The 231404-nt window shown below is 41.6% G+C and overlaps 4 protein-coding genes and 1 non-coding gene across 9 annotated transcripts; 4 read left to right on the plus strand and 1 right to left on the minus strand.

The window, feature by feature from the left end:
* Positions 1-12389: 12389 nt before the first annotated feature.
* On the plus strand, positions 12390-25285 carry GATM (glycine amidinotransferase). The gene is made up of 9 exons (XM_014887753.2): positions 12390-12537; positions 12924-13139; positions 17478-17673; positions 18802-18992; positions 20277-20414; positions 20705-20869; positions 22544-22607; positions 22708-22824; positions 24244-25285. The coding sequence occupies exons 1-9, from the start codon at positions 12469-12471 to the stop codon at positions 24354-24356; spliced, it is 1269 nt and encodes a 422-aa protein (XP_014743239.1). The 5' UTR covers positions 12390-12468; the 3' UTR covers positions 24357-25285.
* An 11166-nt stretch (positions 25286-36451) lies between these two features.
* On the plus strand, positions 36452-191909 carry PDE8A (phosphodiesterase 8A). Of its 5 annotated transcripts, XM_088172555.1 has the most exons (28): positions 63112-63902; positions 148784-148840; positions 151236-151426; positions 152593-152649; positions 154052-154109; positions 155490-155578; positions 155805-155883; positions 157478-157615; positions 161901-161989; positions 162545-162596; positions 162697-162739; positions 163663-163740; positions 164687-164757; positions 165314-165478; positions 167850-167898; positions 168159-168294; positions 170006-170204; positions 172902-173119; positions 173957-174089; positions 177277-177441; positions 178341-178470; positions 179207-181073; positions 181609-181733; positions 186155-186220; positions 188128-188191; positions 188316-188453; positions 189824-189884; positions 190845-191909. In XM_088172555.1, the coding sequence occupies exons 1-22, from the start codon at positions 63642-63644 to the stop codon at positions 179311-179313; spliced, it is 2565 nt and encodes an 854-aa protein (XP_088028681.1). In that variant the 5' UTR covers positions 63112-63641; the 3' UTR covers positions 179314-181073; positions 181609-181733; positions 186155-186220; positions 188128-188191; positions 188316-188453; positions 189824-189884; positions 190845-191909. The 5 variants fall into 5 exon arrangements, with proteins under 5 accessions (XP_014743202.1, XP_088028682.1, XP_088028681.1 ...); XM_014887716.2 differs by lacking the exon at positions 63112-63902 and adding an exon at positions 36452-36845 and having other exon boundaries at positions 189824-191909; XM_088172556.1 differs by lacking the exon at positions 63112-63902 and adding an exon at positions 62258-62299 and having other exon boundaries at positions 189824-191909.
* LOC148222242 (small Cajal body-specific RNA 15) lies at positions 189532-189663 on the plus strand. Its single transcript, XR_015806632.1, has one exon.
* An 88-nt stretch (positions 191910-191997) lies between the features above and the next one.
* On the minus strand, positions 191998-205946 carry FSD2 (fibronectin type III and SPRY domain containing 2). The gene is made up of 12 exons (XM_014887718.2): positions 205165-205946; positions 204991-205086; positions 203693-203926; positions 202443-202465; positions 201387-201508; positions 200216-200371; positions 199272-199406; positions 198387-198540; positions 197863-197996; positions 196131-196263; positions 193882-194058; positions 191998-193188 (listed from the first exon to the last, which is right to left on the minus strand). Exons 1-12 carry the CDS (start codon positions 205921-205923, stop codon positions 192936-192938), a joined length of 2376 nt encoding a protein of 791 aa, XP_014743204.2. The 5' UTR covers positions 205924-205946; the 3' UTR covers positions 191998-192935.
* A 4404-nt stretch (positions 205947-210350) lies between these two features.
* WHAMM (WASP homolog associated with actin, golgi membranes and microtubules) lies at positions 210351-224126 on the plus strand. The gene is made up of 10 exons (XM_014887774.2): positions 210351-210890; positions 213714-213887; positions 215196-215346; positions 215826-215995; positions 216656-216821; positions 217767-217954; positions 219346-219432; positions 219517-219612; positions 219983-220511; positions 222815-224126. The coding sequence occupies exons 1-10, from the start codon at positions 210351-210353 to the stop codon at positions 223099-223101; spliced, it is 2388 nt and encodes a 795-aa protein (XP_014743260.2). The 3' UTR covers positions 223102-224126.
* The last annotated feature ends 7278 nt before the right edge of the window (positions 224127-231404 follow it).

Here is a 231404-nt window from a genome sequence, read left to right on the forward strand (position 1 = left end):
TGTGTGCAGAGACAATGCCAACATCAGTTTTGAACTGTGCAAAAAGAAGGATGTAACCTCTCTAAGAGATTTTGCTGCAGTAGGGCCATTTTCCCAGTTAAACACAGCAGCCCTGCCAGTCCATCTGTTCTAATCAGCTAAGGAAGGCTTTGTGTAACCATGTTGCAAAACAGTTGCCCTTGCAAAGCACCTGTGGCCTTTCTCAGCATTACCTAAGGTCTGTACATCACAAATACATGAGGAAAGAGAGGAGAAATGGTATTTCCCTCTCTTTCATAACAGAGAACTAAAGGGGCATTATGGAAGAAAGGGTCTCTATTCAGCAAAGAAATGTTTTGCTACAAAAGACCAGTGATTTATGTATATAAAAAATTGGTAGATTGTAGTGGTTTTGATTCAACTGGGCAGAAACATCTATTAAGGACAAATTTCAATTTAGGGATAGTACAGTTGAGGCAGGAAGCATGGTGATTGCTAGGACTTTTTTTTCTGGGAAAGCATTGCTAGATGCTTGCTGCTTTCCTTGTAATTGTTTCCAGACACCTACAGTCACCCTGTCTTGAAGGCAGGGCACTCAGACAGATGGATCTTCCCTCTGATCCAGAAAAACTATTCCCAGGTTATATAAACAATGAGTCTGGTTAATGTTAGATCCTTATACAACATCAGCTAAGCTCATCAGCTAAGGTGCAGGTAGAGTTGGAGTAGTTCTGTTTCATTAAGACAATCTTACATTCACACTTTATTTCTGCTAAAAAATCGATAACCATGTTTGATATAACTTTTAATAGTGCTATTAAATCTTTCTGTTTACACAATAAAGAAATAAACACACAGTGAGGATGGCAGTCCCTTTGTGCCTAGTTTTAGATGTTTAAATCTATATTCAGAAATAGGAAGTACTGCCCTGAATCAGACACTTGTAATTTATAAACATATCTAATGTGCTCATGAGTAACAAAAGCATGATAGAATTTTACAAAATTATGGAAAGGCTCTTTTTTTCCCCACTTCCTGTCCTTTCCTCCACCTGTTTCTTTTATTATGTAATTTACTAGTATTTTATTAGACACTAAGAATATTTTAAAATATATATTGGCTTCTTAACTTGGAATACTTCCTTGAAAGGATAAGACTTCTGTAAGGGACAGACTAGAATGTGTATTTAAGCAGAATAAGTTTGTTGGCTCTATGTCTTTCAGGAAATACAGGGCAGAGGGCAATGCAGTAGATGGTAGAAGTCAAAGATGAGCATGGAACGCTGGAATTGCAAAACACTGCTTCAAGGAGTGATTCAAGAAAGAAATCTGAACCATTGAGGAAAGATAAATAATGTCCATAAATTGCAAGGAAACTGTGTACCTGATTCTCTGTCCTGGCTTATGATTATCATAAGATGCTACAAAGACTGATTGATCCCTTTTTCCTTACTAAATTTTAACTGCAGTTCTACCACTCTCACATTCATTTTATGCAAAAATGTTTTTGAAATGAAGGATGAACTGATATAATTGCAGTGATCCAAACCATCTGTGAAGCACTTAGGAGTAGATACCCCGCGCAGACAAGAGCTTAAGTGCATCTTCAAAGGGGGCACTCTTTAAACACTCACATTAACACTTTCACCTGGGCATCACCTGGCTTGGGTTAGGATATTTTGGCTACAAAACCCCCAAAACTCACACTACGTGAAACACAAGTCTACAGGTTTCTAGAGAGCTCTTCCTTTTGGTGTGCAGCTGAAGCTCACATAAGGTAAATGCTTTCTCTATCCATTTTAGCAGTGTCAGTTAGTGGATTCCATTGTTCCCCTATGCAAAAGAACGATTCATTCAAGCCAAAAGCTCCTTTGTTTTCCTTGCAAAAAGTTAATGTTAGTATGCAGTAAGATTACAGACCTCATTAGGAAATATTTTTGTTGGGCTTCCCCCTTTCCCTTTATGGTTAGATTTTCAGCAAAATGTAACAAATGTTCCCTGTTATTTAATTAGCAAACACCAAAAAAAAGTTGTTTAATTATGCCTGTGGCACACTGCATAGCTTATACAAATACTTAATGACCTGGTACCTTAGAGGTAAATAATCCCCAATAAACTTTCACTGAGATAAATAACCCTTCAATAAACTTTGAAATACATATTTTATTGTAGACTTTAATGACATAAAAACGGTATTATTGAATTCAGCATAGCTATTTCCTTAGTTACTCAGACAATCTTGAAGCAAACTCCATGAATTTCACCCTTCTGACTGGACGTAGGGACCAGGGCTCAGTGCTTCTTGGTGAAGTCTAAACAGCCATTACTGTGAGTAAGGATGGCTTTTTCTTTATTTCCTTTTGTTTTTAATAATTATTTTTAATTTTATATTTTGCTATGTGCCACTAAGGGGACAAATTCCTTCCCTCTTGTTCAGCCTTCTGCTCCCCTTTTATGTTAAATCTGATACTTTCCAGCACAAGGTGAGCGGATTCAGGTCATTGATCTGCCAGGAAAATTCTTCACTGCAGCCTTACTTTCCCTGCTAGATAAATTGGCTTTGCTGGTAGGTGAGCTGTGGCTCTGGAGCAGCAGCAGCCCTGATGTCCGGGCAGGGTGGGCAGGAGCAGATCCCGCAGTTCAGTGGCGCTCAGAGCTCCAGGGAGCCGCTGAAACCTGACCCAGAGATGCAGGTGTCCCCAGCCAGGGCTGCCCCTCCTGCTCCCACACTGCTGCCAGGACCTCAGAACACAGGAGACTGAGTGAGGAGCTGCTCCAGGGAGCTGGCAGGGGTGAAAATTAACTGATTTATGTCTAGGGTAAATTTGGACTATCACTAGACATTAGCATTTGGATAAATTAGAGGGGTTTTACACTTCTAGTAACAGAGCTACTGTTTCAAATTGGTGCCTCAAGATTTTTTTAGAAGTTGCTTCACAGCTATAAACATGACAGAACATTTTTGGAAGCTTCATATGTGAGGGCAACTGCCTGGGAAAAGTAGGAGAAATTAGTAGACCCTCTTAGCTAGGGTCACAGCCAGTATTTCCAAAGCATTGCTGAATTTCCATAACTAATTCCAGCTTCCTGCTTAGAGTGTGTAGCAGTTTTGTGCTATGATCCTTCAATGGGCTTTCTGAAAAAGTTTTTCTGTGTAAATTTTTCTTGTTCAGTTAAATCTCTGACTTTCTCACATGGGATGTGATATTAGTTCTGTAACTTCAGTAGGGAATTGTCATCAGCAGCCTGGAGAGCTGAAACCCTCAGGTTTATTGATCACGAATGTAACATTTTGAAGGACCCTTGTCTGCATTATTATTCAGGGCTAATTTGTTTTAAAATTTGTAAACCTTCACACAATAAATACTTGGTTTGCTTACCAGCGTTTTCACAATATATTGTTTTTCTAAGCTACTCCTTGAGATAAACATTTTCCACTGTTCTCCAGCCACGTGTTTCTCAAAAAGGTTTTCAGCTCAAGGCTTTGAAGGGTTTGCCGAAAGGCAAAGATATCTTGATGTGATCCACGAGATGTCACCAGAGGGCAACGAGTAACTGGAAGTTTGTGTTAAATTTGGATTCAGGCTCAATGTAGAGTTAATTAAGAGAAAGGTACACAGAGAGCATGGGAAAGCCCAGCACTCCTCATGCTGGCTGACAAAGGATGCTCCAGGCTGCAGCATTTTCTGTGCAGACAGCCTCTTCTCTTTTTTCTGTTTTGTTATGATTTAACTGGAGCCTTCACTGCACTGCTACAAGTCAGAATGCACCATTCCAGCCAGCTCAAGGGACAATAATCATACCACAAAACAACACTAACCTAATTGCTGATGAATGGCATAGAAATGGGACACAGACTGGATGACTGGTGGCTTCAGTGAACCTGTGTAACAGGTCAGCTGGGTTTGTTCTTTCTTTGTTTGTTTCACCTGACCATTCCCACAGAAAATCCCAGCTGGTTTTTTTTCAGGATTGTTAAATTAAAGCCTTCAAGATTCGTTTTTCCATTTCAAATGTCCTTCTGTCACATTTCAAATTAATAGCTACTACAGTTTCTACTAAAGGTTTATTTGCAGATTTACCACAGTTTTTCTTGAAGGTCTCAAACAGACGAGATCAGATGTTGACCTGATCTAATTAATTGGTGCTGCCAAAAGGGGTCATTCTGTTTCCCTGTCCTCCTTTCATGATCTTCTAGTTCCACTGCCTCCCTTGCTCCAGCTGTGATGCTGTTCTGAAAGTTCAGTGATGGATTTAACTCATTAAGCCAGCAAAAAAACTGTATTTTTGGGGTGAGTTCTCTGTTGAATCACTGAGTAGAACTGGCTTATTAAGGAGTCATATGAGTACCAATACTAGGGTTGATACAAAGGAAGGAATAAGCAACAGTTTGATCTTCCTTCCCTACATGCCTACGTCTGAAATTCTTATTCTGTTCACTTCCCACTTGGGAAAGAGTGTGAAGTATCTATTAACCAACATAATTTTTGTAAATGTAAGAACCAGGTTCATAGTCTGTGCAGAGATAAATCACCAAACCTACTCACAGCAGAGTTCAAGCCACTCCATTTTCACCCTCCATGCCTGGCAGAGGTTCAGGGGATGAAGGTCAGTACATACATGCTCTGGCACTACTGAAACTGTGCTTACATCAGCAGTTTATTGGTATTTTTCCATATCTTTCCCCACTTCTGAGGGATGATGCTCACAAATCTGTAATGCAGATTTGTTTCTAGCAGGGTTTCTAGTAGATCAGCCAGGTGAGTTGACTTGCTGGTCCAGTTGCAGCTGATTTGACACCACTGGAATACTTTGCAATAACCAACCTCGAAAAAATTCTCCTTCAAAAGGAGCGAGCCACTGTGACTAGTGGATCCATTAGCCAGTTCCTAGCCTAGTGGATTACCCAGATCCCTCCTAAAATCTAGAAATTTAGATGTTACAGAGTGCCTTTACTTTGCTGCATTCTGTAACAAGCTCTTATATGTTCCTTTATGTTAATGACATTGCTTTTGAAAGATAAAATGGTGCAACATGGCTGGAGATAAACATGTCATGACTCATTAGACAAAGCCATATAGACAGTCCATATTTATGTGTTGAAAGTGAGACATACAGGAGATCTGCTACACTCCACAGAGGATGTGTGTGACTAGGGTAGCATAAAATGACAATACTATTACAATATGTATACAATTACCAACTATGGATCTCAGCTACTCCATGTCATGACCTGTCATTTAGCCCACTGGTCAGAGGATGGTATCTTTGAAACCATGGTGCTTTCTAGGCTATTGAAGCTAAAATTCTTCAACTGTTTTGGACTGAGTGATGAGCTTAGATTTATCTCTCTGCTCTTTTATGACTGGCTAAAGAAATTCTAGGTGAAGCTGTCTGAGTCACAGTGAGACTCATCTTTCTGTTGCAGAGGTGTTAGAAGCAACTGCTATGAAATTCTAGGAACAAAATTTTAATATTCTGCAGTGACATGTGAGAGATTCCTGGTGCTGGATGGTAACTAAATTCTTGGCACTGAACCCATCCTCATCTTTCTTAGATAGACATGGTTGGAATTCATCAGAACAGATGTGCTCTCCAGGATCAGAGGAGGGAGCTGTCAAAGCTCAGGAATTATCTCCTGTCCTTGTAGAGAACTTCCTAAAGGAACCTTTCTCAATTCTCTTTCATGATGTTGAGAAAATGTTTCCAACCCCTGAATAGATTTTGAATTCTGTTGGTTTATTGCAGACATCCAGTGAAGCTCATTCCAGAGCTACACCAGCAGTGTTAGCTCAGAGTTCAGTTAGCTGGGTTAGTACAGGTACCCCAGCCATAGCAAACTCTTTGCTCTCTCCTCTGCTGAGAACTTCTGTCAAGAATGGGAGTGACTAGGGGGACATGAAAGGGTAAGAAAAAGCAGAAAGCTTAGCTGAGAATTTAAAAGTATTTATTTCCACCAAATTTTGACTTTGCCTTTTTTTTTTTTCATTTATGAAAGAAAAGTAATTTATGTCCACGTGTCCAAATCTATTGCTGTTTTTTTAACAGTCTTAAGCTTGATTCAAATTCAGCATAAAACTCATGATTTTATTAAATCCTCTCAAGGAGACACTCAAATCAAATCCTCCTTGTATAATTAGTTGCTATCCTACCATCAAGGCAAGATTATACTCAGCAAACTTTCCAAAGGCAGTTCAGTATGAGCAATGTTCACAGGTGCTGCCAACAACAGCATCAAATGACAGGGCGTGCTCATCAAAGACCAGTGTTTTCCTAGAAAGAGGGGTGGGGGAAGAGGCTTTGCTCTCACAGCTTTATTGCCTGGGCAGCAGCAAACTGAATAGATGAGCTCTGCCATCAGATTTAGTGAAGGGTACTTCAGCCTCTTTCACGTGAATAAACCCCTCCAAATGATGAGGTCAGTAGCTTGCTTGCAGCTGCCACTCACACAATGGTTAAAGGAGCCAGAATTTGTATAACGTGATATGGCTGCAATTCTAACTCTAGTGTGAGTGAGCAGAAAACTGAATGCAGTTGTTGTTTCAGGGGCACAGCAAAGCTATATTAACAATTTCTATGAATACTCTTCAAGAAAGATGTAAAGAAGTTTTCAAATTTTAAATGCTTATGTACAACAGGCTGTGTTGCAAGACAATATATTTGAGATTAAAGAAATTTCAAATGTCCTAGAGCCATGAAGTTCACTTGGCAACCCTGAGAGAAAGCATTGTCACAGTACTGACCCTAGAAAATGTTGGCAGATTGTGTTACTGTATACATGGAAATACTGGGCTGAACGAAATCTATCCCACCGAGTGATGTGCCTCTTGCAGCATGAACCTCCAGCATTTTTCAGTAGTCAGCACTGCACTGCCTCTGGAAATGACAGAGTGTAAAATGTCAGGGATTATGGCCACCAAATCCTTTGCCTTCATAGAACTTCATTCAGCTCTGTCACCTTTCTATAATAGAAACGTGACATCTAAAATTAAAACAGGTATTTATATGTATGCTGAAACTCAGCTTTATATGCACATACAGTACAGCAAATCAGAACGTAGATTTCTGCAAACACAGGGAGGAAAAGAAATTAATTATTAATTCAGTCACTTCTTTGATGTAGCATAGTTTATGGTTGGCCAGAAGGACAGTGGAAACTCTTATCTTCCTGAAATCAGGTGGATTCAGTCAACAAGGACTATTTTATTTGCTCAAAGTTCCAAACTTTTTTCTTACTATTTTAAGCCAAAAATTTAGTCTAACAATTATCTCACCATAGCTCTGTCACTGTGTTTTCTATTTAATTGCACCTTCTATCTCCTCACTGGCCAATGTCCTGCCTGTCATCTTTATGCATCTCTACTACCTGTACTGCTTCCTTGGCTCAGTTACTGAGCCTTGCTTTGGATAGGGCTACATAAGAGCATTTCTCTATATCCTTTTAGTATTCCAGCTACCTGGTTCTCAAAAAAGGAGTTAAATTATTTCCAAAGTTATCAGACATGCTTGAAATTCAGTGCAATGCATATTAATATTGATACATTATTTTGAATTATATATGTTGAAATGCATTTTTGATTGCATCCTGCAGTTAATTTTTAAAGACATTTTAACAAATTGATATGAAGAGCAATGTTTGCTTAAATAAAATAATGCACTAAGGATTGCCTTGTACCAACAGACTTAAAATCTTACCAAAATTTGATTTACTGCTACCTAAGTTTCCTGTAGAAAACATCTATAGAAGTTATCTACTTTCACCAAAGGAGGTCTGATTTCTTAAAGACAAGGAAGGTTTTGGCCTTGCTTCCAAGAACATGAGGTTACAAGGCCATGGGCTGCGTGTGTGCATCGATGTGTTCTCTCCTTCCCTCCCTGTAACTTGAACCTGCTGGTTGCTTTCAGGCACATTTGGGAAAGGGTCATAGGTCTCAATGGTGTTAGGTTTCTATGAGTTTCATGATAATAGCTAGCTGGATAGGAATAAAGAGACCCTTTAAATGCCCTAGCAAAAAGAGGCAGAGCTGTTAGATACCAGTGTATGCACATAATGGAGATTCCTTATAAATTCTCATCTGTGATTGTAGTAAACGTGACTGTAGTAAATAAAAGTTTACGTTTATGATTTAGCATTTACCATATGAATTATGGTAATTTTGAGGCATGACAATATAGAAGATCAGTTTCATCTTAGTTCTTGTGCTCATAGGAGTGTTTTATTCTGTAGTCAAAACTCCATTGCAGCAGATTGTGTCCAGTCTGACAATTTGGCATTAGCATGTCACACAGGGAAGATGTCCTGACAAGGAGGAACAGAAAATCTTCCAAGAAGTATCCAGAACTGGCATTTGGGGAAAACTTACAGGATCCTTCAATAACTATAAAAGATAAATAGGCAGGATTTTTTTAGGAAGTTTAAATGGGGTTTGGTGAAGCTGGGTTTAGGGGGAAAGAATTTCCTGCCATTTTATATATGTAGCTTGTTTAGTTAGGTACATTTAATTCTATCTTTTGTGTGTGAAGGATGATAAAGCAAGATTTATATGATTAAATTTAAATAGAAATATCTTTCAAAGTACTTTGATAATAGTACACTGCTTTAGCCCTATAATTAGTCACAAGTTAAAATAAGATATTTTAAATTTGAGAAATTGTTTTAATTGTGTGTAACAATATTTTGACTGTTTTTAGAGTTAAGAATTAACTACAAAATTATGAGCTTAAAGGATGGGGGGAAAGTAATTTTAATGTTTTAAGGTACATTTATTCTTTTCATTTGGAACAGTTCAGACTTCTGAACTTTGGGAAGTTTGAAACTTGCTTTCTAAGAAGAAGCATATTGGATTCTTCTGTGGTGTTTCTGATAGCTTACAGATAAGATTTGCTGGGCCAAATGCTCTTCCTGGCTGTTGGAATTTAGCAAGCAGTGTCCTTGATAAGGCAGTAGAAGGAAGGAACTGAAGTCTCTCTCTTACGTTTGTATTTTTGAGTGAATTGAGTTTCTGTAAGTAACACAAGACCTGTTGAGTAGATGTAAATGTTAAGACCAGCTCACACTGGATTTACCAATTTTTTAAAATTATTAATATAGCAGAAATACTGATTAAGAAAGGGTAAGCTTTTCCTTAGCCTTAAATATCATATCTCCCAAGTCACACGTGTTGCTGTACCACACTACAAATCTAAACAACAGTTGAGGACCTCAGTTACTGGCAGATGGAAATTCACACCTAAGCAGTAGTAAAATCCATTGAGACTTCAGTTTCTCTAATAGAGAAGTGTTAGAGATAAGATAGGTGAAGCTAAGACAAGATACTGTCCTAAAACACGGATCACTTTATACTTTGAACTTCACAGTAACTCTGGTTTCATTGCCAAGGATGACTTCTCTCTACTGTGTCTCCTGTTGCTTTTTCTAGTTCTGTAGTTTTAAACTAGATTTTAACTACTTAGTATCTTATTCTCTCGTGCTGTTGGGCCAGAATGTTGCTCTTCAGCAGCTGGAACTAAAGTGTTTTAAATGCATTATCTAGTCAGAATGAGGTGGTTTTATATAAGCCATTCAAGGCACCTTGTGTCATTCAGAAATGATGGGTAGACTATTAAAAAACATGCATAGAGCACCACTAAAAACTAACAAATCACAACTTGCTAGTTAATATTCACAGGCCAATAGAAATGTGAAGCTCGCTCTTGTTAAAATTCCATACTAAGGTGAGGTTTGCAGAGTAAGAAAGTATCTTTACTAGATCAGCACATAATTTTAAAATACTTGGCTAGCTTTTGGTTATTGAGGTGAGCTTTCAAGGTGTTACAATAATTCTAGCAATTTTGTGTAATAAAACTAACCACGTGATCTTTATACAAAGATTTTTGATCTGAAAAGCTCCGTGCATGCTTAGACAACCACATGTTTACATAAACTTCTTGTATTCGAATGAATGAACTTGGCTTTCTCTAAATTTGAGTAATCATTACTGGTGTTGTGCTCCTTGATTTATGTCTCTATTAAAATGTACACTATGTACACTATTAAAATGTAGATCAAGTCCTTGTAGAAGCAGAGGAATAAAGAGCTGCCTACTACACAAAAAGCAAGAGGACTCTTGTTTTGATTGCAGAGGGAACTGTAAGGAATGATATTTTCACACACCACAAATACAAACTGATGATGCTTGTATTGGATGTTAAGGAATAAAAAGATGTAAGGAAAGAAACAATAAGTAACTGCATAAGGAGACAAATGAGGTTTTATTCCCAGTGATCCAGATGATGGTCAAGTGAGGACAGAAGCATAGTGATACCTCTAGAGTGCACTATGGATGGTTAGGGCACTCTGGGGGTCAGATGGCAGGTAAAAAGGCTGGGAGGAAAATGCTATTTACCAAGAGTAAAGGCTTCATGGTCAGACTGCAAATGTGCCAATTAGGAACAGGGAAAAAATTCTCCTTTGATTGTACTTAGATGAAGATTGGCTTGTGTCCATGAGGAGCTACCCCTAAAAAAGGAAAAAAAGAGACCTATAAGATATGAGAAAGAATGTTTTCACCATAAAAATATTCTGAGCAGAAAAAAATGCAACCCAGAAGAAAAATTTTTAAAATGTTAGAGCATTCAGCAAAACTTGTAGTAATGGTGAGGACTCTATAAAGCATCGGACATATGTAGTAAGTGGGGAAAGAAATGTTGTGCAGTCAGAAAAACTATGTAAACTGAGTTGATAAAGAATGATTCAAAGGTCCAAAACTAGCTGATAAGTTGAAAAGTGCAGAAAAGGAAGCAAGACCTTTGGATTTAGCCACAAGCCAATCATTAATTTTTTTAGAAGGTCAATTTAAGTAGAGTGACCTTAGTAAAATCAACTGAATCAAAAAGCAAGAATTTGAGCAGAACGAGCATAAACTTCATGCATTTTTTTTTTTTGTTAGATGACAAGAAATGGTAGCTAGGAATTAAATAGCATCAAGAAAATTTCTTTTTGAAACTTGAAAAAAAGAATCCTGGCGTACTTTTTGGTGCAAGAACAGTGTTTGATGCAATTGTGTTACAAATGAGTCCTAACAAGCTGAGTGAGCTATGAGAAAGTTCTGTAGTTGTGTGAAACTGGGTAATGCATATTTGGTATTATGCCAATTAAAATAATTAACTTTTCTCTGAGAACTCACACTGTGTTATTTGTCCTGGGAAGGTGTAGTGTTTACCTGTGCCAAAAAGACAAACTGCTGAATGAATAATTACCCAGTAGAGTAAAACACAGGTACTTGTGTATCTAAGGCATATTAAAACTCTGACTGATTTGCTGTATTCTCAGACCATAACTTATGTTTTAATATATGTAACCACTTGTGATGTTTACCTTTTCCTGCTATAGATATGTGTGCTGAGCTCGCCAGCACGACCTGCAATTGTGCATGTAGAAATAATATTAAATATTGTGTCTGTTCAAGCCATGCCCCACTGTAAGAGCTCTGGAGAGCAGAGCATAAGCTGGAGGAGTATTGAGCAAGGCATGCATGGATGATAAAGGCAGAACCAAAAATCATGTTGGAAGAAAGATACAGATTTTTTACAACTTTAAGCAGAATAATTTGGATAAGAGTGTTTTTTTGCTATGTCTGCTTTTTACTTGGGAAACCAAAATTACTTAAAAGTGAACTTATGTCCAAAGTAAAGAAAATGCAGAATAGGCTAAGTGGGATAGACTAAGTATGCCTAGAGCTGGTTGCAAAAACATTTCTTGTTGTGGACTATTTCTGTTGAGATAGAGGTATTTTTGAAGATCAATTTGTTCATTTTATCATGGAGAGATTTTGCAAAGAAACTTAATGTGCAGGTCTACTAGGAGCTAACTGGTTTAGGTTTCGATTTTGGGATGACTTTTTATCATGTCACTTTGAGAAGCCAGAATTCAAAATTATTTGGGATATTCTTGAAACACCCCTTCAGTAATTAAAGAATTCAAATATTTTTAGGTGAATCACAAACTCTTTAGTTTGCAGTCTAAAGATCTGAATGCTTAACGCATGAAATATTGGAATTTTTGGTAGAGTTGAATTTGTGGACTACAGGCTTAATGAAGAATCTGCATACAAAAGTTAGCAGTATGATGCACTTCGGTACACTTTTTAGAGAAAAATTTTTGAAAGCTACTTTTTCCAAGCCAGGCTTCTGCTGAAGAGCCCTTCGTGGAAAAGAAATCCAGGTGTGTTGGAAGAAGCCGTCGGTCAGCTCTGGGGCTGGGTCTCCCGGGGCTGCCTCTGAGCCGGGCGGCTCCAGCTGCTCCTTCCTCGGGACTGCCGGGGGAGCCGGGCCGGGCAGAGCCGGGCCGGGAGCGGAGTTCGGCAGCGGGGCAGCCGGGCCGGCCCCTCCCGGGCCCCGCGGGAGCCGCGGGCGGGCGCTGCCCCCGGGCGGGGCGGGCCGGGCCGGGCCGGGCCGGGCGCTCATAAAGCGGAGGCGCTCGGAGCTGTCCCCTCGTGTCCGGCCGGCGGCGATGCTGCGAGTGCGGTGCCTGCGTGGGGGCAGCCGGGGCGCCGAGGCAGCGCATTACATCGGCTCCAGGGTTGGTGCCCGCAGATCCGGGGCTGGGGCTGGGGATGCTCCGCGGGCGGGGTCCCGTGTCCCCGTGTCCCCGTGTCCCTTCGCCGGGGTGCTCCGAGCCGTGACGGGAGGGTTGCGGGCTGACGCTCATCCAGCATCCTCCCTCCCAGTGCCGTGTTCCGATCTCCTTACCCTCTAAACTGAGTGTATCTTAAAGGACAGAATCTCCTTTAAGCATCTGCTAGGCTGTGAATAAATTAGAATGGCTGTAACAAGCCGTGTTTCTGTTAATACTCCAAATAACATATATTGCTTTGGGATTATAGCATTAAGGCATTTGTGGGCTGAGCCGTAGCTTTTTGTCTTTTGTAAGGGAAGCATAATTTCCGTTCTTATTTTTATTTTAAGCTTCGAGGAGCCTTTACAGGATGGGTGCAGCGAACTTTCCAGAGCACCCAGGCAGCTGCGGCCTCCCAGAACACCTGTGCTGCTGATGACAAGGCTCCCAGCCCTGTGCCCAAGGACTGTCTTGTTTGCTCATACAATGAATGGGATCCACTGGAAGAGGTCATTGTGGGGAGAGCTGAAAATGCTTGTGTCCCACCTTTTTCTGTGGAGGTTAAGGTAAACAATAAAAACTGACCTTAAATAGAAAAACGTGGAATTTATATCTAAAATTTGCTTAAGCTTTACAATGCATAAGGTGTGGTGTTTACTCTTGAGAACTTTTCTTCCAAGGTAGTTGTTTATATCTGTGAAACTTTGCAGCATAGCCATGTTGGTGAGGGATGTGCTTTTTTCTTTGGACTTTTAACTGAATTAGCTGTTTTAACAGAAGTCACTAGCAAAGACAACCTCTAATATATGCAATCTGCTCTGGTAATATAGCCCTGATGTTATCAGAGTACACACACAAACTTTTCAGATAGTTGGTTGGACTGATGAAACTTTAATTTGGCTTGAAGCTAAGTAGGATTACCACTAGAAAGAAAAAAAAAGGGTAGTTTCCTACTTAATAGTCTGAGCAAGATTGAGTCCCGTAGCTGTAGACCAACAGGACTCTTGTGTCAGCCAGCTCTGAAGTAGTTTACTGAAAATCCTATGTGCTACAGTAAATATTTTGTGGAAATATATAGTCCACTGTTTTTTTCAGGATTTTTTCTGTGCCTAAAGCTATGTCAGCAACTTAAATAAATCCATAATTCTTTGTTCTCTGGAATCTTGTATTTAAAACAGTAACACTCAAATTAAGAAGTGGGCTTGCTCCAGATTTTTGTGTTCTTCACCTGGACTTTAAAGTTGCTGAGTATGTGTGTTACCTGCATTTGTGGGCATGTTCTTGAATCTTTGTCTTTCGTTGTTACAGTACAGCACTACCTGCAGAGCAGCATGTAATCCATGGCTATCACAGCAAAATGAGCTGGTACACGGCTTCTGCCCAAGAGACCTTAGGAATAACTTAAAGGATATCCTGACAAAGTTGACCAGAAGACCTCAGTTAAAAAAAAAGAGAGAAATAATTTTTATCTGACATTGGAAGAATGTAAAGAATGGCAAACAAAGATACCGAAAATAAGTTTAAAGTGCTGCAAATGGTTTAGGGGAAGTTTGAGATGTACTTGTATAGAACACTTCTCTTCCCTTAGCCTTTTTTATATTTCTATATATTTTTTTTTTAGAATCCAGGTTATGTCTTTCAGAGACTAAAGATATCCTAGAAGCTTCAGAGAAGGAGGTGAATGAGGGTTTGCACTTCTAATATGCTGGTGTATGTATGAGCATTTATGTAAGACTGACATATTGAATGCATAGAAAAAGTAAGGAAAAAAGGTCTAACATTTTACACTGTGACATTAAATGAGGCAAAATTCAGTTCCTAAGCAGTGGACAGGGGCCTGGTTTAGCACCAGAAAAAAACATTTCAAGTGTCTAACTCACTGAAGTGTCACATGCTATACAGGTTTTACTGCCTGTTAAGCCATAACTGCTCACATGAAGTCAGAACTTCACTTTCTCTTACATGTGATGTCAAAAGCTCAGTGAGGAATGACAAAGTATAGGATTACCTCTGCAATTCGAATACCTATGACTTAAGGTTAAAGCAAGATTTAAATTTGCTTTATGTCCATTGCCAAGTCCACAACAGGTAATGGGAACAGAGCCAGTTGAGATGTGGTTTCCTCTAATTTTCTCTGCTTTTGTGTTAAATATTGCTGTTGAAACTGTAATAATAACACCTGGAAGGTATTGCTGAATAATCCAAGCAGCAGTCCAGTCCTACCTTGACATTATTATTATTATTAATTAATTGAGTTATGATTGTTCAAATCTCCATGTGGCTGAAAAGTAAGGGGTGTATGTGTGTGTTGCTCCAGTATAATACAGTAGCCACAAATCCCTGTTCCTGCCCCTGCAAGCAGCAAAACTGGAGCTGATGGATATCACAGGCTGTCTGCTGAGTGCATGAGGGTCACTGGTTACAAAAACTGCCGTTTAAAACTAATGAATTCTACACTTATAAGGAAAATTTGAAGCTTTGGACCTGAGACACTCTAAAAACTCTAAAAACTGCTCAAATTATAACAGTTTGGTAAATACTTGTATTGAGATTGTGTTTTAAGATTGCATGCTTGTTTATTTGCCAAATATTTAAATGCAGGAAGTATGGCTGCATTCAGCACTCTCCTCTGCTTTGAGACAAGGGTTTGGTTTACTCAAGTGTTTTTGCTGTGATGTGGGAATGATGTGCTTGGCATAAGAAGGAGGAAGGAAGGAATTGAATAGAGAGCCCTGCATCTCTGATGAATATTAATGAGCTGACACTTTCTTGCATATCCTTTTCAGAGATTGAAACAAGCTATGTAGAACTAAATGCAATATTTGAAAACTTGAAAAATCTTAACATTAGGAAGATGCCCTTTCTTGAATCAGCACTGCAGTGAAAAATCCCACAACTGAGATGTATTCTGGAGCAATTGAATTTATAGCTTTATATTCTTCAATGCTTTTCAGTATATTTTGTGAATAATAATGCATTTTGGGTGAGGAGTATTATTAACATAGATCCTTATATCTTGAGTGAGAAAATGAGAGTGTGTACATGTATTTACTACTGAATTGGGCAAAAATAATTTTTATCTGAATTTGAGTTTTAATATCCTGAATTTATTAACTGTTTTTACTAGGTTAAAGGTACATCTTGATAATGTTAATTATTTTCCATGACAAGTATTTAAAGTAAATAACAATGACATGGAACAATACTGCTGTTTCTTAAAGGCAATCTTTCCTTACAGAAAACTCTTGAATTTCTTTCTGAAAAGAATTAGTTTGTTTTAAATGTTGTGTGTCCTATCCATGGTCCTTTTTGAACATTCTGAACTGACTTGTATGTCTGTGACCAAAGGGCCTGAAATGTCATCCCTGATTTGCTATGAAATGCATGTCCCAGCCACATACCCTTCTCCAAGTTACTTGGAAGGCAGGGAATATGAGCAGTGTTACAGTGGTAACCTTTATTCTGTTGTAGCTTTAGGGTGAGACCATCCATTACTGCAAAACAGGTGTGGTTCCTCAGGTTTGAGAAAAAGCAGTGCTAGAAGACGTGGTGGAGAGAGGAGCTGCACCTCTTAGGGATTGGTGACATTCACATACACCATGGCTGGCTCTGAAAATAACCAGCTTCAATCCACAGGATGAATTTATCTCATTAGCAGAACATGTTTCCATAGGAATGCTAAGCACTTCATGTCATCTGCATGTGACTTCTGACCAGCTGGCAAGTTTGAGGTGATCAAATTTCCCAAGACCTCACTTACAGAAAAAGAACAAATTCCCTCAGGAAGGATGGGAAGAAGCTTCAGTACTAGAGGAGCAGGATGGCTGTGCTGAGGCTCTCTGTGTAAATGTTAAGGCTGGATTTTCCTTCTGCTCTCTTACCTCTATAGCATGAAGCAAATATCCAGAAATAGCAGAGGATAGAGTGAATAGCCTGGATTGTTAAAGGGGATCAGGCATGCCTTCAGATGGATGGCCTTGCCTGCTCAGGGCTCATGGCAGTGCTAGCACAAAGGAGCTGATTTTGGTGACAGCACTGTGCTCAGGACTGCAGTGTCAAGAGACAACCTCATGTTTGGAAGGGCAGGTTCTTCTGCATCCCCTTGTTGTCCCTCCAACTTTCTGACCTGTTCTGACCCCTTCTGCAGACCTTCTTCAGAAGGGTCTACATGCATTTTCATCTCAGCAAACACTGACATGACAGAGGAACATCAGTACATGAAACTGAAGCGGCATAATTTGTTTTGATTATACATCTGTTTTTTCTCACCTATGAGAATTTTGTATTTGTATTTAATACAAATTTAATTGTATTTAATTGTCTTTAATAAAAGAAGGCTATCATAGCATTTCAGCAGAGGATTTAGGTCTGTAAATGATGAGCATGTTTTAATCCAGTCCTGGCAGGTGCATGTAGCATCTTTTGCATCTTCTAGACTGCTGCTGCACCTGAAGTATGGCCCCTTCTGGCGAACAAGGCATGTCACCTGTACTTGGGATGGCTTTAGAATTTCTGGTATCATCATTGTGACATTACTGAAGTGACATTGTGAGAAGGTGACTACAAATGTGTGCATTTTGCAGATGAGCTCAAGGTTGTTTTAATTTAAAAACATGTCTGATAGCTGTATTAAATAGCAGAGTCTACAGTGTTTGCCCTGCTCAGTGTGTTTGCACAAGTGTTCTGTAATAGGGACCAAATGGCCACTTGGCAACATTAGTCACTCAATACTTACTGAAGTGTAATGTAGACAAAATATTACAGGAATCAGATAAAAGGCACACTCCAACATATTTGGATCAAGAATAAGAAACTTTAAACATTAAGAATTGTGTCTAATGCATCTATTTCACTTCAAAATAACTGGTGGTTATTCTTTGTCACTTTGTATCCTTTTGTTTTAGGCAAACACATATGAAAAATATTGGGGATTTTACCAGAAATTTGGAGGCCATAGTTTCCCCAAAGACCATTTAAAAAAAGCTATTGCTGAAATTGAAGAGATGTGCAATATTTTGAAGGGAGAAGGTGTTATTGTCAAGAGGCCTGATCCAATTGACTGGTCTGTGAAGTATAAAACACCTGATTTTGAGTCTACAGGTAAATGTGTTTCCATTATTGAAGGTTTTGTCTGTTTAGCTCTTGTCTGAGATATTTTGGATGTCATCTAGTCTACTTCCAGCTAGGAGCAGGAATATCACCAGCACTAAGTGAGGTCAGTGATTGTTTCTGTAGCTAAGACTTGGAAGATCTCCAGGGATGGAGATTGTGCCCCTGATTTGCTGGCCAGCTTCAGTGCTGGGTGAATTTCCTGATGAAAAACTTTTGCCTGATACCCAACCTGAACTTCCCACACCAACATCTCTTGCCAGGTTTCCTCTCTGTGTTGTCACTGCCAAGAAGTGCTAATCTGTCATGGCCCTCAAAGTAGCTGTAGAATGTTTCTGCTTTGTCTCCTACTTGCCACATGAAAGTCAAGTGCTCAAATCTCTCTGACCCTCTTGAGAGTTCTTTATTGGATCCTGGAATTGGATCCATCATAAACTATGGAAGACAAAACAGTTGGAGGCAACACTTTACCAGGGAGATCCTCACTAGTGTCAAGGGAATTTGAATCTCCCTTTACCTACACACATTCCTCCATGTGTGGCTTTGGTTATCTGCAGGGAGAGCACACCAAGCTTTTCATCAAGTGTAGTTCTCAGGCTTCTTTAATGTAAAACATGTTAATTTTTTCTAGTGGAATTCAAATCCATTAAAGAATAGATAATGTTAAGGAAACATCTAATGGGACTACTTCTGTACTAGTTCTGTGTTCTATCAAATTCCTCTTCTAAGCTATTACTTTAAAAAATGATAGTATATAAAGAAATTCTGTTCACTTGGAAAATTTGCTGCCCATCATCACTTTTTAAAGTCATCTGGGTAATGCATAAGCCTTGGTCTAGTTAATTTTCATTAGCCAAATTATAAAGTGGAGGCCTAATGGTGGTTGGCTTTCATCTAGCTGTGAATCTGTTACGAGTGAGGCTTTGTACCAAAAGTTCTGCATATTTTGAATGAAAAATATTACTTTGAAAAATTACTAAAGAATGTAAGGATCTGATATTATGTACTGGCTTCCTCACATTGCTAAGAATTCTTTTTCCCATTATTTTGGATATAAATAATGGTAAAAAGAAAAGGAAAAGTGCTTATTTGTCTCATTAATGGCCACTTTCCTTTCAGGTATGTATGCTGCCATGCCAAGAGACATCCTCTTAGTGGTGGGAAATGAAATTATTGAAGCACCTATGGCTTGGCGTGCTCGGTTCTTTGAGTACAGGGCATACAGACGACTAATCAAAGATTATTTCAACAGTGGTGCTAAGTGGACAACTGCCCCAAAACCCACAATGGCAGATGAACTCTATGATCAGGTACTGCTCCCATTTTCCTTCACAACTTCACTTCTTGTTATACAGAATTTTATTGATAGTTTCAACCTGATATTTAGGACTCACAAAGAGTGAGAGGGAATGGCACAAAGCAACTCTGGAGATTTTTTTTTCCCTAGTCTGTGCAAACATGCTGCAGCCTTTCCAGCTGAAACTCAGTGTGTGCAGTTAAAGAACAAGGAACAGGAAGTTGTGTCTGTTGAATTCCTCTGCTTTGAATTGTTTTGGTTACTGGCTGTAACTGAGCATTAGTAAAGAGGAAGGTATGCTAGAAAAACATCACAGAGATTACTTTCAAGACTAAAGATCCCCTGAGAATGTCCATATGTCCTGGGTGCATTGGGAAAGTGGGAAAGAATATGTATTTTGTTAGAGAAAAAACCCAACTCATAAACTCATTATTTTGCATTATGATTGGTATTTTGAAAGTTAGATAAAAGAAATAGTGAAAGATCTAAACTGTATTTACCTTCAAAATACTTTAGTGAATAGTTTCTTAATTTTTTTCGTAATAATTTTGACTTGGACAATTCTGGTAGTTTTCTATAAGCCCCCAAATGCACCAGAACCTTGGTGGCAGCATTTACAATAAATGCAGTAAACTACTTGTGAAATGATTGCAACTTTCTGGGAATAGTCATCAATAATATGAAGGAGACTTTGTTAATCAAATTTACCTTAGGGTCACATTCAGTATAGAAAACTTCTAGAGCCTGTAACTACTTACCTGGTATTTTTCATTTGTGCTGGATTTTTGCATCTCACTAGTACTGAATTGCCTTGTTCAATTTTAAAATTATATATAATAATATGAATGATCCATATTCTAGCTTGAAGTTCTGCTCCATTCTAAAATGTGGAAAAGTGAGGAGTCCACATTCATTAGAAAATAGCTTCCATTCCAGTATTTCTGTCACTGTGCAGTGATTTTTTTTGGACTAGTATTAAACTCCACTGGTAATGAATACTTTTGATCATGAAGTCAGAGTATTATCCACATAGTGGTTCTGAAGAGCAGTTAATTTCTGAATATAACTCTTGTCTCTTGTCTCATGACCCCTTCTTGAATGTGCTTAAAGCCTTTCACTTTTAAGTGCAGATTTATATTTTTTATTCTAATAAGAAGTAACCGAAACCACCTCCAAGGAACACTAGCTATCAATATTAACACATTTTCCTGATTTCAAATTACTCTTTACTAGCAAATTATTAGAGAACTTTATTTTAACATCTCCAACCTAAAGCTGTTTTCTTTTCTACAACTAGAATTATCCAATCCACTCTGTTGAAGACAGGCATAAACTGGCTGCTCAGGGAAAATTTGTAACTACTGAATTCGAGCCATGCTTTGATGCTGCTGACTTCATTAGAGCTGGAAGAGATATCTTTGTGCAAAGGAGCCAGGTAAACAAAGCTTTCTTCCAACAGTTTTGGTATCTCTCTTAATGACTGGTATTTTTTCTTTTAAAATTCCTGAGCAGTGTTAAAATAAGAGAGTTGGCAGAAGAAATTGTTCTTCATAGAATGTTTGATATACAGGGTAAGACTGCCTTCCAGGTAAGGGATTAGCAAAAGGCACAAAATTCTCTATTATATTTGCTTTAAATATTTAATGAAATAAAACCTTAGACAAACTAAACTTAGATGTAGTTTATATTGTAGCCTAGTAAAGCTGAATTTGTCCTGTTTTTCAGGTTACAAACCACATGGGTATTGAATGGATGAGGCGACACCTTGCACCAGACTATAGAGTGCATGTAATATCCTTTAAGGATCCCAACCCTATGCACATTGATGCCACTTTTAATATCATTGGGCCTGGTCTTGTGCTCTCTAACCCAGACCGTCCCTGTCATCAGGTGAGAGTGTACAAGGGGGGAAAGTGTTTTGTGTTTAAAAACCACTCAGGTGGGTAATTACAATTCCACACATTGCACTGTTGCTTCATAGGTCCATGGTTAAATATGATGGAAGTAATCTAATTTTTAATAATGTATCAAAGCAAGCACCTGGGATATACTACTTCTCTGAACACTTCCACTGCTTGAATAATTCAGTTGTATCCTAAGAGAAACTGAAGGGCTTCTTCTGCTCAGATGAAAAATCTCTCTTGTTATTCCCATTTTGGAAGCCTTTCCTTTGGTATTAATTGAACAAATGGCAGGAAGCTGGTAGTTGCTCAGGCATTCAGCTTTGAATACCTTCTGAAGAGTAGGGAAGAGGAGAGATATATAAAACCTGCTACCACACCGAGTAAAAGATAATATTGCTGAGCAGCACAGTGAGATCAGAAAGACTTCCAGAGAATGAGAGCTCATCTCTCTTACAGTCATGTTACTTGCACTGCAGTGCTTGAGGATTTTTGTGAGGATGTGACTTCAGAAGCTGTACAATCCCACAGGAATAGCTGAGCTGGCACTGAAGCAGAGGGATGGAGCTGGGTGCTGCACACGATGGAGCCAAGTGCAGAGCACAGCTCCTAAAAGCAGCCTTGGGCTCTCCTTGGCAAGCACTGTCAGTGCCAATGGTCTAAATGAACTACTGCCTCCTTTAGCATCCATTCTGACAATATATTTTTTAAAACAATATTATTTTTCCCTCCCCTTTTCCCTTCCACAGTTTTTCATAATATTACTTGAAAGAGGATGTTCTTGGTCTCCTTGTGTTCGACCCATGTTCTGGGACTTTTTTCAGGGAAAACTGCTGTCTGTGTAAACAGAAAAGAGAAATGCAGCTTGCTTTCATAAAAACTGCTTTGGCAGTTCTGGATGACCGGGGAGTGGTGGGGGTGTGTGTGAATGGTGCGGATGAAAGGGGGCTTTTCTTGAATGGTACCGATGAAAGGGAGCTTTTCTCTAAAATCCTGGCAGCCCGGGCTGGTTATTGAGTTATTAAGCTCGGGATTGGAGCTCCACCTCGTGGTAACGCTCGAATATTCTTCCAGCTCTTCAAACGATGAAGATGAAAAGTCAATTCTCCTTTGCCAAATTATCCTCTTCTTAATTTTAACTTAATTGTGTAAATCTTAGAGAGACACAAGATATTCCTTGGGATGCCCTTACGTTGTTCCCTTTATTAAATGAACTGCATATTAATTTTCTTATAAAGTGTGAAGGAAAGGTAATTTTGTGTTATTTCTGATGGGTTTGCTTTTAGAAACATCAGGTAACTCATGTTAATGGCTTTTATAATCATATAGGAAAAAATAACACACAAAAAATAATTGAATATGTTTTGGTTGTTACCAACATTTACAACAAGCTCCAAACTGCAAATGCTATTGTCTTTAACATATCTAGCATATATAAAACCAATATAAATAAATGTTGTTGGTATGCAAGATCTAAAAAGACTTTTAAAAAATGCTTGTATGAAAGCTTGTAGATGAAGCCTGAATGAGGGCCAGAATGGTGAACTGAGGGCAGGGGATGTCATGCATATTGGAATATTCTGGGAAAATCTGGCATGGGTTGAAGGACATAATGTGATACTCTAAGAACCCTCTTGAGAATATATTTAAATTGCTCTTCCAGATTGAGCTCTTCAAGAAAGCTGGCTGGACTGTGATTCAACCCCCAGTGCCACTCATCCCAGATGGTACAGTCACCCTTCCTTTTCTAAGGAGTCCAAGACTACTCTTAAGGGTATTAATATAGAGTGACATTAGCACAGTACAATGTTTATTCTCCTGTTTTAGATCACCCACTGTGGATGTCTTCTAAGTGGCTCTCCATGAATGTCCTGATGCTGGATGAGAAACGTGTGATGGTGGATGCCAACGAGACATCGATTCAGAAGATGTTTGAAAAGCTGGGTATGTCCTAACACACTTCTCCATATACTTAAAAGAAAATTATTGTGCTACCAGCCAGGGTGAATGGAGGTTTCACTTAAAGTAGTCAAAGCAGCCAGCACTGGACAAAGTACTCAAACAGCTGCATTAGCAAGTAGGAATAATTCAGTGATTTTTCTCCTGAGTACTTCAGTTATATAAATATGATCTTCTTTTGCCCCCTACAGCTTGCAGCACATAAAGGTATGAGCAGCAACTAAAGTTCTTGCTAGGATGCCTTTGAATGAGCTTTTTCAATGTAAAGTGTTCAGTTTGAGGTCAACATTTGTCTGGCAGAGGTTGAGTGCATCTATTGCTGTATGATACAGAGCTGGGAATCTATCATTGCCATAATGCTTTCAGATTTTTCTAGCTGCAAACTCATTGCACTTTAAAATGTCAAATTAAGACCACTTAACCCAGGTATTTCTGCTCAGTTTCAGTCCTGTGAGATGTAACTTCAGGATAGAGTGGAATTCCTTCAGATATGCAGTGACAGGAGAACTGTATTTGAACATAAAAAATGGAAGTCTTATTATGCACAGCTGCTCAGTCTTAGGTTGTTTTATAGCATGACTAAAGAGTTGAGGATTTTAAAATACTTGAAAGTACTTAAATAATGAGGCTATTAATGCTAATCATGGCTTATCTTTCACCCTTGAACTTCACAGTCTATGTAAATTCTAAATAAACTCTGGTAGTCAGAAAGTTCGTAGGACTGGGATGGGTCCACTGGGAACAAAACTATTGCTGACTGATTCTACTGAGCTGCTCCTGAGCTCCTGGAAGTGCTGAGAAGCAAAAAGGAAAACTCTGTAACAGAGAAGTTGTCTGATCCTTCTGTTAGGACTTTATATAGGCTGAGCCACAGCTGTGATATCCATCAGAGCTGAAAAGGAGTGGGAAGCTTAACCTAGGGAGTAAAAGCCTCTTTTCCCATTCAGAGAAAGGAGGAGTCAGAGTTGTCTACCTTGAATGCTTCTTTTCTTGAGAGGCACTTTAAAGAGCACACTCAGTGTCTGAATCATAAATGCTCACACATATTTCTGAAAATGTGTCCTGATCATAAATTGTAGCAGAATTTCAGCTAATTCCTCATATACTGCAAAACCTAAATTTATCTTTTTAGTATTGGCACATCATAACACATCAGACCCTGGCTGTGCTCCAGGCACTGTGCATTCCTGAGGGTATCACCAGAATAAACAAGCCAGCTATGTTCTTAGTTTGTTCTCTGCCTAGAATTTGGGAAAACAAATTCTTAACAAGCTAGTAGGAAATACCTTCCAAATCTACATCTAGCCATTTGATCTGATATAGTATCATCTAATGTTCTGATCAGAGCTTGCCATGTGAAGTTGAGGATCTAATTTTAAAGTGTGCCTTGTACATTTCTTGCAGGCATTTCCACAATTAAAGTGAACATTCGCCATGCCAATTCTCTGGGAGGTGGCTTCCACTGCTGGACGTGTGACATCCGCCGCCGTGGCACCCTGCAGTCCTACTTTGACTAGGAATGAGCCCAGTAGGTAGCAATGGTTCAGCTTCTAAAATAGGCATAGGAAATGAGCAAATCACTGTCACTCTTGTTAAAATGACTGCATGAGCTCTAGTGCTTGATAAGTGGTGTCCTCATAATGGTCTGGGTAATGTTTTATTCTTGAATACCCTTCACTTTCAGTAGGATAGTTGAAACTACTTCCATCAGCAATACAGGTTTTCTGGCTGCCTTTTTGAAAGACATCCTTCATCTGTGAAGCCTTTTCACATTGGCTTTGAATGTAAAAGCTTGACAAGATAGCTAAAAGCTCTTGTTAGAACAGCTTGTCCACTAATACTGGATATCTACCTCTGTCTAGTTACCTTATCAAATAGGCAGCTTGAAATGTGAAACTTGAGTAAACTTTTCTTATTCCTTTTAACCACCTCATCGTTCTAATATATTAATGTCTAATGAAGTTGAAACAGATGCAGAACTCTTAGGGAACCAAGCAATTTTATTTTATCATGTTTTTCATGTCTAGCCATACAGATATTTACAGAGAATTTTCAGTGTGATCTAACTTTCAAGACGTGTTCACTTACTTGTCATGTTCTACATTTTCTTCTGATGCATGTCATGTACCTGAGTACTTTTTTATATTGCTTTTTGTATTGCTGAAAATGGGTTTTATTTAACTTTTAAGTGTACAAATGCTAGCTAATATTCTGCTTGTATAGGTTTCACTCTGAGTTGTTTACATAACTTAAAAAGAGGCACAAAAGAAAAACCCAACAATAACTCCCCCCAGCTTTTAAGCTTCTGACATCATACAACCCGGACTTCCTTCAGCTGTAGCAGATACAGAAATATGTATCAAACATGCCTGATGCCGTGAAGGAATTTGAGTTTTGATTCCTAAATATGTACTTTTTATGCTAATAAAGTTTTTTGCATTCTCAATTTGTTGCCCTTCTGTTTAATGTGTAAGTATGAAATGTCTGGATGGTGGCAAAATACACATGGAAATTTTTTTCCCTGTAAAATAGGTAACATCTTAAATTCTTGTATAATGCAGAAAACCTTTGTAGTGTATTATTCATATACCATGTTTCTACTTCTGTTTTGCACAGAACTATGACTGGTGGGGGAAGGTACCACTTGCTGCACTGTGGAGGACTCTATTATTACAATGCAGTGTACCCTGACAGAAAAGATGTCAGGCAGAACATGCTCACATACAAGATGTATGATCACATTTTAGAGTTGGGTAGGGCTAAACAAGTCAAATATCAACAATCTAGAATGCTTTGACATATACAAAATGGAAAGAGATAATTGGACAGCTGCCAGCACTTAATGAGGTAGAGATGGTGTCTATTTTCCCTTTAAAAGCAAGGCTTTATAGACAATGGAAATTTGTCTGAGTCTTCCTCTAACCAAGCTTTGTTTTCCACTATTGGCACTGGAGCTGGGCAGCTGCACTGGAGCAGCATGCACAGCACGTCATCTCTCCCATTGCTCTGCATGCTGCAGTGCCAAAATGTCTGTGTGTCTGCTTGGCATCAGATACCACCAGCTATGGGTGAAACCACTAGAAACTGGCCCAATGTGGATTAATAACAGACAAGGGCACCCTGGATGCCTCCAGGATTAAGGAAACTATATTTTTGTGTCATGTTATAGGTGACACTCTGGCTTTATAAAGATTTCAGCCTTTTCCCAGTTTTTTTGTTTATCCCTTATTAAAAGCCTTTTAAAAAAAAATCTTGAACTGCACACAGTAGCAAATCTTTCAGCTTGAACACCACCATTATGTTTCTGAAGTTGTTTGGGTTTTTTTTCTGCCAATAATACAAGTTATTTTACCTACTCCATGGATACCTTGACTGGTTGAGTAACAGACTTGTCTCTTAAGTCATCTTTCTTTCAACATGAAAGGCAGAGAAGTTGTTCCATTTGAGCAGAAGCTTCCTGTTCAATATCAGCAGTAGTGTCAGAATACAGATTGTAGACACACAGTAGCAGGAATGCACTGACCTGAGGAAGTGTCACTACCATCATTTTGGGACAGAGCAGGATCTGGTGCTGTGAGTATTTCTCAGTATTGCTCAGTATTTCTCAGTCTGAGACTTTCTCAGACCTGACTCTTCCAGTGGCCATAAAGCAGTCCATTAGCCAGTCTATTTCCATGATAAGTTGCAAGGGAACTCTACTTGGGTGCTCCATGAGGTACAGTGAGGGTTAAACAGTAAATGCTTGGGACCTGCTCCAGCCTACTAAAGCCAAGACTATTTAGGAACGATGTGGATTCTCTCTAAGTCTTCTGCAGCACAAGACCAGGGAGGACAAAGTTTGCATCTCTCCTGGAACAGTTACAGTTTCCCACCAGTGCAGGGAGCAGTTTATTCACAGCTATGTTTGCAAATGTCCTTTGGGTGGATGTGCATGTCTGAATTGCCAAATGTAAAACTGCCCTGTCTTACAATCTCTTCTGTGCTATCAATGTTAGTTGGAGATACGATTGTGCAGCTATAGGAGAGAATTTATGAAGTGGAATGCAATGATAAAAAAAGTTCAAAGGTAAGTTTTAAAGCTCTAAGGGGCTTTCTGTATAGTGGAATAACTTGAAAAATGCTGTTAAGAGTCAACATTTTCCCCAGCAACCTGATCAAGAGGGAATAATACAGAGACAGAAAAACCTTTAGAGGAATGATGAAGGGAACATGATATGTAATAGTGTTATGGTGGATGACACCACATAATAGTAATACATATAATCTTCCAAGTTATTTTTATGGAGGTCAGTCAGTGTCACAGTTGGTTTTGGTTAGACAAGAACCTGGAAATGGGAGTCTGCAGTGAGAAACAGACTTGGTTTCTGCTCTGATATTGAATTACAAGCAATTTCATGAAGCCAAATTACATGTGGGCAACAGGATCATACTGGCCACAGGAAGCAGGCATGATGGTGTTTGACCACCTCTGCTCCAGAGTGCAGTTTATATGTAAATAAAGCAAATTTAATAGGGGCTGGACTTGAATTCTCCATAATTATTTTTCACTGGATATGTAAGCCTTAAATACTTGCTTCAGGGAAGGTCAGCTTTCAAAACAGACAATCTAAATCTGCAATTAGAGCTGTAAGGACAGATGATAAATCAGTTGGCAAATTCAGAGAGAGGTTTTCAGGGTGGGCTCAATCAGCTGCAGGGAATTAGCTGACCACTCCCTGGGCAGGGACCCTGGGATTTTCCTCTCATTTTCCTGCTGAAACAAGGCTCCAATAAACTTGCTGGTTATGACAAGGGATGTGTACTTGCACAGATGCCTGTAATAAAGGCTCTTCATGGCTGCTTTCTAGATAAGATAAAATGCTTCAAGTACCAGTATCGAACCAGAGAGGATGTAGGAGGAAGGTGAAGTCTCTGAGGTAGGAATTGCCTCCTGTTTGTGTGTGGAGTTCATGGCTGGGAATGCTGAGAGCCCGCGGGAGACAAACTGCAGGAAGAGAGGGGCGTGTTTGCCCTACTTAGTGGGCAAAAGGGAAAGAATGGGTTTTTTCCAGTCGGTTGCTTTGAGCTGTGTCTATCCTAGCAGAAATGGTTTGTTTCTTGCTTCAGTGTTTTCTGAGTGTTTCTGCTGTCCAGTTTAAAATACTTTCTTTTGGCTCCACTACTTGCCACCCATATGATTAAAAACCCAGACTGGAAAGCCTGGTGGACAGTTCTGCAACTGCTGTTAATGTCTAACAAGGGTAGGCTGATGTCTACTTACCTCCATTTAAAATTAGTCTTGGTTTTTAGGTCAGAAATTAAGGTTATTGAAGAATTTTTTTTTCTGGTGTCATGCAGTGCAGGTGGAAATTTGAGTGTTGGATCCATGTATATTTCTGGTAGTTAAAGATGCTTCTAGAGTTGATTTCCCTGTTCTAGCGTTCCAGACCATCTGAGGCACTTTATTCCTGCTAGGGAGAAACCCAGTGTGTTTAGCTGTGCTGAAAGTGTCAGGATACCCCTCAGCCTCCAGCATTTATCACTTCCCAAGAGGGTCTGCTTCTGCTTTCCTTCTGCTACAGCATTCTCTGAGGTTAATTAAGCAGGCAGGAAATAGCTTTATGATAATGAATGGTGTCCCAAGTTAGTGGTTGATTCACTAGTTCATAGCAAATTGTCACAAGTTATGACTTAATGAAGCCAAATACAGGAATGAGAAACACAACCTTCCAAAGAATTTTTTACTGCTATGTTATTTTCAGAAGATTGGCAATGTGAAGAATTGTCCAGCCCCACAAAAAATGAACTACCAAAATCCAAGGCATGCTCTGTAACAGTTTACACCCTCTCTGCCCACTCTCTGTGTCTCAAATGACAAGAATGAGGGAGAAACTTTGAGACACAGAGAGGGTAACATGAGGATGATTCCAGCTGGCAGAGACTGAGGTAGTCCCTCAAGTATGTTAATCTATCTGTTATCTACAGGGATGATCATTAAAGGACCTGATAGACTTAACTGTGCTTCTGCAGGTAGAAAAAAAGTGTAGAAATACTAGTTTGTGGTTTTGTGTTGGTATCTCACTGGTGTCATTTCCTAACATGTAATATACCTCTCCTACTGCATCAGAGGATTTTTTTGTTTTTAACATTCCAGTACTTACCTTCAGGGAGTTTTGGATTTCACTTCATCTCTTTAGGGTATTGGACACTGCAGTGACAAATGCAGTGTGATTAAAATTGTGGCATTGTCCCATGTGAGGCACTTGGAGAAAGGCATATTCTGAATATTGCATGCAATGGGATGAAGGCTGAGTTATTAGCAGGTTTGGATGGGTGTGTCTCTGTGTAGCACTTAGGGCAACCTAATTCCTTCTGGGCTTTCCCTACAGCTGCAAGGAATGAGGTGGAGAAAGGGTGCTGGTCACTGTGGCTTGGTTTCCTTGCAGCTGCTCCATGTTTTTGTAAAGTCATGCTTAACCTTCTTCTCAAGGATGGTATCTCACCCACCCTGTTTTACGTACTCAATCTTGCCCTCATCTTTTTGTGTTCACCTCTGTGGCAGATGAGTATTTGGCTAAGTTTATGGACACTTAGACTTATGTATCTATTTTGTTGTGGCTGTGTGCTGGTTTTGGCTGGGACATAGTTAATTTCTTCACCGTAGCTGGTCTCGGGATTTGTTTTGGATTTATTCTGGAAACAGTGTTGATAACACAGGGATGTTGTAGTTCTTGCACAGGGCCAAGGCCTTTTCTGCTTCTCACAAGGAGCTGGGAGGGGACAGAGCTGTGACAGCTGATCCCAGCTGGCCCCAGGATACCCCAGACCGTGCTCAGCACAGAAAGCATGGGGGGAGAAGGAGGAAGAGGGTGATGTTCAGAGTGACGGTGTTTGTCTTCTCAAGTCGCTGTGTAGGTTTCATAGAGCCTTGCTCTCCTGAACAGCCTGCCCATGGAATGTGGTGAATAAATCCCTTGTTTTGCCTTCCTTGTGTGCACAGCTTTTGCTTTACCTATTGAATTTTTTATTTCAACCCATGAGCTTTGTCTCTTTTACATTTCCAGTTTCCCATCCCACCAGGGAAGGTGAGCAGGAGGCTCCATGGGGCTTCACTACTGCCTGGGGTAAAACACAGCAGTCTGACATTTGTTCATTTTGGGCTACATCTCGACATTACTTGAAGTCTGTGGGGGCAATCTCATTTCTTTTCCACTGAACAACCAGAAACTAATCTCCACCTTTGCACTGGTCTTTATTTCCATAACTTGGGAGTTACTGGGGTGCAGGTACTGTTAACACAGCTAATTGCAAACTCTCTCTTCAAATATTTGTTAGTAATGGTGGATTTGTCTCCATAGCCGTCTATGTCTCATTTTGTCCATAAGATGATATTGCTATTCTGACCTTATAGTGAGCTGTGTCTAGGACAAGAGAGGTTTAATCTTGACACCAAATGTCAAATTTTATCCAGGAAGTGCTGGCAAAGCCCAGTGACAGCAGCACTAGAGGGTGCTGTTATGACACCAGTAGCTTTCCTGCAGCCTATCTATCCTAAGGGATGTTTTAGAACGACTTTTTGTTTACTCATCTTGTTTCTGATGATGTTTTGATCGAAATCCTTGAAAACACCTCAAGATTTTTCCCAGCTGTAGATATATAATTTGTTTGATAATACATAAATTACTATTTTTCAGCATCAAAAAAGTGCCTGTCTATACACGTGGTAATGATGGCTCTGAGTGTAGGGACACAGACTTTTCCTTAAGGGCTGGCTGTATTATTTGGGCTTACATAGGTTGCCAGAAATAAAATCAGGGCCAAATGAGGATGATTGTTCTTTTTTAAATCTCCCTTACGTGGGCTGAGCATCACATGGTTTGACATAGCCATTAACTTTAAAATTTTGGCCCAAAAGCCACATATTTATAGGGTCATTCCCCATTCTTTTAGATACCGTATTTGGGTTCACTTATGCCTTCTTCTTTACAAGAAATTAAGACCAAATACTGATATTTTATTGAGACCCAATATAGGTGAGATTTCTGTGGATGATGTGGTGTATCTTGGCAGTTCCTGTTCCCTCGGCTTAATTCTAGAGTATTTCCTTCAGTTAATGAAAATATACTACTTGCTCTTAGAAATATAAAATGTATTTGGAAGAACTAGAATTTAAGATTAACTAGACTCTATTCACATTACCCTTAAGACATTCCAACTCATTAGGACAAAATGCAATTTGAGTTTCTACAGAAGCAGGAATTGCTTGCAAATTGCACGTTATTTCTTTTGCAAGTTGAAATATCATCTGGGTAGAACCTTATTTATGCTGCACTTTTGAAGAGCAAATTTAAATCCAAACGCAGTTTCTCCTGTTTCCTCTTTTGTCTATATTACTTCTGAGTCAGCAAGGCACTGAAATAACTGCTGGGTGACCTGCTTGATGTATATAGGGATGTTGGGTAAAGTTTGGCCCTATCTGGTTGAAATACTGAACTGTGTTCAAGGGAGCTGCAGTTCAGTGACCCAGGTTTTATTACTCAGCTCATGCAGAACTTGTGAGGTTTTGTCCTGCAGTTGTTTAGTGAGCAATACAATTGCCACTGATCTTGAGGCATCCATGTGGAATAGGAAGTGATAACACATTCGAGGTTTTTAAAATATCATTGAAAGTCCCATTACTTAACACTTCATCAGTATTTATCTAACACATACAAGTAGTTGGTTTACCACAGGGTTTTCTCTCATGGGAGAAAATAGTCATTGCATCCTTCAGTGTGGTAGTGGCAATAGAGGGTGTGGGCTTGCTGTTCTCAAGAGTTATAAATTTTGGAGACTGAGAAACTGCATACATCCCTCTTCATTTCAGGGTAAGAATGTGAGAACCAAATTTCTTTGGTCTTGTGGTGGGCTGGACTTTTCTTGGGATTGCTGGCATCAAGAGCTGGCATCTCATGATGCAAGGTGTTATGGTGCCCTGGGGAGCTCCTGAAAAGAAGGTTGAAATGGGAATGACTGTCTTGGCTTGAAACAAGGTATAAAGAAACCCCATTTTTCTGCAAAGCAAAGGCCTCCTAAAAGAGTCTCCTGCAGCACCTTGTACAAGGCACCTGACATGGGTTTCTTTGAAGGGACAGGTTTCTCCCCAGCCCTATTTACAAAGCCCCATTTCTTGGGAGAACTCAAGGGCTGTCAGAAAGATGGCAAATATTGTTATGAAAGGAGGAAAAAGAAGAATTGCAAAGAATTACTTGGCCAAAGGTGAAAGAGGAAACTAGACTAGACATGGAGATAAATTCTGTCTTTTATGTGTGTGGCTTGTACTTTAACCACACTGCCATTCTCTTTTCTGTATATCCAGTAATGTGGTAACCGGGATGCTGGCCAAGGGGAGGCAGGGAGAGGATTGCAGCAGTTGTCCTTATCAATTGTTAGGCAATGATTTCACAACTGTAGCCCGTTTTCTTCACTGTGAGGTTGAGAGACGGGCTGTACTGCACCACTGCTGTCTGCAAACACCAGCCTATTCAGATCCTGCTTCTGCTAAAAGATAAGCACTATATCATGAAAAATGAGATTTCTTTCCTAAACAAGAAAAGATAGATAATGGTCAAATACTCAAGGTATGCCTAGTAAATACCAAAACCTAAATCCTTTGCAATGGTCTTCAAGATGCTGTCATTTCCCTGAAGACTTGGGCCCTTGAGTTCAGCTCACAGCCTTTTGTAACTGGAGCAAACAGGTTTATTTCACTATACCAACAGTCCGTGTTTTCTCATAGCAGCCCTGATCCCTGCCTTGCGGCTTATCTTGGGACGGAAAAAAAATGTAAACCTTTGTTTAATGTTGGCTAATAGCATTAAAGTTACAGCAGGATGTCTATTAACCTGTTCTGACACATCTGCTTGAGGCAGCAGCTTGGAAGGGCCAGGGCAGCTCCATAAAGAGCAGCATTACCAGGGCTTGTGTAGAAGCCCTGTCACATCTGAGGTCCCAGGTTTATGCTTGCACCCACCATGTGAGCAGCTGAACGTGCAGTTTGCTGAGGTCTGAACAGTGCTGGGGTGTCACTCATGGCCAGCACTGCCAGGCTCAAGGCACTTGGAATAAACCTGTCCCCAGACTGATGTCAAACGGCCCTGTCTGTGACACTGGTGCCTTCCCTTGATGGTGTGAGCTCAGCTAGGAGCCTTCCACTCTGGGGATATCTGCAGAATCTCTCTGGTCTGCTGGACCACCTGCTTTTGTAACCCGATGTCTCCTCTCTACTGAATTTACTTGAATCTGGCCCCATTTCAAGGATCTCGGGCAGACCCCACAAGCAATACAGTGCAATTTCCTTAGGAAACAAAATAAGAAATAGTTTTTAGCTTTCTTGGCTGGTCCAGAAGTAGTAAAAGTAATTTCAGTCATGTTCAAGGTACTTTCTTTTTGCCTCTGCAATAGAAAAGCAAAGAGCTGTTTTGTCTCTGTGGCTCTTCCATTTAACAGCAGCTTCTGCTCTCCTGCAGAGGTGAGTGTTGTTCCTGCCTGCTTTCTGAGGCAGCAACTCCAGCATGCTGTGGGCAATCCTGAAATAAAAAAGGAAACTGATACCCAGCTGCAATTACAGCTCTCACTTCCTGATCTCTGCTCCTGGGCTGTACTTCAAAGCCATCTTTAGACCCATTCTGCACTTTCCCTTTTCTTTTTCATCCTTTCCTGGTGGACTTTGACATCAGGACTGCAGATGCACAAACAGGCTTGGTATTGGGGCTACATCCTCCAGCTGCAAGTCACCTCCAGATGGGGGAAAGAGCCATCACCCATTTTACAGGGAAAACCACCAGGCTGCAGAGACAAATGTGTCTGGCCTGTCATTGCCCAAGAAGCTCATGACTCATCCATGGGGAGAGTTCTGATTTCCTAAATTAGTTTGGAGTAAACCAAGCTGTGGGCTATCCTTCCTGTGATCTGACACAACTCGAAACAGATGTCTGGTTTACACTAAAGGTTGAAGCTGAAAACCTTGTGAGTTTGCTGCTCCACAGCAACCATAGGAAAGTTTATCTTATGCTGCATATGTGGAAAGTGTTTCCTTTGATTGCTCTGTTTTAAATTAGGAAATGGCCAATTCAAAACGAAAAAAACCTGTGAAAATTACTGCCACAGAATGTCATCAAAGCAGAAGACATAACATGGACACCTACGTGGATAATGAGATACAGCACTTTTGCCTGATATTTAATGCAAGCAAACTTCAGAAGACTGAGTTTGCCTACTCTGGAACATAGCTAATATGTCACTAAATGGGTGACCTGTAAAGGGAAACCAGAGAAAAAACAAAATGCAAAGCAATTTGATATTTCAGGCAGGCCCCTTGCCTGCTCTCTTTAAATTCAAATGGCAATTAGTGATCAGAGATCTTTTGCCCAAGAGAATTAAAGGAATGGTGGAAAAAAGAGTCCTTGAAGCTGCTGTAATAAACAGCCCTTGTGAATAATTGGGGCAAAGATTGGTGCAGCCCCCTCCCTGTTCCTGCACCCTGCCTGGGGCTGAGCTGAATCCCAGCTGGGCAGGGAGGGCAGGCCAGGGGTGCCCTGGGAGCCAGGACTGAGACACTCTGGGGTTCTGTGCTGGGAAAGCTCTTTGGCTCTCAGAAAGCGACCTGGGCATGTGGAAACTCAGAAAAGGACATTTAAACCTGGTGAATATTTGTAGCAGAATCTTCTAGCTGGGAAGGGAGTACCTCATCTGGTTATCTGGTCTGGGTAGTGGGTCCATGTGAATTATTTCAAAAGAGACAAAGCTTGCTCAGCTGTGTGGCTGCAGTGAAATGAGGCAGTGCCCAGGGACTGCAGGCTTATGCTGGGCTGGGGTCACACTTGAACATGTGGGGCTGAGTCAGCTTTGCTTTTCCTTTAGTTTCTACGGGCAAATCATAGAAGTCTGCCTGTCAGTGGAGAGAGGTGCAAGTTTGTGAAGATACTGAATATCTCCAGTGCACTTTTTGCTGGCTAAGATACTGAGTATTGCTGGTCTCAAAGCACAGGAGGGGAAGCTGAGGCACAGGGCTTTTGATTTACCTCTTGAAATCACAAAATCAGTGGCAGAAACAAGCTAAGTTGCTGGTTTCCAAATCTGCATTCACCTTTTGCCTTGCTCTCTCCTTAAAGACACACCTATGCCCTTATAATTCTTTCCTTTTTTGTCACATTTGTCTTTACTTCCTTGAAATAAATACATAATCAGGCAATATGTGCACTGGGCTTAGTCAGATATAAACTACTCAGTGTTTGAGGGCATGTAACTATTATGCCACAACAAGACAGACACTTCCAGTTACTGACAATTTTGATAAAATGTAATCTCAAATTACTTAAAAACTGTTGAGAAACATCTAATGAAATCCTATGTGATTATTCTATGTAATCTTATGTAAGAATGAGTATAATTGAGCATATGATCTCAACCAAATCACTTATGCACTTTGTGCTTCAGTGGCAGAAAGAGGTCTGAAAATCAGATTCCTGTACAGCTAAATTTTAATGATGCTGCCAATATGAACATTGGATTAAAATATTTTATATTTGAACAAAATTAACTTCAATCTTTCTGCACGGTTGCCACTCCCCCCCTCAAAAAAAATAGAGTTGTTTCCTGCCATATAGAAAGAAAAGTTGCATATCAGAGAGGAGGGAAAGTGGCCTTAATTTCCCAGAGTAGCCAGTGACCCTGGATTCCTCTCTTTTTCTTTCAAGAGAGTGCTTTCCTGAGACAGACCAAGTGGCTGCACTGAAAATGAAGCCATGTTTGTCTTTGAATAGATGTCAGAGATCACAGTTGGTTTCGAAATTTTAGGGCACCAGCTATCTGCAGTGGCACTGCCTGATTCACAGTGCAAACAGAACAAAGAGGGTCGATCTTTTGTTATCTGCTTTTATTTATATTTATTGTAGCCTGTCTCTCTAGCATGTTCGTGTGCTTGGAGAGAAACGTCACTTCCTAAACTGAGTGTGCTCCTTTAGGTTTGTGATTGCTCCTGAGAAAAAGAATCCATTTCCTTGAGAAAGCTCCTGTAGGCAGTCTTATGGTATGACCTGATTTTTACTGACTCTGGCAGGGATTGGAGGCTATTTTGTAAATTCATCCCTATGTTATGTAGACTTTTGAGAGTGAGCAGAACTTTTTTAAGCTGAGCATGTGGCAGAAAGTCTTGTGGGCACCTAGATGGGAACTTGTGATCTCTGCTGAAAAATATCCTGTGGACATTACCCAGCCAGCCTGCTGGGGTACTATGCATCCTTAGGGAAAAATGCTCAGGGGTTTGACCCCAATGGCATTCACAGACAAAGCCTTGTGGGTTTGTATGTGGTCCATGAATGCCTGCTGAAAGCTCTGCATCAATCAGAATTTATGTATCAGTTCAGAACAGTCAGACCTCTGCCATCTTCTCTGGGCTTCTTTCTTCTAAACAAAATATTTCTCTACCCAAGCAGTAAGTGGAGTGTAAGTTGGCTTTATTACTGTAGTGACGTTGAAAGGTTGGTTGCTGGGTGACCTTGCTTCTGATTTTATGGTCGAGGCCAGCTCTGGCAGCAGAGGTGTGGCCACACATTGCACTCTGTTGTCAGGCTTCTCCTGAGATGATCAGAGGTTCAGTGTCAGTTCTACAGCACTTGGGAAGCTGTAAATGTTGGCCATTTGGTATGTGAAAACCTGGATCCACAAGGAAGGGCTGAAGGAGATAAATGCCTGACAAGAGGAACTATTAAGGCTTAAAAGAAAGGCCAAGCTCTGTGAAATCCAGCACGGAACCAGGATCTGCAACCTTGGATTAGACCAGTGACCATAAAATCAACATGTGACTTATTGCAGGGCTTCCACAAACTGGGATACTGGAGCCTGCATGCTTTGCTTTGCTTTTGCTTGGAGGGTGATTTAATGTTTTTCATTTGAGAACAAAGTTTTGCAACTAATCAGACATGGAAGAAAATGAAGGAGCAGATATTTTGGAAACCAGCTCTGTCTCTAATGGTCCTTGGTGCAAGGTGAGAACTTTTATTCCCCCTCCTCCCTCAGTTACAGAAAATACTATCTTTCTGCTGTTTACAAGTGGCTTCAGTAAACCATTGCCCTTGGACCAGACTGAATGCAACCTCTGCATCACCTTTGTAAACAACTTCAGAAATTCCTTAGAGCAAGGCCGTGCTAAACATTAGGAACAGAAATGAAATGGTAATGTGTGTGGTTGAGTGACTGTCATCCACCTCACTGGAAGTTTCACCTATCTGAGTAACTGTAGGTTTCTGTGCTGTGGAAACTACCAAAATAGTTTTCTTAGGTGTTTGGAGAATCCAGAAACTTCATATAATTTTAGCAAAGCCATTGCTTTAAAATTTGCAGGTCAAATATATTGAGTAAAACTGTAGCAAGCATAGGGTAAGATAAGCATTAACTTGGGCAAACAAATTGACAATTTAACTGCGTGGAACTCAGTGTCCAGCAACACCTCCTCGTATCCCCCAGAGCTCACTGGAGAGCATTCAGCCGCCCAAATGGGTCAGCTGTGCTTGTCAAATCCCAAACAGTGACGTTCAGAGATTGTTTTCTGTTTGCTTGTGTTTGTAATTTGATCTCATGTAACAACATTGTCCTCGGCTCACATATAACCACAGGGGTAACTCTGACATCCTGCCTGAAAAAAAATCTGTTGTTGTTTCCTGTGCTTGACGTTTGAAAGATTTCCAGTTTGGACAGGTTAGCGTGTTTATATTAATCTCATCCTGTTACTTGACATTAAACGATTAGCGTTTTGGAAGTTGGACATTCTACTTCCATTTTGGTTTCCCCAAAAGTACGGGGGTTTGTTATCTTCACAAGTTTTGGAAGGGACTGGTGGAAGATTTTCTGGCTGTGCTGAGGCCAGGATTTCAGTCCAGACATTTGTGCTATGGAGAAGGAACCTCTGGGAGGTCATGTCATAAATGTGCCAGTTTAGATTCGAGCTCAGTTTTGCCTTTTCTTCGTAGGAGTTACTGGAAACTAAGAGAACTAAGGAAACTGGAAATCTCAAAATATCTGAGTGCGTGCTACTTGTTGAAAAATATTCTTAGCGAATACAGACGTGTATATCTAATGAAAAGAAGTTTGAAGAGCTGATCAAATAGAAGAAACATAAACACCTTGTCCTGTTGGAACATCTCAGCACTGATTGCTTGGTGCACTGCCCAGACAGTCATTCTCATCAGTGCTTAGGGTTCTTCACTTCAGCATGTCTAACAAAAACCAAAAAAACTGCTGCAGCATTTGCTGTTTGCTATGCTTATTTTTTTGTTTACAAAGATGGATATCCAGCTAAAAGGCAGAAGCAACACTCAAAAAAAAAAAAAAAGAAAAAAGGAAGAAATAAACAATGAGAGTAATTTGTAAACATCAAGGCTGAAAATTATTCACCTCAAATATTTGGCAACTGGGCAACAATAACAAAATATACTCACAGAACTCTAGAGCAGTTTGCAATCAAAAAGTCTGTGTTTTCATTGTATATATTACTCATCTCAGATCCTGATTGTGGTGGAGGGCTAGAAGCTGATTTCTGGAAGCAGGATGCATGGTTGTGGCAGAAGAGAATATATTGAATAACAACATGCACTCTGTCATGGCCTAAAAGTTCACAGAGTAGTGAAGATTTACATACTATTATTTTGTGGCTCATAGAATACGTTTTTCACTCTGTGAGCGTCATATTTTCTAGATTTTCCTTTAAAAAATGGGAAAAACTCCCCCCTTCCCGAGGAAAATCTAGAGGACTTTTCAATTGCATTTTAGTCATATTGGTTGCAGTCTTAAAATTTTCACTTCACTGTGATAGCACATTTTTCTCAATAAATATTGAGAAATAATATTGAGAATAGCTCATTATTCAGCTGTTCAGCAACTGCCTTCACATCTTTCAAGTGCAAATTTATGTTTGCAAATAACGTTGTCTGCCTCTCATTGTGCGTACAAGTGTTGCTCATTAGAGCTTTTTGTCAGCATCCCAAAATGTGGTAATTGAAGATCCAGCTACAAATATTTCTGTTTGTGTTTCCTATCTTAGTGTTTAGTTTAAGAGGGTTGAATCTTAAGCAAAAGTGTGTTGATGTTCTTTTGTTTATGTTTATTATAAAATTATAAAATACTGTCATTTTCTGTGGTTAGCCCAGGCTGTGCCTGTGCTGTGGCTGAGCACGGAGACCTGCACGTGGGCTGGCTTGCACCAGAGCCAGCAGGGCCTTGGTGTCATGCAATTCTAAATGCACTTAGAGGTTTTTAAATGAAAAAGAACTGGTTAGTTATTAACTTGAAAAAATATCTGATTTTAGAGAACAGAAGATTACAAAACAAACTGGATTTTCACCAGCTCCTGAAGGGCAAATAGTACACTACTCCCCACATTTCCCTGCCGTGTGTGTTTGTGTTGAAGCTTTTTCACTCTCATAGTACTTGATGTAAATGTTAATTAGCACTCCAGGGGAAATGTGTTAACAAATGTACCTTTGACACAGGTCCACAGCTATGCTTTGCTCTGTAGCTGCAGGCTGGAAAGATTAGCTGGCAAAGTAGCTGGTGCAGCTTTTGAGGAAACTCTTCAAGCAGGAGTTCGGGGGAGCTTTCTGAGCACTTGGACTTGCTGCTCTGCTGCAGCTCAGGCTGCTCTTGCTGCTCTACAGAAGAGGTGCTGGGTTTTACCATGTGAGCACTTCTAAGAAAGAAGAGCAAACTCCTAGAAAAGGGATATTTCTAACCATTAACAATGGTTCAAATAAAACCGCCTGGGCTATGGCTTTCATGTGATGAAGAAAAAATGACTTAGCACAAACTTTGTGGCAGAATTTATTCCTTCTCCTCCCCCAGTGCTGAGCTTGATTAGCAATAAATAAGGGTGGTAAAGTAATTCGTGTAAGTTGTTAGAGTAGAAAGGTAACAGTAGTGCATTCATAAACACATTTACCTCATCATTGCACTTCTTTGCCTTTCCATAAACTGCAGGGCAGAGATTCAGAAATGGAAATCATTCACAGGCTGGGATTTTTCAACAATATTCAAATCTGCCTCAACTCAGGTTAGCATGTAGATGTATTGGTGGTTTCTGGCCAGATTAATTCCAGAACCTGCCATGACTTCTGTGAAAACATATGTAGAGTCACTTCTCAAGACTTGGGTTGTTCAGCTGAAATAATTTCTGTGCAGCATCAAATCCTGATGTCTACCTGATGAGGAATAGCTCATATTTAAGATACAGTGAGAAGAGTCCAAGGTTATTAATCATTCTCTGGAAATGAGATTGGTGATTTCAGCCCAGCCCTCCTGAAACTGGTCTTGGGTTTGCAATAGCATGAAAACCCTGCTGCAGGAGCATGCCTGTGCCTCCAAGAGCAAAGGGCAAAGCTGCTGTTGGGAGTCCCTCCTTCTCTGGAGCAGGATGTGCACGAAGGATGCTGGTGTTACCAAGTGGCTCTTGATCAGCTGTGCTAACCCTGGCACCCTTCTTGTGTTGCCCTCAGTGGGTATTTGCAAGAAGGGTGCCTCATACTTTTTTCCTTCCTGTAAAATGGTTCCTTTCTGGCTTTTATGGCCCTATGGGGAGTTTTCAAACCAGTGAGCTGTTGCTGGTCAGGGGCCATCAGCCTCTGTTTCAGAGCTAACTCAGAGGTTTCCAGGGACTTCAGTGAAGAGCAGGAGGGTGGGCAGAAAGTGAACTAGTGCATGTCTGAGTGCTGAGCAGCCCACAGGACATGGCTCAGAGCCCCTGGGCAAGCCTCACCTCTAAGTAGGTCAGCCATGGAGAGGCACTGCTGCTTTCTGCTCATTGTGTGTCCAGGCTACAAGTGAGAACCAGGCTGTGCAGGGTGTGCTTGGGCTGTTTGTCCCAGCCATGCCTTCAGCTTGGCTTGGCCTGCAGGCTGGGACAGCCCTGAGATGGGTTCCTGGCACAGGGAGTTCATGGCAGCACTCTTATTTTGAAGTGAAAGAAATTATTTTGATTGGTGAAAGAAACACCAATCTTGTCTGCAGTGGGAGATCACCTCACTTTGAATTGCTGCTAAATAAATGTGGCCTTGACTCAGTTAAATGTGTCCAGAACTACTGGATGGAAGCCCTCTGGCAGGGTGCTGCCTGAAGATGCTGCTGCTTGGGAAGGGACTTTGACTGTTCCAAACTGCTCTCTCCTTGTCCCTGCACAGAGCCCCATTGAGCATGTCAGGAAAATTAATCCACAAACACCAGAGGTTTATGTCCAAAAAGGGACAGAGGAGTCCTCTTATTTAATTTGAATAAAGGGAGAGGCCATGGGGTATTCCCCTGGGATCTCTCAGATTTTTGGAGGACGCAGCCTCCTTTTTATCCTATTTTCCTGCTGCATTTCCCTCTCTCTTTCCCCATTGGCTGAGGTACCTGAGAGGTACAGACTTCCTGGAATACCTGATACCTAAGATTCCCCTCTAATGTATAACCCTCCTTTTAATTTTTAATTATTATGGATTTCATAGTTTTTCCCCATTTTCTCTTTCATCTTTCAATATCCAATTTCATTTCTCAGCAAACCTACAGTTTGTTTGTAGAGGCAAATATCTTTTCCCATTCATCAGTCAGTGGAATCCTTCCCATTGTTTCTTTTATCTCTCAGTGCTAGTCTTATCTACCAGTAGACCCACAGCTTGTTTGTAAAGACAAATTTGTCATTCCTCTCAAGCAGAGAGCACAGAGCACCCCAAACCCTGTGTGAGGCACGGAGCAGGGATGGGGAGCCTGGCAGGACACCCAGGCCCCACAGCACCCGAGCCTGCCCTGGAGAGCAGCTGCAGCTCCACTGACTCCAGCAGCCCCTCCGTGAGCGTGGCTGCATTTTGGCACCACGCAGCTGCCCATGCAGCGGTGACAGAGGTCAGACCTGAGCTATGCTGCTTGGTTCTGTGGATGTATTAAACCACTTTATTAACAGTAATGGGCTGGATTAGCATCTGGCCTTGCTCTTGCTGAAAAATTCCATGTGGGAGATGCTGGGCTGTGGGTTTTTGCCTGAGGAGGAAACAGCACACAGCACCTCCAGAGCCAGCTAGTGACAGGTCATAACCAAGTGCAGTGCCTGCTTCTGTGTCCTGTGGCAGTGACAAAAGATAAAAGTAACTTTTATTGTTAAAAAAATCCTCGTTTCAATAGCCCCTCTTCCCACCGGATTGCAATTGATTTTCTCAGCTGCTATACTTTTGCTGTTTGTGTCTATATTCATAAATAATCTTCCAAATTTTAGCAACAATAGATATACCAGTCAGCAGTTGTCTAAAATCATGTAAAAATTGAGACTTGAAGGACAACAATTCCATCCAAAAAGTTGTTGTCTATCGGGCTGCTTTGGTTTTGGCTCTTGCTCTAAGTAATCTGATTTCACAGTATCCAGCCAGGGGTTAAAATTCAGCTCAAGACAAGTGCAAAACTCTCTCAGGTTTTGATAACTTGTTTGCTGTCTAACTCAGCAATAATCTGGTTCTCACATTGGAGTAAACTGATCACCCAGCAGGAACTGGACTTCTGCCTTGTTGAAGGACGAATGTTGCTTTAGTTGCTCAAAAGGAAAATATACAAGAAATGCAGAATCCTTGTTGACTCAACAACTGAAAGAAACATCACAACATTTCCTAAATCAACACATGGCAAATCTCAAAACAAAGTCTGAACAGCAGCCAGCAGCTTACAAGGCAGGAGATAATACTGTGACAAACTGAGACCTTGAATCTTCCCTGCCTAAGCCATGGGAGTGAGCTGGGAGCTCTGTCTGCTGATGTTCACTCGTGTCTCAGAAGAGCTGCTTATGCATGAACCTACTTGCTTTGCAGTCAGGAAATTTAATTATTGCTTCCACAGTAGCCCTCAAAGAGTACCCTGTGCATGAAATATGCACTCATACCTGGTATGTCCCATAATTTCTTCTGTTTCCACATATGGAGTTAAGGTTAATGTTCCATACACTATGGACAAATAGTAGTTGTCATGGGTACCATAGCCTTGAATTTCCTGTCTCCTGGGTGATTAAATTCCCCACAGTAATTTTACTTTGTTTATTTGTTTCTGCGACTCCTTATTTCCTTGGTTTGCTCTCCTTGAGAACATTTCACAGGCTGCTTAGATCTCCTCAGGCTTTTGCATTTTCTACACCAGTTTCAGGAAAAAATGAAGCATTTTTCGTAAGGTGCGTGAAGCAGCAGGAAACAGAGAGGAGTGCAGCCCCACCAAGGGCTCTTGGTGGGGACCTGGCTTGTTGAAGTCTGTGCTGCTGGAAATCCCCAGGCTTGCTGAGCAGCCCACTCCAACACCTGTACAGCTTCAGCATTGCAGTGTTTGTCTGTTCTGACTGAACTCGGTTCTCCCCAGGAGCCTGGTGCTGGGAACAGCCAGAGTGAGTGCTCAGCCTGCCTGTGGAATTCACAGAGTGTCAGCAGGAATCTGATGGGCTTTGAGAGTTTCTGTCTCTGGCCCTACAATAACAAAAGGTCTACCTTTGGCTGATAGGATTTGGGGGCCTTTGCAACACTGCTAGCTGCTCTGCCAGAGCTTTACAAATTGTCCAAATGTTTAGGTTAATTCCCTAATCCTAGCCCTCCAGAAAATGGCATAAAATAACATTGAAATGGGAACAACAGCTTGTAAAAATATAGCCTAAGCTGGTAAGTAAAATGAGTAAGTAGCTGTTAAATGCAAAATTTTATGCAAAAGGCATAAAAAGACAGTGGGAGCTTTTGCTGTTTAATATGAAATGTTCTATAAATAAAGCTAGGTGGTTACATATTGACAAAATTGGTCACCCCTAATTTAAGGCATGTCATAGGCAGTGGAAAAAGTGTTCCCATAGACCTGACTAATGTGGATAGAAATAGAGAGCAATTTGGAAAACTTAAGCTAGAATGGCATCATTGTAAGTGCAGACCCTGCAGGCTGGATGTCAGTGCTGCCAGCTTTCCTTCAACAGCCTCCGTGGCACTGAGCTTGATTAACTGGCACTGTTTACTTTGAAGTCCTGATAATTAAAACTGGAGTGTCATCTGCATTGTAATTAATTTGCTCCTCTGCACCTAATTCATTCTGACAGTATAGATTAATGATGGTAAATGACCAACAAGGATTTATCATGAGATGATTCTTAGTTCTACAGGCTGCCTCAGACAATTACAGGAAGCGATTGTTAACTTCAGGCTATTGTCCTGGTGTAATCGTGCATGTGCATTCTCAGCGTTGTTTTGCAGTAAAACCCATCCAAGGGCTTCATAAAGATCCAGTTATGGTCCCTAAGAGGCTGAGCCACCCCTGTAAAAGTGGAAGAGGGGAAGCACAGGCTGATGATGCTGCTCTGGTTTTTCAGTATCCCAATGCGTGAAGTCTCTGCCGATATCAGCAGGAGCTGAGACTGAGCACGATTTCTGCAAATCAGATGCTTTTGTAAATATGATTGTGGTGGGAGGTTGGGCAACAGGGTCAGCTGGGCAGGCTCATTTGTGACCAGTGCTCTTCCTCTGTGGCAATGCTGGTGTCTCCTCCATGGGTGCCATGGGGAGGAAGGACCTTTTTATCTGAGCAGGTTACAGGACCACAGTAATTCAGCAGTCCTGTCTGCCAAGAACTGCTGTGCATCTAAGCAATAGCCTCAAGAGTGGTCATTATTTTGAACTACCAAAACACACTTTATAGAAGAGATGCCCCCTCAAAAGGAAGATATTGAGTTCCCTGAAAGCTTAGAGCCTCAGGAGGTTTCACTAGTCAGGCTTGCAAAATCTTGACTTTCAAGCCAAACTGGTCACAGCTGGGGGACAGCAGCACGTCATGCTAAGCAAAAGGTCATGAAAAATGATGTAAATGAAGCAAAATTTTCCAAAGCATATGAGGTGCTCAAGCTCCGTTTGCTTCTTGCAGAAAGTGGTTTCATGATTACATTTGCTTGTAATAGCTTCCTTGTCTACACAAGGAACTTAACCTGGCTTATTTAAACTGTATCACGCATTACTGCAAGAATACCTGATTAACAAGATGATCGATGTGTGTTGTTCCACTTGTCAGTCAATAAGAATTAACATGCAGGAGACTAGTTCAGAAATGAGAGATTATAATGGACGTTTGCTTTTCTTTGTGCTGAAGTGTTGCTGCGTGAGCAAACAAGTGTTAATATGATGAGCTGAGCTCCACTGCCTCCCCTCCCTAAGGCTGGCATTTTCCTCACTCCTCGACTGTTCCCCCATTTGTACCAACCCCAAACTCCCTCCTAGGAGCGGTGAAGCTCCTTTGTGCTTGTAGTAGAGGCCTGGGATTTTTTTTCCCCTCTGCTCTTGGGATGTTCCTGGGAGTGCCCCTCCTGTCAGTCCCATCCAGCCTGTGCAGCACCTTTGGCAGTGCTGGCCATGGGCATGTGGTTGGCTGAAGCTGTCATTGACCCCAGATGGACCCGAGCCAGTCTCTGGTGTGGTTGATCCACCAGTGTCATGTACTCCCAGGCCAGACCAAGCACAAGGCTTAACTGCGAGTGGTTTTAGTGTTTATCAGAAAATGTTGCTCCGTTTTGCCCACACTGCCCTGGGGACATCAGTGTGATCCTGGTGGCTGCTGGTTGTGCAACAGTGCTCCCTGTGCTACTTCTCTGCACTTTAATGACAATCACATCGTATTTCTGCCACCAGTAACCACATGGGCTGGGTAACAAGACCCGAGCAAATAAGAAAGGTGGGAAAAGAATGACAAAACAGAAACGCCTTTTTGATTCTTCCCCCCTTCTTCTTCCCTCGAGTGACAAAATCTATTGGTAAGTGGGTGTAGCTGACCTGTCCCTCCTTCCCCAGCCTCAGAGAGATGGTGATGAGGTAGCTTTGGAGGGGAGGGGTGTGTGGATGAAAGAGGAGGTCTCTGGGGCACCATGGCCATGGAAACATGCAAAGTTGGTGTTAGTGTTTGTTATTGTTGGCTGCAGAGACGCCTGCTCTGCACCTTCAGCCCTGAAGGAACTGGGGTACATCTGAAAGGGTTTATCTGTGAATAAGAAAATAGGGCTTGAGAGCAGAGCTGGATCAATGGTGAGTTTTTTTAATTTGCTCTCTGACCCTTCCCCCTCAGCTATGAAATATAAACATAGGTCTAATGAAACTAAAGCAGAGGTTGCCTTGGAGAAAATTGAAGAGGCTTAGGAGGAAAATTCTTAAATTTTGCAAAATGTTTTTATTCAGTCCCTAACAGAATTCCTGCAGTTGCTTTATAAGCTGTTTCTGTTTGTCCCCTTGCATTTTGGAAAAGCGAAATCAAACCCAACCCATTTAATTTAGAAAATACCAAAGCAAAACATTTCACAGAACTATAGAATAGTTGAGGTTGGAAAGGAACACTGGAGATCATCTAGTTCAACCCCTCTGCTCAAAGCATATTTGAATATGCTATACATTTCTGTTTTGAACTTTTATCTGTGTCCACAGTAATTTCCTAAATTTGGCTTGAATTTCTAAACAGATCTTTGCTTCCTCCCCAACTGTATTATGGGATCAACTTCATATTTACTGATTTTTATTTTCTTAGGCTTCTCTTTGGGAAATCTATGTCCTCTGTGCTAGGCTGGCAATGTATGCTGTCTTCAGATGCCCTGTAGAAAGTGTTTTCCAGATGTCATGGATTCCACATAGCTTCTCTTTTCTTATTCCACATAGCTTTATATAACCACGAGTGTTTGACTTTTTATTTGCTTATTACAGCACACTTGTGGCTTAAAAAGATGTGGACACTCATGGGAGTAAAACATTAGCATTTATTATAAAAGGTAGTAATATACTGTCTGGTTGGCTTCCTACCTGTGTCCATACATAGAATCAGAGAGTCATTTAGGTTGGAAGAGACCTTTAAGATCATCAAGTCCAGCCATAAAACCAACAACTTCACCACTAAACCGTGTTCATCTCATCTCAAAATGCTGACCCATGTCTGCAATGATTTACTAAAGGGACAAGGTAGTGTCTGTCATTTATCCACTTACTTTTTTTGCCAAGTTAAAATAAAAAGCAACCCAAAACTGAAAAAAATGCAAAACATTGACAGCACATAAAGAGCAACTGAGGATGCAGAAACATGAATGACTAGGATGCCTCAGGCTTGGATGTGCTCAAAAGCTTACACAAAACTGAAAAGAAGGTTGATTTGTGAAATCCATTTGTTGGTGCCCATAACAGTGTCACCCATGGTGGCCTGTGGGGTCTGACACCTGAATTCCTACTGCTTAGGGGTGGGTACACTGTCTGAGCTGCCATTTTGGCAGAGATTTGAATGGCAATTGGTGTGATTTGGATGCTGGCTGAAGCAATACAATTGGATTTGTCCCATTTGTAGTCACAAAGTGCTGTGGGTCGAGACTGTGGAACTATCTCACCTCTGTATGAAAACTGCAGTAATGTCAACCTCATGGAAAGGAAAGCCCTCAGTCCCAGTACAGCATGAAACTTGTCCACTCTTTGTGAAATGGAAAAACAGTAATTAATCTCATAAAATGTAACTCAGCCCTTCTATATTTTTTCTTTTAATTTCCTTTCCTGCCTTTTCTTATTGCAAATTAAAAAAAAAAAACAACAACAAAACCCAAATGGCTAAAACTCCAGGGTTCCTTAGAAAAACTATTCCCTCATGTTTTCATCTGGAGCAGTTTTCCAACAGTGACATGAGCTCACAATATGTTAGTCTGACTCTAAATAAGATTTTCCAGAGTTGGCTGGAGGTTTTGGCTTAGTTCTAGAATAAACTGCTTTGGAAACCTTTCTGGAGTGGATTCTGGATAACCTGGCACCCTTTAAAGGATTAAAAAGTTATGCATAATTTGCCCTTTCAAAATACTCAAGGCTTTTAAATTTCTCACCCCAGAAAATATCTTTCTTTTCATCAAACATCAGCTGTTTCCAATTGCTTCGTTCTATTTTGGTCAATTATTCTCTCTTTTCCTTCCCATGCATGACTAAGTACCTCCTTTAAATCAACATGAAGCAATTCGTTTTTCCATTCATCCATTTGGTTGTGCTGGTTTCTTTCACTGCTGGAATGTCACATGAACGTCACACATTGAAGGAGCAAGATCATCTCTGCAGTTCTGAGTACTTGGTGCCAGTTCTGCAGTTTAGGACGTGAAAAGCACGACAACTGCTGTTTTCTGCATGTTTTAGCTAGTTCATTTTCTGCAGCCCTGAGCAGAAATGCTCAGGCCATGGCAGCCCCACTCAATGCTGTGATGCCCAGGCTTGTGGTGTCATGGTAAGCATTCCAGCTCTGGAGCAGTGGGAGTCATTCTGCCTCAGCTCAGCCCTAAGCTCAAGCAAAGTGGTCCTTTTGGGGTCAGGCAGGCTGAGCCTGGGGGCCAGGACAGGCTGCTCTGGCCGTGCCCTTGGGAGGGCTTCCTGAGCCATTGGTGCAGTGCCTGGCTGCTGGTTTGGCTGTGCTGGCTGGTCAGAGGCACAGCTCTGTGCTGAGCACAGTTCCTGGCGTGGATGTGGCCTAGGAACAGTTGCCTTACACAGAGGGGACTGATCCTTGTTAGAAGTGCAGTGACGTGCAGGTGCCAGCCCCCCTGGCAAGGTGGTCCATGCAAATCCTGCATCAAATTCCAGTGACCAAGAAAGCATCCACAGCTCAGTCCTGCCATTGCTGAGGCACCTAAATGCAATCTTGCATTTGCCTGGACCTATGCAGCTGATGAGCAGGCACACTGCTCTTCAGTAACTTTGTTTTCTTGTGCTCAGGTTAGAAGGAAATTTCTCCAATCTTTGAGCTCTTGTTTAGTATACAAACACCCATCAGATTTCTGATTTCTGACTCCTGCGTATGTGACACATGCATTTTCCTTTCAGTTGACAAACACAGAAGCTGCAATTATCCAGAAAAAAGAAATACCAAGGCCAAGCATAGCAAAGAGTTTGTTTTGGTTTGGGTTTCTTTCTTTTGGTGAAGTAAAGAATATGCTGGAGACAGATTTGACAAAGTGAGTGATCCAGATTTTTGTGGCAGTTGCATCCCAGCGCTAGCTCTCATAGCCACAGCTGATCCAAGCTGTGCTGTGTTCTGCAAGGGAAGGAGCCAGGTTCAGACCTGCCAGAAGGCCCTGAGCACTAAACCCTTCTGTCCAGAGTGGGATATGTAAAGCTGCATTTCCTCAAGACTGCTGCCAAATGACTAATCTTGGACACTTTCAGGCATTCCAGCATGTCTGGCTAGTGGTTACTCCAGCCATCCTATTGTGTTTTTGGGAACCAAATGTCTTGCACACTGAAGCAAGGTGCATATTATACAAGGGGTTCCTGTAATGGATGTAGGTAGAGTTAGTGGCCAAGGCACAGTGGCTTTACATCAAAGATAACCTTGTGAACAGGGAGCATTGTGTGCATGCAGGGGAATCAGATCCCCTTCTTTATAGTTTACTTAGGAGTCATGGGCAGCGAGGGATTTTTAAACAGAGATTGAATGAATTAGTCCATTAACTTCTGTTTTCCTTTCCACACAAGTGACGACTACCTGTTATGGCCAGAGGTGAGCTAACAAGACAGTGCTCTGCAATCAGCCACTGGTCAGACCAGATCACACTATTTACAGTGAAAGAGAGCTCATGCTTTCTGCCAAGAGATCCCAAGCTCAGACACTATTCTGTTGCCTAACCTTGCTTGTTTGCATTTACTGAGGGACTCCCTAAAACTGGACTGTGGTGATTCTTTCATTGTATGTTGAGAGCTATCTCAGAGTATACTCCAGAGAGTATTCAAGCTTCATCTCATGGGAGCTTCCTTTTTGTTTAAGGTGCAATTATTATTTGTTTTCAAAACATAATTATATGTCCAGACCCTGACTACGTCCTGTACGTATTTGAATGCTTTCCTGCAGGCAGTGCATCTCCCAGAGGCTACTTCTGGTTCATGTCAATGGCCTTTGAGGTTTCACTACACTTTTTATTTTGATGATAAATTATTGTGGTTTCCAAAGGTTAATCATTAGTGTTCTGCAGAAGAGATGTCCTGTCTAGATAGTGTGGTTTCCTTTTAATTGTCTTTTTTGGATCTAGCTTTGTTCTTATACTGTGGGATAATGTGCCAAAGATGGCACTGTGCAGGCTGTGTTGACAAGTTGGACTGTGCTATAAAATACTCCTTTTGATCCTGCTTTTTTTTCTGAACTCCACCAGCTCCCTTTTTTTTCCTTATATAGAAGCCCTTTGCCTTGTATCTCCTGTTTGGATCAGGGCTTGATGGGTTGGATCAGGTCACAGTACTTTCTTGTCTGACTGAGACAGGATGGATGTCCAAGAGGATGAGCTGACCTCCATCACAGCTGGTTATGTGAAGAGGGAGCAATGCACCAGTGAAATTGGCTTCCCCACCCCAGCTAATACATTGCATTGTCTTGTCTTCATAGGTAACACGGAGTTTTCTTACAAATCTATTCAATTTTATGGCTACATGAATCTATTGTATGAATCTTTGTTGAGAATTACAGTCAGTAACCAGTTGTACCAGTACAAGGAGTTATTGTCATGTCCTAACCTGTTCCTTAAAATACCAGCTGTCTTCACTGAGAAGGCTTAAAAGCTCTTTGTCAAGGTCCATCCACCATGGCTAGCTAAGGCCAATTTTAAACTCATATAACTCAAGACTCCTGAAATACACTTCAAAAGAGGACTAAATAGCTGCTTTAAGTGGGAAGAAGTAGGGTCTATGAGTGCCACCCACCAGATCCTGCCTGGCTGGCTGGGCTGTGGAAGGGTTGGGGATTTCCCCCCTGAATGCCATCTCCCAGGCAGTGCAGTGACCCATCCCAGGTCTCTGGACCTGGTGCTCAGCCTCCCCTCTGCTCCAGGAAAGGGGGGGAGTGCTCCAGCTGCGTCCAGCCTGCCCGCCTGGCCACGGGAGGCTCTTGAACTACAGAACAAAATAAATTCCTTCAATCCTAGCAATTTTCCCCAAAGCAGATCAGCAGGCAGCAGGCCTATGTTCTGTGGCTTGCAGTGGGCATGTGAGTATCCCAGGATGCCTGTGTTTGATGACTATACCCCAAAGCCATGTCTGTGTTTTTCTGTGCCCACAAACAGCATTTGAAAGATATCACATAGAGAACCAAAATCATCTCCCGTGGCTTCAGTGGAGCTGCTCCTGATCCAAGAGCTCCTTGCCTGGGTACCAGCACTCAGGCACTCCAGGTGATTTGGCTGCAGAGAGCACACCATCACACCTCTGGGCCTGCTCTCCATCCCACCAGGAATGCTGCTCTCCAAGGCCCCCTTGAACAGGAATTGAACTGACACACAGAAAATGCCAACAGTTCCATGCTCGAACAAGAATTAGGAAGTATTTTAAACAAGCATAGTTAAGAAAATAGATTGAGATGAGAATTGTTTCCCTGTACAGCTGTGTAAAGATTCTTTCCGGGTTTCTGAGCTTCCTCAAAAGTGTCAGGTTATTCCCCAAATACAAGTCAGATATGAATAAACCCACTGCATGTGTCTCCAGAGCCATCAACTCCTTTTCCTGCAGTGGTTCCCCATTAGTAAAAAAGATGGTAGACATTCCTTTCTAGGAGCAAACTTGCTACACTAAATGTCATCTCACTTGACTGTTACTGGCATTCTCCTGATAAAATGACCTTCAGAGAAATGCACTCTTATCAGAAAGCTGTTTCGTTTAAAACTTTTTAGATGATCACCTCGAGCTTTTTCACTGGTGCAGATCAAGATGTGCTAACTCTAGGAGAAGCAAAGTGTTGCTGCAGAATCATAGGTTATGTTGCACTAGAAAAATATGGAATTTTACTTGGCTATACTAACTGTCTTAAATATATGATTTCCCAGAAACCACTGAAGCTTCAAAAAGTGAAGACTTTGATGAAAGAGGTCAGATTACAGGCTTGCTTCTGGGGAATGACAAATACTTCCCCGGTCATTAAGAGCAAATCACTCAATATTTTCCCATCTCTAAGGAATTGGAATCATAAATCAACTAGTATTTATGATGTGTTACAGTATGTCTATGAGATAGGGCTATATAACTTTAGATAACAGAAAGTCTTATTTATTATTAAGAGATAAAAGGCAGCACAGCATCTGTTCTAGAAGAAATCCATGGTTTCTATAATCTTTTCTGAAGTTCTTTTCTCACTGAAGTGGTTAACAAAGCTTGGATGTAATATATTCTAACCTAATGTGCCTAATTTAGCTGAACACTTTAAATTCTTTCAGTTATATGGCTCCGGTCTGTCTGTTTTGGTTTTTTTTTTTTTTTTTTAACCTTTTTTTTCCACTGCTGAGCTCCATAATTGTTCCTTTTAGCCACAGTCACCTAAGGTCAGGCTGTACCTTGCTAAGGAGGCGAACTGCAAACAAGGCTAACTCAATCACGTGTCTCCAGCCCATTCCTGTTATTAATCCTCCCAAGTTCTGGGCCTAGAACTTGGCAGAGCAACTAAAGTAAACTTTTTATCAGAAGTTCACATTCTCCTCAAGTGGAGGGAGAGCTGGATAATCCCTGCCTTTATTTTTTTTTTGAAGAATATTGTGATGTGGGAACTACCTCAGGTTTGTTTCAGTAGTGCAGGGGGCACAAACGTATTGAAAAAATATTGTTTGTGCAATGTGAATTTAGTCAGATAAAATTCTGTTTCTCTTCCCAAAAGCACACTTTCAGAGCACTTTCATTAGTAAATATGCTGTTATTGTAACAAATATGATAAACTGGTGAGAAAATGGCCAAAATACGTGCAGTTTATTCTCTGACAGTAAGCTGGTCTGGGGATTTAGGTTTTATCTGAAATCTACAGCACCACAAAGAATTTTTATTTCTGCTTCATTCGTTGTGTGGAAAAGTCCTGCTTAATTTACTTTCTCTTACTCATATAATTTTCACAGTCTTCAGCTCTGCTTCCATTCTCTGTCTGTTTAGTTCACTGCATGGGAACAGACACTGCAGATTCAGAAAATCAAACTGGAAAGGACAGCAAGGCTGATATATTTTGCCCCCAGTGCCTCTCAGAAGCCCAGTGCTGCCAGTGCCTTGTAAATACAAAGATCTAATGCAAAATGTTACATTGGGATAAAGGTGGGATCAATCTGTTCTAATTAGGGCAGCTCAAATAACAGCATCAGATAAATGCCTCAGATGGGAAAATATAACTGTAATTTTTAATGTGTTGATATTATCAAAAGGTTCCTATATTAAAATAATAAAAGTGTGTCATGTGACAAATGGGTGAGAAAATAATAATAATAATAATTATTATTATTATTATTATTATATAGAAGCAGAAATTATGAGGGCTGCCAGGAGAAAACATTTAGTATTTATATATTCGTCATGTAGTAGAGGGCTGCAGTGAGGTGATGCCATTATGCTGCTGTCAGGACGAGCTCCTCACACCGTGCCTGCTCACCCTGCCCAGGATGCTGCAACAGCCCAGGCACTTTCACAGGGTCTCCTTTGTATCCCAGAGCCATCTTTTGGTGATAATTTCATTTCTCTCTTCCACATGTTAAGAAGTAGCCAACACAGCCAGCAAACAGGTAAGTAACAATGTGTTTTACAAAGCACTTGCAATCTTATTTAAACCTGTGTGTCAGTGATTTCCCTGTGTGTGTGCAATTTTGCAGGTAATTCATACAGTGATGAAAATCCCCTAAGTGTCATTGTAGGCTAACGCCCTTTTCCATTTTTAAATGTTCAACAACCTGAGCTGACAGGAAGGAGAGTTTGCATTTTCTGTTTTGTTTTCTAAAAACAGCATCTACATGAAAGAAGTTGAAGTGTGTACACCTACAGTTTCTCTCCGAGCAGAGTGCTTCCAAAACAGCCCTTGTATACTGTTTTCTGTTATTTGGCTTATAATATTAATAAAAACTTGAACAGAAATGTTGTGAGGCATGGAATTTGCTATATTGCTATTTACTTCTTTAATTTGTTTTTCTTTTTGATCATCTTTTACACAGTCAGTGAAATAGCTCACAGCTGGACCCAGAGTTTCAGCTGTGAGACTGGGCTTCTGCCTAGACACTGAATTAACTGCAGGTGTAAAGAACCTGGTATATCTCTCCTCCTTCTGTTTTTGTGGGGAGTTTGTAGAAACCTGAAGGATGCCTTGCTTAGTCAGTGGTAGGTGTAAGTCCAGGATAACTGTTGCTATTTTGGGGGAAAACCTCTAAGAGTAGGCAAGTGTTTCCTGATGTCCCTCTGCCAGAACATCAGAAAAATTCTCCCTGGGTGGCAGTGAGCCAGGGTGGCAGCCCCAGCGAGGTTTGCCCACCTGTGTGTGATGTCAGGGTGAGTCAGGGCACTGAGTGAAAACTGATCAAGTAGCATGGCAACTCTGGGTGCAGGATGTGGAGAACCAGGCACAGCTGAGTCACAGTGTTCCACAGAGCTGCCATCACTGCCTGCCCCTGTGCAGCACCAATCTGTACTAGGTAAGCTGAGTTTAAACTGTTCTCTCTCGTAGTATTTTTCATTAATACCTGTATTTCTCCCCAGAGAAAGACTGATTTTTCTGAGATTTGCTGTTCCTCCTGAAAAAGAAATGCGACTATGTTTGGAAAAAACTTTTATAGTGAGATTATCTTACAATAGGCATCTGATGTATATACTTTTTTTTTGTTTTCTTCTCAATTTATCTCCCCTCCTAAAAGGCCACATAGCACTTCCCCTGTGAAATGCAGAGGTGCTAACTTAGTTTCCTTTTAAAAAGAGAATCAATTTACATCAGGGTTTTGAAGTCCTAAAGACTCAGCTTTGTTTTAAAAAGTGGTTATTTCTTTTGGTGCCCAAGATTGTCGAAAGGAAAATGTCATTTTTTTGGTGTTTATACCAGCTGAGCAATAGGGAAGCAGCCTGCATGGGGTCTGAAGAGATGTCATGTGCATGGTATGATCCTGATCTTCTCAAACACTCTGATACTTGCCCAATGAACTTCTAAGAGTGCAAGGAGATGACTAAATCTTCAATTGCTTTGTCTGGATTGGTATACTTACTGTGGTAGTGAATTTAAGAGTGACTGTTTTGACTTAGTTATGTTAATTCATTGTAAAGGTAATATGTGGAATGGTTTGTTCTGAAACTCCCCAAAAGCAGAAGTGCAAACCAGATTTGGGTTGTGGGGAAAGGTGTGTTTGGCACTTGGGCCACGTGAGAGATAAGGCTTGCTTCTGGTTTCCTGCAGCCATCAGAGTGAGAGGCCTTAATGTGAAGGGATGGGAAGCAGGGAGCTGTGCCTGGAGATGTATCAGGGAGACATAGATGGCACCACAGCCTATTTAAATTGAGCATGGATTAAAAAGCTTCTTGATAGAGCACTGGGAACCCACACACCTGGGCATGGTAAGTGCAGACCCAGGAGATCTTGCCAAAGCAGATCTAAACCATGAGATCAGCCCCCTCAATTCATCAGATCATTCCAAAAGCAGATCTAAACCATGAGATCAGCCCCCTCAATTCATCAGATCATTCCCCACCCCATCTGTTTGGAAGCCTCTTACAAATTTAAGGGATGTGTTTTATAAGTATTTTTCAACTCTGTTCCCAAAACATTTTGGAGATTTTTTTCTTTCTTTTTTTTAGTGCTTGCTATTGTGCTTGTGTTACAGAGCCTGTCAACCCCTGCAGCACCCAGCTGTGCTGGCTGTAACCATAATTCACACAAACTGCCAAGTGCTGTTCTGCTTAATATGACAGATCCTTCCGTGATAGCTGTGCTAGCAGCCCTGGTGAATGTGGTGGGAAGGATGGTGCCCATGTGGGTAAGATTTATGTTTGTTAGGGCTGTGGTGAGTAAGCCTGCAAGCACTGCCTTCCCCTTTTCAAAAACTCAGAAGATTTATCTCTCCAACACATCCTGAGTCTGTTGCTCTGTTTTTTAAAATAGCTATCCCCAGAAAACTTCCATACCTTGGTGTTTCCACCTGCCCTCTCTCTTGAGTGTGGTTTCTCCCTATCTCTCCCCCAAGTTGTCATCTCCTCTTGCAATTCTTGTGGCGTTGCTCTTCCTGCTGCTCAGCTGGATGCGCAGACAGCTATAAAATGGAGTTTACAAGAAACATGATCTATGGGTGCTGTGCCTTGGCACCACAGAAATTCTTGTACATTCCTCCTTACAACTGTCTGCATGCAGAACTGCGTGTTGGCAAGAGACAAGGACTGCAACTTCCCTGGTGGGAGCTTACAGAAATGAGAATTCACTTGGAAAAATAGTTGGAAAGAGTAGTGTTGGACAAATGCTCTGCCATTGCTGGACAGTCAGAGCCTGACTGCAATGAAAGGATGGATGTGAAACATTCCTGGGAAAAGGGATATATTCAATTGCACAATCATCTCTGGGTTACCTATTGGTGGTAGGGCACGATCCTATTTGTTAATTAAGGATTCAGCTTCTTGGATATGCTTGCATAAACGCTCCACAGAAAGACTAAACATCGGGGAAGGACTGTACACACTCGGGTATGACTGAGTGTATTTGAAGGTGTTGTTTGGACCCAAAGAAAGAAAATGTACTTGAGAACACAGCTAGGAGTTGTTAAGTATTCAAATGAGGTCCAGTTCCCTGTGTTTATATTGGGACAAGTTTGTAGGATAAATTCTTCAGTGATCTAAGAACATAAATCTCACAGCTAGGACATGGGATTTTTTGCTATTGTGAATAAATCACTGCTCAGTGTGACCATGGATGATGTATCTGTTCCTTAAATAATAAATTCAGCAACCATGAAAACCATCTGTTTTGCAGGTGTACCGTCTAGTCTTAAAGAGTAATTTTAGAGAGTTTGTCAGCTTCTGCTGCTGCCATACAGCAAGGATCAGTTTCTAGCTCCATATTTTGTTATTCTCTTTATCATTCTTACTCTGCTTTTGGGGGAAGGATTAAGGCTGCTGGCCCAGGAAGGCAGGCTGCTGGCCACCAGCACTTCTGGCTAACCAGGAGCAAACAAGAAAGTGGCTGCTAGACAGGAGGCAGTGAGATCGTGGAAGAGACTCAAGGGCAAGGAGTCTGTGGATTTGAGAGCCTGTCTTGAGTGAATATTCCCTCATTAACCTGAACTGATCTTGTAGTTGCTGGGGTAGACAATAAAGACTAAGAGCTTGTCCTTCTAGCTCTGATGACCAATGAAAACTGACTTACTGATGGAGGACACAAGTTGCTTGTTTCTTTTATTGATTTTTTTGTTGTTGTTTTGTTTTCTCTTATTGTATCCAGGCAGGCCACAATATAGATGCTTGTGGTACTGGGAACCAATTCAGGAGTCCGAAGGGTCCTGAGGCTGTGGTGACTTTTGGGCTGAGCCTGGCTGAGGCTGACTAGCTAAGAAAAGGATTCAATACTCCTAGGAAGCAGAGGGTTAACAGGCACTTGTAGGGTGTAAGAATTGGGTATACCACTCCACCTAAAAGGACCAATTGTCATCCTTGGTTTAGTAAATCACAAACTGAAAAGGTTACATGCTAAATAAATGTAAGTTGCTTAAGGAAGAGAGAAGGGAAAATTCTCCAAGAGCAGAACAGCTAATTCTCTATGGTCACAGCTGGCTGCATGGCACTGTGTATCCAGACAGATATTACTGCTTGTGAAGCACAGGGTAATTATAGGGGAGTGGGTGGGGACGAGAGTGCTTTGTTCCTCCCTTCCCCACAAATTTTTGGTCAACTCAAGGCGAGGCCAGGCCATAGGAGCTGTTGGAGGCTGCTTTGGCAGCAGGTCCCCCTCCTGCTCTGTGGCTGGCAGAGCTGGAGCAGTTGGGTGATACAGAGCAGCCTCCTGCATCCCGGGGTGCTGCACTCCCTGGGCTGTGGAGGGCTCCCAGGATCAAGCCCTGGAAAGACATGGGTTAGGGGTGAGCATTAGACGCTGGGGAAGGGAGGACTGGGAGGGAGAGCAGCAGCAGCTGAAGGCCTGTGGCCTGTCATTAAAGTTGAGTGGCAGAGATCTGCTCACCTTCACTCTGCATCTGCTGTGGAAGCAGGTGCTTCTCCTGGGCAATCTGGGGAGAGCCTACCAAAAACAAAGTAGAGAAAGTATAATACTGAGGGAAACTTGAGAAGCATTGGACAGATGGGCAGCAGAGAAGGTAGTCAAAGTGGAAAGGAGGTACAGTGGAGAAGGGGTACATTTTTCTCCTAGAAATAGTGTGTCTGTCCTACTGATCACTGAGCAGTGCTGAGCGTGATGTGTAAACTACAGCTGCAAAAGCTGTTCTGACACCAGTTATGATGATGAAGCTTGTACATACATGAAGTATCTTGAGCTTTAGACTTGAATGTCTGTAGTGCTAGAGTTGAAAAAGTTGCTGACTTAGACTGCCTTGAAGGCTCTGATTTCCAAGTGGTACAGACAACTGTCTGTGTTCTGCAATTGCAATTACACAACAGCAGCAGCCGTGCAGGCTGCCAGGACATCAGGACGGCCTGCTCTCAGCTGCTTTGGGGCTCTTCAGGACATCAGAAAAGTGGTGCAGAAAACAAACTCATTGTACTTCTGTACATTCCAGGAGCTGGAGATGAGCTGTCTCAGGACAAACTTTACTCTTGTGTCACCTGAAAACACCCTGTTCCAGGATACCTGCTGCTTATACACAAACAAGCAGATGTACCCTCGTGGGGTGTAATGCTGATACTCACTTGTGGCTAAGGCAGCAGATGGTCCTTGTTTCCTCTTCTAGAATATCTTGGGATGGAGAGACATACTCTCACAGCTTGCACGTGTCAGTAGTTAGTGTTGTGGAGTCCATTCAGCTGTTTGCGTGCTGGCACATTTTCCACAGTTCCTTCTCCTTCCCCCCACTGCCTCCTTCACTGGCTTAGAGACCAACAGGATTGCCTAACTTTTTATAAGGCCAAAAGACACAATTGGAACATACAGCTGACTTGGGGGGAGAAGCAATTAAAACTATAGAGTAATCTCTTACCAAGACTGCTGCCTGTGCTCACAGACTGCAGTCATGCTCGCTCTGCCTTTGCTGAACAGACACTTTTCCAAAGGACACTGATATTTGTTTTCATGCAGATGTTAGTCCATCGTTCCTTCTGCATAATTCTGCCTGCCTGTGTCTCGGATACTGAAATATTATAAGAATTGGATTTTGGCAACAAAGTTTTGCTCTGGGCCTTTGCATGTATTTTTGTGTAACTGGACAGGAGTGAACTGTCTCAGTGCTCCTGCATGAACTCTTACAATGTGCAATGGGAATTAGTCAAGGTCTGTGTGAAATGGATGGACACTGCTGATACATCAACGGAAGTGGTTTTGCTTATGGAAATTTGGGGGGAAATAGCAGATACGGGGAATAGTGGGGGATATCTAGGGGACAGTGTATGGTTCAGTCTTTTGTCAAAAACATGCAGGATCCAATGTAATTTCTCTGTAAGAAGGAAGAGGATGTGGCTGAATAGTCTTTTTCAATCCTTTTAAATTTTGACACTTATGTATTTGTTCTCTAAATACTTTGATCTTCCCCAGCACCCACTTGTCTCCAGATGAAGCTGATAACAATCATTCCAAACCATTTCCTAGCATTCTTTCTTATTCTGCAGTCCTGAATGAAATTCAACCTTATTCTCCATAAGTAACCTTTCCCATTCCCCCAGCTGTCTCCTAGAGTTAGTTCTCTTTTGACCTCTCCCTTACTGATTTTGTACTGACCTTGCACTTCCCCCACAGCCCTAATCTGACAGTGTCTACACTCCTAGGCTTCCTCTGCTATTTTGCAGGATTTTTTTTTTTTGTTATAATAGGGCCCACCATTTCCTGAGCTGCACTTCAGCAGTAAGTGTGAACAAGGCCTTTATCCACACACTTCATACAGTGCACTGACAAATTACTACCATTGGCAATGATTTTGATGTTTTCATCCCTTCTCTCTGATTCTAGGCTCTTGGTAAATCTGTAAAACTTTCAACTCTATTTTTCTGTTGGCAATAAAACCCAGCACCAGTGTTTCCAAATTGTAGGGAAAACAAGACAATTCCAGTGCCAGTGTCTTTTTCAAAGAGCAATTATTTGTCTTTAGTTGAATTTTTATCAGTGTGACAGTAACTCCAGTGATTTTTCAATGGCTTTTATTAAACTACTAAGGGATTATTCAGTCTCATCTCATCCTTGCATTCAAGGTAGCGTGAGTTCTCATTGGAAAATCTTGTAAATTGATTTTTTTTCCCCATGAAGTTAAGCTGTAGAAATAATCAGTAATAACCTGCTAATGGACAGTTGTGGAAAAACTTTTAAAAAGAGCAAAGTGGTCATGCATATCATATCTGCAGGCGCATTTTCTTGTTTTGTCATGCTGTTATCAAACAAAGCATTCTCTCCTCCCCCCAGTATTTGCCTGTCATTTACATACAATTTTGTATTAGTTGAGTGGGAATTTGTTTATGTTCAAAGTGGAAAGCAGAAATTTTTCCAATATAGATTGTTTTTTAAACAACACCATGCATTGTACATTTCATCTCTGTGTACCTGCAAACCAGACACATTTATTTTACAAAGTAGAAAGCTTAACTCTAGGTGTCAGCACTGCAAACTGAATGTGCAGCTCTGAAAATGAAGTTTTGCTGTCTCTGACTCCTCCAGTGCCACCAGAAATAAAGTGCAATAGCAGTTTTGCTGACAGATCCATTAGGGCTGAGGAAGGGAGCCCACACTTGTTTAATGGCACAAGTAGGAATTGTAGCATTCTCTTCTTCCACAGTCTTTTTCTGGCTGCACATAAGTGTGTTCTTATTAATGGCATCTAGTAAATAATGTTTAATGTAAAGGAAAGAATGAGGATGAGATCCATCTCCAAACAGTGCCCACTGTTTCAAATGGGTATGTTAAGCCTTTCCCTTTGTTTATTTTTAAATGCTTATATTAAATTGGTGTCCAAAGTGATGAGAGGGCACAGGAAACAGTTCTTTTTCTGGTTTTAACAGGCTTTATAGATCAGCTAAATTAATGGGGTGGATGAAGTTTATGTGACTATTGCTTATACTCAAAACTGCACAGTAGCAGAAACATTGGCGAAGGAAAGACTTGATTTTCCAGCCTTTAATGCTAGCAATTATGAGAAGTAAATAAAAGCATTTCTGCATTGCCAGTACTGTGGTTATCCTGAAAAACCACATTTCTCAAAAGCACTGACTTTTGGCTCTTTGCATCTCTCAACTTTACAAGGTGCTCTCGTCTGGATCAAGTGATGCTGTTACATATATGAGTGAAAAGCTTCTTCTTGCCATTCTTGTTGTCCATAGTCATCACTTATCTGCATGTTCTGCTTTTAATTATGACCTGAAGGCACTTGTCATGTAGTTAAGGTACTGTTAAAAATGTGGCTGTCCAGAATGCACAGAGGTGCTCCTGCTGAATTGGATCCTTCTGAAACACAGTGATTCTGCCAGGCAGCTGCAGAAGTGTTCATGGTACAAAACGGGAGTAATTTAAACTGTTCCCTTGTGTAACACACCATTTTCCTCTCTTCAGATGCTGGAGCTTATTGATAAAAGTCATGTCTCTGATACTCAGTTTTCACCACGTTCCTAAATCTAATGTTTGGTTGGGCCTTCCCTAAAGTGCTGTTGCGTCTGAGCTGTTCCTCAGCTCGTGAAAACAGGCAGGACCTTGGAGAAGCACCTCTGTCAGTCATTGGGAATAAAGGTAGCAGAAGCTACGAATGACATAGTGAAAAAAGCGAAAGGCATGTGAAGATGCCATGGGGTTGTGTGTGGTCTGTGGTACGAGTATGGTGCTATGTGTCTGTTGTTGAACCTGGGCTATGCTTGAGCTGGGACTTCTGGAACAGGAGCTGTCTGTGGCAGTAACTTGTCTCACCCTGGGCATGGTGTCTAAAGGGCTTTAAATACAGCGTGCTCTCTCTTAAAGTACGTACAGACATCTAGTCTCCCAGCACATCTACAGGATAAGGAAGCACAGTTACTTTCATATGATATAGAAACAGAAAAGGTTTATTTTACGTACATATTCCAGGAAAAGTCTGCATGCCGTTGATTTCCCAAGCCCCGGGGCCTGGCTCCACCCATAGCACCATCTTCCCTTTTCACAGGCTTCGCTTTCAAAATATTTTCAAAGAAATTGACATGGGCAGAGTCGAAAAGGAAAACGATGGGAAGCAACAACCGAGAGCGTTGTCCGGTTTCTGAAGAAGGGCACCAGGTGTCTCACGGGGCAGCCGCTCGCCGGCGCGCCGAGGCGGCGTCCCGGGGTTACCCCGAGCGGGTGCGGGCCCCGCTGCGGTGCGGGGGCTCGGGCGGGGCTGGCGCGGCATTGGCCGCGGCCGCTGATCTGCATTGACGCCAGCGCGGGCCGGAGGTCAGCGCGGCCGGGGCTGCATTGGCTCGGCCGGAGCCGGGCCCGGAGCCGGGGCAGCGCGGGGGGAGCGGCGGGCGGGGCGGGGCGGCGCGGGCCGGGCGGGGCGGCGGAGGGGCCGCGGCCGCCGCCGCCGAGGAACATCAATAATAACAAGGTGAGCGCGGCGCGAGGGACGGCGGCTGCGGGGAGCCAGGCATTTCCCTGCTGAGGGATGCAGACACCACGGCCCCGGGAACCAGAGCTCTCGCCGCTGCAGCCCTTGCCGCCGGGATGGGACGCTAGGATCGTTTTCCTTCTACTTCTCGCTCTTTTTAATTTTTCTCGCCCTTTTTTTTTTTCCAATTTTTAATTTCTCCCCTCTCGCCGTTTCGCATCACTTCTCTGCCCAAAACACCAACCGCATCATGGAGGCCCTTTGATGCGTCCGCCCGCCGCGCCGGCTGCCCCCGCGGCTGAGGGAAGCCCTCCGGGCCGTGCCCGCTTCCCCGAGGGGGTTCCCCGCGGCCCGGCCCGCCCCTGCCCCGCGGCGCTGAGCCGGGATGCCGCTGCGGCGGCCGGAGAGCCCCGCTGCCGCCTGACGGGGGGCTCTTCCTTCCTTCCGACGACGGGAACCTGAATGTCACCGCCGCGGCGGCCGCCCGCCCGCCCGCGACCGAGGCGGCGCGGGACGTGCCCAGCGCGGCGTGAGGAGCGCAGCCGGCTCCCCGGGGCGGCCGGGCGGCTTTCCCTCTTCTTCGCTGTTATTTTTTAATAAATCATTGATTTGTTAATTTTTTTTTATTATTTTTTTTTTGGCCGCAAAGCACACCCCAAAGCGCACCCCCGGCACGGCGCAGCGCCGAGTGGGACCGCGAGGAGTGAGCGCTGCTCGGCGGGAGCGCGGACGCGGAGGTGGGGAGCGGCCCCCGGCCCGGTCCCGGGTTAATCGGTAACGCGGAGCAAGCCCGGGTGGAAAATGCGCCGTGCTCCGGGCTCCGGGGAGGAGATGGTGCCGTGTCCCCGGCCGCTCTGAGCGCCGAGCCGACGCCGGGGTGTGTGTGGTTTGGAGCTCGGGGGTTTTTTTGTTATTTTTTGCTTTTGCTATTTTTTCCCCCCCTCTTTTTTTTTTTTTTTTTTTCCTTCCCGCTTTTACAAGAAGAAAACCTTACCAAGATTCTCAGATGGCTTAGACAAATTAATAATAATCTGTGAAAATACGAAGTCGACCGGTTCTTGATTTCCCCCCTTCCCTCCCCTCCAGCACCCCAGCCCACTGCTGATATTGAGCTAAAAGGACCTGTTTCCTGGAGGACGAGGAGAACAGACACGTTTCTGATGGTGTAGAAGGGACCGATGGCAATGCTTCAGAGTGTAGCGGAGACGCAGGAGAGTGATTCAACTTGTTAACAAAAAAAATTAAGCAGGGGGAAAATATCAACGGGAAGGAAAGAGATATATACATATATATACACGTATATATATACAATTTAGAAGTGTTCCCCAGGTGGCCACAAAGCATGGGCTGTGTTCCAAGCACCAACCTCTCTGACAGCAGAGTGATCTGTCACAGTAGCAATGAGTCTGAGGAGTACAATTTCCCTCACCAGACCAACACAACCATGTCTCAACAGCAGCAAGGCAACCCCGTCCCAGGATTATTCATTAAATGCTACAACACATCCACTTATGAGGCGAGGACTAATTCCTCTAAGAAAGACAAGAGGGAGAACAGCCAGAGCATGGAGGCAGAGGCCCAGACCGGCAGACCCAATGTTAAGGTAAAAAGGGTGCTAAACACGAGCGCTGTTTCTCTCAGAACAGGACTTGGCTGTAGCGGTTCAGCCCAAGGAATCTCCCTGCCCTTTTGCGGGAGCTTTTCCTGGCTTGGGCTTTACTTTCGTTTACAAACTAATCAGTGTCTTGGCGGCTTTGTAGAGGTAGCCAGGCCTCTTTCTTTATTCCACAGAATGAGTTTTCCTAATTCTGGGAAGGAGAGCGATGTTAATTGTCCTCAAGCACGGGTCTTGCTTCGGAACGCGGGGGTCCCTGTGCCCGCGGTGGGGCTGTGCCGTGCGTGGGGGATGCGCTGGCCCCCGAGTTTGTGCTCTTGGTGCTTGTCCCCTTTGGAAGCAGGGGCAGATCGCTGTCTGAAGCTGGGCTGATTGCTTTGCTGAGCTCTTCCATTTGGAAAGTTGAAGCGAGAGTGGCAGCGTGTTCTGCTTTGGGTACTGATTTACATTAACAACTTGTTAACCTCGTCTGTTGCTGCAAACGGTACTTTTTTGGCGGTTTTTTTTCTATGTGTTTGCGCCCATACTTTTGAGTGGAGATACGACATAAGACTATATGGAGTTGACAGAGTCATACTGAAAAAAAATTGTGATTTGTGGTTATTTTCTTAGAAGTGAGACAGTGGTGTGCGGTGCTTGCTTGTCTGTTTGCTTTTTATTGATGGACTGTTTATTTATGGGTTGTACTTCAGCTCCTAATGTTACAGGTTGGATTGTATCTTTGCTTTCTTTTGGAAACTTCATTTGTAACAATAAGTAATTGCAAATATAAGAAAAATCACATTGCAGCAGCCCTGGGGATATTATATAACATGGCTGATCGGTTCTGGATGCTGTGATAAGAATTGAGATACACACGCTGTAAATACAAGATAGAGGCTTAGATGTGAGTGAGATCTAGCTGAATGTCAAGTGTTTTGCAGACTAACAAACTCTAATGATTTGTTGTTTTCCTAGGGTTTTTACTTGCTTATTAAGATGACTTCCAGAGCATTGACCTGGAATAATTAATTTCAGTTATGTGGGTGATTTTCCTTGATTGTTTCCCTTCAGGTTTAGTAATGTTTGTTCATAGTTTAGTAAGTTTCATAGTTTAAAAAAAGTCTAGAAAATTAGCAGACACTTTGAGAGTAGTGAGATGGGGAGAAATTAACAATACTTAACGCAGAACATGAAGCTGAATGGTGGTGTACTAACCTAAATTCTTGTGTTAACAACACTGCACAGGAAATGAACTTTACAGCCCTGTTCACACGCGATAGACGTGCTCACGGCATGTTTAACACAGCAACCACGCTGAGGAAGCTTAAGTTGTCATCAAAGTCCTCACAATGGTTTTGCTAGCTGAATTTTTAATAGTGATTATAAATGCATGTTACAAAACCCAAATCAAAAATAGCATTTTAAAATTTTTGTTCTGTAAATTTGTCTTCCGTGTGATTGTTTAAGGGGAAAAATCCCTCAAACCTGTTTTCAGAAGCATGTGAGGGAAGGAGTCTTAATTTAGTTAAATTTTGTTGTTCCACGTCAAGAACTTTTACAAATTCTTGTTACTAGTTTTGGATAATTCAGCCAGACACTATAGGTTGCTGTGGGTTTGTATGCATGCTGTGGTCTCACTGACAGTCACTCAGATTTTTATCACTCAGTCACATTTTCTGCCCTTGTCATCATTCTTTAGCATAGTTCTGTGAAAGATGGATTTTGAGAAATGAAAATGGAGTTTAGTTTGTGATCAGTTGAATACAAAATCTGTTGGACACATCACATCTACATTATTTTCATGTGCAAAATCCTGTAATAGTCTTTAGAGCTGTCAGGCAGTGTGGTATTCCTTTCTCTGCTTTTATCATTAGTGTGAGTAGTACGATCAGATTTGCAGTTCTTAGAGTGCTGGATAACTGTTCTGTCTCAGAGACTGTGCTGGAGTGAGGGATCACGGCAGAGCAGCTTTCACAGTGCACTGAAGTTGTTTGGAAAGAATGAAAGTGTGAGAAAATTGAAGAGAATGTGCAGGAGCCTGAAGGCAAAAGGAGCATTGAGCAGGATGTTGTGCTGTTTTGTAATTAAAAGGATTTTTGGTTTGAGGAAGAACCGTAAGAGTTAGGTTGCTGCTAAGAACCATTGCTGTTTCTCAGTGTGTGTAGTACACGCTTTATGGCCCTGGGGATTCCTTCACACAAACACGAAATGCTACAAACCTGGTGTGCTTTGGGCACTGGTGGTGTCACCCAGAATCTGTATGAGTCGCCAGTAATCTGCCTGAATGACATTGTCACTTGGTTTCAGGGTGCTTTAAGTTGTATATTCTCAGATTAAAGCCAACAGAATGCTGTGTTAGAGCTATGAACAAAACTTGGCCTGTGTGTAAATTTTATGTTTTCACTTTGGCTAGCATTAGTTGTTAAGTTTATTAAAACATATATAATACTATTATTGCACTATAATAATAGTGCAATAATATTTACTATTAATATTACTATTACTGAGTCAGTTTGCTAGCTATAGTGCACATTTTTCAAGTCAGAAAATGTAATAAAAAGAAAAAAAGTCCCATGTTTGTTGTAAAATGGTATTATATCTGTTGCTAATTAACCCCTCACTTACTCTGGTTTTGTGTTCATGTCTTGTTATATCTTTCTCCTGGCCAAATAGCAGAGGATCATTTTCTGGATGGGTGGTGTGAGCCTATTGTGTTTTGTGATTTGCATCAGTTTATAAACTGTAGCTAAAAATGCGATGTGTTCTTTTCTAGTATGGGGAACCCTAAATTAATCCACGCAAATTTGTAGAATAATCCTGAAAGTGTGTTGTGCAGAGGTAAATGCCATAATACCTATTTCTGTTGTGTATGAATATGGTGACAGTATGTGAGAAATGGAAGACCTCTTTTAGGTCATGGCATCTGTATCTCCCTTCTTAATTAGTATTTTCATATGTGGCTTTTATTTGAAAATTAATAGCATTGTGGAATAAATGCCATATTTAAACAGTGAACCAGCCATGGAAACTTTTCCCTTAATTTTCCATGTATAGCCTCCACAGATTGAACCCTGTACTAGTGAAAGATGAGCAGGACTTGGCTGCAAGGACAGGGGTTTGATTATCCAGTGCTACATAAAGAATATCAAATTACACTTAACCAGTACAGTTGCAAAGACGAGTTTCCTTGATTTTTTTTTTTAACTCTAAAAATCTCAAGAAAGTGGACTCAAAATTGTGACAGTCTGTCCTTCTCATATATATTAGTTATGATTTTCAGATATTTTAGTAGTTGAATTTGTGATAAAGGTACTTGGATTTATAGAAACCTGCTTAAACACCGTTAGAATAATAACTGTTTAATCTATAACATAAGTGGAGTAAATGCTGAAAGGCATAAGGACTTCATGGGCATTTATTTAAAATTGGCTTGGATATTCATAACCATATGCTATCCCAACATCCTGTGTGTGTGTGGCTTTTCTCCAGCGCATTAATATACACTGTAGCACCTTGATTTTGCTCTGTCATTCTTTTACGTATGTAAGATTTCCTTCCTCTTTCTTTGAGTAACTCTCCCTGTTGGGTACATTTAATACAGAAATATGTGCATTTGGGTGCAAGGGGATCAGAGAGTAAATCCAAACTTCCTTTGTTTGAAATTAAAATCACTGTCAAGTCAGAAGGACCGAATGTAAAATACTCTTTTGATTTATCAGCTGATGTGGGGCAGCCAGTTTAAATCCATGCCCCTACAGCCAGCAAGTTTCTGCATTCAAAACCCTGAAATTGCCTGTGAATTGTGCAGTCACTGCAAACCCACGTTGCATAATTCTGCACAGGCTGTATGCTATATGGCACCTGCAGTGCTGAAGTGCATCTCGTTTCAGCAGTTAGCAGCACGTTATTTAGTCCATTAAGCTGTCTGCTCTTTTCCTCCCTGTCTGGTAATTCCTTTTCCTTGGAAGACATGAGCACTCCCTCCCTTTGATACTCCCACACTTTCTGTCCATGCTTCCACTGCGGCCATCCACCCTCTCTTGAATCCTCCCTGTTCCCACTGAAACTATCCTCAATCATTTCCCCAACAAACTTCCCATCACCATTTCCCTCCCACTTCCACTGACGTCAGCTCTCCTGTACAGAGATCCTTGCTTCCACTGAGAGGATCCTTCCCACGCTGAGATACATGAACTTTTCTCAGTCTTTAGGGCTCCAGACTTTCAGACTGATACTTTTTATGCTGTTGTTGTAAGGCGTGAACCCTTTCTCCAGGGGATGGGAGTCTTAATTTTTAAATTGTATGAAGTGGTGTAGTAATATGTGAACTGGGCTCATATTTAGGTCTAATTTTTTATCTTTTTAAATTTCCTGTTGTTTGTTATATAAATTGGAAAAAACCCAAACTATAAATCACTCACAGTATAGAGATAGCTACACTATACACATACTATACACAGCATAAGTATATTTTCAATTTTTAAAGCATTGTTATTGGTACTTCTTCTTGTCATGCAGACCAACTCATGCAAAATGTGTCACTGCATCTGAGGACAATTCTTTGTGTTACTGAGATGAGCAAGGTTAGACTCTGAATTTTTGGATTGTTTACTGTTGGTAAAAGCTTCACTGAAACTCTTTTCAGCTGAAAATTCTTGTGCCTTTTCTGTTGTTCTTCAGTGCTGCTGTTTGAGCTTTGCTCTGTGTTTTTTCCCTGCCCATTTTATGTAGTTAAGTACTAAACTTTTCCTTTTCTGCCATCCGAATCTGTCAATAGAGGAAGTATTAAAACCAAGCATTTATTTTTGCAGTTCTAGGTATTTTTCTTACTGTGTTGTACCTTTTGTATTCTTAATTGTATGGCTCAGATTGAAGTGTAAGTACATTTACAGCGAGAAATTTTCTACTTGTAGAATGTACTTTTAAGCCAGGCAGAATAAACAGGAGGTGATATATTAATGGATTTCTACCATTCCCAATATTACATGTGGTGTGAAATTCCAGTGCAGGTTAACAGCTTTGCCTTGCCATTTAAGATACCAGCAATTCAGATTTTACATCCAAAATGCAAAGTTGAAGTATAAATTAAAGATACAACATGGTTATACCCGCTTGCAAATACTTCTTGTTCAATGAATTGTAGATTAGAGGATGCTTACAATCTATGTGACAATGAAGAATGTCTTATTAAGAAGGTTGGTCATGGTTCATTTGACTCTGAGAAAAAATACTGTTTGGAAACTGTTTTGTTTTCCATTTTGCATGCTTTGATATTTGTTACTCACATTCAAGTAAATGTCTATGTCAAGAAAGGGAGAGGTATTTTGAATGAGAATTATTTTTAACATCCATTGAAATTGTTATATCCAGCAGTCGCCACTACCAACAGTGATAAATAGCTGTTTTGTTTTAGTTATTATATGAACATTTGTTCACCTCTCTTGGCTGTCACATTGAGAAAGGACTCCAGAATTGGGTTGCTTAAGCAATAGTAACAATACACTGAAAATACGACACTTTCTGAGCAGTTGGAATCTCAGCTGACTTTCAAAGGAGTCCTCAAAGAAGAAATAAGTATTTTGAGATATGGACAGCTAAAACTTTTATTAGCTCTCAGCAAAAAGTGAAAGAAACTTAAAGCAAATATGTTAATGAGCAGACTGGCCTCAAGGTGAAATAGTTTCAATACAAGATTTACATAAGTTATCATTTTATCAGGGAGCCACAGAAGCACCTGCAGATATAGGAGAACAATTTAGCATTGTGTTCTATTTTGGCTGTGTGTATGGATATAATATGCCCACACTGTAAACTGCTTTACCAGCCATGGATGGAATTAAAACATTGTTAGCAATGTTTCCAAGGTTGCATACAGAGCATGATTTCATGGCCCAAGCTCAGTTTTCCATGTGAATTTCAGTGTTTTTATATATAAGACCCATTCATCCAGTGGAGCTTCAGTAGGAATTTGTTTGGTCCTGTGGCACTTTACACATTGCTATCTGTTCTTTGGGTAAAATAATTAGGTATCATCATTTAACTGTAATTTAAATTGGCACAGGATGACAAGATACAAATTGAATAGCTTTAATGTGCATGACATACTAAAGAGTTTTATTGCCCAGAGTCAGATTTTTAAGTTTTCAAAGGCACCAAGGAAGTGATGTTAAAGTGCTTTGCTTTGCAAAAAGATTTCAGCATTCAGCCCCTTTTAGGTTCTTTCTTGATAGCCCTTTTAGGGCCAAAATGTAATAAATGATGGTGTTACACATGCTGTGAAATTAAATAGTGGAGTCTCTAATTTGTGCCTTCTTCCAGACGTTCTTCTCTTTTGCTATGCATTGTACTATTGGCCTCAAATCAAACTTTTAGGCTCTTCTCTTTCTTGTAAAATCTGTAACTCTGTCACTCTACATAAAGTAAAAGGCTTAGCATTCTGTCAGCCAGCTCCCACATGTATGGCTTTGTTCCAGGAAAGGAAGAGAGCTAGAACCTGCTTTTTTGACATGGAAATATGTTGACATAAATTAGGCTATATCTGTTTTGAATGTGGTAGACAAGGTAATTTGAGATGGGTTTTGATAGTGTTTTAAATGTTCAAAGGTAGTCTGCAGATATATGTAGAGAGTTAATGCCCATGCATAGCAGAAGAGCTTGGAGTGAAAAAGGAATATTCAAGATTTAAAAGCAGTTTTGGGAATAAAATGTTGCTCATGAAAAAGACTGATTCCAGCATGAGTGACTCAAATAAAGATTCCCACCCTTGCTTGGAGTGGGAGGAAAAAGTGACTTTTGGTTCTGCCACTTTATTACCTGATAGACAACTTTTGAGCACTAGATCCCGAGAAATTGGGGTAACATATTTTGTTGGTGTAAAGAAAATCTCTTTGTTGAACAGATGGGTCTTTCATTTCTGAGGGAACTAAAGTGATACTATTTCAGGGATTTTAAAAAGTCAGGATATATCTTAATCTGTTTGTTAAATAATATTTTAACATATTTAAGATGTCTGTTTCTTTGTTGGCAACAAGAACTCTTCTTTTATATTTTTTTTTTTTTTTGGCAAAAGCGGAATTATTTTGTATGTTAATTTGAAAGTTACATAGGAAACCAAACATTTTATATGCCTTTTTCAAGGAAGATGCATTTTGCTTCATAAATCAACCATTTTATATAGTGACATGAACGGATTGTTGGTCTTGTTATGAGGAAAATGGTGACATTGAAATATTTTCATTGTGTTTTAGACTTCCCAGTTTCCTAAGTAAATCCATACAAAGAAAATACAGAATCACTGGACAGATATGAAAGAATGGCATCCTCTACTTCCCATTGTTTTCATTTTGAGTTAGCAGTGACCTTTAGCTCCCTGCTGGGATGTGGTGGAAACTTTACAAGGCCCATCTTACTTGCCACTAAAAGACAACTTATTTTTAAAGTTACACATTTACTATCCTGTTCTGGCTTTGAGTCTGAGGTTCTGTAATCTCTGATAAAATTTAATCAGGAAAACAACCTCAGTAAGTGATCAGCAAAGTAAACCTTTATAACAATCTTGTTTGAAAAAACCTATGCTAATTTGTTAATTAAAGTACAACAAAAGAACCTTGATCTGCATTGAATACAATCTTCCTGTATTTAGGAGTAGCTACACTTTTGCATTATCAGAAAGGTCTTCCTCATTCATTCACTCTGAGTTTTCAGGGTTGTGGCTCTTCTGACACTGAGGTGTGTAGAACTCTATTTTATAGCAGTGGTTTTAATTCCAAGTTTAAATGCATAAACATATCTGGGGGATATGTAGGTAGGTCAAGATCAATGTTGAGCTCAGATTATTAGTTTGCAGATGTGTATTCTTTTTGGAATACTGTCTGCTCTTCCTTCCAATTTTTAAGTTTGTTTTTTTTTTTTTTTTCCCTTCCTCCATAACTTTTCATAAGTTTGGTGAGAAATTCCACAAATGGTTGAGGACAGCCACACCTATTACTCTGGTAACTTGAAGCAGAAGTGATGTGTCCTGCATACAGTTTAACCGCCTGGTAAAACCTGCACTTTTCCATGAGCTTTAACTAAAAGATAAATATTTCAGCACAGGATGAGTATCTGAATGTTGGTCTATAAATACTGGAATCCAGAGCTTATACTGAAGTGTGGATGGCACTGGGATTGCTGGCAAAATATCTACTTTTTATTTTACAAAGCAAACCATTATTTTCAAATACCAAAGAGATTTATTAGTGGGCCAAATTCTTACTAAAATGGCACTCTTTCAACCCTGTTAAGATCTTTGGGCTCAAGGGTTGTAGCTGGCTTTAGGTAGAATAACTTTGAGGGTGATGACTCTCAAAGGTAAAACTTTAAATTTCTAAGCATTCAAAAGGGTTTTTCCCCACATATTTATACCTGTGTTGTTTTTCCCTCGCATCCAAGGATCATTTTGGAAGCAGTGATGCAGTGATGGTCCACATTTCCCTGGTCAGTGTGTGGCTGCCTGGCCAGCTTGCTGTCAGTTTCCACTTGGGAGCCTGATGTTCATTCTGTGTCGTGCAGGATCAGGGCCACCACGTTCCCAGGAGCACAGGGGCTGCACTCAGACCAAGCTGTGTCCGTGTGTGCAGGGCTTTGTCTCCAGCAGCCCTCAGCAGAGCGTGCTTTGGAGAAAGATGCAAGGCGTCTATTTAAAGATAGAAAACTGAGAAGAGTTCTTCATGTTCATCTTCTGGCTTTAGTCTGAACATACTGATTTACTTTTCATTTTTCACCATTTTGGCAAGTAATATGATACCAATATTTTAGTTTTATGTCCTTGAAACTTGCTTGACGAGCACAGTGAAGAATTGTATTCTTGAATGGAAATTGTGAATGGAGAATTAACTTCCAAACCAGTGTTAGCACATACTTATCACTGCAACACCGCCAGTGAGGATGGTTATGTATTTGTTTCTGCAGATACTGTTGCAGGGACCATGAACAACCAATGAAAGAGTTTAGAAGAAAGCAGGGGGCTTGACTGGAAACTGAACATGGCTTTGCATTCTGAAGAGAACTTCACAACCAGGGTAGCTATATTTTTTTTCATACATAGGTCAGAGTGTCCTCCAGATGAAAAAAACAGAGGACAAAACTGATATCTTAGAGGAATAAAACATTTCAAAGCCAGGCAGAGGGGGTTTTGCAAACCCAAACAGTTTTTGTTTCGTTAACAAAAGGTAGAATAAGTCCTGTGAACTCAGACACTGCTTCATGCTTCCATTGATGCTGCTGGAACTTTTCCTTTACTTAGTATTTGGGGTTTTCTTTTTTGTCTTTGGCAGGAACAGATCTGCTTTCTGCAGAATTTCAGATGAAAGGGTTGTTCTGCTCGTGCTGTCAATTAGTGGTGTTACCACATGTCTTCAGTTCTGGAGGTGGTGGTCTTGTTCCTTGCTGTGCAGTGCTGTGGAGCTGAGATCTGTCAGGAGAACATCAGCTCAATTCTGTGGCACTGCTGTCACTCACAGCCCCTAAGCCTACCAATGACACTTCTTCCCTTAGCAGATAATGTCACATTGTACCTCTTTCAAAGTATGGAATATTTTACTATAGGGCAGTTGCTTACTTTTTAGGAGGGTCTGATGTTTTCTGAAAATTTATTGCATGTTACGCCTCTTTAAAATGAATGTATTAGAGCAGTAGCTTGTTGGGAACCAAGTCTTCTCCAAAAAGCAGTTGCCTCTGGCAGTGGTACCTAGTAGGAAAAACTAGATTTTTGGAGATAAGAGAGATCTAGCTTTTATAATCCTTGTTCATCCTATTAAAAACTCATTGAAGTAATGAAGCTGCTCAGTGAGGAAGCTGAGCCATCCCTCTCCCCATTGGCTTTGGTGAGAAGGACAGAGGTAGTGTCTGTCTGTCCCTGAAGGACAGGCAGTAGTGGCAGCCTGCTGCTTTGGTAACAAACAATAAAAAAAGAAATTTTGTTAGGCATTCTATACTTTTGGTTCTGAGAACTAAATAGTGACATATCAGCTTATGATAGCTTTCTGAGAAACATAATTCTGCTGTCACTGCTTGTAAGCTGGAATTTTTTTTCCAACACAGCTGGAAGAGTTGTTTTTTTCCTTGTTTGTTTGTATCAGTACAGAGCCTGAGAGCTGGAGTGGGGCAGAGGGAGCAAGCCCTGCCAGGGGTTGGCGGGAGGTGTGGGAAGTCCAGAGGCTTGTCACATCCTCAGACTTAGCCTCTGGTCACAGTGTGACCGTGGGAACGTTGCCAAGCACCAAATTTTCAGAGGAGCGTGACTGGAGTTCACATTTTCTAAAAAGCTAAGCTCTCTTATGAATTACTTACAGTGAGGTTCGTAGATGGACTGTCAAAAAAGCAAGCTGAAATTGCAATCTCTTATTTTGCCAATTAAACTAAAAGCGACTTCTTTTTGGAGGTTACATAGCTCTGAAGTTTTCTGCTAACTTTATTTTGGCTGTTCTGATTGCTAAGAGCTCTTACAAGGCTCTCTTGTGCTCTTTGGGCAATATAAACTCGCTCCTGCTGTGCCCTGCTAAGTTTGTGGGACACTGTTCATGGGGCAGTTTCTGCTATGTGGGGGTAACCTTGTTTGGTTGTTTTACGAAGTCTAAGCATACCAGAGAGTTTTAAGGATTGTGGAAATAAAATAGACCCTGGTGCAGGATCAGGGCATGGCAATCTTTTCCTCCATTTCTTCTGGGAGCCTTTGAGCTGTGCTAGGAAGTGCAGGCTATGGGTGTTGAGGCAGCTCTGATTTTCACCCTTTCATTGGGTGCACAGGATTTATTGTGGGTTGGGAGGTGCCTCCCTGATACAATGCACTGCTCTGTCAGTCCTTCTGAAATTAAACCAGGACCAGAGGCCAGTGGAGAGTGTAAGTGGTGGGGTCCAGCACTTGCAAGTCTCAGAGTTCTCTATGAGGTATGGTTTAGTTGCAGAAGTCACAGTTGTCTCCACAGGGATATTAACTTAGTTGTATAAAAGTGATTTGTCCTAAAAACTTGAGAACCTCATAAATTCTCCCAGCATCAGTTTGAACAAGGACACAGTCTTCCTCAGTCTGTTATTTTCTCAAGTGTGTGTTTAGCAGTGAGGCCGTGTAGTCTCTTAGCCTTTCTCCATGGGTGAGCTGCAAAGAAGAACTATCAACTCCTTCAGGAAACCTAATGCTTTTGGTCAATGGTCCCTTACAATTTTTCCCCAGCTGACTGATATTCCAGCTGACTGATCAGAGAAGTACACAGCTGCATCCACTTGTTAGGATTTGCTGTGCCAGGGCTGTTCCATTCCAGGACAAAGGTACCAAGGAAGTGAGTTGTGTTGAGCTCACCTGAAAGCCGAGTGGGGCTTCCCTGGCTGTGGCCAATCCCTTTGACTACTTTGGGATCTGGTTTCCACTTACCCCTGTAACAGTACACTCAGTAAATACTCGTGTGAAATATTACCTGTGAATCTTTAAGTGCTTGATGACTATTGCTTCCTGGAGCTTTGTAAGAGGTACAAGTATTTGTATCATACCTAATTTTTTTTCTCTTTTTCCCCCTCTATTTTGCAGAGAGGGATGTGGGTGAAGGGCTTGGCAATTTTTTTGGTCATCTTTCCCAACATCAGAGTGTTCCAAGACAGCAGGTAGAATTTCTAAGAGATTCTTTTAAAGGAGGGTCCTTTATCCCATCCTAAAATAGTTTAATGATTTTTAAAGGCAAACCAATAAAACAATCACGTAGAGAAAAAAGCATGACAGCGGATTGCCAGGGTAAAGGGATTATGGCTTACAGCACTGCCCCAGTGCTTTTGCTGGCTGTTGCAAGAGGTCTTCATATCCTTAAGAGTCTGAGTGAGGTTTGGGAAACCTTGACCTCTGTACTGAGGAATTATATGAGGCCAGCAGCAATAATTTGTTTAAACACAAGTTCTTAAATGCAGATTAATTGATTGCTATAACTACAGATACTTTTGTCCTAGAACAGACATGAGCAGACTGTCCAAGGGCTATATACATATGTACAGGATGTTTGCCAATTAGCTTGTGGTTAGCTTAAGTAGAATAAAACCCCCTAACTTAGTAAACTCTCAACTGTGGCAGCTCAGCCACGGCCACTTGTCCTCACCCCAGCACCACTCTCAGCCTGACAGCCCATGTAAATCAGCATTGTCTTTAACACACAGAGTTTATCTGCAGTGATGTGTAGCGCTGTGCTGCAGAGAAAAGTATTTTCAGTGTCTCTTATAGGAGGCCTGAACTGGTTTTAGAAGAAGCAGGACTTCAGTAATAAATCTGATCTCTTGAAACATGAGTTGGAAATTGTAGCTCTTGTCAGCAGGTTCCCTGCATGATGTATTGTGGAGCCTTGGCTGCAAAGAAGCTGTAGCCTGCAGTTAATGAGCTGTTCAAAGTAGCTGTGAAATTGTCAACTTAATTAAGCCAAGTTTAGTTACCAGTCATCTTTCAAAGATTTTGTGTGAAGAAGCAGGCTCTGGAACTGCCCAGCTCTGCACTGTAGGAAAGTGCTGTGTGCTTTTCTGAACTGAAAAATTAAGAGCTCATGTGGTAAGAGAGAGTGCTGTTTTGCAAAGTATTTCAAGAAAAGCCCTCGGCTGTCCCGGCATGTTGGGGAGCTTCATAGTTATTTCCATTTTTAGATAGTTAAAAAGCATAAGTGCTCTAAAATAGTCAGTGGATTGCAGCTCCTGTGTGATTCTGATTGAAGATCTACTGTACTTTTTTCCACGTTTAAAAAAAAATTATTATACATGTGCAATTCCTTTGTTATCTGTTTCTTTATAAAATAATAGATATCTGTTTTTGTACTTTGTCCTGAGTCCTTTTCTCTCCTGACCATGTAGAAAAATTTGGTCTGAGCACTACTACAACACTTGCTGAAGTCAGTGGAGATTGCAGTTCAGTTAGCTGGGTTTCTTCAGTTTGTCCTTGGAGAAAGAGTAAATACTCTTAGAGACATTTGTAAACCTCTGGCCATGACCTTGAAAGGACCCATCAGATGTTACAAAAAAAGTGTTTGAGGCATCTCCTCTCATCTCAAGTGTCAGTTATTGCAATGGTCTGTTCTTCAGGCTGGAGATTTCTTACTGGCATAAGTAGGGTATAGTCCTCATTACAGCAATACTGATACTACTGTGCTTGTTGCAGAGTAGTTTATGCTGTTTGAGAGTACAAATACAGCTTTTTCCACAACAGAAAGCTTTCCTGTATTTCTTGACATGTGGAACTCTACTTAGGACACGTTTAGGTGAAGTCTTAATACATTCAAGGACAGGACTGTACAAGGAATGTTACCTAGATTAGGAATATCAGTGAGGGATTTGGGTTTTAATTATATTTTATTTTGGAAAATATCGCTGATATGAATATAGTAATAGTGGATAGAGGGAAGCATGCTTTTGTTTGAGTAGCTTGTTTCAGCTGAGGAACTGGTGTAGAGTATACCAGCAAAACCAGTTTTGCTAATGTTAGCTCCATTTGCAATAAGAAGGTTTCCCAGGACATTTGTGTTATACTTGTGCCAGGAATTTAGGACTGTGCAAGTGAAATGGAAGTGAAGTGAGCACATGGAACTTTCTGCTCCTTGTTGAGCCTTTGGACTGTAATAGTTTCTGGCAGCTGATGCCTATGAGCCACTTGCCTCCTTTTATGATGCCTTTACAGCCAGTATTGCTAGCAGTGAGAGCTCCAAGGAACTCTGCAAGCACTCTGAATGCTGCCACCATACTGGTGCTTTTTTGGAATTTTTCCTCTTTTGGACAGACAGATTTAACAGAAAATAGTTTGGCTGAGGTATGAAATCATGATGAGAATATTTGCAAACCTTTGGGAAGAAAAAGTATTTCTTGTCAGCAAGACTTTGTAGGCTAGACCAGGCAGTAGAACAAACAGAGTAGAGCAGTCCTTGAATTAGGACAGATAAATGATTGTTAATGGCCTTTGTCCTCTGTTGCTGTTTGTTTGCCTTTTGCTATAGGACACTGCTCTTCAGAACAGCCTGTAAGTGGCTCTGCATTCTGCGACTTCAGGTTATTAAGGAAAAGTTGAAGTATCAGTTAATTAATTGCATTGTTTAGAACCGACTTAATGTTAATAATTATCTCTTGAAACTATTCCAGATTTATGTTTGAGTATGGGACGAATATGTTTAATGATAGATACAATAAGTTTGGAAGATACTGAATTATCAGGTGTGATTTGGTGACAGTTTGATTGCAATACCAAATTGTGGCAATTTGTGATAGAAATCTTGTCACACCACAGCTGCCTTTGTGCCAAAACTCCCATTTTACTGCCTGCTTCTGCTTAACCTTCTTATTTTGTCATCCGTAGTGGTCTGTAGTTTTTCTTTAACTTGTTCAGTCACACATAGCAGAGGTTTCTTCCTTCAGCCCCTTTCCTTCTTTTAGCCACTGTGTTTTACCTTTGACTAACATTTTCGAGTTCCCAATGCTCCTGGGGGGTTAAAAACAGTGTCCTCTCACTGACAAATATGATATCAACTCCTCTCAGTGCTTTTTTTCATGAAGTACTTTTGTTGGGTGAAGGTCTTTGAGGAAGGTCCAGCTTCTTCCCAGCCTCTGGCATAGGACACTATCCTGGAAATGGCAGAATCTTGCTTACAAAGAGGCATAGCTAGCAAACAGATGTCTCCCTGAAAATCTTTATTTAGTACACACAATGTACTCTTAATCTTTTGAACCAAGGTCAGTAGCCCTTAAAGGGCCATTATTATAAATCAATCTGATATTGGAGGAGTATTTTCATAGATGTGTACACAAACAAAAATCAACAAACCAGTATTTTTTTCTCTAACTTCAGCTAAAATGTGGTGAACTTGTTTCTGATTTGCTGTGCTAAAAAAAATATTTCTTTCATCTTTCATAAAGCTTTCAAAACTGCAGTGCTGTTCTATGCTTAAAATGTTTTCCATACTGACATTTTAAATTGTAGGTGTGTTTTTGTGGTGCTTAACAGAAAGAAGTAATATTGTGGGGAAAAATAATTTTGTTTTTCATAGCACAAAACATAAATAATCAGTTGATGGGTAAATTGCAGGATTGTAATTTGTGGACATGAATTTTAGTTGTTTACGAATAGAAACTGTCATAAATGACACTAATCATGGACTTCTAGTCTTACATGATTTAGCTGGTGCTGACACAATTTCATAATAAAAATTAGACATTTTTCATCTATTTTTGTAACCATGTCATTTCAGATACTTGCCGTGTAAAGGAAATATCTGCACGAATAGTTGTGATCAAACTGAACTTTGATCTGAAATGGAAATTGATTTTTCTCCTTACTAGGAATTTTACAATGCCTTCCGAAAGTATTGAAGCTCAAGCTGGTTTTGTGACAGCTTTCTTTTTGACAAGGACTGAGTGAAAGAAATTGTTACTTTTCCTCCAGAAACACTCCCCAAAACTACCACAATTCCCATTTTTTTAAATGAGGTCATGTTTACTGTGTCTCTAATGTAATTAACTGTTCTTTTACATGTTTGATATCCATTCTTTCTTGCACTTGCAGAGTTGGTCACCATTACTGAAAAGTGGCCCACGAGTTCTATTTTGCTAATGGAGCTTCACCCAGGAACTCCCTACTCTGATTTGGGGCTACAAACTGGTCCTGTTTGTTTTCTTTTCAGTAGTGTGAATAGACTGAGAGACCCGACTCTCACCTAGCTTGCATTGAGGTGGGGTGATATCTCATTGAAGGGATGCTCTGTGAGTAAACCAGAGCCATGTGCAAGACCTGGAGTTGAAGCCTCTTGCCCCTGTCTCTGTGCCCAGGTTTGTGTGCTGTGGGGAAGCTCTGTCGAGCCTCAGCAGTTGTTTCTTTTACACTTCATCATCTTCCAGTGCAGTCCATGGAAAATAAACCTAAACTCTAATTACCGTGTCTGCTTTATTTTTTGCTCTTTAAATTTTCTTTGCCTTTTTTTATAGCATCCTTCCAAAATGTATTGCCTTCTATAAACATTAGGCTATTAAATTTTTAAAACTCATGACAATGTTGTTCCACAGATCATGAATTTGCATTTTCAGGGTAAACACCCTCCAACCAGAAACTAAGCAAGCTCAGTCTTTTGTGGTCCACTCTGTCCTCATATGCCCTGGGATCAGGAGTCCTTTGCCTGTTTTCATGCCACTTCCATGATGTTGTTTCCCACTTGGGAGTTACATCTTTGGGTCAGCACTTCCTTGCTTTTTGGAAATACTCCTCTCTTTAGAGAAAGCAGTTGCTTGATTCTAACTGCTCTTAGTCAAACCACTGATTTTTAAGACTACTAAGTAGGTCTTTCTAGACTTTACAGTCCTTCCCCAGAGAAGGTCAGCATCATAGAATTAGAAATTACCCCAAAGAAACTTAGCAGCAGCGAATCTAGCACAGACAAACAGAGTTGTGGGGGAAAGGCCTTCAGTATTTCCAGACATCGTTTTAAACCCATCAGATTCCTCTTTGAAAAATCCTTGAGACTGATCACATTGTGCTTTGGCAAAGACTTTTGGGATCTAGAATGATATTTTACTTAGTGACTCGTGGGTGTCCTCACTCAAGCAGGGAGATAAAGGAAGATAAGATGGTCAAATAGAAAAATGTTAACTTTGAATGATGTATAATGGTCAGTCAAGGCCGTAGTGTCTGCTTTGTGACAGATAAGCAGCTGTGGTGCAAGGACTACACATGGTTTTTAGATTAAAAATTCTTATTTAGCTATTTAGCTTTGTCTAAATTATAGGAGCTTTTTTTCCCCTGTGACTTGAGTTGTGGTTATTTATTTTTCTGTGATTTTTTTTTTAAATTTATTCTGGACACAAATGATACCAAATCTTGCTGAAGCAATGTGCTATTCAAAAGCTTAATAAATGTGATATTTTTTTAAAAAGTGGAAATATGTATATAAAATATCTAGAAACTGTTTCTCAGTCCAATAGTTTGAGCATTTCAGATGCCGTTGCTAATGATCAGGAATGAGAGGCTGTGCTTGGGAAGGTCAGTGTATTAAGCTCAGTTGGGTAACTTCTGTTCCAAGTGTGTTGCTGGGGAGGGCAGAGAGGAGAGGATCATACTGCACGGTGTAAAATGGATTTAGGAAAAAGCCCAAGTAATGATACATCTTATTTGTGTTAGCAGGCGACAGCACACATAGTTTTTATGTACAGGTCTTTGTAACTGTTTTTGATAATCAGTCCAAGAAAGTGGAAGGAATTAGTGCTAACAAGAAATCCCATCTTGGAATGCAAACTCACTGCGACAGGGCTCATATTTTCCTGTCTGTTTATAGGGCTGTTGTACACTTCAGTGCTTACATAGTACAAATGTAAAAATAAAATAAAAACAGTGATGATGATGTCAGGAAGCGAACTCTCTGTCAATTCACTCCCTGTAATGACATGCACTTTAAAAAAAAACGACATAAACTTCTTTATGCATAAGTAGAGCGCAAGAATTGAATGTGCAATTAGAATTAATTTAGTACAGAAATAGATGACTTGTTTGTCTGATGGCATAACTAATGATAGCACTGGTATCCAGTGTCCCAGATATTTACGGTAAAAAAAAGGAAATTTACAATAAAGCCACCAAACTGAAGTTATCAACTGATGAGAAAAAAAGATCTAGGCAAAAAAATCACTGGCTAATATTCCTTCAGAAATAAAACCAGGTGACCAGTTAACCACAGCATTCCCAGTGCACCTGGCTGGTGCTGGCAGGCACAGTGCTCTGTGCTTCCCTCCTGCCTCTGTCCCCTCTCTGGGGCTCTGCTGGCCAGTGGATGTTGCCAGGGTTGGGTGCCCTGGCACAGCTGAAGCCCAGGGTAGCCTCAGTACTTGATATGCTAGGTCTGTTAGTTAGAAAAGAAACAATAGTTAAAAATTAAAAAACGTAGGGTTTCTTTGATAAGATCTTGGATCCTAAGGCAAGTGCTGAAATCACCCGAAGTACATCTTGATAGGAAGATATCCAAAACATGGTCTCAAGCAATATGGTCTAAATTGGGACTTCATCTTCTCATAGCAATTTTTTCTTCCCTGCTGGAATGGGCAATGTCCACATATATTCTGAGAAAGCAGTCCCTAAAGGATGGATAAGGGGGCTGGCAGCTCCTCTTGAAACAGAATGCTGACCTTGGAGTGGCTCAATGCCCTGGGAAAAAAAGGTTATTTATTTAGGGTTTAAGTTATTAAATTGGGATTAAGTCAGATACATAAAAGATTGTCGTTGAACTCACGTTCTTGGCTCAATCTTAGGCTGTGCAGAGATTAAAAAACTGTTTCCTGGGTATAGAAGGAGGTTTTAATATGGGCCAAGTGGCAACATTCTTTTGTTTTCAGAGAGGCAGGAGAGACTTATCTCACATCCAGGTGTAGAGGATTGTGTTCTTGGGATTGCTTTTTCCCATTTGAGTCTTCCTCATCTGAACCAGTAAAGAAATCTCCTGCTGTATCTAAAGGGCAGAGGTGGAGCAACAATACCCAGAAAAACATGAGTTAGTTTTGAATGACCTGGCCAGCTGGGCAGCAGCAGCAGGAGAGCTGTGTGAGCATCAGCACTGATGTGAGCAGGGTACTGTGGTGATGCAGCTCCAGGGCTTTCAGTCCTCGAGCAAACTCAGAGCTCCCTTTGATACCACCCTGCATCCTTTTGTGCAGGTCCCCTCACAGCGAGCTGAGGAGATCAAGCCTTTACCAAGATGAGTAAGGAGCACAGAGCTGACTTTTTGTTCAGCTCAGCCTGACTGAGGACTGCCTTTGGCAGAGTGTGGGACAGCAGGTCCCCAGCCCTGCAGCAAGGACTCCAATTCCTGTCAGGGGCAGACGAAATCCCAAGGTTTGGGGAGTTCAGTGTGCAGGAATATTCCAGGAGGTCAACAATCTAGGGGTTTTTTCTAGGCTTGCACTTTTTGGTCTTGTGAAGATGGGAAAATCTTTGTCTCAGGGGGCAGTGGCAGAGCCCAGAGTGTAGCAGGGCAGAGCTCTGGCTGCCCAGGAAGCTGCACCTTTTCTTCTGCATCTCTTACCTCTTCGAGTAATCCAGTGTGATGTTGGCACACTTCAGGAATAGTCAGAGCTCTGCAGCACTCTGCAGCTTGCTCTGCAGCTCTGTGTATGAGGGCTGGCAGAAAGGGGAGAGGGCAGAGGCTTGTAACCCTACAGCAGAAGTGTTTCCAGAAGTAACTGTGAAAATAACAGCAGGAGATTCTGCACTCAGTCCGTCTCTTTCTGATAAAACTTTGCTTAATTTACAAGTCAAAATGTGATTTTTTTCTAACAGCCAGTCTTTCTAACTCACACATTTGGGTTTGACAATCAAGCTGTTTTCTGTCTGAATTTTACTTCATTGCCAGTAATAAAAATTCCAGCTCGTTCAGCCATGGTTATATTGGTTTTGCAGAGCTAACAGTAGTAAAATCTTGTTTTTGTCAACAAAGGTAGCAGATTAGGTCTCAGAGAAACATCACCCAGACAGCAGATGTATAGAAAAATCTGTTTCTTTTTTTAATTGGTGGCTTAGCTTCAACCAAACACTATTGAAACAACTGAGTGCTTCTTTTACCACCCTCAGCCCCTGTGCATTGCCTTGCATAGGAGATTCTTGCTTAATGAGGCTTATGCCACTTGCCATGTATTACTGACTATTCCAAGAAAAATACTCATGTTATAGGACATACTTCCTCTACTTTCTTGTTTTCAATGCCAATATTTGAATCTCTGAAGTGAAACCATATGTTATCAATCAGTACTTTTTTCCTCATAGAATTTTTAAAGCTCTGTTAAAATGCTGATGGCCTCTGTTTCTCTTGTATGTCCTTGCTTCTAATATTTCCTTACTTCAATGACAGCAGACAATTTCTGTTGTGATTAATTCTTTGTAAAGGCGACAAACAAGAAAAGATGAAACTTTAGTTTAAAGAAACATGAAAAATATATCTGCTTAATTTTTATTTGTTTACTTTGCAGTCTGTCACCAGAATTATTTGTCTTCCCAGCCTCCTGCTGTTTGTAGTTTTCTTGCTGTGACGGAAGCTACCAATATACAAATGCCCCTTTGAAGTCAGAATATAGTTCCAAAGTAATTCGTCTGGTTTATTCTTTCCTTTCACTTCTAACTTCTAGGAATGAACAAGGCAAGTATTTTGTAGGACAATAAAATTCATGATATGAGAGTGTCCTTTGAAGGTATGGATGGAACATTAATTATGGAGAAGGCTGTTGCTGCAATTAAGTGATGCCATCCTTCTTTGATTGCTACCTTTATCTTTTATTGGAGAGTAGTAGTGTGTGGTAGGTTTTTCCAGCTGCTAACAGAGACTTCTCCTGGCTGTTTAGCCATGGCACTTGTTCTGGCAGTGCTGAAAGCATAGGAGTTGGTCCTGCCAACCCATACACTGTGCAAGCCACCCTACATTGCCATGATCTTAAAAATAAATTCCTGTTAGCATTGAGAAAAAAACTTTAATGAAAAGAAAAATAGAAAATATTACAGTACTATAAATTAGTGCCTCTGAATATACAATACAGAACTGGGGGAGGAGAATTGCTTTCAGCAGCTCTGTGTACAGCTCAGGAACAAGGCTGCAGCATCATGTGTGCTTGCTTTCATGGATCTTGGATACCCACAGGCAGCAAACCATGGGCTTGTTAAATTGTTCTAGCAATGGAATCATTGCTCTCTTTTCTGAAGGGGCTAAAGTCCATTTGTAGTTCCATAATGTGAAGAATCCTGGTTCACGAGCAAATACTGGGCATTCATCTGTTAAATGATGGTCATACCTTGGTGCATAGGTACCTGCTGGCTGGAAATGCACATACCATGTGCTTGAAAAGCATGTTATCTCGTGCTTGGGTTTTGCTCAGCAATGAATGAATTTCTTCCTAAGTGACAAGAGAAGGAATATGGCCTTCTAGGGGCTCCATAAAGGCAATGTGGTCTGTACCACTAGAAAGATTTCTTAGTCTGTTTTCTCTGTAAGGTGAAACATGGCAGGGTACCCTGTGTATGAAGGGCTCTTGTTTTAAAGAATAACACCTCTGTCCTGTAAATTAGGCTGACAGCATTGAAATCTGCAGTATCTTTATTTAGGAAGGAAAGACCTTCCAAAATGTCATGTGGTTTTTGGTGGATGCACTGGTCACAGATCTGGGGTAGTCCCACAAGTATCTAATGGAAAATTAGCAGGCAGGATATTTTGGTTTGCTTTTCTTAACTGCCTTGTTTACTATTTAAGCAAATACAAAAAGACTTTTCTAACAACTGGATATGCTGTGACTTCTATATTGGAATTTATGGAAAGCTGTTAAGGGTCTAAGATACATGGAAAAAATGAGATGATGTGGTGAGAGCAAGATTATGTCTTATTGTGCAGATATTGTGTGCTTTGTGGTCTCCTGAGGAGCTTGTGAAGGCTTCTCTAGTGGGGCGTGTCTCAGTGACTGTCAGATGTTTCTCATGTGGCATGTCCAAGCTATTCAGTCCCTGTCCTTGTTAGAGGATAGATATCCATGTCTTGTTTTGAAGTCAGTGTATCTGTTAATTAGAGATTCTGGTAGTAGTCACTTGGGGGTTTAACTGTTCCCAAAGGATTATTTTCAACATTGTTGTTCTTCTGCTCTCTCTCCTCCCCATTACATTTGTTCTACTGAGAATCTGTTTCACCTCATTATGGGGTTGATGTACTGCCTTCATGGATGCTGCCTATTCTGCTTTATTCAAAAGACTAAAAGACCCTTTTCTGTGATCGACAGACATCCCAGCCTGCAGCACCAAACTGAAACACACACTGATCTCTGTGCAGAGCCTTGTGACAAGTGGGCTTTGGGGCCACTTCCAGCAGTGCCAGCTGTTGGATCTGATTGTCTCTTCTGATTTGGAGTAGGAAGAATTATTCTGAGATTATTTTGCCTCTGCAGTTTGTACTGGGGAGGTTGCTGGTCTTAGCTGTTGATTCTAAGCCCTGTGCAGATCAATAGGGAACGCAGGAACATAAACAAAACCAAATTAGACACTGCCAGTTTGAGGTTTCCCCCTCTGCAGGGCCTTGTGGTTCCTGGGCTCAAGCTGTGAAAGGAGGCGACTGTGCTGCCACAGCAATCTCCTCTCCCATGACAAAGGCTGAGTTCCTGAGGCCGTGGCTGAGAGTCTGGCAGGGAAAATGGTGTTTCTCTGATCTTTCTACCATTGTTCAGTTTTCCTGCAAAGTTAGCAACTCTAAAGGCCCCAGTTTCCAAGGTCAAGGGGAGGTTTAGGGGTTTCTTTATTTCTCTTCATGGAACCAAATCTGTTCACAGGCCAGGTGTAAAGTTTTTGGATGGCTAGTGAGATTGTTTTTTTTTTTCTTCAGAAGCTTACACAAAACAGTTTTAGTACAAAACGGTCTTCCTTTTATAGCCTCTGTTACACACAGAGACCCTTTCAGTTTACATTTGCCCCATTCCTCAAGTGAAGATTACGTTAATGACTCTTATTACTTTCTTCTGTCTTCTTTTCCTAATCTGTTTGTTTATTCCCATTTATTTCTGGCATAGTTTAACTAAAGCTGAGAGTTCAGTCAAACTTTCTGGCTCAGACTTCTTCAATGCTTCTGTGCAAACTATTCCTTCATGACACTCAATTTACTGATACTCTTCCTTTGGAAAATGAACACTATTTGAAAAATTTTTGGTAGCTGCAAGAGTGGATACCTCTTAAACATGTCCTAAATAATTATAAAATACTGGAGAAGTTCCTACAACTTAGTGTACTGAAAAAATCTCAAACTTTTTAATGTGCATGGTGATACATATCTCTTCTTTCTGTTAAAGATTAGCTATTTTTTTTCACTTACTGAATTAAAATGTGTACACAATCCTGATTTAGGAGATAACATTTTCTGGATGAAGCAGCAAAGTGCTGCTTTTGATGATCCACCTCAGTGTGACAAATGCTCTTCCTTTTGATGAGGCATTAACCTTTCAGCTGACACATTGATGCTTTCACTGCTATTCAAATACAGAGAAGTTCAGGAAATGAACAACAGATTTTCAAAAATTTGCTGCACAGTCTCAGCTAACTTCAGGCATCTACACACTGCTAATGAGATGCCACAGACCTGCTTTTCTGTCAGAATTAGGGTCATCTGCAGCTGAGTGGAAGAAGACTGCTGGTGTCTTAGCTGCTTTGGAGAACAAACTCTCCTTGATGAAATGGTGCTACAGTCTAGGTATTAAAGGAAGATGGGTTTGTTAAATGAAAACTTCCTTGGTGTTTCACAGCAGGGAAATAAACATGGCTTTTGAGCCACTGTGAGGAAAAAAAAAAAAGAGAAAAAATAGTTAGTAGTCCTAAAAATCAACATTCTGGATATGAACAGCTATTTTCTGGGCCATGCAGATTGGATAAACTTGTGTGGGTTGAGTACTCTTGTTTGTGTATGTGGCTGATTAGCATGAGCCCTGTACCCAAGATTGTTGGTCTGTGTCAATCACACGTGGATGTAACAAAAAATGGCATTCTGCAGCCAAGCCCAGTTCTGATGAGTCAGCGGGTTGGGTGCACAGCCAAGCTCTGTGCCCCTCAGTGACATGGAAACCACAGCTGCTGGTGGAAAACAGGGCTCTTTTCCTTTCCATGAAGCAAGTGGAGCAAAAGAGTTTGCAAATATGGCATATTTTCTAGATTATATGATTGCTTTTCAAGAGCATGCCATGAAAAATTATCACTTTAAGGAAATGCCACTAAGAAAAGGCAGCATTTAGTAACTGTATCCAGCTTGGTGAAGTTCTTATGTCCACAAAGAAGAAATGCAAAATGTGGGTGTCTTGTTTACTAAGAAACTGGTTTAAGAAGAAAGTTAACTCGTAGGAAAAAAGATTACATAAGGCTGTGAAATACGTTCCTTTTCTTGTCTTTTAAAGTAATTTGAGCCTTTACATTAAGTAAACCTAATTTTGTCTTGAAATTATTGGACCTAGAAGAAGAATTGGTAAGCTGATACCTTCTGTAACCAAACAGAGTAGAAATTTATTCTATGCCAGACCTGAGATTTAAAGCAAAATAGTTTTATAAGGATGTAAATCTCTAAGACTTAAAAAAACCCCTATTTTTTCCCTACAATCATTCCGCATTAGTGAGATTTAAATGAAACTACATTTGATAAAATACTAGGTTTATGTCCAAAATAAGAATGATCATCATTTCCTTACAAGAATAGACATTCGTTTGCTAATGCATCTTATTGAAAGGGGGATTTTAAACAACAGCACGTCAGTTTTCATGCACATAAGCTGCACTACAGATAATCTGCAGTTTAAAAACACTGATTATCTGGGGGGGAAAAAAGTCTCTAGATGATGATCCCTGCGTTCAGATAACCTTCAGAAAGCAGAGAGCAGGAGCAGGTCAGAGAGGAGGAAGGAAAGGGGCTATGGGGTGAGGCAGAACTTGGGGCGTCGGAGCTGCGTGTGAGCTCCCCTGTGTCACCCTCCGACAGTGCCACAGTGACCCTGAGTGCGGGGGTCACACCCCGCAGGTACCTCCCTCCCTCCCAGAGCATCCCCACCCCGCAGGTCCCTCCCTCCCTCCCTCCCAGAGCATCCCCACCCCGCAGGTCCCTCCCTCCCTCCGTCCCGGAGCACACACCGGGCACAGGTGTGGGCGCTGCTGCAGTGCAGTGGCTGCAGTGGGTGGAAATGCTCTGGGGCACAAAGGAGGTGGTGGGCACTGGGCAATGCCAGGCTGGAGTTGGAACAAGGCTGATCCTTGCGTGTTTAAGGAAAGCAGGAGCTGCTCCTGGCAAAGGGGAGCTGTCTGTGCAGCTGAGACGCTGATAGGTGATTGTACTCTGTGCAGAAAAACGAACAGTTAAGGAGAAAAAGAGGTGAAATCCTCAGGAGAGTACAAATTCTTGTACTTTTTGCAGATTAGTGGAATCCTGGGCAACTGATTTTTGTCATTTTTCAGTGTTCATAGTACATCCTTAAGCCCAGTGCTGTTTTTCCTTTAGGAGATGGAATATTTCTCTAGGGAGTATGAAATCAGAAGCAGAAGCTAATGCTACCTGGCTGAGAAGGCCATTTCTGAATTAATTTTCTGTTTCTATCATCACCCTCACCTTTTGTTGCATGTTTTCTGTTGATAATAGTAAATATTTCTACACAAATTCAGGCGGTGTTTTAGCAAAAATGGAATGCCTTGCTTTCTTAAAACAGCAGATTCTGGCAAAAGCCTTTTCCTCCTTGTCTTCTGAATTCAGCAACAAAGATCTAAGTACTTTCAGTGGAGGTTTAAATGATTGTCTTTCTATAAACATAGCAGCTACCCAGTTGTGTATGCAATGTAAAACTTGCTGGCTCTTTGTAACAAAATCACAGAACTATTTATCTTCCTTTTTTAAACAGAGAATTTTTGAGACTGGCAATATAATTTCTTAATATACAAAACTCTGAGATTTATAGTAGTTTGTGATGTTCTTTTAGAAATCTTGTATAGACAAGTGAGCTGTAATTTTTAATAGAAGTGCTACTTATGGTATCTATTTTAAAACGATTAAATTTTTCCTTCTGATGTTTTGAACTATTCTGTTTATTGTAGAGACCTTAGAGGTATTTTGCAATTCAACGTTAAAATAAAATGGTTTGGTTTGGATATCTGGATGAGTTTGCTGAGTTAAAAAATAAAATTTAACAATACATATTTTAAAATTAAGGAATATTGCATAATCATTAATATGAATATTGGAAAAAATAATTTGTAAAATTTTATACAGACAATAACAAAGCAGCAAATATGGAAAATGCTGAAATTCAATTACAATTCTTGGAAGAGTTTGCCATTAAATTAGCTAATGGTGACTGCATTGCCATCCGGAACTCCACTTTCTAAAGTCTTAAATAAAACCAGTAATAAAGTAGTTATGTATGTCATGTTAGTAAAAGGGGAGAAAGGGAGATATTCAGAAAATACTGCCTTTAGGAAATGAGTTAATGAATGAGTTTATTTCTTAAACTATAATTTCTGAGATATTTTTGCAGTACAAGAAGCTTCTGCCCTGTTAGAGAACTGTGATGTAGATAATGATTTTTGCCCTTTTATGTTTCTTTATTCCTTTTCTTTATTTTTTTTTTAATTGAAACAATGGAAGGGTGAAATCCCTGCTTTTTTTCCTGCAGCCTTTCTGTATCACACATGCTGCTTGGCTGAGGGTTTTCTCTGGAGCACGAGAGTTGTGTTCCTGCAGTGTGCATGTGGGAAGCACACTGGGACAATGGAAGTGCCCTGTACTGCTCTGTGCAGCTCATCCAAATCAACCTGGTTTCCTGCCCTGCTGGGAAAGCCTGATACAGCTGGCAAAGCTGAAACCACCAAGATCCAACTGAAATTGCATTAAATTAACAGAGGCCAAAGCAAACGTAATTGGGTAGGAATTTATTCTGTGGTGGGATGTGTAGAGTCACTGCTGTAAATGTTTCCTGACACAGTACACTAGTAAGTTCTGGGGTTTTTATTTTGTTTTATTGTTATTTCATCAGATTTCAAGCACTGACTAATTTATCTGGGGTCTGCCTCAGGGGCAGTGTGTGTTTCTGTTTGGTTGTGTGCAAAATCTTCAGCCAAAGTAGTGCCATTATTTCTAAGAGTGGTATGGTAAAAATATGAATTTGGGCCATGCAAGACTCCTGGAAATGTTCTCTGTTAAAATCTATGATAGCTTGGGACTAGGAACTTGATAATTATCTGAAGTTAGGTGGATCTATGCTGTCCTTAAAGATTCAAACTCATTTCAGGCTTTATGGAGAACAAAAAACCATTTAAGGAGGAACAACTTGATGGGTAGCTCTCTATATTAATTCTTGGGATTTTGTTTGAATGATCTGATATTTTTCTGTCATGTAAATGATGTTCATGTTATGTGGGAGCAAGTAATGTTTATAATAGGAGGAAAAATTTAAAATCAGATTATTTAATCAAAGCAGAAATTGCTGCATATTGTACATTTTAGGAAATAAACTGTTGACAGAGAAAGGAGAAATGCAAGAGAATTGAGGGAAATCCCATTTGTGTCAAGTTCCACTAATGCTTGAAATGGCATGCACAGTGTAATTATAAACTGTGATGTTAATAGGAACCACAACACTTCATCTTTATTGCTTTTTATGATAGTAAACAAATGACCACTACATACATAGTGAAGCATATTTTTAAAGGCTGCAAAAAGCTTATTTTTAAAAGTAAACTGCAATGTTGGTACACAAAAAGTTATTCTTACATTTCAGTAAGTTCTGTTTTCCTATTGTATAGAAATACCAAAGGGACAAGGCTGCATATAATGGATTAATGGTTGTTATATCTTCCTGTCCACAGCTGAAAAATAAGATTAATATTGTATTGGCGTGCAGAGTCTGTGCACGTGGTGTCAAGTTATACTCTTCACAGGCTTTTTTTTGTAGTGGTTGTCAGAATTTTTCAAGTATTTCTAACCTCTCTAACATGTTTCTCCTTCATGGAATTGTGGACGCTTTTAGCCAAAATTTATTACTTACTGGTATAATTTGTGACTGGACTTAATAAGCTGACAGTTTATTAAGATAAATCATGAAAATAATATAGTCAGATAGCCAGATGTCAAACAGTTATAATTATCATAATGCATTTGTTAAAACTGTGGGCCATTCTTCAGCCTGGTAACTATAATTTTTATAGTCACTATTTTGAAAACCTTCTGCCTTTCAGCCTTACTTACTTTTATTCCCCCCCTTTCCTCCAGCCTGGAGTCTCACCAACCAAAAACCCCAAAGACAGCCTATGCTTTGGCTGGACTGGTCTTTGTCAGGAACGCAGGGAATTAGAATACTATTCAGTTCTTTAAACAAATTCAGAAGTTTTTCCAAGGTCAAGCTCAGAGAGAGAAGAGCTTTAATAACACTTTTGGACTTCATTTGGCTTAAACAATTTGTGCCTGTTCCCACTGACCTCATTAGAAGCCGCCCTGGGCTGTGGGTGTCGAGGGGCTGCTCTCACCTCTCTCCTAGCCCACATTTTCCTTGCTTTTCACTTGGGTGCTGCAGTGCTGTCCACAGGCACCCGTGTGGGAACCAGTGCAGAGCTGCAGAGGGAAATCCCAGCTCACCCTGACACAGTGAACCTGGAGTTTGTGGCACTGGGTAGTGCTCTAGGGCTGAGGCCATGTTAACTTTCTATAATGCAATAATTGTGGAGCAAATATGATTCGTTCCCTCTTCACTCCTTGTTTTGAATGCCTCTCTTCAGAGTATTTGAGCATTTTGTGGAAGACCTTTTGGTGGGCTGGAAAAGGCAGGACAACATCTCTTTCTATAAACGGAATAATAATTGCACTGTGCACTGGCCAGCAGAGACCAACATCTGGATCCTGGTTATCTGTTATCTTTTAATCATGAATATGTAAAACATCTTTCTTCTCAGCTGCTCTTTGCCAAAGCCCAAGGCAGTCAGGAGAATAGAGTTACTGGCCTTGTATTCCTTGCCTGGAAAGTCAGGAGAGATCCAGTGGAACAAGGAGTGATAGCAGATTAAGATGGCGTTTCTTAACTGCACAAATATTCCCTTAAGAAACTAAAAATTCACCTCTTGCCTAATGATAGCATTTTGGTCTTTGAGATCTTTGAATACATAAAGAATAAGGAAATCTTTGGGCACATTTTAAATGTTGAGAAGAAACAAACCTTGTGTTAGTAAAAGGGGCAGCATAAATGGTGAAAATAAGCCAAATCCTCCTGTCAGGTACAGAGTGGGGAACATACAAGTTCTTCTCCATCCCCCAAGGGTGAGGATGGCTTTGCCTCTGCTCTGTGACACTCCAAAGTGCTGCCTTTGCTAAAACGAAAAAGGTGCTGGTGAGGACTTTCAGTTATCTTTAAAGTAGAGTATGAGTGTGTATTTGAAAGGTGTAGAGTTGGCTGGAGTGCAACAGATTCTTTGTATTGATTTGAGCAGAAAATGAATCTCTGTCTAAAGAGTAAGAGAGAAAATTGGTAGTTCTGTAATCTAGCCATAAGGCACAAAGGATTTGAAGCCTTGTAAAAATCAGTCTCTAATTAGTACAGGAATTTTGGTTGGAATATGATCTGAATGCATACCCATATTGGAATTTCTAGTTCAGTATTTTGGGACTTCCTTTTTCAGTAGCAGAGGGTTTTTTTTCCCTCTGTATTTCACTGTAACTAAATAGTTCTTAAGCCATTGTCAGTAATGTACCAGTTCTTTAAAAATATGTTGCTTTAGTGCAGCCTAATTTAATAGAAAAGGATGGGATATTTTCACACAAAGAGTTTAGCCACTAGCACTTAAAAATAGCTTTAAAAGCCTATCTTTTTAAAGTGTGACCTTTATCTTCCTAATCTTAAGGGAAAAAGAGGGTGGAAAAGCAGAGCTGAGTTCTGCAGCTATGATAAACACACATTTATCAAGTGCAGTCTGCCTACATTCTGGGTTGTGGAAGTCCATGGCATCATATTTCTGGTGAATAGAGCCCTTAGTTAGGGCTCTGTCCCACAGAACATATTTGAGGTTTTTCAGTCTATACAACCCTAAAAGATGCAGTTTTCAGCTTTGCAGGAGGCCTACCAGTGCAGAGGGCAAGTGGCCTGCTGTGAAAATGGGAAGTCAATTCAAACACTGTCAGCTCATGTCTGGAGTGACACACTCAAGCTCTGTCAGCAGAGCAGTCACCAAAACACTGTCACCTCTTCCCTTGGGAAGGTGCTTGGATCTCCCAGGGCTCCTGTGCCAGGTTGGCCAGGTAAAGCTCCTAATATGGGCAGGGACAGTGAAGGAAGGACTCTGTGGTTATAAAAAGGAAAGAAACCAAAACAGACAAGAGTATTTTGAAAGATGAGAAGGAATCTGTGGGAAAGGAAAATGAAAACTAGAAAGTAAGGCTGGAGAAAATGAAGACCAGAAAATGAACAGAAATGCTATGGGAAGTAGATAGAGAGGAGGGAGAAAACTGGAGTGTATGGAATGAGCAGTACACCCCACATGAGAAATAACAAACCAAGGATTTGGAAGTTACTGAAGGAAAAAAAACCTGAAAATTTCTGTCTCGCCTTTGACTGGGGGGAGACCTCAAGCTCTGTCTCCTTTTTGAATACTCAGAGTGCACACACTTTTTCTGAATATGTGCCATGGGTAACCTTTTTTCGTCTTTGTGGACTGGCAGTTATGGAGATACTTTTCCTAAAGTTTTCATCTCTTTTTAAATGTGTCTGCTTTTTTATTTCTTTTTAGTTCTAAATCTGCTTGCATAGCAAACTGGTAGAATAAACTCTTCAGTGTAGAGATAAAAATGTCATTGAGGGGTGAAAACAATTTTTCAAGCTGAACAAATTCTAACCAGTTATCTAGTAAGAAAAGTATTTTCAAAAAAGTTCAAATAAATGTAATTAGTAGTGTGCTTTGGTCTGATGGGGGAAACATTGAAGTGGATTTAGTGTGCTCACGAGTCTGTTACCAGAAATGCAGCAGCACTGCAAAAATGAGATCGCTGAATGATTTAATGTGAACAGAGTCTTAAAAAGAATTATAACCATCTGATGTATCATTATGAATGTCACCAAGAATTAGAGGCCTGAGTAATGCCTACTGTCTCCTGCCCTTTATCATGCTGCTTGCTGCTAATTTAGCTGTGTTTCAAAAAAGAGAGCAGCCCAAGGACAGAGAGAGAATAGGATTTTGCAGGAGCTGGTCAATGGAAGTGCTTTTTGAGGTGGTACCTCTTTCGTGCTTACAGCTTATTGGGTTTGGGTGACTTGGCAAGGCTTTAATTTTCTTTTTCCCCAAACTGCGATACAGAAGTCACTTATTTTAGTTTGTTACATGGCCTGCACTGTTAGAGTGAGTTAAAAAGTGAGTTTATGGTTGAGGAAGATTATACAGCAGTGTCTATGGCTGAGTGATTTTACGAACTGAACTGCTCAGGCTAAAGCCTTTTGCTTATGTGTTTGCACAGCCCTGAGCAGAATGAGCTCTGGCATAGGCTGGGGTCCCTGGGCTCTATCACAAAATGAATAATGCAGCAGTAATGAATAATAGCAAGTAAGGCAGTCATATTGGTTGGTTTCCTTGGGACATCTTAACTCCTCTTCTGTGGACATATATTCTGGAATTTCTTTGGCATCAGCCTGGAAATGAAATATTTCTGTTTGCCTGAAGGAGTTTTTTTCAATTCTTTACAACACATAAGGCTGAGATCCTCCTGAGGCTACACACACACAAGTGTTTCTAAGAGCTGGCTTTGGAAGTTAACAATGGTGCCTAAATTGCCACTAACCGGATTAGAAATCTGAGCCTACATTTTTTAAATTTGCACAAAACATTTTCTGTACCTTTTGTGTTTGCATTTTATTTTTCTCTAAAACCTTTGGGGTTGTCTGCTGTCCCAGATGGACTGAGGCACTTCATTGCAAGAGGAGCAGTATCTTTTATTGATACAGTGGGTCAATAAAGTTCAATGGTAAATGTGACAGTGGATTAACAAGATTTGATGGCAAGGTACACTTGATTATTTAATGCATAGGGAGCAGCATAAATCAGATGTGTCAGGGAGACCCTCCCATTGAATCGTGAGGTTCAGACTTCCTGTGCAGAGGAGTCCAGGTGCAGCTGGATCCACTCTTAGACACACGCTTGGTCAATGGTTCATGTCTCAAGGATTACTTGTGCACAGCCCATCTAAGATGTAATGTTAGTGAAGCTTAGCAGGCTCTTAGCCACTCACTGAGGATCTGTTGCAGGAAGGAATCTCAGCCTGGAGGAGTAACCTTGGGAGATGTCCCTGCTCAAGGGGAGAGTCTGGCATGCAGCCGCCCATGCAGGAGAGCCCGATGGGCCCTGGGCTGACCACTATATATAGAGTAAGTTTACTGACTTAAAGTCATATTTACATACTAGCAAAACATCTGGATTGCTGCTCCAGACAGCCTTTTGCTACTGAGTTGCCATTCATTTCCCAAAAGTCCAACCTAGGGTGGGTGCAGCCATCAGGAGACTCTCTGGTGGTAATTGCTGAAGTGGGGGGACAGAGGAGAACACATCTGCTATACATTATTATTTTTAGCTTCATTAATTATAAAAGTACATGTAAATTAAGCCCCAAAGCCTTTGCATTTTAGCATAAGACTTTATTCAGTTAAGCGTTGAAAAATCAATTAGAAAAGGCAACACAACAGTAGGAGTTTGAAATCCAGTTTCTGCTGATTAAGACACAGCCACGTGGCTGAGCCTATCCCACCTGCAGGTCAAGTTTCATATTATTTAATGTGAATCTCTCTGACTGCTGTTTTCCTAAGTTTTTCTATCACACACCATTAAACAAATTGAAGGAGCTTTAGGAGCTAACAGCTATTGCATTTGTGAGAGGCTACTGAAAGTGTCTTGACCTGCATGGGAATGGCCATGCCACACCTGCAGGCCACTGCTCTCACCTTCCCACAGCCTGGTCAGTATGGGCAGAGGGAGGGAGAGGAACTGCTCTGTGTGCTGGTGTTGGCAAATTGTACCTTACCCTAGAGCCAGGCTGGTGTTGATGGTGCCACTGGTAAACAAAGTGTTGAAAACAAATACTGGTGCAAAATGATATGCAACACATTCTTGTTTATATTGTAAGAATTGTGCATTTAATCTTCTGATTTTATTTCCTCCCTTTTCATCTGTGGTGGTATCGACAGCCCATGGTTTCTTTCTAGTGCATCTCCTTTGCCTGTGATAGTTTGAAAGTCACAACTACAGTATCCAAAATTTGTTGGGTTTTTTGTTTGGTTGGTTTTTTATACATTAATATTATGCTCAAAGAACTTGAATGGGAACATGGGTACTTTGCAGAACATTTCCTTTTTTTTAATCTAGTTTTTTTCCAAGCCTGATGCTATTTTGGTTCTGCCATTTCAGCTTCTGAGCTGGCCATAACTGCAGGAACTCATTGATCTAAATTTCCAGGATTGCCTATTGATTAAAAAAAAAAATCTGTTTGCCATAAGTAATATACTCTAGTACCTTGAAACTGTTGGGGTTTTTTTTTGAGAAGCCTCTTTTGTTAGCAGTTCTGACATCCTTTAGCACTTTGTTTGCTACACAGGATATTGAGACATAACTGTTCTTTTAGGCACTTGTGTATTTGTATACAAATAGTTTATTTATTTTCTATTCATTCACCCTTTCTAACACATCAATTGCTGAGTATATTGCCTTCCCTCTGGGGGAAGGAGGATGTCAGACTACATTTCTTCCCAGCACCTGTGGCAGTGAAGAAAATGAGGCTGCTCAGAACAGCCCAGGTCTGCAGTGGCCGCTGTGTCTAAGGGAGTCTTGTTTGCTTTTCTACCTGTACACTCATTTTGTCTTTGAAAGCTCCTTTAGCAGTTCTTTCTTAGATATTGCTTGTTCCACACCTCATTGAGATGAACGAGCCCATGCCACCAGTGGAGGAAGAACATTGCTCAGTATTGCTCCAAAGGAACTGAGGCAGGGAGTGGCTCTTGGCCATGTGTGTGTTTGCCACACAAACTGTACACAAAAGTTAGGTAAAAAAACTAAAAATGTTTCTTATTAGGGGGAGTCCCCTCTTCAGCTGCTGCTGCAGCTTTTGTTCTTTGAATGGCAAGGTGTAAAGGCAGGGGGTGCTTTTGTCATTCTGTAAAGCTTCCAGTGCTTTTTATCATTTGTGTTCTAAAACCATTCTGGTGTTTACTGAAGGGGCAAAACTTAGAAGAAATGTGCTTTGGGTATTGATGTAAAATATTAATGAGTGGTTTCTTTTAAAAAAAGAAGTTTGTGTGCAAGACTTGATGTTTCAGCTGCAGGTCACCTGCTTACTTGTGCACTGTGAGAGGGTTTGAGATGGTGGTTGGAGCTGTACTTTTGGTTTAAGTCAATTATTGTTCTCAGGACTTTCGTCTTAGTGTACAAAAGATGCCCTGCTTGTCAAAGATGCATGTACTGTGTCTGAGTCAGACCCCTGCAAAATAAAATGTTTGGTTTGGGGCCTATAAGAAAACAAAGAGCGAATAAAAATACAGTATCTTTTATGGTCCCCTTTAACAAAAGAGACCACCCAGCCTCAGGGGTACATAATTATTAAGTTTTCACTAGTGTGACATCATAGTAAATTAAGGCTCCTTGGTGTGCTGAGGCCACTTCAGCAGCTCCTACCCTCATCCTAAACATGAGCAAATTGCAGTTGGTTGAGTGATTCCTCAGCTGAATCTGAACTGCAGAGAGTTTTCTGTAAACAGGCCTCAGAAAATGGCACAGAGATTGCTACTAAAGGAATAACTTTCTCCTGTGCATTCTGTCTTTGCACTGACCAAGAAGGGGAGTTAAACATCTCCATGATTTTATGCCAACCAGGAAGAATTTCACTTTTGCTGGCTCAAACTACTTGATGTGTTTTTGTGCTTTGAAAATCTGAAAGCTTTGATATGGTGTATACTATGAACTGATGCCAAGCTGTGACTAAACAATCTCATTAAAAACGCAAGGTAACTGAAGCAAATATTTCCTTTGAAGAGACAGTATCAGTTAAGTACTCATTTCCTCTTTAAAGCCTGACATTAAAGGGGCAAAGACAGGTGGGCTAATAAGAACAAGATAAAGCTTGTTGTGTTAGTTTACCAGCTAATTTGGCAAAAAAGCAGTCTTGTTTCATGCAGTTTTAAGAGCTTGTATCACTTGCATTTGTTGTGTGAGGGATCAACTGTCCAAATACCTAGTGTAATTGTGAAATGTTTTTGTGTGCACTTGTAACTTGATATATTTACATATTTTCCACAAGATGTCGTATCACTAAGATAAGATCTCACCTACATAGTACCCTTAATCTCTGATGCTAATTCTGAGCCTCTGCATAGGCTTCCTTAACCACAGCAAACCCAGACCAAATGCAGGAATGTTTGTCATGGCACTGCTGGAACTCACTGGAACCTGGTCAGTGGTAGCTCCATACTGAGCTCTTCCACAGACTGAGAGCCAAAACACCCAACTTACATGAGTCTATCATGCATTTCCAAAATAATTCGATCATGCATTTTTTCTTAAATCAGTGTACAGGATGAGGTAATCTTTCTTAGCATTGTGTTCTGCTTGGTGAATTGCCCCAAGAGGAGGGTGTTCCTTGGACACTGAAGTAGAACAGCCTGCATTCTTGGGTGGTTTTGTCTGTTTTCTGTAAGGATCTGGACTCGTGATACCTGCTGCCAGCCATCCCACACACCTTTGGGCAGGGGGCACCTGCTCTGCAGGGCAATGTGTGTCCTGCCCTGACATTCCAGAGCAATGCAATAGGTGCAGGACACCAGTGCAGCTGATGTGACTGTGTTTTTATGGTAGTCATGGTAAAGTGAGCAAAATTATTTGCCATTCAGGCACAAAATATCATTGGCATGAGCATGCTTGGTGATCGACTGTAGTGCTGTTGCTCACTGTTTCATAGTTTCTCCCTCAAGTCTTTTTAAGAGACAGAAAGCAAGAATTTTGTTTCTCAACCGAGGCATTGAACACCACCATGTAGACACCAAGAAAGCAAATTCCTATGACAACACTCTCATAGATGTATTTTATGTATCAGAGTATCTCACAGCCATTTTGTCCACAGATGTGACAAGACTATAATTGCAGTAAGTGATAAAGATGAGTACATCAGTGTAAAGGCTGAAGCCCAGGCATGGAGGGATTCCCATTAGTCTTAACAGGCATTGGATAAGGCCCTAAGAAAACACATAAGACATTTTACAGAAGAGACTAAGTTTTTTGGCACACCGCTTGCCTTCCAAGCTCTGCTATTTCTCTTTCCATCCCCTAAAAATATATAGATATTCTGATTCTGAAATACTGAAATGGGTGCTATCAGAGCCCCTACCCCAGACTCAGCAGCACATATCAAGATACTGGGCAGCTCTGTTGACACAAAATATTTTGCATCACTTTGTAAAACACAGGAAAGGCCCATTGCTGCTCTAGAAACTTCATAAACTGAATGTATAGATTCCTGGCTGCTCTTGTGGGACTTTTAGCACCCAGTTGTGAGTCATAACATTGAAGTCTGGAAGGAAAGAACATCTTGTAAATTGTTTCAGAAATGTCTTTCACCTTCTATTCTAATGGGCTCCCAAGCTTTTCTCTGGGTCAAGATGTATTTAATTATAAAAGATGGGAACATGAGGGATTACGAGACATCCGTGACTTTTTCCATGAGAAAATAATAATAATAAACTTTCAGTAATTTAAGGATAAGTTCAAACTTCCCTCTGGAGACTTGTACATGCATTTGAAAATGAGACAGTTCTGATGTCTGCTAAGAAAAAAAATAAATATCTCACAACAGGAAAGGATTTGTTTGGAAGAATCTCTCCTCCACAGCTGAGACTTTTAATCACTGTCTGCACTAGAGAAGCTTTATGCTGTGTTCCCAGCCTTGCAAGCAGCCTCTCGTGCCCACAGTCAGTGGGGAGGGAGCAGTGAGGTGCACACGTTTGCTTCTGGCCACTTCTCATGCCAGGCTGGAAGGGTCTGGTTCTGTCCCCAGTAGAGCCCAATGGGAGCTGTCAATTTACTTCATGAAGGTCTGGATTCCTGGTAAAAGAGTGGAGAAGAAACATCAGGACTGTAAAGCCACAAACCAGCTCTCCTGACAAGAGGTCCATTAGTGCCTCCCAGGGTGAACAGAAAAGGGAGCCTGGTGAGGTGCAAGAGGAACCTTTGGTGTCTTTGGTAGTTAATGTCAGAAGGTTGTATGGGTAACTGATAAGCTGATGACTGTATTCTTCTAGAAGCACCTTTTAAAAAAGCATTCCTGGACTATGAAATATTTTAAGGTCTCTTCCCTCCCCACCCTCATTTTCTTCCATCTTCCTGGGCTGCACTGGGGCACACAGCAGTGTTGTCTGGCTCCTGCACCCTGCCTTGCTGCTTCTCAGTGACAGTCCTGCCTCTCACCTTCCCGTGCATCCTTAGCTGTGGGCAGGTGCCTCTCCTGCTGCAAAGTCTGCAGGGACAGTAGGACCATGGTGAGGATGGTTTGGGCAGCCTGCACAGGTGCCCCAAGGACTGGCAGTGCAGTGTTCCCCAGCAGTGGCAGGACACTCTGTGTCCACCTGGCTGCCACTCGTGCCTGGGGCTGGTCAGCTGGAAGCCCACAAGGTCACAGCCTGGAACTGAGAGACACAAATATTTCAATTTGTGCAAAAGGTGAGAGCACTTCCCAGGAAAGCTCTGTCCTGTCCCTGGTGGACAAGCAAGCGGGCATTTACTGACATTGTCATCTACTTCAACTTTCTTTCCCATCAACTTTCTGAATGTTCTCTCTGGGCATAAGTGGCCCTTTAATGGAATTGTTTTTTCCTGTATCTCATCACAAGTCCTGCACATTTATCCTCGTGTTTGGAAAAAATTCTAAATATTCACATGAGCTTAAGCATAATTTATTTTCTTTTGTAGCTTAATAAAACCTTGGGTTTCATTCCATCTAGCTATCTTCAGGGATTTACAAAAGGCCAGTGGGGCTGAAATGCAGGACTGAACTAAGAGATAAAGGAAAACAAACAACTCTATGAATACCTAGGATTTGCCCAGAATGCAGTGATGCAGCTCCAGTGCTGCTTTTTAAAAAAGAGATGGTAAATTATTAATGCTTCTAGGAGGAAATAAATACGGTAGTGGTTCTGCAATGTCTGGCTTGCTGTAAAATGTAATGTATTTATGCAGCCTTCTTGCCTAGTCCTGTTGAGCCCAAGTTGTTACCCCAGAGCTGAGCTGAGTTACACGTGTGCCCCCAGGACACAGCTCTGACACACGGGCTGGCAGTTTCCTTGTTTTGCTGGAATGTCACTGGTGTGTGGGGCACTGCTTGTTTCAGGAGAAACAATTCTGTAGGCAGCCATCCTTCCTTGGCAGTGGAGGGTCTGTATCTCCTGCAGGAGAATCTCTTACCTGGGGAAGATTTACAGCAAAACAAATGCATTTGCTGCTATCCCAGCCTGGGCATGGGCAAGTGTGGATGGAATGTGTGCTCTGTGCACTGGGGCCTCAGAAGACACTGATTTTATGCTGGCAATGACAGACTTTGGACCCATAGAGACTTTTTTTTTTTGTTTGGTTGGTTGGTTGGTTTTTTTGGGTTTTTTTTGAGACCACCAGCTTCTCTTCATGTGGATCACAGATGTTTATTTGGTGTAGTGAAAAAATGATGCAGGAGGAAGAATTTCTTAAAAGTTATTGTCATGCTGCAATATTTTGGCTCCCATATCTCATGCCAAAAAAAAAAAAAAAGCCTAAAACTTTAGGTTGATTTTCAATGTTTACATAACAGACATCTAAAAATATTCTACAAAGGTGACTATGTCAGTAACCCAATAGAATTCACAGTTCTGTAGAAATATGATGGCAATGATTATTTCTGACTGCCACTGTTTTCTTTTTTATTTTTTCAAATATGTGATGGTTGTGCACTTCTTTTGGAAGCTAATTTGCAGAATAAAGCAGGAAAATGGAATTTGCTATTTTGCTGTTTCTGGCCTGAGTGAATGGTGATGAAATGAAAATTAATGTATTGAAGTTCCTTAACTATATCTGATTCCTGAAGAATCAGACATATTTCCTAAGTAATAGAAGTGAATTTAAAAGCAGTATAATATTAGGGGACCTTTTTCAATTTTAAAGACTCACATTTATAAGGAAGTGAGGCACCTTGACTAGAAATACCTTAATATTCTACTTGCAGGTATTTCACTATAGTTCCACCTGGAAAACTTTGTTACTATATCAGATATTTTGCTAAATACAAACAAACATTAGTAAGTGATTCTGAGTTATGGAAGTTTTGATACTAATTTAAATCCATACCATACAGTACAAGCTGCATGAACCCAGAGGGGCTGCATTTATGTGCCCCCTTCTTCATCCTGTAGATTTTCCACTCTATTAGCCCTTAGAATCATTTTAGGTACTTGGGACAAATGCATTTTGTTTAAAATATTTCCAGTATCAGGCACAGATGATTAAACTCAAGTTTATTTAGTTTTTAATATTGTCAATCACCTTTTTAGTAAACAAGTGATACTGCATTCATCATACTGGAGACATGCTTAGATTTCTTTAAAAGCAGACAAATCAGTACTGTAAAAATATTGGAGTAGTTAATTATGTTTTGCATTTTAAAACATTCTCTACTGAGACATTTACTATAAACATGGCAAACGAGATGCATTCGCTTTAAAAGTCCTTCCATTGTGTTTATCAAATAGCTGTTACAGTACTTTCAGTGTTGTATTGAGTTGGAAAAAATCTGAAGCTGCTTTGTGTATTTTCCCTCAAGGTTAAAGGTTTGAATCATGGGATAATGTGTGATATCTCTAGGGCTCCTTGAAACAGTTCAAGAACATGCACAAAGGACTGTGGTTTGTGCTATATTTGCACAGAATTCAACATCATGTTCCTTTGGCTTAAAAACAAAGATGAAGATTCTGGGAAAATATACCCTCCTTTAACAGCATGATACACATTTTCACAGAAAAACCTATAACTGTTTTCTGAGGTGCAAAAAAGTAGTCATGCACTATTTTTCTCTGTTGTGATTTTTCTTTTAAAACTTTCCTATCAACGAGGAATGAAAAGAAGTGCACTTTGAAAAGCAAATGTTCTCTTTTTCAATTAGAATTTAATTCTTAAACAAGTTATTTATGATTTGCTTTTAGTATGGCAGATTACAGTATTTGAACTCAAAATCTCTCTCACATTTAAAAAGCAATTGTTAAATATTTTATTCACTTAAGAGAAAAGCTGTCAAAAATTAAAACCTTTGGTATGTATTTGTAAAATATATTCGTCTTGCTTTTTCAGCTGACATGTCCCGAGAAATGCTAGTGAGCTCTTGGGTGAGAGTTGTAGTCTCTCTGATAACTGAGGATTTCTTGTTAGCTGCTGGGCAGAGGCTATGTGGGCCAGCCCATGTTTCCACTAGGAAGAGAGTTAAACTCGTGCTCTCTGGCTTTACAATGGCATTTGCTGTCTGCACAAAGCTGGCTGCAGCTGCAGAGTGACCAGGATTTACTCTGCAGCCACTTCAGACCTTCCAGGTCAGACAGGTCACAGCACACAGGTGTGTTTCTGCTCATCGCTTTTATGGGCAGCTGTAATCCCTCACAAAAAAAACCCAAACAAACAACTAAACCCAAAGTTAGATTTAAGAAAAGACTTTTTCTTGAGTTCTAGGACCATGTAATTAGCTGAGGGAAGTCATCACTGTTCTTGTGTCCCCTCCTAGTTTCCTCTGTTTATGCTTACTTTAGCATTTGCTGTCAGTGCATTTATGCTTTCTGAGTTATTGTCTCTGATTGTTCTCTGTGTGTATAAATATGCCAGTCCTAGAGCTCTTGGGTGCTCCTGCATCCAGATACCTCCCAGTTTTTAATGTATTTCTCTTCAACACCACCCACAGAGCTATTGCTCAGGCGTGCAGGGAATAAACAACTCCACCAGGGTCACACAAAAACTCTGTGGTAGACCAGGAACTTGAATCCTGCCTTCCTCAGCTGCCTGTCAGCTCTTTTTCTTGCTTTTTTTGTGCTCACTTTTCTTGCCACAAAAATCAAACATGCTCCACTTCATGCTTGCTTAGTCGTTGTCGTGGGCCGTGTGTCACATACAGACCTGAGGTCTGTTCTGTACTCCTGGTGTCCGTGGGACACCTCCTTGTGACAGTCACCTCCTTCTGGTGCTTTGAGCCTGTGGTGTGATGTTAGCAGTGTCCCCATCGCTGTCCGGCTGGGACACTGCTGCCTTGCAGCACAGGTGGCAGGTTCTCTCTGGATTTGCCATCTCTGTGAAGTTTGTCCAGAAGCCAGGGGCTGACAGTCGTGTCGAGTGAGCAGTGAAGGGGTGGAGCTTCCTCTCTCATTTTTCAGCATTCGACCTCCGGACATGTGTGAGGCTGTTTCCATCCAGTCTCTCCTCTGCACTAACAGCGTGGTACTTTATGACTAGAAAGGAAGGCAGATTTGGGCATCTGTGTTCCCAATGTATACGATTCTATATTTGTTTATCTTTCACTTGAGAAAAAGACAAAGTGCTGATTTAGAAAGTTGTCTTTGAGTGTGTCTTCAGAGTCTTTATTGTGCATGTGTGACACTTTGGTAGTACTTACTGATCCCACAGTTCGTAGCCTTGCTCAAGTACTGCCTAAGTTGCTTTCTGGATATAATCAAAGGGTTTGTAAAAGCTTAATACTGCTGCAGTCTCTACGTGAACAATTGCATGGAAGCAATTATTCTTTTAGAAGGTGTTTGAAGATGTCACATTATATCCTATTCATGCATTGCAGCAAGTTCTTCAGACAGCTGTGTCACGCTTCTTACCTTGCACATTTTACCTGGCTGTGCATCATCGTTGTTGGTTCTCTTTGGCAGGAAGTTAGTCATATGGTTTTAGTCTCAGCTTTGACTGTTTTCCTGTTGGACCTGTCTTTTCAGCAGTTTACATGAGTTTTAAAAGGGGACAGCAATGCTTTGGATGTTTTGCCAAAATCAACACTACCTCTGGAATGAAATAAAATGCAAAACAAAAAGGCCATATACATATTTCAAGGCAAAAGCCTTCCTTGGTGAACTGTCATCACTCCATTGACTGTGCTGGAACAAGTGCAGATTTAGACCATCTGGAAGTGTCCCTAGTGGAGCACAGAGCTTGGCTTTTGCTATCTTCTTGAGCTTCAGTTTTCAACTGTGCCTTTAGGAAGACTTACAAATGAAATCATAGTCTGCTGAAGAAAGACAATAGAGTGAGCATCCAGAATAAGTATCATTCTTTGTGACTGATGAATCTTGCTCAAGTAATTTTCCATTGTTTTGGCTTTCTGTGGTCACTGCATAAAAAAGAGCATCAAATTAGTTAACACTGCCAAGTGAAAAAAATACTTTAATGTTAGAAATCAAAAATAAGGAACTACATGTACACTGAAGCTATTATAGTATATTCTTTCTTTCCCCTATGATATGATCACATTTTCAAGGGTAACAACACTTTAAGAGGGAGAGCTGGCTTGTAAGTTTATCTACAGCTGTGCCATTTCCACCTGAGCAAAAAAATAAAAGTACAGTCATGGTGACTAATAAATATATGAGATGTGCATTTTTGATTTGCTTACAGTTAAGTAAAATCTCCCCCCCACACAATTTCTTCCTGTAACTGTGTAATTGCATTAGTGATTGTCTTTATGGAGTAGCTTCTATTTTTAATTTTGAGCTCCTTCTGTGTTCTAATGTAAAACTTGAACTCCCAGTTGGATTCAATACATTTATCTTCAAGAAACTCTTACAACATTGTGGTTATTTGTTCCAACCTTTTCGTCCCTGTGAAGAAATGTTGAAATTATGCTCAGGATAATTTCATGGGATTATCATGAGATTCTTGTGTTGAAGAGGTTAGAAGTTAATGTAGGGAGAGGCAAAATCGAGCCATGAAGAAATATTTTAGGAGACAATCTGAGTATTGGTGGTTAATGAGTAAAGAGCAAAAAGAAAGAAAGGGTCTTGCATAAACTGGCTGAAGAGAAGTGAAAAGCTACTCTAGAGGGAAAGGTAGAAAGCTGAGAAAAAAAATTGAGTGGGGACAATGGTATAGGAGGAGCTGGAGGGGAGCAAAGATGTAGATGGTATGAAAAACATCTACAGTACTGACAGTCCTGTAAAGTGAGGAAGAGGCTTCTTTAGTTTGCAGCAGTAACAGGAAACCACTGGAGAAATTCAGAGATTTTAGCTGCTCAATTTAGGGTGGAGAGAAAAGTCTAGAGGTTGGGAAGCTGGACAAATAAAAGCCGAGCAGTCAAGATGGTGAACCAGTAACAAAGACAGTAAGGAAAGTGCACAGCTTGGAGCTGCTGAAGAGGAGAAACACGAGATATATGTGAATTTATTGTGAATTTATTATCTACTTTTGCAAATTGTTTGTAAAACTGATATGGTAAACAACTGTAAGTTTTGCTTTTAGCTTCAAGGCAAAGATTTTTAAGCAGAGTCCTCCTGCCTTAAATAGTCAAAACAAGTTTTTCTATGTTTTAATCAACACTGCCATTTTTAGATGATATCCAGCAAATGTTCAGAAAGAGTAACACACATATCAAAGGAGAATTGTCTCTGTTGTTTGCTTCTTCACGGTATGGGTTGTTGCAGAGGTCAGAAGTACATGGCATGTGTAGTACTAGATTGATTTGCAAATGGTCAGCCTGGAAACTTGGCAGTGTTGTCGATTGTTTCATTAAAACCAAGCACAGAAACCAGCTCGTGTTCTTTCTCCTGTTGGCCAGAGGAGCTGGGACATTTCCTGAAGGTGAAACACTTGAGCTTGGAGAGAGGAAAGAGTGCAAACTGCTAGTGAATGTCACAACCTGGAAGCAATAGAGAATACTGAGGGGGGGGAGTGGATGTTGCAATAACAGCCAGTTGCAACATCTCAGAAAATGCTTACACAGATGACTTTAGAAAGGAGGGAGATGTCATGGTTCAAATGGCAGTACATTCACTATTATCCTCAGAAAAAAACAGAGAGAGATATATGAAAAAAAATACATCATACATCAGATAAATATATTTTGAAAGGTATCTTGAGTTCGGTAACCTTGCATAGCCCAGACAAAGAGTTTGTTCTGAATTCTGCATTGCTGAGAAAGGCAGGATCCTTGGAGTCCATAAGAAGGCACTGTCAACACGACCTACTGCAACATTTCCGTGGTTGGCTGAAATGCAAAGACACAACTTCCCAAGGTTATTTTTGGGAACCCAGAATATTGTGGGGGTGTGATATGCTCTCCTGAAACACTGAGCACCTCACGGCCCTCACTGGCTTAAGTTGCTTAAACAGCAGCTATGAAGCATGAAGAGTATCCAAACCTTTAAAGTACAATAAACAGGGAAAATGGTTGACTTGTGTTTTTCCTCCAACTACAAGACTGTTTCCCAGAACTCATAAGCATTTTAAGTTAAGTTTGTTAAATACAATTTAAGCAAACCTATCACTTCTCATCCTAACACTGCTTTTTGGATTATGGCTCAGTGTAATGTAGTATAGGAGAGAAAAAGAAAGATTTTTTTTTTTTTTAAGTTTATGCCTCCACTTCATTTCTATGCATATTTCTGTAAACTGATTTTTTCCCTTGTTATTGTTGTTCCTTTGGTGGAAAGTTAGTGAGAATCCAAAGCTTTTGGGAGAGTGTCTGGATAAATTAGGGTGCTACCTGAATTTGTAGATTTTGAGATTTAGGCGTGGTGCTTAAACCCAAAGGTCTCTGTCTCCATCTGTTGGAATGAGAAGGGCATAGCCCCAATGGCTGCTTGTTTGGGCCCATCACATGGAAATTGTAATTTTATTTTATTGTTTTCTTCTACCATGTTCAGTTTAACCAACATTAGCAACAACAGTGACTTGATGGTCTGCTTTGCCATGGAGGCAGAAGTTTGTTTTCACTGGAAAATAACAATTGTGGCAAGACCTCTTAAGGTGTTCAAACATAGGCTCTGTCTCCCTAAAGGCAGGCTGAAGTACTTAGAAATACCTGGGAGATAAATTACTCAGGATCCAATGCCAGTCAGTGTGATCACTGTCTGACTTCAGTAAGGAGCAGACCTGGAAACAGAAGTTCCTATCCTACTTCACCCAACTACACTGTGTGTTATGTTACTACCAGGGGTTTGAGTGTGGAGAGGGCTGTGCAGCCTCCCAGGAGCTCTCCTCAGAAGCTGATTGTTCAGAATCTTCCTCCTCAGACAGGTTTGTCTCCTGATCCTAGAGCACATTCTCTGGAGAGTTCTCTACCTCTGCCTGTCCTGGTGTGTCAGGAAGGGTGTCATGGACATTACAGGACTTAGCAGGGATTGGGCAATGCTGTGATTTGGACAGAATATGTTTCTAAATGTTAAAATAATATGTGATTGTGTTTTTCTGCTTCAATGACAAAGGGAGAACACTGCCTATAAATGTTGGAGTGAGTTCTTTTCTTCAATAAGTGCTGACACAGTTACACCCACATAAAAGGTAGAAGAAAATGAAAGAAGCTCATTCAGTTTTCAGATATCCTTATATTACATCACGATATTCAGAATGGTCCAGAGGTAAACGAGATTTTAGTAAATGCTTGAAAGCAAACATTGGAACTACGTGGTCTTTAAGGTCCCTTAAAACACAAACCATCCTATGATTATTCATTGAGGGATTAAAGGACAAGCTTTCACAGGTTCCTGAAATGCATGTGAGCACCAACTAGGATTTTCAGCAATACTCGTGAATTCCCTTGGATGCTTTAAGAAGTTATGAGTCACCTCTCTGTTTTCATGTGCTTAAACACCCATAAAGATTATCCCTGTGTTTGTTCACTAAGAAAATCTCAGCCTTGTAAAGATTTAATTAGGAAGCTACCTTGATATCAACTGTGTAGTTCATCTAAGATATAGGAATTTCAGTTTAGTAGGCTCAACATATCTTCTTTTGTTAACTTTTTCTCAGGGTTTTTCTCCTCTGTAAGAGAACTTCCTGCTGCATGGCAGCAGATGTGCTGTGGCTCCTAGATGGTCAAGTGGCCATTCCCAAAGGCTTAAGGAGTGAGGAGTGTTGCTCTGATGCTTGTGCCTTATCCTGGACTTGCTCGCTGGTGGGGAGGAGTCCGTCCTTAGAAATGGTAAAAGTTTTCAGTACTGCCTGAAACAAGTACACACCACTTTCCATTTCTTTGTTGTATATGGTGTCTCTCCCTATCTCAGCCTGAATTTTACAGTTAGCTGGGTACTCAGTAATTTTGGGTTTTAATGAACTAAGGGTACATTTGACTTTGGAAAGGATAGTGTTTCCTTCGATGGATGTTTGGAACTTCCTGGTTTAATATGTTTTTAATGTGGTGCTCTTTAGGCTAATTAACCTACTCAAAGCATGTCCCTTCTAAGGGAGGCTTTTTTTCTGTGCAAACAAACTTGCTATCAGTTTTTTAAGAATAGCACACCTACTTTAATACAATGTTTTTCAAAACATCAAACTTCAATAAAGCCATCCCATCATTATCTGACACATTGAACAGTCAGATGCAAGGTTGCCAAGAGCAGCTCTGAGATGGCAGGTTTAACACAGATGACACTTTTTTGTGCACTGCAGGCAGCTGGACTGGTTGACATTGCCCCAGCTCTTCTTCAGAACAGAGAATATTTTTTCTGGGCTGGTGGTATTTTTTTTCCTCATATAGATTACAAAACAAAACAAAGCAGTTGTTGCTTAGCTACCCCTCTGGAGTGATGGTCTCTCTCACCATTTTGCAACTCTCTAATCTCAATGTTGCATTTTCTGCTTGTTAGAATCTATTTTTACTGGCTGGTGTTTTATACAGACGCTTCTGGAACTTTTTCATCTGCTGGAGTGGGATGGCTGGGTAGTGCTGTCTTAAAACTACAGAAAGGAGCCTAGCTGGGGTATCTGGGAAAGGTCCCATAGCCAGGAATCCCACAGCAGCACAAAAACGAGTTTGCTGTAGGTTCAGAGATACTAATTCTGATGAAATCGCCCACTTGGGGTGAAAGGGTCTGTATTTCTTCGCCATTACCACATGTCTCTGTGTTAAGAATAGATTCATTTTGGATGAGGATAAATGCCAGAAAGAAAAATATCTGACTCCCATTTTCTTCAAGACTTCCTGAGTGAGAAGCTGTAAATTTTGGAGTCATGATACTAATTAGTGCAGAGTACAGCAAAATGGAGCAAGCTCAACTGTTTATGCAGTTAGAAACGAATCTGAAAAAAATCTCTATTTCTTTTGAAAGAAGCAAGGCATGCCTAATGCTCACAGCTATACCTTTACTCTTTTGATGCAGCACTGGGGCATAAGGGAAGTCAAGAGTTTTGCTTAATGAAGAGAAAAACGTGGGTAAATAGTGTGGATTGTGTTTGCACCAAAAGGAGGAAAGTATTTGGCCAAGCAGCGTTAGATTTTGGTTACTTTTCTTGGAGAAAGAGTTCTCCAGGGCTTCTACATGCAGAATCAGTCTGAGACTACATGTGTGCTTTGGCCACTGAGATGTCTCCTTTGCCTTCTGCCCTTTCCCCTCCATGGCATCCCAAGCAGCAGTCAGCCATGCTTGCAGAAAGAGCCTGGTCTTAAATACAGCCCATTTCCCCTGCTAGTCAACAGATCTTGGCAAATTTCTGTCAACCCTGACAATGCTTAATTTACAGCCTTTAGCCACAATGCCACTTTCTGGCATTGTTAGAGAAATCAGAGTCTGTTCCCATAAAGCTTGTTACTTGACAGCATTTATGTTGCATGACTAATATGGCAATGGCAGCAATTTGCAATTAGCTGTGTCTCTCCTTGCCTCCCTGCCACGTGCCCCGGAGGGTACGTGTCTGTCTAAGCCTGACCTGCTTCCCTTTACAGTTTTCTTTCTCTATAATGTGTTTTTTTGAGCTCACAGGGGGAAATGTGTGACTTGGATAACTGAACAGTTGTATAAAAGCTGTAGACTTTACATCATCAGTTTCTATCTGGCTGTGGTGCACAGTCACTGTCCTCTCCAGTGGGTTCAGGGCAGCTCTCAGGTCAGCTCTGCTGGTTACCCACCACCCCTGCTGGGGTTGTGCTGGGAGCCTTGGTGGAGAGGGCTGCAGCCAAATTCCTGAACACACGAGGTGAAGAAACAACACTCTCATCTATGGAGCTCCCCTTCCCGGGGAGGGCTGGGGCATTTTGGCAGGCTGTGCTGGGGACCTGGTGCTGCCAAACACGTTTTGCACTTGACAGAAAAAGCCAGGCTGTAGTCTGAACACGTGTGGGTACCTTGCTCCCTGCAGTGTATGGAAGGTACCTGTCTTGTGGCTGCAGGGGCATCCTCACCGGCTCCCAGGGGGCTGTGACATTACTGGAAAACTCTTTAAACCTGATATAATCTGTCTATAATTGGGCTGTGATTGCCTTTGACTCTGCTTTCATACATCAAAAAGGGCCTGGTGAGGCTGGATGATCCCGCAGCTGTGTCTGGAAGGGACAGATAAGAGGGTTCCAGGAGCAAGGGACTCCACACCACACTGGAGGGAGAGGGACAGTGGTGGGCAAGTTGCTGCCTCCAGTTCGTGCTTGCCCTTGGCAGGAGCAGCACCAACTTCTCCCTTCCCCCAGCTGCAGCCGAGATTTCAGTGAATCAAAGCTATAGAGTAGAGTTGAGTCAGAGCCAAGGAAAGGCTCTGGCTCAAATCCACCAGCTAAAAATGAGCAAAGCTTTTGAGCCTGACTGGAATCTTTCAAAAACAAACAAACAAACAAACAAAAATCCTTACCCAAATCCTTGTTGTCTTTTTACTTGAATTTGGTAGAATAATTTATTGTGTTTTCATCTACTTCTCAGATTTTTCTCTTCTTTTTCTTCGTGCCTGATTATATAAATGTATCCCTGTACACATGTATATTTTAGATGTTTTCAGGCAGTGGTGGAAAGTGTTCCTTCTTGTGGTGTTTTCATTGAGACAATCAGGGGCAAAGTTCTTGTGGCAGTGCCAGGTCTAATACCACAGGAAGAGCTGTGTCCGCTGGAAACACCACAGAGTACAGAACCCACAGTATTTTCTAAAAACACAACATGGTTTTGAAGGCATGTCAAATACTGCAAAGTCAGCTCAGATTATTATTTTGTCTCAAATTGTTTATTTGTCTTTGTTTTGTTTTTTAAAGGAGTGCTGGAGACCATGACTTACCTTAAATCTAGTTTTGCCAGTGCTGCTGTAAAGTAATGGAAGTGCTGCAATTGCATCATTTGCAGTCATTTAGAGATACACGGTTCAGTCAGCAGCCAGGGAGCTGCTCTACCTGGAGGTTTTGTTGACTCTGTGTCTATTTTTGCAGTCTTTATACTGCAGCAGCATTTAGAAATGCAACTGTAGCCCTGATTTCTGCAGACTTATATATCTGAATGAATCCTACTGAGATAAAGTGTGCTGCTTGTGCACAAGTGCTCACACGAGCAAGGGTCCCAGTCGGTAAAAAACATACCATGAGTAACTAACGTCATTGTCACAGACTGGTAACGTTTTTAATTTTCCTCCTCCACCTTGACAAGTAGCTTAGGGAACACTAATTTGATCTTTTTATTCATCAGGGCTGTTCAAGATCAGAAGCAAACGGTTGAATAAATTGTTTCTTCCCAAAAGTCTTGTATCACAAGAAGAGATTTTAAAAATGAAGACTCTGGAATAGGCAAGCAAGCATGTGTTGAATGCTGAGGGTTGGAAATAAGTCCTTATGTTTATGGAACAACTTTATTTTGCAGGAAGAACAGCCAACTGCATGTATTAATAAGTAATACAGTGACAATGAGTTAACAGTGGTTGTTGAGCAGAGGATAACAGATGGCCCCTGGGGTGAGTGTGCTCCTGGTCCCAGCTGACGCTGTGAGCAGCCCAGCACAGCACAAGTGGGTTGTGAATGGTGCAAAGCCAGGGCTCTGCATCTTCTCTGGAGACAATTCTTGTTATTGCTGCACAAGCTCTGTATGCTTCCACACTCAGCTTGGGGAGGGAACTTCAGCTACTTAGTCTTAGATGTCAACTTAAAAGTTTCTACTGCTTTCACCTGTGCTACGTTTAACTGTTGCTTAATTATTTGGCATGTTAGCTTTGTGTTTTTTAACTGTGCTTCAGGTTTTGTGGGCAGGAACAGATTGTTGGAGCTGCTCTGCGTGCTAAAAAGTCTCCTTTTGTAGCATGGAACAATTCTTTTTTCAAGGTCTAATACTGTGTTTTAAGGATCTGTTGTTCTCCTTGATTAAAAAATTAAAAAGGAGGACAATTTTACACAGTTTATTGTACACCACTTCAAAGACATTATCTGCCTGAGGGAGGGAGAACTTGGTAGCATCGTGGAAAAAGCCACAGTCAGTGTATAAACACCAGGGAAGTCAGAAGACTCTCAGAGAAATCTGAGTGAAGCTCCCTGACTGGGGTATTTGTGCAGAGATGTAATCTCTGCACAATCTTCTTTGTCTTTACTGTGTCAGCATGGTCTACTCAGGAATTCATGGTACCAGTGGCTCTCTGAAGCTTTTGATGGATCCCTAACTCTCCCCAGGAACTATCCCATATGAATGTGAAGTCACATCTCTGCAGAGCGTTGTCCTCTGGTGGGAAGTGAAACACAAATCAGCATACTTTGGAGGGCTCTTGCCATGATGTTGGCTGTTCCTGGGGCCGAGGTGGCTGAAGTCCATCCTCTGCCTTGAACTTGAGATAAGCTCAACCATGCTGTTCATGGAAGAGCTGCAGCACAGTGGGGCAGGGCTGCTCTTACCAACCAGATCTGCCACTTTTGTGCTTATTGGGCCTTGAGGGAAGAGTCTTTATGTCTCTTTAGGATCGTGTTAAAATCCTGTTTAGCTGCCATGTATTTCTTTGATATTTTCATTCCCATAATCACCAATTAGCAAAGTGTGTGTGTGTACATGCAGATTCTTCCTTTCTAATTAGCCAATTCCTAATGCCCCATGGATTCATTGTCATAAATGAGTTTTGTGTAACCTCTCACTCCTCATGTGCCTCCTCTGTCCAGGTGACACAGTGCAGTCAGCTCCAGACAAAAGTACCCAGACAACTGTGTTTCTAAAAATGCTCTTATTTAAAGTTGACACATGTCAGCCATAAGCAAAGCCCTCGTCTTTCCCAGTCTGCAGGAGATGTGACACTCCTCATTCAGGCCAGCTCAGTCCACCCCTCTGGGAGTCTGGGAAAACAGGCCTTGCAGCGAGCCCCAGAGGTCAGCAAAACAGGCACTGTCAGACAAATTAAATACAATCAGAAGTTGCTGAATCTCTATGGTTTAGCAACAAATCACATATAGTAGTCAGCAGGAATACAAATATGTGGTATGAATGAGGCATTCTGTGTCCAATTATCCTCAGGTCCCTTAGCTATTTCGTTATTTATTGCTTTGTAGAATTTTCTAAATCCACACAAACGAGGCAGAGGTACTAAATCAAAATTAAGCCAGCACACAGCCATGTACAGGAGTCACAGGCAGCACACATAACCCCAGCAGGCCAGCTCTCATCTTAGTCTGATGTTGTTTATATGCTACATGCCATTTTCTGCCAAAGTAAAGATTCCTATCATCATGGTGGCTTTCTTTGATGTCCAGCGGGGCAGATGCCTTGGACACATGGAGGAAACTGAAAAAGTCTTTGTTCTGCCCTGTCCAAAGGTCATGTTTCCCAGAGGGAGACTTCTTCAGAGCCAAATCTTTCAGGATTTTAGTTCTGTCTGGGAATGAGTAAAGAATAGTTTTCTACAAATCAAACCTGCATCTTGATAACAAGTTGTGGAATATTCATGGAGGGAGATTTCAATTTTGAGCTTCAAGAGGGCCCATATGTGGTAGTCTTCTGTAGCTTATAGGCATCACACTCCACTGCAGCTACTGACATAGAGACTGTAAGTGTTAAACTGGTCTGTGCAACTAACCCAGCAGTGGGGCTGCTGCCAGAGATGGAGGCTTTGTGTGCTCTCAGGAACAGGGATTAGGAGCTGCAGGGCAGCTGTGCTGGAGGGGTGACAGTGTCTGAATGTCTGCCAGCATCACCAGCTGTGGGTCAAGGGAGAGCAGGCTCTGCTGAAAAGTGAGGGAAATCCCAACTTAATCTGCTTGTGGTAGATCCTCTTTCCTGGGCTCTGCCCAGAGTAGGAAAAATTCCCTGTGAAGGAAAACGGGGTGACTGAGGATGATCCCTGACTACAGCGATGGAGCTGAGAAGCAAAGGCATTCAAAATATTAAAATAATGAAATGCAGCAGATTTATGTGAGAGCAGCTGCTTCCCTACTGAGCTGCTGGGTGCACTCCCTGGTGGGGACTTGGGTGGCACAGGCTGTGGTGGCCATAGGACAGGCTTGCATCTTTCTGCCACTGACTGCTGAGGCTGTTACTGGTCCATCCATCTCTGGTTAATGGAAACAAGAGGACAAGTGGATGCTTAAAAAGGGGAGCTAATAAATAGGACTGAGAGGGGGGAGATAAGGCGGTGAGAGCGAGGCAGGGAAAAAATAAAAGGAAAAACCACCGGAACATGAAGTAGGGAGGAGAGAAAAGGTGGACAATGAGAAAAAAAAAAGTATACAAAAGTATGGCAAGCAGTGAACAGGAGGAGTGCTTGCTTCCTCCTACCCTGACCCTTCTGAGCAAGCTCTCCTGAAGCATCTGCACCTACCTGTGAACTGTCCAGCCCCAATAATTGGTGCCTGACTGTTCCCTGTTCTACAGCAGAGCCTGAGCTTCACCTGCCTTGTGGAGGGCGAGGTCTGCAGGAGTGGGGAATACAGCCTTCCAGGTCTTCCTGCTCCTGCTGCATTCTGAAAGGACTGATCCTTCATGCATCAGTGCCTTCTGTTTCATACTCAGAGACAAAAAGGCATCTGCTTCAGGGGAAGTTAAGGCTTGTGTCTTTATTGTTCCCTAGTGTGATCAGTGTGAGCTGATACAGTACAGGCAGAGGGAGGGGAAGGGGACATCCGTGCTAGCAGATGCACTGTTTCACACTGAGGCACCACTGGTTGTGGTAAGACAAGGTGAGAATGGGTTTCTTAGTATGGTAAATATGGTTTGCAGCACTGAAGGATTTTGCAAGTCATTCCAAGGTCCATGGACGTTTGAGCTCCTGCCTCAAAGTAGTGTCTGACTCCTCCTGTTGTTCCCCTGGCCTGGCAACGTGGACTTTGCTTTGGTTGTGACTGGGTTAAATAGGGCCCAGTCCAAAACTCTCCCCTACCCCTAGCTGCTTGTGATTCATTACTTATTGCTTTCCTGTTCTTGGCAGACCTTACTAGGCTATGGATCTCACTGCCTAGTCTCAGAGCTAGGCCCTGTGTCTTGTGACTGTCTCCTTCCTGTTCTGCTTGTCTCTTTTTTTCTTTTTCTGGAAATTTATGGCCATATGCACTAGCATAACTGCAGTTGCTGGTGAGAAAGGTATACATTGCTGCGTGCATGCATTCACACAGACTGCTGTGTGCCAATTAAATATACCAATGTGTTAAGAAAAATGTCTTTCAAATTAAAATTCAGTATCAAACTCCCCCTTAATTACTACTCATTAAAAATAATGTAACAGTCAGTTAAAAGCTTTGCCAAACAATAACAATAATCTTGTAAAACCCTATCATGGTGTTCAAGCAGTGCTTTGCCAAAGATCATTAATTGGGTATGTGTGAATTTTTATGTTCTTCTCTAATTTAGTTTTCAGCATTTAACTGAAAAACCTGTTTTATCTGCTGAGGGGATGTACTGTGTGGATGACATGCTGCTTGAGGCTGAGAAGAAATATTTCTCTGGTGCAATAGGACAGGAGAGACAGGGGCTAAGCAGGCAGTGATTTCCAGGGAAGTCACTGGACTGCAGCATTACCTATACTTGTGCCGGAAAGCTGCTCTGCTTTTCTGCCAGATGGGAAGTTATGACCCGGTTACAGGAGCTGGGAGACAATCATTTTTCAAAGGACAAAAGAATGAGTAACCGGGAAATGCTGAGGTGGAATAAAGAGCTAAGGGAAGGAGTTCCCATTGTGTAGCTGGAGGACTGGACTCATCTGTCCAGAAGGGTGGAAGGAAGGTGCTGAGGTTCCAGTGGAGTGGGGTCCAGTGCTGCTCAGCTGTGGGTCTCAAGGTGGCCCCAGAGACACTGTGGCAGATGACATGTCCCATGGGGATGGGTGCTGCTTCTGGGCCTCCTGCTGCTTCACTAAGCATCTGCAGCCAGAAAAGGAGGATGAGGAACAGAAAGTCTCCTCTCTTGATTGGTCATGGCCTAAGTGATGCAAATGCCATGGGGATCCCCCTTTAACCTTGACTGACAAGTGAAGGAGGATGTTTCTACTGCTTATAGTACTGACTTCTTTGTTCCACAGTAAAATGAGACATAGGTAATTTCGTGCTATGAGCGAAGGTGGATGTGTTTGATAAAGTTCATATGATAATATCGATGTACTTTAAAAAAAGGCTTAGTATTGATGAATATGTTTGCCAAATAGTCTTATCTGCTTTGTGGTCCAGATGCTGAACCATGTGGAAAAAAAAATCCACAAAAACCTAAAAGTGAACAGAGAGGTTTTGTAACTACATCTTTTGAAGACCTTAAATATCCACATCCTTGAATAGTCTTTTATGATTAAAAAGTTGCTGAGGTTTTCACACTGGAAGTCCTTGAAAGTCAGTTTCTTTCCTGCTTCACTGCCAAGGCCCAGCCCAACGTCTTCAAAATCTGGTAAAATTGCAAATGCCTGAAATGTGATGGAGGGCAGCAATACCTCATGCAGCTAATGCATTCACAGTGTGAGACACTGTAACAACGAGGTAGCAAGCAGATTACTATATATAATCTCAGGTGAGAGTAAATTACTACAATTTTCAAAACTAAGTGTTGATGGAAGAGCTTTAAACCTACAGTTAGGCAGTTTGAATGAAATTTTAAGAGGAAATAAGAGAAGATTTTCATGTGGCATTAACTCCAAGGGTAGATGATGTACGTTTGAAGAGGGACTTAAAGATTAATGGTTTTGGGTTTTTTTACCCTAGAAATACTCTATATAGATGCTGAGTTATCCCATTCTCACTGAGCATGCTGACTGCACTGAGGGCTGTCTGTTCTTTAGTTTTGAAATGTCATTTGGGTGCCTTTCAGTTAATTTGGAGCTGACTTTGAACTGGGCTTTACTTGTAAACAGAAACAAACAAAGCTTCTCATTCTGAGGATTGATGCTAAATTCTTTGGTTTTTTAAGATAATTAAGGTAAATTTTGTCTGTAGTCATTGTAGTGCTAAGGAGAGTTAGCTGAATTGAACAGATAAAAAGTAAGGCTGCCTCTGCTGTGGAAAAGGAACTTGAGGTGTCTGAATTTTGCTTTACTTTGCCAGAGCAGATCTAACAGACTCACTGTGTGTGAAGCTGCCAAATTGAGAATCACACTGCCTGGACAGGTAAGAAAATAAACACTGGATTTGCAGCCCTTTTAAGTATCAGCTGTAGGAATGTCACCTGAGGTTCTTAAAATGGAAGGTATCTGGAACTGGAAATAATTTCTCAAGTTTTGTCCGAATGTTTGAGTCAGTCCCATTCCCCTTCAGTACCTGTGGGAATTCTGTATGGAGCAGGAATGAACAGATCACTTACAGCATGTTATAAGTGTACTTCTTGAACAGAGTTCAGCTTTTCTTTACACTGTGAGTGCTGTTTCTGGGACCACTTTTCCTCCCAACCGTCAGAAAAACCTTCTTCCTTCCCTTTTTCATTAGAATTCAGGCAACTCTCATGTAGTTTCCAGGAGTAGCTACCTGTGGAGGTAATGATGGTAATGAAGGATTTTAGCCCAGGCCAGAGGACTACACGAACTGTTGTAAGATGCACTCACAATCACGTGGCTGTGCAGCTGCCCGCTCCTCTTTTCTGGGATGAGTGAGCCCTGTGTGCTGCTGAGCAGTTGCTTTTCTTCAAAATCCTAAAATCACATGCTGACTAGTGAGATTACTTTTCAGTCAGGGCATGGTTGTAATTATGTTTAATGTATTAAAGGCGTAAAGAGCCAGAAATTTTTATGACCTGTGTAATGACAACCATAAAACCCGAAGATTTGGTTCCCCAATCACTTTTGTGCTCTTGTGCTTTGGAGTTGGGATGGAAGATTTAAAAGTTTTCAAATTTCAAATAGAACACATTTGGGGTTTTGATATAGTGACTCACTCTGTTTCTGCTTAATGCATTTTCTTGGATTTAGAACCTTTTTTCATACCACTTGTTCACTATTTCACTGGCCACCATAGAAGTGGATTAAGCACATAACAAGCACATAGAGGCAAAAGGGCTTTGAACAAAGGCTTTAGGCTTTTTTTGTGTTCTGGGGTCATACACAGTTATTGGAGTAGGAGGATGACCTGGGTCATGAAGGTCAGTCCTCTGCTATTACGGGCAGCCACAGCATTAAATGTCTTTCTTAAATGCATCCTGTACTGTCTCAAAGCTAATTACTTTTCAGCCTTCCCCTGTTTCTATTAGAAGGTTGTTCTTTCTGAGGGTTTCTAATCCTTCTTATTTCAAGCTTAAACTTATTTACGGTGAGTTGATACCTGCTTGGGCTTATTTACTGCTCTGAAGGCTTGCCAGTATTGCTGACAGCAGCAGCCATGCCAGACCCAGTTAACTGTGGCTGTCTCCAGTCTGTGAAAAGCACTGCCTTCCACTCTGGCAGTGCTTTTTCCCCCTGTGCTACATCCATCCACCTGTCCCCATTGTTCCCTCTGTGTCATGTACTTGATCTGTAAGATGTTGCCCATCGTTGTGTTTTGGTGATCCAGCAAATATCCACTGTTGGATATACTGGTGATAGAAATAAGAATAAACAGAGGAGCTGATGGGGCCTCAAAGCTGAAAAGGCACTTGAGGCTTTCCTGTTGCAACAGCAGTGGTAAAGATTGTTAAAAGGAGCAAACCCAGCAAAGAGAGACTTGATTTAGATCTCCTTATCTAAGACTGTGGTCCTTTGGGCACTTGGTCCTCTGCTGTACCTCAGCTGATGCTCCTGATCTGCCACACAGTGCACATAGCACAGGACTGACAAACAGCCTTCTGGACCAGTTGGGAAGATCATGTGGGAGACCAGGACATCTCAAATGGGCAGAACGCCTGGGTTCAGATGAAAATGTCTGTGGATCTTAAAAGTTCTCTTTCTGGGCGTTTTTATTAGTGTATCAGCATTGTGATGCACTGAATTGTAAGAACAAAGACTAACAGTAAATATATTTTGAGACTTGCAGTAAAGGGAAATCCAGGGAGAGCAGGTTAAAAACTACAACAAACAGAACAGAACTTGCCTACCTGCCCTTTATACAACAACCTCTCTCCATGCTTTCCCTAAAATATTTAGCAGATCACCATTAATAGATTCTTTTTCTCAGTATGTGTTGTCTATTGTAAAGTTTTGATTGTGGAAGTCTTGCATCTCATGTGGTGAGGCTGTTCATATAATAAAAGGACACTATTGTAAGGAAGAATTGAGGGCTCTATCTCGTAGAATGCAGGGTCATTAGGCTAGATGCCAAATTTCTGATGTTTGCATGTAATATCAATGCTTAATTAATATGTTACAACAATGATGAATACTCATGACCATCTCATTCAAGTCTTCCTCCTTGTATTACATTCCCTATTAGATTTTAATAAAAATAGTTTTCTTTAGACACTGTTTTTCAGTTACCAGTGCATGATAAAAAACTGTCCAGTGTTAATGTTGCAGTTTTATGCCTCACTTTCTCTCCTCTGACTGAACCATTGTTTAACTGAGCAGCTTTCATGTCTGCAGACTCCATTGATTTATTTCATGCAAGCCCTTTGTAGCTGTGTTGTTACTACAGCAATAAGAAAACATAAACAGAATAAATGAGTAATGGCGATAAGGAATTGTTAGCTGGCAACAGAGATGATACATTTTGACCCTTTGTGAGATTTCTTTGTTGTCGGAGGACAAACAACAAAGGAAAGGGATGGATTTAATCTGTCACAGGGACAGCATCCTGGTGGAGAATATACAGAATTGAGAAGGGGTACATTAACTTCAGGACAGCCTTAGACCTTTGGTACATGTGACAAAACTCTGGGGCCCAAAAAGATGTCCAGAAATGTTGGAATGAAGACATAGAATTAGTTGCTCTTAGTCTGTCCTGGAATGTGAGCTATTCTGGCTGTTGGGGATGAGTAGAATGCACCTCACTCAAAAGACAGGAGCAGCAGTATGTTTTATTAAGGTGAAATAATAATATCACAGAGTTCAATAAATTTGATGGTATTTAATAAAATTTAACAGGGGTTTGCTGTGGGTCAGTAAGTTTGATGGCAAAGTTCACTTTATTAATTACGGCATGGAAGAAACATACAAAGGAAAATTGGATTAGAATCTGGTTAGTGTGATTCACACAGAGACCACAGACCTTCCTCTTGAGTCACGAGGTTCAGAGTGGACCCTCTTGCTTTTTAAGCTACTTATGGAGCCTCGGTACAACTGGGCCAGTCTAAGTGTGAGACTTGGACAAAGGTATAAGTCTAATGAAATAATCTCTATTAAGTTATGCTAATTAATATTGAGCAGCTACATAGATTAATAATGTTTCATTAGAATTAATTCAGCGTGCTACCAGTCACTTGCTGAGGGGATCTCTGCTTTGGGCAGGGAAGGCTCCCTTAAGGAGGGAATCTCAAACCTGGAGAGGGATCCCTGCTCAAGAGGAGACTCATGGGTGCTGCAGTTCAGCTGCAGCTGAGGGAGAGCTCAAATCTGGCTCATCTGAGGGTAATATTTATAGAGTGAAGTAGTTGGCTGTTAGTCAATAGGATAGAAAAGATACATGGTTTTGGTTTAGCACTGATTTCTTGTTCTGTACTTAGGTTGTACTTTTTTGGGCTTTGAGATGACCTTTCAAAATGGTTTCTGAGGCATCTTCAATCCCTTGTGCATGAGCCAGGATTCCCAGCCTCCAGGCTCACACAGGCATTGTTGCACCTTCATCAGCATGAGCCAAAGTACAGCCTGTGGTCAGGCATGCCTGTCACACTGCCCTGCAACTCTTCTTCTGTAGGAATTAACTGTCATCTGTAAAGCCTTGGTTGGATGGAACTCTTCACACTTTTCACCTCCTGAGAGCTCTCGTCAGCTCCTCCCCACTCAGCAGGAGGAAGGGCAGTGCCCCTGAGTCTGCTGGAGGAGGATTGGATCTGACATGGGGCCTCTCACATCTCACACATCCCCAGGGACCCTGCTGGGCAGGGCTTTACTACAGCACAGGCTTTGCCACAGGTTTGCACAGTCCTGACCCAATGAACTGCAACCTGCTGGTCTGGGGACACTCCAGAAAATGTAATTGCCATAAGCCATGTGTGGAGTTAGTCAGGGAACAGTGACAGTTCACTCACACAAGGACTGGAAGTTATGTTCAGAGCACAGCCCTTGGTGGTGTGAATGTCTGCAGCTCTCTGGAGCCTGCTGCAGTGACAGCTGCTGATGCTTCCCTGCAGCCCTCAAATAGGTTCTTTGCTGACTGCTCCTTCATGTCTGTGAGAAATGCTGCAGGGCGTGTAGAGTTATGTGGTAAGGATTTCTGCTACGGCTGCACTCAAAATTAGTCTTTCAAGTTGGTTTCAAGTTTAGATCAAGTTTGCCAAATTTTTTATTTTGCCCAGACTTTTCAAGGAGTAAGGTGCTGCACAGCAGGAGCTAAAGTACTAAAAACTTACCATCCATGTTAAAATTGATTTGAAATCTAGGGATTAATAGTTGCAAAAGCAGTGAAATAATAACTGGTGATTTTATAGCTTTCCAGTGTAAACAAATGTCAAGATAGATGCTGAGCCTGTGTGTTACCATTGTTGCCTTTCTTATTTTTAAAGACTGTTAATTTAAATATCATCTGTTAAGGAGTCTTGAGCTTTTTAGCACATGTAGAAAGCTGTTGGCCATGAAATATAGTTAGTTGCCACTGTGAAAATTGCGACTTTCAAAATAATAGTCAAAAGGGTGAGGTCCTCACCTTGGGGAATCTTTGCTACTACCACTATTCATATTCATTAATGTAATATTCAGATGCTCCTTAATTAGACCTCTTCGAGTGATGGTAACAGCAATAAACTGTTGGTGCACTGAAAATACTTTTGCCCCAGAAGACGTGGAGTTGAAGTTAAGAAGAAATGCAAGGATCAAGACCAGAAGTACCGGAGTTGTTTTTCTTAGCATGAAAGTTGAAAATCTTGGTATACGTTAGCCTGAATTTTATGGTTGGAATATGCAATGTAAGGCATAATATTGCAATGCAAAAGAAAGAATATATTGTTTGTGGACACTCAAAGCCTATTTTTGTGATAGAAAACATAGTTTTCTGCTGGGACAGCTCAGAGACAGGGCTGCGAGAGCTGTGACTGTGTAGGTCAGGACTACATTTACGGTTTTGTTTCTGATGGATCTGTTGAAACAGGTCCACTGTGACTCTCAGAAAAGTGTCCTGAGGAACAGCACATGTCTCACTGAGAAGGGCCAATACCAAGGAGTGCTCTCCACAAAGATTCCCCTAGGAGAAACAAAGACCTTGTTCATTGCCTTCTTGGTGCTCCAATGATAGCACTTTCCAGGAGCTGGGATGTATGAAAATGGGAAGCTTTGGAAGTATACATTAATGACAGTTTCCTGGTAATTTGCAATAGCTGTTTAATGTATAGAGAGTCAAGGAACAAAGAAATGGAATATAGATTTATCAGTATCAAACAAATTTATAGATATAAATGTATGTGTAGATTTGTTTTCTAGTCTGCTGAGAATACTTACTCCATCCTCCTTGGCTTAGTTGCAGGAAAGTCAATGTATTGCTTTTGAACTATTAAGTTAAAACCACAGCTTCCTAGCAAATAGAAATTACTCTCTTTTCAGCATGGTTCAAAGCTAACCTGGTACTGTGCAGTACATGCACACAGCTTTTAAAAGCTTCAGTTGATTATGGACATGATTTCATATTGAAACAGTGATGTACTCTCTGACCATCCCCTTAAAACAAGCCAAGATAAAAGAAACATTTTTTCCATTTTAAGCAGTTACTAGGCATTACACAACTATTTCCTTTATATTTTCTAGTTTGTCAGAACCTCATTGAGCTCAAGTATGGTAAATGTGGCTAGTCTGTTGTTTTCCAATAAGCTTTTCTCTATCTGTTTATAAATCTACAAAAACTTTATTTATGAGTTTATATGCTCTGGGGGTGTCAGTAAACACTAACTGAGATTTGTATTGTGTTCTGAGATAGCTTGAGAAGTGTAATTACACAGTTACATCCTGCTAGGATTTCTAGTGTCTTTACTAGAGTACATAGTTAATCCCAGCTCTTGTAATAAATAGTGGAATTCTCTCTTTGGGGACTGACAAAATCAATCCAAGTGCAATCCTAAGAGTAGATGTAATTCCTGCAGTGTCTAGGTTGTCTGATTGAAAATGAATGTCTATTATAAACTTACTTGTGCACAACACCAAGCTGTGTTTCAGCAAGAACTTAAGCACAAGCTTAACTTAAAATTCTCTTGATTGTAATAAGATACATTTGTGTGCTGGAAATGCAGAGCCTTGGTTTTCAACAAAATAAATTCCATGGAAGTCAATGCCTGTGCTCTCCCTAGGCACTTCCTATAAACTGGGATTCAGCTGGCTGGGATTGTCACATACACCTTCTGTGTCCAGCTGTGTGTGCCTGCATCCCTCTGCCATCCCTCCCACAGGTTCTGCTCAAACTATTTTGAGCTATTGCTCAGCACTTGTAGCTTATACAGCTACCATAACAGCGTTTACAACCTTTCTTTGTGGCTTTTAAAATGTCTTACATGCTTTGACTTAAAGAAAAATAACAAGTCCTTTACCTCTATGAACTAGCTAACCTTCAAATCTGAAGAGGGAATAATACATTTTTCAGAACAGTATGCTTCAAATTACATAAAAGAATGATCTCCAGCACATAAAAGAGCAAAGTGTCTGCCATAGACCTATATTCACCCAAAGTAAAAGAATAAAAAGACATATTTGTGAGATATCAGTTCTTCTGTAATATTCTATGGAATCATTGCTATTTTTACTAGATCACACTTACTTTTTTTCGTCAGCCCATCTTGAAAGTTTCCAGTTACTATGTTCTGAGGCTATTTCCTGAGAGTTAATTATTTGGCTCTAATGTCTCTTCACTCCAAATGCCACAGACTTGTCTCCTTCTTAAATTTACATTTTTTAATAATTTGATATAGTTTTTAAACTTTCCATGTAGAAATGATTGCTTTTTACTGGAAAGTAATTTCATTGTTTTCAAGGAGAAGAAATGTTAAAGAGCATCTTAATTCTCTCTTTTAAGCAATAACTTCATTTTTCACTTACCCACACTTACATACCAAGGGAAATTAGTGTATCCTGCTGAAGTTCAAGAGAGAGATCCTTCCAAATCCCACTCTACTACCAGCAGGTAGCCAGCTTTTTGAGCTCTCCTGTCGCCTAAGCTCCTTTGGATCTGAAACACAGGCTCCTGCATTCTTCCATGAGTTAAAGAGGTGATGGGAATTTCCACTTTTTTAGTTCTGCCATCTTAACTGTGTGACTGTGACATGGTAGAGGTTCATTATCCTCTTTTTCTCCCATTCATGTACATAGAGCTGAATTTCCTAACACCAGGAAGTAGCCACAGTCTCACCAACCACAGGACTAATGGCAAAAAAATACTCCAGTTTTTTACCTTAAAAGGTACCAGTGTACCTTTAAAACATCAATTTTTCTGGGCCTGCATGTTTTCCTTCTTCTTCTCTTTGGCTGGGTGGGTAAGTGGGGATCCTTGGAGTGTCTGTGCATCAAGGAATGGAGTTCTGAAAATAACTGTGTTCAGGATGCTGCTTCTGTTGTGTTCAGGAAAAGAGAAGTCACTGCTGGAAATCAGTTTTAGAACAAGAATTACCTTATCAAAGATCAAATAAGAAATGTCCTGAATCCATAGATCAAATCATAATGGTTTTGTGTATGATCTGCTACCTATAGCAGCATGATTACGTTATTTATGGCCCTTTTTTAGGAAGCTTAGGTTCACTGTTCATTCGTGATTTTCCTTTCTAGGTTTCAGTTGTGTTTCTCTTGCAGTCTGGAGTCTTCTCCCCCTGAGCAGACAGGTTTCTTTATCCCCACCTTTAAATGGCATAACGTCATGTTCTTGCAAGTCATTCAGTGTGTTCATGTAGCCAGAAACATAGATTATTTTGTTCCAACTCTTCTGTCATGTTGAAGAATTTTTAAGTATACATTCTTAGTGTATGACCTCTTTGGCTGTATGGTGATTATTAATATTACAGAAGCAGCTAAGAGGAAATTACATCAGTAGATAAGATGAACTGTGCAATAGCAGAAGCTTTATTCACACTGAATACACTATTCATTTGCACAGAAAGATCATTTCTCAATTCAAAGAGGAATATTCTAATTTAAGTCTAACTTCAGCCATATGTCAAAATCTCTACAGAAACAAAGCTTACCACTGTGTAGTGATCCTGTTAGAAACACATTCCCCTTTGTGGATGGGCACATGGTAGGTGCATCAAACTCTTGGAGCTCTTGTTTTTCCTGACAAGAACTCTTTTTATATCAGAACATATTTCAGCTTAGTCCTAATTTAATCTCATTAAAAGCTGTTTTTACATCACACTGGAGACGTAAAATTTCAAAATACACCTCCATGAAATAAAATCATATGTAGAAATTTAATTGAACGTGGGTCATAATGACAGATCCCAGGCACAGCCAGTTAAAAGGAGTTCTCTGCTTAGGTGCACAGGAAAAAGCAGGAAACAGTGGCCTGGCTGCTGAATCAATCTTAGCAGTATGGCATTGTAATGATAACTGGAAAACATTCTGTGTTTTGTGTTTGTGGCATACCTGCTAGTCTGGGGCCTCAGACCATTGGAAGGGGGAGGGAATTTCTGTAGAAATTGTTGTCGTTTCTGCCAGATCCCATTGAGAAGAATTAGTAACTAACCCCTATCCCTGCCCTGCAGAATGCTCAGCACAGCCACCCACCCTTCCTACATTGTGCTTGCTTCTGTGCTTGCACACAATGGGATTCCATGGTTTCATTTGTATTTAAAACCACATGCTGTCTGCCTTTGGTCACCTCTGTTGATATAAATCAGAACCTAACAATGGAAGGCCCTAAATAAGTGGGCCATGTGGTTGACATGTACAGTCATGTATCTCCACTCGGGTCGTGTCACAGCACCATCATCACCGTTCCTGTGTCAGAGCAAGGTCTTTTTCCCCAGCCATAAGCCTTAGTGCAATGAAATGCTGGAAAGGGAGTTGTAGCAAAATAATGATTTTGTCCTGAAGCCGTGTGGGGTTTGCAGAAAACCTGTGTTCTGACACGACTGATTTCTTGACATTGTTGGCACAAAGGTGAATATCATTCTCTGATAAACACTTTGGAGTTCCTCCAGGTTGATTTGCTTATTCTTGGAAGTTTTTGCTAGTGATATATAGACACTTCTAATTTCACCATGTAACCAAATATAGAAGAGGATTGGGAATGATTAGCTTCAGAGGGGAGTTTGTTTTCTAAGCTCTTAATTCTTACATTCAAACCGAGGAGTCAAGGAAGAATGACAGAACTGGTGCAAACTCATACTCTGCTGAAAGAACAAAAGTATTGAAGCCAGGAAGATTCTGATGTAGGTAGAGTGGTGAGTGAAAAGCAGTTTTGTTTTGTTTATAGACCTGCTGTGTTTTATTGGCATTTGTTGCTCTTTGGGTGCATGTATTTATTTATTTTTGCCTAGCTGTTTGTTAGCCTGTAGCTACTTGCCAGGATTTAGGAAGAACAAAGTTTGCTCAAATCACTGGTTATATTGCAGATAGATTGGGCCCAGTGTGTTTGTCTTGTCATTTGACTGCAGTGTTGACATGGTTATTGGCGTGTCTTCCTCCCCCGATTATGTAGTACATTTTCTGTCTCCAAAGAGAGGAGAATTTGGCAAGGAGAGCCAAGAAGCATCTGGCCCTTTCCTGTTGTTCTCTCTCTCTGTTACTGAGTATGGCAGTCTCATGGACAGCTCTAAATTTAGCTGCTAATTTTTGTCTTAGGAGTCAGTTCTGCTTAGATTTTGGCTAGAGGGGATACCTGGATGAGATGAGAGTCCTGGGTTTGGTACCTACTGAATTACATCCCCCTGGGAATATCCCTGTGTATTTTCTGTAAGATCCCCAGATGTTTCCAGGTTATAAAGCCCCAGCTAAGTCCTGCTTGGACTCGTTTGTCAACAGTTTAAAAACAAATTCAGAATAGGACTTAATTTCTCTCTATCCCTTTGAAAGAGATAGTACAGAAGGCAAAATTACATGCCTTGGTGATCTCTTTGCATATAGATGTGTAGGCAGGAGATGTTTTCCAGGAGTTACCACCTTTCTTGACACAGCTGATTGGTGTTCATTAGTGAAGCTCCGTGTTTGTGGTCACTGGTCAAATATTACTTCTTGCAGTTAAAAGACTGGACAAAGATGGGCAGAATGATATTCTGTTGGAGCAGAAATATCCTCCTGTACATTTCCTTCCTGCCTGCTGTAACCTGGCTTTGAACAACCCTCATTGTATGCCTACCTGAGAGGTTAATTTATCGGATCACATTTGACATTTGCCCATAGCTGCAAAATAGGAGAGCAGATTCCACAAAACAAACACTGAAATCCAAAAGGGAGATGTAATACCTACTGTGTGGTTCCACCAGCAAAGTGCTTCCTTTCATATCAAAGTATTGAAACAAGATTATAGGTCGTATGTCTCTATATCCATTGTATATATAAGCCTGATGGTAGTATGATCACAGTGAAGTGGTACCTGCATTACTGGTACTGCTTTCCATACTTTTACTGAAGTTTATCCTTTCTACTCAATGCAACTTTTCGTGTGTTCTAAAATAATGAGAATATTTGCAAAATATGTAGAATATCAACAATATGAATTCTTAAAAACTATATTTTCAGGATCAGAAAGATAAGGACTTGGAGTTAGGTATTAAAGAGACGAAACTGATGAGTTCCTAGATTTCTAAGGAGCAGCTCCAGCTTGCATTAGCCAAAGATCTCTCCCTATTTCGTTGAAACAGTAATTTTCATGCAAAACACACCAGACATCACAGGATTCCAGTAGTTCCGGCCCATTTGTCTGCTGCTGCTAGGAAGTTGTTTACTCTTTTGTATCACTCTCTGCTGACGTCTGCTCACTGAACAATGTCATCAAATTTCCTGTTTTTTGGCTTGTGGAAAGTAGCTCCCCCACCTTAGGCTTTGCTGCGTGGAGATCCGTGGAGCGGATGAACCCAGCAGACAGGATGTAGGGTTAAATGCAGCAGAGCTAAATAAATAAAGTAGGTGTTCAGTTGTGAACTAGAGCTGCCTACTTGCCAGAGGGATAAAGCTGACAGTTCAAACATTGAGCAGTGATAAAATACTTGTTTCAGGTTGTGGGGTTTTTTAATGGCTTTTGGATTTTTTTCCATGAGTTTACGTTAGGAGCTTCCTGAAGCAGCCTGAAATAGTTTATAATGTGGTGCTGTGTGATGTGAGAAAACACCTCTGACAGGTATTCACAGCATTCTGCTGCTGGTGCTGTAGTCCTGCAGGCAGAGGGGCTGCCAGCAATGTGATCATCACTAACTCCTCTGCTGCCAGAGCAGCAGTCTGGTGCTGAGCCCAGCAGTGCTGGCATTGTGCCAGGGGCTGATCCCCTTAGGTTTTTGGTTTGCCTGTCTTCTGGCCAGTGCCACAGGGTCATTAACTTCCACTTGGACAAGCATCAGCAATAAGCAGGGCAGACCTTTGTTCAAAAAGTCTTCCAGACAAAGTTTGGGGTGCTTTCATTGATAACACCAACATTGTCATATTGGCCTCCTGTCATCCATAGCAAGAGAGAGCACCTGTTGTTAGAAAACCCACCCAGCCTTTGTAAAATATGGCATGCTGTGTGCTTTATGGTATCTGAGTCTTGTGCTTCCCTCTCTTTTGTAGGTCTGTCATGCTCCAGGTGGTTCCCCTCAACTTAGTGTTGCTCTGTCTTGGAATTCTATTTTTCCTTTCTCCAAAGAGCATTTGATCACTTCATGAAAACAATTCTTGTAAGGATTCTCCTAAGATCCTTTATTAAAACAAAACAAAACAACACCCCCCAAAGAAACAGAACAAAGAAAACCAAAACAACCCCTGCCTCAAATACCAGAAAAATAAAAATCCCACAACATAGAACATTTGGAGTCAAGTTGCAGAGTGCTGAAAAAATGCAGGCATATCTGATGACAAACAGAACTACAGGGTATGCTGGAGTGATTTATAGGAACTATCCCACTATTGGGACATTGAGTTTGTCTTTATTTTTTAAAGGTTTTTATTAAGGTACAGCCAGAACATTTTGCTTACTGCCTTTCTCTGCTAAATTCAGTTTTGTTGCACTGTCTCACTGATGCTTGCAGTAACTGGAAATAGTCTGAGTGTGTGAAGTACTGAGCGTGGAGCATGTGGGCTGTCACCTCATTGAAATGCTGAGTTCTTGTCATAATTTCTGACATCTTCCTGCTTGGATCTCTGCAGAGACAAAAATGCTGTTTACCTCAGAGTATCTTCCATTATAATGAGAAAGGAACATAGGAGGGTTCCCTTGCAATACCAAGTTCCTGTTCTTGCAGCATCCTGAATCCACAATGGAGCCCATAGTCAGCATGTAGAGAAATGGACTGGATGCAGTACCCAGCCATGGGTACCTGTGTCAATCTGTCTTACATCTCCAGGTGTGGGCTTGCATTTTGAATGGGCTTGTCTTAATAAAATCATGCCAATGCCTAAACATGATCATTTTCCCAGACAGGCTGCCAGGTTGGATAAGATGTGGTTGACTTGCACTTCAGTCAGTTAAAGCCTTGTGGTGCAAACCTTGCACTGTGCTCAAATGGAAATAAAGAAGTTGATCTGGTCCCTGGTACAGACCTGCCCATAGTGCAGGGCCCACATCAGTCACCTTCCGATTTGGAACAAGCCCTGTCTGCTGAGGGAGGCTCAGGGAAGAAGCAGGAAAGGAGGCAGCTGCAGACAATGAGTTCAGTGCCTAGGCAAAGGTAACACTTCATCCAAACAATTGGCAGGAGTTTCTAGCTCTTTGTTTTTCCTCTGCCCTTCTTCCTCTCTATGTATTCCCTGTTCCCTCCTCTCCGTGTTTTCTGAGGTTCATCCTGTATCTCTGTGCCTTCCCATCAGATAACAGTGGTGATGTTTGATTCTTTTTGACCTCTGCCCCCACCCATTACTATTCTTTTTGCAGAGCTGTCCCCTTAAATTTCTCCTGTGCTCTTTTCCATTGCCTGTCACAGCTTCTGCCCAAGTTTGAACCTCTACTGGTGTTACAGCCAACAAAATAACCTTCAAGGTTACTCTTCCTCCGTGGCAAAGGTGGACAAAGCTCTCAGTTGCCTGTGTGGACTGTGGGGCTGGATAGACCCCTGCCTTACTGGGGAGAAGCTGTGCCCCCCCATGCTCTCTGCAGAGCTGTCTGCACATGGGCTCTGCCAGCATGGGGGGCCCAGCAAGCCAAAGACAGTCTGTTCCTTATCCTGCAGTGGAAGAGGAGAGCTCAACAAATTGTGTCTCCAGGGCATCCTAATACCAACCCTCTTCCTGGGGCCCTTGACAGGGACTGAGCCAAAGGGCTCAAAATATGAGCTTCTGCCTTCTGCTCCTGGTTAAATTTATTCATAACTTGCCCTCATGGAGATTTATAAGTACAGGTGCAAGCTAAAACTCCTGAAAAGATGTCATTCATTTTATTTCTAACAAATAAATTCCAGATGTTTGCCTCTAACTCCCGGAGTGCTGATATGATCAGCTTGGGCTCCAGTTGTTCAGTCTTGTGTTAGATGACAAAACACAGAATGAAATGAATGCTCACCATTGCCAGTGGTTTGCAGTCAAAGGGACACAAATTTTTCTAACAAGATGAAGGTGAGAGGGTTCCAGATGAGACTGGGTGGGTTGAGTTGAGAAAACAGCTGGCTGGCACTGCAGTGATGGGACAGTAGTAACTAGATTTAAAAGAAAATTAAAATAATCTTCTATGACAGAAAAGGTGGAAATAATGGAACATTTCAGAAAGTCTGCTATCATGTACTGCAAAAAATAGGTCTATACTTATCATAAGGTGTTTCTTGCTGCAGACTCTGTGAAAAGCTTCTTATGTGGGAAACATTGATTTGCATAGTGCTGCTTGCAAAGGCTTTAGCTTAATTCTCAAAGTCAAACTTGGGGAAAGAAGTGTTTTTCTTTGACCGGCAGAGCCAAGAGATTATTCTTACTCTAGAAAAAAATAACAAGGCAGTCCAGTGGTAGTCCTGGTAATTCTATATACCCTATGTGCCATGTAGATTAGAAACAAATAGAATGGGCTAAAATTACAGAGCAGAACTGTAAAGCAAAATCATCAGTTAAGCTATTAAATTGTCATAAACACAAAAAATTGTCTTGAAACTTGGTCTGAAGTAGAAATGTAATATGTGCAATGTGAGTTGTGACACCCATGGCTTCATAATTACAGTATCAGAAAAATATTTTACCCAACATGGGCATGTTTCTCCTGTAAAAATTTTAAATTAATCTTAAATGTTGTAAGCAGTATTCATTTATGGTACAAACAAGCCATGCTTCAGTTCCTTCCCAAGGAGCACGTGGGCAGCAATGGCAGGGCTTTGTTATATAAGAACAGAGACTGGCATGAGGCTGGAATACCACACAGTTGGTTGGCAATGGATTTGTTGGATTTGTCTGACAAAGGAACTCCCAGGTGATCGATTTCTCAGCATTCAGGGCCAGCTGGGCAGAGAGGGAAGGACACAGAGTCACGATGGACCTTGGTTTGTACAAGGGCTTTCGTTAGCTTTCTGTGAAACTGAGAAAAGGAGATGTGCAAGGACACAGAATCTGAGCAGCAAATGCACCAGATAACCTCTTCCACTTGCAGGAAATTGTCAGTTGTGTCACAAAACCACTGCAAATCTTACTTGCTTCATCTGGAAAGTATTTCTGGGTACAGCCTCATACTGTGGCCTGCAAATTTTGTTACTCTGGTGGGGAATACATTGTGAGTAATTTATGTCTAATGGAGTAGTGGTTTGATGCCACCTCTAATGTGTTCCTGCTGTTTCACATAAGGGGTGCTTTTTTTTTGTTGGAATATATTTGAAGGTTCTTAGCAAAATTAGATTACAGAATATAACTGGATTAAATTATGTGTCTCATAGTATATTCTGAAGTCATCCAGAGTATGACATATTGGTTCGAATTAAGCAGTGAAGAAAACAATTAGAACTGTTGTAGGTGCTTAGACTGTACACGGTAGTGGCTCATAGAGTTAGTAAAAATATATTCCTGCTGCAACCTATTAGTAAAATTATAAAGTTCAACACTGAGCAGCACACCATTTATTTTGTCTATAGAGGATGAAGACAAAAGAGATGCAGAAAAAGCTGCTAACCACACAAATATGAATGTGGTAAGAACATTTGTCCTGGCTTAAAGGAACATGCAAACACATAAAACTAGTCAAATGAAATTTCCCGGGATTGAGAAAAGCTTCCATAATCAAAGACACTGTTCTCTCCTGCATCAATAGTAAGTAATTACAGCCTTATGCTCAAAGTTCATAGGGGAAGAAAAAGAAATCAGGTAATATATCTGAGTAATAAACTGTTCAAGACTCAGATCTATGTCATTCTTCAGTGAGTTTATAGGTTTATGTTTTAATTCTCAAAGTGACCTATAGTTTTACTGTAGCTTTGTTGAAATTTACTAAAGTGGGTCTGGTTTTTCCTTTCTGTTGCTTACATATGAGACATTAGACTTTATAATAAAAAACTATTTATCTTTGATATCTTAATTTATTTGTAATGGATTATATTTACTGATTCACACAGGCTGTCTTTCCCATTAAACTGGTTTATAGAAATGCAGCATGATTTTTACACAAAGCGACAGTTTTGTTTTGTTCTAGTTCTGTGAATTGCCTGCTACATTTTGTGTCCTAGAAGTCTGGCTGAGCTCAAAGTCAGGCCATGAAACTGCATTAAATTGCATATTTCATTAATAGAATTTTTCTGTTTGCTTTGGACGTTCTTCCTAGTATTTCATAGCTTGGGGAAAAAGGCAAAAGAAAATAAATGAGTACAGTTCGTTTTTTTACTCAGCTTTTCTGGAGATACAGAGGAGTTTCTCTTCTGCCTGTTGCAGGTAGGTCTGAGTCACTCACAGTTCACACAGTTCCCAGTTAAGTCCCCACAGTTTGGTCATAGAGATACAGCGTCCCTCCTCCCCAAGGGAGGACACTGAGGCTTGCAAATTAACATTTCCTGCTAAAATTTCTGGTAAAAGCTCCCAGCCAGAGCTATCAGCAGTCTGGATCACTGTCTGGGAAGAAGCACTTGGTGCAGGGGAGGAAGAAGGAAATGGTGACTGTGAACTTATTAATGGTGTTGCCAGACAGGACTTTAATGTCTATTTTCTCGTTTGTTCTTTGGCATAAAGCTTTCACACTCTCAATAGAAGGCCCAGGGCCACTGCATCCTTTGCTTAGAAAAGCCAGCAGAGTGAGAAACATATTCTGGATAGCTGCAAAACAGATTAGACAGCCTTATTTAATGCCAGAATTCGGATCTTGAGGGAGATTGATTTTGGATAGAGGCCAGTTTTCCTTGCAGCTAATTATGGAGGTTTTGCATAGTTGGACACTATTTAGTTATTTAATGAGTAAGTGGAGCCTCTCTCTTTCATATTGCTCCTTCTTTTAGTTAATCATTGTTATCCAAGTTGAATGAGGATGCCATTGCCTGACTGAAAGGTGCTGTATGAAGCCCTGTTCCATGTGACAGAAGAGCCACCTCTGCACAGCTCCAGCACTGGTTCCTATTGTGCCACTCTCAGTTGCAACATCAGACTTTTTTAGATGAGACAGATAAATTTAGGTGTCAATAAAATTGAGCAGAAGGTGATAGGCACCTGCTGATCCTAATATTTTAGAAGCTGTTTTTGCTGTTCTAGTCTCAGCTCGGCTTGGCTCAAATTTTGCAGTCCTTGCAGGGAGAAGCAGAGAATCTGCTCGTTTCAGAGGCAGCACACGGTGCTGGTGTTCAGACATGCCCTGTGGAAGGGCCCATTCAAGAGTCTGAGGATTGGTAACCTGAGGAGTCTGATAAAGCTTCTGAGAAAAAATTTTCAGACACCCACTCTCATTACAGGGAAGACAAGCACTCTTCTATAATGTGTCTTCAAATGACACATGAAAAGTCCACATCTGCTCAACCAAATTCACCTTTCAGGCACTGCTGGCTGTGTGCTTATAAGCCTTCATGGTTTATGCAGCACTTATGCTGGGCAGTTTGCAGGTGAACACGTTTACATTAAAGATTTACTCAGTGGTTTTGCATCTTCTCTTCTTACCGCCCCATGTTATAGATCTTTGCAAATTTTTCAAACTTTGTGACTGCAGCAGCTCTCTGTTACAAAGCTTCACTGATGCCATACAACTTGTAAAAGTATTTGATGCAAGTATCTCCAGATGTTATCTCTCTTTCCTGGAAATCTCAAGCTTAAATAATTTATGTGAGGCTATTCAACATCTATAGATTATTATCTGAATAATTATGGCCTGTGTACTTATTTCTAATTTGAGAAATGCTAACATGGTATACCTGGAAAGAGTATATTTGACAATAGGGTAGGATTTAATCTTAAGTGGATATTTGATACCCAGCTGGATTTGTCTCCCAGTTAAGGACTATAATGTCAGAGTGCTTTATGGGCTTCCTTGAGGATGGGTTGTTTATTAGAGTTGCCTTGTGAGAGACTCCTGTGCTGGGGCCTTGCCTGCCACAGCTTTAATCCCGTGAAATTTTACTGGCAGTTAGTAACGTATGGATTGCTTGTGTGTCTCTATGGAGAAAATCGTGCTGCTGGTACAAAATAATAGTTTATTTTGTACCAGCAGCATCTCCTTTGGCATATCCAGCAGTTCTTTTGTAAAGGAAATTATACTCATAGGCAGAAGATGCAGAGATTGCTTTGTATCAAAGATAATAGTATAATTACACAGATTTTTTCATTTAAATGAAATAAAATGGAGTGTGCCTACCGCAAATCCAGATAGAGTGAAATTATATTTACAAGAAAACTAGAATGAAAAACTGCTTTGTTGCAATAAATTCTACTTAATTGCAGTTCTGATTATAATGAAAATCCCACTTTATTAAAGATATGCAGAGTTAGGGGGATTGGCATAACTGTAAAAAGGTTCTACTCTACTTAAGGAAAAAAAGACGTGATCCCATCCCAGGCGTGTGATATTTAACGAGCCCTGTGGGCTGGCAGAAGCACTGTGTGTTACTGAACCAGAGTCAGGCAGAAAACCAGTGTCAGGTTTCAAACTACCCTGTAGGTCCTCGGGAATGAAGAGGCATCTGTATTAGAGGAAGCCAGTCACTCATCCTCTCTGCCAGTGGAGTTCCTAGTGGTCAAAAGAAAGGGATGCCCAGGACTCTTAAATCTGTCTGTTTTCCTCCTTATCATAAAACCTGAAGTTAGTCTGTTGGATTGCTTATAGCTGTGAGCAAGCAAAATTAATGCTAAAACTTAGAGTAAAAAAAAGAATGTACTACTGTGAATTTCCTCAGGTTTTTAAAAAAGACATCTTGGATATGCCTGCAGTCTTAAGTCTTCATTTGTTGGAGACAAAGTTCCTTATTTAGAAAAGGTTTGACTGCCAAGAACTCCTCTTGGTTTTCTCAAGTGTCAATTGACAGTTCCACTCAGTCTGAGAAACATGTACTCAATAGACAAAAATACAGTTATGCTTATTATCAGTATTGAACATTTCTCCTTGCTGTACTGGCTGCTGTCTCACTGACTTCGTATTTATTCTACCTGCAAAACCCCATCTCAGAGACAGCACCTTTGTTGTTGCTCAGAGCAGTTCCCAGGTAGGGTACTGGATAGAGCACAGGTGAGTTTGTGCATCCTGAAGGTGGGCAGAGCACACTCCTTGGACCCTAAAGAATTCTAGTGATGTCCAGCAAGTGAGCTTCTGAAGATGGTGTGTGTGGCAGATGGCTGGGAGAATATGGAAGGAGGAGGAGAAGGAGGCAGCTTCATACTGTCATCATCCAGTCTTGGAGGACTAAACTGGCACATCCAGGATGCCCACTTATGCAGAGGCTGGAGATCTGTAAGATAAAGATAACAGATGGCAGCAGGTAGGAAAAATTTCTATGGACAGTGAAGCCTGAACTGTGTCAGCACAAAAAAATGTGTTAATAGTGACACTAAAAAAAGCAAGTTTATTCCTTAACAAATGGAGGTTAGGGCAAAACTGAGATCTTCTAGGAAGCCTAGCAGATCCACTGACTGAATTATGCTATTTTTGGGCTGTATTCTCTTGCTTTGCTTGGTCTGTTTGTGATGATTGCTGTGTTGGTAGATCAAGCCATGAAAAGTTTGTCTGGCATAAAGTAGTTGGAAAACTTCCTGGTAGACTGGAACTTCCTTTTAGTCAGATGAGTCTGTTCAAATCCAGATGGTTCAAAGAAAACTGTCACTGAAATTCATATTCATAAGGAAGAAATGAAAACTGATAATGGAGTTCTGTTCTATCCTGATGCATCTGTAATCATCTCTAAAATAAAACTAGTAAGTGGTATCCACCAGAAAAAAGAGAACTAGCTGATAGATAGGAAATAGATTAGCTATTACTGCTATACTTCAGAATCTTGCAGAATCACAAGAGAGCAAGCAGTTTTAATAATATTAAACAATAGAACTACTGTGCCATATTTAAGTCTCCCACAGTGCCGTGCAGTTCAACTGTTAAAATGCAGGCAGGAAGAATTTCCCTCAGGGCCAGAAGAATGTTGTATTTGTACTAAAGTGTCTGCTCAAGCAGGGGGGATGGAAAGTCAGCCACAGCTTGCCTGTAAAATTAATACACCTGAGGCGACAGCAGACGAGTGAGAAGTTCCTTTCCTGTTAGACAAAGATGTTGGCAAAGCCAAAGGCTGCATTTATTTAGGAGTTATGTGAACCCTGATATATTTAATGCTCTGATTGTGAACACGTCTTGGCTGATGACCTGCAAGACTTAGAGACCAATTTCTTCTCTGTTGACTTGGCTAGCCTTTGCATCTGGGTAAAAGTTACTGCTGCCAATAGATGAGAGAGGATAGCACACTGAAACTTTCATAGCAATGACGGCGTACAAGGAGTGAGTTGGTCCCCAGAATTCAGGGGCAGCTCTCCCAGCCAGTGGAATAACCAGACTTGTGTCAGCTCAGGGGAAGAGGGGAGAGGAAACAAGTCTCTCAGCCTTCTGGGAGCTGCTAGGCACATTGTTTTTATGTGGCTGCCACTAAAGCATTTTATGAGGCAGAGTGTGGCTGGTCTTGGTTGTGAAGGGGAAAACAGAGGAGTCTCAGAATTGCTGGAGTACAAGGGAAGAGCTGCTGGAACTCAGCAAGTTGCAATATCCACCCAGATGTGCTGTTCAGCTACCCATGAGGTACCATCTCACAGAGACAATCACAGCCCTTACTTGCATGTAAGCCCAGAATACTGGGGATGCCTGACTTTGCAGGACATTTGCTCTGAAATACAGTTATTCTATCTGACCCTCGAATTTTGTCAGAAACTTATAAAACATGGAATTAGGTGCTAGTGCTTTAAAGATGGCCTCTTTCTTTTTTCTTCATCTGAAGCAATTCAGTTTCTGCATATTGCACATTCTGTTCCTGTTTGAACAGCTGAAAATGTTCATACTAGTTTGTTGGGGTTTTTTTATTGATCAAGGCATCCATTTCTACAACCTATGTATAGAAAACCATTATTATAGGGTTTAAAAAAGTCTTCAAAAGTACAGCCAGATCATTTAAGCTGCTGGTTTTCTCTTAGTGCAGGATATAACTACAGCATGCCCTCACCACACAGAAATACTTGACTATAGTTTAGTGAGCAGCTCAGGGATTCAATATGGGGAGACCTCACAGCCTCCTGACAAAGCTCTGTGCATGTTTGGCCTGAATGGAGAAGTTCTTGCCAGCACTTTTCAGTCAGAAAGTGGGACCTTAATGAAGACCCCAGTGAGCCATCTCAAATCTTAAGATTATGGGGACTTAGGGCACTTCAAATTTTGTGCTGGTTGGTCAGAATAGGGTTTGGCAAAATGACAACCACAAGGCACAGACCAGCATTAACGTTTTTCACATTTGTTGTTGTGCAGTGCATGATTCACTTTTTTTCTCTCTTTTCAAGAGACAAATAGATGACATTTCAAGTCCAGTGTACTTGTGCATAAAATGCAGGTCTAAAAGAGCTCTTTGAATCAGGTAGATGCTGCAGCAAATAAAACTTGCTGGATTTTAATGTTTTTTGATATGAGGACTAGTTTCCATTCAACTTTGTTCTCAGTGGACAGAAAAGTCAGTGTGGAATAATGAGTAAATGGCTCTTTTTCTGACTTGGCTGATGTATTCCATTCCATTTGCTGTGTGATTCATTGAGAGTGAGGACTCTGGTGTAAGTATGTAGTGTGAGATTTGGGGAGTTGTTTTGCACGAGTTGTATCTGCTTAGCTTAGAAACCTACAGTACTGCTGTGATTACCAAGATGTGATATAACTTGTTTGAATTATCACCAAAACACTTCTGAATTTCAGAAAGAAGTGAGTGTTTCCCAGGTATCAGCCTCATGGTCTCAGTATTAGCAGTGCCTGGTGCAGTAAATTGGCCAGCAAGGAGGGGCAGTGGACACCGTGCCCAGGAATGCCAGGGCTCAGCACAGGGAGGGCTGGGGTTATCTCTCTCCCGCAGTGTCTCAGTTCCTCTAAGTGTCAAAATGAAACCAGCAACGTCCCATTTCAAGTCTGGAGATCTGTGCAATTGTTCCATAGGCATGCTAAATGATAATTACATTTATTTTACCACTTCCAGACCATATCAGGAGATAAAACAGACCCCCAAATCGTCAGCCTGTTCTGTGTAAAAGTTCAGACCTTTACCAGTGGCAGGGACTGCTGGCTGGCTTTTTCTGCTCTCATTGTACAACGTGACCACAGTGGGCCACTCGTCTGGGCCAGAGGCCATCCAGACCTTACCACAGTGCAGATGATAATACAAGTCACTTTGGGACAGTGTCGTTAATTATTCCCAGCCAAACGCAATGATTCACTTTTACATGTGCTACGCTTGCAGTTTGATAACCAAAGTTTCCTGTAAAGCATAAGGGGAGAACTTATGAACAGCAGAAAGTGGGAGTTCTTGATTATGTCTGAAGTGTGCAAGAAGGCAGCAAGTGTGATTTCCCAATAGCATTGCTGAAGTTCTGTTCTAACTTGGCTTCACTTAGTGCACTGAGGAAATGCAGTAGGCAACCAGGCCTAAAACACAAACAAACAAACATATAATAGTGGTTGTCATGTGTGGCAAGCTGAACATATAGCCAAAAATCAGCTGTGCCAGGGAGAGCCCTGGTGGAGCTCAGATAGTCCTTGTGTTCAGTGCTATGTGCCAGCACTCCTGTAAAGCAGTCCCAGTGCCACCAGGGTGCAAATTTCCTGGGAGGCTTCCTCAGGACCTGGCTTAACACAAAAATTGCCCCCAGGCTGAGTAATGGAAGAGGTGCTGGATTTTGGGAGGAGTAAAGGTGTTGCCAATCCATTGGGAATAACAAAGGGAGTCCCGTGGCTGGTTACAGGCCCAGAGGGAAGGGGCAGCATCAGATGTGAGAGCTCTGGCAATTCATTACACTCAATAAAGCTTTTCTTCTCGCAAAAACTGCGAACTGTCAAAATTGTGTGTTGCTAATGATGTGACTTGGAGGCCAGAGCTGGGCTCTTGGGCTCATTTAGGTAAAACAGGTTCAAAAACAGGTACCTAAACTTAAGAAACAGAGGGTGTGCTACCCCACCACTTACTGTCTGCTGTGTTGTTACATGTATGTTACTGTAGATAATTCTTCTAGGAATCAATTTAAAACAGGAAACAGATAAAAGGAAAACTATACCAGAACAAAATATTGAGTGATCTGCGGGCCTTGTGATATAGATATAAATCTGTATTGTTTTGCTAAGAAAGATTTAGATTAATCTAAGTGCTAGATTTTATCAAAGCACTGAGTCAGAATGCTACATTATGAGTTTAGAGTCTGAGACATTTGTCTACATATTTTATGAAGCAGAAATAGGAAAAAAATATCAAGGGCTGGAATAATTGGTTTTATCCAGGTTGAAGAGTGGTTTTGGTAAATTTGGTATTTGGTAAATAATTGCCTTTCAGAACTCATGTCTTCGTATTTCTGCAAAGAATAAACGGACTCTGTACAACATAGGGTCTTTGAAGGCCAAGTTTACCTTTGTCCTCGAATCTGTTGAGCAAAGGCAGAAACCTTGAACACTTTGTTCTCTCTTATTCTTTATTCAAACTGTTGTGACCTCCAAGCAACAAAAGAAAGAGCTGCACAGGGCCAGACTCCCACTTCATTTATGCTGAAGTAAATCCAGTATATTTTCCCTGTATTTGATGGAATTGCTCTGGATTTCACTGGATATGCTAACCAGGTTGGAATTCAGTCCGTGGACTATAAAATTCATTTTATGCTCTGAACAGTTGTGCCTGTTAGGAAGATCTGCTTGGACAGGATTTTAGGTGACTTGCACTGATATTGAGTTAGTAACAACAGAGTGCTGTCAAAATCTGCAAGGAGCACATGAACAGTGATGTTCAGTGTCTAGCAGAAAGTGCATGGAAAATAGGAGAGTCTTAAGTCACCTACATTGGTGCATTTCCTTGGAGAAAGAAATAGGTAAATGAACATGGATTGCATTAGTATTCATATACTTCAGAAAGTGATGAATGTTATGATAAGCAAAGAAAGATGTGAATTGTGAAAACTTGATCCTTAATATGGAGACTTTCTTGCCCAGAAATATGAGCTACAAAGAGTCACAAAGCCTCTCTCTGTTGAGAAAGAGGAACCATGCTGGTATGACCTGACTGGACAAGATCCTGTACCTTGTCATGTCAATTTGCAAGAAAATTGTTTATTTCCCAGCTTTCAGCATCCAGGAAGATTTGGCTCAGGTTTCTGAGAATGTATATTATCATGCAGAATTCAACTTTCTGCAGGAAAGAATGAGGCATAAATCTATCAGTTCATTTGAGCATTTGTTTTCTGGGGTGATAAATCTGTGCCTAAAATGGTAGGTTAAGAGAAAAGATTTTTTTTCCTTTGTAAAATGAATCTCTGTTTTTCTTAGAATTACAAAAATTATGTTAACAGTCCTGTGGCTTCCAACATATCTTGATAATTAAGCCTGTTAATTCTTACTGTGATGAGTCAACTCATGCAGATTCATATCGTGTACCTAGTATATGTAGAAAATATAAGTATGTATTTTAAAATCAGATAAAAAAAATTTGGTGATATCTTAAAACATTGATCTGAGGAACATGATGAATTTTGCTGGCTGTATTCCATTAGTACCAGCAGTGAAGTCATGTGTCTAATCACTGTAGTTATTTGTCATATATTACAGTGAGTCAGAGATTCTGACTGTCTGCCCACTGAACACAGATGTTGCCCTCCAGCAGCAGCTTCTATCTGCAATCCATTCAGCAAAAGTTCGTGGCACCTCTTTGTTCAAGTGATGTGCAGGAAAAAGCAACTGTGCTCACCTGGAAAAGGCAAGAAGAGCAACAGGAGCAGAAGAGCTGCCAGCTGCCCTTTAGGGAGGGGGACTGTGAGGCCAGGGCTGTGCATGGAATAGTCATGGTAGGAGTCATTCCTGTCACCAGCACAGCTCCTGCTGTGGCAGAGAGGAAGGGATGGAGCACTGTGGATGTCAGGGGAGCATTCCTGCTGCACCAGCAGCTCCCCACCAGCCCTCTCATGGCTGGGCAGTGCTGCAGCAGCTGCTCTGCCGAGTGTTGCCTTGGGCTGCACAGGGCTCTGCTTTAAAACATCCCACAAAAACTTCAGCAAAGAGATGTCTTGAGAAAATCAGCCTCCAGAAGGAATGCATTTGGGCCTCCGCAGCAGGAGTATTGTGTGGAAGTTAATAGCCAAAGGATTTTTTGGGACCTGATTCTGTCCAAAATTTTAGGTGTGCTCTCCTCTCCAATGGGTTGTGGTAAGAGATATTTTGAAGAAAGTCAGGATACACCACTTCTAGCAAATAGGAGACCTACAGGCTGCATAGATCTGTTCCTATCACCAACCAGACAATTTATCACCAAAGGGAGCATGTGAATCAAGCTGGCTTTATGGCCACCCTTTATTCATTTCTGCATTTATTCACTGAGCAAGTTCATCTGAAGTTTTTCTAGCTGTAGGAAGAAAGAAAAAACCGTCCAGCACTGATGAACAGACTATTCCTGTAGATTCTGTTCTGGTAAAATATGAAGAATATCTCACAGAAAGAAGTACTTTACCAGGTTACATCGGGTCAGCACTGGCTTTGTTGTACTTTAATCAGATCAGTCACAGTTGTGTAGGTCTGTGTTTTTAAGGCTAATTTCACTTGTTTTTATTTACCCAACATTCACTTTTGTCAGGGCATTGGAAACATGGACTAGTTCTCTCAGCAATTTCAATGTTTGCAATGCAGCTGCTACAACACAGAGATCATTTCTGGCAAGTGCTGAGCTGCTCACAGCAGTCAGTGGATGACAGCTGTCAGTCACTTATGGCTTATGCTATTGCCTTGGGATGAATTCCACAGGACAGAAAATAGTGTTCAAATTAGAAAGGCAAATTTGAAGGGAAGTCAGTAGTTGAGGGGTCAGAGAAGGTAAAATGGCTGCAGTTGCCGTGTGTGTGTTTGAAGAGCCGCAGTCACACACGCTGCATTTACGGACTTTGCGTCAGCAGCTCTTTGGCAACAGACCCAGCGCTATCACAGTCAATTCCAGGAACCCACAACGAGTTCTACCTCTGTCTTCTCAGACACTCTTCCCAATCTGTGCCTGCCTGGAGGGCTGTCACATGCCTGTCGTGTCTGCCAATCTGAAAATGTACTTGAGCTTTTTGACTAGGAAAGAAATTCCAAGGAAGAAGGTGTGAGTGAATAAAAATGTGTTTGTGCAGTTACTATACGTGTGAGCTTTGGCTGTGTTTGGTTTTGTTATAAGCTTGCAGCATTAGAGGTATTTTTAAAGCTCATTTAGTTCAGCAATAGTTGAGAGTTTCTGCTAATCTTGCTGAAGCCTTGATTTTTGACACAGTACTTAATCAGCATGTTACTTCTCAGTGCTACCTGCAGCACACAAAAAGTTTAAATGATTAATCAAGTTATTTGAACAGATTTCAACAGGATTAAGAATTAACTGGAGTTCACCAAAATTTTCCAGCTGAGATGCAGACCAAGGCTTTGATTCTACTCAGGACAGCATGTTAATGTGTAACAAGACAGGTTATCTCATCTGGTCACTTCTTGTGACTTAGGCGTAAATGGTGCATAGACAGGTATTTTCATTGCAGCAATAGCCACAGATTTCTGGCAGAAAAGTGTTTTTCAGGCTCAGTCCTTTAAATACTTCGATGACCATTCATAAACTTCTTAAAAGAAAGAAGCATCTGAAAAGCAATAACTGGCAATACTGTGTTTATCTCATTTGTTTAAATTCCCCTTGGGCTGGGACTGATGGTCCAAGGGTACACTGATGTGGTAGACGTGGTTTTACATCCCTCCAGATGCCAGTGAAATTCAGCTCTGCATCTGAACCTTCCAGCTCAGGCCATTGCCCGGTGACATGGAACACTCACTGTTTTTTGTTGGCAGGTAGAGTGTACAAAAAGTCCAAGGTTTGATTTGAAGTACAGTTCTGGACAGAGAGGTAACTGTAAAAAGGCATTTTTTAGGTATTTCTTACTCAATTGATATGCTCTTTCCATGTCCTTCATGCATTTCTGATGATCTTACTGATTCAGGATGGGTAGTTACTACTGTTAGTGCTGCAAAACCAGTAACACTGGTGGAAAGAGGTGGATTCTCTCTATATTTGTTATCAGCAAAAGTCTATGCTCTTTTGTAATGCAGATTTTGAATAATTGGATGATGTACCACAGGGGACAGTAAAGCAGCTTGAGTTTTCCAGCTGAGGAGAGATTTTTGGTCTCAAAATCAGAAAAAAAAGAAATCAAAAAAGGAATGTATTTAAACTCAGCCAATCTCACCAGAATGAGTAAATCTGAAACCCCTCCATGTCATTTTAACATCAGCTCTTAAAGGCCCAGTTAAGCAAGACAGGCAAACACTGGTCCCTGGCATGCTTTTGTAGGCACCGTGTTGCCTTTTTCCTTGACTCGTGTTTGTTGCTTGTTTAATGTTGCAGTGATGACTTCCAAGTCGATAAATGAATAAAATCACAAATTACATACTCTTAGGGCTGAGCAATGGAGCATTAAGGTCATAGAAAGAGTGGAGCGTGCAGTTCTAAAAGATTTTTCTGTGGGATGTGCTGATTATTCTTTAAAACTACTTATTGGAAAAATTATAGGTTGCAAAGCAATAAATCTGATCTTCAAGTGGGGTTTTAATTTTGAAAAAGAACAATGTAAAAATGCCACCTTTGTGCTCAACAGCTAGTCCTTTTCTTTCAACGTTTCATTTCAGAGATGTCTTACATTTACTGCATTGCCAAATATTATTTTCTTCTGGTTTCTTACTCCAGTTACTTTTGAAGAGTCTATGTGACTCCAAGGACCAATGATTGGACTTTGATTTCTATTTTGAATGGGGAACATTGTTATTCCTGTTCTTTAGTTTTTATTTTTGGGACAAGAGGTGAAAAGTATTTAAGTACATTGAAAGAGCTGATGTTTGCCTGGTGGGAATTCTCAAAGGACCAAACCGGTGTAATCCTATTTGAGTGTCCCTCTGTATTTATGTGTTCAACTCCTTTAGAAGTAGTCTCATACCAGTTGGAGAGTCAATCATGTTGAAGTTTGATTAATGATATAAAAGAGAAGCAGTTGTGATAAACAGTGCTTGTGGTCATTGCCCTCCTTCCCGTAAAGGGACAAGTGAGGGGGAAGGATCCTGGCTCAGTTACACAGAATCTCTAGGTTGGAAGAGACCTTCAAGATCATTGAGGCCAAAGAATATCCAAACAACCCAGGAGGGCAGTTGTCCTGAGGACAAACTGTCTTCCCACTAAAGACCAAGGCAAAGAAGGTCTTAAGCACTTCTGCCTTCTCCCCATCTGCAGTTACTAAGTTCCCTCCTGCATCCAATAGAGAACAAAGGTTGGTCTTACCCTTCCTTTTGCCGTTAATATATTTATAAAAACATTTTTCCATTATCCTTTACAGAAGTTGCCAAATTAAGTTCGAACTGAGCTTTGGCCTCTCTCATTTTTTTCCAACATGCCCTAGCACCCTCCTTAAATACTTCCTGAGAGACCTGACCCTCCTTCCAAAGATGATACATCCTCTTTTTATTCCTATTTTCCTTCGAAACTCATTGTCCATCCAGACTGGACGTTTGCTTCATTGCCTCATCTTTTGGCACACAGGTTCAGTCTGCTCCTGTGCCCTCAAGATCTGTTTTGAAGCACATCCACCTTTTCTGAACTCCTTTGTTTTTAAGGGCTGCTTCCCAAGGAACTCTCTGAATAAGTATTCTAAATAGAATGAAGTCTTCCTTCTGGAAGTCCAATGTAAAAGTCTTATTGATGTTCCTCCTGATTTCACCAAATACTGAAAACTATAATTCCATGATCACTGTGCCCCAAGCAGCCTCCAACTACCACATCTCCCACCAACCCATCTCTATTTGCAAACAAGAGGTCTAACATAGTCCCTCCCCTGGTGGCTCACCCACCAGCTGTGACAAAAAGTTGTCCTCCACACACTCTGAAAGCTTCCTGGACTGCTGATGGTCCTGAAACATTCTTCAGCTGCTTATAGAATAAGTTGTCCACCTCTTCTTCCTGGTTGGGTGGACAATAACAGACTCCCAGGAGGATGTCAGTGGGAGGTTTGGGAGTTCTCTGACTCCTGGTGGGCCTCCCTCAAGGATGGAAGGGTGGAATTCCACCAATCTATTTCCCTTTTACTTTCCCTAATACTCTTTGGTCTTTAAACTTCTTCCCTAATCTGGGCCACCAGCCAAAGGAGGTCATTCACCTCCTCACACCACAGGCAGGCTTCTTCTGCAACACCCCCTGGTACCACTGATCGGCTCAAACACTCTGCCCAGGAAGAGGTCTGGGCAGACACATCCTTTTTGGAGGGTTCTATTTGGTTACACACACTTGTACTAAGTGCAGTTTTTGATCACGTGAAAACCATTACTAACAAAAAACCCCCAAATCAACCAACCAACAGAAACACAACAAGCAACAAACTAAAAACCCCACTAGCAGGAGGAAACCTGCAACCCTGCCTGCGTGAACTGCCATGCCACGCTCCTGTTTGCCCACTCCTGTTTGTTTGCCCACTCCTGTCTGCCCACTCCTGGAGCACTCCTTTAATCACCCAGGCGCTCACTGGAGGAAAGCCCAGCCCTGTGCCCTCGTGGCCAACGAGTCTCTGCATCCTAAACTGAACTGTGGTACTGAACAGAACCGTATGTGGGAATCACTGGTGTGTCAAAAACATGACATAGGACAGCATTTTTACAGGGTTTTTCAAACAAAGCTGCGTGCTGAATACATGCTTCATCCCAACACTGAGTTCTGGAACCTTCCCTGAAGGGGTTGGGTGGGCAGCAGGGAGTGCAGCAAAATGCTCTTGGAGAAATGAAATCACTGTAGCACCCTTGGGCACCTGTTACATGTGAAATTTGAGCCCCTGTAACATTTGAAATTCTAAGAGAAGAATTATGTATTTTTGCATTTCTCCTGGAGCTTCAATGCTTTTTTTGGACTTTAAAAGAAGCAGTTTTTAAACACTTCTATGTTTTGCAGAACAGCTGGAGTGATACAGAAGACACAGAAAAATAACAATCTGTCTCCCAGACTTTCATGACTAATCTGTTAGTTTACATTTAAAATAACAATTAAAAAATGACTTGAAGACTAGCTTGTTATTTCTAACTGTTAAGGCAGCTTAGCACATAAATTTACAAAACCAGAATAAGATCCTCATCAAGATGCAGCTTCATAATGATAGCAATATATCCCCCAGACAATGGTAGATAAGAGAGATAACAGAGGTAATGTTTCTTCTTCCTTATGTATTATTCATTAATAAGTCCCCTTCTTATTTCTTCTAGGCACCAGTCACAGACGTGCAGTTTGGCCCTATGAGACTTCATCAAGATCAACTTCAGGTAACCTAGCAGTCCAAACTGAAGCCTTGATTTCTAAAATACCACAGATGATAGCTTAAAATTTATGACTGGATTTGTTCAAGTTGTAAAGATCTTCACAGAGTATTTTGCTCAAGAGATAATGTAGACATAGCAGATTTTTATAATGATTTTTATATTCTATCTATATGTTATCCTAAAAACCCTGCCTGTTTTCTCCAACCATCTCTCAGCTCATAAAAAAGAGCTATTTTTTCTGCTATTAGTTACCTTGTAATCAATTTAGTTTGTGCCTCATTTTGTATTTTACTGCTAGTCAAATTCTTAATCAAAATCTCACCAAACTGATACCAAGGCAACCAAACTTGCAATATCATTACGAAAGATAGGAAGTGAGCTTGGCAAAATAATTTTTTTTATTATTTATTACTGACTGACGATAATTAATCTTCTTTTATCCCTTTATTAATAAAGAGTTTATGTCATTTGTTCCCTTACTTTGCCTGGGATGGATATGAGGTTTGGGGATATATGACTCCTTTGGATTTCCTTTGGAAATTCTTCCATATTCCAAGGCATACTGAACCATTAATCACCCAAGATGTTCCTCAGTCAGGAACTCCGCAGCAGAGGCAATGTGGACCTAATAATTTGCAAATGTCTGTCTTAAGAACTGCAATTTAACATCTTCTTGAGAACAGTAATATCATCAAAAATCAGATCTTAGGACATCCTCATCCAGCTGTTCCCCAAAATCAGAATAGTCCTTGAGTATTTCTGCCATCTGTATTGTTTTTAATTATTGTATTACTTTTATCCAGTTGTAAACCACTCTGAAATGCTACTGATTTATCCTGGTAATGTAGCTGGCAGGTGTGAGGAAAGGAGAAGGTAGGCAACATCACATTTTTGCCAGAGTCAATCATACAGCTCAGATCTGCTGATTTTCTGTGCTGTTGTTGAAACCTATTTCTTCCCCTCTTAAGGAGTGTTATAGATTAACTTCACTAAATACACCCCAAACTATGACATGTTTTTGCAAATAGTTTTGCAGGTTGCTGTAAAAGGAACCTGAACTGAGTGTGTCCAAAATCCTTCATTCTTACAAAAATATGCAGTACATGGAAATGTTAAGATTTACTGATAGACATTTCACCAGCTTGGTCCAAAGTATAACAGCACTGGAGTTCCTAAAATCACACAGAAGATAAACAGGGGTGGGATGTGATGTGAGTTCCACATGCCTCGCTTTGCCTGACCAAAGCATATCTGAGTGTGGTTTAAATCAGCTACTGAAAGATTGGTGACTTAGGAAAATAGACCAAATGCTGGCTTAGTTACCAGTCTTCCCCAAAAGGCTGAATGTGCTGGGCCATCCCCAAAATCAACATAACACAGATCTATAGTCTGCCATGCTGCATTCTTTCAGGCAAGAGAAGTTTTCTTCTGCAAAACATTATCCTAATTCAAAACACAATCACATCAGTGAGTCTTCCTTAGCAGACTTTGTTCATCTTCTGTATTAAATCCTAGAACTGGAAATACATTTTAAAGGAATTGGGCCTTATCATACTTGTAGTGTATAAGCATTGTGTTGATTTAAAAAAGGCTTAGAGAGATTAGTTACTGGCAATTACACAGCAAGTTAGGACAGACCAAATAGTGGCTCACAGGTCTGACCTCCAGTTCTGGATTTCAGCTATGATAATCTCCTTCTGTGATATAAATCCCATGGCAGGCTTTGTGTAGGAGTCACACAGGGACATATTCCATATACAGTGGTACTGCTTATGATTTCAGTCTGGCATGAGTTCCTTTTGACCAGCCTGTCCAGAATTTCCAGAAACCCCACAGAGTGGGCAGCATCCAGTACTTTGGGGAATTAGAATGAGGTGGAAAGGAAAGCAGACTGTTTGTCATGCCATTGAAGCAGCATTAAATACTGATTTGCACAAGATGAACCATGGGATTTTTGTTGTTGTTGGGTTTTTTTGTTGTTTATTTGTTTTCCCGTTTTCCAGAATATGATCATGGGAAGAAAAACAACCACAAGGAAAAAGATGTGAGACAGTTTTGGAGAAATAGACTCACTGTTGGTTCATGTACACTGTCTGAAAAACAGGCATTTTGTCTCAGCTGATTGCCTAAGCTCTCTTTGTAGATAATGACGAGACAGTTCCAAAACTTGTTCTTCCCATGTGGATATACTTGCCTCTGGCAGACTGTTCCACCCACTTGAAACACCTCTCTATACAGACAACTATGAACAAAGCAGTAGTCTGTAGAAAGCAATTCTATTAAAAGCAATGGATTAAGCCTCAAAAGTGGCTTTAAAAGACATATTAAGAACAGGGAAGAGTCACAGAATCTACTGTAAGATTTATTTCTGATGATCCACTGCCTGTCTTCACCTCAGGTACTTTTAGTGTTTGCTGAGGAAGACGAGCAGAGTAACGGGTTCCGCTGGGCGTGTGACAAGGCTGGATTTCGATGTAATATTGCCAGGACACCTCAGTCTGCACTAGAATGTTTTCTAGATAAACACCATGACATTATCATTATTGACCATAGACATTCCAGATACTTCGATGCAGAAGCATTATGCAGGTAAGCAGTGTTTCAGTGTAATTAGTGCTTAACAATATAGTCAACACATCATCAAAGTTTTTTTGCTTTTATTTTTATAAACTCTATCCGGCATTGATTTTTTTTTTTATTTTAGACAGATGTGCATTGGCAGCATCAAATACTGTTACTTCAGTGCTTTACATCTAATAGCAGCAGCATTTTTGGTTGTGTCCTAGGGTCTCTGAAGCTCCATCTGGCTTGGAGTGTACAAATTTGTTGCCGTAGTGAACTGTTGGGTATTTTTTTGGTTTTCTTTTGTTGTTTGGTTGGTTGTTTGAGGTTTTTTTTCAAATACCTGGTTCGTTGTTTTTGCACGAAATCAACTGCAAAGGTAGCATGTGCTACCAAGCACTTTAATTCATTCATTCACTTCATTAATGTTCTAATTTTTTTGCAATGTCACTTCCTGTTGAAGTGAATGACTGAATAACTCCCAATGCAAATGGACAATGTTTGGTGTGCACGTTTCCATATCTACAACATTTGAAAATATGTTATGAAGAGCATAATTGTAAACAGATTTCAAAAATAATTTTAGAAACTGCTGTAAAGTATGAAAAGAGGAGGAAAGGATTTGCCTTTGTGATTCTCTCCACAGAGACCTGACAGGCAGCGGTGCCTTGCTCCAGTGACTGTGCTGTGAAATCGCCCTTGGGAACGTGTCTAGACTGAATAAGTCTGGGGTGGGGTGGCAGGGTCACACTGTGTGCCCTGCGGGACTCTAGTGGGGCAAAGGCTCTTCTTGCTGGACTGAGGAAAGTAGATAAGATCTTTCTCAGGCCAAGACTAGGTAGCAGCACTGTTCCCCTTGTTCCATTTTTATCATTCTGTCCCAGAATTCAGTAAAATGCACCTTAAATGAGTGAATCCTTCAAATAAGTCTATTATATGCTGTTTCAGAGATTATATTTTTTGCCATCTCCCCCACTGAGAGTATTTGAGTTGTAGATTAATCTGTGTTCATGGAGTCTCAGATATAATTTATTCTCCTTTCTTAGCAGCAGGCTCAGGATTTGACTTTATTTTGTTGTTAAATGATTTAAATGAGATATTTTAAGAAAAGTGCTGTCTGAAGGTTCTGTAAAGTCATGTTTTCTGAAATGTGAACTTAAAAAGAATTTAAATGGCTTGCTTTTTGTTTAAAGGTCTATCAGAACAACGAAAGCCTCAGAAAATACAGTCATTATTTGTGTAGTACAAAGGTAAATACTCATATCTTTACTTTCACCTGTGAAACTGTAAATCTTACCATTGTAAAAGTAAACACTACTGTAAAAAACCTGAATTAGAACTTTCTACTGTGCTAATAATAATGTCCTGTACCAGAGTTTTTACTATCCTTGGCCATAGGATTGGGACAGAAATTTTTTTAATTTCTGTTTTTTTACTAAAGAATGTAACTTTGAGTTTTGTTTCGGGTTCCCCCTCACACTCCCCCTCCATCGCTGCAAGCTTTCAGAGTATGTTTCAAACAACTGCAACATCCTGTTCAAAACTGTCTTACTGATCTGTGTTTTGGACCTTTCTTAATCTGCCTTTCAATATGATTAATCTCAGCAAAAATCAGAGATCTGCTGAGTATGAAAAGCGATATAGAACAATTTGATCAATACAAAGTATCATCTGACCACAGAAGTTGTAAGAGCAAAAGAGATTATGGCATCTCAGTAAAGGACTACATACACTATTTCCTTCCCTCTCCTTTGAAAATATTACTTATAAAATAATGTAATAGTAAAAAATAAAGAAATTCTGTATATTTAATGAAATTAAATAACTGGAAGATCACTTTCTTAAAGCATAATTTGGGAATGGCCATTTCTCAGAACACATTAGTTCTGAAAACCAATTCTGAGGTGTTGAAATTTCCCGTTAAACATACACTACCATCTCTACCAAAAAAAGGACTCTAATTAAACATTTCAAGATCCAAAACTTCCTGCATAAATAAAAGCTCTTGTACCATCTGCTAAACGTGACCAGCTTCAATCTGCTTATTGACAGAAACTTCACATAGTGGCCTTTCTTCCAGATTCCAGCCATACATTCAGGTGTGCTAAAGGGTCTTTTCACAGTTAGTATAGCCAGATTATTCAGGATAATTCACATTCATTTGGGAATGTGTCCCAAATGTGACTTACTACAAGGCAGTGGGTAGGCAACACTAGAAAATCCATCTTCATCCAGGCACCTTGAGTTGCTCATCTAGGATTTGGTACGTACAGATAACAAGTAATTTCTTAAAACTTTGGCTGTGCAGACTTTCAGGTGCATTTCTGACTAATGCCAGCATAAACAACAAGGATCCAGTACAGAAAAAGTCCAATGATCTAGCTCATTAATTGATTTCCTTGAAGCATTAGAGTTTTTTTTTATGTAAGCAGCTCATTACATGCATGAAGTAAAATAACATTTTGGCTTATCCATGCCAAAGAGGAAAACTTATAAAAAATACAAAAAATATGTTTAATTCCTATATCCTGTAAGAATCTAGCAGTATTAGTCTCAGTGTGATATCTGGAGTACAAGTAAATGAATGGATTGTGAAATTTGGTCTGAGTTAATTACAAAAATAATTTCTGATTTATCCTCCTTGTTTCAAAGGCACACTGATCGTGAAGAGTCATCAATATTGCCCCTGATCTCTGCAGGCTTCACAAGGGTATGTGCTGTGCTTGGCTGGCTTGCTCTGACATTTCAAAATTGTCATGCAAGAAGCTCTCCAGAAGTTTGGCTGTCAGTCACCATTTGTGTCAGTGATCCAACCTGTAGATCTTTCTCCTGCTGCTCATTCTTCTGTGTCCCAATTCTAAATGTTGACATGACACTCTTGGGGATATAAGAAGTGGGTCTGAGACTTTTCTACTTCATACATTTATTTCAGATTAAATACATGATCCTTTCCTTGAAAAGTTGACATTGACAAATTGATTAGTGGCTGTGGCAGAGCCAGAGAGCAGCTTGCAATGAACAGCAGAATGCTCTGTGGGAAATTTCTTCTATCAAATGCCAGTTCCCATTGTAAACAGGCTTCACACACTGTCAAGTGCCATTAGCTATTGTTTGGAGGCACCTGGGAAGTATTGCATTGAATCTGTTCCTTGGCAACTATTCCAGCTGAGCAGAAAAGGTGCTTATTAGTGCATCAGTTCAGTGGGTACCTTATTGCTGACAATGGAACAGGAATGGGCCTGATTTACAGCGCCCTTCCAAATATTTGGTTGCATGCTCACCAGATTTTTGCTGTCCCATCACATTGCATTTGCACCCACTTGCTTATTTCTAGTAAGGTCCTGATCCAGGAAATGCTACAGCCTGAAGATAATGGCATTTATATGAACAGAATCATTCCAGTGGGCACATAAGTAATTCAGCACAGGCTCTGAATTATTTATGGATCAGAGCCTTGGAGATGGGGCTAATGGCAAAGCATAGAAAATTTTGTTTAGCAGCTTTGATTGTGGTGGCTTACCTGTGATAATCAATCCTTTTGCCCAAGCTATCCATGTCTGTGGGAGTTTAGTGTCAGCAAAGATTTAAGTATTCAGGCTCATACCTGGTAAATATGAAATGTTTTTTTAAAAGTGAGAGATACTGAGATTATTGTTATAAAAGCCCCTGGGTCAATAAAAGTATATTTTCATCTATATAGACAATTTAGGATATTAGCCATTGGAAACTCATAATAATTTCAAATTTTAGCAACTTGAGACCCAACAATTTTTCCACTCTTACTTTAAATAAGTAGCATAAAAGCTAAAAGTAGATGTTTTAAAAATACATTGATTCTGCTGACAGTCACGGAGAATAAACAGGTTGGTTGAAGCTCATTGCCATAAGGATCTGTCACCTTTTCAAAATGCAGTAACTTGAAAAGTTTTGCTAGTATCAAAAAATAATCTTCTCTCATTGCTCGTGTCCCAGTATGTTCATTTTTGACATGTCTACTCCTTTTCTGGTTCTTTAGCAAAAGAAATCAGAGCATCAAATCTTGCAGACAGGAATGTGTATTAATGAAATATTTCTAACCTTTTATTTGCAGAGATACATAGAAAATTCTAGCAGAATGGCCTGTTACAATGAGTTGATTCAGCTGGAATTTGGACAGGTGCAGGCACAATTCAAACTAAGGTAATTTTACCAAAAACATTGTCAACAATTTAATTTCCAATTAAGCCAGATCCTTAATAGAGTATTTATTTTAATGTGCTGTAGTTACTTATACAATGTCAGTTACCTGAAGAAAATTAATTAATTGTTAAACATTATTCAGTATGAAGTTGTAATACTTTATTATCGTATATAAGAAGACTTAAATGGATAAATTTTTTTGGATGCCTTTTTCTTTTTTCTCCAGGGCATGTAATTCATTATTTACAGCATTAGAGAAAAGTCAAGAAGCCATTGAGATCACAAGTGAAGACCATGTAATACAGGTTTGTTCCAGTCATAAGTACAGAAAATTGCTCTGTATTTTATTTCGTCTATGATTACACTTACTCTTTCTTACAGCACAAGAATCTAACTTAATGCTTCTAAAAGATTGAAGTGAGTTTAGCTCTAGACTAGAATTTTCTCCATTTAAAGTGTCTGGCATAAATCAATTAATTTTTAAGGGAGATTTTTGTTTCTGAATGAATAAGGATTTACTCTCGTTTCTATTTTTTGTATTGATTCTTTATCTCTATTATTCATTCCTTCTCTAGATCAAGAATTAATGCGGCCACTGGTTTGTGTGCATTCTTTTCCAAAAATATTGTATGTTAATTTGATGCTCTTTAAAATCTAATGGATGTTCTATGCAAATAACTATACTTTTATTTTCTCCTAAAATCTGACACTGTCTGATGTATCAGAATTTTTGGGCCAACTGGTTTTGAATGTAATCCTCTCTTAGAAAATTCTTTAAAACAGGGAAAAGAAATTGTGCTTAGTTTTGCAGTTCTGAAACCATCATCTTTTTAAAGGAGTTAGTTCCATCCCTAGCTATGAAGCAGTGATAAGTGATTTTATTATGAATAAAGAGCTTGAGTCTAAGCCTGTGGGAATTATAACATGCATACAAATTGTACCTTCTTGAGCCAGATCTTGACAATGGCAACTTTATTGAAGGATGTGCCTTCTTCATCCCTTTTACAAAAATAACAGAACACATCCTGAAGTTGCTGTAAATACACTTTTTTCAGACCAAATTTTGTCCCTCTGCTGACAGCCCCAGAGTATGAGAGAACTGACACTTGCAGAAGTCCTGGAGCTCCAGCAGGCACAGCTTTTGCACAGAGAGGGGAGGAAGGGGTTCCTTTAGGAAGGAGCTTTTAATGGAGAACCATTAGAAGCAGAGTGTCATCTTTTCCTTTCTCTCATATTAAAACACTGTAAGTTGTAAAGGCTGCTTTGATGCTGCTTTGACAGGATTGTGCCAATAACTCAGCGAGGGCCATGGAGGGTTGGGCTGCTGGTACCAGCCTTCAGATTTATTGGGCAAGGGCCAAAAACTGCAGTGAAATGCAACATTCCCTTCAGGGAGAAGCCTGCTTTATTAAATCTCACTTCTTCCACTCTGCTTGCCTGGGCTTTGCCTGGACAGGGGAATAGTGATGGTTGGCCCTTACACAGAATAAGATGATGAATTTGCCAATAGATATGGATAATATTCCAATGGTATTCCACCATCCAGTCTGTGATTTTTAGGAACACTGAGGTAGGTTTATTGGTTTGGGAACTGACAGAGCCATATTTTCAGGAATTTATGTTGTCTGTCTAAACTCTGTGGATATGTGATACTCAGCTGCTAGCATAACTTCCCCCCTTGCTGACATGCACACACACTGCACAACTATTCTAGCATGAAAATTCCTGGTTTGCTTCAGAAAGAAAAAAGTGTGAGCATCTCTCTCAGGAATAGTACATGCAGAAATTTATTTCAGGCTGGGAAAGAGATCTCCTGGTTAAGCAAACAAAACAAAGGATTCTCTTGTGCTTTAAGTATACTGTTGAATGAGTATTTGTTTGATGTTTTTTATTTCACAGTACGTCAATCCTGCTTTTGAAACAATGATGGGCTATCAAATAGGTGAACTAATAGAAAAGGAATTAACAGAAGTGCCTATAAATGAAAAAAAAGCTGATTTTCTAGATACTATTAATTCCTGCATAAAGATAGGAAAGGTGAGTAATGGCATTGTATCACTTTTATTTGCTACCTGTAAAAGTTATTGTAGTCCAGCAGTGCTACATATTGGGACTTGCAGCTTCACAGACACATAACATTTGCAACTTAAAACAAGAACAGGAAGTAAAAAATTGTTACTTTTTTAAGGGCTTCTTTCTCTTTTCTTGCTTGGTAGAGGTACTTGTTTTACAAAAATAAGTGACTTGCTGCGTTTCTTTATAATTTATGCTGTTCGTAGCAAATGGAGTGGGAGTAGCGAAGGAAAATGAGATGGATGCACATGTTAATCTGGTGCTATGTAAATGAGAAAAGTACCATATTGAAGAATTTCACCATGAAATGTGGAAGCTGATTTGCAAGTTCAGAATGTAAAAATACCAAGGAGACATTTGCAATATCACTTGAAAGTGATAGGCAGTGTCAGCTGCCAGCTGCCAATCTGTTTAATTCCCTAATGGCATGGGAGCTGTCTAATGGATTTCCATTAGAAATGTTCATGGCACTGAGATGAGCTGGTTTCTGATGTCATTGAACATGACATAGTGCCTTGCAGGGAGAAGGTCATGGAGGCTGCACAGAGGGGTTTGGGAAGGGGTGTGTGTGATGCTGCTCCATGGCCCAGGCTCAGGAGAGTCCCATGGAGTCCCACATGGGGACATGGGGGAAGCAGCACAGAGCAGGGAGATGCCAAAGTGAATCATGGCACTGTGGATCTAGCCAGGGATGCAAAAGCACAGATTCAGAGTTGTGGTGAGTCGTGCTCTGTAGGTCAGGGTGCTGACACAGCACTCGGTGGCAAAAGCTGGGTGCAGATTCCACGTGCATTTCAAGGAGTTTGTGTTGCTCGTTTCCACATGTGTTGGCCTGTTGGAAGAGATCCCAGCAACAGACAGTAGTTTGGATTATGGTGCTTCACACCTCTGTTGCATTACTGGAGTTATTTCAGTAAATGTGTGCAATACAAAACTGATGTTAGGAGGGAGTATTTATTAAGTTATAATTCAAATACATTAGATGTGTCAGGCTTTAAATCCACACCATCAATTCTCAAGATAAACAGTGATAAGATTTTTAATATTTTAGTGAGCTGATAAAAATTTCATTAATAATAGAAATATATTTTACTCTATGAATGATAGAAATCTAAATCTAATTCATCTCCTTCCTTGTACTAATTTTACTCCTGACTGTGTAGCTTCAACAGTGAGGGCTAATGAAATACTGCGTACTTAAACCTGTCTGTCTTGAGCAGCTTAAGCTGTTTTAGATGGATATATTCTGTTTGCAGGTGTTCTGTGTTTCCCTCTGGAACATTTTATACTGTGTAATCTGTGCAACCTTGCATTTATATATTAATATAAAAATGAATTGCCAATTAAATTATTACAGGAATCATTTGCAAGTAGCAGTTAACTGTGAGGAACAACCTTCGAAATACTTGAAGATTTGAAATAATTTGTTTCAAGATATTACGGCATTTTCAGAGGTGCATGAGTTACCTGGATCATTCTGACATGGTTTGTGTGTAGTTTTAAGGCTTGTGATTTCTTTATATCCTAAATTTAAAAGAGTGTTTCTCACTACAATAGGCCATATTTTGGCTACTGTAGGTTACAGCTTATAAAAAAGGAAACTGTCTGCTGCTGTGATAATTTCCTGTCAACAGGTTTGACTTTTCTGTTTTGAATAAATGTGGTACTATACCAATATAGTAATAAAAAATAATAGCAAGTTTTTCTGATCTTTGGAAAAATCAATGCTGCATGAAATTTATCTTGTCTTTAAATGGAATTTAGGAAGATGGACTATTGCAGCATTTCACCTCTTGTGCTGACAAGCACAGTGCTGTGAGCAAGTTCAGTATAAACAAACAGAAGTTCATAGGTTATGATTATAGGTTGTACTCAAATACTGGAAATTGCAAGGTACATAGAGATTCTTGGGTCAGGATGTTGTTTCTCTTAGCAAAAACCATATCTCTGGAAGTTAATTTTTTTTACTACAGCTGACTGTAATTTGCCAGAAGCCAATGTTACTGAAATGTTCATCCATCCATATTTGGGGAGTTAAAAGAGTTATGCTTTTCTTCGTTCTTCTGTTTCATGATTCAAGTTGCATCCATTGAGATGAAATATGCAGTTCTGACTAGAATTCTTGCTGCCTCTGATCTCTGCAGTTTGCTCTTAGTTTTGCTTTTTCTGAAGTGAGATGAACAGCTACTGGTAGAGCAGACAAGACATGCAATTCTCTCACTCGTTGGGAACTGTTAGTGAGGTCTCTGCAGAGAGGGTGGGAGAGCAGTCACACTGGGATAATAAAGCAGATATGGCAGCTCCTTCCCAGCTCAGCCTTCAGCTCTGTGAGATTGTCTTCACGATGTCTTGTGTTTATTTTGGTTTGCTCTGTTTTCTGCAAGCAGTTTGCTGAACTTTGCTGTCTAGTGCAAGAAGCCCCAGTCTAAAAGAAAGGCTGAGCTGGGGGGTTCCTTGCTGTGCCTGTGAGAGTGCCTAGTGGATAGATGTGTGCCTTGGCCTTCTTCATGGAGTTTGAGACCTGAGCATTGATTCACTCTGTAAGGAGTGACACTGTGGGGTTTGCTGAGTGATGTTTGCTCTTGTTTGATCCCAGCACTCCCCACAGCAGGAACTGGTCACGGTGCTTGTGTGGCTCCAGTGCAGACATAACCATGGCTTGACTGACAGCACGTCTTGGGAATAGCTCTTCTCTGCTGAACTGCTGACAGAAGCTCTGGGAGAGAGCATATGGTGTTCTTAAAATACCTTTAAGTGACATCCCTGGGAGAACTTCACCTACCAGCAGGAGTTTGGCTTGGACCTCCTGTTTCTCAGAATTGCACTGACCTTTTCCCTCACACATTTCCTGCCACAGTTTCACAGGTTTTAGAAATTCACAAGTTGAAAAATCGATCTGTTGACTGAGAAGAACACATTAGTGAATAACCTGCCTTGAAAAGGATGTGCTTTCAAATGAGGGAATTATCCAATCTGTAGTTTATGACTTCACCCCTTTGTGCACATCCTGGGTTTATTACCTGGGTTAGAGATCAATTACTCATCTCTACCTCATCCTGGTTGTCAGGAAACTATTGATGTGCATACTTTTTAATTATGAGAGCATTGAATTTTGTGGTGCTTGCTTTATCTTCATTTGTATTCCTCAAGTAGCTCACGGAAGACATTATGCTCGCTACACAATTTGTTATGCACAATTCTCTTCTCTGGCAGATCCTCAGAAAAGTCTTTCATATTTTTTTCTGTGCAGCCTGTCAACATGCAGTTCTCTGTGGGCTGGAGTCTTTATTTGCTGGCTCCATCAACATAAATGTAAAATTATTCTCTCTGTACCTGTGTTCTGGCCTGCTTGACTGTGAAATCTGTCAGTCTCACATAAATAAATACATATTGTGTGCCTCATGAGGATATTTTCACATACATAACACCTGATCTACAGTTTACTGAACTCAACTGAAATACAGCAATTGGCCTGAGCAGTTTTTGTTAAGTGAACATGCAAGATGAATTCAATTATTCATTAATCACTTGGTATTTAGTAAATGCCCAGCTCAAACTATGCATCTGTTAGGAAAGCCCACCAACAGCTATTCTAGGCATGGAAACACAGGCAATCCTAAAACCAGAGTGCTTTTAGAGGGGAGGCAGAATCAAGGAGCTATTCTACTGGGCTCTCTTCTGCTTTAAAAGAAACAGAATAAGTCTCTCCTGCATTTGATAGTAAACTGAAAGTATGGAAAATAAGTGTGCTGGGATACCAAAGCACTTTTTGTCACAGATACATTTAGCGTTAACCAGTGATAAGACAGCCCAGCCATGCAGGAGAGATGGTGTATCCAGCAGGGAAGGTGATCAGGGTGGTGTGGCAGCTTTGTGGTGACCCTTCTGTCCTGGGCCCCTGGGGGGACTCTGCTCCAGGCAGAGGCTGGCCTGAGCTCCTGCTCTCCCCAAAATGACCTGCAACACCATTGAGGTAGGATGGGGAAGAGAAGGCAGCTAATTCCCACAGCTCCTGAGTCCAGCTGTTGCCATCAGAGTATTCCCAGGCTGCTCCTCTGGAAGTTGTCCGTGCATTGGCAGCAACACAGGGACCTACAGGGTACAGGGGAGAAATTTAAGGGTTTGAGCAGAGTTAACCAGTCCTGCCTGGTTTTGTATTGTGAGACAGCTTCCAGTGAAAGAAGGTATGAAGCCACAGCTTCTGTTCATGTTTTATCTGAACTTCCTTCCACTTGAATTATTTTTTCAGGAGTGGCAAGGAATGTACTATGCGAAAAAGAAAAATGGAGATAGCATACAACAAAATGTGAAGATACTACCTGTCATTGGACAGGGAGGGTAAGTGTGAAAGCTAAAATGCTGATTTGTGTCTGAATGAAGGCTCAGTTTAGAGTTCAGTTGCCTTCAGCAGATACTGGATTATCTTGCTGCTGAGTATAATGGAAGCTTATGCCTCAGACCTTTGTGCTTAATTCCTTGGGCAAAATCAACTTTACATGCTGTGTGCAGGGAAAACGAAATTCTCCTAATTCTCCCCCAAAAGGAGCCAAAGATGCAAATGTGCTCACTTGTGACTCTGACTGTTCTAATTCTCCCTGAAGTGCAGGTGCCCCCTCCTGTCTTTCTGTGCTTCGTGTTGGTGTCACCAGGACCTATTTCACTGAGCCCCTGTACTGTGTCCTTCCATTCTCACTTTTCTATGCTTCTTTCATGGCTGTTGCCAAGGGTTGTTATGGGATGAGGTCACTGTGTGCTTTGATCATGGGCAAGATTCAAGCATGTCTAAATTTTTATACAACTTCCACTTGGGCCCCAAATCAAGCCTCACAAGTATCAGCACTGAATTAGAGCTGAGGTTTGGATGGGAATTAACACACTGTTTTTTGCCTACAGAAAGATTAGACACTATGTGTCAATTAGTAGACTGTGCAATGACAACAATAAGGTAAGTGAAAATAGTGCTATGCTCACTTTAGTTTGAGCCCTAAGTATAACAAAATAATGGCAAAGTTCTGACTAACTGGATTTCTCATGCTGAATTGTAGGTGGAGAAGACATGTGAATGTATTCAGGCTGAATCTCAGACAGGTACGACATGTCTCTTCTGTCCCAAGAAGTGGAGAACATACCTGGGGAGCAAATAAAGGCCATTGTTAGTGATTTGACTGAAAACACAGTTTCACAAAACAGTCCCATTTACCTAGTGATAAGCTGTGAATCCAACTCAGAAGGCAGGAAAGTAAATACCAGCCCCCTCTCTACCTGCCTCACTTACTTTAGAGGTGACGTAAAACAACCCACCTTTGAAAACACTGTCACAGGCCCCAAGTTGGTTTTGCTGGATTCAGTGCCACAATTCACTTGTAGGTGGTGGATCCCTGTGACAGAAAAGAGAAGGATTCTGTCATGTCATTGTGTTGCTGTGGCTGCTCTATAGCACGTGGCACCTGTGTCTGCACTGCTTTGAGCTGCATTGTGGGGAATTTGCATGTGAGTGGGAATGAGGATGACCAACACTATCACTCAGCCTCATCCCACATATCAGCACTTCAGTTAGGACATCCTTGGCATCCATGCTGTAGGTACTTATTAACAGTAGTCTTAGCAGAGGCTGAATCTTGAAGTCCATAAGGAATTGGGATACACTGCCCTGTCTGCTGGCATGTGCTCTGCTTTGGCCCTCAGTTCCTGGTGGTTATACTTGAGTGAACTCAGGTTTGCTGCACAAGTTGTGTTCACAACTGCAATTGTGTCACAGTGGCAAGAGAGGAGCTTTTCTCTCCAGTTTCCTTCTGCACAGACATTTAGGCCTGTTCTGCCTGAGAACTTGACTGGGTTCAGGACAATGTAATAGGGCAAGAGCTTTAAAAGGCACTTTGATCAGCTCTGATCTGCTGAAGCATTGAGGTCAATGTCACTCAGATGCTGCCAGGCTTTTCTGAGCTTCAGCTCCTCTAACATATATCTTAGGCAGAACTTTGTGTCATTATGCAATATCATTTTCTTCACAGATACTCAGACTTGCAGACACAAAGACATGAGGAAAGGATCCCTGGATGTCAGATCCACAACATCACGTGGGAGTGATGGTATGTGAAACAACACATCGTGTTGGGTCTGGCTGAGTTGGAGTTGTCATACAAACCCAATACACAAATTATTACATTTCTTACCTCTTCCCTTGATAAAGATGGGAAGATTTTTTTTTCTTAATTTTGTTTTCTTTCACTGTGTTGTATTTTGCTCGGTTACATCACCCCAAACTTGATAGATGAGTCACATACTCAAAACTGTTGCTGGCACTTACATGCTTTTGTTAAATCATACCTCATCACAGACTAGGCAGCATACACTAGTGAAGCATGTCTGTGGCAGTGAGAATACAGTCATGTTCCAGTATAGCAAAAATAGCATTGACTCTTCTTCTTAAGAACTGCTCAGCACAATGAGTAACAGAGATATGTCTGCATTTTATAGGTAGCACAATATCCAGAGAAATCTCATCTTGACCTTTTCTCAGCAGAACCAAAATTGCTAACTGATATAAAACATTTGTTTTTTAAATTTCCAGTGAATAATAGGCCAGAACCTCTGCTATTTTTATTTGGCATGGGTACCCACTTCAAAAGCTTCGGTGATTTACCTCAGTTTTGAAGCTGACTCATTATGACTTGTCTTATTGCATCAGGGAGCAAGAGTGGATACATCCTGTAATAATCTAAATTCAGTGGTTTCCTACCTGTGCCTGCCAGTTTATACACACACATCTGTATAGTCTTTTAACTGAGTTTGTAACTGAACATTTTAATTAGTTAAAATAATAAAGCAAAGCCATGGTTTTGCCCGGCTGTTACAGCCACTTATCTCTAATCAGGGACATCAGTGGTTCAGCCAGCATCTCTTTGCCTTGTGCATTCTGCAGTGGATTGCCTCTGAAAGGCACAGCAGGGTAAGCAGAAAAGGCCTCAGGAGTTGCTGGCTGCTCCTCCTTGTCTCTGTAATCAGGGTACAAATTCTGCTCTGTTTTGCACACAGGCAGCTCCCAGCGGCGCCGCTCCTCCATGGCCAGGGTCCATTCCATGACTATCGAGGCTCCCATCACCAAGGTAATGTCACACCTGCACTGCTGGGCCACGGGGCTCCAGGACAGCACCAGCCTCTGGTGCAGCTCCTTCCCTGTTCCACCTACCCGCTGCTGTAGCTTCCAAAAGGCACATACTCTGAGCAAAAATGTCCCAGACCTGCTTGGTAGAGTGTCATCCATGGGGTCAGCCATCACATGATCCTTTTTAAGAAGGAGGGACTGGAGTTCCTCCTTCTTATGCATTGTCAACTGCTTTCTGAAACCATTCCAGGATTTGTCAAAAACCAGGTCTTTAACAAATTGCAAGAGGCAAGTGGGAGAAAGTTACATTAAATCTATTCAGAGACATTTTGAGGCTGTGCCTTGGAGGGGAAAGTCATTCATAAGATTGCTGTCTTTAAGGCCATGATCTTATTCCCAGAGTCAGTAGCAAACAGCAGCGTTTCATTTTGATTTTCCCCCATGCGGATTAAAGTGTCAGATCTTGTTATTTTCCTGACTTTTCCACAGTAATTAATGAGTGTCTCTGTTTTCTCAAAACCACTTCTAAGTTCACAATATGTCTGATGCTACACTAGGTAATAAACATCATCAATGCTGCACAAGAGAGCAGTCCCATGCCAGTTGCAGAAGCTTTAGACCGGGCTTTGGAGATTTTAAGAACCACTGAATTGTACTCTCCACAACTGGGGACAAAAGATGAGGATCCACATACAAGTGACCTTGTTGGAGGGTTAATGACAGTAAGTACTTACAGCCACAAACAGCTCTTGATTAATGTTCACTGCCTGATTTTCACAGTTACTTGATCTTTATCATCTGCCATGTGCTCTGCCTTTACAATGCCAAATTTTCAGGAAGAACTTTTTTTTCTCCCCCTACTTGAATAATGTAGCTCTGAAAATGGGAAGAAAATTGACCAGCCCCTTTAAAACATTAGTTTATCTAAAAATGGAAAAGTAAAAACAAATTTTTTTTTCAATGTGATTCATTCAAGTACGGGAGAGGAAGAAAGAAAAAGAACCAGATGCTTGCATTTATTAATGAGAATTAGAATTACATGGTTTGGGGGGGCTTTTCAGTCTAACAAAAGAATATGTTTTCAAAATAATGCAAAATACATATTTTTGTTGCTGTTTCTTGGATTATATTTGTACGTGTAGCATAGCACCCAAAGTTGAACAAAGGGCACATAGCAAAGCAAGAACTGAACCCAAACCTTCAGAGCCTGGAGTCTGAGCCCCCATTCATTTAGATGAATGTTATCTGTGCCCTAGGGATATGGCTCTCATTAGTCTGTAGGTTGCATATGAAAGGCTACATCAGGAAAAAAATTTACAGTGTGTTGGATGCAAAAAGGCTCACAAGAAGTGAGCTTTTCAGAGATGTCTCTGGGCTATTTTAATTTCATGTTGGAACTGTCGCTCTGCCTTTGCAGCATCTGTCAGAATCTTCAAACAATTTATGTATATTTTTACCTTTAAAAATACCACAGCAAATATCTAATCAGGAGAAACATGTGGTAGACTCCAAGAATTCCAGAAGACAGGAATGGTTCATATTGAGTTGTATTTACCAACTGAGTAGACAAAATATATTTTTACCTTAACTGCAAAAATATAGGAAGAATATTGATATATATAATCATTAGTCTTGAAGTGAATTTTTTCTCCTGCTGAATACATAAGAGTCCATAAACTCGACTGTTTTCTCCTTTTTGTGGATTGTTGATTCTTACATGCATTTATATTCTGATTGTATTTGGTCCAAACATGAAGATAACAATATTGCAAAATAAAAAATCTTTACTAAGAATAAACCCAAGGCTCTTTTATGGAGCAATAAGAAAAGCTGAGAAAATTAATTTCAGAGCATATGGCATGGTATGAGTTTTAAAGTTATTGGAGAGAAACATTTTTCCATCAAAGGGTCTGCTGAAAACAGAATTATATTGTTTCATTTGCATTCAAAAGTTATGTCTGAGAAGGAAACAAGTAATATGTTATTGGATTTGAACTCTCAGGCAGGAAGGGCATTTGGAGTTCAAAGATAGATTTACCAGATACAATTACACCTGCTATTTCAACTCTTAAAAACGAATCTTTGATTCTAAATGATAGGCAGCATCTGGTGACCTAAATATTTGTGTCATAGCAGTTCTATTGAACAGCCACTCTTGTACTCCCTTTTCTTTTAAATCACAGAACTCCAGACTCATTTACTTACAAATATGAAAACAAAAATTAGATGTAACAGTTCTTTTAAGAGCAGATATTCCATGTTCAGATACAGCATTCACATTTACTTCTGCTATACTTGATTTGAATAACATTTTTAGTAAGCTGCATTCATAAATATTTTTTTAACACTGTTTTTTTACATCATGGGCTAAACATCAGCTAACAGCTGTAACCTCAAAAGAGCAAGCAGGATTTGGGCCACAGCATTTAGAATTATAAAACAAAAAGTAAATATTAAATACATAATTCTGTTAGTTTTAATCCATCATTTCAGTGTTCACATCTAGGCATCATGCCAGAATTAAGCCTAGGAGGCACTGAACTGAAGAATAAACAAGCATATGTTCTGTGTGCTAGAAAGGAAGCCTCAGAGTAATTTGTTCCTCTGCAGTCATGAGATTCTTACGCTGCTGAGGTGACTGGATCTGCCAATACCAGGGCAGGAGAGCAGGGGAATGTCTCCATCCACTCCCTCCCACCACCCACCTTTGCTGGCTGGGGGGAAGTGTGTGGACACACAGTGACTGCTTTGAGGCACTGACCCACAACTGGTGTGCAGTTGGCCAGACAAAGACAGACGTGAGGCTGCAATTCTAGACCTCCAACTGCACCTGAGAAACTTGAGTTGTTACCTGAGTCCATGTTGTACCCCCTAGCCTGCAGTTCCTCACTTGCAGTTCCTCATCTGTTACGAGCTGTGTGTAAGCCAGCCAGGCAAACCTCAACAGTACAAACAAATAAGGGAGAGGAGCTCTGATGACTGTGAAGGCTGCAGTCAGGCTTCTCTGAAGTTGTTGTGCTACTACTTGGTGTCATCATCTCCTAGATCTATTGTGCAATACCCTCCATTTAACTTGCAACTTTTATTTAACAGGATGGTTTACGAAGATTATCAGGGAACGAATACATACTGTCAGCAAAACGTAAGTTTTAATTTAGCAGCTACTGAGCTACTAAAACATGTTCAGAAATTTAAGAAACGGGAAATGTGATTTCATGTCCTTTTTTATAAGCATTTTTTTCTTATTTGGGTTTTTTTTTATCTGTAAGCATTTCTCTGCAGCATTACTGAGCTGGGAGTTACTACAGAAGAGAAAGCATGGTCATTTAGTAAAATTGTATCTCACTATTAAATATACTACTGTTAATAAATACATACAGTAATAACTGTATTCCTCAAAAGAAACTCACCAGGTTGTTGGCAGTCTGAGCTCTCCAATCTCCCTCAATGACATACCCCCACGGATAACACAGGCAATGGAAAATGAGGAACAGTGGGATTTTGATATCTTTGAACTTGAGGCTGCCACCCATAAAAGGTCAGTAAATACAAGGGTTCATAAACTGAAGTTGCTGAGAAGTGACTTAAATGTCATCCTGTAATCACATCCTTAAGTTCTCTACCTGTGATTTTAAAACTGAGTTAGTTTTATTTTCAATGTCAGATGTTTGAAATTTTCTCCTTTTCATTTCTAGTTGCATATGCATCTTAAATATCTTCTGTTTCATCCTACACTATTGCCTGCAAATTCCCAGTGGATATAAGTGAAGGTTATATATCTTTGGTATAGCATAATGACAATACAGCATAATTTTTAAAGCCTTCCTTTATCAGTAATAGAAAAGTTATACAAATCAAATTATTTTCTTGTGGGGATTCAAATTCCTGTTATGGCAAACTACACACAGAGTCAACATGCTGGTCTTGATTTTATCAGTTGATACAGATCAGATTTTATTTTTTTTCCATTTGATTGGGTAGGTTTTATTTCTGAACAGTTCCAATATAGCTTTTCAGCAGAATTACCATTAACCTTCTCTGGGATTAGAGGCAAGTCTTTATTCTAAAATCCTGGCAGGTTACATTTTATGTACAAGCTTAACTGAAGAACATTTACTGATAAAAAGCAGGGCATACCAATTTCCATCACAGAAGTTTTCAAAAACAGCCTAGCAGCTTTGATAGACTGTGCTTCATTAGTAGCAAAGGCTCCCCCTAAGACTGTAAATTGTTCTTTCTGTTTAAATCCTTGGTTTTATTTTCTGATGCTTATTAAATGTTCCCCTTTTGGGTCTAGTTTCATGTGTCATACTTTGTCTTAGGTAAAAACGTTTATGAGACACTAATTTGAAGGCCAGATCCTGCAATGAATTGACTATCTTAAACCCTTTATCAAAATCCCAGATCTGTAACAGTTTTAAAAGTTATTCAAAAATAAAGTCTAAGAAAGATATCAGGCACTTAGTTAACAAATATGCACTTCATTTTTATACTGTGGTTTTATGAGCCAAAAAGGTGCAAAACCCCCTAGGGTTTTATTCTTCTTTAAAATTATTTTATTTTAAATGAAGGTATTTACACCCACTTGCTTTAGGTTTTCCTTCTTTGCTGCATTTTGATTTCTAATGAAGTAATACAGATAAGTAATGAAAAAGAAAAATGTAAAAATATAGTCAGTCTGTATGATTTACAACATTTAGTGGGTACATTGCAGTAACTGAATTAATTATCCTAGCCACCATGCATGAGATCACCAGGTAAGTCTCTGTTCTTACTGATCTGGAGAGACCACAGAGGGACAAAGGAGGTACTTTGTTGCCTGTACTCTTATTAAAGGTAGTATAATTATGATTGCTTCCTACTGTGTTTAAATAATGGCAGCTCATTTGTTAAGAGAAGTAAAGTGATTTTCAATGACTCACGAGTATGAATATATTACTAGTATTGCCTTAAGTCCAAGCATACATATGTTAATAAAGCCAGGATAATTAATTAAATTCAGTACATTACAGCTCTCTGACAGAGAAATCTGGAGACACCTTTGTCTGACACTGGTGGAGGGTTAAGGGGAATTCGACTTTATGTATGTTACAATTCTAGTATGTGACACAGTAATTCTGTAACGAGTCCTTATACATCATTTCATATGTCATTAGCTAAAAATGCTGTGTAGATTCATACAGTTTATGCTATATAATATTCTTTCAGCTGCATTAATTTTAAAACTTTCTGTTTATTTTTCTCCACAGGCCTTTGGTTTATCTGGGTCTCAAAATATTTGCTCGCTTTGGAATCTGTGAATTCCTAAACTGTTCAGAATCCACTCTGAGGTCATGGTTACAAGTAATTGAGGCTAACTACCATTCCTCCAACTCCTACCATAACTCTACTCATTCAGCAGATGTACTACATGCTACTGCTTACTTCTTGTCTAAAGAAAGAGTAAAGGTGAGCTCACATTTATGGGAAACAGTGTGGGTGGGAAATACAGATGCTATCAAAGAAGGATCTCTCAGAAACATTGAAAAGCTAAATGTCTGCCTAGTGCCAACCAGTTTGGTAACCTGAGGTCAAAGAACTGAGATGCTGTACATGAATTCTAGGATCTCTCTTATGGTGTGTGTAGAAGGATGGATACTAATATTGAATAATTCTTGATGGGACAATAAGAAAACCTTCTTTTCAAGTAAAACTTCTTCATATAGTTAAACCTTCTCAGGTGAGCTAATGACATAATTACTTTTGTGATGGTACATGCCAAATACAGATTTAATGTGATAAATTACCATCTCTTATGCTTTGTGATGGTCGTTTTGCAAAAGACTCCCAGGAAAATAGAGGCCATACAGTAGGCTATGCCACTCACTGGAGAAGATGCCTTGAGGCTTCTAGAGACTGTGCTGGAGGAGAGTATTGAAAAAAATTACTTGTCAGTACCATAACACCCACTGAGGTATTAGAGCTACAGAACAAATCAGGGCAACTTTTGCTTTCACATGCCCAGACTGGAGAAGGGGAATGAAGCAGTGCTTGGTGTGTGTGTGGAGTAGAGTGGTGGGACATATTTCTGAGTCACAGTTTTGTGTCAAAATTCTGAACTGGTCTGCCTAAGGATAGCAGCAGTGATGGGTACCTGGCTGAGAAATTTGTGACTGTAAACTTGCTTCTGACAGCTCATTAAACTGGAGTAATTCTGTTGACTTGGAGCTGCAGCTCATCAGTATGCTCTCCAGAAGCTGATTTACAAATACTATATGCCAAGTGGGGATAGAATGTCACTGGATTTTTTCAGCCTCTGATTTGCCAGAGGTTTAGCTGGTCTTCCCAAGAATATCTATGAAAGACAGACAAGATCTGGATCCATTTCAATGCCACAGAAGCATGACTGCTTCCTCTTTTTCCAGAATGTTATTTCCATTCCTTTGTAGGCATAGGAAGAGGAAAAAAATGTTGCAGTAGCAGAAGGAGCAGAATCAAAGTTCAGAATTCTCTGTTTATCATTTCAAATTTATAGCTCAGCTGCTTTTGTGTTGCTCAGAGTTCAGCTTAACCTAAACACAGAAGGCCCAACTCTGCCACTGAAATTCATGCTGAGAATTTTTTTTTGGTAATTTGAACTCAGTTCAACTTGCCTAAGAAAATTTTCTGGCTCCCAAATTGCAGCTATAGTCTCAGAATCATTTCCACTTCTGTGCCATAGGAGTTAAGATAACAAAGTTAGAATCCTTGACTTGATTTGGGGTGTAAAAGTTCTGTAAATCCCTGTGAAATAAGTATGAGGTAGACTGCTGTGATCCTCCAGGTCAGATAATCTCATGTTTCTGCACAGGTCTTTCTCAGCCAGGTTGAATGCTGGTCAGTGTGTCCCTCTGAGGAGAGAGAGCCTGTTCCCAAATCCCTCTCTCCTAACTTCACACCACAAACATAGAATCCCATGAGCAGAAGGTGAAAGAAAGAATGAAGCTAACAGAGAGTATTTCAGACAATGCTAACTGTGAACTAGAGCAGAAAGAGTTATTTGCCTTCTCTTGTTCTCCACGAGACTTTCTTGACAGTCGTCAATGAATAATATCCCTGCTCCTGCAAAGTCAAGTCATTGCATAATTTCAGGAGGTGTAAAGGAAGGTAGGGTTTGTGTTTTCACCTACCAAGTATAGCTATTCTGAATGGCAGTAGAGGGCCCATAGAGAATTTGGACCTCAAATTAAAGCAAATTGGAATTAAAATTATCTGCCCTGCCCCCAAATTCAAATGGGAATATTTCTGCTCTTGTGTCTCCTTCATTTTATTAAAATTTTTAATATAATTTGTATCTGTGGTCCTCCACAAATGCTAGTATAAACACAGCACAAAGGCTAGTTTCAAAATGTACAGGAAATATTTCTGAGATGTTTAGTTCTTCTACTCCTTTATGTTATTAATAAATTATTAACACTTAAGTGTAAAATCTTGAGTCAAATAGTTTTGTATTACGTGACAGGGTAGATAAAAATAGACATGAAGCAATGCCCATTGCAAGTAGACATACAGCATGGAGTGCAGCATGCTACCAGAATCAGGATGTGATGCAGAAAGTACAGAACATGTGTCATGTAATTTATCCATGGATGAAGAACATCAAATATTCTCCATAGAATATGCATTAGCTGTAACCCCAGGACACTGTTATTAAAGAACTGGATGTATGGATAGCATTCCTTTCAAATTGTAAACCTAGCCAGCACGTAAGTGGAATATGATTAGGGCACATTAAATTGCCAAAGGAAATTAAGGGATCTGGTGGTAATAGAATAATTTTTAGCAGTATTGGTCTTTTTTCCAAGCCAAGTACCTTAACTCCAAGTGAAGGTGGTTTCAGTGTTGCTAGAAAACACAAACTAATTTATTACTTTACATTTGTTTAATTTGATGTGTTGTGACAAAGGTGTGGTTAAGGCAAAATTTAAGAGGCACAAAATGGCCAAAAAAGTCACGCAATGTTCAGTGAAGCTTAAAATGAATTTTCCATTGCCCCGTGTAGAACATCTGACCCTTACTGATCTCCAGAGTTTTGGCTTTTATTCCTCAGCAACTTGGCTTAATCTTATGGACAGAATAGGATTTCTAATGGTCTGCCAGGAAAACTAAGCACCCTTCTATTTTCAGCAAACTCTGGATCCGATTGATGAGGTTGCGGCGCTCATTGCAGCCACAGTCCATGATGTGGATCACCCAGGAAGAACAAATTCTTTCCTGTGCAATGCTGGCAGCGAGCTCGCAATTCTCTACAACGACACGGCTGTGCTGGAGAGCCACCATGCTGCCCTGGCTTTCCAGCTCACCACCCGTGATGGCAAATGCAATATCTTTAAAAACATGGAGAGGTAAGCTTAATCCCCAGGGTCCTTGTCTGCCCACTAACATCTCTCACTTCCTTCTGTGTAACATAAGGCAAACAAGCATCCTAAAAGAGGGCAGTGCCCGGTGGATAACTGTCCACGGCCCTTGTGAAATTTGCTTCTAAAAGAATAGAATGTTTCTGTCTGTCGTGCAAAGACTTCTGAGTAACTCCCTGCTGTCAGTTTCTCCGGTCCATAAAAAGGCAGACCCTTCCTGAGGAATTTAGCATGAATCTTAATGTCAGCAAGTCTAGAAGAGTTATTTTGTGTCATTGAATGCAGACAACAAGCTATGACTGGGTGGGTAGAGAACAAGGAGCGAAAGAGCCACAGAGCATCAGTCAAAAATAAAATACCTTGTTTCAGTGTGAAGGATAATGAAGGACCTGTTGCTTTTGCAGCCTCAGCGAAGCATTTAGGGCAAGGATGTGACCATTGCCTTGGTTCTCTCAAGATACAGCAGAAAAATATTGCTGAAAACTTGACTGAAGAGAGAGCCACTGAGCTGAGTGTCTGTGCTAAAAGCCTTGGGAATATGAGGGTGTGGCATGTCCTAGCAGCCTCCTGAGTAGCTGGTGCCTCTGTTCTGCTCTGGCACTGTTTCTCCTAGAGATCCAGTCATGCCTGGAGCCCATATATCTCTACACACCAAAGGTACTCCATCTAACAGAGATGCAGCTGCCCAAGCCTTTATTACAGTTCTTTCTTCCCCTAACACCTCTCTCAAACAGGAATGGTGTGTTGCATTTTTGTTAGACTTGTTTTAGCAACCAGCCCTTTGTGACCCAGCCAGCATTCCTAATTGTTTCCTTCTTTAAACAGGAATGAGTATCGAACCCTTCGCCAAGTCATTATTGACATGGTCTTAGCAACAGAAATGACAAAGCACTTTGAGCATGTCAACAAGTTTGTCAACAGCATTAATAAACCCTTGGCAGCTCTAGAAGAAAATGGGGTAAGCAACACTGCAAGTCCTCCTTAAAATGCCTAGGCAGGGAGCCCTTGGTAGGAAATTCCTACATGGTGTTCTGAGAAAGTTTATCAGAAACGTGGAGAAAGAGAGGCTGGAGATTTATCTTTCACTTCGGGGTTTGAATCCTCTTCTGCTTAACGTGGTTGTCACTCATTTTGAGGGTGAGTGGGATTCTGTTGGATCCTATTAATATCACAGTGCTGTGATGTCATACTTGGAACCAGGACCTTGGGCGGTATATTTTAATGTAAAAATGCCATTTTGATTAACCCAGTCACTCCCATGGAATAAGGGCCTTCAGCCTCCAGTGCTGCCTGGCAGCGTTCATGGGGTTTCTAAAGCTGCTTTCTATTTTAATCTTTAAAATAGATGATGGTGACATTATGTATCATATAGACATAATCAATAGCCATCTGGAACCCCATGGACACAAAGAAATTGCCTGTTAAGAAGTCTTTCTGAAAAACCACACCAGTTTCAATAACAGCTTCAACCAGCAGTTTTGTTGCCAGTAAGAGCAGTGTATAATTTTGTTGGAATGATTTTTGCAAAGAGAAGACTTGCAGAAATGGTTATGATAAAGTTTGCATCGATGGCAACGTCATGTAGGATCTATAATGGTTTTCTGTATTTTCTTACCATGCTTTTTAGAAAACCACATTTATGACTGTTGTGTGTAATGGGGGAAGTGCAGCCTTTTTATTATCTGAGTGTGGGAGAGAAACAGGTCTTGTTCCTTCACCCATGAGAAGCAGACTGGAGCTTAATTGGAGAATTGTCCTTTGTCCACAGGAGCATAGGCTAGAATTAGCTTTGTTCTTGGCACCCAGCGATGCTAATGGGAACTCTGTGAATGTGAAGCCAAAGTCCCAGTAGGACACTGGTTGTACTGAATAAATTAGAAGAAAGGCTGTTAAGTTCCCAGCTGGACAGCCTCTCTGGATGAGCCTAGCAGCATCGGTGCAGGAGAACAAGGCCGCTGCTGCTGCTGCTGGGGGTAGTGCACTGCACTGACCCTGTGGAGTGTGTAACTCTGCAGTGCTCCTGGTCCTGCTGAAGGGCTCTGCACTGCCTGGCTTGGTGTGCAGAGACCCTCCTCCAAGCCCCCAGGGTTTGGATGCAGCAGTTGTTTGAGCAGCAGCATCCATCCAAAGAGCCAAACTCCTCTTCTTGCCTATTACAGAGAGCTGAACAGCTGGTGCTGCTCAAGAACAGGGCTTGGACCTGTACAATCAGAGAATAAAAACACAAACAAGGACATAGAAAAATGAAACAAAAGTTTAGTTCTACCCTTAAGTCCCGAGACTGCAGGGAAATTATCTGTCCCACAAGGCATTTGTGATTCACAGCAAATTGTGCCCAAGGATGGGAAGAACGACAAAGAATATATAATTTCTATTGAAAACAAGAAGCAAAATGTTTCCCTTCTTTCAGCTGGGAGTTTCAGTTTGGCAAGTTCCTATTAAAAGGCCTGTAATATGTGAGTGGGTAAAGCAAATGATTTACTGTGCTGAGCAGAACAACGCTGTCAGCCCCTCTTTCAAGTCTGTTGTCCCTCTGGCTGCAGCAGCAGTGTGTGTTTTCTGGCCTGGCTTTCCAGTCATGGTGGTGACTCAGTGTAGTGTTTGCAGGCTGAGCTGCCAACCGCCTGTTCCAAATGGGACAGTTCCACTTCGTTTTTTTATTTATTATTTTTATACAAATTTGTTCAAAGAGCCATGCTGAGAAGCTGCTCTGTTTGTTTCCTTTCTGCTTTTGTTTCATAAACTAAAAAAAATTCTTTCCAGCTCCAGCATCCTTTATCCTCCCATTTCCCCTTATGATGTCACCTAAGCTATGACAGGAAGCCAACATCTGACATGCAGAGACACCTCTGCACTCTGAGCAGGATGCTGGGACTAAGCACAGTTAAAACATTTTATTCCCAAGGCATCTGCATCCAGCAAGTAGAACTGTGCCTTTAGTTTGAACAGATCTCAGAGGTGAATATCCTTTCTTGATTCCTGGTGGTTTACATACTAGGATATTCTCTACTAGCCATAAATGAACAATCTCTAATTTTCCATACCTAATTTCCATACTTGTGTTTCTGGAGCTTCCATCACTTTATGTTGGCTTTCTCATATATAATTTTTCCATGCATTTGGAGATGTATACATCTCACTGTGTCTATTCTGTGCTCCCTTGCACATACCTAAAAATGAGAGAAAATAATTGGTTTTGGCATCTCATTTTAGTGAGAACTGTGGAGCTGGTAACTCTGAGCCATTTCTATACTAATAAATAATTTTTTTATTCCTGTCACTTTCTTCCTTTAGGAAGAACTTTCTTCCCCACAAGAATTTTCTTCTGAAAAATGTCATGGTTATTCTGACCTAATAAAAGGTCAGAATGTTTCTGCTGCTTTGTATCTCTCTCTTTGCACAAAACACTGCAGGAACTGGTAGCACATTATTATTATCATTATTCTTTACTTCTGCCCTGCCCTGACTGTAGAGCAAGACCTTGTTAGGTGCCAGAGAAGTCTTGTATGTTCCTTGCTTCAAAGAGTTTCTACTCTGAGTAGACAATATTGTAAACTCCTGTAACTATCCATTAAAGAGTCCAGCAACAAGGGAAAGGAATGAGGAGCGTGCCTGGGAGGCAATGTGGGATCTCACTCTCTGAATAGTAGCAGTGCTGTCAGAATGATTGATACACTGATGGTGTTTGTGTGCCAAGAGTGACTCTGCATTTCGGGTCAGTCCCTCCTTTCAAACCAACTATTCCACTCTTAATGTGTAAGTCCATTAATCCTTGGGTTTCAGCAGAGTTACATTTTTCTGCCTACATGGTCCTCATCACTATGTGTGTAGTGATGAATTGATCCTCTCCACACTTTTAAGAAGGCAGATAAGGAATAGAGGGATTAGATGACTTGCCCAAAGATGCCCAAGAGATCTGTCACAAAGACAGTGACTGAATCCAGAAACTGGAGTTCAGTGCTAGCTCAGAGCTGTGGCTAACTTTCATAATCCACCTATAAATTCAGTCAGACATCAAATCTGGTATCCAGCAGCAGGACTGATCCCTGTAGGATGTGCTGAAAGCATTCCCAAAGCACAAAAGCTTTTGAGTTAGTGCTTGGAGACCTTGCTAATGGATTGTTTTTAATTCTTAAATGTTACAGAATAATGGTGATGGAGAGTCAATCAAAACTGTTCTCAGGTCTCCTGAAAACCGTATCCTTATCAAGCGCATGTTGATAAAGTGTGCTGACATTTCCAATCCCTGCAGACCCAGAGAGCAGTGCATAGAATGGGCTGGACGCATCTCTGAGGAGTACTTTGCACAGGTAAGGCAGCCAAAACAGGCTGCTGAAACTGCAGGTGAGCATCTCTTCAAAAGGGAGGAGAAGGGTGCCAGTGTCACAGAATATCTCAGGCTGCATTATGTAATGTGGAAAATAACAACCTTTTTATTTTAAATGATGGGTATTACTCATGCTGATACACAATTAGATGCCTTCAGAGAGATGAAAGTTTACAACTTCTATTGTGTAGTTTCTGAAAAATTTAAGCTTTCAAGTTGTTCAGTTTGGAACTGAGCTTTTTAAGCCTTGTCTGCCAATGCACTCCCATCACATAAGGCAGAGCAAGGATGCCTTCTGTACCCACATGCTGGCTTTGCCTCAGGAATAGGATCATCAGGTTCTAGTGTTTGGATGGGAGCAGCACTCATTCCAAGAAATGCTGTAAGTCCTTAGCACACTGTGCTGAGGAAAAGTTTTAGGAAGATGTGGAAAAGGAGAGGGCAACCATCATCACAGATGAAAGACCAAACACTGCAGGTGGAACTTAGCACCCCAAGCAAGGGGCAAGAGAATAAAAAAGCTGTTTGCCATCTCTGAGTGAGACAGATCACCACTGTTATCAGACTGGAAATGGTTGAGCAGCTCTTAGGTCAAAGCAGTCATAACTTGGTAATAGTGAAGTTGCTTAGCATCAGCTTGTGTGCAGATACAGAAGGTAAATATATCCCTTTGTGGGAAACACTGGAAGGCACTATTTGTCTGCTGTTTTGCTGAAAGTGAACAACTAGGTGCTTAAGATAAGTTGCTGCTGCTTCAGATTTGTTCAGATTCCTCCTTTGATTTAGCAGATGCACGCTCTAGTCGGTGCCAAACAATCTGCTGCAAAAGAAGCCCATTAACAGAATGTGTCTTAGATGAATAATCGCTAACTTTTTTTGCAGACTGATGAAGAAAGGAGGCAAGGTTTACCTGTTGTGATGCCAGTTTTTGACAGAAATACTTGCAGCATCCCTAAATCCCAATTATCATTCATTGATTACTTCATTATTGATATGTTTGATGCCTGGGATGGTAAGCAAAACTCTGCTGTTTCCTGAAGTGAACATTTTGTGAACATTTGAAACTGCTGTGATACAAAATTTCTTTTTTATGGCTCCTAAATAAAGGGAGAGAAAAGGGAAGATTCCTGCGGTTCAAGTAAGATTAAAAACTTTATTATTGCTTATAAGTATTGCTACAAGCAATTCTCATGGCTTGTCTTTAATATACTAGTTTCAGGCAATCTTTAAACTTACTTCCCTGTAAACAGAGAACAGAAAACATTCTCTTTGATAGCTCTTTGAGCATGGTCATTTTGTCCATGTTGATATTGGTTATTCTTCAAGGCAAATTTCTGCAGTCTGGAAACTCCTTGGGGGAGCAGCTGTTTCCTTCCAAGTGCTGCTCCATGGTAAAAGTGGTCAGAAATGTGACTTTCCTGAATGCCAGATCATGACATGTGACTGAGGTTTGATGGGGCAGGATAATTACAACCATAATTAGCTGTGCCCCTCCTGGAAGACTGTGTTCCTCTGCTGGGACTTGCAATACCAGTATTAAGTAGATTTACAGAACAGTTCTCAGTGGCCTGAGTGCTACATGAGTGCTGGGAGCTACACAGCCAAAACTATTTCAAGCATCAGTATGACAAATTTAAGCTTTTCTACTTAACACAGTTGCCCAGACATTTCAAGTGATACTTAAGCAGATAGAATCTGTGACTGCTTCAGTTCTGCAAACTCAATGCTCTCTGCCCTTTCTTCCCTAGCATTTGCAGACCTGCCAAATCTGATGGAGCATCTGAATAATAACATTAAATACTGGAAAGGACTGGATGGAAGGAACCTGCGAGTCCTTCGACCACCACCAGAATAGCAGTTAGACCATGGTGTGTCATTCACTAGCCAGATGCATATTTATTCAAGCTCACTTTTATCTGTGTGAATTCAGATTTGTTTTGGTCTCTTCAGTATTACAGTAAAGGTAGCCCATGCACTTGGGGAACTTTCATATTCAAGAGAGCACGAGGTCAGCAGTTGACTTCCACCAAGTACCATGTGTGGACTCGGATGGAATAAGCCCACCAAGTGGAATTACACTGGATTGCTGCAGTACTTGTACTGAAGAGGGTTTATTATGAACATACTTCTGCGACATCTTCACACCAGCATGTGAAGCTGGAAGACCTTGAAGAGAATCCTCATAAAAAGGACATTCACTAGAAGTTTATCTATTAATAGAGACTCACAGCTTTTATGAGAAAGCTACATGCTTTTTATAAGCACTTAAGACAGTTATGTAGAACAATCAGACATTTAAAATGCAACTGTCTATGAAAGAATTTTTGATCTATGAAAAATAGATGTACTGTATTTTTTCACATCACAGAAGGTGCAATCATTCACTTCTGAGCACTACTGAAAGTGAGTTCTCCTTAAGTAATTTAGTAGCAAATGTAAAAAATAACACAAGAATTTTTGAGGTTGATCGTTAGCATCTATGATTAAAATGTTATGTTTTATTTATTTTGTTAGATGTTCAATATTTTCTATGAATTTATAAATACTTAAAAGCCAAAGCCAACTTTAGATGCATTATAAATTTACATGATTCATACTCATTAATATACATTTAATTGATGTACAGACCTTTTATTTTCGTAATGCAAATACAAAATACTATACAATGATACATTTTTATTGCACTGTAGGGATAGATGTGTATGTTTAAATATTGTCTGATTTATGTTAATTAAAGTAAGTTTTATTAAAAAGGTCTCACTTGAGAATAGTAGAATAAACAAGAACTGTATACTGTCTGAGCACCAGAACTGCAGTAGTTCTCCCACAAACCAGTGAGGACCACCTGACCTTCTCTTGGCTACAAAAATAATAATATGTTGGAACTCTTTGTTTTCTCCCATGGCATTTTATGACTGAATTCCCTGTTAAAGTCTGCCTTATTTTATATAGTATTTCTACAAAGCATTCCACAGCATATATGGAGAGGTGATACTAAACATCTAATGAATTTCAACATTTTATAGCCAATGTATTTTCCTCTGCCGTAAAAGAAAAAGAACATAAAACCACCACCAAAAACCTTTAACTCAAGAAGTTTGTAAAGGCTGCGTACCTTCACAATTTGAATGAAACCTTCATATCAACTACCAGAAAATAATAAAATGTATATTTTAAGAAGTGTCAAGTCCTACCAATTTCATTTGAAATGTATATAGACTTTGTAGTTTGCAGACTAACAAACACATGAAATTCTTTTTAAAAAAAGAAGATACTTTTTGTCTGGGGAAGGGAAAAGTTGTGGGGGTTGAACTGGCACAAGGGTGATGAAAGGTGGTATGTAGCTGGCAAGCCCCTGTGTTTGTGGCCTGACCTTGGCAAGCCCGTCAGACCCTGTGTACCCTTGGACAAGTCTCCACAGCTACACACAGTGCCAGGCTGTGTTCCACTGAAGGACTCGAGGAGGATCCTGTCACCTTCCCAGCCGACAGAAAGGCATCCAGAGGCACTGAAAGAGATGATGACTGTCATTACTGCCGAGGCAATTGACTTTAGAGACATTTTGAACCATTTCTGATGGAGCAATTCAGGGACTGCAGCAGTAGCAGCCTTAAGGTAAGAAAGGAACAGGTGACCTCTCCACGTGTTACCTGCTTCTGTGTTTCTCCTTCCTCTCCAAGCCAGTGGGACTGATGGGCTACCACCATTTGTTCCTGTTAGTGTCATGCCTTTCTGCCTTTACCCTGCTTGTGTGGTCTCTTTACCTACTCAGAATTCAGTTACATGCTGTTAGGGCAGGGAATTCCCTTTCATAATTCCATTTAGTTCATTGTTGTGTGCACATTGCCTAAGCCAGGGGGGTCACATCCTGTGAGAGGTGCCCAGACTGTGCCACTGTCTCACTGACAGCAGTAGGACAGAAGCTTCTCTGGTCAGTCTTCCAGAGGTTCTACAGTCAGTGCTGAAGGAGCAGATATATTTTCATTGAAGGCTCAATGAAACAAGCATCCTGTTTTCACAGGGAACATGCAAGGAGAGGGAGAACTGGCTGACAGTTTTCCTGGCAATATTACATTGTATTTCCCTATGCTACATCTGTTATAACCAGCTGTAATTTGCTACCTGGTATTAATCTCTCTGTTCCTTGCAGGCTCCTGTGTCTCTGTTAGAGGAAAACTGCATCACACCATTAGTTTCTCCTCCGCTTGTCTGCTGCAGTGAGGATGGGAGAGGAAGTGTGGACATGAGCATGTGAGCCCAGAGACTTGTCTGCAGGTAAAAATCATGGAATCATTTAGGCTGGAAAAGACCTATAAGATTATGGAGTCCAACCATTCCTCCAGCACTGCCAAATCCACCACTGAACCACGTCCCCAGGTGCCACATCTACACGTGTTTTAAATTCCTTCAGAGGTGGTGACTCCACTACTGCCCTGGGCACTTGTTCCAATGCTTGACAATCCTTAAAATAAAAATTTTCCTAATACCCAACCTCAACTTCCCCTGGTACAACTTGAGGTAATTTCCTCTTGTCCTATGACTTGTTTCTTGGGAGGAGAGACTGATTCCCATCTGGTTGCAGTGTCCTTCCTTTTAGGCAGTTCTAGAGAGTGATAAGGTCTCCCCTGAGCCTCCTTTTCTTCAGGCTAAACGCCTCCAGCTCCCTCAGCTGCTTTTTAGAAGACTTGTGCTCCCGACCCTTCCCCAGCTCCATGGCCCTTCTCTGGACACGCTCCAGCCCCTCAGTGAGTGTCCTGAACTGGGAAGCCCAGGACTGGACACAGCACTCGAGGTGTGGCCTCACCAGGGCCGAGCACAGGGGGATGGCCACTGCCCTGGCCGTGCTGGCCACACTGTCCCTGGCACAGGCCCGGTGCCACCGGCACTCCTGGCCCACGCTGGCTCACATTCAGCTGCTGCTGACCAGCACCCCGGGTCCTTCTCTGCTGGGCATTTCCAGCCCCTCTGCCCCAGCCTGTAACGCTGTGTGGTGTTGTTGTGATCCAAGGACGCTACCTGGCCCTTGGCCTTGTTGAACCTTATACTGATACTGGCATCCTTCCCTGGATCCAGCCTGTCCAGGTCCCTTTGCAGAGCCCTCCTACCCTGCAGTAGAGCAGCACTCCCATTCAATTTGGTGTTGTCTGCAAACTGATTGAGGGTGCACTTGATCCCCTCATCCAGGTCCTCAATTAAGATATTAAACAGAACTGCACAGAAAAAACATTTCTTCATAAGCATAGTTAATATTCTAAGTTATATTAATATATGGTAAAAAGCAGTTAATTTCATCTGCTATAAAAATGTCTGATGCATCGTCACTGAAAAGATGTGATCAATATGATTAATTCCCTGAAATTCACACTGCATTTTTATTTCTATTACTTGGAATGCAGAACTGTGCTAATTAACCCTCTATATAAGCCAGATTTATGTCCATATTGGTGTACAATAATTTCACTTAACCTAAAACACTGATTTTCAGCCACTGCAGCTTTGTTCACTCTCCTGTCCATCTAAATTTGCCAAGGACAAATTATTATTAAAATCTGGAACGATGATGCCTGATCGTTACTTTCTTTCCACTGAGCTTCTCTCTCCAAGCCACACCTCTGAAGCTGTGCCCATTCCGTGGGGTGATTCCAGGCTGCTGCCCATGAAGTGTGAAGGGCCTTGCTGTGGAGCAGTAAAGCTCTAACCTGATTCACTGCTCCAGGATGCACATCCTTTGGATCCCATTGCAAATGCTTCAGCCATTCCAGATCCCCTTCCTTTATTCTCCAGGATTACACAGCAAGATCACATGCCCTGTGCTCTGAACCCTTTCCAGTTTTTTGAATTGTCACTCAGTGATGGAACTTCTGGGGACAGAAATGGTTTTGCTGATGGTCCTTCACCGTGGAAGGGAGAACACTGGAATAAACAGGGTGTGATTGAATCCCAATTTCAGTTAGGCTGGCAGTCTTACTCAGTGTCTGCACTTGTCATTTGTTCTTGCTTTAATGCTAATACAAGAGTAAATTCCAATGTAGACATGATGAAGGAGAGGTCTTTTATGCTCCTCCAGGGCTTTAGTATAAAGCTTTGTGTTTTAAAACTTAATAGGGTTCAACAATTCAGCATTAAACGACAGAATGACTGGCTCTATTTTCCTTGCTGCATGTTTTCTATCAGCTAATCCTGCTTCTAAATCTGGGTATCACTGTAGGTGCTTCCAAGTGAATCTGAACTATTATGATCTGGTAAAAAAAAGTTGGCTTCTCAGCAAATTGTCCTAGATGAATATCTTTTTCCCTTGTATAAAATCTGGAGTAATAATTGCTAATTCTGATGAAAGGAGAAACCAGACAAGTGGTATGCACAGGTACCTTATCACAGGTCTGAAGATGGCTTTCATACTGCAGTTTACCCCATGGCTATATATAAATTAAAAATCATTTAAAATGGAACAAATGCTTTGTATTTTGTTGCAGTGCCTTTTCATCTGGGTGTTTTCTGCTCGTCTCAGTAGAGGAATCATTGATGAAACATTTAAGAAAATGTGTTGTGAACATGAATTAATTGAGCAATGGCAAAGCCATTCCTGCATAAAAGAAAAGAAAGGATAATAGATATCTAATAATCATTTGCTGGGTGCTGAGAAACAGCACAGGCAAACAGTAGTGAGTTGTGCCCTTCAGTGAGACCAGAAGGGTTTGAGTCATGGCTCTGCAAGGAGTGCTTTGAAATGAAGTCTCAGAGCTATTCACAAGCTTCAAAACAAATAATCTCTGTGCTGACGTGTGACATCATGCCTCCAAGGTACAGGGGTCCCAAGGGTGCTGTTAAATGATAGCAGGATGGAGTGCACTTTGTCCTGACATGATGTTTAGATGCAGAAAACAAGCTTTCAAATTGCTGCCATGTCCCTGTGCAGCCTGTGCTGCTGGTTCAGAACAAAGGGGATGTCCAGGTGTTTCAGCTGTTTTTTGCTGAAGCTTTGGCTCTGTGGGCAAAGGGCTGTGGCTTAACTCCACTCAATGCTTTCTCTTGGTGCCTGCTGTGAATATTACTTGTCAAAGTGTCTCATGTTTTCCTTTTTTGCACTTGTTTAACATCTTTAGAACTCTCTTCCCACATTTCCCATGCAAACTTCAGTGGGCTCAGCTCTGCAAACCCTGTGAAGCAAAGGTAGTTGCCTCTTTAGCAAGCAAGGCAACTGAGTTAGGAAAGGCCAGGGAACCCAGAGCCCCTAAGCAAAGAAGCTTTGAGGCCTCTAAATATCTTTGAAGTCCTGGATCTTCAAGCCCTTCCTGTGGTTTAACAGTAAGTGTTAGGCCAAGAAACAGTCTTCTGGTCTTCTCATGTTCCACTTTTTCCCCTCTCTTCCAGCTTCTCTGCTTTCATTTTTCTTCTTAGCTCGTTTGCTAACAGTCTTTGCTTTAACTTCCACTGGCTGAACATCTCCCTCAAACACACAGCCATAATGCTGGGACTAAACTCTGCCTTTCAAACTGACTCTTGGTGCTTAATACAGCTTTTATCACAGGAAAATCTTTTTCTTTCTGGCTCAAAGTGAGCCTGGAGAAATATCTTATAATGGCTGAAAGCCTTTTACAGTGGTAAAACGTGGCAAAAATATGGATACATTGGTATCTACAAGCAGAAGGAGAAGGAAAAAACAATTAACTGAAATGGCTTGTGATCACTGCAGTGCTGCTGGGGCAATGGGAATATGTGTGCAAGGTCTTTGGTACTGTACTCCCACATGCAAAGTGAAGTTCAGGAGTGTTCCCAGGCACCTCTGCCTTTGAGGTTAAGTTAGCAAGCACAAGCAGCTGGGGACACTTGTTGAAATTTGAATCTGCTTTTCTTGGTTTGCTTGCTCCCCCCATCGAGTGGCAAGAGTCATTGCTAGAGCTGGAACTCAGATCAGCCCATGGTAATTAACAGAAATCACTTCAACCTTCTATTACATAGGAACTGAAATAGTGCACCAATACATACAATTTTCAAGAGGAAGCGAGAAAGGTGATTCCTGTCTTGGAAACAAAAGAAGGAATTCAGCCAGTATGTAATTATTCAAGTTGGTCCTGTCTGTATTTAATATTCTAGAGTGGTATTTGATGTAAATCCTTCCCCAGAGTTCATTACATTAGCTCTTAGCTCAACCTGAGCATGCTGAGTGCCAAGTTCAGCATGCAGCATGTTTTATCACCAAGGAGAATGACGTCAACTTGGTGATCCTGCAGCTCCCCAGCTCAGGGGAGGAGGTATGGCTTTGTCTGCAGCCTAAAGATGAAATGAAATATGTTTGATAAGATTTTCTTGGTATTCGCAGTGTAAAACGTGTGAGGAGTATTGCTTTTTACCTCCAGCAAGAACTATCCCTTTTTGCCTAAAAAAAAAAAAAAAAAGAAAAAAAAAAAGGTTACTTTGCTTGTAATATTATTCTACAGAGAAAATGAAATTTTTGCTTTACAGATCCCTAAGCTTTACAAGCAGACCCACAGAGCCCTTTCACAGGTGGGTGAAAGGAGCTGCAGGGAAGCACAGGGGCTTGTGGGCATCCACACCATGGCAAACCCTGACCTTGTCCTGGGGCTGCCTGGCTGCTGCTCAGGGCTCTGCTGAGGATCCTGCTGACTGCCAGGAAATGGGAAGAGAAATGCAGAAAGCAGGTGCTTTCATAAGAGTTTGTCTGTGGTGTTTTTCAGAGATACTGGTCAGAGCTCCTGAGATGCCAGAGCTTCGTCCTCCCAGCCCACTGTGTGCTGAGCTTGGTGAGTCCCAGCAGAGCCAAGTGCCATCGGCCGGCACACGGTCCCAGCACTGTCCCCACCTGGGTGCTGCTGGCTGTCTCTGGTTACTCTAAGTAGGGCAGACTGCAGGGACACAGCGGAATGGGAGTGGTCAGGAACGGGCAGGACGCCCAGCCACCCCTCTGGGACTGCACTGGGAGCGACATAACATCAGACACGGCTTTTGGGGTTAATGAGGGAGAAAGGCTCCAGTTGCTTGAGTACAGACAGTTTTCAGGACATTGTGAGAGCAGAGTCAAGTACTGACAACCTGACACCTGACAACTAAGTCCTAAAAGCGAGCAGCCTCTCCCAGGCCCTCACATTCCACGCTGGCAGACTCGGTGCCAATGTGCTGTCCCCTGTTATGACAGATCTTTGATAAGGCAAGGTCAAAAAGTGCGAAGTTTTAGCTGCTCTGTCATGCTAAGAAAAAAAAAAAAAGCCAAACACCAACCAACCAAACACCACACAAACCCTAAGAACAACAGAAAAAACAAACTACCCAAAGCCTTGTTTTAAAATAAGCTGTTTAAAATAAATAAGTGTTCTTTGAACCACAGCAGAGTACATACCTAACAATGTTTGTTAAGTAAATGTCAGTGACATGTTTAAGTCTGGCTCAGTTGGTACTAGCAAAGTGATATTTGTGTTGCTTTTGTTGTAACAAGAGTCAATCATGTTTGTAGAAGATGATCTGAAAAAAGGGACTTTGGATTTAGGGTTTTGTTTCTTCCATCTGCCTACCAGTAACACCACTTTGGGACTTAGAAGTGAAAGCCCTTCCCAATGCATTGAATTTGGTGAAGTTATACTTACTTCCATTGGCTTAGCTCTGTTCATAATCTGCCTCATGAGTGTTACTTCTTACCCATGGATCCACTTCTTGGATAATTTTGTCTTTCTGAAGGAAATCTATCCTAGGTCTGGTTGCAAATATATGGTCACATTATTATAGTGTGGTAATATACATAGTGCTGTGGCTGAGCAAAGTTCAGACCTACTTCTACCTCTTCTGATCAGAAGCACCCTGAGGTTAGATTTTCTTCTTGTGCTGCAAGCAGAGAGAGCCAGAGAGCCCCACGCAGGCCTGTCTCACTGCTTGGCCACTGTTCTGACCCAGTCATGAGATATTTGCAAACTCCACAGAGGGACTGAGACAGCACCACATGGCCCAAAAGCCAATGGCTCCTTTTCCATTTGCAGGAAAACAAACAACCCCCCCCCCCCAAAACAAACAAAAAACCCCAAACAAACAAAAACCAAACCACCATCAGTTTCTAATTTAAACAGCTGTTTATATATGTATTTATATTTTTATCTATCCTTTAGCCTTTTAAGAGCCAGATATTAACTCTAAGGTTAGTGCACAGAGGAATGCAAAGCAAGAGAACAGGTTATAACAATGATGATGCTGAATTTGAAATTCTCTACCAGAAACAAAGGGGTTTTTTTCTGTAGGACGGGCTGTGAGGAAGTCAGACTGATTCATAAGTGTCCTTTCCAGTTATGTCAATATAAACCATCTCTTTGGGTATGCTCAGAAATTATGGGCTTAAAAAATCCTCACTGTAAACTCCATGCTTCCATGTATGGGAGGCAAAATGTTTATTTTATCAAGCATTTATTACACATACCATGCAATGTATCTGACTCTCACTGCGCAGGCACAATACGCAGTTCTATTAGAGCAGCTTTCACACCAGCACAGGGTCACAAGGCAGGAAGTGTTGGGGTGGCCCCAGGCATCACCTGATGATTCACTTTCCAATATCAGAGAGGGAATCTAAAGGAATTTTGTTTAGAGATTGAGAGAAAACTAGAGTGTATTCAACTGGCTACAAAATACCTCCAAAGTAAGGGAGTTAACCATGCTGCTTTTGGCCCAGCCCAGCCCAGCCTGGATGAGGGCGGCCGTGCAGATGATTTGGGAGCTGTGGAACACCATCTCAGGTGAGGAATAGCAGCTTTGTCCGGCCCCAATCCTGCTGGCGGAGACGCAGGAGCTGCTGAGAGCTGGTGGCTCTCCCTCAGCCTCGCCAGGGCTGTGCTAGCAGCGGGTGTTACTCTCGTGCAGGATCAAGCACACGTTATGGGAAGGAATGGAGATGGACAGGCACTGCAGGTGCTGGAGGCAACAAGTGAGCTGTGTGTGGATGGAGCCATCACTGGGGATAGCCGCTCCATGGCCCAGCCGAGGGCAGGCAGGGCTCAGGTGGGTGCAGAGCTCGGCTTGGTCCGTAACGTCTCGGGGAAAAGCTGCGTTAGCGAGGCCAGGGCTGCGGGAACAGAGCTCCCGCCCCGGGAGAACCTCGAACGACGTCTCCCCGTCCGAGGCGCTTGGAGGGAGGGAGGAAGGCAGTGCCCGCCCTTCTCCCCGCCCTCTGCCAGGGCGCGCCGGACCCAGCCCCGCCGGGCCCGGGAAATGGCGGCGCCACGAGGTGCGGTGTGGGGGCTCATGGCGGCGGGGCCGCGGCCTCGCTCCTCCCGCGGCGGGCTGAGGTGCCCGGGAAAGCGGCGGGGCTCGGCCGCGGCCTCCCGCGCTCGCTCGCACACGGAAAGGCCCCGTCACCGAGCGGCTGGAGCGGCTCCCGTGCGGTGGCGGCGCGGCCCGGCCTGGCCGCGGCTGTGCCCGTGAGCCCCGTGCCCATGCAGGAGCTCCCGCCCGGGGCCCAGGTAAGCGCTGCCCGCTGCCGCCCGGGATGGGCTGCTCGTGCTGTTGGTTTTGTGAGGTAGCCTGGGAGCCACCACTGCGGCCTTTTTGGGGCTGTTGGAGCCGCATCTTAGCGTTGGATCTTACTTAGCTCCATCTGTGGGATGAGCACCCTTTTGGCAGAGAGCGCAGCCCTTCACAGCCATTTGGTGAAAGCAGTTTAGGTGCCAGTATCGCTTCCCTCAGAGCAAAGCAAGTAAAGCTTAAAAAAAAAGCCTGTTTGGAAAAGGTTTAAGTAAGGTGGGCTAGTACAGCTGAGTCCCAGTATATATTGAGCACAGCACCATAAAGGCCATGGTTTAAAGGCCGTGTTGTGTTTTGGACTGGCCCAGGACTGCAGTAGAGTCTGAACGGGAAGCACGGCCTCACTTTTGCATGGTCCCTGGTTGCTTTGCTGTGTGCTGCCAATGAGTGATATTGGTTCCTGTCGGGAAACAGAGGTGGGCTGTAAAAAGATTGAACTGAGTTTGGAGACAGGAATAGGGAACTGCCTTCCTGGTTGAGTGGTTAGGCTCTGCAGTTAATTTAGGAGGGCTCAGTCTGTTCTGAGACTTTTCAGGAGTTTCTTGTGGAGATTCATCTGGAGGACTAAGAAAGTGGAGCCAGTGGCACTATATTGACTCCACTGATACTATCCTCCTACATTAAATGGTGAAAGAACAAGGCCTGCCTGTGAGATAAAAGTCAGGACCTACTTGATCTACCTACAACGTTTAATGGCAGTGAGAAAGAGCAAGTTAAAAGACATGTGTTTCTGTAGTAAAAGGTTGGGTGTGTTTGTTTTAAATCTACATTAAATTGTATTTCAGGGCTATTGTGTTGTCTCTTGTATTTCTGCTTTTGGCATGTCTCACCTGTGTAATTGCTCACAGGCCCTTTGTTCCCGGCTCCAGCACTGGGTGAGGAGGGACACTGGACATGCCTTCGATTACGGTAACCGGTTTGAAAACTGTTTTCAGCCTTAGAAACCTGTGTGAGACCAGTGTGGCCTTCTGAAAGGGCTTCACGTGATGCCCTCCAGTGGCGACAACGTGAATTTGGAAGCACAGGGAATTGGAAAAAGGGATCCTTCTGGTCTGCCCTGAAGGGGTTTGGGCAGCCCTGGCAAAGTCCCCAGATAGCTGCTGGGGGAGGCGTGGTTGAGAGTGTCCTGTCCTTTGGCAGTTCCTGATGCTGCAAGTCCTACAGGGATTTATGGATCACTGCTGCACATGAGGACTGCCTGTGGGCTTCAGCTGGCCAAAGCCAGAGCTTTAGGCATGAGCTTCTGTCCTTTGCAGAGGATGGATTTTGCTGTGTGCCAGTAAATGCCCATAAGGAAGAGGAACAGGAAAAAAAGACCCAACAGGTACCCAACAGGAAAAATGCAGCTTGCAGCACTTAATGTTAGAGACAAGGACAACTCATTTTTAACTGACTGTTGCCTTACCACATTAAGTAGTTCAGCCAGAGTTCCCGTATACAAGCCAGAGATAAGAACTGTGTTTGCCTCATCTGAGATACCTTTCAGTGCAGAGAAATTGATCTCAGATCAAGAGCTCAAAACAGTTCTCCAAGTTGAGTGCTATACCCAGAGTTCCAATAAACTGAATACAGAGACATGCAGAAGTGGTGTGAACTTACAGATTAGTAGACCTGTGCAGTGGAAGTGGTGGCCTCCCTGTAACAGATTTATATTAGAGATTGTTCAGAGCAACAGCTGGTTCTAAGAAACACACATTGTCAAGTTTCCTTTGCTGCATAAATATTTAAATGATGGGGTTTGGATTCCTAAGGGAGGAGAAGCTTGGGCTAGTGCCAACAGGTGCAGCTTTTATTAAACAGAAACATAAAAATTCATTTCCCTTACTGTTTTTACCTAGAAACCAACTGTGTATTTGTTCTTTCTTTCAGATAGTTCTGTCGCAGACTGCTCTGTACTCAGCCACCCGGCCTACATTCTCCAGTAGATTCACCAAGCTGGCAGCATAACAGTGGAGCTGTTTGGTACCTGTGGAGTCCCACTGCAGGGGTGTCTGAGCACCTCGCATTTGGCTCAGAAAAGCTGCCATTGCACAGTCCACCAAGAGGGTTGTGAAGTCCTGGGGACTTGCCAGTTCAGTTCACTAGTTGTAAAGTATTTTGCCACGTTACAGCTATGGTTTAAACACTTGAGAGGAAAGCTGGTGGTGGGGAGAGGAATTGTGGGTTCACCAGCAGCGTTTGTGCATTAGAGGCTCTGTTTGGAGGTTCAGATGTCCTCATACATCTGCTGTGATACCTGTGTGTTACACACTTTCAGGTATCTACTTGAAAATAAGAGTGGGGCTCAGTTCTTGGCTGATACGGGTAAAACATGTTCCAGTGGGGAGAAGTTGGACCCAGAGTCAAGGAGTACATTTAAAGAATGATGCTTTCTCACCACTTCAATCCCCTGCACAGGAGCTGTACCCTAGAGCTGCTCTTCCCTGGGGTGGCCATGCCAGCATCAGCAGGGCAACACTTGGCCACAAGCTGCTCTGCTCACTGGCAGACAAAGCAACTGAAAGTCTCTGGCCTGCTTACAGCAGGTCTGACAAAGCATAGCAACCTTTTCTGCCCTGAAAATATAAATCCTGGTAGGTTAAGAAATGAACCTGTACTGCTATAGCTCACTGTTGCTAAACCCATCTTCTGAGGGTTTTGAAATAGATATTTATGAGCAGATGGTACTAATCACTGCTGTAGTGATATACTCAGCTCCTGGTTTTGTGGTTTCTAAACGCCAGTTTTGGCAAGACTTTTTAAAAGCTATTTGAGAAAGAAAGACAATCTCTTGACACACATCTCTGTGTAAAATTTCTTTAGTTTTGCCAATGGCAGTTGTTTGTAGAGACCCTGCATATTGTAGAGGCCACTGCTTGCTCCTGGCCATTCACTAGAATGGAAACTTGAACCAATGATATTTATAATGAATGTGCAATAAATCTGTGGAAAAGCTGCTTTGTTAATGGCTCTTGATTGAGTTCAAGTATTTTTGACATATATGGATGAAGCTATTCAGAGCTGGCCTGGCCTGCTTGACAGGCAGGGCCTGTGTTGATTGGTGTCTGGAAATGAAACCCAAACAAGGATGTCTCAACTGTGTGCTGGGCCAGAGTCCTTCCAGCCTCACTGGACACCCAGAGCTTCAAGGGCAGAGCATTGGAGTGGAATTCTTCAGTGCTGAGGGGGAAAGCAGATCTCCTGAGTGTGGAGGAAGGATACACCCAAGTGGAGGTGAGCATAGCTAAAAAGAAGCAGCTAAAAATGTTGCTTTAGGTTTTCTATTAGGACAATCAAGCACTGCAAAAAGCCTGCATCTTTTTTTCACTGGGTGAATGAATGACTAGCATTCTGTAAAAATGGCCTGTATTTGAAACTGGAGTGCAGGCTTGGGTATTCCAGAAAGCCTCACTGGGTATGTAGGCACTAACAGCTCACACACGGGAGGTGTATTTGATTATCTTGTGTCACAGACTTCATGTAGCAACAAGAACACTTGATTGGGAGATCAGCTTCATGGCTGGAGTGTTTTCAGCTCCAGCAGCTGTACGGGAATTATGCCGTTTGCTATTTTTGTTTTTCTAGTTTTTAGCTCTTGAGTAGACTCAGGAGTAGAATTAATGATTGCTTTGGAACTGGGGAGTTCCTTAGGCTTTAGGTGAGTATTGGGGGAACCTGTCATCCAGCTGCCACTGCTGTGTGGTGACAGCATCACCTGTGAGAAGGATGGCATCCATTTCTAACGAGAATTCTGGGATGCTGTTAGATCTTGTGATCACAATGGCCTTTTGCTAAGATCTGTAGCAAGAGGATGTAAACTCCTAAGGGCTGAGGCTTGGCAGCTGGTTTGGATCAGGGTTGCTTTGCTCTTGCTAGGGGGAAACGGGTGGTTTATAGCGAGTATGATGGAGCAGTTAATGTTGAAAGAGTGCATTGCTCAGGGCGGATTACATACAGGTGTGGTAGCTGCAGAACACAGGTTTATGGCAGGGCAGTCCATGGGGGTGTTGGAATTCCAGTATGTATCCTTAAGATACCAGGTGTTTCCAGTGCAAAGCAGGGATGGACATAATGCTGGAAGCGTGACTTGAATGTGTGAAGATGCTGGCCAATATCTGCATTGAAAAATGACAGTCTGCAGTTCTCATAGTCCAGCAGGATGCCAATCCTTCTGGGGGGAATAGTAATTCTGATGTCGGGTGTCATCCCGCTGTGCAGGAATTCATACTTGTGCCTGCAGGCAAGAAAAACAAAAGAGCTGAAGGTACCCTGGCTGCTCTCAAAGGGAAGCATTTTGTGCACAGAGGTGCCCAGGTTGCTCATGAGAGTCAAAGGCAATAATGTTAATGCACCAGTGTCCAGGGGAGAGCCAGCAGTGCAGCTGAGGCAAGAGGGGAGCTGGCATTTCTGCAGGCAGGTATGACATACTGGTATAGCTGGGTTTAGCTAGGTATGTAGTTTCTGGATTAAACAGATCTATTACCCTCTGTCTTCCTACTGAGGTTTTGGTAATGTTTACAGCAAAATTCTGCAACTCTGATTTTATTCAGATTTGTTCCTGCAACTGCTTGTTTCAGTGTAACAACGTCTCATTTCAATGAGAATGTACCGCAGAGAGACCCTTCAGCTTGATTGACTAGCATCCTCCCAGAATCAACGGCACTGGGTGCTTTGAAGATGCAAATCTGCAAAAAACAGGTTTTGAAGCAAGGAAATTGGGCAAAATAACCAGTGCCAAATGCTTCTGAAACACCCTAAAAAAGCAGGGAGATTTGCTTAAGTGTTCCAGTATCCTTTTAAGACCAGTTTACAGTGATAGCAGTGGAATGTCAGAGGCCCCAGTGCCTGGTCTCAGCTGATATAAAATTTCTGGTTTCTCTGCTGCCCTGCCTGAAAGTGCAAGAGATGTTCCTGTCAGACCCCTTACCTTGAGGGTGTGATGATGTGCCTCATGCACCAGGATGAGTTATTTGCCCCCAGGTGCCCATGTCTTGGAGTGTTCTCAAAAGCCACACCAGTTCTGTACTCTGTATCTTCCTCAACTTCCACCTCCCAGTAATGCTTTCCTGGAAATGGGATCAGACTGCCCAGGATCGCAATACATCTGTGGGAGACAGGAATATGTGTTTTGACAGGGCCTCTCTAGAATGCTCTTTACAGTGTTTAGATATGTTCAGGTATGTATATAGCTGGACATCACATAGCAATAAACAAAAGCCACTTCTGTCTCCTTAGTAGTGCAATGTGGATTTTTGACTCCAGTGAAATCCCCACGCTGAGGAGCTGACACCCAGCCTGCAGGTTTCTTTGTGACACCTGCCCTGTTTTTACTTGTGGGTAGCTTTGTACAAATGAGTGCCCTGGGCACTTCCAGGAAGATGGAGAACAGCATCCCATAGTGGCTGGGTTTTCTGGGAAAGTTAATGCTTGTTAGAAAAGAGAGTGCTCTGGTGAGCCCCAGCATAGCAGGAGAAAAAAGTCTACAGATTTTGCATTTTCTTTCCAAAGAGCCCAGGGTTCTGAACGTCACTCACCATTAGGAACTGAGCACTGTAACAGCATGAAGTTCCTGGGGCAGCTGGGGAGGAGGGAACCTGTCTACAGTGTTTGGAAAGATTAGGAAGAATTGAACACGGTAGGAGAACTTGTAATATGCTGAGTACTTGGGCCATGAAATGTATGATAGGAACCATGCAGAAAATAATTCTTTTGAAAGATGTGTAGTAGAGACAAAGACAATGTACTACAGAGAGACCCTTCAGCTTGATTTACTGGCAGAGTCTTGGTGTCAAAGGAAATGGGTGCTTTGAAGATGGAAGTCTGCAAAAACACAGGTTCTAAAGAAAGAAAATTGTGCAAAATAACCCACTCCAAATGCTTCTGAAACACTCAGGAGGGCAACGTGAGTCCTGTAAGCTTACACCTCAGCTTTTTCTCAGGAAAAATCCATGGTGTATTAGCTGTCATTGTCAAGGGGGACAGCAGGTTTCAAACACCCACAACTTTTATGTTTCTATGGTAGTGTCTAAAGTTGTAAGTTACAAAGGAAAAGGATGTTGCTGGCAGACACTGAGCTCTTCTAGGCTATGCTGAGAGAGCTGCAGTCATCATTTGGAGGGTCTGTTGTGTGAGGATGGGCACGCACAGCACAATAGCTCTACTCTGCCCCTGCAGCTGCACTTGCTTAGAGCAAATGTACAGTTCATTGCAAGTGCATGTAAATGTCTTGGGAGCAACTTAAACGCTGCTGAAATCAGAACTCAGAGGGGCTGTGTTGCTACAGCTTGAGAAGGAAAAGGAATTATGCAAAATGGATGAGTAAACATCTGTGAATAAAACATGACCATATTAAGGAGAGCTGCAAAGCTACCAAGGCACACCTGAGCTGTGCTGAAGAAGCAACTAGGAAATACATCAGCCACGCAAACTTAAGTAGAGTTGAAAGAAGAGTTTGCCATGGGAGCTTTTTTTTTTCAGTATCTTGATTTGAAGGAGATTTGTGAAAGTTCATAGTGAGACCAAAACCTCAGCCTTTGAATGAGATTACTGCCAGCTTTGGCTGTTTATGTGAACCATAAAAGCATCCCATAGAAGTGGGATGAAATCCCGTTTAAGATTTCCATGATGGCTTTAATGAAAAGGATCACCAGTCTCCCAACTCTTTTCTACCAAGCCCTCTAGTAGCACTGCATTTCCATGGAGGGAATAAAGTGTAGATTTGTATTATCTTGCATTTGCAGATGCCTGTCCTGGTTATATGGTGTTTCTGTGGTTTTGACTGGAAATATGTGTTTTGGCAAGTTTAGTCTCTCACTTCAATGGCAAAGGGCCTAATTCTTTTTTGAAAGTAATACCTGTTGCTTCAAATAGTATCAGTTATATCTTTCAGCAAGAGGTAAGTTTTCAGATCCTTCTCCTTTCCTTAGCATTTGTTATGGCACCTATATACCTGTTCAAATTTAGCTCAGTGTGCCAGACATGTAAGTAGGCTTGTACATAATTGTGGCTGCTGCATCTGTAATCCTATTTAAGAACTTGCATTAATATTCAAGTTCCAAAGAGCAGCTGGAGAGAAGGATTTCAACTCAAAAAGTTAATCAGAGCTGCTGAAAGCCCCATTAGACATTTCCTGGCATCTGTTAAAAGAACCAAATAAATTGAAATGCCCCTGTTTACCTTGTAAAGCTGTTATCATAGACAGGCAGATCACACTCTGGGTTTTCCAGTTCATCACATGAAATGGTAAATCCATCATCTAGAATTGCCAGTAAAGGATGGGCTGTGTCCTCATTAAGGTGGAAGCAGGTGCCTGCAAGAGAAAATGCCTGAGGATAACTCCAGTAACTCCTTAGAACATTACAATTGCAGCAAGGCTGTGATGAAATATTGTTTGGATCCACAAAAATATTCACCAATGCTCTAGAAAGAATCTGTGGCTGACATTCAGAGGACAAGATCATCTTTTTAAAGTTTTTCTAATAAATGGCAATTTTACAGCTTAACACCGTTTAGTTTCAGCCTTGTGAAAAGCAGGGGACCTAGCCTGGTTTTGAACCCTACTAGAGCTCAAAGCTGCAGACATTGTGCAAGAAGTAGCTATTCAAAGATGAGGGTCCTCCTGCAATGGACTGTCTGGTTTCAAGTAATCTGTTTTTAATCACTGAAATGAGAAAGGGGTATTAAAGGACTTTTCATGGCCTCACTCATCCACATAAATGCTGGGCACAGTTTGTAGATAAAGGATCCCTCATGCTTCAGCACCTCCCTTGTCAGAGCAGCCCCCAGAGAGGTAAGTCCAGCCCAAGATAAAAGCGCTTCTGCCTTTCTTCCTGCAGGGACTTCACAGAGCAGGTGTGATGCCCTGGGGCCTGAGGAGCAGCCACGATTGGCACAGCTGCTGTTTGTAGCTGTTGTTTGTTTATCCACCCCAGAAAGGATCAAAGGCCATTCACAGTATTGGAGGTGGGTTCTTGCAGCCGACAGATCAATTTGCATCAGCTGTTCGCTTAATGTAGACTCCGAGAAGATAAATCTCCCCATGGTAATCCCAAATGAAATCATTATAATCAAACTGCAAGTTACTTCATTGCAAATACAATACAAACAATGACAGGGCAATTACAGGCATGTGCTGCTAAAAACAAACACATGCTGTGCAAACAGAATGGGCAATTTCAAATATTGAGTTTGATTTAAACAGTTGGAATACACAAAAGTGGTGGTAACACAATGAGAGTCTTCCTCTCCAGGGATTTAAGGACAAGCATTTCTTTTCTGTGGTGTCACTGCTGTGTGGCAGACAGGTTTTTTACTGAAACATAACTTTGTGTGGTCATCTTGCTGAATAAATACAATTTTCAAATGTCTCACAGAAGGTAAGGGTGGAAGAGACACAGATAAGGTTTGAACACATCCATGAGTAGCAGGGGAGATTTGAGATGAGCAGTGAAGTTGCAGTGTCATTGCAGCAGTGATGAAGGTGAGCACTGATATCTGCTAAATGGCTCTAGAAATTGCTGTCTCAGCCATAATTTCCAGCAGCAGCTTCATTACATGGTAATCTCTGAACTAAAATCACACTACAACTTTCCTCATTGGTGTTTCAGTACTTTGCAGGCTGGCAATATACATGGGTGTTGAGTTGCCACTGTCTTTTAAAATGTTTAGAAATTAGTAACTTCCAAGTATCAAATGTACGAGACAGCAATAATACAAATTACAGAGCTAAAGCAATGCACTCATTGTTACAAGAAGTTGGTCTTTTAATTCCTAAAAGGTTACCAGGTGTGTAATTAGATGTAAGAGATTAAGACCTGGTCCAGAGGCCATTGAAAGCAGCAGGAATCTTTCTGTTAAGTCAATAGATACTACAGATAGGCTGCTGGAGTTGTTCCAAGCTGTACAGTACCTGTGGTGTGTATCAGGACAGGGTCACTTCTTTCACTGGAGCCACCCAGGTTGTGGGCTCTGACACAGATGTGATACTTTTGTGTTGGCTGGAGGTGAATTAGGACTTCACAGTTAGGGATCCCAACAATAGATCTACAGAAGACAAATCCATAATGATAGAAAATGGTAGGGTAGAAAACAAAGCTAGGCCTTTGAAATTATTTTTCTGAGCAACAAAGAAGAAATTACACTTCAACTTGTCTTGTAACCAATCAACATTTTACCTTGTACAGTTGTCAGTAGCAGGGCAAGAGCGAGTCTGTGACAGACTGCAGATTTTTACATTTGCTTCTGCTCTTTTCCCATACCCATAATTCTCATATAGTAATTTTTGATTTACATTTTACAACCAATTTTACTAAGAGGATTGTTTGTAAATGTAAATTCGCCAGAAGGTCACAGGTCCTTTCTTAGTCCTATCTGATGCCACACGATTGAAATGTCATCTCTACAGGTCATGGGCTCAATAGAAGAGTAACTCACTCAGTAATAATATCATCATTTTCTTCATCTGTCAGCTTGGACAATTCAACCGTGTAGGAATCAACAGGGTTGATGTCTCTGGATTCCCAGCACACCAGAACTGCATTTTCACAGCTTTGGATCTTTTTATTCTTTATGATAGGTGGTGAAGGAGCTAAAAAGTAGGCAAAAGAACAATTCTAAGCTGTTGGTTGAAGATGTTTGCAAACAACATAGTTTGAAGACAAAAAAAATAGAAAAATGTTGTTTACTAATCCTATATAAAGAACTCTGCTTCCCCAATAAACAGCAGGTAGAGTGATTAACAGTGCTATTTAAAGATTTCATTTAGACTATAAAGGTCCCAAATAATTAAACAGAGAAGTAACATAAAGACTGATTACACAACTGTTTTCTATCTGTTCTTATCTTTGTCATAAAGGTGCCTCTCTGCTCTGAGATGTCAAAGACATCTGGAGCAAGCACTCGAAGGTCTTACACTGACTTGCTCAATCTGATGTCAGGATTTCACACAACGTCCTAGACTGAACTGCAGTTAAAAAAACCCAGCATATCAGGTGAATCCACAAAATAGCTATAGGCCAATAAAAGGAGAGCTGGGATTCATCTGGCAGAACCAAGAAACTTGAACCTTATTCACAGCTGGTCTACATGCTCGCATTTAAAATTAAGTTATTTTGTCTCTCTGCTTCTGTCTCTTCCATTCTAAAACAGGGACAGTTGGCATGATAGGCTCTCCAAATAAAAGTAGGGAATTACCAAGCAGTCAGTAGACTTACATCAGAAGAAAGAAAGTGCCCAGAAAGCATTACTGACATAAAATTCAGAGATGATTTTGAATTTCACTATGAAGGTTACAAAGTCATATGAATAAAATATTCTTACCTGTTACATAAACTGCTCTTTCACTTGGTGGACTGATACCGGAGGCATTTAAAGCACTGACCCAAAATTCATACTGTGTATTTGGCAACAGGTCAGTAATGGTGCAGTATGTTTCTTTGACTTTTAGTGTATGCTCTGAAATGACAACAACAAAGAATTTACGGTGCCTTTACACAGTTGCCCACTCTTCCCCAAAGCTGCATCACACAGTGGAGTTGGGGTGCATTGTTTTGGGTGCTGAGTTCAAGACAGCTCCTTTTGCTCCACACCCTTTGATTAGCTGTCAGGCAGTTTCACAATGCTTTCCTCTAAAGCAGCATAAATCAGATGGGACAAGAGCTGAGGCTATTTTACTGCTCATTTCTCATTCTTCATCTTATAAAATTTGGATAGTTTCTGCTTTTCTTTCTCAACTGGCCACTGACACTCTACTGGCTTCCACTTTTGAAGGTTCTACAAGAGCAGGATTAGCAAAGGCAGCTTTGTCACAAGGCTGGGACATTTTGGTTCTGTGGTTCTTTGTGTGCCTGTGGATCTTAGGGAATTACAGCCTATTATTAGCACTAAGATAAGTTGTAAAATCATCTGGGGATTTCAGTGGAAGTGATGATTTGCTCTTTAAAAATACTGTGCTCTGCTATGGATGCAGCTCATGCGTTCTAATGCAGTGCCCACCCTCCAGAAATCCTTGTGACTCCATCCACTGACCCCTTCCCATTCCTGCTATCCCTGCTGCTGCCATGTCCTGTCTTTGCCCCTGTGAGGGGTCCTGCTGCAGCTGGCAGCAGGGTAGACGTGGCAGGGGAAGAGGGACAAAGCAGATGGTGGCAGATATGACAGTTTTGGTGGCAGACAGAGTGCACAAGACATGCAGAGGCACTTTGGCATCAGCTGGTTTTGCCAATGGAGGGCTGAGGTGTCCCACTGAGCCCAAGCTCCCTTACCTGCTTGCCCATCACTGTGCCTCTCGTTGCTCACTGGTTTGTAGCACAGCTGGTAGCACTCCACAGTGTCATCTGAGAACAGGCCCCAGCAAACTCTCAGTGAAGTGCCAGTTGCTGCATTGGGAGCCTGGGGATTGATCACAGGGGCACAAGGAGCTGCAGATGGAAAACCAGGTCAGTTTTTGAATGTATAATCATGGTTTGTTGTACCTCTCTTCTCACAAAGGTATTTGCAAAAAGCCTTGGCACTGAATAGGGTCATATTCCTCCATTCCTCCCACATGGAGAAAAGTCAAGGAGCTGATTCTGAAAACAGTTGCAGATAATAATCAAGTCACTGGTGTGTGAGGACTAGTCTTGCTTCAAATCAAAGTCAAAACAACAAAATAAAGTAGTCTCAGCCTACCCCTCCTCTGTAAACTCCAGCTCCCCTGCTCTGAGGGCTGCTCCAGTGAGCCCAACATCTGCCACGCCAGCACTGCTGCCAGCCACCCTGGGCATCAGAGGAAAGCTGTAGAGCAGGGGGGCATCAACACAAGCAAACTAGTACCAAATACTGTTTTAATGTTAAGAAAACACAGTATTGAGTGTAAAAAAAGAATAATGTTCTTTCTGACCATTTGTGATGCATCAGAAAATATTTATCATTTTAGGAGTTTTTTTAGTTATTCAAAATTCGTTTATGTAGTGCTGTTTCCTGTGGATTATGGGGAGAAAATGCTTGCTAAAAATCAGAGGAATAAGTCACTGAAATCTGTTTATCAAGAGAAGCTGTGTAAGTTATTTAAAGCAGTCTGGGGTTCCTCTCTATTTTGCTCAAGCAACTACAAGGTAAGACAAGTTATCACCGACTAAGCATGTCTGACCCCTCAATAAAAGTGGGTAATCTTCATGAGTCTTCTAGGAAATCATTCAGCAAAAGTGAGGAAGTCACAATTTAGCAGTAATTTTGGTCATTTTATATTGAAAACAAATGGAAAAAAAAATCCAAAAATATCTTCCAGTGTGTCTGTATATACAGGTAAATTAAAAAAAAAAAAAAAAACTAAGGAAAACTAGGGAGAACTAAATTCTGCTTTTGCAGATCTCCTTTTAAAGAAGTAATGTTTAATACATGTCCTTACTCAAATGTAAATAGGTGTGAAATAATGATCAGTTAGGGAGAGAGTACCTGGAATAGTATTAATGGAGTTCATTAGTTGTTCAACTTCAGAGACATCTATGACTCTCTCTTCAAAGTCTGGCAGGGTTGAAAGCTCTAAATCCACTTCTTTCTTTAAGAATTCTTCCAGCCTGTAATTGTAGGGGAAAAAATAATATCTAATTGGAAGTACCATAGTGTTGGAGATATCTGTGATGCCTATTTATAAGAGAAGAAGAACAGCAGACTCCAAATTAACATCTCTTTCCTTAAAACACCGTTTTCATAGCTGTACAAGCTCAGTCTCCTCATGCCTATAGCTTGGAGATACGTGGCCATCAGTGCTGCAAGATGACAAAGAGAGCTGGCTGCTGCTGGGGCTGAGGACCACCCTTGTGTGCCCTGCTCCTGCAGGAGCTGCCTGTGCACACCGAGCAGGGAGTGAGGTACCCTGTTAGCTCCATAACTTTCATTATTTTGAATCTACACTATTGCTAATTCATGACCTCGTGGCTCTAGGTGTTGTAAATTTGAAAAAAAAGAATATCCTTTCTCTGTGTTTTCATGAACAATAACAGTCAATTAAGAGGGTTTTTTTGCATATGATTTAGTGCGCCCTAAGACTTCTTCTAATTGGTCCAAGATTTTTCAGTATTTGTTTTGAGCTCCCCCAGCTTGACTTTCTAGCCCACCATATTAATGCATAAATAAGCCTGTTACAGTATATTTAGGGAGCTCAGTTTTAGTCTCATTTAGATCCAGAGTGTTTCTTTCAAGAGCTGTAACAATCCTGTTCCTCAGTGAAATTAGTTCCTTATGACTAAACTGAAAACACTAATTTATTCAGGCTCTAACTCTCCTTTTGGATTTCTTGAAATTGGATACAAACAAGTGTTGATTGTTAAGTTTCTTAGAGCAACTTTTTCTGATGCACTTTAAAACAAAAAATTCTAAATATTTCAATAGCTCTGGTGGCTTAGACAACATTTGTGTGCCTGAACAAAGTCCAGAACGCGCAAGCATCTCCAATAACCTGTCCAATTAGCAGGAAGAAATGTGACACAAAATCCCAGAGTGTGATACTACCTGTCAACCATGGTTACTGCTGCCTGTTGGAAAAAAAAGAGAGAGTGTTAGAGGTAGAAAAGTTCATAGTCAGACTACATCATGCTGTTCATCTGTCTTACATAAATTGCCCCAAATGCAGCCCTTGAAGTAATTTGCTCTCATCCAACTCTGAGATAAAAGGCAGCCCTTTCTATTCAAATGGACAGATCTTGGCTGAATTTACAGTAAGATAATGAGCAATATCATGTAGTCATCAGTGTCTGCCCACCTAGACTTTAGACTGATTCCTCCCTTGGCTGTCTGAAGTGCCAACAGATCCCTCACCAACAGAAACCAAAATCAGCTGGGCAAAAGAACTCAGTGAAATGCTCTGTGCTGGAGGGAGTCTGAGCAGTGTATGTAACTGGAAGACAGAGGTACAGTCCCAGGAGAAACCTAAGCAGCTGAGAACTCATGACCAACATTCATTTCTTGATGAATTCTTAGGGACAATGTAAAACTGTTTACAGGCTAAGGAGAAAATAAGTTTATTTCAGAGATGCAGAGGAATGGGGAAAGTCAGCTCATGTGAAAAACTCAGCAGGTTGGAGTCACAGCAAACTGAGCAACTGGAGTGCACTGGAGATGTTATGAGATTTGTTGTCCAATTCAGAAGTTACTGTCACTGTGCTATAGAAATGCTCCCACCCACCTTAGTCACAAGGTAACCTGAGCTGTGAGAGAAATCACTCACCATCAGTGAAAATTCTGATTTTTTTCCAATTATTTTTCTACCTGCCAAAGAAAAACACCTTCTTGACACCACCTCAAGAGTGGGATTTCATCCATCACTTTGCAGGAACTCTTGACGTATTTCAGCTGAACTTTCCTCCAAAATGAGCAAAAAAAGGAAACATCTTCCTAAGTGATTACATCAGCCTGCCTGCTGTGAGCCCGGAATAGAGCAAGAGAGCTGAGCCTGCACAAGGCAAGGAACAGTAAGTGCTTCCAGAGTTTCCCCAGATAAGCACTTCAGCAAGATATCTTCTCTCTGAACCCCAGTGACTCACAAATCAATGAGCATCCAAATTACAAACTTCTGCTTCTGCATCTTGCCTGCATTGTGTTGCCCTACTAAGTCAAAACCACCATGCCAAGCACTTAGAGCAGTGACAGCACCATAGACTGAGCATCCCAAATTCTCCCTAGCAATAAAGGCTGCTTAGGACTTCTCAGATGGAGACTACTTGCAAGCAGCAAAAAGCACTTTGACAGTTAAAGCTCTTTACCTTCATAAATTCAGCTTTGTCATTCTCCAGGAAAAGCTCCTGGGTTTCATCTGTCAGCTCCTTGCAGGTGTCAAGATGTTTCCCACAACTGACCAGCTGCTCATACAGAGCTTCCAGCTTCTGCCTCTTCTCTTCTCCCAGTGCTTCCAGCTGCTCTTCATACTTCTGTGCAAGCACTTGCACTGCATCGTTGTAATGCACCTCAAAGTTCTGTTCCTGCCTCCCAAAATTTTCCTGCAAGGTATTTGAGGGTTTGTACCTTGGCATCAAGCCTGATCCACAGGTCATGCAGAGGAAAATCTTACTCTGGTTTGCCTAAACTTCTCCCTACTACAGAGGTAACATGTCATGATTTAATTCCCAAAACTAGGACACAGTACCAGTACACAGAAGCTGTAATTTGACTTACGTGCATTTTTAGGGGTTTACTCTGATCATTCACACCCACCGAAGCACAAAAGTGTTGGATTTTGTTCCAGATATGACAGCAACAGAAATTTCAACAGGAATGATGTAAGGCAACCTAAACCCAGGGAGCACAACTAGGATATATCCTAGCCATAATCTCACAAGCATTTCTACCAACGCAGTCGAGCTCATCCTTCCATGATAGAAACCATGGCAACTCAGTGGGATCCATGGATTTGTGCTGAGGGAGCTGGGCAGCTAATGCTGGTATCCTCACTCACAGCTGGAGAAAGCATTAGGAAGTAAGATTTAAGGAGCAGGCAAGTCTTTACTGCCAGCAGCTGCCCACTGTTCAGGCACCGATGTCCTCCTGTGCCACATGCAGCAGAGAAAAGACTGTAGTGCCTTGAGTTATTGCTTCAGTTTGAACTTGCTGGCAGCTGACCTCCTTCCCCTGGGGCCAAGCTGACAGCAGCCGAGTGGGAGCACAACTCTTGAAGTCATCGGCTTGAAGCAGCTGGTCCAAGGATTTGCCTGGATCTGAGACTTCTGTGAATGAAGCTGAGGGAGCACAAGCGCTGAACTCTGGATGGACTAGTTAGATCACAGCTCTTTGGCCATTTAAAACTAACATGATCTGCGTGGGGGTCACTTTATTTCTGAATGCAAATTTCTGTGCATATTATAAGTGTGGTTTTACTAGCCCACTTAAAAAATCTTTAGGATGAGTTTTCCTGAGTACTTCAGTCCAGACAAACCGCAAGATAACTCTGGACTCTGTTACTGTAAGTACTCACCTCATTAGCAACTGAACAGTATGAATGTCAGTATGACTGTCAGAACTGTTTAACCCCCTTACCATAAATTTAGCCCAAGTGAAAATGCCTTACCTCTACAGTGATGAAGATTTCCTCCAAATGGCTGGCAACATTTTCCATCTGAGCAATCTGTTCCTCCAACCTGCACATGTTTTTATGGATCTCCTCCTATAAAATACCCAGTGTGATTCTTACTATGTCTGAAGACTGTTTTAGAGGCACCCAGTACACCTGTGTTACTCTCACCTTTTCACTTTCCAGGGCACTGGGGAGCTGAGCAACCTCGTGATCCTTGTGTTCACCAAATAGTTTGTCAAAAGCTCGGATTGGTATCTTGCAGGTAGAACAAAAAACATCTGCTGCTTCTTCCTCTTCCTCCTCTTCCTCCTCCTCACTGACAGCCTGACTGTTCCATTCCTCTGACATGCCGCCACTGCTTAGCCCCCCTCTGGACCATATGTTGCTCTCAGCCTCATCATCTGCTCTGGCTTTGCTCTGATTTTCACCTTGAGAAACCTCATCAGGAAGTCCTTGTTGCTTTGTGCTCTGATTTGGATCTTTCACTGAAGGGCTGCTTTTTGATGTGTTATATATGGAGCCTTGTGATCCTGCTTTTTCTGTGCGAGCAGGTGGCCATCTGCTCTCCACCTTCTCCAGATGTCCTCCAAGAAGCTCAAGCTCTTTTTCTCTATCCTCATCAAGTCCATACATCTTAGCCAACTCTGCAACCTCCTTTTCCAAGTCATAGCCAACTTCTTGTGGGCGCTGAACTTTTTCACTACTCAATGTAGATTCCCTTGTATCCCCCAGAGATCTGTCTCCTCGACCAGAGAGCTCTTCAGGAAAGATATCAAACCTCTCCTTTGATCCATAAAGATCCATGTGATAAAATACCAAACCTTCAGTCTCAGGGTCACTAGACTCTGGGACTGGTGGGGAAGCTGAATGATCCTGTGACTGGCTGCTAGTCTCATAGCCTCTCGTGCTGCCAGATCTGGATGACATTGGTGTCCTCGGGGAGGCTTTTGAGATGATGAGTCTCAAGCTTGTAAAAGACAAGAAGGATCTTTAGCTACATACTTAGATATCAGGATTGAGTTTTTCTTGCTTAAAAGTATATAGATAGAATAGATTTGGCTGAGGACTGCTCAGGCCCTGGAGGTAGACATGGGAAAGACAAAAGTCAGTAGCTTTGCTCTATGAGTGAAGCTTCTGAAGGGAAGCCACAGGAATCTTGTTTTCTTCTCACCTCAGTGCAATGCTCAGAGAGCTCAGAGAGCTCAGAGAACTGTCTCTACTGTGCATCCTCTTTTGTGAGTACCTCATCTGTGACCCTGATGCCTGATTTCCCAACTGTAGAGTAGTCCTGTCCTCAGACAAACACTGTGACTGTGCTTCAGGCATAGTTAGTGCTGTTCTGTGCAATTGGAAATGGCCTGGTTTGAAGCCTGCTCACCCTTCAGCTGCTGTCAAGCATGTTTTCTGAACTGTCAGTCAGGCATAATGTAGAATGTCCTCTGTTGTGACCACTGATGCCACAGAACACACTAGCAAATGCCCTGAAAAGTCCTGTTCTGCATTTTTCAAGTTGCCATTCTTAACACTGAAACTTGAGTCCAGGTCGTGGGTCCTTTCTAAAAAATACCACAGACAAAATATACTGCCCTTTGGGGCTTCTCATGTGCTGTGGAAAATGCACATTTTAACATATAAAGCATCCAGTAACTACGGAGCAAGGCAGGCCACTGACCTCTGGACTGAGAGATGCCTGCTCTGACCCAAACCTTGCACATTTTGTCTATTCTGTGCAAGGAGGGAGGTGTGAAGACAGCATGTGCAGATGACATGCAAAGCTGTACCATAAAGCAGATACACGTGGGACAACATTAAAACTGCAAAGGCAATTTTAATGCTGATTCCCCAAGCCCACTCTTTCCAACCAGCATGTATCAACAGCAGTGAAATATTGCCAGTACAGAGTCAGAGCTCTCTCTGAGCTGAAATGTCTCCACAGCCCTCCACTGCTCACCAGCATGAATGGAATCACAGCTACAAAACTACTCAGATCAACTTTATCAGCAGTTTAGTACCACAAGCAAAAGACTTCACAGAAAGATTTCAGCTGAATATCAATTAACCTGTAATCCTAGGTAAATGAAGCATGTGAAAGCTTTAAAATCATTTTCTCACAGAAGAAGAAAAGCCAAAAGATCAGTCAGACATCAATTCTATCACAGCTTCTGGATAGTTTTCACATAAGTTTGTTTTAAAACTACTATTTATGGTCTTTTTAGTTTTGAGTAGTTGTTATTGCCTTTAATTTATTTCATCAATATTTTACTAATTTTCCTGAGAAATGCTTAGCTAACAGAGTAAACACAATCAATGATTTAGTAGAAAGCCACTTCCCAAACCAGTGAAAAATACTGAGACATTTTGCCCTCTCTGGTTTTATATCCCTAGATGAGTCCAGCCCTACAGATCTGTAAGAAAACCCACACAAGAAATTAATCATTTGTCTTCTGGCACTGCAGACTTGGGTGTGGATTCTATAGCTAGCAATATCCTACTATAGACAAAAACACTGAAGTTAGGCAGAAATACTATTTACGCAAAAGGCAATTAAAAAAAATCATGCAAATTCTAACACTTTAAACAGAGAAAAGGTCTTAACACATACCAGAAAATGTTGTCTGGCTCCTGCAAAGACTTTTTTCCCCATAATTAAAACAATAAGGCTTGCTTTAAAAACTACTACTAATTAGAAAAGTGAATTAACATTTATTTTTCCTACCAAAATGAAATGAAATAAATTGAAATGAGCATAATTAAGCTTGTCTGCAATCCTGCTGCCTAAATAAGATTTTCAGATGATTGCTCAGTGTTTGCTTGCTTTGCAGGCACAGATAAAATTACATGAAGCACGTTTAGATCCGTGACTGTCAGTTATCGTAAATACATAACAAAGAATGTTACTACCTAAAAACTTGCCTTCTATCTTAAGACGTCATAAATTCTTCTGATAGCTCAGATGGCATCAAAGTTAACTTCTATTCCCCTTAGAAAAAATTAATTCACATGAAAGCAATTCCTTGCCACTTTCCTATAACTGCAGTTGGAAGACTTATTGCGGTAACCTTACCCTGCCTCTTTGCTCAGATAGGGGCATGCCAGCAATGAGCAATGGCACAAATATAGATGTGCCCCGGCTGTCCTTCAGCAGTGAGCTACTTGAGTGTCACCAGGATGAATGTCATACACTGAGAACAGGCTCTGAAGGTTCATTCCTGGATCTGAAGTACTTAGAACAGTTACAGAGAGCCTTCACTAAAGCCAGAGTACCCTCTCACTTTTGGAGGTGGTATTCATAAACACTGCAGAGTGCATTCATTGCCTCTGGGTGTGATTTCCAAGGCTGGGGTGTTAGGCAGAGTATGGTGTGTGGGATACACAAAATGTGCAAACAGCTCATATGGCTGGACATGTGTTTACAACATAATTGCACAACTAAATGGAAGTACCTGTTCTGTTCTTTGCAAACACTTACTGGTAAAGTCATCTCTCTCAAATTAGCAGAAGCTTTTCTATGGGGCTGAGTTGGAATCATGATCATATATTAGAAAAAAAAAAAAAAAGAAAATTTAGAATTTAGAAAAAAAACCATACCATTACATATTCTTATTATGCATATCCATATATTCACACCCTGTGTGTGTATGCCAGACCTCTGGAAAGCTAATTACAGTGAAGAAAGTGGACATTGGCCTCGCTAGAGGGATTTTCACAGGAACATATCCCTTCAGTCTGTGCTCAGTAGGGGTGAACCTGATAAAAACAGGCTGTGTATTTCCACTGATTATTGTGACTGCTATAGCACTTGAGCTTTGTGAATCTTCTCAAACCCACAGCTACCCAGTACACACAGGCTGCTGCTTGTGAACACACTACCAAGCCAGCCCTGCTGGCAGTAGATTTCTAAGCACGTTTGAGCATGTTGTATTATATATGGCTTGAGCTCAGGGGACACCACAAGGGACAATGTCTATTAGATCTTGACACAGCTCTGATTTTTCCTCCTTTTCCAATTATCTTGGTGTAATTTCCTCACTTTTCTAGCAGTGCAATTGTTTGCTGTTTGGTGAGGAGTCGCAAGTTAATTGCCCATGTAGGCACGATCTCATTACTGCTAACAGTGCTTCTATCATCTGTGAGATTGGAGTGGAAGTGTTTTCATATAGGTGATGCAGCCCTTGCTGAAATGTTAATATTTATGCTGACAGATTTGATTAATTTCTCAAATGAGAGCTTACTTTTGCTTTCTCTTAACCTACGCTATCTTGTAGGCCTTAATTTCTCAAAAAATTAACAGTGTCAACCTTGCTGCCAAAGACTGGAATACATTTGTGGATAGTGAATTACATTCTGCCTTGGACACAGGGCCTGAATAAGAGAGCAGTGACACTGCTCTTGCTCAATCGCCCCACTGCTCTTTGCTCCCCTCGGTGCCCATGAGGCAGCGTTTGGGTGGCATTTATACAAAGCATGGTGACCTTGGCACTGAGCTGGGTGTCAGGACAAGCATCCTTTGGCTGTTTGTGGGCACAGGGCCCCAGGGCTCAGGTTCTGGCTCAAGGCAGCGTGGGGAAGGAGTGTGGGGTTTGCCTGGCTTTGGAGAAAGCAACAACTCGTGGACTTTTGCGAGGATGACAGGCACGACAGCTGGGAGGAAAACTGCCCCTCAGGCAGGGGCTCAAACGTGGGGCTGTGTCCCTTGCTCCCTGCCCACCACTCCTCACAGGAATAGTGGCTTATTTCACAAAGCCTTCCCCTTCCTGTACCTGAAGGAAACACACAGGAAAGATGGGGCAAGATTATTTGCAAGCACGTGTATTGACAAGACAAAGGGGAATGGCTTCAAATTGAGGGTAGTTTTAGGTTACATATGGGGAAGAAATTCTTTACTGTGAGGGTGGTGAGGCCCTGGCACTGGTTGCCATGGGAAGGTGTGGATGCCCCATCCCTGAAGGTGCTCAGGGCCAGGCTGGATGGAGCTCTGAGCAACCTGGTTAGAGGAATGAGTCCGTGCCCATGGCAGAGGAGAGGGAACTCGATGCCATGTCATCCCATGTCATCCCAGGTCATCCCATGTCATCCCATCCCGTGATCCTGTGTAAACACGGCCTCTCCCGGGGTCGCCCCTCCCGCTCCTTTTGCTACCGCCCCGTTCATTTTCCACGCCCGCCATGAGGGCCGCCCTGGCCCCGCCTCCGTCTCGGCCCCGCCCCCTCTGCCCCCGCCCCGATCCCATGGTCCCGCCCCCTGCCGCTCCCGCCAATGGGCGCGGGAGCTGCCGGTGACGCAGCGCGCGGCCCCGCCCCTCCCGGCGCTCGGTTTCTGTTTCGCTCCGGGGTGCGGGGGCCGCCGCTGCCGCGATGGAGCCGCAGCCCGACAGCCTGGAGGGGTGGGTGGCCGTGCGCGACACCGCCTTCGCCGAGCCTCAGCCGCCGCCGCGGCTCCGCTTCCTCGTGGGTTGGAATGGCGCGGAGGGCGCGTTCGCGGTGACCTGCCACGGGCGGGCGGAGGCGGCGGAGCAGGCCTCGCAGAGCTGGGCCGGGCTCTTCTCGGCGCCGGCCCTGCGCGGCGTCCACCGGCAGCTGTCGGCCGTGTGCCCGCGCCTGGAGCCCGCCTTCCCCGAACTGCCGCCCGCGCTGCCCGGCGCGGCCGCCGGCGGGCTCTGGGCCCTGCTGTTCCCCGGCGGCGCCGCGCCGGATGAGGCCGAGCTGCAGGAGCTGTGCCGGGCGCTGGAGCTGTACCTGGGCTGGGCCCTGGAGCTCTGCGGCGCCCGCGTGGTGCTGGACGCGCTCTTCGCCGCCGACCGCTGCTGCGACGACGAGTACTTCGAGAGCCTCCACGAGCTCCGCGGGAAGGCCCTGCGCGGCCACCTGGCCCGGGCCAAGGAGGCCCTGCGGCGGGTACGGGCCCCGGGGCCGGGCGCGGGGCGGAGGGAACCAGGGCGCGGGGCTGGCCCCGAGGGGTGCGGGCCGGGGGCTGCCGAGCCACCGCAGGGGAAGGGTTAGGGTTCAGGACTGTCTTCAGCGCTCGGTGCTGTAGCTCCGCTCGTGGGTGCACCTGTCTGAGCCTCGGCTTGGTGCCCTGTGCTCACCTGAGTGTTGCATGACAAGCCTGGCAGCCACCGCTGCTGCGGGACTTCATCGCTCAGGGCAGACTCGCCAGACTCACGTGAGCAAGGGTGACCAAGTCACTGATACCAACTTGCTCGTGATGTTGTCCACTGTCCAGATTTGTGCTTACACAAACTTTGTTATTGTCTGGAAGCCACGAAGTCAACTTTCTGAAGCACTGTCATTGGTCTTATAAGTGCCCTTTATTAAGTGGGGAATAAGCCGCCTCTGCGTGGGCAGTCAGTGTAAGGCGTTGGGGCTCTTAAGCTGCAGACACTCCTATAAAAACACATTGCTGAAAACATCCAGCAGTGTTGGGCAATGGGAACAGTAACCGAAGAGGAGAATACAGTCATATGCTAATTTTCTAACCTCCCTGTGAAGGTCTCAGACTACATCTTTGCAGTAATGCTTGTAACTGGGGGAGTCTCAGTCTTTTATTAAGTCCAAACTTAGTCCTATACAAATAAGTGGTTTGTATTCAAAGAAATTGTGTGTGGATTTGTTCTTGTTTTTTTAAGTGTCAAATTCTGCCCTAATGATTGAAGTAATGATGATGTTAGCACTTTCTTCTTTTGGTACCTTAGGTTTCTTCTTGCTGTAGATGTGTTCCTGGATCATTTCACCTTCTTGTAAGCATGAATTCAAAGGGTGATATGTAGGAACAGAGCTGCAGTTAGGACATTGGAATGTTCACGAGTTACAGATAGTTCAGGCTCACCAGTGTGTTGCTGCTGTTTCTTGCACTGCCTGTTTACAGTCTGTTTTCTGGCAAAGTAAGCTGAAAGGTATTTTATGAAAGTGATCATGCTTTGGAAGAAAGTTATGACAGTTGACTTTAGCATTCTCTTTCCTATTGCAATATTTAACAGATAAAACTACTTTTTCGGAAAGACACTGTTTTTAAAAACACAGCTTTCGTTTACATGAACATGTACCTTGTTGTATACAAAAGTCAGTGTCTGTCGCTGACAGTTCACAGCCCAGTTAGAAATACATTCCAGGCACCACATTCTTTTGGAAGCACCACAAACATCTTCAGCTCTGTAGCAGTTTGGGGCTTGGTGGTGAAGTACAGCTTGATGCCTCTGATAGTTACTCTGTGATTTCCAGCCATATTTTAGATATGGCTAAACATGATGTAGAGTGGTGGTGTACTTGCAGGCCTAACAGGAACATAAATTTGTTATACTGTAATCTAGACCAAGTTATGGAAGATTCAAGAAACAGGTATTAAATCAACCTGAAGTACCAGAGCATTCTTTTTTCCTTTTTGCATTCATGTCCTTTACTAATACTTCCCCTCTACTCACTCTAAGCATCCTCAAGGAGCAGCATGACCCTCACTTCTGATTTTAGAATAGGAATGAGAAAGTCAGCTCTTGCATTTGTATTTGTCTTCCATAATGGGGCAAAAGCAGACTCTGAAATTGCTGCAGGTGGACCCTGGGACTGTGTCTACCCACAAGCTCCTCGGGAGGCCCAAGAGGCTGCCACAATTATGGGTTTATCAGAAACGCTGCAGTTCAGATTCTTTTGTTCCCCTGTCTTGCCTGTGCCAGGCCTGCAGACAGGGTGGGTGGGAAATGCCCTTGAGCTGACTTGCACAGATCTTCTCTGGGGAAATTCCTCCATACACGGGAACTCTGCTGTGTTACCCAGACTCATCTGGCAAGAGCAAAGGTGATGGTTTAATTTCAGTGCTCTTCAGTTGCAACACAACCCAAGCTTATTCCTTTTAATGCTTTTTCTCACTACTGGTAGCACACAGACCCCTCCCACCCCCTTCCCTCTTTATGGAGCTGCAGAGCACACACTGTCCTTCCAGGAAGGTCTGTTTCTCTGTGGAACTTAGCTGTGTTCTCTCAGCCAGCTCACTCTATCCTGGCATGTAGAGCATGCCATGGTCTCTGCCAGCTGGTGTCAAAGTAAAGTCATTGAAGCTTTGATTGGTACCAGTAAACAAATGCAATTGAGGGGAAATCCCCAACTTTTTGTCATAGAAGGAAATAAATAGGGCCTAGTGTATCGAAAGGCAGTAATTCCATGGAATAATTATGACTTACAGAGTGTAATACCACTAGAACTGAAGTTAGAATAAGCTATTATAAATAATACAAATGTTAAAGGAATTTAACTGCAGGGTGTATCAGAAGTAAATGCCAATCTGTTTTTTTTCTTTGCCTGAAGTCAGAAATTCTGGATCCAGAAACTCATTAGCAGGCATTTAGTAATTGTGGAAGCAATGCAACAGCTAGTTTAAGAATACCTTGCTTGTCCTTCCAGTACAGACTTCCCAAGATTCCCATTTATGCTTATGGAAAACAACAACCAAGTCATCTGCACACAGTTATTAGACTGTTTCTGGTGGACGCCCCAGGCAGGATGCTCCTTGCAGGCTCCTGGTGGAATGAATGTGCAGCAATTAGTGCCTTTAACAGTGTGGTACTGGAGGTATTTTCATCTGGGGTGGCTGCAGAATGCCTGGCACAGACTCCTGTGCAGTGGGAAGTCTTGGCTGTGGAAGGACAGGTTCTTCTCACTGGAGCCTGGCAGCATCCAGCACACACAAATGTGAAGCAGCCGTGTCTGATTTACCTTTTATCCCACTAGGTTCTGCAGCAGCATAAAAGTGCTGACACAATGGTGGCTTTGATGAAGGTTTATGAAGAAGAAGACGAAGCTTATCAGGATTTGGTCACCATGGCAACACAATTCTACCAGTATTTACTGCAGCCCTTCAGAGATATGCGAGAGCTGGCGACACTGTACAAACTGGAGATCCTGGTGAGTCTGCCTTTGCAAAGTGAAAGGCCAGGCTACATAGTGGAGCATCAGCTGCTCTCAGAGCAGTTCAGGCTCAAATCATGTAATATTTCCTACTTCTGTCTGTCTGCTTTTTTTTTCCTCTTCCAAACCACCAAACATGACTGACCGATTCAGAGTAAGGGCAGAGCCACTCCCAGAGGATCTCGGAGTCCATGATAATAGCTTGACTAGAACTGCAGCTGACTTCCCACCAGTGTCCGTCCCACTTACAGGGAGACTATCCCCAGGCTCCACCTCCCTGGGGTTTTACTCTCTGGGAGGCTGAATTTACTGCAATATAAGTAGCCTTTGTTGTGCCACCTTCCATGGGATTAGTTTTTGACATTGAGAATGTCATCCCCCAGGAATGCTGATGCACCAGATGAACTCAGTTGAGGGGGTAGAACAGAAGACAGAGGAGACCTTCCCACTCAAAGGAGTTTTCCATTACTGCTACAACCTGCTAGAACTGCAGATGAAAACATATCAGTTGTCACTGCGTTCACTTCGTTTTATGTGCATCTTAAACTGGAAGCACATTCTGAAAGTTAGGATGCCCCTGGAAATTACAGCCATTTACTATGTTGATTTTCCTTAAGTAGCGTGTTAAAATTAAAGTGAGCTGTTAATGTTCTCAAAAAGAGCAGAACAGTTTTAAGTTTAGATTAAGGTGTTTGGGTACTGAATGTCTAAACCTGTGGCAATAAAATGTTCAACGTACTGTTCTGAAATTTAAAGTGGAAATTGGGAAGAATGAAACAAAGCTCATATTAAAAAAGAACTAGTAAGGGATATTTAGGCTCATTTGAAATATAATTATTTTTAAAATATATTTGAATACTAGACTTGTACCCATGTCTCCTTTGTGGACTTGAAAACATTCTCTTAGGTTTCTTTTTTGTATCCCTGTTCCTGTGTGAAAGAACTGCCAAACTGGAGAACTTGCTGGTGCAATGTGCTGTCAACACGTGGGGAAAAATAGAACATTGCACATAGAAGAGTTACTTTTAGTAACAATAAAAAACACTTGTGTTGGATGTAATTTTAAAGATGATAGTTTAAAAATATTTTAAGAAGTAAATTAATCCAAGTGTGAAATCAGGACTGGGGAGCAAAGGTTCTGAATTAACCTAGAGAATGAGAAATAGGAATGAGCAGTGATTCACTTTGTGACAGGTGAGGGGAAAGTCATGTTTGCCACAGACTTGAAATATCTCCAAGTGTAGCACAGTGTGGCTGCACCTCAGTGGGAGCCAGGTGGTAACTGAGAATTTTGTGTCCTTGCAGAAATCTTTGCAGTATGATAATTTGGGGCCTAGAAGAGTAGCAGCTTTGCAGAAGGATGCTGAAGAATGGACTAAGCGAGCTGAGAGTGCTGTGTGCTCCATTCAGGATATCACAGTGAACTACTTCAAGGAAACTGTAAAGGCTCTGGCAGGTAATCAGAATGATTTACACAAAAGGTTGTGTAATACCTAACTTAGGTGACTGAGAGCTCTTCTTATCTCTGCAGAACCTCAGGTTTGGGTGAGTATCCAGCTTAAGAAAGAAATCACTTTATTCACTTAAGATTTATATCTTTTAACCAATTTGGTTTACAACTTGGATTTGACTTGCCTTAGACTTATGGCTGCAAACCTCTGCACAAAAACCACAGGTGCTTTTAATGTTTGATGTGCAAGCCTCCAGGATTTCAGTGAACAGAGTATGTTGCTGTGCAACTGTTAGGGTATGTTTCCATGGTGCAATGAAGTATTTTACTTACATGTATAAGATCACAAATTCAACCTTGTAATCTTGTAATTTCTAAAGCTTCAGAAATCGTTTAATAAGATTAGCATTTTTAATACTTCAGAAAAACAAGGACTAGTAGTACACTGTATTTCTCATGTTTTACTGCCATGTTTTAATCTACAGCAATGCACAAACAGATGGAACAAGATGAGGAGAGATTTGGTAAAACCACCTGGGCATCAGCTTTGCCACGACTAGAGAACCTGAAATATATGTTAGCAAAAGAAACTCTTCAGCATCTGAGGGCAAGAGAGTTGTGCCTGAAACAGAAGAGAACTGGCATTCAGAAACTCGTAAGACCTTACAAAGCCTCCTTTTGGGTCACTGTTCTTTGAAGGGCTGATCAAAACCTACCGAAATGGTCAGGAGAGTAGGCTTTTGAAGTCTTTGTCTATTGAACAATTTAGGTTTTCAGCATGGTTTTATGTTGTGGAAAAAGCATGTCTGCAGTTTTTAAATTGCTCTCCCGTGTTTGAGGACACTCAGCAAAGCTTAAGATACATGCTTTTACATTTCAAGTGTCATTTCAGCATTTGTGATAATAATCTTTGAAATTGTTTCGTTTTAGGAGATAAAGAACAGATGTTATTTACAGAGGGCACTGAAAAATTAAGATACTTATTTAATATTACTCTTTGATGCCATCTAACTGCTTCTAGAAGTACCTGATACTTATTTTCCAAGAGGATAATAATATAATTGTTTTCAGCAGCACTATTATTTGTGCAGATTATAATGAAGTCTTTCCTGGTAAACTTAAGGTAAATTTATACCTTAGGTTAATAAGGCTCTCTGGTCCTCTTGAGTTTCTGCTCCAAGCCATTTCTAATGCTCTGTTTTTTTCTATACCAAAGCAGCTGCCAGTTAGACCAGGCTCCTTACAGGCATTTGTGCATCCAGACATGTTTCATGTGTGCATGTTTTGTTACTAGTGCTTTTATTTTCTGTTACAGATGGAGAATCTTGGTGAGCAAGAAGAGAATTTAAGTATAGTGGAGGAGCTGGAAATACAGTATTATGAAACACAGCTGGAATTATATAATGTACAGCTTGAAGTATTGAAACATGAAGAGATGCTGCTTATTGTACAGTTAGACACTATAAAGAGGCAGATTAAAGGTGAGACAAAGATATTATTTAAGCACATATTCAGAACACAGAAGTAACATAGCCTTCTCTGTTTTAAATTTTTAAAAAAGGATGTCATTGCTTGGGTCTTACTAGTAGAAAGCATTGCTGAAAAACATTAATGCTGTGGCACCATCTGATATTTTATTTTGATTAATTAGACACTAACTTGATAACACAAATTTTAAAGAAAAAGCTACAGTGGTAGCTCATCTTGCCAGCAGCAGTGATATGTGCATGCCCTGGTTTAGCATGGAGTAATTTATATTGACAGTGCTTAACTGCTCTAATGGCTGCAAGATCTATGCACAGAAACTGGGTATTATGAACCTGCTGAAATAGGTCCTGTAATTCATCATAATCTATTGTAATCTAATGTGTAGAAATTACAATATACATCCTATAATGGCAAAAAGAGGTGATTATAGCAGAATGGTACCTGAATACTACTGTCTTCCAGTTTAAGTATCTCTTTGTGGCATAGTTTTTCCAAGTTAGGCACCAGTCGTGTTCTTATTTGTGCTTATGAATTCCCTGTTACCGTGTACACTGTGAAATAAACATTGCTGCCACTTATTACATAACTGAAGCGTGGTAAACAGTAAAATAAGACATCCAGTGTTGATCAGAAGAGTCTTCCATTTTACAGGAGAACTTCAGTTGGTGAAGGTAGGAATTGAAACACAGGGAGACATTTGAAAGAGGAAGCTAAATAACAAATGCTAACAGCATAAATTTGATCCTGCAAAGTACCCCTGTGAGTAATGTGACATGTTTGCATATGACTGTGAAGGACCCAGCTCGGCTCTGGAGCTTTACACTTACTCATAACTAACTCACTGCCTTCAATGGCTTCTAAAATGTCATTAGCTCTTTGAATGTTTAAATAACTGTGGCAATTTTTGGTTTCTTAAAAAATGCCAAATGCCTTTTTAGAGAAACAGGATGAAGTTGTTTACTATGATACATGTGAAAATCCTGAGGAGCTCAAGGTCATTGAACAGAGCATGGGACAACATTACGCTGACTTGTCAGCAATGACGATGCTGAGGCAGAAGACAAAGCAGTTGGAGACAAAGCGTGGGACTGTCTGTGCGAGGAGAGCCTACCTCAGGAACAAAAAAGTAAATGCAGTCCTGGAGATGTGCATTTTCTTCAGCTGATGTCTTGACTCATGAGGGATGGACAGGAAATAATTAGGGAAGTTTGGGTGGAGCGTGCAAGATAATTCATGACTTGGTGCCAAGGCCTGCAAGCAGAAAGAGGGGCAATGTGACTTTAAGCCAGCTTTACACTCTGTGGTGTGGTGCAAGTGTGTCTCTGGCTTAGAAAGAAAGCACCTGGGTGACCCAGGTGTTCCCCCATCAGCTAGACCTTACCAGAGCCCTGTGGGACCAGCTGGAGCTTTGCCCTTGCAGCCTTTTCCAAAGCAGCTGCACTACCGGAGGAAACTGGCCTTCTGTTGAGGAAGCTGCAGTGATAGGACAACCCACACACTGGTACTTTACCTTTGAACAGAAGGAAGAGGAAACTTTTTAACAGCTGCTGTTCTTTCTCCAGCCTCTCATTTCTGTGCAAAGGGCAGTTTTTCATTTGTTTCCCATACAGAGCAGAACACTAGGAAGACACAAGCTGATTCTCATGAACCTTCTCAGTAACACGAGTTTACCTGCAGTTCTGCTCAGGCAGAGAGCAGAGTTTAGGTTCAAGACTGTCTGATCTTTTATCCCTCAGTAGCCTGGACAAACTGGGAATTACATTGGAAATGTTTTGTGAGCCATCATTGTCTCTTGCTTGTAACTACTTCCTTGACAGACACTTCTTTTGCTCCTGTTTTCATTTACTTAATTGCTGTCTATTGGTTGTATAACACTGAAGCCGAATGCCCCATGATTTGCAAATGCTTGTCCAGCCATGTGGATAATCCCCCTCTGTACAGAGACAAAAAGCAACTCCCAGAGAAAATACTGAAGCCTGCAGCTTCTTTGTGGCAGTTGTTCCTAACAGAAAGTATCCTTGCTAGGCATTTATTGTGCTTCCTATACCTTTGCTTCTCTGTCTTTTGTACTTGGGAGCTATGGCAAATAAGGGAGAGAGGAAAACGTAGCTTGGTATTCTTGTAGTGCCCTGCTGGCTTCCTTCTTGCCTTCTTCCTCATGTCTTTGCATGAGTTTGTTTCTTCTTTTTTCATCTCCCTTCTTTTTTTTTTCTTTTATTTTTTTAACCAAACTGTAAGACAGAAAGGTTGGGTCATGTCTGGATACATTTTTGCTGCAGCATGAATGAAAATATGGCTGATTGGGAGAACATTTGCTTTAGCCATGAAGGAGTCCCACAGATTTCACCATCAGGGTCTCACATCTGATGCTAGTTGAGCTTAGCCATCTTTCTTGGCACTGCCAAGCACCCAACTGTGGTTGCTATTTAGTAGCCTGTGCACAGGAGTTAATGGCACAGCTGGTGCACAGGAAATGTGAACTGACTGAGAGTTGCATGAATTCTGCTCTTCCCCCAGGATCAGTGTGAAGCGAGCCATCGGCAGAGACTGCAACAGGCAGAGGAGAGCAGGAAACGCTTCCAGCAGCATCACAGCATACAGATAGTGAGTACCAAACAGCAGCCTTGGGGAGTCTGGCAGCTGCTTGTTTTCACACACTAAGGCTCACTTACTTGTGTTTTAATGCAGAAGAGAGACAAACAAAAAGAAGAGGAGAAAAAGAAAAAAGCTTGGATAAGCCAGGAACGTCAGAAAACACTGGAGAGGCTGAAAGTATACAGGGAGGCAAGTACTGTGGACTGCAGTAGTCCTAAATGGTGTCAAAACATCAGAAAGTAGCAACAGCTCACATGTGAGCATGGTCCCAATCAGAGACAGCCATGTGGGTAACTTAAAATAGGATTATGTATAATGAGTAAAGAGGATTAAATCTCCTACAGTTTTCAGGTGTGGACTCTGTTGCAAAGAATAGAGGCGAGGAAATGGCTTCGAAGTAAATGCTTTGTTATTAATATAAATTTATTCAAGGTTGAATTTTGTGCTTGAATGAGTGAGTGGGACAAGTCTGTGCTCTGTGGCTTTTTATCTCCTTTGGGTTGATGTTTTGGCCTGTCCAATGGAGGTGTGACCTCTTGCCTTATGATTTCTTTTTCAGAAGTGTCCAGCTCATGTTGTTCTGAAAACATCTCGCCCCCAGCCTCTCAGTCCCAAGTTGCCACGAAGCATCCCTCAGCAGGCAGTGGTGCTGTCCCCTCCACCTGCATCAAGCACAGGGACAGCCCCAGCAGTTCTGTCCCCTGCGCCCTCACCGAGAGTAAGGGCAGCTCTCGAGCAGCCACAGAGCATTCTCCTTGTAGAAGACAAAGATGAACCAAAAGCTTTGTGTCAGAACACTCCAGCAGACATCCCTGTCCAGATTTTTGTTACTGGTGGTGACACAGAGGAACAAAAGCACAGCGAGGAATTGATGGTCTCTCCATGCTCACCACCCCCTCCTCCGCCTCCTCCTCCACCTCCTCCTCCCTTGCCACCCCTGCCCCCACCTCCCCCCCTACCCCTCCAGTTAAAAGCACCATCAGCACCAGAGGACAAACCACTTCTCCTCAGGTCTGATAGCCCCTCAGAAAGCCCTGCACTGCACAAACAGGATGACTCATCCAGGAGGTCTATCAATAATTGCATAGGTAAGTAGTTTACATCAGCTGGTGCTTTTTAATGCATTTCCTGTATTTTTGTGGTCTCCCTCCTTCTGCCTTTGGACAGTAATAATGTGTAGTTTTGATCAGGAGAGTTAGGCTCTTGGAAAGCTTAGTCTAAGAAACTACATACAATTGTTAATGTAACACTGACCATAGCTCAGGATGTTAAATGAGTAACAACGGTTTGTGTGTCCTGTTTGAGACACTTAACAGGGTCCTGATGCTCCAATCAGAAGACCAATGTGGGTAAATTTGTAGCTGTACTAAGGCTGCACTTCAGTGTTTATGATTTATGTACTACAGAGCTGGCAATTGGGCTGCTTCCGTTTCTAAGGTGTGCACAGCTTGTGTCTACCTACAATTTGCTTGGTTTCTAAATAAAGTTTTCCTAAGAGAATTCATGCAGAATTCAACCAGGATTTGAAAGGCAGGTGAATAGCTTTGGCATACGTTCATAGGGAAGAAATTCTGCTCTGTTACACCTTTTGCTTTGTTAGCAAGATCATGCAGGTGTAATTGAAGGCTGAACTTGGCAATTGGAGGAGTAGTTTGAATGAGAATAGAGCTCAGCAGCCTCCCAGGGCTGCACTGGTTGCATCCTGCTAACAGGTTTATTTTTGTCTCTGAGGTGAGCGGATATTTTGATTATGTCAGAGAGATTGATCTAAGCTGGAGGCAGCAATTTTTTGTTGTTTTTCACAGTGGAGCTTATGCTAGAATGAAGAATATCTTTAAACGTGGTACATTCCTTTTCAACTCTTCACAATACATCCAAGCAGCCTTTGTATCCTATCAGTTAAGAGGCAAACCACAGGCAGAAATGCTGGGGGAAGTTGAGCGTTTTTAGTTCTTCCAAGCTGTGGGGAAGTACAAGCAGCTGAAGGGCTGAGACACAGTTGTGTTACCATGGCAAACTACTGTGCATCCAGTGCAGACTTCAATATGGGATATCCATGGGATAACTCTACCACAAAAATTCTTAAGAAGCCTTGATTAGCAGCAGGAGTTGTACACCAGAGCAGTCTGATTGCTGTTGGAACAGCCTTTCTGGTGGCTAATATTTACTGCTATTCACAGCCTAACATTGATGTATTTTCATTATTTTTGGATAAGAAAAGGTATTTTTTTTCATTGGAGAGATCTGATTAGTTGTTTACATCTATTTCCTGGAGAAAGCCATCATGTCATTAGCTGTAATAGTAATTGCTAAATTACCACGGGAACTTACTGAAGCAGCTTCATAAACATGTTGGTTTTAGTTATGGGCTGCTCATGTCTCTGTATGTGAAAAGCCAGGAGAGGCTGCTTTTATGATTTGTTTGCCTGACTAATCTTTTACCAGGCAGCCCATTTAGGTAGTAGACTTAAGACTTTCTTACCTGTAGGCTTTGTAAGGCAATCTGGTAGATCTTTTCTTGATCCTTTTTAGTCTCTGAAGGTACCACAGGATTTAACAGAATGTTACATTTCAAGTGGTTGATGTTAATCACATAACCTTGTGTGCACTGCGCATGGCAAAAATATTTCTAGCTGTGAGGCACAGATGGTCTGGACCTATTGCTGTCCAGGGAAACAGCCTCCCTGTCTGACAGTCTGGAGCAAGCAGCAAAGAGTCCAGCAGAAGGAGTAAAACACAAATTAGTGTGTATCAGGAGGTCTACTGGAAGCTCTCAGTATGGTGTTCTTCATGGTCTGAAGTTCAGAAACGTGCACCTGAGATCTAAATCATATTGTAAAATAGGAATTGTTTTCTACGTCCATGCAGAAAAGAATATCTGCATAGGGCCTGATCTGGCTCCTGGTGGCTTCAGTGGTGTACTTTAAAGCCCTTCTACTCAAATCCTTTCATTTTTCTCTTGGCTGAGCAAAAATGCAATTGATGGTCTCAGCAGGCTTCTGGGCAAGCTGGGAGGGATGGTGGATTGTTTGTAACACAGAATGCAAGAGATTGTTAGGTTCAGTGAAATTTTTTGAAAGCCCATAAAGTTGTAATGAAAAAGAGCATTGTCCTTTGTGTATAATTTCTTCCTTAGAGCACAACTTTATATAATGATGAAGAGGCATTGGATTCTCGGTTCAAGATATAAAAGCTTTAACTGCTTTTTAAAAGTAGTTCCAGGGCCTGCTGTTGCAGAGCTTAAAAGAGTCTGTGCCAGAGCAGACCATTCTTTTTCCTGTCACTAGTAAAGGTTAAAGGAAGAGCCCTGAACACTTGGGCAGGGCTTCATGACTCTTAAGTGTGGCTGTCCCATTCTTTCTTCCGGTAACAGTAGATTTATCTGTTGCAGGTTCCATGGATGAGGTTCTGGCGTCTCTGAAGCGCAGTGAAGTTCACCTTCGCAAAGCGGAGCAGCCAAACTCATACGCGTCTGTGAAGGACAGCATCCTCTCTGCCATAAGGCAAGGGGTTAAACTAAGGAAAGTGAATCGAAATACTGAGAGAGATGTCAGTAGAGGATCCCCTAATGAGCTAGAGAGAAGCATTAAGGCAGCCATGCAGAGAATTAAGAAAGTGTCTGCTGATTCTGAGGAAGAGGAGGACAACGATCAGAATAATGGAGAATGGGACGGCTAACGAGCATGACAGACTTACTGACTGGAACAGAGTGTGTGCCTTATTTTGCATATTGTAGAAGACTGTCCCTTTCAAAATGAAAGAACTGTGTGATTGTGTGTGGTGTTCTCATAGTCCAAAACATCTTGTAAAGTTAAAGAATCCTGCTGATTTTCTATAGGAGTGACAGATTCGTATTTTTGCATGATAAATCATACTCCAAATTATGCTTGCACTAATAGATGTTCCTGGCTCAACCATGTAGTGTTTTTACCATATCTGAAGACAGCTAAAATGCTGAATTGAAACATACATTATTTAGATTGTTACTACACAGTAAGTAATGCTATCACAACAAAGTTTAAGGAGTGAAAAAATAACTGAAAATATCTTTTGTCAGATGAAAGTAGAAACAATTCTGTGGTGACAGAGGCAACCAGAAAATTTAGCATAATCTGGAATCTTTCTCTACCTCCATTGTCCAGAAAATTCTTAAACATTTTGTTCATCTAATACAGCTCACTCTTAAATAACTATGTGGATACTCCATTTATCATCATGTTAGAAAGTGTGCACTTATAGATGGCTTGATAATGCTGATTGGAAAAATCAGTTTCAAGTTTGAAATAAACACTACTGAAGTAATGACTGAAAAGTTTACTTTTTTAGCTGAAAGATTTAAGTATAGAGATCTTTTAGATGTTAAATGTTTTTCATACATCTACATTTAGAATGATCTGTTGGCATGAAGGAAGGCCAAAATACTGTATACAGTATTTTTCAGGATTTAGTCCGGTAATGCAGGGCTGCATTTCTCCACTGAGAACTTCAATACATGTTTATAGCTACTCTCATGAATTTAAATTACCTGATGGCTTTATAAATGGCAGGTATTTACATTGTGCCTGGAAGCTGACTGTTTAAAAATTCAGCTACATTCAATTTAGAGACTCTTGCTATTTTGGGTAGATAGTGGCAAGAATGATTGAAGTTATTTTTTTGAAGTTTATACTGACCCTTAATAAAAATACATCTTGAGAGAAGAAGTGGATTCAGCGTGCTGTCATTTTAGGATACTGCTGAGAGCTGAGCATTATTTATACCATAGTACTCTGGGTTTTGATAGCAAGTGGCAGCCATACAGCAACTGCACTCTCACTAATGGTGTATGTAAATGTCCTTATTTTCCCAAATATTTATGAATTGTAATTTGGTAACAAAATTGAAAATGCAGTGCTTTAATTCCCTGTTTCACTGTAGAGCAGCAGATCTGTTTAATCAGCACAGTAAATATGTATGCAGCAGTTTTCATGCGAGAAGCAGAAGCAGCAGCTGGGAGTTCATTTTTTACTGTTTAAGCACCTACTGCTGTTTGGATATGAGAAAAAATACCTTTTTTTTTTTTTTTTTTTTGTCCACTGCTGTCAAACCAAACAGAGACAAAAGGAACATCGGCACAGGTCAGTTGTTAACTCCCCCAAGGAGATAGTGGAGGGGAGCTGGGCATGATGGCAGTGTGCCCACAGCACCCTGCTGCCCCCTGAGCTGGGCTGGGCAGAATCCACCCCAAATACTGAGCACTTCCCATAGGCAACATCTGGTCCTGTGAAAGCAAAGATTTCTTCCACAAGGAGACCCAGGGCAGAAGGAGTGCTCAGCCCATGGGGTGGTGCTGGGGCTGAGCTGAGAGCTCTCCCAGGCCATGCCCTTTAGTGGTGCAGTTATTTAAAGCTGGATAAAGGGTGCAGAGGCTCGGCTGGCTCCCCCTGGCTGGTACCTCCTGCCAAATGGCAGCACAGAGCCCTTTACTGATTTACTGTTGCTGTGTTCCCAGGAAGCTGAACACAGAATAAGGTATGTAGAGAATTAAATGAGTTACAATTTCTCCAGCAAATCTTACAGCTTTTGTGTGTTTAACAGCAGCAATTTTACTCAGGAGAGGCCATCTGAGGATCAGCACCACTGGACACTGATTTCTTCTGCTTATGGGTTTCTTTTGTAACCATGTCTGAAACTCATCTGGGTCTGTTCTCATGTGTCCAACAGAACTCTACATCCCAGGCTGAAAAATATCCTTGAAAACCCTCTCAGAAACTGCTGAACCCACGTGTTTTCTGAAGCCCATTTCACTTGCTGGACAGCCAGCAGGTCTGCTCTGTGGAAAATGTGCTGCTGCAATTTTCTGGTTGGTGTAGAAGATTTCGCTTCTATCAAGTAATCCTCACTGCCCGGTTCACTACCAAAATTTAATGGATCCTACTCAGCAGAGTAGCTGCTGGATCACCAATTCTCCTGGATGTCAGAAATGTGGCCAAGGTAAACACCAAAAGCACTGGCATTAGCCTAAAGAGAAGAAGGTGAGAAAGCAGTTTTCAAATACATAAAAGGCTGCTGCTAAGAGGAGGGAAGTAATTTGTTCTGTATGTTCACAGGGAGAAAAGGGGCTTAAATTACAGCTGAAATGATTCAGGGTAATGGTAGGAAAACCTTTCTAACAAACAGTGGAAGCAGAGAGATGTGGGAACAGGTTGCCTGGAAAGGTGGTGGAGTTGCTGTCACTGGAAATCTTTATAAGCAGGTCAGATAAACACCCTGGTTTGCAGCCCATGGCCAGCTGAGCCTGGTGAGCTCGGTGTCCTGCTGCCTTGAGGCTCAGTTTACTCTGCAGGGGAAGCCACAGCCGGTTTTCTGGGAGATGCCCAAATGTAAGAACACTCAAAAAAACCTTTCTAAGCCGCCTTCAGATTTTTCTTCTGTATCTCTGTGACCATGACCACACTGGGCTGTGGAGGGGAGCTGGGTAAGAAATAGCCCCAGTGCCACAGGTTGATGGGACACTCAAGAAAAACACCTGCAAGTGCCAAAAGGAGAGAGGCTTTAATCTGGATTTGAGCTTAGGCTTCAGCAGATGCCTTCTCACCTCAATATGTTTGGTGCAGCTGCTGGTGGCATGCACTGTCAGCAAAGATGGAAAGAATAGGAGAAACTGGACTGATGGGTTGGATCTGTGACAGCCAGCCCTACCAGACCACTTTAGTATTAACCTGCAAAAATGCTGGGACACCTTTTTGACATTAAATACCCTTCTCAAACTACCTCACTTTGGGCTAGTAAATTAATGCCTTGCTGGTAATAGTCTGCCCTAATTGTCTCTCTGATGAAATTGATATATTTTAGACTGAAAAAATACAGTTGTCTGGCTTTAAAGAGTTAATAATGCACAAATTTGCTGGAAGTCTCAGTCATGAGGTAAAGAGATCAATTTCTATAAACCAGTACCACTGTGGCTTGTGATCTTCCTATGATGAGGGCAGTCCAGACAGCAGCTGCCAGTATTTTTATGGAGGTTTAAAGCTAATGTGTTCAAAGACTACTTGGTCTGACTAAAAGAACTTCACTTTGAAACACCAGTGCTTTGATCACAGCAAGAGAAGAGTCTGGGGCACAGAGCACTGTGGCCATAGCAGGAGGTGTCAGTGCAGCCTTGGATTTGTCCTGTGGACATACTTTTGTTCCTGTGGACATACTGCTTTTTGGGATTTGTGAGGCTTCTCCATAGCGACCCCCCCAGCTCAGTGTGCAGGGCTGGCCCACAAGCTGAATACTGGCCCCTTTTTCTGCAAAATGGTACTGAATCAAGCAAATCATGTCTGAGTGTGAACATTTTGAAGTGGCCCAGACTTACAGGGGCTTGAGCAAGTGTGTCACATCATACATCTGTGGGATGTGGGAACTATGGAATAGGTCTAAATAGAAGGGCTTGAAGTGGTGAAGGTTTTCAGGGCAGCACCCATGATCCATCCTTCAATCAATTCTTACTTTCATCCCTTAAAATAAAAATATGTACATGTACACCAGGAGGAAGAGGGACAACAGATGAGTATGAAGGCATTCATTAGAACTAACAAAAAGCTGGGAAATGCTTCTCTTTTCAGCCTTCCTCTATGAAATGGCTGGAAGATAAGAGTGTGCACCCTTTGGAGAAAATAGGACTTAAGGCTGTGCATGCCCTCGCTCCAAAAGCATGGATTTAATTCCAAAAGCTGCATTTGCATCCGAGAGCACATCTGTGCACTACCTACAATAATAACGTGATATTGGTAGGAAAGAGGGACACATCATTTCAACTAAACCCATGGTGGTCATAAAAGGTGAACGATATTGAAAGCATTTTTTAATAAATGCCACAGCAAACCTTGGCAGCAAAAACTGCTCAGAACAATATGTGAATGTATCCCTGGAGGGAACACTCAAAACTGCTCCAGAACACGGCATTTTTTTCCTGGCAAAAAGGTATGTGATTTTCATTCTCGGCATGTCACGCCAAGCTGAGAGCAAGAAGCAACACAATTAAATCTGCTCAGGTAACAGTGACATTAACAGCTCAGCTACTTGTGAAAATGCTTTGTAAAACAAGCCATCTTTAACAAGCCTTTGCTCTTGCAGTAAGAGTGAGCCACAAACTGCTTAGAAAACATATTTAGCAAAACTATGTTTGGTCATTTTCCACTAGATCCTCCTCCTGCCCCAAATCCCCATTAAAGTGCTGAGGGTGGGGAGACATCCTCCCCCAGGGCAGCTGCCTGCAGGTGATGATGTTCATGTGGCTGTGGCTTGGGGCCAGCTGTGAGCAAGGCCCTTCTGGCAGAAAGGGGCCACAAGCAGCCCTGAGCCACAGCAGCAGTGTGGGGAAAGGCTGGCCAGGCTGCAGCTCGGGACAGAAGCCCCAAATCCTCCTGGGAACCTGGGCTCCCTCCCCCTTGTGATCTGTTCATCACTCTCAGTGTCACAAAGACATTTGCAGCTCCCTTCTATCCCAAGGCAATAGTCTAAACATCATCCTGCTTTGCAGAGCCTTGGCAAAGGTGTTTTCTGAGCCTCTGCTCCACCCCTGTTCCCATCCTTGTCTCACCCAGGAGGAGTGGAAAGGCTGCCAGCTCCAGCAGCAGCGTGGTACCCGTGTGTCGGCTCCATGGCAGTGGGCACGGCAGACACTGGGGGTGAGGAAATGAGTCTGTCCCACTCCTGGAGACAGGCTTGAATCACTTATTCATCAGCCAGTGAGTCACTGCCCTTCCCACGGTCTCTTCCTGCAAAGCAGAGGTGACAGCGAAATGGGATCCAGTGCCTACGCTTCCCCAGCCTACGTGGGGAGCTCGGTGCCATCCCCTCCTTCCGATGGAATGGAAGTCCTGGGATGTGTGCAGGGGTATGCAGGACACGGGGTGAGAGCCAGCAGTGCAGCCTGTGCTCTGCCAAAAGGAGATCTCTGCCTGGGTGAGCAAGTACCCAGCAAGTGTCTGCTGCAGGGAAAAGGGCTGGCTGCCCCTTCCCTTCTGGTCTTTGAACATCATTCCTCCATCTCTCATCCCTGTCCAAAGCCATTCCCACCCACTGAAATGACTGTGCTAGTGACCATGGGACCTCCACAGCGTTAGGGAGTGATTAGTGAATCACTGCAATTTCTCAGGTTTCAGAGCCAGGTCTCTGTTCTTTGGGGAGCTCCAGCATCCTGTTTTGCAACATTCATCTTCAGGCTAATGAACAGTACAAACCTTCATCCAGAGAAAAATTAAAGCCACGGCTAATGGTAGCAACAAAATCGGTGGCAAAAAGACTAAACGTAAATAGCTTTGAAATCTGATACATTTCAGTGTGACATGATAATGCAGAAAGGTTGCCAGTGCTGCCATTATTTAAAATTCCCCAGATGTCTGAATTCCCTCCAGCCAGCATGCATCAAGCACAATCCAGGGCATATGCAACAAATCATATTCAATGATGAAAAGTCAGGAAAAAAGCAAGAGCTCAATCTCTCTTGATTACAGCAGCCACAGATTTCTTTTTCATAGACTGCCAGTACTAATGAATGGAGAGGACAGAGAAGGAAAACAAAAATACTCAAATCAACGTGCTTCATGTGCCAATAGATGTATCTGCTCATAAACTTGATTAATTAAATGCAAACTGTTGTCAAGAAATGTTCAGGGGTTTTTAAGCCCTCACTCTGGCTGCAGCATCCAGGCATGAATATGGAAGTGTGGTCCTGAAAAGCTGCATGGGATTTAGCTCTGGGATCCTGGATACAGCCACTGCTACACACAAACACAGGAGGATAGGTATTTATGAAGAGATCCATTTTGTGGTGGAGAATAGAGCAGGATTGATTCAGTAACGTGTCTTGCTGCTGTGCCTGCACAACTGGAATACAGCCTTAAAATCAGAAGCTGAGCCTCGTGTTAGCTTACAAAAAATCTCCAATTTTCATCATGCAGTTTTCCATCTAGAGATCATTTCATTGCAGACAATGCTTCTGAGAAGATCTAACATTTCCGAAGTTATTAAAATATGTTCAATGTTCAGGAAAAGTTTTGAGACCCAAAGGGAGTTTCATAGCACGAAGATGTATCTTTGAACAATTCAGAGGCAGTGGTCAGAGTTAAGCACCACTCGGCTGCAGTGATCTGTTACATGTTCCTAGCCATGCATTTCTGCAAGAGGATCAGAATGTTTGCCTTGCAAAGGTTAGCTATGCTTTTAAAATTCACCAGGTCTCAGATCTCCCCAGCCTGAGCAGCTCCATGGCAGTGCTGCCCCTCTGTTGTTAATGACAAATTCAAAAGCTGTGGCAGCTCTGGCACAGCCCTCCCGGAGCTGCTTCACGAGCCTTTGCATGGCCAATTTTAGCCTTGCTCGCTGAAATCAAACCTGGCACTGCACCTGGCAGGGCATTTTTTTTCAGGTTTTGAAGGATGGTTGGACTTTGCTCCAGTGGGTTCGGTGGCTGAAGCGGGGCTGCAGCACCACTGCAGCTCAGACCGAGCTCCTGTCATCACCTGTCTTTGCTTTTTCAGTTTCTGCTGACACTTTTTATATCTAATATTAACATTTCAGTTGTTCTCAGGAGAACAGCCCATTATGTATTAGTGTCACTGATGTTACTCTTCTGCTCTGGTTGGCAACGCTGGTTATGTAAAGGATATTTAATGTTGTAAATAATTAAAATTTTATACAGGATTTCGGCTACTTTTTATGAGTAAAAAAGAAATAAAAGAAAATGTATGCAGTGAATTTGAAAAAATGCTCTTCTAGGAAGTGGAGAGACAGCTAATAATATATAATTAACATACCTTCCTTTCTTCCCTTGTTGGTACAGACATGCCTTTAGATGAAAAGCATGGAAAATTAAAAGTGTGTGGGACTGAATAGTGTTGAATTCTATGTAAGTTCAACCAGCTACACATGTTATGGAAAGAGCAAGCCTGTTCCTGCTCAGGGATCTCATCCTTCATACAGGCCTCCCCCATGGTGCCATGCTGAGGGTTTTCCTCCAAAAGGAAGGAAATTATGGCCTGTCTTTTCCTATGCTGTTGAAGGAATCCAAAGTGTCCAAAAGGAGTACATATTAAAGGGTAGTTCATCCACTTAAGAGTCAAACATTTAATTTAAAGTTCACCTCATATTTCCATCAGATACCCCGAGGTGGCACATCACAGCTCAGCAGCCCACAGTCAGGTAAAACACTTTTTAATGTGTGACTTTATAGTGTGTGACTGTGGAAAGACACAGTCCACTGAGGAGGCTCTCGAGTTTTCTGACAGAAATCCAGTTAAATATGAAAATTAAGGGATCACAGAGAGCAGCAGCAGATAGCTCTGCTGGCAGCATCACTCATCACAGCTCCCAGGCCAGACTTTTGGAACCACTGGTCACTTGCACTGTGAACAGCTGGCAAGGAGCAGCCTTCCCACAAACCAATGACTTTCTGATGCTAAAAATGTACCCTGGGCTTAATGAGGCAAATAGGATACAGAAGTGCCAGGTGAGGCTGTTCCAAACAGGGACCTCCATGGGCAGCAGAGGCACTGCCCTGGGCACAGCCCAGTGCTCACAGGGATGAGTGGGAATGCCCAGTGTGGGACCAGCAGCTTGCTGGGAACAGAATGAGGCTTGCTTTTGACAATTGTAGGTGATGGGATGTACTCAGAGATACTTCTGTTGTACTAACATACATGATTATGCAAATCCAAATAGATAAATGGGGGTGTTTTTCACTAAGAATTAAAGACCATTACTTGCATTTTACTGCAGTGCACTTAAGCTGCTTTTGTAGCTACTGGTTTGTAGTCTCTGGTTATTCAGAGACTGCAAGAATTTGCTGTACTGCTTGTCAGAGCTATTGATGGCTCCTGGTAGAAAAGCTCTGACTAAAGGCCAGGGCCAGATGAGTTTCTTGCTCACCCCAGAGCTGACATTTGCAGCCTTGTAGCCCAGAGTAACAAAGGCACAATGAGCCACAGCCACTTAACAGTCCTCAAACCCTG

The sequence above is a fragment of the Sturnus vulgaris genome, chromosome 13 (assembly GCF_052056855.1).
Source record: "Sturnus vulgaris isolate bStuVul1 chromosome 13, bStuVul1.hap1, whole genome shotgun sequence".
Classification (NCBI taxonomy): Eukaryota; Metazoa; Chordata; class Aves; order Passeriformes; family Sturnidae; genus Sturnus; species Sturnus vulgaris.

Coding starts and splice junctions, on each gene's coding strand:
- GATM (XM_014887753.2), top strand. CDS start 12,469: ATGCTGCGAGTGCGGTGCCTGCGTGGGGGCAGCCGGGGCGCCGAGGCA. Junction 17,674..18,801: donor ACCTGATTTTGAGTCTACAG/GTAAATGTGTTT, acceptor CTTTCCTTTCAG/GTATGTATGCTGCCATGCCA. Junction 20,870..22,543: donor CAGACCGTCCCTGTCATCAG/GTGAGAGTGTAC, acceptor TTGCTCTTCCAG/ATTGAGCTCTTCAAGAAAGC.
- PDE8A (XM_014887715.2), top strand. CDS start 63,642: ATGGGCTGTGTTCCAAGCACCAACCTCTCTGACAGCAGAGTGATCTGT. Junction 155,579..155,804: donor CAGGCACAATTCAAACTAAG/GTAATTTTACCA, acceptor TTTTTTCTCCAG/GGCATGTAATTCATTATTTA. Junction 178,471..179,206: donor TATGTTTGATGCCTGGGATG/GTAAGCAAAACT, acceptor TTTCTTCCCTAG/CATTTGCAGACCTGCCAAAT.
- FSD2 (XM_014887718.2), bottom strand. CDS start 205,923: ATGTCATCCAGATCTGGCAGCACGAGAGGCTATGAGACTAGCAGCCAG. Junction 198,541..199,271: donor AAGAGCAGTTTATGTAACAG/GTAAGAATATTT, acceptor CCTACTTTTTAG/CTCCTTCACCACCTATCATA. Junction 193,189..193,881: donor CACATCATCACACCCTCAAG/GTAAGGGGTCTG, acceptor TCTTGCCTGCAG/GCACAAGTATGAATTCCTGC.
- WHAMM (XM_014887774.2), top strand. CDS start 210,351: ATGGAGCCGCAGCCCGACAGCCTGGAGGGGTGGGTGGCCGTGCGCGAC. Junction 219,433..219,516: donor AGCATCACAGCATACAGATA/GTGAGTACCAAA, acceptor GTTTTAATGCAG/AAGAGAGACAAACAAAAAGA. Junction 219,613..219,982: donor GGCTGAAAGTATACAGGGAG/GCAAGTACTGTG, acceptor TTTCTTTTTCAG/AAGTGTCCAGCTCATGTTGT.